This window comes from Lichenostomus cassidix, chromosome 14 (assembly GCF_008360975.1).
Source record: "Lichenostomus cassidix isolate B80296 chromosome 14, HeHo_3.0, whole genome shotgun sequence".
Classification (NCBI taxonomy): Eukaryota; Metazoa; Chordata; class Aves; order Passeriformes; family Meliphagidae; genus Lichenostomus; species Lichenostomus cassidix.
This window is the reverse complement of record NC_139495.1, coordinates 625,001-859,114: the sequence shown is the minus strand read 5'-3', so window position 1 is coordinate 859,114 and position 234,114 is coordinate 625,001. Positions and strand designations below refer to the sequence as shown.

The 234,114-nt window shown below is 52.1% G+C and overlaps 4 protein-coding genes across 30 annotated transcripts in view; all 4 read left to right on the top strand.

Annotated features, from left to right (window-relative positions):
• The first annotated feature begins 6,340 nt into the window (after positions 1-6,340).
• Positions 6,341-98,417, top strand: PRKCB (protein kinase C beta). 10 transcript variants are annotated; one of them, XM_085074269.1, is made up of 21 exons: positions 6,342-6,622; positions 6,849-6,880; positions 43,262-43,344; positions 51,387-51,498; positions 53,212-53,340; positions 60,974-61,130; positions 61,538-61,672; positions 63,505-63,601; positions 65,219-65,365; positions 70,230-70,403; positions 74,007-74,098; positions 74,931-74,993; positions 76,485-76,623; positions 78,315-78,395; positions 78,662-78,769; positions 82,686-82,826; positions 94,228-95,672; positions 95,763-95,791; positions 95,860-95,938; positions 95,979-96,007; positions 96,038-98,417. In XM_085074269.1, the coding sequence occupies exons 1-17, from the start codon at positions 6,453-6,455 to the stop codon at positions 94,378-94,380; spliced, it is 2,013 nt and encodes a 670-aa protein (XP_084930395.1). In that variant the 5' UTR covers positions 6,342-6,452; the 3' UTR covers positions 94,381-95,672; positions 95,763-95,791; positions 95,860-95,938; positions 95,979-96,007; positions 96,038-98,417. The 10 variants fall into 10 exon arrangements, with proteins under 10 accessions (XP_084930387.1, XP_084930395.1, XP_084930394.1 ...); XM_085074268.1 differs by lacking the exon at positions 95,979-96,007; XM_085074266.1 differs by having other exon boundaries at positions 95,979-98,417.
• A 4,254-nt stretch (positions 98,418-102,671) lies between these two features.
• Positions 102,672-129,339, top strand: CACNG3 (calcium voltage-gated channel auxiliary subunit gamma 3). Of its 3 annotated transcripts, XM_085074259.1 has the most exons (6): positions 102,672-102,885; positions 102,993-103,079; positions 104,193-104,386; positions 124,804-124,887; positions 126,684-126,824; positions 127,907-129,339. In XM_085074259.1, exons 3-6 carry the CDS (start codon positions 104,203-104,205, stop codon positions 128,416-128,418), a joined length of 921 nt encoding a protein of 306 aa, XP_084930385.1. In that variant the 5' UTR covers positions 102,672-102,885; positions 102,993-103,079; positions 104,193-104,202; the 3' UTR covers positions 128,419-129,339. The 3 variants fall into 3 exon arrangements, with proteins under 3 accessions (XP_084930385.1, XP_084930386.1, XP_084930384.1); XM_085074260.1 differs by lacking the exon at positions 102,672-102,885 and having other exon boundaries at positions 102,960-103,079; XM_085074258.1 differs by lacking the exons at positions 102,672-102,885; positions 102,993-103,079 and having other exon boundaries at positions 103,950-104,386.
• A 12,877-nt stretch (positions 129,340-142,216) lies between these two features.
• On the top strand, positions 142,217-171,082 carry RBBP6 (RB binding protein 6, ubiquitin ligase). 6 transcript variants are annotated; one of them, XM_085074251.1, is made up of 18 exons: positions 142,217-142,938; positions 148,816-148,915; positions 150,802-150,840; positions 151,478-151,514; positions 156,256-156,300; positions 158,681-158,769; positions 158,891-158,987; positions 159,534-159,673; positions 160,510-160,682; positions 161,130-161,233; positions 161,670-162,031; positions 162,854-162,947; positions 163,028-163,106; positions 163,196-163,241; positions 164,376-164,738; positions 165,085-165,186; positions 166,585-168,330; positions 169,017-171,082. In XM_085074251.1, the coding sequence occupies exons 1-18, from the start codon at positions 142,773-142,775 to the stop codon at positions 170,659-170,661; spliced, it is 5,427 nt and encodes a 1,808-aa protein (XP_084930377.1). In that variant the 5' UTR covers positions 142,217-142,772; the 3' UTR covers positions 170,662-171,082. The 6 variants fall into 6 exon arrangements, with proteins under 6 accessions (XP_084930377.1, XP_084930378.1, XP_084930380.1 ...); XM_085074252.1 differs by lacking the exon at positions 150,802-150,840; XM_085074254.1 differs by lacking the exon at positions 164,376-164,738.
• A 26,353-nt stretch (positions 171,083-197,435) lies between these two features.
• The window catches only part of TNRC6A (trinucleotide repeat containing adaptor 6A), a 41,901-nt gene continuing 5,222 nt past the window's right edge, over positions 197,436-234,114 (top strand). For 2 of the 11 annotated variants that reach the window (XM_085074229.1, XM_085074227.1), the window contains exons 1-21: positions 197,436-197,596; positions 198,251-198,298; positions 200,494-200,529; positions 206,276-206,366; positions 208,264-208,285; positions 215,512-215,844; positions 219,779-219,826; positions 222,301-224,889; positions 225,716-225,880; positions 226,040-226,215; positions 226,369-226,449; positions 226,882-226,933; positions 227,984-228,126; positions 228,472-228,618; positions 228,791-228,928; positions 229,155-229,283; positions 229,374-229,451; positions 229,700-229,910; positions 230,466-230,498; positions 232,206-232,337; positions 233,752-233,910. In XM_085074229.1, the coding sequence (XP_084930355.1) occupies positions 197,592-197,596; positions 198,251-198,298; positions 200,494-200,529; positions 206,276-206,366; positions 208,264-208,285; positions 215,512-215,844; positions 219,779-219,826; positions 222,301-224,889; positions 225,716-225,880; positions 226,040-226,215; positions 226,369-226,449; positions 226,882-226,933; positions 227,984-228,126; positions 228,472-228,618; positions 228,791-228,928; positions 229,155-229,283; positions 229,374-229,451; positions 229,700-229,910; positions 230,466-230,498; positions 232,206-232,337; positions 233,752-233,910 (4,816 nt within the window). In that variant the 5' untranslated portion in view covers positions 197,436-197,591. Of the gene's footprint in view, positions 197,597-198,206; positions 198,299-200,493; positions 200,530-206,275; positions 206,367-208,263; positions 208,286-215,511; positions 215,845-219,778; positions 219,827-222,300; positions 224,890-225,715; positions 225,881-226,039; positions 226,216-226,368; positions 226,450-226,881; positions 226,934-227,983; positions 228,127-228,471; positions 228,619-228,790; positions 228,929-229,154; positions 229,284-229,373; positions 229,452-229,699; positions 229,911-230,465; positions 230,499-232,205; positions 232,338-233,751; positions 233,911-234,114 lie in introns of those variants that run through there. The other 9 variants (XM_085074232.1, XM_085074230.1, XM_085074231.1 and 6 more) reach the window with 8 other exon arrangements.

Below are 234,114 nucleotides of genomic sequence, written 5' to 3'. Positions count from 1 at the left end.
ATCAGACAGGACTGAAAGGCTCATGCAAATGTTTTCCTTTCCAAAGTTCTTTTGGTTTCTAAGCTGGTGAAGCCCCAAGTCTTTCTGAAGGTCTTTCCTTTTTTTTTTTTTTTTTTTTTTTTTTTTTTTTTTTAAACTTTTTCAAATACTTCTGGAAATTCATCAACAGGTAAGTTGCCCCGTGTCTGCAATTTTTTTTCGTTGCTTTTCCTCCCAGCTGAAGGGAGGAGCCGAAGGGACATGATGTGCTGTGGCACTGGGGGAAGCTGGCCGGGGGACACCAGGGGACAGCGAGGCAGGACTCTGGCGCTCCTGGTCCCGCCTGCCTACTCACCCCCAAGCTGGAATAATCTGCAGTGGAAAATAACAAGAGATAAATGCGGTGAGAAGCAGCAAACCCCAGCCGGTGCTAAGGGGGTGTCTGTGCTTCATCCCAGCTCGTGTGTGCTGGAAATGCCCTGAGCAGCTGCAGACTGGAGGCCCAGCGGTGAGCAGAGCTCGGTGCCCCAGTGGCACAATCCCAACGAGCCCCGTGCTCACCCCAATCCCGATTTTGTGTGGAGCATCTGTGCAGGGATTTATGCACGGGAGGCAGGCCCGGGATGAGCTGGGGGTGGCCGAAAGCCAAAGCCATCGCAGGAACATCCATCTGGGGATTTCTGTGTTCCAGGATTTGAGGATTCATGACAAACCAGGCTCGGAGCACCCCTGGCACACCCCTGCCACAGCTGGACCCGACGGGATCACCGAGTGAGGAGCGGCAGAGAGCGGCTGGGAGGGAAGGGATTACAGCCTCGGCTGGGAGGAAAACCCTACCAGGCAAAGCTTAATGAAGAAATCATTGTGCAGGGATCAGCCCCGCGCCGCTAATGAGCCTCGTTGTTATTTAAATGAGGCTCCTGGAAGGGCTGGGTGAAGAATTCATTATGAGATGATTTTTCTGAGCGGTGTGATGAACGATGGATATAAAGCCAGGCATCCCTCAGGAGAGAGAAGCTGCAGAGAAATCCAGCTCCTGGGGAGAGCAGCTGGAGTTTGCCATGGCACCAGCAGGATTGCTGTGCAGCCCACAACAGGCAGGTGCTGCAGTCCAGCCCGGGGGCGGCAGAGGCTTGGTGGCTCTGCTGCTCTCCCCCGCTGTGCCTCCAGAGCTGGGCTGTGTCACCAGGCTGCTCCGAACCCTGTCCTGGCTTTGGACAATTCCAGGGATCCAGGGACAGCCAAAGCTTCTCTGGGCACCCTGTGCCAGGGCCTGACCACCCTCATGGGGAGCATTTCCTTCCCAACATCCCAATTAACCTTGTCCTGTCGCTCCATCCCTTGTCCCAAGTCACTCTCCAGCTGTCCTGCTGCTGTTGAGTTTGAGTCTCACTTTTTTATCCAGCACAAAAATGTAATGCTGTCCTTGAACCTCCGTGCTGCTGCCTGGCTGTCCCAATCCCAAAGCTCCCCTTTGCACTCCGGTGAGACATGTGGAGGTGGCAGTGCCACCCTGTCACCACCCTGACCTTGCTCTGCACTAACCCAGTGCAGAACGGAGAGGGAAGTCAAAAAGTTGGATCAATAGCAAAGAATAATGACAACTTCCCATAGAGTTATAGGACGTGGAAGCCACTTATCGATCTGAGGGTTTGGGAACCAAGCAACAAAACCCCAAGGATTTCACCACAAACTTTGCTTAACCAACTGTGCAGGAAGGCGGTTGGATGTGGGCCGTTTCTGGGTACATGAAACAGAATTAATTTGTTCTCCCTGAAAGCCAGCAGCCGGGAATATGAAATATTTAAATAGCCCAAGCGTGTTTGGCATGTGCCGAGCCATGAGAGCACCCGAAGCGCCTGAGCCTCCCGTGCTCAGGGGGTTGGAGCAGTTTTCGGGCAGGTTTGGTGCCTGTGTCCCTCCCTGCGGGGAGCAGAGGGTGTGCAGCCCCAGGGCAGTGAACACCACAGGCTCCTCATCTCATTTATCCGTCTGCAGAGTGCTCTGCCGTGAGGAGGGATGGAGAAAAGCTCTTGGGTCTGAGAAATAAGGATGGATTTACACAACCCCTGAACGCCAGGCACTGCAGCTCTGGGCTGGGCAGCTCCTTGTTCTCCTTGCCAGGGTGTTCTCCCTCTGCCCAGCACCCCTGCGTGTCTCTGGGCTCTGTATTTGACCCCCTCAGGGTGCGCAGAGGTGGTCTGGGTGGCCATGGCCAGCCCTGTCACCTCGGGCAGTGTCCAGATGTCCTCAGTGACAGCCCTGAGTCCTGTCTGTCACATGCCTGCATCCCGGAGCAGCCAGACATTCCATATCCGCACTGCCGGCTAAGGCAGGCGGGAGGAGGGAAAAGGAAATGATGGATTTGCACATCCAGGACGGCAGCAGGGGCTGTTCCAGCCGGGCGGCGCTGTCCCCGTGTCCCTGCGGCTGTCCCCGTGTCCCTGCGGCTGTCCCCCTGTCCCTGTGTCTGTCCCCCTGTCCCTGCCGCTGTCCCCTCGCTCCGGCCACTCCGGAGGTTTATGTAAGCTCAGGCGCCAACATTTGAGCTTTTTCTCCCCCGGCGGCTGCTGTGAAGGATCTCCTGCCGCCGGTGGGTGTGCAATTGGGTCTCTCCTCACATGAACGCAGCATCTCTCTCCCCGCTCCATCCTGGCGGCACGGAGGACGTGGAACATGCGAAAACTGTGAAAGCAGAAAGGGAAAAACCAGAGCAGCTGATGCCACCCCGCTGCGGGGCGGTGCCTGTCACCCCGGCCGGCCCCAGTGTCCCCAGGGAACCCGGGGCAGAGCCCACTGCCCAGCGCTGCCCCGAGCCGGGGATGCCCCAGCCCGCGGCTCCAGATGCTGTTCCAGCTGTAGATCCAGATGTGGATCCTTTGTCCCGTGGGTGTCAGCGGGGCTGTGCTGCCCCCGGGGACCCCCGAGTGGCCTCTGGGCCGGGGAATGAAGAATCAACTGCCGGGAGCAGCGACAGGATCCTCCGAAGTTTGGTGGGACCAGGGTTTTGGTCCTAAGAAGTCCCTTTCCCTGCTCCATGATCCCTTTCCCTGCCCCAGGATCTCTGTCCCCGCTCCAGGATCTCTGTCCCCGCTCCAGGATCTCTGTCCCTGCTCCAGGATCTCTGTCCCTGCTCCAGGATCTCTGTCCCTGCTCCATGATCCCTGTCCCTGCCTTGTCCCTCCTGGCACGCTGGGCGAGGACAACACGACAAACGGATGTAGAGGCTGCTGAGTGCTGCTGTGACACCTTTATATCTAATTAGAGCTGGACTCTTCCTCCACCTGTTTCCTGCGGCGGATTTGGGTCCCGAAGAAAAAAGAGATTAAAAAAAAAGAGGCAAATCGGTTCTCCAGCTTTTCTCAGTTTTTCAGAGGAAGCGGAGTGGGCACCGGGGGAGCAGCATCCCCACAGCCCCGTGAGGCTGGAGGCTGCGGGAGCTTGCCGGTGTTCCCACATGAGCCCCAGGACCGCAGCTCCCACACACTCAGGGGCTCCCGCACGTGGGGAGGCAGAGCTTTCCTGGGAAATGGGGAGAATTACCCTGGTTTGGGGATTCCGTCTCTTTGCTGGGTTTTGGGGCTGGCTCTGCCGTGGGGCTGGAGCTGTCGGGCACAGCGGGTCGGGCGGTGGCAGCAGCTCCCCGACCTGAGCCCCGGAGCCCAGGGGTTGGGGATTTTGCTGGGAAAGCTCCTGTTCCTGATCTCCTTGCCCCCAGCCCCGCAGGCTCACACCAGCCTCTCCCCTCCCACATTTCCCAGCACGATTCCCGTGGCTGCTCCGCGCTCCCCCTTCCCAGAGCAGCTCCTCTCCTGGTGGGAGGATGAGGTCCCTTCCTCAGGATGTGATTCATGTCTCCAGGGAAGGCTGCCCTGCTCCCGCTGTCTGCTGTGCAGAGGGGCTGCTCGGCCACCCCCGGCAGCGCAGGGAGGCCACGGAGCCGCCGGCAAAGGCAGCTTGGATTCGCCAGCTCCATGGAGATCCCCTGCGCGGCGAGGAGCGGAGACACCACTTCCCACATCGCCGCTTGTGTTTTGGTGCCTTCACTACAGCGGGAGCTGACGGAGGGGGAAATGGGATTAGAACCCACACTTTTATGGGAACAGGAACGAACTGGGCTGATTTCCCCTCTGCTCCACCACTGCGCTCCCCTGAGAGAGGAGGGTCAGGGTTGTTTGTGTGTGTTTGTCTCTCCTCACACCTGGGGGGACTTCGCTTGCATTAATAAATTTAACAGTTTCCTCAGAGGAAGGAGCTGCTGGGATGTTCATCCCTACGTTTCAAAGTGCTGAGGGGATCTGGATCCTCAGCTTTTGTGAAAATTAACAGGGGCATGAAAATCCTGCCTTTAGTGTGACATGACTCAGAGTGCACTAAATAATGAGAAAAGTGAAATAAGGTAAAATTATGTAAACTAAGGAAAGAAGACAGAAATCCCCTGAGAGCAGGAACTGTACCTGCCTTTTGTATTTTTGTACCTTGGCCCAGCAGTGACAAAAGTTTGAGTGTGATTATCAATCCTCGTAGGGGGAAATGAAAGCCACACTCCCTGTGTTGCACATGTAGCAGTTATGGGGGCTGTGCCTGGAAAATGGGAACACACAGTAAAAAACAACGAGGCAGAACCAGGCAAAGCCCAGCGTTCACAGTTCAAACGAGCAGAATTCAGCCTGCTGTGGCTCCACGTGCAGTGCAGCAGCGCTGAGGGGAACACACCACTCCCCCCGAACAGTGCACAGGGAAGGAGTCAAAATGCCCTGTTATTATTGTTATTATTGCCATTATTGCTCTGCTTCCTCCCCGTGCAGGAGGAGTTATTTCTGCTGCACAGATTGCTGTGTGAGCCCGCAGTGAGTGGGGCTCCCGGGCAGGGGGGACCCCACAGCTTGGCCGGTTGGGCACAGAAAGCCCCACACTCCCCACACACCCCAGAGAAGTTCCTCCATCCCCTCCCAGCACGGCACAGCACGAGCAGGGATGCCTGCAGTTTATTTCTCCCTCTTAGCAGGAAAATCAGCTATGCTGTGAGCTGGTGCCAGCCTGCTGCTCCTGGGAGGGTGACATCAGCAGGACAGGTCAGCCCCGGTTTATTACTGTAATGAACCTTCTAAAGCAGCTGCATAATAACAGCTCTGGGCCTATTTCGGGAAAGTCTCCTGGGTGTTTAATTCCATGGAGTGAGCGGGGCTTTCTTCACAGAAAGAGCATGTAGGATGGAGGGCTGGATCACAGCAGAGCAGGGATGGTCTTGGGCCTCAAAAGGGAAAGGATCACGTGGATGCAGAGCCAGAATTGCATCCCAGAAATGAGAATTTAGAAAGCCTTGTTCATGGAAATGTATTTATGGTTATGTTTCGATTGAAATTGTCTCCTGTTTTGATTGGAATTCTCATCTCCACAGCACTCAGACCAGGACGATGCAGGAGCAGGGAGACCTGGATGTCAGATGGATCTGATTTTCAGTGTCCATGAGTGCAGTGAGGGAGTGAGAGAGAGGAATGGTGGATGTGGTTGGAAAACTCCTCTGTGCCAGCCAGCAGAGGTGATTGCAGTGGGTTGGTAAAAGAAGGTCATTATTCCGACTGTAAATTTAAAAAACCAATCCGGGAGGACCTCAGAGCTGGTGGCTTTGTGTTCCTGTGGCTGTGAGTGAGCCCTGGGCATGTGGCCTGGCGTGGGCTGCTCGTTGCCACCCTCCTGCTCCCCGAGGCATGGTGACCCCAGTGCCCAGCCTGGCACAGCTGCTGCCCTGAGCTCCTGCCTGGAGCCCCTCTGGATGTGACTCGTGTTGTGCAGAAAATCAGGGTAGGAAAAATTATCCTGATGGACAGTGGGAAGTCTGGGACTCCCGAGGAGCCAGCAGTGGCACTGCCAGTCCTGCAGCGGGCATGGGGCAGTGCAGGTGTCCCCATGTGTGGCACGGAGACATTGGCATCGACCTGCTGCTGGCTCCTGCTCGTTCCCCCGCCCCGCCTGCTCGGACAGCGGGACAGGACAGTGTCCCTGCCGCGGTGACACTGTGATCCTGACCGCAGCCCCGCCTCACGCGGGCCGCCGGCTGGGGTCTGTCCCTGCAGTCCCCGAGCTCTGTCCCTGCCCGTGTCCGGTGTGTCCCCGCAGCCCCCGGTGTGTTCCCGCAGTCCCCGGTGGTCCCCGCAGTCCCCGGTGTGTCCCTGCGGGATGCAGATGCTCTATGCAAATGAGGCTCGCGCCCTATGCAAATCAACATGCAAACCAAGGGGGCGTGGCCGCGCCGAGGGCGCGCGGCGAGGCGCGGGGGGCGTGGCCGGCGATGCAGATGAGGGGCGGGGCGCGCGCCGTATGTAAATGAGGGGGCGTGGCCCGGCGGGCGGGTGTCGGAGCCTCCCGCCAGCTGCGGGCAGCGGCCCCGGTAGCGCGGCCGGAGCGGCGGCAGCCCCGCCGGAGCCAGGGCAGCGCAGCGGGCCGGGCCGGGCCGGCAGCCCCCGCACAGCATGGCAGAGCCGCCCGCGGCAGCGCCGGCCCCGGAGGGCGAGGGCCCGGTGCGCTTCGCCCGCAAGGGCGCCCTGCGGCAGAAGAACGTGCACGAGGTGAAGAACCACAAGTTCACGGCGCGCTTCTTCAAGCAGCCCACCTTCTGCAGCCACTGCACCGACTTCATCTGGTGAGCCTTGCCCCGGACCCCCGCAGCCGCGCCGGGACGCCGCCCGGGCGGGACATCCCTCCCCGTGCTCGCCCAGCCCGCTGGGGCTGCTTCTCGCCCTCCCATCCCGTCCCTATTCCCCTCATCCCCCCGCATCCCATCCCATTATCCCATTATCCCATCCCGCTCCCCGCCGGCCCGGGCAGGCTCGTTGCGCCGCTGTCTCACTCCGCCTCTCTCTCCGCAGGGGCTTCGGCAAGCAAGGCTTCCAGTGTCAAGGTGAGTGTGGCGCTGCCGGGGGGCTCAGGGGATCCCCAGCCCGTGTCCATCCCCCGGGACAGGCCCCGCATCCCCCTGCGGCCAGCATCCCCGCCGCTCCGGCCCCGAGCATCCCCGCGGCACCGGCAAGCAGCTTAGTCATTTTTTTTAATCAACCGAGCAACTAGTCGGTGCCTTTAAACCGGTCGGGTTTCGTTAGCAGAGATAAGCGCCCGGGAGTTCAGCTAAATCCCCCGAAAAAGGCCGAGGGGAGTTTGTTTTTAATGTACTTAACGCCAAAACATGTGTTTGGGTGGCAAACGGGCTGGGCGAGGGCTGCCGGGGCTGGAACTGCGCAGCCAGCGAGGACTTGAATGCCTTAGTTGTGTTGCCGGGGAAGAAAATGAGGCTTTACAACAAAATATGTTGCAGTAGCCGGGTTACTGTGACCAGAATTCTTTGTTCTGATAACGCCGGGATTCTCGAGGGGCTCTTCGGGGATTTGGGATGTCCCCTGGGGAAATGGGGCTGAATTAGCCAGGCGGTACCTGGTCGCTGCTGTAGGCAGCCCAGCTGGGGGCTGCTCCTGCCCGCAGCTCGTTCTGGCCTGCAGCTCCCACCTGTGTGGGGCTCAAACGGGGCTGCTGCTTGCAGCTGCTGGCGGAGAAATTCTGCTTTTGTGAATATTTGGGACAGAGTTTTGTTTTGGTGGGTGGCTGACTCCCAAGTTGAGGTGTTTGGCATGAAAACCAGCGCGCTGTGGAGCTCTAAAAGGCTCCTCTGGCAGCTGTTTTGGTGTGGCACTGAGTCCAGGCTGGGGCTGTGAGGGGCTGTGGTGGGTCTGGGGCTCAGGGGCTCCTTTACCTGCGGCTGGGGAGCTTTGGGCTTTGCCTTGGGTGCTCTCAGGAGCATCCCTGCAGCTGCCTGTACCGGCAGTGTAAGTCTAATCCAATTTAAATGATGCTGCTACTCATCCTTAACATTTGCCACACGAGTATAACCTTAAAATACCAAAACCATCTCCCTGCCAGCTCCCAAACCCCAGCCTGAAGGCCTGGGCAGGTGCTGGCAAGCAGAGGAAAGTGGATATGGAGATTAAAACGTGTCCTAGGGCTGTTTCTCAAGGTCACAGCTTCCCCTGCTACCTGAGCTCTCACACATGGGCAGTTCAGTCACATCACTGAGAGGGATTCTGTGCACCTTGGATCTCTGCTGTGGCTCTTCCCGGCTGTGAATTCCCTGTTTTTCCTTACAGTGACGGCGTGTTTGTGCAAACACAATGCTCCTGAAACTGGGAGTGTGTTGAGGAGCTGGTGGGGATCATGCACTGCCCCAGCAGGGTTTTCCTGTGTTATTTCTAGAGCTCTGCCCAGTTCTACCTACAGCATCGAGTGCTGGATAACAGGCGCCTTTCCAAGTCCCTTCCAGCTGTCAGGAACTGTTATCCAAACCTGTAACTGTGCTCTTGCTTCAAGGTTTATCCTGAAATGTTTTTAGCCAGTGTTGGCTCAGTCCTCAGTGCTTGGGCAGTCGGTGGAGGTGGTCTGGGAGCTGCTGGGCAGTGCAGCCCTGGCTCGGGGGGCAGGAGCTCTTGGGAGCCTGCAGGGAGCACTGCCAGGAGCCTGCTGAGCTCAGTGACACCCCGAGGGTGTGGGACTGCTCTGTGACATCCCTGGCTGCCTTCAGAAGCCTCTTTCCAGGTTCCTCTGGTATTACAGATGTGAATGTGCAACAGGGAATTTTTACTGTGCAATAGAGAATTTTGCAGATTGAGGTCTGCAGACCAGCCCAGTCTTTACCTTCCTAAAATCAGTGATCTGTGGGTTTTCCCAGGTCCCACCTGTGAGGCGCCAGGGTGCCCAGGTGAAGCTGCTCCCATGGGATGATGCCCATCATGGCGAGGGCAGCAGCAGCTGTGCCCTGGGCTGGGGACACACCGTGTCTCCCTGCAGGATGCCTCCAGCTTGGGAAGTCAACACAGAACTCTCTCCCACTGCCACCTGCTCTGGGATCACAGCTGCCCTGGGGTTTGTCCTGGTGGGAGGCAGAGCTGGGGGTGGCAGGGCTGGCACTGCCCTGCTGTGTCCCTGCAGCAGCTCTGGTGCTCCTGCTGGGTCCTGCAGGTACCCCCAGCTTGGTGTTTGTGCCCCACAGGCTGTGCTGCAGCTGCTGCTGAACCTGGCAAATATTGACCAGGAGGCAGAAAATCCCAGGGCTGGCTTTTGTTTTGGGGTTCTTGAGCCCCGTGGGGCTGGCAGGAAGCTCTGCAGTGAGGGTCTGCCTCTCCCTTTATTGAATTCAGCTTTGATTCCACTTTCACAACTTCCCCAAGTGTTTTATCCCGATGTTCTGTGGGATGGCTGGAAATGCAGCTGGGGCACATGCCTGCCTGCTCTCTCAGCTGTTCCTACTGCTGTGCTCGCTTTAAGTAGGTTTTTCACCTGTGCCCTGATTTCTTTCTAGGGCATTTGCAATAATTAGATTGTTAATTAGCTCATTACTTGTGACTTTTGGCAGGAAGTTAGCAGAAACTGACTCTTTGTAGCTTGAAATACTAATGGATACCACAAATGCCACTTAATTGCCTGCTAATCTGCTTCTTATCCTTGTATACAATCTCCTCCTTATCCTCGTGTGCATCTGAAGACTTCCTGGGCCAACGTCTCTCTCGTGAGCCAGAAAGTGTCTGGGTGTGGGCAGGAGAGCTCTGTGCACAGCCGGTCCAGGAGCAGGGCTGGTTCTGGCAGGTTCACAAAAAGAAATCAATATCTTGTGGGTGTTGGAAGCAGTGAGGATGTGCCTGGAGCTGCCAGCAAGATGAACTCTTTCCGAGGAAAGCTCAATGCCCCCTGGCTGCCTCTCAGCCCGAGGCACAGAGGGGCTTTCTGGCCCTTCTGGAGCGACCTGTTGTCGCTGGAAGATGTGGAAACTTCTCAGGAGCAAGGAGAAAGGGGAGTTGTGTGCTCTGCCCTTCCTGGGTTTGGGGATTCATCCAGCCAGTGCCATTGCCAGGGAAGGAGCAGCCCTTGGTATCTGTAGGCTGCTGTGGGGAGGAAACAAGTGGCCAACTTGGGTCTCCTGCTGTAGGAAGTGCTGTAGGATGGTAAAAGGAATTGGTTTGAAAGCTTTTGAGAGTGAAGTTCTTGGTTGCCTTCTGGGAATGTGCTGCTTCTGAGAACTGGCAGCTTTCTCCTTGCTGCTCGTGTTTCCCCCGCCTTGGCACCCTCGGGGGGCATTTCTCTTGCTGTCCAGGCAGCTCCTGGTCCCTCTGGGGGTCTGGGGGACTGGCTGTGGTGGAGCTTTGCTGAGGGGGACATGTCCCCTGGAGCTGGGTTTGCTCACCCTGGGCAGAGGTGAGGAGCAGTGCAACGTGATTCACACTTGGGAGCAAAAAATAACCTGCATCTGTTACTGCTCTCATGTGCACGGTGGAGAAAAGATCTTGGAAAGGAGAATCTCGATTCTTCCTTAAGAGAAAGGGAAAAAAACAAACCATCATCTGGTAATGGGCGCTTGGATCCCATGCAGTAACTTTCCTGGGGAGAATGTTTACTTCTTGTCCCTGCTTATGACTCAGTAAGCAAAGACACTAGATTAGATCTCCTTCCAAACTCCATACCACACAGAATTCCTCCCTCCAGGTTTTCCTCTCCCATCCTCCAAGGCCAGTGCTCTCGCTCTGTTCCGCGTTTTCCCGAGTCAACATCTGAGCCCAAACTGCAGCTGGAAAATGTCACCCAGGCCTTACCTCTCAAGCAAGTATTTTCTTTCTCTCTTGCTCTGTGCCTTCCCAAGCCACCCTTCCTCCCCCCAGACGGAAGTGAAACCCATCGCACTTTGCTCTCCCCTGCAGCTCGAGCCACGCTGCGGGCTGGGCTCGGCTCTGCCTCTTATTGACTCTATTAAACAAGTCAGAAACAAAAGCAAAACAAACTCCAATCACTCCGAGTTGCCTCAAACCCAGTAATTTCGTGTCAACATATTACGCGCACTGGAGAAATGTTAGTGTTCAAATAGACTAATTAAAAATGTTACTGCAATTACTTTTGCAACACAAACGATGCTAATTATATAATGCTGCAGAAATTGGAAAGATGATTTCGGAGGGTTTTTTTGTGCTGCGTTTTTTTGCGGTGGCGGAGCAGCTCTCGGTGCTGGAGCACTGACCCCAGGGCAGGGCCAGCAGTGTCCCCAGGGCAGGGCCAGCAGTGTCCCCAGTGTCCCCACACAGCCTGGGACAGCAGGAGCCGAGGGGAGCCTGGCAGCAGGGCAGGGCTGCAGGTACAAATAGAAAAGGGAAGTGGCTCTGGGCCCCAGCCCTGCACAGATGGGCTGTGGTTCTGCACGGCCCGGTGAGCACAGAGCTGACAGGAGATGGGAAAATGTTCTCCTTGCCAGGCTGGGTTTAGATCCTGTCACCTGAGCTGCTCCCTGCTCTGGGTACCTGTGGCTCGGGGACAGCCGGGGTGGAGGTGTGTTTTGGAAGGAGGTGTTTGGGGCAGTTGGGGTGTGCAGAGCCTCTGGCCGGGCTGGGGCTGTCGGGCACAGCAGGGACAGCTCAGCTCGCTCTGCAGCCCTGTCCTTGTCCCCTGCACACCAGGGCTCACTCGAGTCTCGCAGTGGAAGTGGTTTCTCTCTCCCTCCCCCTGCAGCTAGCAGGGTGGGTTTTTCTTTCTTATCTCCGGAGATAGCTGTCATCCTACAGCGATCTTGGGCCCGGATAATGAGGTGGTCTGTTTCCTTCCTGGGGTATCGTTCTGTCTGCGCCAGCCCTGGGGTGCTGGGTGGGGTTTGGAGCTGTCCTGTGGGCATTTGGGGGTGGCAGGAGGGTTTGCAGCACGTCTGCTGGCACTGACACCTCTGCAGAGGTTAAACCACCCCGGTCTCGAGCCTCTGCTGTGGTTATCCTCCAGCTATTGAGTCTTCGCAGGGAATTTAATGCCTGGGCGGTCTCTAAGGAGACTCCTCAGCAAACAGTGCAGGCATTTCTGCATGCCTGCTCACTCACACACATGTGATCCCACAAGTTCCTGCGGCACACGGGTCCCTCGCAGGGTGTGTAGGGCATCCTTCCCTGGCAGGGGGAGTGGGTGGGAGCTCACCTGCCTTGGCACCTGCAGGAGATGCTGCGAAACAGAGCAGGACCTTGAGGGTTTGGTGACTGGTGAGGAACAGGAGGTGGGCTTGAGTGTGCTCTCAAAACTTGGTGTGAATTCTGTGAACTGCTGGGGTTTCTGTAGGAGCTGGAGGGAGGGGAGTTGCGCAAGCCTGTGCTGTGGGCTGCTGCCCTCCCTCCCTGCCTGCCAGCACAGCTCCTCCTCCTCCTGCAGCTCAACAGGCCAACAGCTAAAATCGCTGGAGAGGCTCCTCAGTGCCACCCCGGCCCCCGTCGGATCAATCAGCAAATAAGTGCCATGATCAGTGCCTGGGAAATTAACTGCTGGCTGTGCCCGTAATTGAGCTGAGGGCAGGATTGCCTGGAGCTCGCTGCTGTAAGGGGTGTGATCAGAGGGGAAGGGGGAAGTGCTTTCCCCCGGGTGGAAGGTGTGTGATTATCAGAGGGGATGTTTGCAGGGGTGGGTGGGATGGGATCTTGCCCAGGAGAAGTGTTTGGGTGGATTTTTGCTGCAGCAGGCAGCTGTGAGAGGATTAGTGCTGCACAGCCACCCAGCTGTGTCCCAGAGCCCACTGTGGGCTGGTGGCCTTTGTGTGCCTGTGGCCCAGCTCTGCCAGGGCAGCACGGAGCGTGGTGGAGGCTGTTGGTGAGATTAATCCCTCCAGCCTCAGTGGCTTCGTGAGTCATTATCCTGCAAGTCCATCAATTAGAGGCACTCAGCAGAGGGTGAGTAAGGAGCTCCCCGTGGGGGCAGAGCCAGCCCAGGGCTTTGGGCAGTGAGCTGCTGGTGCTCTTGGAGGGCTGCAGGTGGCCAACAAGCCCTTTGGAACAGGCAGTAGAAGGCAAGCAGGAGTGAGGAGGCTGGATGCAGCCTTGGGTTGCCTGACCAAGGTCTGGGGTTGCCCTGTGTGCTGCCCCAGCAGCTGGGTGATGGCTGTCCTGTCCCCGGCTGGCTGAGGGCAGGGAGAGCTCCAGAGCCCCTCCAGGCCTTGCAGGTGATGCTGGAGGAAAAAAAGCCAAATGCTTGTCCATCCCCTGCAATGGGCTTGTGCCTTGCTTTGAGATTCAGCAGAAACCACAGGCTCTGTGCTCCTTGGAGAGGGACCTGCAGGGCTCCCTGGGGTGACACACTGTGCTCACACCTGCTACCTGCACGGGGATTTGGGGTTGTGCCTGAGTGTGACAGGGACAAGGGCTGTCCCTCGGGTTTCACTATGGTCAGGGAAAGGACAGCTGAGGGCTGCTGTTCCCCAGCTCTGAGCCATCCACACATGGCTGGGCTGGGCTGCTGGTGGCCTCTGTGCCTTGGCCAGGAGTCCCTGGAGGCAGAAAGGTGATGTGAACATCAGGGATGGAAAATGCCACAGTAACTGCCTTGGTTTTCCAGACAGTGACCCAATGGATGAAGGTGACAATCTCTCCAGAGCTCCTCAGTGCCATCAGGGCTGCTGTCAGGGGCTGCTGCCCAGCAGGGAAGGGGAGAGGTGTGACCCCTGTGCTGCCATCCCACACCAGCCAGCACCAGGAAGTCAGTTTTTCCACAAGAGCCGCAGGAGGGATGGGGGAGACCGGAAGAAAGCTCCGGTGGTGGTTGGTAGCAGCCAAATTTTGTGTTAAGCAGAAGCAATTCCCAGAAGTAGCTGTGCTGGCTGCAGCTCTTCCCAGGAAGGGAAGGCACTGCTCCAAACCACAGCCTGGGCCTGCTGAGCTGCACCCAGAGCCGTGCAGGGGCAGAAGATCCATCCCTCCATCCCCTTCTCTCAGCACCCCGAAGGTGTCTCCCCCTTTGGAGAGGGTAGCCAAAGCTCAGCTCTGGGATGCCTCTGGCCAAACAGCTTCCTCCTGTGTGGAGGTGGCTTGTGTGGCTTTGCCATGGTCAGTCCTGGGCTGTTGGGACTACTTTGATGCAGGCTCTGAGGGATGTATCCATCCTGGTTTTAGACTGCCCTCCACTAGAAAAAAAACCAAATTAAAATGTCCTCCCTGTGAGGAGACACCTGAGTTCTGTGTAGTTAATAACTTGCAGCAACACTCGTTTTCCTCCTGCTCAGGGTGACTCCTGTTTGTGGATGGGGAGAGCTCCACCAGACCTCCCAGGGCTGCTCCTGCTCAGCCCTGAGCCTTTGCCATCTCTCCCGACAGCTGAGGGTTCCTGCGAGGGGAAATGCATTTCATGAGACGTGACAGCTCAGCTCAGCTCCCGCAGCATGGCGGGGCAGATGGAGCTGCTGCTCCTCCCTGCCAGCTGCTGGGCTCTGCTGCGTGCTGCCCACTGTCCCTGGGCACTGGGCACTGGGCACTGTCCCTGGGCACTGTCCCTGGGCACTGGGCACTGTCCCTGGGCACATGCTGCTCCACAGCACGGGGTGGCTGCAGGATGGCCCCTGTGGCTGTGTGTCACCCACGGGGATAGGGCTCAGTGTCACCTCCTGGCACAATGGGACTTTCCCTGCCCATGGAGCTCTTCTTGCCCGGGCTGGGCACTGCCAGCTCTGCTGCAGGGGCTGGGAGCTCTCTTCAGCCGAGGTGTGGCTCTTGCCCTGCACAGGGCAGAGGCTGGGGAGATGCTGCCAGGCACTGACCTCAGGCACTGCTATGGCTCTGCTCAAGCTGTTTGCTTTTGAGGGATTTTGGGCTGACTCCCTTAGCTGTTTATAGCCAACCTGCTCTTCCCATCGTGTGAAAAAAGGGAAATTTCCAATCCAGGCTGGTAGTGGAATCAGAAATGTTTGGGTGGGTAACCTCGTTAGCCTCTTGCTGTCAGGATTTAACTCGTGTGGCCCAAAGCAGGAGCCTTCCTGCCCAGCTGATGGGCTCTGACTGCTGAGGGCTTAATGCTTGTGAGCTACATCTTGTCAATTTAAATAATTTGCTTCCATATTTGGTCTTGCTTTTGTGCCAGATTTATACATCTTGTTTAAATCTGACAAGCAGAATATACTTGCTTCTAATCCGAGCTGGACAAGGCAGTGCCTGCCAAAAAATCCAATATTAATAAGCTCCAGTACATGGAAGTTACTGGATTTGAAAACTTGAGGCTTGTTATGGCACAGCTCGCTGAAAATTGGCTTTTTTGCATCTACTTAAATCTGGGTTTTTCCAAAGAGTCAGTCTGTGAGCTTCCCTGTTCGGGTGGGAGCTCCCTCCCCAGCTCAGTCTTTGAGCAAGGGAAGCTTTCCAGCTCTAAGCAGGAAATGAGTCGCTTGGTTTTTGGGGATGCAGTTGGAGGAATGGGGGATGGTGGTGTCTGTGCAGGGCGATCCTGGTGTGGAGCCAGAGCTGTGTGCTCTGTGGCTCTGGCTGTGCTGTCAGAAAGGCTCAGGTCTGAGGACATGGATCTGTTGGAATGAGTCCAGAGAAAGCCATGGAGATGCTGGAGCCCCTGGAGTTCCCAAGGCCAGGTTGGATGGGGCATGGAGCACTCTGGGATGATGGAAGGTGTCCCTGTCCATGGCAGGAGTGGCACTGAATGGGCTTTAAGGTCCAAACTATTCCAGGATTCTCTGATTCCATGTTTAAAATCTTCAGTCTCTTGTAGTTCTGCTCTCGTCTTCCTACATTTGATATTTAGTCAGCAGCAGGGAAGCTAAAAAAGATTCAGATGTCTAAATCTCAGCCTTCAGCTGTTCTTCCTCTTCCTCACGCTGTGTTGCCAGAGTGTTCCAGCTGATCCTGCTGGTGGATTCCTCCCTGCCTTTTGTTGCCATGAGAAAGGATGCAACAGGAATAGCTTCACCTTTGGGGGGAACAGCGAAACACCTTCATTCCCATGGTCTGAGCAGAGAGCACTCAACAGCTGACACCGGGAGCACATGAACAAATGCATTTTCATGATTTCCAATTATAGCAGAAGAATGAGAGAGTGAGGTGGTGAAGAGGAGTGAAAGTCGCCCTGGCTCCCCTGCACGGCTTCCTGCAGCCGCGGTGACATCGCCATGAAGTCAGGCTGGGAGCGAGGATTGTTTTATAATATCACCCAGGAGCCCCAGTGAGGGGGAAGTGGCCCACGAATTTCATTTGCATCACTGAGTGGATTAGCTCCTGACGCAGTGCAAAGTCATTATTTACTGTGTCTCCAGCTCCAGAGCCTTTCCCAGCGCGCTGCTGTGGCGAGGCTGATTCAGAGCTGGGTGCAGCACAGCTCAGCCCTTGCCGTGTAAGCAGAATGCTGCTGCTTGTCAAGGCTCCTCATGGTGTGTCTGAACCAGGAGACAGTGATTTGGGGTTAGGGCTTTTCTTCCTCTGCGTTCGTTGCACTTAAATACCTCAACTCGAGCTTGGCTGAGGGAAGAATCCTTGGCAATAATCCATAGCTTGGCCTTAACTGAGAGTAGCCAGGAGGGTGGAAAGCTGCCTGAGGGCCAGAAGTGGTGCATCTGTGTCCCTGCTGGCTGGGACAGCTGCTCTGTCCCCATCGTGCAGGAGGTGTGCCATGCTGTGCCATGCCATGCCAGTGCCAGAGTCCCTCTGTCCCCAGCAGTTGCTATTGCTCAGGAAAACAACAGTTAGCCTGAGTTCTGTCTCCCAGAAGATTTATGCACAGCTGGGAAGAATCCCCCAAATTTATGGTTATTTATAACTTTCCATGGCTCAACACCATTTTTGCTGCGCAGGTGGCTTTGCTTGGTCGTGATGATGGAGAAGGGCTTGGGGAGAGGTTTGTGTTTGTCTGCCCCTGCTTTTGTATGGGCCTTGATGGGGGAGGGATCAACAGCTCCATGCTCCCTTGGTTCCTGAAGAGCTGGATGGAAGAACTTGCATTTTGGGGGTCTGATGGGAGCCAAGTGTCCTTTGATGCAACAGCTGTAATTGCCAGGGGCTTTCTGAGGATGGCAGAGCTGCCAAGAGGGACATCCCTGTGGGCAAGGGAAAGAAAGGCTGAGCAGGACCTGTGTGTTTCCTCCCCAGCCTATCACGGGAAGATTCTGCTGCTTTCTGCCCCAGGAATGGCTCTAAAACTGGCCTAGTTCACATTTGTGTGATCAAGCATCTAAGGAATGTCTCCAATCGCTCAGTCCATTAATTTCCAAATTTGTCTTGCTCGCTTGTCTTTGATGGAGAGGAGCCTCAGGGCCAGAATCTTCTGGGAAGGAGGCTTGTGGGTCTGTGTGTGAGGCCTGAGTGGGACAAACTGACCTTTGTGGCAGAGTTTTCCCTGCCTTGGACATCATATCTCCATGCGCATGACATGGCAGCTCATGCTGTTCTGTCCTCCTTGGAGGGTGGCACAGCCCTGTCCCAGAAGCCTTTGTGTCACCTCTTTGATGCCATCTCTTGGCTGCAGGGGACAGCCTGGACCTGGACAGCCTGGTGGCTGGAAGACAAACTCTGTGCTGGAACAGCCAACTTGAGGCTTCACCACCAGCTCTGCTGGGGCTGCTGCTCATCCTCCGTGTGTGGGGCAGGCTGAGGGATGCACCTCAGCTGGGGACAGGGTCTGGGGGCTGCTGAGGGGTGGGGACAGCTGGGGAAGGGGCAGGAGAGCAGAGCTGTGCAGGCAGTGGCAGGGTTTTGGGATTGGCCACCTTCAGAGCTGCCCCACAGTGAGCTGTGGCTGAGCTGTGCTGGCAGTGAGCTCAGCACTGGGAGAGCTGCTGCTCCCCACAGCCTTCCCCAGGCTTGGGGAGAAGGTGCAGAGGGTGGGATGCTGCTTGGAGAGGTGACTCTGAGCTCATCCTCAGTGAGGAGCAGCAGCAGCAGCCCGTGGTGCTCTGCCGCTGGCAGGCAGGGCACAGCCACAGCGGTGACAAGGGCACAGCTGCCGACCTGGTGTCTCCCAGGGCTTCTGAGGTGGAAAAAGTCTCACTTACTGGGTCATTTAGAGACTAAATCTGGGGTTTTGGCAGGAGGAAAGGCTTTAATTAGCTGCTGCTCAGTAGGGCTGCTATTAGATCTTCAGAGCAAGATGCTGCCGGACTGGAAAAAATGCAGCAATAGCTCATTTGCTCAGGAAGCCATGATGGTGATTTGCATTTTGGTCTGGTGCTGAGCCCTTGTAGAGAATTTTTCTAAAATAACTTCAAACTACAGTTCAGATTCCTTCCCTCCGTGCAGCTGGGTGAATGTCTGTGTTGGTCCCAAACACCTTGGGTTTGAATTCCTTTGTTGTGGCTCTGGCAGTGCAGGGAGGGAGGCAGGGCTGGGCTGTGGACATGTCCTGTCAGCGAATGCTGCATGACAAATGGCTTCTGTCTCTCCACCTTGGAGCAGAATTCAATTCTCCCTAATTACATACCTAACAGGATTTTTCTGCTCCACCAGCAGCCCCTCTGCTGACCTGAATGCCCAGGAGACATGTAGGGGGGCAGGAAGCTTTGCAGTGCATCTGCTGAACCTCAGCTCTGCTGCTGCTGCTGCTGGAGAACGAGGTGTTTGAAATTTGTTCTGAGCACTTTGAGATGTGTTTTGGATGCTTTCTGGGTGTCTCGTGTGTTGCCAGCTTGCACAAATGGAAAATGAGAGCAAACCTGCCCAGCCTGTGCCTCAGTGCTGCCCACGAGGTGAGGCTGAGGTGTCACAGGCTATTCCTTTCCCAGATAAGAGCTGGAAATTCCCAGCTGTTTTGGCCTCTGGGCCACACTTTAGGAGGTAAAGTCCCTCTGCTTTCAGCTGGCTGAGGTTTGGCCCAAGAGGTTGAGGCAAGAGATTTATCTTTTAGGTCATTTTAGCTGTTTCCCCAGGGTGGTGTGAGAAGTGGGATGACATGGGTGACACAATGCACTGTGACACCTCCAGCCATGGGGACAGGTCCCCCAGAGCAGGAGGGATCCCTGTATCTATGCTGGGATGGGGACAGGAGCAAATCCCAGTGCTGCCAATGGTCCCTGGTGCAGTGGAGTTCCCTCCAAAACCACCTTCCCTCTTCTGGGCTTTGTAAATTTGGAATAATCTTAATTTCTCTGCTGTTACTATTAACTGAGTCCGAGAGGATGAAAATAAATGCCTGTTGGGAAGGGCAGGCTGACTCACTTTCTCATTCTCCTGTAAATTTCCATTTAAGTTTCAGTTTAAGCTCAGGTATGAGGGGAGTGAAAGCTGGTAATTTGTGACAAAAACTTCTATTTTAACTCGCAGCAGAAGAACTCCCTTTTTAATTGCAGAAATTATACGGCTGGGACTCTTGTGATGGAATAGTGGCTGCAGTGGGTACCTGCTGGTGGCTTTGGGTGCTTCACTGCAGGGCCACCAAAGGGAACCTCCCCCTGTGACTCTGCTTAGCCCACCCAGGGGCTGTGGGGCAGCAGAACAAGTGAGGATCCCCCTGGCCATGGTTTGCTCTGCTGTTGCTGCTTTGTTGGGGTTGCAAGCAGCACCAGTGTGGGAAGGTCCTGGAAGAGGCACAACCTCCAACCCTCCCTGCAGCCAGGACCTTGTAGCTCTGTGCTGTCCCCATCCTCTGCCCCAGGCTGGACTTTGCAGCCTTCTCCATCGTTCTCCATAGGCAACCAGCTCCAGAATTTTATCTCGCCCTTTGCAGGACCTCTTCCTGCTCTGTGGGGTTTGGAGGCAGCAAACCTTTCCTGCTGGGGGTGGAGAGGCTGCCCTGCATCCCCAGCACTGGGGCCCCTTCCTCGCTGTGGGGCCTGGTCACTTATCTCATCCCTGGATCAGGTGCCTCAGGCTCTGCAGCAACTTCTTCCCTTATCACTCCTGCTTTGGCTGTAATTCTACTTCCACTGTGTCAGAGCGAAACAAGAAAACTTCTTTAAAAAGCAAGAGGAAAGTCATGTGAGGGAGCAGTGTTGTGTCAGCACTTTGAGGGTTCAAAATAACGTGGCCCATCTGGTCCCTCCTGCAAGGGGAAGCAAAGAGCTCCCAGCCTGGGCTGCCCTGCTTCCCATGGGAAGCTCCATGGGACCAGTTGGGTGGTGCTGCTGGTTGGGGTGGAAAGACCTTACAGCTCACCCAGTGCCACCTCTGCCATGGCAGGGACAGCTCCCACTGTCCCAGGCTGCTCCAAACCCCATCCAGCCTGGCCTTGGACACTTCCAGGGATCCAGGAGCACCTCAGCTCCCTTGGAACCCCTTTAGGGACTGGAAGGTGCTCCAAGTCCAACATCCCCCGGGGGTGGCAGCAGCATCCCCTCCCCGTCAGCCTGTGCCCTAAATTAGAGCAGCAAGATGCTGCAATGGGTCCATATGGAGACTCCTAAAATAATAGCTTGCAGCTCCCTGCTGACTTGCACGGGGTGCTAAAGCTTTTGGCTTTAGGAACGACAATTTAGGAAACAGAAATGCTCGTGGGCTGGAGCCAGACCGGAGGTGCTGCTGGCTTGGCCCACCTGGGTTGGGATGGGCACAACCAGGACCATCATCTCCTGCTCTTGGGACATCCCACAGATTTTGGGGAGCTCTCACCATCCCTCCATTGGTCACAAGGCTAGAACTGAACTTTTGGGAGAGCTGGGGTCGAGCACTTGGTTTGAGACACAGAATTTCTGGGGCAGCTGTGTGACCCTGGAGAGCAGCAGTGCTCCTGGGAGTGGTGGAGCTCTGGGATCTGCTGGTGTTTGGGTACCACAGGTGTCTGTGGATGCTGCTGCTCACCTTCCAGGCCAGTTTACTGGCCTTTGCTTTTGATGTCCTTTCCCTGTAATGAGCCAGGGCCGATGGATGTCTAATAAAGAGCTTGAATCTCATCTTCCTCCCCTGCAGGGACTGTTGGGCTCCTCTAATTGCTCTGCAGTGGCCGTGGGAGGTGGCTGCCTGTCAGGACAGCTGTTCCTTTGATCGGGCTGTTGCACATTCAGGTCTTGTCCTGCTCAGGTTTTACTGGCTGCCCAGGCCCTGCCAAGCCATTGCACTGAAACGAGCAGCTTAATTGTGAGGGTTTGTGGCTCAGCATCACCTTGTGGCTCAGCACAGTGCCAGGAGCCAGAGCTGTGCTGCTCACAGCCAGCTGGGAGCACTGGAGCTGCTGCTGATCCAGGGAGACTCAACAAACCTGTGCTGAAATGGCTTGGAAAAGCAGCAGTTTGGGATGTCCTGCGTAAAAACCTGCTTTTCCTCTGCTGTTGGAGCTGTTGGGGTGTGCAGTGAGCAGCTCCTTCCCTCTGGGGTGCTGTGGGGAAGGAGCTGCTGGAGAAGATGAGTGCCAGGGGCAGTGAGCAGGGCAGTGTGGGAACAGCTGGATCCAATGGTGGAGTTAGACAAGAAAATCCAGGTTTGTACTCAGTGATGGTGAGCTCTGGCAGGAGCCTGTGGCCTCTGTGATGCCAGGACTGTCCCTTGCTGTGTCCCCTGCCAGGAGCAGAGCTCAGCTGTGCTCTCCAGCTCAGCACTGCCCCAGAGCTGTTTTTGGAGGGGAAGGACAGCCTGGGTCATTACCCTGCTCCCTGTGGAACTCCCTGACAAGGATGCTGCTCGTGTCCAGCAGAGCCTCTGCTGCTGCCACATTGTGTCCTTTGGGAACCAGCTCTGCTGTCCCCCAACACCCCGGGGAGCTGGACAGGAGGTGGCACATCGTGGCAGGACAATCCTAGTGGCCTCAGCACCTTCCTGGGGTGCATTGTGGAGCTTTCAGTGTGAGGTTTTGTAAGCAGGGCTGTGCTGAAGTAACACGGAAATCATGCAGTAACTTCCTGTGAGTGACTTTCACTGGCAGAGGAATGAAAATTATACAGCCTTTGAAAAGGGTTAAATGGAGAATCAAAGGGTGCATCTCAGGTCCTTGTGTGATGTGGGAGAAAGGGTCATTTATTCAGAGTTTATTTGCATCTCTGTGACTGATGGGGAAGCCTGCTCTGCCAGGGCATGGGGTAACTCAGCTGTGTGTCTGGGGGAGGTGACATCCAGCCTCCCTGGTGTCACCATACCCACTGAGAAACTTTCCCTGCGTGGTTAGCTGACTGTGATGGAATGCCCTGCCCTCCCACAGGAATGCTGCTCGCAGCAGGCGGTGCCAGCCTGGATGAGCATGTGCTGCCTTCACATGGCACTGCCAGGTCCTTCCTGGAGGTGTGCAGAGCCAGCCTGGATGGAGCTTGGAGCAGCCTGGTCACCATGGCAGGGGGTGGCACAGGATGGTCCTACAGGTCCTTTCCAACCCAAACCCTTTGTGATTCCTCAGGCACAACCTTCTCCCATTTCCATAGCAAATGGTGTGGCTGTGTGCAGGTTTGGGGTTACAAAACCTGAGGTGGGAGAGCTCAGGCACAGAACCCTCCTCGTCCTCAGCAGCTCCTTGGTGTGAAACAGGGCTCTGTAAAGGGGCTGGGAATCAGCAAAGCCTGGGGGAGGCACAGGGGGGTCCTGGAAGCCCCACGGGGTGCAGGCAGAGCCCTTTGCCTGCACAGGCACAGCATTCCCATGCACTGCAGATCATGGAAAACACCAACCAGTGACCTCTGAAGGCTCCAGACTCTGAATTTCCTACCTGAGCTCCCCACCCGGTGTCCCCATCCCTGTCAGCTCCCTGTCGCTGTGCCACCCCAGCTGGCTGCACCCTGGGCTTGCAGCCTTCCCCCACTGCTGCCGTGTTTGCCATCAATATCTGCCTCTGCTCTGCCTGACACGTAGTGATTTTTCTCTCTGTGAAGGTTCCTGAGCAATCTAAATTGAGGAAGGGGAGGATTGCTTACAGACATGGCACTGGTTCGGCTCTATTTTGGGGGAGTATTTTCAGGTTTGACTCAACTGTAGCAGCTTCTCTGCAGGGAGAGCTGGATTGATAGTCAGGAGTGGTAGCAGGTCAGGTAGGCTATTTTTGGAAGGGCTGTTTAATTGTCTGGTGTGATTCTCGCAGTGCTCGTGGCTGGATGGTTACTTATCTCCTGTCAGAGTTTGTTAGCATGAGGCAGCTCTGGTTACACACTGATATTAAATAATAAATCCGTGAGAGGGGCTCGGATCTGCGTTGTCTGACTTGGTTGGGAGGGTGACAAGGGACAAAGCGCTCAGCATCTCTGTGCTTTAGTGCCAAAAACTGCTCCAGAGCTGTTGTAAGTCTCTTCTCCCCATGAGGATGGGTCTGTCACTGGTTCAGGGGGCATCACTGCCCACCCAGGACTGCCCAGCTGGGCTCTGCTGCCCTCCCTGCACGCTCTGGGCTTGGTTTCATGCTCATTTTCCATCTCAGCTGCATAAAGGACATGCTCTCGGCAGCAGAGAGGGTTTGACTAAATGCTTTTTAGTCATGCAAGGCAGTGATTAAAATGCTTTTGCTCTGCCATGCTCCAGAGCAGGTGGATTTGGTGTCTGGGGCGGGCTCAGAGAGTTTTCCAGCCCCACTGCTCTGTGTCCATGGTCCCTGCTGTATTTGTCTGGCCCAGGAGGACCAAGGCAGCCCCGTTTCAGCTGTGCCCATGGAATTCCCACAAACCTTACAGCAACACACTCTCCTCTTCCAGCTCTCCAGCTCTGTCCCTGTGGGAATCACCCTGCAGGTGGAAATGCTTAGGTCCTGCCCAGTCCCTGGGAGTGCTCAGAGCTGGTTAAGGCACTGCTTTTGGATCTGTGGAATACTGAGGATCTGTGGAATACTCAGATCCCTGTTTAACCTTGAGGTCCTTTAGTCTCGGTCAGGAAATTCTGCTCTTATCCCAGGAAAACAAAAGGGGAGGATAAGCTCTGTGGGAGGCAGGGAGGTGTTTGCCTGACCTGCTCCTCCTGGAGGTGAATCCAGCTCGGTTCTGCTGCTGGTTTCACTCGCTGCCTCCAGGTCACCAGAGTGTCCCACCACCCCTTGGCTTCAGGTGTTCCCCAGCTGCACTGTGACTTCTGCAGTCACCAGGCTGAAGGAAAGCTCCTCCAAGTCCACCTGTGTCTGCTGAGGAGCACAGCCCTGATTCTGCCTCATGAAGGGACTCCTTCCTGATGCAACCTGCTGCAGGGGATGGGAGCCAGACTCTGGGATTGTGTCCTGCACCCCACTGGTGGCTGTCTGGGGTCCTGGTTGGGTGGAACATGTTTGCTTGAATGAGTAGTTATAATCAGTCTCATTCTTAGGCCATGCTGACTCACTTCCAGCTCTCAGATAACTTCAACACATGACTTCATGTCGAGGCAGAGGAACAGGACTCCAAAGCAGGGAAGATGGCAGAGCCTGGTGGGGCAGGCTGTGCTGGGGGCTTGGTTTGGGGAACCCTGGGGTCAGGCTGCACTCAGAGCACCAACACTGGCTGGGAGGTGCAGGAGATGCAGCAAAACAACTTCAGCTTTCCCCTGGCTGTCCTGCAGCCCTGTGCTCAGTGAGGCTGTGGGCTCTGAGCCCCTGGAGCTCTGCTGGTGCTGCCGTGGGAGAGCAGGAAGGTGCAGCAGCTGAGCAGTGCCAGGCTGTGCCCCGAGAAGTCCCCGAGTGTGCCCTGGAGCATTGTCTGTGCTATCACTTCCCCAAAGCTATTTCTGTCGCAGGGAGGTTCTCACTACCCAGCCTGAACTTGTCTTGTTTCGTGTCTGGTGGGGTTTGAGCACCAGTTCTGTGGTGTGACAGTCCTGGGCAGGTGCTGCTGGTCTGTGCTCCAAGGAGATTTTGGGGCAGAGCAGTGGCTGTGCTGCTGGTCACATACAGGGTGCCAAGAGCCTTCTGCACCCTCAGGAAGCCTTTGGTGCAGAAGGCTTCCTGGTCATCTCACAACACCCAAAGGACCAAATCCTTCCAGCTGGGGGGTTGGCTGGAGGGTCTGCTGTGCTGGGATGTGTGTGGGGCCATCCCCAGCACTGCAGCACCGTGGAGGGAGTGAGTGAGTGGGAAGGCTGGAAGGGGGAGCAGCTCGTTGCTGTTCCTCCTAATTGCTCTCCCACTTCTGTACCGAGTGGGCCAGGAGCTGTGTGAGCTGTGTCCCTGGGGACACCGCCCGGTTCTGTCATCCCCGCAGCTGCACCAGCACCCTCCCCGCCGGGGGGCCCTTGAAAAGGAATCCTGCTCTGTTTTGACTCGGTCCGTCTTTCCCTTGATGAGACAATGATCCGCCTGCCTCTCGGTGTGCTGGAGGATGCAGGGCTGTGGTGAACCTGCTGAGCGGGGGTGACAGCGCTGGGGACGCTTCCCTTGGGTGCCACGGGAAGGGGTGGGAGCAGGGCTCAACCCCCAGCCTCTGCCTCAAGAATTCCTTGCTCCAGACTTGTTACTAGAAGCCGATAATAAAATTTGTGGGAGGTTTTTTCTGATGGAAAAGTGTGGGGGTGTGCAGGAGGAGCTCCCCTGATCTGCTCAGCGTGGTCTGGGATTGATGTGAAGCAGCAGCCCTGAGGCCAGCTTTGAGTGATTGCATGGAGATGGAGGTTCAGGGATTTGAGGTGGGAGCTCAGATTTTGAGAGATGGAGGTTCAGGGCTTTGAAGTGGAAGCCTGGATTTCATGGTGATGGAGGTTCAGGGATTTGAGGGGAGAGCCTGGATTTCGTGGAGGTGGAGGTTCAGGGCTTTGAGGTGATTTCATGGAGATGGTGGTTCAGAGGTTTCCTGGGATGAGCAGTGTGTCAGTGGGTGAACCCAGGCAGGCTGTGCTGGTGCTGAGCTGTGAGATGGCAGAGATGGACAGGCAGAGCCAGGCTGCCCTCAGCACGCTCTGCTCCTGCCCAAGGAGCTCCTCTCTGGGTGCTGTGCTGATGTTGCTGATGCCTGCAGGGGAGGGGCAGAGCTTTCCCAAACCAGCATCACCAAACTGCCTGGAGCTCTCCAGCTCTGCTGCTTCTCCCCTGCCTGGTGTGCTGGGCTGGCTGCACTCCCCTGCTTCTGCAGGAGCCTGGAGTCCAGGATCTGCTAGCACTGCTCCTCCCAGGCGGGTTTCAGTGGCCCTGTTGGCAGCTGAAGGTGGATGTGAGGTGTTGTTCTTCTGAGGTGTTCCTCTGCAGAGCTCAGCAGAACTGTGTTCCTGTCTCTTTGCACTCAGATGTGCCCAACCCTTTATGACACAAACTCTGGATCTTTCTCAACTCCATCCACCATGGTGTGGAAGACACTGGCAAGGAGCAGGAGTGCTGGGGGAAGGAAAGCTACCAAGGCATGGAATGGTTTGGCTTGGAAGGACCTGAAATCCCACCCAGTGCCACCCCTACCATGGCAGGGACACCTTCCACTGTCCCAGGCTGCTCCAAGCCCTGTCCAGCCTGGCCTTGGGCACTGCCAGGGATCCAGGGGCACCACAGCTTCTCTGGGCACCCTGTGCCAGGGCCTGACCACCTCACAGGGAAGAACTGAAAAGGAGCTTTCTCTGCTTCAGAGTTACTCAGCAAATTTTTCCTGGAAGTTGACTTCAGGCTGATTCTGGTGAAGATAGATTATTGTCTTTTTGTTTTGGGTTGTCTTTTTTTTTTTCCTGGTTGTTGTATTTGTAGAAATAATGATGTCTAAGCACTGTCTTACCAGCTGGGCAGGAATTCACTGGAGAGTTGATGATTTCCAAAGGAAATATTCGTACAGCAGTAACTCCCAGGCTGTGTGTGCCCACCTGGATGCTTTTTCCCTGGAGACAATTACTGTTTCAGTGGTGGTTAAACACCTTCTCCTCCCTGCAGATGCCACTGGCTCCTCTGTTTGTTCTAAGCCATCAGAGCACATCTTTAAAAACCAGCTGTTTGTGCACTGGAATTCCTGCAAGACTGGGATATGTTTTGTGTTGGAGACTTCTCCATGGACAGATAGTGATGGAACAAGGGGGAACAGTTTCAAACTGAGATTTAGGTTAGACATTGGGAAGAAATCCTTCCCTGTGAAGTGCTGAGGCCCTGGCACAGGGTGCCCAGAGAAGCTGTGGCTGCCCCTGGATCCCTGGCAGTGTCCAAGGCCAGGCTGGACAGGGCTTGGAGCAGCCTGGGACAGTGGAAGGTGTCCTTGGGGTGGCACTGCATGAGCTTTGAGGTTCCTCCACCCCAAACCACTCTGGGAGTCAGTGATTTCTGGTGCACCCCATGCCCCAGGCTGGCTGTGCTGCTGCCCTGCAGGGCTCCCCGTGTCCCTGTGCTGTGCTCAGGCAGACTCTGCTCTGCTCTCCCATCCCACGGCATTCCCATCCCGAGTGCCAGAGCAGGGCTGCTGTTGCTAGGGGAACGGGATTTCTGGAGTTGGAAACCTCCCTTGATTCCTTCTCCCCGCTAGTTCCGACACTCACATGGATTGGAAGTCACAAATACAATAGTTTTTGGGGTGGTGCAGAGAGCTCAAGAGTCTTTTCCTAATGAAGGAGCTGCCTGAGCTCTCAAGGGGTTGAATGAGATTTTCCCCTCCTTTCCCACTCAAAAGCCCACTTTCCCAGCTCCATGTGTGTGGGGCTGCTCGTTCTGCCACCTGCGGGGATAATTAAGACCTTTCAGGTTGCCATAGAGAGTATTTTCCCTTCTAATATCGCATCAATTTATATTTGGGATATTTTTCTATAAAATTGCCAGTGCAGAGGCTGCTGTCTTTGTCAGGTGCACCAGTGGCAGGTACAGAAGGGGAGGCCTCAACCAGCCTGTAATTTGCAGGATGGAGGTGATGCTCAAAGCTCTTGATATTTCTTTAGAAAAATCTGGGTTTTCTAACAAATACCATCCAGAATGTTCCTTCCTCGCTGGAGGGACGTCAGCAGCCTGCTGGAGGAGTGATGGCATCTTATGTAGGCCAAATCCTGGACCTGGAGCAAGCAGCTCCAGAGGAACTGTTCTGCAGTCACATCAGCCCAGCTGAAATTTATCTTGGTGAACGTGGTGAGCTGCAGATTCAGAACCACCCTGTGAGAGGTTGTGGAGCTTTCTTGCCCTGTCTTGCTCCTGAGAACCCTTTTCTGCCTTCTGAGCCCCCATGGCAGGGGGTTGTCCAGGTGGGGATGAGAAGCAGGGTGTGTTGGGGTCACAGCCCTTCCTGACCCCCTGAGCTCCCCAGGGCTCTGCCAATCCCTGCTGCTCCTGGGGGAAACTGCAGCACTGGAAAGAGCAGCCAAAAGTGTTGGTGTTGAGTTAGAGCTTCACAGCAAAGAGCTGCTCTGAAATGATGAGTGAATGTTTCCCTTTTATCCCGGGATGGGAGCTGGGGGATGGCAGGGAGCTGGGGCTGAGGGTCTGCAAACACTCACCGTGGAGAGGAAGAGGCTGGGGCAGCATCCCAGCCCTGGTTTAGTCACCCCAATGTCACTTTGGGCATTTCTGGGTGTCCATCGAGGCTGCAGCTCTCCAGAGCTGTGCTGGGATCCACAGGGATGCTCTCAGGAGGGGATGATGGCATGGGAGGGTTGGCAGGTTGCTGTGGGAGCCCAGAAGCTGCTGAGGGTGGCAATAGCTGCTCCAAGCCCTGGAGCTGCAGCTTTGTCCCTGCAGCTCACCGAGAGGGGACAGGGCAGCTCCAGCATCCGGAGCTGTAATTCAATTAACCAGCTGAATATGCTGGGGTCAGCCTTTGCCATCCAAAATAATATGATAATGAAAGAGAATTAGCAGGTAATTGTTATGAATGGCCCCAGGTTGGGAGGGAGCTGACGCAGGCAGTGTCACATTGGGCCACAGCCCAGGGAGGAGAGGAAGGTCCTGGAGCTGCCCAAGGAGGAAGGATGATGTAAGGCAGGAAAACGTACAGCCCAGGAGGAGATGCAGCCATGTAAATGTGGTTTATCTGAGAAGCTCCTTGCTGTGGATTAGCATCCTGGCAGGGTGCAGAACAGGAATTTTTGGGGAGGCACCTTAGGGTGGGTGTTTGATGTTCCAGAGCCAGAAGGGCAGAGAGGAGCTTCCCTCAGGGTGTCTGCAAGTGAGTTTGAGTCCTGGGCTGAGCCTGCTCCTGTCCTTTAGCTCCAGGCTCCAGAATTCCCGGGACAAGCTGCCTGTGGTGCAGGCAGTGATTTGCAGAGGGACTGAATTGATGTGAGGGAGCTCTGGAGGCTTTGGCAGGTTTGCCAGGCTGGTGCAGCTGGAGATGGGAGCAGCCAGGAGATGCAGGGGGAAGGCAATGAGCCTGAGGTTCTCCATGCTCCAGCAGTCCCATAGCAAGGAGAGGGCTGGAGCAGGTTGCCCGGACAGGTTGTGGAGTCTCCCTTCTTGGAGACACTCAAAAGCCATCTGGACAGCTCCTGGGCAGGTGGCTCTGCTCGAGCAGGGATGTTGGACAAGATGACCTCCAGAAATCCCTTCCAGCCTCAGCTGTGATTGTGTGGAAAGGGAGCTGGGAGAGGAGCTGGAGCTGTGCTGTCATGCTGTGCTCCAGCAGGGCTTTGGTGAGGCTCCAGAGGGGCTGGAGAGACGCAGAGTGAGGCTCAGCAGTGAGGAGCAGATCCTGGGCTCAGCATCCCTCTGCGGGTGCTGGGCAGGGACAAGGGGACAGCAGGGACCCTGGGCAGCGCTCAGCAGCCAGGAGCCAGCTCTTTCCCCAGCCTCTCCAATGTGTTGTGACTGTTTATGTAAAAATAACAGATCTTTCCAAATATTTATTACTCGATCATGTGCTGAGGAGCGGGTGCCGCGCTCAGCCGTGCAAAGCCGCCCCCGAGCAGCTGCCAATCCGGGCTGAGGCTGGGGCTGGCGTGTGGCTGAGAGGGAAGGGCAGCAGCTGGGGGACAGGAGTGGCACTGGGGGGATCCTGGGGACAGTCAGTGGGGCTCAGGTGTGAGGGACAGGCACTGTGAACGGGGTTAAAATGGGATCTGCTTCAACAGGCGCCTCTTTTAGGGGTTTTCTCACCCCAAGCTCTTCAAACAGACAGAACTTTGTGTTGTAAGAACTTCTGAGAGGCTTTGGGGGAGCTTTGGAGGCAGTGTGGACAGGGAGCATTGCCTCGGTGGTGCTGGGTGTTGGGTTTGTGCCTTCCTGTTCAACCCCAACCATTCCAGGCAGCCTTTAATCTCCCAGGAACATTATTCTTCCTGCAGGGATATGCAAGAGGCTGCTGTTCAGGGCAGTTTTGGGGCCCTAAACTCAAAAGTTCAAAAGTTATTAAAGTCATATTGACCAGCAGGGACGTGGATGGGCAAAGTGAGCCAGGAAAGCTTTTTGCAGAGCTCCATGTAAATAATGTAAAGAAATTAATCTCTGCAGCATTCCCTGCTCTCTGCAGGTGCTGGGAGGCACTGGGGATGCTGTGGGGATGCTGGGCTGTGATCCCTTGCAAAGGGAAGGGGAAACTCCAGTTAGGGAGATTGCTGGGAATTGGGGTGGAATTTTGGATCTGGTTGCTGCAGCTGGTTTTCCTGCCCTGTAGCACGGCATAGGTAAAGGGTGAGTGTCTCTTCTGCTGAAGATCAGGCTTTTATTCCAAAAATTAAACTTGTGGCTGGCATGGCCGAGGGTGGGCACACAGCTGGGGGCTGCTGGGGAGCTGTGCTGCAACTTCCAAGGAGTTCCCAGAAGCTTCTCTTCCTCTCATCCCTCTGCTGACAGCTCCTCGGGGCTCAGCTGAGGTTCCTCCCTTCTCATCTGCTCAGCAAAGGGGACACACAGGGGGCAAGGCCAGTGTGAACTGCAGAGACTGGCTGAGACACAAGCACAGCTCAGTATTTCTGAAATCTGCCCTATTTTGTTCCTCTCAAGTGCTGCAGAACAGCTGGGAGACATTTCGGGTGAGCTCAGATTTTTATTGTCCCACTTAGTCTCTTATGTATGGAGCTTTCCCCTTTATTGCTTTATTAAAATAGACTGGATGTAAAGCTGCCTCTGGGCACGATGGCTGGGGCGGGGAGGGTGCTGTGCCAGCTGTGCCAGCTGTGCCAGCACAGAATTGGGATGAAATGTCCTCCTCGCTGCCAGGGCTGCTCTGGGTGACACCAGGGCTGGCAGGAGCTCGGGGCTCTGTGGTCCCTGGGCTTTGGCCGAGGGTTCCCGAGCCTGGCGAGCTGGGGATCCACTAAATGGCTTATCCAAATGTCATTAAAAATGCAAATGGATTCTTTCAGCGGGACAGAGCTGCGTTCAGAAGTAGGGCATATCGTAAACATTAATAAAGTCATATTGGCCAGCAGGGACGTGGAGGGGCAGAGCGAGCCAGGAAAGCTCTTTGCAGAGCTCCATGTAAATAAAACGGCTCCTCTCTGTTCTCCTCTCCTCCTCCTCGAGCTGCCAGCCCAGATAATGTTCTCGTTGAACCAGCGGTGTGTCATTGCACAGGACTGTTCCCCAAGAACAGCAAACTCACTTCCTGGGTTCATGGAGTTTTTTAGAGCAGCAGAAGAGAAATGCTTCAGCCACTTCGTTAAAATGAAATTCACCTAAATGGTAATTCCTTTAAAAGAGGGTAAAACATGGAGCAGGTTTGATTTCCTCCTCCCCAGCCATGTGTTTTAAGGCTCTTCCCTTAATGTGATCCTGCAGGTAGTGTCTGATTTCACCTTCTCCCCTGACCTTGGCTGAGGTGCTCTCTGTCCCAGCTCTCCATGGCCATCACCTTGAGCAGGTTCTGAGCTCCTCCTACACTGTGCTGCTTCCCAGAGCCTCCCTGGGGAGAGCCGGGGGCAGGGACAGCCAGCTCCTGACAGGGACAGACAGACAGACAGGCAGGGACAGAGCTGCCCACTCCTCCTGCAGCAAGGTGACTCCTCCAGCTCTGCGCTGCCTGTCTGGCAGCATCAATAAAACCTCGTTCTAAACAGCTCTGGCTGGAGCGAGGAGGGAGCAGACACAGTAAATCTGCATGTTGGAAATGTTATTTTAATATCTTATCCGTGGAGCATCAAACGCTGTGCCAAGCACACGAGCATCTTGCCAGCTGCAGCCCTTTGAATGTCTTCAAGGCAGAGATGTTGCTGTGCAGTAACTCCAGCCTGGCAGGAGATAATGGCCTCTTTCCCAGGGGGACAAACCCACCAGACCCTGTGGAATCTGCTCTTCCTGTGGATTGAAGGGCTGCAGCCTGGCAGCTCTCGTCCTGCCAGGGTCAGTGCTCAGGGGCTCTGCTGCTCATGGAGCTGCTGGCAAACCTCTCCCGGGAAGTGAGCATTCCTCCCCTGGCTGGGGCCCAGGAGAGCAGCAAACTCCCTCTTTCCCTCCCTCCTTCCCTCCCCTCTCCGTGCCCCGGGTGATCCCAAAGCCCCAGAGGTGCAGCCAGGCTGGGCTGGCAGTCACTGTGAGCCCTGTGCCAGTCCCTGCTGCCCTGCCTCACCCCTAGGATGAGCAGAAGCAGAGCCAAGGAAAGGCAAACACTCATCAGGAGTTGGGAAAGAGCATCCTCCGGATGCCCCAAGGCTTTCTGCCCCAGCACCGAGTGCTGCTGCTCTCTGCAGAGGAAGTGGCCGCGGTTCTTATCTTGGCAGCTCCTTCCCTGCCAAGAGTTTAGGGCTGAGCAGGGTTGCAATAAGGTGGGAGGCAGGTCTGGGTGCTGCAGTCATGCCTGGAGTGCTCCATCAGGCAGCCCCTGCTCTCCCCAGCCCGTGTGCAGTGTTTTGGGGAGGTCTGGCTGCAGGGAGGGGCCAGGTTACTGCTGGAACAAAACTGGGGATTGCAGCTCTGTGCCTGGTTTGTGCCAGAGCTGGGCAGAGCAGTGTCCCTGGGGGTGACACTTGGCTGGGAGGCTGCTGTGTCCCCTGAGAGCTCCTGCTGCCCTGAGCTCAGCCTCCGTGTGGCCAGGATCCATCCATCCATCCATCCATCCATCCATCCATCCATCCATCCATCCATCCTCCATCCATCTTGTCTTTGCACTTTGCCTCTGCCCAGGCTGCCCTTGATCCTCAGTGCTGCTGTTTGTTCTCGTGCAAAAAGGCCTGTGTCTGATAAATGGCTTTTTCCTTGGCTGGAAGTTTTCCAGATCACAGAGATTTTTTGGTGCTGTGTTTTGTGCTGCTCTCCTCGCCAGCTTTCATCCCGGGCTCGGGTGGGAGGCAGAGCTCCCAGGGATCGGCTGTCCCAGGACAAATCCCGTGGGAGTTTCTTCACAACACAAACTGGGACTGAGGCACTACAGGAGGAGGGAGAGGCTGCGACTTCAGCAAGGGTTGGGATGGTCTCATTTCCCATTTTTATGGGGAAATTAGGCGAGTGTGGGAAATATTTCCCAGTGCAGTGCTTCTGGGAGGATTTCAGCTGCGGGCTGAAGAGCTGGCTGGGAAGGAGGTCCTGAAGGTGCTGCTGATACCTGAGCTCATCCCCTCACTCTTTTCCTTGGCACTTTGGCACAGGAGCTGGAGAGCAGCCCTGGCTGATGGGGTTAACAGAGCACTGGCAATGCGTTTCCAAAATAGCAAACTGTCCCTGAAAACTGTGCCAGGGCTGCTGGTGGCTTTTTGGGGAGAGCTGGTGACAGGGAACATCCCTCCCCTGCCTGTGGCAGCCTGGGGTGTTTGATCCTCCCGCAGTGGTAGCAGGGAGCTCTTCAAAGCAGAGACAGCGAGGACCAAAAGCGCTGGATTTTATTTCCCCTCTATTTTAAAACAGCCTCAATGCCCATGGAGCAGCTGCTGGCTGAGTCTGTGGCTCTCAGGGTGCTGCTGGGTGCTCAGCCCCCCAGGCTGGGTGCTGTGGGAGGTGCAGAGCGTGGGGGGCCAGGGTGGAGCGTGGGCAATGTGAGTCAGCCTGCCCGAGCAGATGGAGCTGTGCAGATAAGGCTGCCGGGGCTGGGCCAGCAGGGCTGGGGCGCTGGGGGTGTTTTGGGGCGCTGGGGGTGTTTTGGGGTGCTGAGGGTGTTTTGGAGTGCAGACTCCAAGCCCCCCAGCCCCTCTGAACCCCCCTCAGCTGCAGAGCTCTGGGGATTTGCTCCTGTTTTGGGGGAGAATCCCAGCCCCAGGGGATCCCTGCCCTGTGTCAGAGCTGTGGCTGAGCCTGAGCCGCGCAGGGGAGGAAGTGGTTGGAACAAAACGAGTCCAGTCGGCTGCTCTGCCGTGCTGGGGGCAGAGGGAGCAGTGTGATCCTACATTTCTGGGGGCAGACCCAGATCCCAGATCTTCCCACTTTGCAGGAGCAGGAATGGAGCTTTGTCTCCTGCTGCCTGGCAGGTCCTGAGGTGTCTCATAAGACTGAAAGCTCTAAAACACGCTGGATAATGTTTGTCTGGATAAGAATCACAGAATGCTTTGGGTTGGAAGCACCTTAAAGCTCATCCAGTTCCAGCACTGCGATGGGCAGGAGCACCTTCCACTCATCCCAGGCTAATTGATGCTTTCACTTGTGGATCAATTGAGCTGTTCAGTTCCTGGGTGTTCCATAAACCCTTCAAACATCGCTCGGTGTGTGGAGAACAAACCTCCTAAGACGCTGCCAGCTCAAAATAAGCCTGAGGCAGCAGCAGGGAAGTCATTACTCTTCATATGGGACAAAAAAAAATAGGTTTCTGTTGTATTCATGATTATTTTTGTTTTCTGCACTTCCTGGAAAGCAGAGGGACCATACAGTGTTCTGGTTTTTTTTTTAGAAATGCAGAAGGGAGCAGGATTACAGCCCATGCCATCTCTTTAGCAGTGGATAAATGCCTCCCAGCTTTTGCTGCACAGCAGCTCTGCATTCATGCTCTGCTCTCGATGGTGTCTTGATCAAAGAGCTGAAATCATTCCCATTTGTGGGGCTGGTGTTGTGCTCCAGCTCTTGGCTCGCTGGTTGTGGAGGGAAGGTGAGGCCTCTGAAAGGGAGAGAACCCTTTGGAAAGATTCCCCAATCCCCTCACCCTAGCCAGGTGTCCCTGTCCCCAGGCTGGAGCCACTCTGGGGTAGCTCCCTGTACCTCTGGCCACCCCAAGGGTGTTTGTGGCACCACAAACTGCAGGCAGAGCTGGAATTGGGACTCTCTGAGTGCTGAAAGACTCTTTACCAACCTGATGTCCCTGAGCCTGTTTGGGGTGCAGGCAGAGCTTTGGTCTCTGCTTTTGGAAAGAAGACAGTGTGCAGAATATTAAAAATTAAGGGGAAGCGGGGGGTGGATGCGAGGAAGAAAATGGGAGTGAAGTTCCCCTCTCTGTCTTGGAGATAAGCGACAAAATCCAGCTTTCACTGAGTTACATTATTAGCACTTTGGGGACTGGGTTTTTATCTGCCTTGAACAGGATTAATACGCTGTGACAAAAAGCAATGGCTTCAAAGCAGGCGAGCAGGCATCTTGTGGGGCTCAGGGCTGCAGGAGCCAAAGCTGGGCTGCTCTGGGTTATCTGTGCCTCTCCCAAAGCCTGACCTCTCCTCTGGGCAGCACCCACCCTGCCGGGGTACCTTGCCATATTTCTCCCTCCTCTCAGGAGCCTGACCCGGAGTTTCAATTACAATATTAAATTACCAGGTCACCAGAGTCAAAGTAGGCTGCCAAGTTTTTAATGATCTTCTCTTTCTTCTTGTGTGGGGTTGGCTTTTTTTTTTTTTTTCCGAGCCTCCTTTCCATCTCTGCACTTTTAATTGAGACCATCTGTAATTTAACACATCGCCACGGCGAGTTGTGTAACTGGTGCAGGGTTTTAGGAGGACTCGGTGCTCATCCTCAGGGACTGCAGCAGCTTTCCACTGGCTTCCAGTGCCTTCGGAAGAGATCCAGAACTAATTGCCAGGACTGTTTAATCTGCTCCCTCGGGGCTTTGATTAATCACAGGGTGCTTATTTTTCATCTCTCGCGGGTGGAGGTGCTGAGGGTGTCGTTGGGGGGTTTGGGATGCTCCTGGAGCTGCTCTGGGGGTGTTGGTGAGGAGCTGGGATGTCCTCAGCCATGTCCCCATGTCCCCAGGGACCCAAGCCCAGCCCAGCCAAGGCCTTCAGCTCAGAGGGGCTGCAGAGTGTCATCATTGCCTCTCCCCATCGGTCTGAGCTACAACGTCTGTCCATCCATTCTGCATCCCACAAGCTTCTCCTCTGCCTGACCTTGGCCAGCTCCTGCCTCTTCCTGTGCTCCCCAAAGCATCAGTGTCCCTGCTTGCCCTGCCCATGGCAGCCCAGCTCTGGGCTGTCCCCTCCAGCCCAGCGTGTCCTCCTCGCTGTGCCAACCTTCCCTCCACAGGGCTCATGATCCAGGCTTTTAACAAGCTAGAGGGGATTGTTAACGTGCAAAGAACCAAATTCCAACGTGAGAAATTACCTGTTCTCGCTGCTGCAGTGTGCCCTGGCTGTGATGAAGGGCTGGGGGAAGCACATTCCCCTCCTGTCGGGGCAGCAGCGTGGGAGAGCTCGGCTGGAGCCTTCCCTGCCCCTGCGTGGGTCTGTGCAGGGACAAAGGTGCCTGCGGGGAAACTGCCCACTGCTCCTGCTGCTGGGAGCCTCCCTGCAGCCCTGGCTGTGTCCTGGGGGCAGCTGCCTTTGGGGAGTGGGCGAGTAGGGCAGCGTGATGGCTGTGCACCCCAGAGTCACCCCCACGCTGCTAACAGCCCCTCTGGGGCTCTCCAGGAGCTGCTGGTGGTCTCTCCATAGCCTGTTTTATGGTGGGACTCAGCCATGCACCTGCATGATTTGGGGACAGCACGGGGCAGGGGAATGAGCTGCTCCCCCAGGGTGGCTCTGGATGTTGGGATGCTCTGCCTGCTGCTCCCAAGCAGCTTTATTGACCCAGGCGATTTGGACAGGAAGCAGGAGCTGGACTTTTTCCACGTCCTGGGTGGAGGAACTCTCCCTCTGCCACATCCCAACATGGCACAGCTTCCTGTGCCAGCCAGAGCCCCAAACCCTGGGCCAGCTGCTGCTCCCTGTGCCGGGCAGCCTGTCCCTGTCCCTGTCCCTGGATGTGGCTCTGGCTGCTGCTCTGGCACATGTGGTGGGAGAATGAAGATCTCTCCCCGATCCAAGCTCTGCTGCTGTCATCATCCCTGTCCCCACCCACTCCTCTTCCACTGCCGGGGATGATTGATGCTCCTCATCCCGCCTGGCTCCAGCACATTCATTGTCATGCAGAGGATGTTGTCAATTCATTATGGTATTTCATGGAGAGCTGCAGGCGGTTTTGGGTGTTTTGTTCATGAAGTCCTTCTAAAAGCACGTGGCTGGGCTCAAAATACTCAACCCCTTTCAGTGAAGAAAGAGGAATGTTAAAGATGTCCCTTCCAGAAGCACAGGCAGGGCAGCATCCCTGCCTCTCCTTCCCAGCTGCTGGGGCTGCTCTGGAGTTGGATTCAGTGCTCTGGACTCACAGCTCTGGTGTCACACACTGCTCTGGACTCAGCTCTGGTGTCACACACTGCTCTGGACCCACAGCTCTGGTGTCACACACTGCTCTGGACTCACAGCTCTGTTGAGCTGCAGCTCCAGGAGCTGCAGGGCTCAGCTGTACCCAGCTCTGAGAGCTGCGGCAGCCTGGCGCTGGATGGTGACATTCCCTGCAAGCTGGGTTGGCACTGCAGCCCTGGGCAGCCCCAGGAGGAGGGGACAAGTGTCTGACCCTGCACCTCTGGGCTCTCTCCACCCTCCAGATGCACCAAGGCTGCCTTTGCCCATTCTGCAAAGCTCCATTTGCTTTGGACTCTTTGTGTTTCCCTAAGCCCTGAATCAGGCAGGGCAACAACTCGGCAGCATGGCTCACACTGGATGGACACAGACCTGCTGCTCCCCAGGGCTCTGCTGGGGCTCTGAACCCCAAATGCCTCTCAGGGGGTGCAGCTGGAGCACCAGGAGGAATCAGCTGCTCGGGTGATTCCCTGGGGAAGCTGTGGCTGCTGCTGGGATGCCTGGGGGCTGCGCTGGGGTCCCTGGAGGGGAATATGGGGTGTGCTCTGAGTGTGCTTTGAGCTGCCACTCTGCCACCACATCCTCCCCGTGCCGAGGGGCTGGGGATGTCCCCAGGAGGGTCAGGACACAGCCCTGGTGGCCCTGAGCTGCTTCCCTCCAGCACAGCCACGGCTGTGCTCGATCCTCAATCCAGCCAGGGCCACACGGGGCTGAATTATTCAGCCTGAAAGTGAATCTCTGTTACAGCTCAGGACGGCAGAAATGCTGATGAAGTATTTAAATTCTGAGCCGATTTTCTTGGAGCCGGGACAGGCTCTCTAATGTAAAATTAATGTCCTTGTGTCTCTGGAAATAGCTGCAGCCCTGCTGTGGGGGGCAGGCTGGGGAGACTCAGCATCCTGGGGCTCTAGCACAAGAGTTGAAGTTGCCTCTTTTCCCCTCCCAAAGAGCAAACTGGCAGAAGGGTGAGGGAGCAGTTTTCCCGGAGAACTGGGAGTTTTCCCTGTGGAGCCAATGGGAGATGTGAGCAAAAAGCCCGGGGCTGGGTTTTTGGGCAGATGAGCCAAAATAAATGAGGATATTTCAGTTTACCCCTTTTCCTAACAGGGGTTTGCACAAAACAGGATTCCTGCTCTTCAGGCTTGGAATTCCCACCACTGATCTCCCCACCTGGAGAGCCAGGAGGAGCCAGAACATCCTTCTGTGCCTGAAAAAGGGGATGAGGTGTTGGCCAAGGGCCTTGGGGAGGCTGTGGCAGACCCTGATCCCTGATCCCAGCCGTGTTTGTCACCAGCCTGGGCTGAGGGCTGGAGGCTGCTCTGCAGGGTTCCCTGTGCTCCCAGCTCCAGGCAATGCTGTCAGAATCCCCCAGAGAGCAGAGGGACAGTGCCAATTGCTCTTGTGATGGCTGGAAGATTGTAGAACTTAGAAAAGATACATCCTGCTGCTTTGGCTTCAGAAAAGCCAGGAAATGCAGTTTTATCGTCCTGGCACTCAATGACACCTCTGTGAGCACTGGTTTGCCAGGCTGGGGCTCCTCAGGGCTGTGATGGAGGTTTCTGTGTCCCACTGGTGCAGCATTAACTGGGCTGGGGAAGAATCACTGCCTGGGATTGAAATCTTTGTGGCTGTTCAGGCAATCAGTGTCTTCTAGAGCTGGGGAGACCTCTGAGAAGAGAAGCCTCATGTACTCTCCATTTCCCCCTTTCCTATGGAAAGTGTCTGTTCTTTTCCATAAAAAGCCCAAACCAGGCAGAAATGCCTTTTTGCATTTACCCCCTTCAGAGGTAAAGAATGAATCAATCAGAGGTCTCTCCTGGTTTCCTGTCCTCTCCCTCAACCTCCCTGCTCATCCCAGGCCAGGATGCCACTGCTCTGGGCCATGTGCCCAGTGGGGCAAATCAGCAAATTCCAGTGTCTTGCAGGGGGTAGAAGTTTCTCCTCATTGCTCAGGGTTGCTGTGCTGGGATGGAGCAGCCAGGGAGGGAGGACAGAGCCCTCGGTGTGACTCCCTTTGTCCCCCCAGTGCTGAGCCTGGAGCTGCTGTACCCCAACATCTCCATCCCTGGGGCTGCCCCTGGTGCTGCCCCAAAATCCCCGGGGATCACAGCTGCTCTTGCTGTGTCTCTCTGGAGCTGACAGTGGGAAAACCACTGAAGTCTGAGGAGCTGAAGATTGTTGTGCTCTAAGAACCCCAGAAAGCTTTTAACCAAAGCTGGGGATTAAATCCAAAGAGCGCAAATTTTAGCTCAGCTTCCCTCTCTGTGTGCTCTAAGTGATTAAAAGCTGTAAAGCGCTGTCAGAAATTCAGGACTTCCCCTCCTGGAGCCCTTCTTTCCCCTTATTTTATGATTACCATGCTTCAGTGCCTCTGTTTGATGTCGTGAGGCTGATTTTTTAGCAGGGAATGGAAAGTCGTGGGCAGCTCTGGCTGGGGTGTTTCAGTCCTCACCAGAGCTGGGGGTGCCTCTGACCCCAGGGGTTTGCCCAGCGTAGGTGGAGCAACACAAAGCTCCTTTAAAACGTCTTTTTTTTTTTTCCCCCTTCTTTTTTTTTGGTGTTATTTTGTTTCCTTCGGTTTTGCTAATCTGAATTCCAAGCTGTTTCCTAAAGCTGTTGTTCGCTGGGAAGTGGAGACGTTATCCAAACGAGAATATCCACAGGTTGGAAGGGAGCAGCTACACACTGAGATATGCTTGAAATAATCTTTGAGCTTCCCTGATACTGGTGCCATCTGCCAAAGCTCAGCTCTGTCAGCTCCCTGGGGATGGCTGAACTCCTCCCTGGCTTTGATTTTTAGATGAATCTTGCTTGAACCTTCTTCTGTCTCTGTTAACTCTCCATCTGTCTCCCTTACTTGACATGCTGTGTCCAAGACTGTTCCTGGTGCTTCCAGACCTCTCCTGGCCTGACGGAGAGGAACAAAGGCTTCTCTTCAGTGGGATGTGTGTTCTGGGAAGGGCTGAACTCAGGAGGCATCAGAGGTGACGTCCCTGAATTATTCATTTCGTGAAGGACTCGGGAAAATTGATTATTCCCTCCTTCGGAACGTTGGAACGAGGAGTTCACGCAATGAGATTAGAGCAACAAATGGAGCTCAAGTGGAAGGCTGGGCTGCTCCGTGGGCTGCCAGGCAGGGCTCATTCCTGCAGGAAGCTGTTTGTCACTGGGCTGTGGGGAGGGCTGGATACCTTCCTGCAGCTCAGGACACTCCGTGTGGGAGATGGGATAATCCAGTCTCGTGTGCCAGGAGGGGCACGAGGCCATTTGTCACCCTGAGCCAGCCCTGCTCCACGTGCTGGGCGTGCCATGGGTTTGGGCTCTCCCTTGGCTCCCCAGGATGGGCTCAGCAGTGTCAGGAGTTTGCCAATGAAACACTGACCTGAGCCTTTCCTGGGCTTTCCTACTGCTGGGAATACCTGTGCTCTTGCTGGGCTGGCTCCCAGGGCAGCCTGCTGCCAGGATAAGGAGCTTAAAGCTTTGATAAAAGGCTTTTCCTGGCCTGGGAAGGATTTTGCATTCTGAGAGCAAATCTTTGGGCATTGTTGTATCTTCGGGCAAAGTGCCAGCGTGTGTGAGGTGAGGGATGGCAGGGAAATGCTCTGTGCTTGTTCACATGGTGTAAACAGGAGAGCAGGGAATATCCTGCAGGAGCAAGGAGCAGGGCTGGGCAGGGATTGCTGCTCTGGGATCAGCAGCTCTCAGCCACTGCCCAGGAATCACCACAGCTTCTGCTGCTGCAGGAATTGGCAGCATCCTTCCAAACCTGCAGGCAGCCAGCTGCTCCCCACTGCTGCAGAAAGCTGGAATTCTCCAGCCTGTCCTGATCCCAGGGAACACCCTGAACCCTGGGCAGATGGAGCTGGGGGATGCTCTGCTGGGAATGTCCCAGACAGTGCTCTGCAGCCTTCAAACGCCTGGAACACATTCTGATGTGGTTTGTCTGATTGGCAGGTTCTGGAATCAGTAGGGAATCGGCAGGGAAACTGCTTTATGGTTTTTCTGGAGGGTTTTTGAGCAGTGGATTAAGCCAAGACGCCTTTCTATATGTGTGTGTGTATGTATATATATATATATATATATATGTATAGAAGCAATCCTGTGTTAGCATTTTCTAGCATTTTCTCTCTTTTCATCCTCCACAATAAGACTGTTTCCCAGGGTTTGAAAATGCCCTGCTGCTGTTGTGGTTTCTTAGCTCTCAAACCCAGCCTTCCAGGAGATCTTTCTTCCCAGGACTGTGTCAGGCTCCCAGGGAATTAGAGGTGTGTGATCTTGCCCTGATATTTTGGTGCAGATTTCAGATCTGAGACACTCTGCTGGGGCTGCTGTGAGAAATGTGTGTTCCAGCAAATCTGTTAAGGCTGTGGGGAGTTGCTGAGCTCGAGGCTCTGCCTCTTGCCCTCTGCAGGGCTTGTATCCTTCACTTCTGCCAGGCCAGGGATGTCTCCCGAGATCCCTGTAATGGAGAACACTCTGAAGCAGAGTTTGGGGCCAGGAAACACTCCTGCATTATGCAGTGAGGAATGGGAAAGGTTAATCTCTCGTTCTTGTTGTGTACAAATGACTTGGGATGTTTGTAGCTCACCAGTGGGATTTGATAACTTTATCATCCAAATAATAAGATTTACAAATTAACTGTCTAATTAGCAACCTGGGAAAGCTGCTGCTCGTGCTGGGGTTTCTAAACTGACAAAGACATGGGCTCAAACTGCTGAAGTGTGATGCCAGCAGGAGGGCACAGCAGTGGAAGGAGCTATCCAACCTCCTCACATCCGTCAGGGAGGTCACGTTTAGGGGCTCAGACAGGATTGCTGACATGAGATCCTGATTCTTTCTATTGGCCCTGTTTTCCTTCTGTGTGCATGGAGCATGAAGAAATGGCAGTGAGATCCACGGGATCCTTCTGAGGCTTGTGGAGTGTTGGATGCAAAGCTCTGGTTTGCCTTGGATGTGTCAGGAAGTGTTCTGCTTCCCCATCTTCCAATGGATTACCCTTTCCATGGATTAGAGTCACAGAATCCTGGAATGGTTTGGTTGCAGGGACCTTACAGCCCATCCAGTGCCACCCCTGCTGTGGACAGGGACACTTCCACTGTCCCAGGTGGCTCCAAGCCCTGTCCAACCTGCCCTTGGACACTGCAGGGATGGCCTGTAAGGTTCTTTCCAACCCAAATTTCATGGTAAGTTCAGCCCAGCAGCACTCTGGTTTCCTGTGCTGAGCTGGAACAATCCCAGCTCCCTTGGGAAGCTCCCAGCCCAGCCCAGCCTCTGGCAGCAGCACTGTGCTCGGGGTGTCATGGAGCTTATTGAGTTTGTACACACATTTCAGGAGAAATCCCTGCTAATAGAGTTCTAATTTCTCCCTTCCTGCTTCTGTCTCCATATACAAATGACAGAAATGGTGAGCAATGCTTTCAAGAAAATGTTTGTTTGTTTGGCTCAGAAAAGCAAGTGAGAGGTCCTGCGAGGAGAGAGCTCTTGGCAGCTGCTCTGCCTCTAAAACCTCCCCAGTTTGGTTTTTTCCACAATGCAAAATGTGAAAAGGAAAATGAATTTACAGCTGGATGTAGCAGGTCTGGGCTGTCAGCTGAAGTTCCTACAGTGCCTGGTGGCCCTTTGAGGTCTGTCACTGAAGGTGAGGTGCTCATTTGGCATTTAGGGAAAAAATCAGCCTCGAAATACAGTGCTTTGGCTGCACAAACTGCAGGAACAGTGCTGGAGACTTCAGACTGGCACATGCTGAAGGGGTTTGGTGGTTTAGGGTTTAGGGTATGGGGGTTTAGCTCGGGATACTTCTGCTCAGAATTCTGGGCAGTGGCATGTCGGGATTGATTTCCCAGAAGGACAACTCTGCCACTGACGTGTGTGAGGGGAGGAAGACGTGAGTGTCTTCTGGTCTGGCAAACGGAGGCTGGGGAGATGCTGAAGAAAAGCAGAGCTGTGGGAGGAAAATTGCCCACCTGTTCCCTCGGTACAATCTTCCATTTTTGGCCACATGCACTTTTCAGCTCAGATCCCCGCGAACGCCAGATTCTCCCTCTTTTTATTCCTGGCGGTGACCTCAGAGCGTGTGCCGCGAGTGACAATGAGCTCAGAGGAACAGAAGTGTTCCCAGCCCTCCTCTGACGTTCGCTCAACACTTTGTTCTGCTGACTTTTACCGAAATGCCTGCTCGGGTTGGGGATGTTCCACGAGGCTTGAAAATCCACCACGGGTTTGCTTAAAAAGCCTGCAGGGACTGCTCAGAAATCCAACATAACAGTGGTTTGTTCAGTAACCTCCTGGCTCGTGGTGCCAGTGCCATGCCTGACACTGTCCCTGTGCTCTCTTTGCAGTTTGCTGCTTTGTGGTGCACAAGAGGTGCCATGAGTTCGTCACCTTCTCCTGCCCCGGTGCTGACAAAGGCCCTGCCTCGGATGTGAGTATGGGTGCTGGGCTGGGCTGGGCTGGGCTGGGCTGGGCCGGGCTGGGCTGGGCTGGGCTGGGCTGGGCTGGGAGGAAATGCTCCTCCAGCTGCCTTGGCTCAGGGCACTTCTGGGTTGCTGCTGCACAGGCATCTCTCATTTATGGAATGGTTTAGGTTGGAAGAGCCTCTAACATCATCAAGTCCAGCCATTCTGCAGCACTTCCAAGGCCACCACTAACCCACATTCCCGTGAGCCACACCCATGAGCTCTAAATCCCTCCAGGGATGGGATTCCCTAGCTGTGGGGACTCTCATAAAACACTCAAACACCCAATAACTTGCGCTCAGCAGAGCAGAGGGAATGTGTGGGGAGGCAGAGATTTCCCTTTGGGGCTGATCCTGCAGCCTTGCCCTGATGTCCTTCCATCTCCTGTGTCAGGAAACCACCCGAACCCTCGCTGGGTAAGTCCCCATCCTTACTTCCGAGGGTTTTCTCTCCCAGAGGCTCCCCTGGCTCTGGGGGCAGCAGAGCTCCCAGCACGGCTCTGCCAGCGCCGTTCAGGTCCGTCTGGCAGGTTCTGTGTTTTACCGTGGAAACTGGCTAATTTGGGGAACTGCTGGGAGAGAGGAGCTCGAATTGGGGAAACGACAGAGCACCACAGCTCTCACCCTTAAAAATAGCAGTGGTGGGAGCAGGCGGCGTAACAGGCTGCGGAAGGTGGAGGCTAAACACGCCTTGTCGGCCTCCCTCCCAAAATGGGCTTGGGGGGGATGAGGCTCTGGGGGGACAGCAGCACTTGGTGAGGTCTGTTCTGGGCCCGGCTGGTGGCTTTAACCCCTCCTGCCCCGCGGGGTTCGTGCGGCACCGACAGTCCTTCCTCCGCCTGCTGCAGCAAACCCGGAGGAGGTGGCAGGGTGGCACTGCTGTCACCCACGGGACAGGAGCCCCTCAGGGCTTCCTGTGCCAGGGACAAGCAGGGACTGCCAGTGGAGGCGTGGGCAGGAGCTGCTGCCTGCCTGGAGAGAGGGAGAGAGGCTTGACTGGGGTACAAGCATCCCTCTTGCCTCTCCGGTGCCTGTGGTGCTGCCAGGACCTGTGCAGGGAGCAGTGGGGCTCTGAGGGGTGCACAGTGTGTTTGTCACAGTGCCCTGGCAGGTCACCTGAGGGGATGGAGCTGCAGGAGAGGGAAATGATGGCTTTGAACTGCTCACCTGCCTGTCCCTGCCTTCATTCTGGGCAGTTTCACTCCCTGCTGCTGCTGGGTGGGTGACAGTGAGGGGACATTGTCCCCAGGGCTCTGAGTGGCCTTGGTGCACTGTCAGTCTTGCTCTTAGAGCAGCATAATCATATCTATAATATATCATATTTATAATTATATAATCACATAATCCTTAAGGAGCTTTGAATCAGAACTACTTCAGCACAGCAGCAGTGCCTTGTTGGCTTCAGAATGATCCAGGGACAGGGGATTTGCTTTGAGTGGAGGAAAGCTGGAGTTTCCCTCTGCTCCCTGGCTGCTGACAAGCACAATGTGAATCCAGAGCCACCTGTACTGGTGGCAGATCTGGTGGCATCAGGCTGTGCAGGTTGCAGGGATGTGTTCTTGCAGGTGGTGCAGCAAGCTGCTAGCTCTTCCACATGATCTGCAGTGAATCCTGCAAAAGGAGTTTAATTTATTGCATTTGTCAAACCCCTCAGTGGGTTCATCCTTCCAGTGGTTCTGCTGAGCTGGAGAGGGAAGGGAGCTGTGCAGGGAGTTGAGTCCATGGCTCAGCAGTGCTGCAGCCTGGGCTGGGCTGTGATGCCAGCTGGGATCCCAGAGCTGCTCTTCCCTGTGGCCTGGACCTGGAGCCCAGGGAAAAAATGTGCTAGAAGAAAAGTAACTTCTTACTTTGCTCCTTGATCTCTGTGTCTTCATAGTGCTGGAGAATTGAAGAGAAAACCATTTTGCATTTGTGCAATGCTCATGGCCTATCTGAATGTTTACCTTTTAACTACTGGGTAATTCTAATTGCTGAACTAAAACTCAGGTTGAGGTTCAGGGTGTGCTGAAGTGCTCTCAGGGATGGAGGTTGGTGCATGAAGGGAGAACCTGGGGGGAGCTGGTGTTTCCCTTGGGGAGCAGAGCAGAATCCCTGGAGAGCAGAGGAATGTCAGAGGCTCTGTCACTGTCGAGTGGCTCCACTTTGGGGTGTTTCTGTTTGCTGTGGCTGTGTTTGAGCCTCCTTGAGGAGAGCAAGAGCTTGGCTGTGTGTTTAACCTTGCCAAGCCTGCCGAGCAGGAGCCTTCCATCTGGGAGAGAGGGCTAATTACACATGATAGTGTCTCCAAGCAGGAAAAAATGAAAGATTAATTGCTTCTTGCAGCAGGGAATGAAGCTGTAGCTGGAAGTGCTGGTGCTGCAGACACAGGGCTGTGTTTGTGCTGCTCTGCTCTGCAGGACTTTTGTTCCACTTTGATGTCCTGTCTGCCCAGGGTCTGTCCCAGCAAGGGACAACCAGTGAGGTGCTCCAGAGGGGTTGGCAGCCTAAACCCTCCTCCCTGTCCAGCTCTGCTGTTCCTCACTCCCAGCTTGGGCACTGCTGGCTCTCCTGTTGGCAGGAGGCAAAGCTGGTGTGACCACTGGGCTGGAGTGTCTGACCCACAGCAGTGTCTGTCTGACCCACAGCAGTGTCTGTCTGACCCACAGCAGTGTCTGTCTGACCCACAGCGAGGTCTCCAGGACCCCAAGTCAGCCTGTGTAATGTATTCCAGCTGGCAAACCTAATTATAGCTGGAGCTATTAGTAGAATGCATAATTATTTAAATTGTAGACAAAATAATCATTAAAATGACCTTCTTTGCATGATCCTGCTAAAGGTCATCTAATCAGCATGTGTTAATAAATATCAGAGTTGCTCTGGGAAGGTAACAGGCCAGTGTAGCTACATTTCAATTTTGCACGTAATTCATCCCCCTTTGCAGCTCTGGAGAGGATTGCAGGAAGAATTTCTTGACAGAAAGGAAGAAATTCATGGTGTGCCCCCAGAGCCCTGATCCCTCCTCACAGCTCCCGTTCTGGGCTGCCCTGCCTGGTGCTTTGGCAAATCCTCACAGCCTTGCTGCAACTTGCTGCTTTCTGTTGTCCTGCTAATTAACTTCTCCCGTGCTGTGCCATCTGCCCCTGGAGCGAGGGCACCTGCTCTGCCCTGCCAGCAGCACTGACAGCTCCCGTGGGATGAAGATGTCTCTGCCTTGCTCCCTCCCAGCACCTTCTGGTGCTTCCCAGCCCTGCCAGAGCCTGGCTCTTCCTCGTGCCAGCCTGCCATGGCTTCAGCCCGGGGATTGAGGAGCTCTTCCCTCCTTGTTTTGTCTGGAGAGCCCAGCTGAGATGCAGCCCCTGGCTGGAGGAGGAGCAGGTTGGGTCTGTGCCCTTCCTGTGGCTCTGGAGTGCCAGGGCTGGGGCTGAGCTGGCTCTGTAGCCCCTCGGGAGGGTGATGAGGTGCGTGGTGCAGCAGAGATCCCTGCAGGAGGAAGAGGTTTTGGGCATCTCTGTGCTGTTCCAACACCTGGAGGCTGCAGGGAAGGTGCCATGGGAGCCCTGCTCTCCTGGAGGTGCAAAAAAAATGACTCTCAAGGCATGTGTGAGTTACCAAACATGTCTGAAGGATGTTGAGATGCAAACGCTGCTGTGGGAGAGCAGCTGAGCTTGGCTTTTTCTGCTGCTCGGAAAGAGAGAGTGTTTTATTTGGTGTTGGCAGCAGCAACCAGCGAAGAACAACTGTCATCCATATCCCTCCGCAGTTGTCTGACGAGAGGATGAGATCTTCTGTCAATAAAAATGTATTTACTCGCTGGAGCTGCCGGGGGCAGGCTGTGTTTGACACGGGAGCTCTCCCAGCGCCGTGCCACGGCTGTGGCTGCTGCTGCTCCTTCCCTGGAGCTTCCTGCTCCTGCTGCCTCCATCCCGGTGCCTCCATCCCGGTGCCTCCATCCCAGTGCCTCCATCCCAGTGCCTCCATCCCAATGCCTCCATCCCAGTGCCTCCATCCTGCTCCTGCCCAGCCCTGAGCCCTCAGGCTCTGTGCTCTGGGGCTTGGCTGGGGCTGGAATGCTGCAAACGACAGGAAAACAGTTCTGGTGTCACTCCCTGGTGCAGCAATGTCAAAGTCCCTTTACAGCGTGACAGGCTCGGCCAGCCTGCCCAGGGGGAGAGAGAGTGACAGCAGAGATGCTCCAGAATCATGGAATCACAGACTGGTTCAGCTGGAAGGGACTTCAAAGGCCACCTAGTTCCACCCCCTGCCTGAGCCCCAAACAGAACTGTGTTCCTCTTGTGTGGAGCCTCCTCTGGGTGCTGTTTGTGATTTATTGTGCCTCTTCTCATTGGCACAAAGACCCATCACTCTTGTTCCTTCTTCCTGAATTCCTTGCGTGGTTTTTGGAGCTGTTTCTCTCCAAAGGTGTTTTCCCAGCCCTGTGCAGCCCGTGGGGAGATGCAGGAGGTTCACCCCCAGGGCAGCAGCTCCCACACAGGACTGCTCCCTGTCTCTGGTGATGCTGCTGTCTCCAGTTCACCTTCCCCACATCCTGCTGTCTGTAGGAACAACTCCAGGATGCCACCTGGAGCCATTGTCCCATTGCCACCCCTGACCCAGCCTCTTGCATCCATTCTTTCCCTGGAAAGGATGACAGACCACTTCTGTCTGCTGTGAGTTGTTCCTTGCCTACCGAGGGAATTTTCCACATGGGGAATGTGGGAATCAAATGTGAGGTTTTGGGTTTATGTCCCTGCCAGGGTTTGTTGAGTGCAGGCGGTAAGCTGTGGCTGTGTTGTATTTGCTATTGTGCTGTTCAAATCACTATGAAATTCACTTTAAAATGGTCTCTTCACATGAACTGTGCTAATTCCTCTTCAGCAGAGATAATTTAAAGCTTTCTTTGCAATGAGACGGGGAAAGCAGCAGCCTCTAATCTTCAAGCAAAGCTCTGTGTTCTGTCAAATGCAGCAAATGTCAGTGCAGAAGTTTCAAGCAGCCTTGGCCATTGGTTTTGGATCCAACTGCCCTTCCCAAGGTTCTGCTGGTGGCAGAGACACCTTCTGCCATCCCAGGGTGCTCCAAGCCCTGTCCAGCCTGGCCTTGGGACAAGGATCCAGGGATCCAGGGATCCAGGGGTAGCCACAGCTTCTCTGGGCACCCTGTGCCAGGGCCTGACCACCCTCACAGGGAGGAATTTTTTTCTAATGTTTACCCAAGGAAACGAGAAACTTCAACTGCAGTCAGTCAGGGATGGGATGTTGCACCAGCTCGTTTCAGAGCAGAAGCCAGGTGGGTTCTGCCACCTCTGCAGGGCAGCAGCTCAAAGCCACAGCAGCTCAGAGCCTTCCCTGGCTCCCAGCCTGACTCCCTGCTCCAGGCTGGCATCCCTCAGTGCAGAGGGTGCTGGCTGGGAAGGGAAGGGAAGGGAAGGGAAGGGAAGGGAAGGGAAGGGAAGGGAAGGGCAGAGCTTTGCCACACACCAACTCTCCTCGTGGCATTTTCCAGTTCTGCCCAAAGCAAGCTGCTTCTGCCCCATTCTTCAGGCTGGCTCAGTGCTGGTGGGGGAGGAAAAGAGCCTTTTCTTTTCTTGGCAAACTTCTTTTTAACCATTCTTGTTTTAAGTCTCAGCATCTGCATACGCAGTGTTCTCATCAGTCCTGTCTCCGCCGTACAAAAATAGTCTCTTTGTACAGCGACTTCAGCCTCGCTCAGAAATGATACCCAGAATTGCCAGTTTCCAGCATTTTGCAAGGCTCTGGTCAAGGTGACACAAACCTCTCTCAGCCATGGCCAGCAGCTCTTCCTCTCCAGGCTTTGTGTCCATCACCTTCCAGCCCTGGGGCTCTGTCCCTCCGTGGGTGTCTCCAGAGCAGGGCTGGCAGCAGAAGGTGAACCCTCACTGGTTTGGGGAGCCCAGCCTGCTTTTCTGACACTGTGCTCTGCCAGCTCCTGCTTCTCGAGCTCTGTGCTGCAGTGGGAATTCGACATCCTTCGCACCAAGTGGGAATTGTCTCCTTTTGCATACAGCTCGTGGTTTTTATGAATGACTGACGCTCTCGCTTGCCTAAACAGGAATTTCTGTTTCTGGAAGGGAACACAGCTCGGGGGCGATGCCTCCCTGTCACACGCTGGCACGTGGCTTTTCCCAGCGCTGCCCCCGTGTCCCCCTGCCCGTGTCTCGCTGCTGAGGGAGCTTGGTGGTGGCTCTGCAGGGGGAGTGCAGCTGGGGGCTCTGCAGGGTGCAGGACTGGGCAGCCAGAGACCTCCTTCCTCCCAGGACAGTGCCAAGGGAATCAGGATCACAGCATGGCTCGGGTTGGAACATCCCAAATCATCTCAAGGTTGAGCCCAGGCTGCCTCTTGGCTTCCTGCTGCAAGTCTCATGGGGGGAACTCCCCCACCTCCTGTTCTGGCCTGAAATCCAGGCTTAAGTTTCTCTGCTCTCTTACACGTCTGAGGAATGCCAAAGGCTTTCAGACTCAGAGTCACTGGCAGAATTGGCTGCTTGGGGTGTCAAGAAGACAGGCTGATTGTGACTCCTTGTCCCCTCAACCCCCCTGTGCCTCTGCTGGAGCTGTGTCTGGAAGCAGCTTCCTGGGGGTAAAATGTGAGCTATTTCCAGGTTCAGTGCCTTGGCTGAAGCCTGTGCCTGACCCCTGGCACTGCACAGAGTGAGCTGAAGGAAGCTCTGCTGGTTTCCCCCTCCCAGGTGCCATTGGGGTTCTCTGTGGTGCTGAGCAGCAAAGCAGAATGCTGGTGATTAATGCAACTGGAAGCTCCAATGCAACAGTGCTGGGAAATTAATTTCAGGGGGATGGAATGTATTGGCAGCGATGTTACAGCTTGCTTCTGATTCCACTCTTTATTTATTTACTCTGCTCACAGTGCCCTGAAAAGGTGTCTTTGCTAATGCCTGGGCAGCTTTCCAGGCCATTAAAAAGCTGCTCAGCTCAGATGACGGAGCTGGGAGCTGAGCCTCATCCCTAACCCTGCAACAATTAACCTGAGATGAAATCAAGATGCTCCATGCCAGAACCTTCCCTCTGGCCTGTGCTGCTCCCAGGGGTGTGGAGAGAACCCCAGCAGCCTCCCTGCTCAGCCCCACTGCTCCAGGCTCTCCTGAGCTCCCAGAACTGTCCTCTCTTGCATGGAAGATACCAAGAAACGCCAAACCCTTGCTCTGCTGCAGTGCTTTGTTCCAGAGCTCAATCCCATCTCCTTGTTGAGAAGTTGTTTCTTCTGGAAGTTTTCACTGGCCCAGGGTGCCCAGAGGAGCTGTGGCTGCCCCTGGATCCCTGGCAGTGTCCAAGCCAGGCTGGACAGGGCTTGGAGCAATCTGGTCTAGTAGAAGATGTCCCTGCCCAGGGCAGGGGGTGGCACTGGATGGGATTTAAGGTCTCTCCCAACCCAAACCATTTTGGGATTCCATGATTTGGGTTTGTTTGGCTCTAACTCCTGACCCTTGCTGGAGCCCAGGGGTTTGCACAAGGGATAAAGGGATAACCTGGGCTCTGCTGGGTCTGCAGACTCTGCTGCTGGGCAAAAATCTGCCCTTGCTTTTAAGAGAGCTCAAAATATTAAAGTATCCCCTAAGCAGCTTGAATCCCCGGGAGTGTGAGGGGAGGGCTGGCACTGGAGCACAGAGATGTTTCCTGGGCAGGCTTAATTTAGATGGAATCATGGGTGGTTTTTCCTCCTCTGCATGGCAGTTGGGCAGTGTCCAGCCCTTCTGCTGCTTCCTACCTACCAATTTCACCTGGTGTGTTTGCCGTGCTAAGACCGAGCTATTGAAAAACAATAAATCCCCAGCCAAGCCAGTGCATTGCTTTTTCATTGTTATGGCAACACACATAAAGAGGAATAAGGCTGGATGCTGGTGATTGCCGGAAAAGGTCCCCACGAGTCAGTGGCAGCTGACTGAAGTCCATTAGCAGCACCTCCAGAGCCAGCTGGCACTTGGAATGGGAAGAGCAGGGGTGCCTTGCCAGCATTTGATGCAAGTTCATAATCTTTGTCCTTTGTTTTCCCCCCAGGATCCCCGGAGCAAACACAAATTTAAAATCCACACGTACTCCAGCCCCACCTTCTGCGACCACTGCGGCTCGTTGCTGTATGGGCTCATCCACCAGGGGATGAAATGTGACAGTAAGTGACAGCAAGGTGGCTCTGGCACCCCGTGGGGGATCAGGCAGCCCGAGGTGCTGGGCTGCAGCCAAGAGCCTGTGCCCTCTGCCCCCTGTGTGGAGCTGCAGGGCTCTGGGTGCCTGAGGGGCACGAGTGGCACCTCCTCCCTAGGTGTGGGGTGTCCCCAAGGCTGCTGCAGGGAGAGGGGAGGGAAGGGTTGAGGTGAGCCCCACATTCCATACAGACACATGCTTTAGAGCTACCTTTATTACCACCAAGCCTCTTTTATGCTGTTTTTCAGCATTCATATTACATATTACATGTTCATTGGTTCCTAAATCACTACATTACAGTATTACTGGTTACCTACAATAAGCACATATTCTCACAAAATAACAGACTCCCTAATACAGCTGTGCATTCCTTCTTCTGTTGGTTTTGCTTTTTGCTTCTGTCAGCCCTGAGACTCTCACGGGTACAAGCTGCTTGTGCCAGGGTCGAAGGCTGTGGGCTAATTGTCAGTTCCCACAAGGGAGGGAAAGGTGTTGAGATAGGGGAGAAACCTCCCTGTGAAACTCTGCAGCAGCAGCATCCCCCATATCCCTCTCTTCATCATCCCCACATCCCCTATTGCAGCAGCATCCTCTCCATCTCCCTGACTGCAGCATCCTCTCCATCTCCCTGACTGCATCATCATCCTCTCCATCTCCCTGACTGCATCATCATCCTCTCCATCTCCCCACTACAGCAGCATCCTCTCCATCTCCCCATTGCAGCAGCATCCTCTCCATCTCCCTGATGGCATCATCATCCTCTCCATCTCCCCTGCAGCAGCAGCATCCCCTCCATCTCCCTGACTGCATCATCATCCTCTCCATCTCCCCTGCAGCAGCATCCTCTCCATCTCCCCTGCATCATCATCCTCTCCATCTCCCTGACTGCAGCATCCTCTCCATCTCCCCACTACAGCAGCATCCTCTCCATCTCCCCTGCAGCAGCATCCTCTCCATCTCCCGCGCCTGTCCCCAGCGCTGGCTCCGAGTGACACCCTGTGGCCATGGCCACGCGCTGCCGCCGCCTCTCAGCGCTGCCGGCGGGGAATTGCTGCGCAGGGAGGAGAAGGCGGGGGGTGGAAGCGGAGGGGAAGGATGGAATCGGTAATTTTCCAAGTTAATCCTGCGTGTTCCTATTTAAGGGGACTGGGACACGCAGCGAGCTTGGCTGCTCCTTGCTCAGGGATAGGGAAGCTTGGCTGTCGTGGGAACAGCGTCTTCCTTAGAACCTCGGGAATCTCGCCAAGGGGAAGTGAATTGCTTTAAAATGTAAATACATATATATGCATCTTCATAGAGAGAGAGCTCTTTATCCCGCTCTGTGTGTGTGCAGGCACAGAGGTAATTTTTAATGCCCCTTTTTTGGCTCCTGGTGCATCCAGCTGAGCACCTGGCATTGCCATCTGGGGGTGGTGGGACAGAATTTAATGAGTCAGCAAAACCCGAGTGTTTGACAAGGTCCCAAAGCCTGGGGTCTCTCAGGCAGCCCCCAGAGCTGCTGGCAGTGCTCCCTGTGCCCAGGCTCTGCGGGGTCTCCAGCTGCCTGGCGAGGTCCACTTGCTGCGTGTTTCTCCCAATCCCTCCCAACACCCCGTTTAAAAGGAGCACGGGTTGTCCCCATGCCCTCCTCCCGGCCGTGGCAGGGTGCTGAGTGTCCCTCGTGTCCCGTTGTGTCCCACAGCCTGCATGATGAACGTGCACAAGCGCTGCGTGATGAACGTGCCCAGCCTGTGCGGCACTGACCACACGGAGCGCCGCGGCCGCATCTACATCCGAGCTGACATCGACAAGGACGTGCTCACCGTCGTAGGTACGTGTGTGACACGGCCGCCAGGCCAGCACAGTGACACTGGCAGTGCCCAGAGCCCTGGCACGGCAGGACGAGGCTGTGAACCTTCTCTGGGCAGAGCCTGGCTGGGGCTCCGGGGGCTCCACGGATTTACCACATTTCCAGTCACAGACTTTTCCAAATGAATGAAATGATGTAAAATGAATGATGTGAAACTTTTTTGAATGATGTAAAGCTTCAGCGCCTGCAGGACCCTGGGGAGGGTGTGGTTTGTGGCAGGGAGCAGGATTATCCCAACTCTGGAGGCTTTTGCCACCTGGATGTTGAGTTCCCAGAAGATAATGCTTCCCCCATGATGTATAAGCATCCCACAAAACATTAAGCCATGTTGTCATGGAGCTTCTTGTCCCCAGCACGGGGACAGCAGGCCAGGCTGTGCCTCTGGGGGCTGCTGTCTGGTGGAGCAGTGCCAGCAGGGCTGGAGGCAGGGGTTGCTCTCTGTGGGCACAGCAGTGGCAGGTCCTGCAGGGTCTGTGGGGTGCAGCTGAGCTGGGCTCTGCTGGGAGGAGGCTCTGCCCACACGGTGACCTGGCAGCTCCAGGCAGTTTGGGCTCCTCGGGGTGGCCAAGCTGTCACCATTATTCCTGGATGAGTCAAAGCCAGGGGTGTGAAGTGCCCCCTGTGCCCACGCTGCCAGGGCTGGTGCCCCTGGGTGGGCTGGGGACCCCGGGCTGGGACACCATGGTGACACCGGATGCTTCTCCATCATCCCACTGGCTGGCTGTCCCTGCAGGAGTCTGGCTTCCCACGTCCTGTCACAGTGGGAGAAGCCCTGACGTCCCCAGGGATTGTTTCTGTGGGATGGGGTTGGCTCTGTGGTGCTCCTTGCCATTCTGATGGGTGTTTGTCCCCTGGGGAGAGCCATCAGGAGTGTTCTCAGAAAAAAAAAAAATAATCAGGTTACTGAAAATGTTAATGAAAAACTGAAGAAAGTTGCGGAGGATTTTGTAATTTAGTTTTTATTTTATTTGTCCTTGAAGGAGAGCCTCAGTGAACCAGGCAGAACTCTGTTTTCAGAAGTCCTGCTTGAAACACCTTCCTGAAGGTTGGACTCAGTGATCTTGGAGGTCTTTTCCAGCCTTCCTGATCCTGTGATTCCCTCCAGCCTCCATCAGACGCAGGGTGCAGAGCTCACCCCCCTGCCAGCACCACAGCTCCCTGGCACTCTGTGCCGCTGCTCTGCAGGCAGGGAGGAGCTGCCCTGGCCCCGTTCTGTGCAGCTGGATTTCCATTTCTTCAGCTGGCTTTGAAAGGCTGTTTTATTTCTGGCCCTTTATGGAGGTGTTGGTGAAAACGTGTCAGCTGTTGGCTTTTCCAGAAAGGAAGGGAAGCGTGCTGAGCTCTCCAGCTCTGCCATGGAGCTGCAGGAGGAGTGGGAGTGCTTTGGGAGAGCAGAGCTGAGCCCTGGGAACCCAGATGGCCACCAGAGCACGAGTGGGCAACCAGCCCTGGGGAGATGGAGCCACCTGACACTGAGCTGGCACTGCTGAGGGACACCTGCAGTCCTGGGGACAGCTCTGGGCACCTCATGACAGGGGGACATGGAGGGGCTGCAGAAAGTCCAGGGAAGGGAGCAGAGCTGGGAAGGGCTGGAGCTCCAGGAGAGGCTGAGGGAGCTGGGAAAGGAGCTCAGCCTGGAGAAAAGGGGGATCAGGGGGACCTTGTGGCTCTGCACAGCTCCTGACAGGAGGGGACAGGGAACAAGGGACAGGACAAGAGGAAGCAGCCTTAAGTTGTGCCAGGGGAGTTTTGGGTTGGATTCTGGGAGAATTCCTCCTGGAAAGGGCTGTCCAGCCCTGGCACAGCTGCCCAGGGCAGTGTACAAGTCCCCATCCCTGGAGGGATTTAACAGCCCTGTGGATGTGGGAATTGGGGACATGGGGCAGTGGTGGCTTTGGCAGTGCTGGAGGAGCAGCTGGACTGGATGGACTTAGAGGAATTTCCCAACCCAAACAATTCCTGCAGGAGCTGCCTTGGCTGCACTGGAGAGGCACAGTGGGGCACAGTGGGGCACAGTGGGGCACAGTGGGGTGCAGTGGGGCGCAGTGGGGTGCAGTGGGGTGCAGTGGGGCGCAGTGGGGTGCAGTGGGGTGCAGTGGGGCGGGCAGGGGGACACAGTGGGGCTCAGTGGGGCACAGGGGGGCTCAGTGGGGCTCAAGGGACACAGTGGGGTGCAGCTGCCATGCCCAGGCAGGAGGCAGCAGGCGGGGGCAGAGCCAGGCTGCCTGCGAGCAGATTGCTGGTGGGAAATGCCCTTTACACATTTTCTGCAGGAATTCCAGCGTGGGGCGGGCAGGGGGTGGATTCCTGTCGAGCAGGCAGGCAGAGCCTGGCAGGGCTGGAGGCTCCTTTTCCCGAGCCCACCTTTGGTCCTGCTGCTCGGGAGCACGGGGCTGCTGGGGATGGGGGAGATCTCTGTGTCTCACCAGCTGGGGGGACCCTTGCCCAGGAATTTGGGGAGCTTTCCCGTGGCCAAGAGCATGGCAGGTGTGGAAGGCAGGAGCGGGCAGGGCAGGGCAGGTGCCTGCAGGCGGCAGCACGGGCACGGCCAACTCCGCTTGGCTCTTCCTCCTCGAGCTGACAAACCGAGCAGCGATTTGCTGCGTGCTCCTCAGCTCTGCGTTTTCCTTTTCTCTTATTCAGATTTTTTTTTCTATTTTTTTTTTAAACCTAATCTTTCCTTCCCGATGGAAAACACAGATTTTCATGGGATCGTTGAGTCCTGGGATGGCTTGGATCGGAAGGGATTTTAAAACTCATCTCTGAATGGGCAGGGCAGAGACACCTTCCCATCCCAGGCTGCTCCAAACCCTGTCCAGCCTGGCCTTGGACACCTCCAGGGATCCAGGGGCAGCCACAGCTTCTCTGGGCACCCTGTGCCAGGGTTCCCCACCCTCACAGGGAGCAATTCCCAGTGTTTAGAATGTGGGACATGTGGGATGTGGCTCTGAGCCCCTGGGGCAGGAGGCAGAGGTGCAGCAGGCAGGGCATTGCCTGGCTGATGTGGGACACAGCAAATGCTTGATCAGTCTGTGTCCTGCTCTGGGCTTTGATCAAATGTCTCATTAGGGGGAAAAGACTGCGGAATAAGGTAGGAAATCACAGCAAATTAACATAGCAAGGAGGCTTTGTGCAGCTCTGCTCCCCTAACAGCAAAGCTTCCCCGTGCAGATTATGCTGAGCCTGTCGAATTAAGGAACATGAATCTCTGAGCCTGGGAAGTGGATTGAGGGAAGGAGGATGTGAGGGCTGGAGGATGTGAGGGCTGGGAGTCCATCAAGCTCTGCTGCTCCGGGGTGGGAGCTGCACGGAGGGCTCTGTGCTCAGCTCCTCCCCAGAGCCAGCCCTTCCCACAGCTGGGTCTGTCAGAGCATCCCTCTGTGCCTCCAGCTCCCAGGGGAGCAGGGGGTAAAGGGAGAAACTCCAAAAGGCACAAAGTTTAAAAGGGCTGGAGAGGCAGAAGAGCTGCAGGGTTTATGCTGTGTGGTGTGGGATGTGGGAAGTGGGGAATCTTCAGTGTGAGTGGAGCAGAGGGTGCTCTGTGCTCCTGCAAGGGCTGTGGGACAGGAGCAGCTCGGGTTCCCTCCCCTCCCTAGGGAATGCTGGCAGGATGTTCCTGCTGGTTCCTGCCCAGCCAAGCCTCCCTGGCAGCCCTGAGCCCACGGTGCTGGTGCTTGATGATTTTTTGTCCTTTCTTTTTGTACCCTTTTTATACATTTTTAGACCCTTTCCCTCTCCTTGCACCCTTCACAAACACTCCTTGTACCTCAGCCCCACATGTTTGTAACTCCTGTAGTCTGACATTTAGCTTGGCTTGGGGGTTCTCCAGGGGGGAAAATAAAACATTCATAATTATCTCAAAACTGGAGGCTCCAACCTGGGATGGAACCTCCTCCCTGGAACATGTTTTTGTAAACTAGGCTGTAGTCTTGTTTAGGGGGGTAATTAGAATAGGGGGACAATTACTTCATTAGTTAAATTTGTTATTGGGGGTTTTTGATAGATATGCTAATTTGCAAGGTCCATAAATTTATATATACATTGTACACGTTGTGCTCTCGGGGTGTTTCCACCTTTGATGAGTTGTGCACCTAAAATCCTATAAAACCAAGGTAATTCCCTTTTTTCCCTATAGTGCTGTGTCTGCTTCATATTTTTACCAGCAAATAAGGCACCAGTGCCAGCTGAGCCCCTCAGTGCTCCTGGCAGTGCCTGCTGGCACCGGAGCTTCCCTATTTACCCACCTGATGAGGGAAAACAGTGACCAAAACTGAAACCAATTATGCCATGATTAGATAAACGAGCTGGAAGTGCGTTAATTAATAATCACCGGCCCAGGCAGATGCAGCCCTAATGAGTCCTGTGCCTTTTCCATTGTATGAGCATGTGCAAATATATTCTTATCAGAGCATCAATTAAATGTTTTAACTCACGAGGGTGTTGATGGCTGGGATGGGGCTGCTCCTGGCTGGGGTGTTGGTGCTGCTGCAGGGAGGAAGATGAAGGTGCAGGTCAGCCTGAGAGCCTTCCCCTCTCCCAAATCCCACCCAAGAGCTGCTGGCAGGGCTGTGGAGAGGAGATGGGCTGGGGTGAGATGGTGGAGCTCTGACCTTGCAGTGAGCCAGGCTTTGGCAGGGTTTTTCACAGACTCACAGACTCCTGGAATGGTTTGTTTCAAAGAGCCTCCAGCCCTTGCCATGGGCAGGAACACCTTCCTTTAGCCCAGGCTGCTCCCAGCCCTTGAACCCTGCCAGGGATGCTCAGCCACAGTTTCTCTGGGCAGCCTGTGCTGGTGACTCTTCCTTTGGGGGGCAGTGGGCAGCAGAGAGTCCTGCACTGAGCACCTCCATGGTCCTGTGTGCTCAGAGAGGAGGGGACAGGATGTGACAGGAGGGGACAGCCCATGGGAGCCACCTGGAGAGAGGGGTTGGAGTGTGTTTGTTGTAGCCTTTGTTTTAATTTCACATCAAACTGAACCCCGTGTGGCATATTTAGGAAATAACTCTCTGGGCTTTGTTTATCCAAATTGTATGAATCTTGCCCTTCCTGGAAAACCTGGAAGCTGGAGAAAGGGCCTTGCTCTGCTCTCAGAGCCACAGTGAGCTCCTGGCTGTGAGCTCTGTGGTCACTGAGCTGCCTGGAGGGTCTGTGCTCCCTGCTTTGGGCATGTGGCAGACTGATGGTGCTTCCCACGTGTTCCATGGAGAGGTGGGTGTCTCTTCCCAAGCCTGTTCCCGCAGTTACAACTGCCTGAGTAACTCAGAGGTGTTGTCTGAATCGTTATGGAGAAGCTATTGCGAATTCTGCGGAATAAATTATTCAAATGTCATTCCCCCAGCTCTGCCTGCCCTGGCCCTGCGAGGCAGAGTGGGTGACATCTCCTTCCTGTCCCCAGAGCCACGGCAATTGTGTGGAGGAGGAGGAGGAGGGCACTGCTGGCACTGCCCTCCTGAACCCCCCAGTCCAGAGATGGCCAGGATTTGCCAACACCTCATCCTGGCCACAGCCTGAGCCCACAGTGGCATCTGCTTGGCCAGACTTGGTGCCCAGAGTGATTTAGGACTTGCTTTAAATGGGATCATAATATTCTTACTCATCGCTGTTAATAATGATGTTACTACTTCTTAATGATGCACAAAGCTGTCAGGCTAGGAGAGATGTAAAACTATTTTACATCAAATTTAACTGTCAAATAAATGCCATAAACGTTGGCGAGGAGCTCATCTCCCCTGCCGTGAGGTATCGCTGCTGCGCCGCTCCAGCTTTTTATTTTTCCTTCACTTCATTGTTGATTTCTGCTTGAAAAGTCAGGAAGTTTCTTAAGGTCAGGCAGAAGCATTCGGGGGTTTTTAAATGAATAGATAAAATTATTCCCATTAATGAAATTCTGAGGTCTGCACGCTGAGATAATAACATGAGGTAATCAAATCTCATGCTTCAGGGCATAAACTGATTAACTGCAAGGGCCAGGAACAACTTCTCCTGTTCCTTCAAGGAGTGAAGGGTGGCCTGATAAACAGCAGAGGGTTGTTCATTCATCTCCAGAGGATGTCGTGCTGGCTGTTGGGACAGAGAAACACAGAGCAGAGTGGGAGCTGATTCTGTGTGACATCATTTGGTGTCTCCTGCACAGGGAGCCCCAGCGTGGTGGGGCTGGGGGGGATTTAAGGTCCTTTCCAACCCAAACTGTTGAGGATCCAATGATTCTGTGACAGCATCCCTGGCGAGGTCACTCGTGCTGCTGTCAGGGGTGAAGTCACTCCTCCTCTGCCGGAGGGACAGGAGGTGGCTGTGGCTGCTGCCTCCTCCCGGGCTGTGAGGAGCACAGAGCTGCAGGCTGGATGGGAGCAGGCAGTTCCTGGCAGCTCCTGGCAGTTCACACCTCTCCCTGTCTCACGAGCTGCTGGCAGGCCTGTCACGTTTGATAAATGAGCTCGTTTATAAATGCAGAGTTGAATTTTGGCTCCGAGTTTGATTCCACGGCGCTGGAAATTGGGCAGTGCTTCGGGAGAGCAGCAATAGATGGCAGATTTGGGGGCATTCATTTGCTTTTCAAAACTCTCCAGCTCCCAGCCTCATCAGAAATTCCCTATTGGTGAGTTGGGAACTGAGCAGTTGGTTTTACTGCTCTGACTCTGAAAGTTCCTTCTGCCATCCTTAGTGCTGCTGGTGCAGATGGAATCCTCTGCTCCTCCTGGGATCAGGGGGTGAAGCTGAGCCCCCCAAGAGCCTCAGAGCAGAGCTGCTGGGATTTCAGGCTGTTCCCAACACGGCAGGACCCTCTGTGCCTCAGCCCTGTGCTCTGTGTGCCCCTGGGGATGAGGCTCTGCTCTGAGCTTCCTTGCAAACTGCTTTTCCCCACGTTCTGCCTCAGCTCCATCCTGACCCATCGGATTGCTATCTCTGCTCAGGCTGGGGGGAAGATAAGATCCTTCTGCTGGCAGACAGACCCTTCTGGACTTAATCTGGGCAAAGAGACTCAGCTCAGCCTGGCTGTATTTAATTTGTCCAAGCTGCAATCCAATTACAACAGCTGAGTCACCTCAGGTTTGCTCTGCTTCCCGCAGGAGATGCTCCAAGCCCTGGAGCCAGGGTGGTGCTGCCAGGGGGCAAGTGATGGTGCCAGGTGGGCATCCCCCAGTCCCTCAGGGCCACCCAGCAGAGCCAGAGGGGTCCCAGCTGCTGTTTCAGTGATTTTGGGTTCCTTCTCCCACCCCACCACTGTCACATCGCTGTTTGCACTCCTCAAGGAAAGCTCCATCCCCACAAATCAGTGCCATTCTGCTTCCCAAGGGGCAAGAGGAAACAAATCAGCTTTAAACTGCTTAAAACTGAGAGCAAACAACAAATCATCCTGTCAGGAAGTAAAAATAATCTCCTGAGCCGACCCTGCAGCCTCCCCCATCCACGAGAGCTGCGTTTGCTTGGCGTTAATTATGTCGTTCCTCATGTAATGCCCATGTCTGCACAGATCCAGTTTAATTCTGCTTTTAATCACTATTTTCACACTTACTCTTGGCACACAGGGAAGTTGTCAGTTGTTGGGTATTTTTATAGCTGGAATACTGAATTTAATCCTTTTTCTCTTCCCCAGTAAGAGATGCTAAAAACCTAGTTCCTATGGACCCTAATGGCTTGTCAGATCCCTACGTGAAGCTTAAACTAATCCCTGACCCCAAAAACGAAAGCAAGCAGAAGACCAAAACTATCAAGTGCTCCCTGAATCCTGAGTGGAACGAGACATTTAAATTGTAAGTACAAGGAAAACGTTTAAATTTGTAAAGTGAATTTTCTCACCGCCAAAAATTAATGTGCCTTTATTTGCTCTGATTTAATTATTCAGAGGCCTTGAGCTGATTCAAGTGAGAAATGATTCCCTTTGTTCTGTAAGTGACGCATAAAGCACTCAAACCTCGGCCCTGACCCAGCTCAAAGCTCAGTGTGTCAGGGCAGGAACTCCATGCTCTCCGTGTGGATCGGATGTACCTGGGAAATTAAATATTGGAGACCTGGGAAATTAAATATTGGAGACCTCGACAGGCATTGAGGATCAACAGGCATTGAGGGTCACCCCTTCACTTTGCATTGTGGAGCACGGGGGGACAGGGTGATGTAGCAATGGCTGCCAGATTAAAATCATCCCTTTCCTCTCTTCCAGCCAACTGAAAGAGGCAGACAAAGACAGGAGGTTGTCTGTGGAGATCTGGGACTGGGATCTGACCAGCAGGAATGATTTCATGGGCTCCTTGTCCTTCGGGATCTCCGAGCTGCAGAAGTCGGGAGTGGATGGATGGTGAGATGTGGCTGTGCTGGGAGCAGTGTGGGCACAGAGCAGCCCAGGGAGTTTGGAGGTGTTTGGAGGTGGTGGGAGGTGTGGCAGCTCCCCAGACCTTGCCAGCTTCCCTGAGCTCCAGCCCAGCTGTCCCAGCTCTGTGGAAGCTGCTGCTGCACCTCTGGGGCTGGCAGGGTCCCTGGAGCCACAGTGGGTGTCACCTAGAGGTGCCAGGGCAGTGTCTGAGTGCCCAGCATGGCCTGGCTCTGTGTCACCTCCATGTCCTCGGGCTGGGGGTCTCAGGGGGCTTTTCCATCCCAGGGGCACACACAGGTCTGCAGGGGCTTGGGGAGGAGGTGGCACTGCCTGCCAGCAGCTGCCAAACTGGCATTTTCCAGCATTTTCTGCTTGGATTCCCTCAGTTTCTGTTCTGGAGAGACACGGTGGCTTCCTGAGGCGTGTGGGAGAGCAGGGTGTGAGGGGGTGGTGGGGACACCCCTGGGAGCTGTGACTGCTGGCTGGAGCACGTGGGCTGAGCAGGGCACTGCTCAGAAGGAGAGGAGCTGCCCAGTGTGTAATTACAGCCTCTCGTTAGCGCCGAGCCATGAGCACAGCAGGGCTGCAGCACCCCTGGGTGGCTCTCTGCATTGCCATTTTATCTCCCCCAGCAGGACACATGGTGCCTTATTTGCCTGGTTTTCCCCCAGGCTCTGGTGCCTGAGAGCTGTTACCTGTCCATGGCGAGTGAAATAATTGAAAAGAGATATTAAATGGCTTTTGGAAACCAAACCCTGCGTGGAATTCAGCTGCATTCACAAGCTGAGTGAATACCCCAGGCTGGTTTTGTCACTGTGGAAGCTGCACATGTCCCCCTGAGAGGAGGAGGAGGAATTAGCTGGGTTGGGTGCCCACACTGTGCCACTCCTGGTGCTGCCACTGCTCTCCAGCCTGTCCTGTCCCTGCTGAGGTGGGCATGGTGGCATTGCCAGGGCTCAGGTTATGGCATGGTGGCATTGCCAGGGCTCAGCCTGGCTTGTCACCAGCCAGGCCCTGATGGGGACACATCTCCTCCTCTGGAAAGCAGCAGGAAGCTGTCACTTCCCCTGAATTCCCAGTCACCTGTGAGGGTGTGTGTGCCACACACTGCCAGCTCCTGATGCAGCCCAAAGCCTGAGCATTTTCCAGCCTTTTAAAAATCATGTAAGTGGAGATCTAAGTAATTTTCCTTGTCACAGTGCTGGCTGGAGTAAACTGAAGGAGAAGGAGCTGTGATCTATATTTCATACCTAAACAACTGCAGTTAATGGAGAAAACAAGCTCAGAGGCAGAGCCTGTCCCTGTGCTGTGCAGACAGGGCTCTGTTCCTGGAGCAGCCTCTGGGACAACAGCTGGCCAAGATCCATCCTGGATGCAGAGCCTCCTCTGCCAGAGCCCCCTGCAGGGTGAAACCCCTGGGATCTGAGTGGTGTTTCCATGATTTCTGACAACTGCTGCTTCAGCTGTTCTCCTTTGGAGGAGCATCAGTCTGTGTGCTCAGGGCTGGCAGCACCAGCCTGGCACTGGCACTGTCCACGTGCTGTCCCCGTGGGGCAGCTGATGGAGAGGGGTGTGCCCAGGCCTGTCTGTGGTTATCACCAGAAATGTGTTTGTCCGTGGGCTTTGGGGTCAGGATTGGTTTGGCAGCACCACCAGTGCTGTCTGTGCTCACCACAGCAGGGCTGTAGGGTGCCCAGGACATGCTGAGGGGGTGGTTTGGGGGTCTCCTGGCTCTGGGGAAGGGCAGAGCTGGCAGAGCTGTGTTGGCACAGGGGTGATGTCCTTCCTCCTGACCCCACCTCTCTCTGTCCCTCCAGGTTCAAGCTGCTCAGCCAGGAGGAAGGCGAATATTTCAATGTCCCAGTGCCTCCCGAGGGAGAGGAAGGAAACGAGGAGCTGAGGCAGAAATTTGAGGTGAATTGATTTTTCTTGCACTCAGGGGTTTTCCTCGCTGCCTGCCTGCCTGCCCTCAGCAAGGGATTTTCCCTGGCAGCACAGGAGCATGGAGCAAGGTCCAAACTCCCCAGAGAGGCTGCAAGGAGAAATGTCTATTTACTACTTAATAAGCCATGGAAGTTTTTGCTGAATGATTGATCCAGACATTGCTGAATTAGCAGATCTTTGCCATTTTTCAGCGCAGCTGAAATCCCCTCAGAGCCCTGGGAATGAGGTTGGTACATCTGGAGACTCACATGCAATGAGCCATACAGACATAAAAGAGTTGCCCTTATGGTTCTCAGCGTGAACTCTGTAATTGTAGCAGAGACTGGAGAGTTAGCTCCTGTTCTCCTTTCTTTTTGATCTTATTTATATACAGCTTTCCTGAATATCCAAGAAAAGACAGTTCTGACACAACAGTGGCTACAACCTATGGGTTTTGGCTCCACAAAGAATTAACAGGGAAGCAGGACAGGCTGTGTGGTGTGTGTGGACAGCAGCAGGTCCCATCCTTGGGCTCCAGCCTCTCCCCAGGACAGAGCTGTGCTCTCACCCATGGCGTGTGAAAATCCCAGACACCATTCCTTAGCGTTCAGAGCATTCCTGAGCTTTCCAAATGCTCAGAGGTGCTGCAGGTGACCTTGAGTGGGGAATTCTGCAGCCTGGAGAAGCTTGTGAGAACCAATTAGCAGCAGCAAAGGCTGAGATTCCCCGAGAGGTGCTATCTGGAGGGGCTGCCAGCAGCAGCCAAATTGAACCGCCGGGATCGGGTTAGTGGAATTTCATGCTAGGCTGAGCTCAGCACAGGCCTCACACTGCCACAGATTTCTATAAATTAAAGGGGAATAAATTGTGAGAGAGCTTTCACGGGAGGAGGATCAGCCCATCACAGCCCCTGGCCTGGGGAGGAGGCACTGGTGGGGTCTGGGGTTTGAAAAAGGGGCTTTGTGGGGATCCTCAGTGAGCAGCTGGGGGTGGCTGGGCTGTCACTTCTGGGCTGTTCAAGTGGGTTTGTGGCTTTCTCCCTTCAACCTCAGCCAGCACAGGACTGCAATTCCCTCCAGTATCACATACAATCATAGAATATCTCAAATGGAAGATCCCTTGAGGGCATAATGGATGTGGAGCTGGATAAAAAGTCCCATATTTTACCTTAATATTTTTATAGTCACCTCTCTTTTTTTTGGTGAGGTGAGAGACAGAAGCCAGTTTGCCCACAAAGAGCTTATTCAGGCCTCTTTCCCGTGTTTTGTCCACCCTGGGCATGGTGCAGGGAGGCTGGCAGGCTGCTGTGTCCTGCTGGCATGGGAAGGGGGATGACCAGGGGCAGAGGTGGTTCCCAGTTGCTCTGGCAGAGGTTAACTGGGGAGCAGCTGGGCAGTGCCAGGGCTGGTAAGTTCTGCAGTGCCTTTCTTGGTGTTTTCCCCATCAAGGTGATGGAAAAGACTCCAAAGCTCAGGCTGGCTCCTGAGCTGGGAAAGAGCTGTTGAGATGGGATTTCACTCACCACCACCACTGGTTCATATTGCCCATTCTCCCTGCTGCTCTCAGCAATGTTTTCTCCTCCTCCCCATCCCCTCTCCACCTGTGCAGAGAGCCAAGATCGGCACAGGGTCCAAGGCTGCGGATGAGAAGACAAGAAATGCCATTTCCAAATTCGACAACAACGGCAGCCGGGATCGGATGAAGCTTTCGGATTTCAACTTCCTGATGGTGCTGGGAAAAGGCAGCTTTGGGAAGGTGAGGGAGAGCCTTGGCTCTGTGTGTGTTGAACTCGTGTTTCTTGTGGCTGCCCAGTGTCACCTGTCCTTGCTCGGACTGGGAGCACTGGTGTCACTGGTGTCACCAGCTTGGCTCCCACCAGAGATGTCTGATGAGAACATCACAAAATCCATCCTTTTGGGAAGCAGGGGATGAGTTGTGTCTTTAAAGCTCTTTTTTATTTGCTTGGGGTTTTTTTTCCTTCTCTAATAATTGCAAATATATGGGAACATTTTAATTAACTTCCCAGACCGGTTGTGAGTGGTAACAGAATTTCATTCTTCTGGTAATTATGTGACTTGGAGCCTTCATTTTTCTTGGGCTCTTGCCAGCTCTCATGATTTCCATTCGGGATCCCAGCGCTCCAGGGGCTGCTGGGGCTCTGCAGGAGGTGGGTGCAGTGTCTGCTGGCCTAACCCCACTCTCATTAGTGAATTGCCTTAATTGCAGGGAATATTGCTGTGCCTGCAGGCTCCTTCCTTGGGCAGGCAGTGGAGGTGAGCAGGGTGTGTGGGGATGCTGCCCTGAGCACAGGGGTGCAGCAGGAGCAACCTTTCCTTCTGCAGCCTACTGCTGCCTCTGGAGCTCTGGGAGGTCCCAGCTTCTCTCCAGGTGTTGTCTGCTGCTCCAGGGGTGGAGAGCTCCAGGATCCAGGAGAACATTGGTGACAGGAAGGGAACGGGAGGTGCTGATGGCACCCAGAGCAGCAGCCCTGGCGTTGCACCCTTGCTGTGGGTTGGCATCCCGGCGAGCAGGAGAGCCTTGTGCTGCTGTCACACAGCAATGTCCCCTCTTCCCTGCCTCCCAACACCTCATCCTTTCAAAGCCATCCCTGGCATCTGGAGCCTCGGTAGCTGCGGCGTGTCCCCCGCCGCCTTCATCCCTGAAATCTGAGAAACATTAGCAAACTCCTCAGTCGGCTCTGCCTTATATAAGGGAATGTGTGACAGAAACTGTTCCCTGGAACAGAATGTTATAAATATGCTAATTAGCGCTAATTAAAACGGCACGTTGGTTTCTGCGGGTTGATGCAGCCTCACCCTCACGTGTGCCTGCACTGCCCAGGCATCCCGGCAGGGCACACCAGCTTCGAGCCTCTTCTGCACACCGCCAGAGGTGCCAGATGTTCGGGAGGAGCCGGCCAGAGGTGCCTGGGGCAGGGAGAGCAGCCCAGCTCCCTTCGGAGCCCCAGCCCTTGCTGTGCCCAGCAGCTGGCTGTGTCCATGGCATTGCCATCCTTCTGCAGGGCTGGCACTGTCCTTCCCTCTCCAGGGCTGGCACCTGCTCCTGTGCCTGCCTGCCTGCTGCCAGCCTCCCTCCTCCCGCTCCCTGCTGGCTGGGAGAGCTCTTGGACCATAATCCCAGTGTTTTAGTGAGCCTCTGTCTGTCTCTATTAACCCTTTGGCATCAGGGCCTCAGGTTTACTGCTCAGTGTTTTCCTCTCTCCACACTCGGCTGTCCAGGGTCAGAAGTACAAATGTTGTCCTCAGTGGAGTTTGACAAACTTCCTTTCTCTGTATTCAGAATATCTCCAGTTCTTATGCTGGAGCATTCCCAAACAAATACTCTATATTACAGGAATAAATCAAGTTAAATATCAGCTTTTCTTTTCTGCACCAATAAAAAGTTAAAAAAGAAAGCAATCTGCTTCCCAGCGAGTGCGCTGGCAGATGGAGGTCCCCCGAGCCAGGCAGCAGGGTTTAGGGGGTGGAAAATGGATGTGGTTTGGAAAACAGGGGCTCGGGGGTGTGTGCTCCTGGCTCAGCGTGTCCAGCCCCAGGCCAGAGGTGCCCCTGGTGCTCTGGGCTCTCGGGGGGCTCCTGGCACTGTGGCTGGTGGCAATTCACGAGCTGGCACGGGCAGGGAGACACTCCCACGGAGGGAGGCAGAGCTGGCACAGCCCACCCCGGGTTTGCTTCGCCGCATTATAAATAGAGGAGAGTGAAATTAGGTGGCTTGCTCATATTTTTGCAGCTAATCAATCTGTCGTGCTCTCGAGCTGTCAGGCTTTTCGGGGGTTTGTGTTGTTTTGCTGAGCAGGGTGGAGCCTTTGGCTGCTGCCGTTCTGGATTCCTGTGCAGTGGCAGCTTTCCTGGGCTGTGAGAGTTTTCAAGCTGTGCAATGCTCTGCTCTGCTCTCGGTGAGACACGTGGCAGGAGGGCAGAGCAAGGGTGGCACTTGGTCCCTGCTGCCTCTGTCACCCACACACATCCTGGGCTCTGGGCTGTGCTGGGGGCACTGCTCTGGTTGGGTCTTTGTATTTGAACACCTTCAAACGTCAGGAAGACATCAGGAAGAATTTCTCCATGCAAAGGGTGGTCAGGCAGGAGCTGCCCAGGGAGGTTTGGAGTGCTCATCCCTGGAGGTGTCCAGGGAAGGGCTGGAGGTGGCACTGAGTGCTCTGGGCTGGGGACAAGGTGGGGATCAGGCACAGCTTGGACTCGATGGCCTTGGAGGTGTTTTCCAACCTAAAGGATTCTGTGATTACCCCAGGAGAGGGGAATAGCCAGCTGTGCCTCAGGAGTGCAGCACTGGGTGGTTTCCACTTCACACCCAGCCATCCCTGTGTCCCCCAGCTGATTGTCACCAGCTGGAAAGTCCTTTTGCCTTTCACATCTCAGGGAGCAGGGCTGGCTCAGCTGTGTCGCTGGGAAGCTGCTTCATGAGCCATTCACAGCATGGATGGCCTCAAGCAGTTTTTTGCATTTGTGGTGCCCCAGCCAAGCTGTGCCTCACACTGCAGAGGGGGTGGCAGCCACGTCCTCAGTGAGGTCCCTTCGGGGCAGAAGCAGATGCTCAGAGCCTCCCTGCTCTAGTTAAATTTCCTCTGAAAGGGTTGTGGATGGCAAGGCAGGTCTGTGTATGACTGATATTGTACATAATGCTCTTACACACAGGTAACAGGTTTAATTTTCCCTCAGAATATTCTCCTGGAGTGGTTACTTCTTCTTTTCCACCAATTTTGAGCGGCCAAAGCCCTTCTGCTTTTATCACCTAGAAATTAGCTCTGGTTTTAGCACCTGAGCGTGGAGCCTTGTAAGGATCAACTTGTGTGAAATGGTGATAAATGGAGGCAGTGAACCAAAACAGCTCCGTTTGGGCAGAGCCACAAGGGAGGGCAGAGGTGCAGATGCTGTGTGAGGCAGCTGTGTCTGCTGCCCAGGCACAGGAACAGGGAATGGCTTGGGTTGGAAAGCACCTTAAAGATCACCCAGCAGCAGGACACCTTCCACTGTCCCAGGCTGCTCCAAGCCTTTTCCAGCTTGGACACCTCCAGGGATCCAGGGGCAGCTTAGTTCCATCCCAGCAGCACAACGAGCTGCTCTGGGCTCCCAGTGCTCTTCAGGGATCAGCAGGTGAATAAATCAAATCCCATCCCACAGTCCCACAGCTCAGCCCTGCTGCAGGGTTAGCCAGCGTGAGGTCACTGCAGTCCCACCCCAGCGATGGAAATGGCAATGTCACAGCCTCCTCCAGAGCCCTTGGCACTGAGGAGCCCCAGTGCCACCCCAGCTAGCCCTGACAGCAGTGTGTCAAGGACAGCCAGGCTCCCCTGAGCACCAGAGGCACTCAGCAAGTGCAGCTCCCTGTTCTCTGGGATTTGCACTCAGACGGGTTGGTGGCACCAAAGACCTCACTGCTCAGGCCATGTCCCTGCCTTGTCATCCCTGGTCCTCTGGCTGTGTCACAGAGTGGAATCACAGAATCACCAAGGTCAGAAAAGCCCTGTGAGACCATGGAGTCCAACCCCAGCAGTGCCACCACCAACCCCTGTCCCCGAGTGCCACAGCTGCACATCTGTTCAATCCCTCCAGGGGTGAGAACTCTCCCACTGCTCCGGGAACACAAGAGGGTTAATTCTGTTGTCCTTGGTGTCTCTAAAGTCACCCTGAGACCTGCTCGTGTGTCCCCTGCCATCTGCCCCAGCCCCAAGTGCATTTCAGTTCCACCCTGTCGATGCTGACTTCACATAATTTGTTTCCAAAACCCCCAAGCTGCTGTTGCTGATGTGACTGGAGTATTTCTGCTGACTCCTTCAAATGAAAAGCAATTTGTTTCCACCCAGTGCTCCAATCTGAGGTGAAGAGAGAGTGTGAGAGGGAAAATGGGAAGCAAAGGGAAGTTTCAGAGTTGGTTTATTTGCCAGCAGCCCAAGGAGCAGCTTAGGCTGATGGGTCAGGCAGGGGACCCTCGCTGGGCTGGTGGGACTAACCCGAGGGATTTGCACCAGCAGAAGCAGTGAATCCCATTTACTGCAACAAATAAACCTGCAGTTGGGTGGGACTGGTTGGAAATGAGAGGTTGGATGGATTCTTCTGGCTGAGAGGGGCTTGGCTGGGCAATGAACCAGCATGTGATGGGCTTTGCTCACTGCTCTGGAGGGAGGGGGTGAGGCAGAGAAAATCACATGGGGGTTTTTTCTTACTATTCACTACAGTCTAGCTCTTTTCCACTTTAAATGTTTACCACCTTGTAATTTGATGGACTCTGTGTTCAGCCTCTTGACACCCTCCCCCAGTGCTGGTGACACTCCGAGGGTGACAGCCCAGACCCTGGCAGGGTGAGGGGTGCTGGAGGGTGAGCTGGGCTCAGATACCATCAAACCCTCGGCCTCCTCGAGGCACTGAGGTGCTGAGGGAGGAGATGTGTTACTCCTTAGACTTAGAGTCCCTAAATGCTCACGGGAAAACCCCTGGCAGCTTTCTGCAGTTTGGCACCTGCAGCTTCTCTCAGGGCTCTAGGGGAGCCACAGGATAATGAGCTGTTAGCTGTGACTATTCCAGCTCGAGGCACTGCAGATCCAGTTTCCCCTGATCCCACACATGTCCTGTCCCCCGTGCAGGTGATGCTGGCAGAGAGGAAGGGCACAGACGAGCTCTATGCTGTGAAGATCCTGAAGAAGGACGTCGTTATCCAGGACGATGACGTGGAGTGCACCATGGTGGAGAAGCGAGTCCTGGCTCTCTCTGGGAAGCCTCCCTTCCTGACCCAGCTGCACTCCTGCTTCCAGACCATGGTAAGAGCTGCTGCCACAGCTTGTCCCCACCTCAGCTTGGGCACTGAGCACTGGGAGCCTGGCACTCTGCAAAATGGATTGGAAGAGTGTCCCAGGCCAGGTTGGACAGGGCTTGGAGCAGCCTGGGGTGGTGGGAGGTGTCCCTGTCTGTGGCAGGAGGTGGCACTGGATGGACTTTAAGGTCTTCCAAGCCAAATAATTTTAGGATTCTGTGTTCTCTGTACATCAGTGCACTTGCCAAAGCAATTGTGTATTCTCTGCCTTGGCAGCCTCACACCTTCTCCAGTTCACTGGCAAAAGTGCCTCCAGGACCACAGTGTGGGAGAGTGACATGGAAGTGTAATGTACACTAGCTGCACCCTGAGATGTGTTCTTTGGGGAGCTGTTGGTGACATTAGAGGTGATTTTCCAGCCCCCCAGGTGTCCCCAGCCCTCAGTGTCCCTTATGGCTCAACAGCAAAGTGCTGCACTTTTTCCCAGGGCTCATTCCTCTGATCAAAGTGCTGAGCAAAGGGAGAAACCTAACCCAAACTGCAGGAAATTCAGTTTTCCATGGGCGTGTGATTGGGTTTGTATGAGTCAGGAGTGGAGAGGGGGACAGTCCTTTATTGCAGTCCCTGCCTGGCCCTGGAGCAGCCTGTGAATGAGAATGTCCAGGTACACAGCCCTGGGAGCCGGCAGAGGGAATCAGCAGAGTCCTTTAGAACGACGACAATGCTTTCCAGGAGGATTACATTTTAATATTATCCCAGAAATTTCATTTACCAAACACATTGAGTGTATTTAAAGCCTGCAGCCCGGCTTTGCAGCACAGCAATCAGGATGTGGCAGGAGCAGCTATTTCACACAGCATCTCCCTGGCATCTGAAGTGAGTCAGCGCGGGATTATTCCTGGCAGACCTATAGTAGCTTAATAGTAATCGTATTTGTAATGTAATCAAAATGTATAGCAGGGTGTATTATCAAACGCTGGCACAAAGCACTTTGATTTCTGGGAGCAAAGTCCAGAGCACAATTCTCCACCAGGGCTGTTGGCTCAGCGGCTTCGGGAGAGAGAAAAACCCTAAACCTGCATTTTAAAGGAAAAGGGAAGATGAGCAAGGAGAGAGCTCCTGCCTGGGGCTGGAGGGTGAGAGGTGCCTGTGCTCTGAAAGGCCCCAGGTGGAAGCAGGGTGAGCTGGGGGTGAGCTGTGCCTTTGTGTGACCTCTGGGCCACAGCACTGAAGGACACAGCAGCCACAGCCACACTGAGATGGTAAATCACAGAATCATGGAATGGTTTGGGTTGGAAGGGAGCTTGGAGATCATCCATGGCAGGGACACCTTCCACTGCCCCAGGCTGCCCCAAGCCCTGTCCAGCCTGGCCTTGGACACTGCCAGGGATGCAGGGGCAGCCACAGCTTCTCTGGCCACTCTATGCCAGGGCTTCTCCACCTCACAGGGAAGGATTTCCCCCAGTATCTGCTGGGGGTGGATGGGAGCATGGCTGTTGTCCTGGCTCTGTCTCTCGTTCCTAGCGTGGAGTCAGGCAGGGGATGGAGCAGTTCATTAGAAGGGCACTGAAGAGCCCCAGGAGTGTCATCCTGGCTGCCCAGGAAGGAGGGAGTGTCAGCAGCTCCACGCCAGGCTCTGCAGTGGATTTCCATCTCCGTGCTGTGCTGCTGCTCAGCGAGTTTGGACGCTCCAGACTTGGACAGACTCTGTCCTTTGTGCCACCAACAGGAGCCAGGCCAGCGTTCTGTGCCATCCCTGCCGGCAGCCCGTGGGTGCCCAGCCATCTGCCAGCCTTACTCACGGCATTTCTCTCCCTGGAGCACCAGAGCTCCCTTCCCCACCCCAATGAGGAAAGCTCAGCTCCTGCTTTTAGAGCTCAGCTGGCTGCTTCAAGAGCCCGTCTTTTTAATATTCTTCCTCCTTGCAGCAGATCGATATATTTAGGAAGCAGCTGCAGCCGAGCCCGCTCTGCTCTGCTCTGCTCTGCTCTGCTCTGCTCTGCCGTGCTGTCACGGGCTGCCTGCCGTGCCGGTGGCTGCTCAAGGTGACATTGCTGCTGTGCCTCCCTGCGGGCTGGCCGGCCGCCTGCCAGGGCTGTCCTTCACTCAGGGGTGCTCCCCAATCCCCAGGCAGCTGAAAAGCCAAATTGTCCCTTCTATCCCGGCGGTGCCATGTGTTTTACACAGCCCTGTGCTGCTGTATTGATTCCTCTGGGGCTGCCCATGGCTGGGGGACTGTGCTGGGAGCAGGAGCTGCTGAACACATCTCCTCAGGCTGGACAGTGCCCTGGGGGTGCTGAACACATCTCCTCAGGCTGGACAGTGCCCTGTGAGGGCTGAACCCCATCTCCTGTGGCTGGACAGTGCCCTGGGGGTGCTGAACCCATCTCCTGTGGCTGGACAGTGCCCTGGGGGTGCTGAACCCATCTCCTCAGGCTGGACAGTGCCCTGTGAGGGCTGAACCCCATCTCCTGTGGCTGGACAGTGCCCTGGGGGTGCTGAACCCATCTCCTCAGGCTGGACAGTGCCCTGGGGGTGCTGAACACATCTCCTCAGGCTGGACAGTGCCCTGGGGGTGCTGAACCCATCTCCCCCACAGCCCTGGTTATGGCAATGCTCCATTTGCAGCTCCTCTGGGCTCCCTGTCCTTCCTGTCTGAAAAGCAGGGCAAAGCTTATTTAAGGAGGAAATGAGCAATGGGAAATGTTGATATTATGTAATGCTGCCAACCTGCAGCTCCCACAGTGCTCCAGCCTCTGTCCTTCCCTCTAGGGGTGGGATGGGGCAGCCCAGGGCTGTCCTTTGTCTCCCATGCACTGAGGGCTCATGTCACTGCAGGCCCTCGTCCCCAGTCCCTCTCCAGCTCTCCTGGAGCCCTTTAGGCACTGGCAGGGGCTCTGAGGTCTCCTTGGAGCCTGCTCTGCCCTAGGTGAACATTCCCAGCTCCCCCAGCCTGGCTCCAGAGCAGAGGGACTCCACTCTGAGAGCATCTCAGGGCTCCTCTGGACTCCCTCAACCACATGTGAACATGAGCAGATGACCCTCAGAGCAGGCTGGAGGGAGTGAGGAGGGGGATGAAGCCCCCAGCTTGACCAGGGGTCCCAGTGCACCCTCAGCACTGCCATCCTGGGAGAGGGCTGGCAATGTCACACATCCCTCCTGGTGCTTGGCTGAGTCCTGGCTGTGGATGGAGTTTGGTCCCCACAGGAACTGCTCGTGTCCCCTGTGTGTCCCTTGGCTGAAGCCATGGAGTGCCTGGGAAATGCCAGCAAGGACCTGCCTGAACAACCCTGAAAATGGCTTCTGTGAAGAACTGCAAATATATTCCTGGGAAGTGAAGAACCTCTGATTCAGGGACTCCTCCACTTGCTTTGTCCGGTGGATCTGTCTGCAGAGGGCAGAGCTGCAGTCCTGAGCATTCCCAAGGAATTAGTGCTGATGGGCTCTGTACTAACAGGAGCCCTGGCACCCCATGGCAAGGACAGGGATGATGGCTGTATTTCCATGGAATTGCAGATTGGAGCTACCAGTCACCTTGGTTCCTCTTTATGACCCTGCAGACTCCCTGCTCTGATAATCCCATTGCTAATTGCTTGCTTTTCCCCTTCAGGATCGCTTGTATTTTGTGATGGAATACGTGAATGGTGGGGACTTGATGTACCAAATCCAGCAGGTTGGGAGGTTCAAGGAGCCCCACGCTGTGTAAGTGCAGTGGTTTGGCACCTTTGGGGTGGGGATGGGATGGACCTGTGGCATGTGGTCCAAGGCCAGGCTTTGTGGTACAACTCCTGGGCAGAAAGGGAGGGGAAACAGCAGGAATGAGATGCAGGAGATGCAGGAGAACTCTTTGCTTGATGCTAAGGATCTGGTGCCTCCACCTCCCCCTTGGGGTGCATTGTAAATAATCGAACCAAATAAATAAATTCAGGTAAATAAAAGTACAAGGCAGGGAGGTTTGGAGGCTTCCTAGGAGACACCAGGCCTCTGCTCTGCCTGGTCCTTTCCCAGGAGTGAGAGGGATGTTGGGTTTTGGCTGCTCTGCCAGAATGTTAACTGCTGGCTTTTGGCTCCTGTTCCCTGAGAGCTGCACAGAGCAGGATGTGTCCCTGAAAGCCTTCAGATGCTCACATAAAACCCACAAACACTGAGCACAGCCTGGGGGGCTGAGCCGGTGTCTTGTCTCTGGCAGAATCCTCTGAGACCCAGAATATTCCCAGAGCCAGGGGTGGCAGTGCCTGGTGGCTCCGGGAGCAGGGATAACTTTCCCAGCCGTGTGGTGAGCAGCAGCCGTGGCTGCAGCTCTGGTTAATCTGTGTAACCAGAAGTGACAGCCCCCAGCAGCCCGGTGGCATCACTGCCTGGTGCAGCACAGGCTGCCTTGGATCATCCCCATGTGATCCTTCTCTGGAATTTCTCTGCCGTGGCTGCTTTGGTCACATCTGCCTAACGCGTTTCCTTCGCTGCCATCCAGCCGGGAGGGTTTGCATTTCATCTTCTTTCGTTGTCAGTCTTGCTTTTCAACTTTCTCTTTCAGGTTCTACGCAGCAGAAATAGCCATCGGGCTCTTCTTCCTGCAGAGCAAAGGCATCATTTACCGGTAGGTGAGCAGGTTCCTCCCTCCCCCTGCAGAGCCAGGGCCATGCACAGAGGTGCTCTGGGGGTCTCACTCTGCCCGTAGCCCCCAGCTGGGGCTCTCCCTGCCCGTGCCATGGCTGGGGTCTGCCAGCTGCTCACAGGTAGAATGCCAGGATGCCAAAGGCTGATCAGTGAGTCCAGCCATTGACACGTGGTGTGCACACCCAAAAGGGAGGAGGTTCCTGCTTTACCCCAGCTCGTGGAAAGGCAGTTCTGGTTCTCTCCTGCCCTGTTCCATGTGTTTCTCTCCACACAACACAAATGCTCCCTGACAGGCTGGTGCAGCTCCAAGCCCCAAATTTGGCTGCAGGGCACTGCTCTCTTACCATTGCCACTGGGGCAGCACTTGCTGGTGGCTTGCTCCGAGCTCTGCGATGCCACTCTGTCACTTCTGCTTCAGCCACTGAAGCTTCTTTGCCATTCCCAATATGATTGTGGCACCCAGAGGTAGCTGGGTCACTGCCACGTGCCACGCCAGGCTCAGAGGCTGCTGGTTGAGCTCTGCAACCAGCGTTCACTGCTCTTCCCTGCGTGGGAGAATTCCCAGAGCCCAGGGTGGAGCAGAGCATCCTAATGAGTGTCAGATAGCATTAAGGGCTCTGGAAAGGGAGATGCCAGCTGTGCTGCTGGAGTCAGGAGATGCTGAAGATGAAAGAAGTGGAACAAACTTGACGTGAGGGCTGTTTTTTGCCATCAGCTGCTACAGAGAGATTCTAGGTCTGCTGGTCCCCAGTGCCTCTGCTTCCTTCCTTCCTTCCTTCCTCCAAATCCAAATCCCAGCTCGTGTCCGCCTGCCTTTGGCCTGTCAGGGTTCTAAGCACTGACATGATAATTAGGAAATACAGCCTTAAACCCCGTAAAAATGTTAATAAATTGCACCAAAATACCCAGTGCTTGCTACACAAGTGTCCTTGAGGCTGGAGCATCCACCTCTGGAAGGGTGCCTCAAGGCTGGGATTCACATCCCAGGGCTCTGCAGCTGGATCCACCTCTGCAGCCTGAGCAAAGGAGCAGAGCTCCTGGGGGTTGAGTACCACAAACAGGTTTTCTGGGGGTGAGGATCAGAGAGAAACACAGCTGATTTGTACTTCAGGGGGGACCAGAGCACAGGTGAGGCAAGGACTTGTGCTGAGTAGGTGCTTCTCCATCGCAAGAGCTCTAAGTGCACTTTGATTTTCACGGGAGCAAAGGAAAAAATCAATTAAATCAGTCTCCTGCCAGATGAGTGTTTTCCATCTTACACTTCAAAGCGCTGTGCCCAGCATGGTGCTCCTGTAGGTTACAAGTAAAATAAACACTCCATCCTGACAGATCCCTGCCTCATTTTCACTCATTTCCCCAAACATTATCCTACAAAGAGCCTGGGTGTGAGACGCAGGCGGAGCTCAGGCACAGCAGAGCTCGGGGAGACTCGTCAGGTGTGTTGTGTCACGGGTTTGCTGTCGCCCTGCAGGGACCTGAAGCTGGACAATGTGATGCTGGACAGCGAGGGCCACATAAAGATCGCCGACTTTGGCATGTGCAAGGAGAACATCTGGGACGGGGTGACCACCAAGACCTTCTGTGGCACTCCAGACTACATCGCGCCCGAGGTACGACGGGAAAGGTGGACAGTGATCTGTGCACAGCCCAGCAGCCTCCCTGCTGCCCTTGCCATGGGGTGACCTTGCTTTGGGCAGCTTTCCAGCTCAAACAGGGACAGCCAGGACTTCACCATCAGCCTGCCAAGTTCATGCCCTCGGCACTGTCCATCCTCACATCCCCCTGAGGGAGCAGGGATGCTGGATCTGCTCCCACCTGCTCCATTCCTGTGCTGTGTGCTGCTTCCACCTCAAGGTGCAGCACATCCTCGTGCTGCTCTCCCTGCAGCCTGTTTTCCCTCTCTGGGGGTTTTTCCCCTGTCCATCCTGCCTGCTCCATCCTTGGCACACTCAGAGCCACCACAGGTTGCTCCTCACATGTTCCTGGAAATGACAAGGAGCTCAGCTCTGCCCCTCACTGTGTGTGGTAGAAGCTTCCAGCACAACATGACCAGTGAGAAACAGGGAATTATCAGTGGATAACATTTTTGTGTGAAGTTGAAAGCCTTAGATCTCTCCAGCTCTCTGTTTGCAGTGAGTCCAACAGGGAGAGGCTCCCCATCCATGGCTCTAGATCCCCCAAAGTGACTTTGCATTTGGTTATTGCTGATGTGATGGAGTCACACATGGCACTGCCATGCAGTGCTGTATGGGCACAGTGTACTGCCAGACTTGTGAAACTCAGAGGAGTAATTATTCTCAAATGTCTGTTCCCTCCACATAAAAATATCCCTCTAAAATCTTGTCAGTCTGCTGAATTTGCAATGATGAAGTTACTATTTATTCATTTAAATGTTTTAGAGAAAGAGATTCCCTTTGCTAGGATATTGATGCACTTGTGTGTTAAACCACATTGTGTTTGCTGCAGCCAGTGAGGCTTCCCATTATTGGATCAAACGTGTGCTCCATCCCTCATCCCAGCAGGATTAATGCTGCTGGTGGTGGTGCAGAGTTGTCACTGGGGGTGATTAATGCTCTTTCAAAGCAGGACAAATGACCAGTTCTCCATGTGTTTGCCCGAGTGTTTTCACTTTAACTCTTATTTTCCTCTCCTTACTCTAATTCCTCTTTTTCCAAAAGAAAACAGAAAATGGGAAATTAGGATGCAAATCACTTTGGCACCCAGGAAAGGCATTAAAGCCTGCTGCCCGTGGGTCTCGGAGGAGCAATCCCATATTTGGGAATAGCAATAAGGTGAGGTTGTGGTGCCATGGCTGCTTCCCAGCCCAGGCCCTCTGCTGCTCTGTGCCTCCTCCTTCGGGGAGCTGCAATGTGCTCAGACCAACGTGGCTCCGGGGTAAAACTGTCCTGCGATCTGCTTGACCCATTTTTGGGATGTTTTCTATTCCGAGCAGAGCTCTGCGTGCCAAGGTGAGAGGCACAGCCTGCTGAATGGCCCCGTGTGTGATTCCCCCTGAACAAAGCTGCTGTCACCTGCTGGGGTGTGACCTTCCCCGACGGGCAGAGCATTCCCTTGAAGTGCTCTTTCCTTTTAAAGGCCTTTATGGTGTGAACAGCTCACACCTGGATTTCCCAGAGCACCGGCAGAGAGCAAATGGGAGGAACTCCAGTCGAGGGATTTCAGTGCTGAAATGTCCCAGGAAATAACCCCATCCTGGTGACCTGGCTGCAGCTGGGAATCACTGCCATGTGCCACCAGGTCAGGGCCAGGAGTGTAATGCTGCTGTTGCTGTTGTTTGCAGATAATTGCTTACCAGCCCTATGGGAAGTCCGTGGATTGGTGGGCGTTTGGAGTCCTGCTCTATGAGATGTTGGCTGGCCAGGTAATTGAGTTTTAATTGATTCCTCTCAGTCACTGGGTCACACTGCATTGTGAGCACAGGCTGGGGTGGGTTTGCCCTGCTTGGCATGAGGATGGAGCATCTCCTTGGAGCTGGGGGTGGCACTGGGTGCAGCCCCAGGGAGTGACAAGGCTCGTGTCCCTGTGTGGCACTCTGGGGCTGGCTGGCTCCGTGGCCAAGGACCACAGCAGCACATGGGAGCTTTGAGACCCAGGAGAGCCCCTGAAGCTGTGTCTGCTCTGCTCTAGGCCCCCTTTGAGGGAGAGGATGAAGATGAGCTGTTCCAGTCCATCATGGAGCACAACGTCGCCTACCCCAAGTCCATGTCCAAGGAGGCAGTGGCCATCTGCAAAGGGGTAAGGGCGAGTCCTCTGCTGGGCTGGGGCAGTGTGGGCAGTGAGATCTGCCCCCCTGGGGGTCCCAGCTCACCCCACTGCCCCCCAGCACGAGCAGGGTCTGGCACTGGTGGGTTCTGGAGCTTGTGCCCTGTGTGTGGCTGTGTGCCCACCTGCCACCATGTGTGTTTGTACTAAACCCAGGTAAAAATAACACCTGCATCCTCCCTGTGCCCTTCCACTGACAGGAACACAGCTGGGGCCCAGGGCTGGCCTGGGGACAGGCAAGGGTCAGCAGAGAATTGGGTGTTGGCTGGGAGGTGGGAAGGGAAGGGAGAGCTCCTGCCCAGAGACCCTGAGCCCCACCAGGTGAGGACAGGGCAGCTCGGTGAACCTTTGCCTGAGACAAGAAATGATGCTCAGGGAAAATGGCTGTGATCCCTAAATAGTTTCCCTGAGATCAGATACAAAACCTTCATCCTTCCACTTAGCTGTGATAAGTTGCCCTTCAGGACAACCCGAATCTCAGTGCTGGTGGTGCCTCTGTGAGGTCAGGGCAGCATTTTCATTATCCCAGCTCTTAATTTGCAGTGAAGCTCTGCCTTGCCCAGCATCCCAGGCTCTCCATGGGCTGGGCCTAGGCCTGACTTAATTACAGCCTGAATTAATTTGGGATGTGATGGATAAAGGCTGGCAAGGTCCTGATGTTGTTCTGTGTGCTTGGGGCCGAGCCTCATCTCACCCCCCAGCGCCACACACCGCTATAAATATGTGTTTGTGTAGGAATTTAAGAAATGTTTGCTTATAATAGTTAATATTGAAAATATCTGAATGTTCTCTATCTCAAAATAGAGTTTCTATCTAGAAATGACACATCCTGCGCTTAACGCTCCCACTGCGGCATTTCAGAGCCTCTTCCCGGCGTTGCCAGGATCCTGAGCTGCTGTTAGGGAGGAATGTTCACTTGTCCCACGGGGAAAAGCTGCTGCAGGTGTTCCCACCTGGAGTGGGGCACAGGGAGGGGTGCTGCCCTGCCACAGTCAGCAGGATGCAGGGAGATCAGTTCCTTCATTCAGAAAGCACACGGGTGGCTGGAGGGAATTCCCACGTGCTGTCAGCATCTCCCACCCTCTTGCTGGTGTTTGGGATGGAAAGGAAACCCCACAGTGTGCCTGGCCAGGGTGGGAGGCACTCGGGCTGCTGAGCATCCCCCAGTGCTGGGCAGCAGAGGCTGAGCAGAGCCTGGGCTGTGCTGGCTTTGTTTGCTGCTGCATCAGGCACAACGTGGGGGCTGTAAATCAGCGACTGCAGCGTCTGCTGGGTGTAGCTGCCATGGCTTTTCTCGCTCTGGAGATGGGAGGCTGCATGGGAGGATGTCTGGCCATGCACTGACAGTTGGTTCTCCACAAATTCCTGTCGTTTTCTGTAGCAAAGTGGTGGTTCCCTCTGTATTACTGTTGTTTCAAAACCTCACGGCATTTTTTGCCACCACCAAACTGCTACACCAGAAAGTTTAATTAAAACTTTGTGTGGGATTTAGGAACTTTTGAGTAAGCTGGGAACTAAGTGTTTACATTTTCCCCTGGAATATGCTGAAATATGTCCTGATGAGCTGCACCAAGCTGTTTGTGTTGGGGTGTGGTAGAGCTGCCAGCAGGGCACAAACCCAGTGCTGTGACACTCTAGGGAGCTGGAGAAACCTCTGCCCTTACCTGTGAGGGGTTTGGGGTGTCACCACCACCATTTTGTTGTTCCCCCAATGGTTTCACTCCTGTGTGCTGCTGCCAGCCACCCCTTCCTGCTGCACTGCTGGGAGATGAGATGTGTTTGCTGCTGAAAGCCTGGGACTGACCAGAGCCCAGAGACTGGCGTTCATCAGGGATCCTTGGCTGGCAAACAAGCTGGAGAGTTCCCCAGGCTCTGGGAGTCGCCAGTCAGCAGCAATTAATGGATCAAACGGAGCATTTCCCTGCTCTGCTGTCAGCTCGGATTTGTTCCTGCAGGCTGATCTCAGAGCTGAGTGTCCCTGTGCAGGTAGCTCAGGGTGGCTCTCCTGAGCCCCACACTCCTCTCCTGGCCCCGGGAGCACATGGGCATTTGGCACAAAGCACAGCCTTTCCCACCCATATGGAGAGGTTTGCTGGTGCCTGAGCAAAGCAGCCTTTCCAGGGGAACAGATTGTCTGTGGCTATCAACTCCCCGTTTAATCTCTGCCTGATAGCAAAGGCAGGAAATGGCATGTTTTCTGCGGTATTTTGGGGATATTTACAGGTGGTTTGGGTGGCATTTCCCCGGGTGCTGCTGCCTGAGAAGAGCCCATCCCAGCTGATGTCTGTGCTGCTCCACACCAGTCTGAGAGTCCAAGACTCATCACCTCTGCCACCTTCCCAGGCTTCTGGGATTTGCTGTTGGCTTCTCATTTTATAAAGGGCTGTGTGCTGCAGTGCCAAGAGAAACTCAATTATTAACGAAAAGCAAGCTGGAAGAATATTCCTGCTTTGTTCTTGCTGGCCCATGGCCCCCTGGCCCCTCCCTCCCCAGCCCTCCAGCTTGGCTCCAGGCTGGCTCTGCTGGAGGACAGGCTCTGCAAGGCTGATGCTGATGCCAGGCACATCCTTGCCCTGAGCAGAGGCTGGAAAATCCCTGGCCCAGCCTGCAGAGCTGCCAGGCCCTCACTGTCTGTAGCTGGGCTTTCCAGGGGGATGCTGCCTCGTGGAAGCCACACTCCATCACTGTTCCAGCTGCAGATGCCATCACAGCTGGAGGCCAAGGATGTAGAGCTGTTTGCTCACAGAGCAGCTGGTGGCTCTGCTTTCACCTTGTATTTGCTGGAGTTTTTTGGTCTTTTTATGGTTTTAGGTTTGGGGTTTTGTTTTTTTCCCGGGGTTTTCCTTGCTCTCTGGGCCTTATTGCAGCGTTGCTGATGAAGAACAGCTTTCCTGAGCGAGTTTGTTTTGTGCCATCAGGGATGGCAGGGCTGACCTGTACCCCAGCATGGGTGAGGTGTCTCATCTCCCCAGTGGAGCATTGGCACCTCCTGTCCCTCCCGGGGGCTCTCACAGACCCCCAGCCCCTCAGGAGCCCCAGGACACAGAGTCAGGCTTGCTGCAGCCTCTGCACAGTCCTGGCATCAGGATGAACTGTCCTGCTTTTAATAAAGCAGTGCTTTTGTCGTGGGTATAAAGCTCATATTCTCCATCCTTATCAACGTCCTGTGAATCTCTGGGATCTCCATCTGATCTCTGAACACGGCTCAAACCCTGCCCCAGGATATTAATGTTGTACAGCTGCCTGGAATTCCTGGGGCCATTTTCCCTTATTGAGCCAGTCAAGAGGAGAAGTTTAGATGATAAACAACATTAATGGACTGTTTGTGCTTTTTTTCCTGCAAATTGACTCTCTCGTTAGAAATCCACCTTGTGTCTGTGCTGCCACAGCTCAGGAGGAGTGGGGGTTCTGCTTCCAGGGCTGATGAAAGTTTTGGGGGGCAGATGGTTCATCTGCAATGGGCAGTGGGGTTCAGAGTTAACCCTGCAGATGCTGAGTTGTGCCAAGCAGAGGGAGCACTGGGCAGCTGCCCTGCTGCAGCCAGGGGCTGAGGGAGCCCTGCCAGCACCCCGAGCTTGTTCCTTGGTTGTTCCCTGAGTTTTCTTCCCAGAGGGAAAGGGGATGTGCCCATCCCACCAGTGCTGGTGTACCTGCCATCTGCACAGTCTGCTCTCCCTCACTGCCAACCCTCCCTGGCCCTGGAGTCACTCCAGCTTCTCCCTCAGTGTGCTGTGCTTGCAGCCCAAAGGCATCTGGAGGAGATGAGACCCTGATGTGGGATGTCCTGGGATGTCCAGCTGGGCATCCCAGCTCCCTGGGCGCTTCTCAAAGGGGGTGTTTTGGGGAGCAGTTGGACACACTGTGACTGTTCCCTCTCTCCTGTGCCCAGCTGATGACCAAGCACCCTGCCAAGCGCCTGGGCTGTGGCCCCGAGGGCGAGAGGGACATCAAGGAGCACGCGTTCTTCCGCTACATCGACTGGGACAAGCTGGAGCGCAAGGAGATCCAGCCCCCGTTCAAGCCAAAGGCTGTAAGTGTGCCGAGTCCCCTCCCGCGGTCCCACTGCCCCCGGGGCCTCTCACACCCACCCTCGGGCAGGTCCTGCTCGTCCTGGAGGTGCCACCCCTCTGTCTCCTCGGAAGGTTGCTGCTGGGCCAGGAGAGCTCCGGCACGCCTGGTCCCAGTTTGGCTGGCAGGGTGGAATTGCACACATTCAGCTCCTGGAGCCCTTTGTGTTGCAGCCTGTCTGTGGTGTCACCCCGGCTCTGTCTGTCTGTTGGGTTTTTCCTCCCCTCTTCTTAACCTGACTAGGTCTCTCTTGTCTTTAATCTCGGCTTTGTTTCAACTCCCAGCTCAGCTCAGTGGGCAGTGGAGCTGGATTTGGCTGCAGTTTCTCTCCAGGGTGGAGGGAAACTGGAGCCTGGTTGTGCAGCAAGGGGATCCTGGCTGCTCCTGCCCAGCCCTGCCTGCCTCTGCTGAGAGGTGCTGGAAGTGCAGCCTGGGGGGAAGGAGAAAACCCAGGGGGAGGCAGCAGCAACTGGAAGCTGTTTGTCAAAAAAGACAGGAATGTTTGACTGTTGCTTGTCCAGCTGTGCTTGCAGTGACATCTGTCCGTGTGACACCAGGGCAGGGGTGACACCAGGGCAGGGGTGACACCAGGGCAGGGTGCAGCCTGAACCCCAACATGGGTCTCCCTGCTCACCCTGCTGGGGCTGCTCTGTGCCCCCAAACTCTGCATGACCCCCTCTGTTGCTGTGCTCTCCCTGCCCTTATATAGATTCAGGAACGGGGATGTCTCTCTGGATTTCTCCATTTCTGTGTCACTGGTGGCACTGGCAGGGCCACAGCCATGTCTGAGTCTCTCCGTGGTGCTCCAAGTCCTTAAGGCTTGGGATTATTCCCGTGTTTCCCACCTGGGTGCCTGCTGGCTGCAGTGCCCTAGCTGGGCACTGGTGTTTCACAGAGAACTGACTCCACTCTCAATCTGATCTCCATGGCTGATATTTGTGATCAGGGTGGGACATTCCTCAGTCCATCCTGTTGGATCACAGCTCAGAGCCCAGCAATGCTCCATGTGCTTACCTGAGCCTCCCCTGTCCCACTGCCCATAACAACCTTCTGCAATCTGCTTTTCCTCTGCTTTACAGTTGCCCTGCTCATTTGAAGGACCCCTTTTGGTGCTTGGAAAAACTCTGCTTTCAGGGCAAACATGGAGTGGGAGTCCCTTTGGTGGAGGCTGCTCGGTGCCTTTAGCTCTGCTCTCTCTCAATGCCTCTCTGCTCCAGCAGGCTTTTTCCTCCTACAGCTTCTTTCCTGGCTGATCCAACAGCAATGAAACAGGAATGAAACAGGAATGAGACAGAGCCTGCACAGCCCCGGGTGGGCAGGGATGCTGACCTGGAGAGCTGCCCCTCGCCCCGGGGCTGCTGGCCCTGCCCTGCCTGGCTGGGGCTGCTTGTTGGAATTTCAGGCAGATGGTTTTTAGCAGGTTCACTCCTGGCAGTGCTGCCTTTGCAGGGAGCTGTCCTTGGAGCTGCTCAGGGCCCAGAGGCACCCTGTGCTGCAGGGCTGTGTCCTCATCCTCAGAGGGGTGACGTCCTGTGCTCCCAGCTGCCTCGGGAATGGGGACACCCATTGGGATGGTCAGCACAGCAGGCTGGATTGCTGCCTGCTTGCCTTGCCCTGGCAGGGAAGGGAATCTTCAGGGCACTGGACTGCGTAGGAATGGCATTTCTGGGAAAGCAGTAGCTTTGATATCCAAGTGTGAAAGTGTTTGGGGCTGTTTGTGCAGCCCATGGTTTGTCTGGGGGTGAGATCTGATCTGTGCCAGGGATGCTGAGGAACAAGGGGATCTGTGAGCGCCAGCTGTGAAGGGATCCTGCTCCACACCCCAATTCACTGAGGGGACACCAGAGCTTCATGGGGTTATTCTGCAGAAGTCCCTGTCTCCTGACTCTGTATCTCCTGCCATTTCCCACCTCTGTGTCCATTTTCCAAAGAAGCTGCTGCTGTTTCCCCTCCACCCCTGTCTCTCCTCCTCACTGAGCAGATCCCAGTGTCACTGGGGCAGAGCCTCACTGTTTGGTGCTTTACAGTGAAAAACAGCAGAATTCCATCAAAAGCACTTTCTTACTGCTCTGCTGCTTTAAAATGTGCAAATTTTGTCCTGCTTCCAATGCCTTCTTGCTTTAAAAATCCCTCTGACACCAGCCCTGGGGAGGGGCACTGTAAGCTGCCGGCTGGCGCCGGGAAAATTCCCCGTTTGATAGGACAGGGAGATTAACAGCAGCTGATTTGGGATTTAGGGAGGATTAAGACAACTCAGGTACCTGCTGATAGCTGATATTTCTCCAGCAGTGCCTCTGTGCTGGAGAAAGCTGTTTCTGTGGTGCCAGCTGTGAGTGCAGGGCGGAGCAGCACTGTGGGTTTGGGCACTGCAAGGAGTGTTTGGGGTGATGGGGGAGATGTGGCTGAGTGTTTGTGACCTTCAGTGGCCACACCAGGGCCAAGTGCTGCTGCAGAGAGGGCTGGTGCTGGCCTGGCTCTTCCCCTTGGCTTAGCTCTATTTTCTTTTCCTTTTTTTTTTTTTTTTAATAATTAGCATCTATAAAGGTCAGGCTGCAGGAATTGTCTGCATCCAGAGCTTCAAAATAAGGAATAGTAACAAAATAAATGAGGGCTGGGTGTCTGCCCCACCTGCCTGCAGCCTTCCCTTTCTCCAGTCCCTGCTCAGCCCTGGGAACACCAGCCAAGGGGAGCAGAGCCCCATCCAAATTGCCTTCAGCATCATTTTGCTTATCAGAGGCGTCATTAATTGACGTTTAATTTGAGTTTATGGCTCAGCTCCCCATCCCCACCCAGCTCCACAGAGCCACCTTTGTTCCATGTCTCTTCTGTGGCACCCACAGACCTTTCAGCCACATTTCCAAGGTTTTGTGGCATCTCTGCAGGTTCTGGGGGCACAGGGAGGGTGCTGGGGAGGCTCTCAGTGCTTGCCCAGAGTCACAGCCCTCCCAAAACCTCCAGCATTCCCACCAACAGCAAATGGAGCCTTCAGCCTCTGCCTGGCCAGGCTGCCCTGCGCCCAGAGCTGAGAGTGAATTCCCAGGAGCTCCTGTGTTGCTTTGTGCTTGATTAACCTTTATCACAGAGTCAGGAGCAAGACAGATCAGGGGCTGGGCTGTCTTTGGTGCTTCTGACGTGGGGCTCTGCTTGGCTGCTCCCTGCTCTGGCTGGTGCATAACAATTCCTTTCCTGGGTCTGCAGTTACCCTGGGAGTGTATTTACACTTCCCTGCTCTCCCTGTCTCTCGTTGAGATAATTATTGTTTTTGGTATCTAATTACTCCTTTACTTTACATAAAGCCTAGTGATTTGAAAAGTCTCATTTTGAAAGCACTAAAATCACACGGCAGAGCCTGGGATTATTCACAACAGCATGGGGGGTTAAAAAAAATGCCTTTTAATCTAATAATTTTTAATTGCATAAATTAATTTCCCCCTAACTGCTTGCAGTTAATGAATATTGAAATGCCACTTACAGAGCTGGATGTGTAAAAACACCAGTTCCCTGCATAGGGGGTTTTTAGTTCAGCCTGAACAAGGTGAGTTCTGATGTTTGCATTAGTAATTTCCTCATTAGATGGGATTTAAGGATTGAGGGGGCTGACATTGGGCAGGTGCATGTGCTGAGGTTAAACATCTCTGGTAATCCAGTCAGGATGTGCTCTGGGAGACCCTGAGCCCTGCAAAGACTTCCCTGAGATTTCCTAGACTATTCAGCCTCTGTTTGCAGTGAGTTAGGCAGAGATTTGGCATTTTCCCTAGGAGAGGAGCAAACAGCAGGGTCCTACCAGGAGCCCTGGCAGTGGATGCTCCCTTTGTCAGCAGCAGGGATGAAGGGATGTGCTGGAGCATCCCAAACTGGGGACAAACACTGTCCCCCTGAGCAGCACAGGGACCCTCAGCGTGGCCCCAAGCTCGTGCTGTGACCCAAATTCCCCTAAATCAGAAGAGTCCTGATCCTCCCCAGGGTGCAAGGAGCCAATTCCCTGAGCCAGGGCAGCACCAGGAAGGTCAGACTTGCCCAGGAGATGCCTGCAAGGCCCGTGGGGTTGTGGCTGCACCACTCTTTGGGACAAATCCCTGAGAAATTCAGGATGTCATCAGCCCAGCACCTCCCCTTGGCACTGGGAAGGAGGGTGGGTGGCAGCAGCATCCTCAGTTTCTTATGGTCCTTGATTGCATCCCAGGGATCAATGGAAAATATTTTATTGTGCCTTTTGTCTCTATTTGAAATCAAGCAGGGAAGTGATTAAATAGAAGGCCATCTTCGGAGCTGACAGGTTTATTTCTGCAGCTCAGGAAGAAAAGCCATTCTGCGCTGGCTATAAATATTAGACAGGACACACTGGGATTTATGTAAGATAAATTCCCACCCTCCCCCTTTCTCCAGTCAGGGTGGAGTGATGCCTGTACATTAATATCAGACTAAAGTGAGGACGATTTTTCACGAGATGGCTTTAGATAAACGTAAAAATTCCTGTGGCATTTGTGTCCATTAACCAGGCACCTAATTTGGGAAGCTGTAGAGAAGGAGCTTGTGCAGACAGTGACCATTTGCTGCCTGGAGCAGCACAGATCCTTCCTGCTCTCCCTTGGCACAGACCTGGAGCCTGGAACTCACCTCCTCCAGACCTCAGGGCTGGGCTGGGATGTGCCTTCTGTAAACCCAAAGACAGTTTTCAACTTTAAAGTATTGATTTCACCCATCCATTTTATCTGCATCCCAAGAGGAAGTCCATAAATTCCACACAGCAGGGCAGGAAACACCACAGATAGATGCAACTTTTCAAATTTTCCATCCACATATTTTTACCTCATTGCATTATACTGAGAAATTCTTGCTTGCCAATATGCATATTAAAATATATTTGTGCTTCCTATTCCAACAACTGGCAGCCTCTCATCAGGATTAATTTTCCGATCTTTCCGAGGGCGTTGCTGGTTTGATTTTTTTTAATTTTTATTTTTTTCCAAGCCAGCACATTTCTCTGTAGCCAAAAGGCAGCCGGCGCTGTCAGACGTTGCACATGGGCTGCTCTGCTGAGCTTCCTGGAGCTGACAGGGGGTGACAGCAGCTCTGGGAGGCTCTGGGGCTCTGCTGGGAGCTGATGGGGTCTGCAGGTGAGCCCTGCCAGGCCTGGTGGCACTGCAGCCTTGGTGCCACTCTGGGTCACCCCGGTGGCTCTGACAAGCCCAGCCTGGCTCCTCCTGCCCTGCCTTTGGCTCCTGGGCTCTGTGGAGCTGGCAGCTCCCGTTTGGAGGATTTAATTGCTGTTTTGTTGTTAATGTGATGGCTCTGGGGAGGCGTTGGGCTGCTGCTGACTTGTCAGACATCTCAAACCTCCTCCTGCTCGATCCTCGGGCTGGACTTGATCCCTGCTCTGGAGCAGCAGTGGCTCTGCAGGGTCAGTGGTGTTCAGAGCCCCCCAGGGCTGGGGCTGGACAGCCCAGGAGAGCTGCAGGGGAGGAGGGATGGGTGGATGGATGGATGGATTCAGCTCTGTGCTGAGCTCAGGAGGGGCTTTTGGGAGTAGAAGCTTAACCAACCCACACTAGAAATGTAAAGATGAGGCCTTGCAACCCAAGGGTGCTGCCTTGCCCACAGATGGGCTCGGGCTGGAGGGGCTGGAGGGGCTGGAGCTGGACTTAAAACTCAAACATTGCCCACTGAGCTTGTTTAGGGCTCTGAGAACAAGTGTCTCACTTGGTGCTGCAAAGACATATAGGAGCTACCAAACAGTCCATCAGAGGCTGATGGATATTCATGTTGTCTTCCCTGAAACCTCTGAGCAGAGGGAGAAACTGGGAAACATTGAAGTCTGTGTGTATTTGTCATGAATATTTTATTATATTTAGGCTGATGTTTATTAAAAATGCAAATCTGTTTACTTAACAAATGGAAGTTAAATGCCCAGGAAAAATTGTGGCAGTGCTTGGAGTGTTGTGTTCTCCCTGGGGAGAGAGGCCTGAGGGACTGGGAGGTGCTGGCTGAGCAGCTCCTGGGAGGAAGCAGAGCCTGGAGAGCACTGGCTGTGTGTGACAGAGGGAGTCACCAGCCCTGGGACAGTTTCCATGTGCCTTTTGGGGGGATGTGACATGTGGGTGACAGGCAGGATGGAGCCTGGTCTGTAGCTCCATCCACTGATCCCACCTACTGCTGGTGTTGTTCCATTAAATCAGGACTTGTATTGATTGCTAAGAAAATTAAATCAGGTGTTTGGCACCACTGGGGAGGGTGAGGCTGTGGACCATTGTGGTCTGACTGACCTGTTGGGAAGGGACAGAGCAGCCCTGGGAATCAGAATCGTGGAGTCACAGAGGGGTTTGGGTTGGAAGGGACCTGAAAGGTCATCCAGTGCCACCCCCTGGCACAGGCAGGGACACCTTCCACCAGCCCAGGCTGCTCCAACCCTGTCCAGCCTGGCCTTGGACACTGCCAGGGATGTGTCCTCTCTCCTCGAGCAGGAGGAAACCTCTGAGCAGTCCAGCCATGGTGAAAAGCTCTTGCTGCAGGGGAAGGAGGGCTGCCCAGGTGGGCACTGCCCAGGTAGGAGCAGGTGCTGTGTGAGGGCAGGAGTGACCCTGAGCCATCACAATCCATCCATCGCTGCTGCAGCCACTGCCCATGGCACAGCCGGGTTTGCCAGGCCCTGGCTGTGCCCTGCCATGCCATGCCATGCTGCTGTGACTAACAAAGTGTGTTTTGCTGTGCCATGCCGGGGGGATGTGCAGCTCCATCCCATGCTTCCTGCCCACCCACCATCCCTTCTTCTCTCCTCCCCTAGAGCGGACGCAGTGCGGAAAACTTCGACCGGTTTTTCACTCGCCATCCTCCTGTGCTAACACCTCCCGACCAGGAAGTCATCGGGAACATTGACCAGTCAGAGTTTGAAGGATTTTCTTTTGTTAACCCTGAGTTTTTTAAGCCTCAAGCCAAGAGCTAAATAGCTGCGTGGATCTCATTCCTCCATCTGTCATCCAGTTCCAGCTGCTGTTGTGGTGACACATTCCATTGCAGAACTTGCATCCATGGGTTTGCTTTAGCTCATTACTACAGTGACCATATTTCAAGTGTCTTCCTGTTATTTGGGGTGTCGCTGGAGGGGGCTGAGGTGCAGGAAGTGCTGCAAAATGGGCTTTTGTGACATTTTATTTGTAGAAAATGGGAACAGCTCAGTGGGTGACGGAAAATAGAGGCACAGTGACAACTGGGAGAAATCCTTTCATCATGTGCTTTAATTCCTGCTCTTTCCTTTTTCCAGTGTTTTAATATAATCATGAAAATTTAATATTTAGCCTTCTTAGCCTTAGTGGCAAGTAAATGTTTTTAATGAAACCATTCCCCAGAGTTCCTCTGCTCCCAAAAGCTCTGGAGAGCCAAGATGCTGGTTCTGACTCCTTTTTCAGCTGTCCTGCTGCCTGTCCAGCCCCAGCACAGCTCCCCTTCCCTCCACAGATGCTTTGGGCTGCCTTGTTCCTGGCGCTGGGTCCCCAGCAGTGGGATAAGTTATTCGGGAAGGCAGATCTGCTGTTGGCAAAGATTTCTCCTGATTGTGCAGTTTCTAAGTAGCATTTATTTTTTTAATCAAAGCAAACATCCAGTGGTAAATGGGAAATTTGGAAGAGCTGCTTTTGAGTGCATGGTCACCCTAGTAAACACCATCCAGATCGGTTCCATAGAGAAGCTTTTGCTTCTTTTCAAATGCCAAAGCCATTGATGGAGTTTGTTACCTGTGCTTTAAATGTGTCAAAAATTGTATTAACCCAACCAGGAGGTATTTAACTCTGACCAGTATTGCGAAGTCTGATATGGAGCGTGTAAAAAAACTTGTTTCAACTGATAGTTCTACCTTGAAAAATTGCCCAAGTTTTGTTTCTGGCATCGAAGAAAACGTTTCAGGAAGGGTGAATTTCTCTTGAAAGGACAACAATCACGCTGCTTCCTTTTATACCCTTGCAGATGTTTGTGGGCTGTCACTGTATCAATCTGCTTGACTTGTAATGTGCCAATTCATTTTTTTCTGATACTGATTATAAAATAAAAAGTGAGAAAACACGTCCCAGAAAACCTGCATGTTTGGCTGTACTGAGTTTCCGCAGCTCAGCGAGGTGATTCCCACAGCTGGGGCTGGAAGCTGCCAGTGGATCTGTGGTCTGTTCTTCTACGTTTGTCCCAAAAAGCCGAGGTGGGATGTGCTGGAAGCATCATGAAGCATCACCCAAGAATGAAGTGTTTGCCTGCAGTTTATGGCAGCAGCGCATTCTGAGAGCACTCAGTGCACCCCTCGGGCTCTCCAGCACGGACAGCGAGGGAGTTTCTCTGCAGGAAGGACCACCCGAGGTGGAGGCACAGCTGGGGCTGGCAGAGCACTGCCATTCGGGATCTCTCCAGCGCCTTGAGCAGAGCCGACTGCAGCATCGCCTCGCCTCCCGGAGCCTGCAGAGCCCCGCTGACTCATCCCTGCCCTGCTCTCCGAGGAGCTCCTGGGAACAGCGACTGGCAGTTTCAGCTAAAGAGGGATTACAGGTTCCTGTTAACCTCCCTCCTGCCTTTGGGAATCTTCTGCTGCAGGTCCGAGATTGTTCCGGGAGGTCCTGAAGGTCGGCAGAGCTGATCATGGTGTCCTCCAGCCGGGCAGCCCTGGAGCTCTGCTGCGGGGAAGGAGCTCCTTGGCGGTGGTCAGGGAGGATTCCCATCCCTGTGGGCCAGGCAGAAATGCTGCTCCGGGCCAGCAGTACCTGGAGCACAGTGCCACAGGCAGTGGGACCGTGGCTCTCTGCCATGCCGTGCCACCACTCACTGTGCCACCGCCACACCGTCCTGCTGTGCTCCTCGTCACCGCCCAGAGTCAATTCACCCGCTGCTGGAGGCACTTTCAGCCCTGAGTGTCCCCTGCCCTCCAATCTCTCCATATGAGGCTCACACAGCCGTTCCCTGCCTGCTCCCAGATTGTTCATCATCTTGACAGAGGCCAAATTGCCACCAATCCAGACAGAATTCAAGGTAAGACCCCAGCAACCCTGCCTGGGCCGTGTTTAGCTTCCAGCCGAGGCCCCAAGGCTGGAGAGCTGCTGGAGAGGGCAATGCAGGCTGGGTGGGCTGTGCTGAGCTCCCTCCAGGGCACACTGCAGCCTTTCCCAGAGCTTTCTGCTGCCCAAAAACAGCAGCAGGACATTGTTCCCATCCAGGGCCCCTGGGCTGATCGCTCCCGAGGGCTGGGGAGCATGGTGGCAACTTTCACCAGTGTCACATGTCGATGTGTCATTCCCTCTTACAGCATCCCACAGCATTCCTGCTGGCTTGGTAGGACAGTGCTGTCGTGGCCCACGTTGGTTTGGATGGATGTGGCCTTAGGAACCCTCTGGTTGGCTCAGATCTCTCCAGGAGCCCCAGGCCACCATCAGCTCCTGTCGCAGAGAGACCCTGAGCACAGCCACGTCCCAGGGACCGCCTGGCCCTTGTCCCCAGGGGGACCCTGCTGCCACCAAGGTGGGCTTGTCCTCGCGTTCCGACTGCTTCACCCTTTGCCTGCAGAGCTCAACACCTGAACTTGGCTCCTTCACCCTGTCTGCCCTTCCCTGCTCCTGCTCTGTGCCCCCAAATCCACATCTTCTTCCCTTGTGCTGGAGAGAGGAGCCCCAGAGGGACTCTGACACTCGGGGACAGGCTGGGAGCCACAGACATTGGTGCCTCTGGAGCATCGCCGTGTGCTCAAGGCCTGACAGCACAGCCCTGTCCTGCCTCTTCTCCTGACTTCTCTCTCGGCTCCTTGAGTTCCATCCAGACCTGTTTTCCTTCCCACCTCGTCTCTTCTGCATCATCCTTGGCTTTTCCTGATCTTCCTCGCCAAGGCTGAAGCCATCCTGATGGGATGTCTCCTGTGGCAAGTGGAGTCTCCAAGCATCCCTGGAGGTCCTGATCCATTGCTGGCTCATCTCCCAAGGCTCAGTCCAGCTGCAGCTGGGCTGTGGTGCTGCTGGTCTGTCCAGGCTCTGTGTCCTGGCCATGCTCCTGCTTGAGGCATGAAGGTGCCCCAGTGTCCCATTGGCCAGGAGGGGCTGCAGGGAGGACACAGCATCTCTCCTGCCAGGTCCTTCACCAGGACAGGGCCGTGGGAGGAGCATGGTGGGTGGGCTGTAGGACCTGCAGGACCTCCACAGTTGCTTTTCTCACTTCAATCTGGCAGATTAATCCAGGGCTGGGAATCCTGGTGCAGTGGAGAACAGTGAGCCCCCAGCATGGTGAGGCCACACTTCTAAGGCAAAGTCTGGGAAAAACTCAAAACAAACACAGGTTTCTGCAAGGCACTACGTTTGTGACAGGGTCCTATTGGTGTCACAGCAGGGGAAGGTCACCTCCAGCAGGGAGCTGGGACCTCTCCTATATAGGGACATGGAAGAAGGGCTGGAGAAGGTCTTTTGTCCCTGTTGGCTTTAGCAATGAGGCAAAGCAGAGCCAATTCCTGGCTGCCAATGTCCCTCCACTGCCGGTCATTGTGGATGAGGGACCTTGTGCTCAGTCCCCCTCCAGCCATGGCCCTGTCACCTCCCACAGCAGGACACCCTGAGCCAGGCACTGTCTGATCTGCAGGGTTTAGAAGAGCAGCCCACGCGTTCCAGCGCTGGCTCCGCAGTGCTGATAGCAGCTTCCCAGTGCTAATCCTGACACTAACGTCCTTTTCCCCCCTTTTTTTGGCTTGGGTGTAGCTGCAAAGTTGTTCTTAAGAAATGGCAAGGAGAAAATGTTGCATATGTGGAATTTTCCTTCTCAGAGGTTTTGAAGTGCTGTGTGTTTTCTCTATACAAGCCTGGAGCAAATCACATCCTCCATCAATGAACCAGTGTTGGTTAACACCACATCACGGCATCATTCAGAAATCAAGCTCAGAGCAGAAGGAGCTCTTGCAGCTGATGATTTTGTGCAATTTGTGACATGGCAGTGACTGTTGCTGCCGTTTTGAGGCGTGTTGCTTCCTCCAGGCTCCTTCCCCCCGTGCAGTGCCGAGCTGTGGTTGCAGTGAGGGTTCTGCATGCTGAGAACTGCTCTGTGCTCTCTCCCACAGCAAACAGGAGAGGAGGGATGCTGCCTTCCCAACACCCCTGCCTCTCACCTGTCCTTTGTGTCCTCGTTGTGTGTTTCAGGCGTGTTAAACTGCTGTTCTCTTCTTGCTGTGGTGCAGGGCTGCTTCTATTGTACAGGGCTGTGATCTCCTCCTCGGTGGCAGCTCGAGAAAGTGGCGTGGAGCGTGGAGTGCTGGGACAGCACAGCTCTCCCAGGGACAGCACTGTCACCTCCCGGGGACAGCACTGTCACCTCCCGGCACCTCGCTCCTTTCCCGGTTTAACTCTGTGCTTTCCCTTTAACAGAAGGACAAACGCGACACTTCCAACTTCGACAAGGAGTTCACCCGGCAGCCGGTGGAGCTCACGCCGACAGACAAACTCTTCATCATGAACTTGGACCAGAACGAGTTTGCTGGATTCTCCTACACTAACCCCGAGTTTGTCATTAACGTGTAGTCGCGGCGCAGCCCTGTCCTCGCTGTCCCACGCCAGGTCGCCCTGTACACACGACACTAGTCTTCCGGGATTAGCAGTGCAGACACATCCCCTCCCGCCAAACACGCCGACCGCTTCTCCTCGGAGCCTCTCCGTGTCCGTGCCACTCGCTAGCTTGGTTTCCCTAGCCGGAGGTGTCCGGGGTGCCAGTTACCGGTCAGTGATACTTCTAGGAACTATAGTTGGTGGTGACTAATAGAGTTTTTTCAACAGAAATATACCAAATTGCTACAGTCTCTGTAATTTTTGCAGTGGGACGCTGAGATCCCAGTGACCCAGCTACTCCCAAAGCGTTGCTGTGGAATGCTAAGCATGGTTGATCGCTTAAAGCGTTGTGCTGAAGCTTGCGATGAGTGTGAGCTTGTCTTAGAGGAGCCTTTTGTTCAAGACATGGATATATTTGATCAGTGTGGAAAAATCTGCTTACAGACCTACATTTTCCGACGCATTGTCCGTAGGGTCAGCCCGGCTCTCCGGAGCATTCCCCACCATCCCCCTTCCCCGCACTCCAAACCAATCCCATGCCGGTTCTTGTAAATCAGAGCAAACCTTTTTCTAAGTGAAAGGTGGGGGGGTTTTGTAACATCTGGAACAGTTTGCAGTTTTGATACGCTCTGTCAGCACTCGCATAAATCTTTCACAGACACTGTTGAGATGTAACAGCTCTGTAAAGGATATTAATATTCTACCAAAACAAAACACATTTATATTCTTGGTTTACAATTTACCAAATGAAAACACGCCCAAGAACAAAGGGCTGCACTGAGGGCTATTTATAATGGAAACTTTTCTACTTTCCACCCTCTGCTATTCTCTTCCAGTCTCCAAACCCATGGATTTCACAGGCATCTTGATTTCCCTGATTTCCACCAAATTCCTGGGGGTTTTAGTCAGTAATCCAGCACCTTCTGCATCATTTAAGAAAAAAATTCCGAATGAGAAGAGACAATTCCAGCAACTGTTTGTGAGGCAGAGCCGTGGCGTGCGGGAGGGCAGGGGTGGGAAGGGAAAGCCAGGAACAGGCAAGGACAGGCAGGAGCAGGAAGCAGGGAGCAAGGAGAGGCAGGAGGAGATGAGTGGACAGGCAGGAGCAGGAGCAGGCAGGAGAGGACAGCAGGAAGGAGGGGTGGGAACAGGCAAGAGGGTGCAGGGACAGGCAGAGGAGGGCAGGAGGGAGCAGGGGTGGGCAGGAGCAGGCAGAGGAAGCCAGGGGAAGGCAGAGCAGGCAGAGCAGGCAGGGGAAGGCAGAGAAAGTCAGAAAAAGTCAGAGGAAGGCAGAGGAAGGAAGGGAAAGCAGAGGAAGGCAGGAGCAGGCAGAAGAAGGCAGAGGAAGGCAGGAGAAGGCAGGAGAAGATAGAGGAAGGCAGAGCAGGCAGAGGAAGGAAAGGAAGGCAGAGGAAGGCAGGAGAAGGCAGAGGAAGGCAGATGAGGCAGGGGAAGGCAGAGGAAGGCAGAGGAAGGCAGAGGAAGGCAGAGGAAGGCAGGAGAAGGCAGAGGAAGGCAGAGCAGGCAGAGGAAGGCAGAGGAAGGCAGGGGAAGGCAGGGGAAGGCAGAGGAAGGCAGAGCAGGCAGAGGAAGGCAGAGGAAGGCAGGAGCAGGCAGGAGAAGGCAGAGGAAGGCAGAGCAGGCAGAGGAAGGCAGGGGAAGGCAGGGGAAGGCAGGAGCAGCAGGCTCTGCCCGTCGGTGACTGTGGCTGACTGCTGGCTTCGCAGAGGCTGAGCCCCAGGTGAGCATCCCCCAGTCCCTGTCACCCCACTCCCGTCACAGCCCAGGCTGGCTGGTTTGCAGAACCCGCAGGTGTGTTTTCTGAACCAGCACAGGTTCTGCTGCATGCAGCCATTCCTCCAGGCCCCAGGGAAACGGGTGGGATTTTATCAATCACAGGGAGCTCTGTAGAGAAAATTCGGGTTTGTAGATCTTTTATAAACACGAAGCTCTACCTTCGGAAATTATTTTCTTCTTTTAATGATTCCTTGATAACTAAAGGCTGCCAGCAGGGGCCGGACGAGTGTCCCCTCCTGTCACCCAGCCGCAGGCACTGTCCTGTGCCTGCCGGGGGTGAAGCTGAACCCTTGGCGTCGGGTCCTGCCCTGGGCTGGAGGAACCCAAACCAAACCCAGAAAAACTGCAAATTGTGCCAGATGGAAGAGGGGGTGTCCGAGGGGCTCTGCACCAGGCGAGGCCCGGGGCTCGGGGGGCTGGTGGCTGGTGAGGGCTCCCCTGGTGTGTCCCCAGCACACCCGAAGACATCGCGCCATCCTCTGCAGACCACAGCTGACGTCAGAGCATGTGCGTTACTGTGACCTTCAAACCTGTTGCTGCAGAATTAGTATTACTTCAGTGGTGAATGTTTTTAATTTCCGTATCTTCAGCTCTGAAGGCGCTCCCAGGTCTGTCCAGGATGCTGCTGGAAGGTCTCCGGGTCCAGGGGCAGCCCGGGGCTGTGGGCACATGCGGGAGCTGCTGCGGGGGGAGTCACATCTTCTGTGTTTGGGATTTCTGTGTCTGTGTTGGGGTGACACTTGTGCATGGAGCAGGTGTTGCTGGGCGCTGAGCAGGCTGGATGGCCTCAGAGGGTCCTGCAGGGCAGCTGGGCTGTGGCACCAGGCAGCTTTGGGATTGAGATCCACACTCCAGGGCGAGCTTGGCAAGTGCTGGGTGCTCTTCACGGGACTCACACCTTGAGTGTTCCTGACATGGTCCGTTCTGCTGCTTGCCAAACTCTTACTCCAAGGCTTATTTCCGGATTTCTGTTTCTCCTGTGCAGGAATGTACAATGGGATGTGCCTGGCCCTGCGCAGATGCTCAGATCTGTGTGGACTCCTCCAAGAAAGGGCAGAGTGACAGGGCTTGAGTCACTGTTTACTGTAATTTGGTGATTTAATCTTCACTGTTGGGTGGGGAAAGCAGAGCTTTGGGAGGATGCTGAGAGTCTCAGGAGAGCCCTGATCCCCAGCTGCTCCACAGGCGTGGAGAAAGCCCAGGAAATCCATACCTGGAGCTGCTGGGGGTCGAGTCTGGTGTCCCACCTGGATTCAGTGGGACTGGAAGTGGGGACCCAGAGCCCTGGGCTGCCCCAGGGGAGGGCAGAAGAGGGGCAGGGGGGAGGACATGCCATCCCCCAGCACTCAGGATGGCACAGGATGGCGCATCCTGACTTTGGCCCAGGTTAGATTGCATCCAAGTGCTACAGGTAAGTGTTCAGGCTCTCAGCTGGCGTCCCCTGGGACAGGATGGGTCAGACAGTTCCCCCTGGGGCTGAGTTGAGCCCTTGGCTGCTGGTCTGGCAGCTCCAGAGCCTGCCCTGCTCCCAGTGCCACTCCACTTGCTCGTGGCTGGGAGCTGCTGCTGTGCCTGTCTGCCCTGGCTGGGCTCTGAGCACCTTCTCGTGATGAGACCATCACCAAAGGAGCCATGGATCGATTTAATCCATTTAATAAATAAATGTGAGCTTGTGCAGCGCCAGCCCGTGCAGACAGATGGGAGATGAGTGAGCGCAGGGCAGTCGATGAGCTCTGATGGTTGTGAGTCGCAGAGCTCTGACCCCAGGGAGGAGCCAAGGCGATTCTAGCACAGGACACGAGGATCCTGCTGTTCCCAAAGGCTGGAACTGCACCTGCAGGGTGCAACCTGCTCCCGCCGCCGAGTGCTGTGGCTTCTCTGCCGTGGCAGGAGCAGGTGGGGCTGCGTGACCACACGCCTCTGGCTCCATGCATGGAAGTGTCACCTGAGCTGTTTATTTCTGATGACATTCAAAGTGGCAATTAAAACAAGGAGGAAAAAAAAAAAGAAAAAAAAAAAAGAAAATGTTTATTGTTGAACAGTTTGTGTTTGTGAATTTGATTTCACCTGCAAGTATTTGATGACTTTTCTACATCCTAGACTACCTGCTGTGTGTTGTCAAACGGTTCTCATGAAGACCTCCTTTTAGATGGGCATATACTCTTGATTCAATTTGCTGCATGTATGAAAAAATAAAATATTTAATTTTAAAGAAACCCTGAGAGCTTGGCTTCCTTTGCCCACGAGGATGAGCCAGTGGCTGGGGATGTGGGAGGTGCTGGGAGCTTGGGGTCACCCTGCAGGGCTCTCCAGGTCCTGGCACTGCAGGAAATGCTGACAAGTTTCAGGGGTTTGGTGAAAAAGCTGCAAAGCTGTGCAGCTGGAGATTATCAGAGAGTGGAGCTCCCAGAGAGGAGACTTCACTTCAAGGTACACCTGGATGGTGGGCAGGGGAGGGAGTGTGCACGTTCCTCGTGTCTTTAGCTAATTGTTCCATAATGAGCTAGTTAAAGCTGCTGCTGGGCTCTTCCCAGTGCCCCACGAGCACTGGTTCCAGTCTGCAGAGCTGCTGCAGGGCTGTGGGCAGTGCTGGTGGCACTGGTCAGTGTCTGGCAGTGAGGGGTTTGGGGTCAGGACACCCCAGGGTCCCTCAGTGCCTGCAGGAGCTCCAGGGGCTGTGAGGCTCTCCTGGCCAAGTGCACCATGGCTCTCTGCTCAGTCCCAGGCGAGCTGCAAGCACATCCCTGCCTTTCTCCATCCAGAACTCTGCATTTTCAGGAAGTGCCCCTGTGGAACTCGGTGAGTGTGCTGGGCAGGACTTCTCCTCCTGGCTTTGGGGACATTAGCTAAGCTTTCTACAAAATGTCTTCATCTCTCCCAGCCAGTGTGGTTGATGGTCACCATGAACACCTCAATCCACCCGGGGTGGGAAAGCTGCCTGGCTCAACCAGCCCTGGCACTGCTGGCACTGCTGGCATCTCCTCCAGGCTGGGCAGCCCTGGTGTCCCCACTCCCCCCGCCCCTGCTGCCCCCCTCAGCCCCCAGCCATGCCAGGAAGGTTCCCCCAGCCCAGGACAGGGTTTTGGGGTGCCTGGTGGAGCCCCTCCCCAGCTCCACTGATGTGCTCATTCCCAGCATGTCGGAAGCACTGCGAGCTTCGCCTCTCCTGGCTTGTGTAAGTGAAACATTTGGTTTTGTGACACTTTCCTTAATTATGGGAGCTAATGACAAAACCATTGTGACAAATGACTCAGCTTTTGATAGTGAAGTTAATTAATTCTGAAGTTAGAGCCTCCATTGGAGTATCTGGAAAAACCCGATTAGGAAGTGTGCTTACCCAGCGCGACAGGCAGCAGGAAAGGAACTGTCCCTGCACAGCCAGGTACAGCCCTCCCCACGGCTCTGAAGGATGATCTGCCCACAGCAAGGGGATTAAAGGCCACACATCCCAGAGCTTCCCTCCTGGCCCGTCCCTCCATCCATCAAAGCATCCAGGGGAGCACAGCCTCATTAATGTTGGACTGAGTGACCAGCAGCAGCTCTGCATTGGGCGCTGACCTTCAAGAGCGTCTCCCTGAAGCCATCTTTCATCTCTTTCATTTGCATTACAATCCTGTTTGCCTCATTATTCCTTATCCACTTCTTCTTCAAAGGATTTAAATCAAATCAATTAAATTGTGGCAGGCTGGAGCAGCAGTGAACCTTTCCTTGTGGCTCAGCGTGGTCTGGCTGGACCTGACTGCAGAATGGGTTTAATCTTCTGCTGTTTGTTCTTTTATTGCTTCTGGGCTCCCACTGCCCACAGATCCCTTTGTCAATCCCACCCATCCCATGCAGACATGCTCCATGGACAGGCTGGGTGACCTTGGGGAAGGGATTCTCTTGGCTTCCCTCACCCAGCCTGGGATCAGGGAGATGGGGAGCTGCTGACCTTGGGGCAGCAGTGGGAGCCCTGGGACACTGCCATAATGCTGCCTGTGCTGTGCCATCCTTTGCCATCTTCTCAGCTTCTTTTCCTGCCCAGGGAATCAAAGAATCATGGGACCATTCAGCTTGGAGTAGCTCTCCAAGGCCATCACGTCCAACTGTTCCTCCAGCACTGCCAAGGCCACCACTAACCCATGTCCCTAAGTGCCACATCTACACAGCTTTTAAATCCCCCCAGGTGTGGGGACTCTACCACCTGACAACCCTTTCAGTGAAGAAATTTTCCCTGATACCAATTTAAACCTCCCCTGGTGCAAACTGAGGCTGTTTCTCCTTGTCCTGCTGGTCCCTGGCAGGAGAGACTGACCCCCAGCCAGCTATACCCTCCCGTCAGGGAGAGAATGTCAGCACAGACGGGGAAAAACGCTGGAGGAACGTCACAAGTGTGGGCAAAATAACCCGGATTTGGGCACGCAGCTGCTGCCAGGGTGGTCGCCTGGCCCCCGGAAGCTGCGTGCTGCTGGCCCACTCACGGCCACCCCTGCTCCCTCGGCATCTCTCAGAATAAAGAGCCTTAATCAGAACGGATTCCTGTTCCTCCCCTGCTATTTTTATTGCTACTCAACTGTCGGAAATCCAGCAGGGAGAGCAGAGCTGGTAGGGAATTGCACCAGCTTGCACCAAGGCAGGCAGCTCGTGCCACGGGCTCTGTGGCTGCTGGCACGGGTGGCATTGCTGTCACCCCCTGGCAGCACGGCGCACAGGGACACACCAGCCCCACCGCTGGAGTCCTGCTGGAGCCAGTGGATCGCAGCCAGCACTTCCAAAGGGTGTGCAGATATAAATAATCCCCTCGTAGGAGTGGGGAAGGATGAACACATGTGCTGAAGGCTCTGGAGTCCTTATCCCCTCACAGCCCCCGGGAGCAGGAAGATGAAGTGAAGACTAGGCAGGGCTGGAGCATCTCCTTGCATCGCTAATGACCCAAACCAGCCTTGTATCAGCCTCTGTTCCTTCAAGGAAAAACCTAATCCAGCTAGGGATTATTTCTGACTACTTACTTCCTGTCACTTTGCCAATTTAAATGCAGCAGAGCTTTCATCACTGGATTTGGGAGGACAAAGCCTAACAGATCTCGGGTTAGGACATTTTTGCCTGCAAGGATCGCTTTTTTCTAGCAAGAGTTGTACAATCTCTGCAGCGTGGGCTGGATTTTGTTATTTGTTTCTACTTTGCTCAGTGCAGTAGGGTCTTGGTCCAGGAGCAGGAAGATGACGATGGACAAGGCAGGGAGCAGGAAGAGGTGATGGAGATGGAGCTGGAGGAGCCCAGGCTGCCCTGGTCAGGGTGCCAGGCTGTGTCCCTGCAGTTTTGAGTTGCAGAGCAGGATACCAAGGTCAACAAATTCTCCTCGGTCCCAAATCCTAGCAAAGCCCTGGGGAGGCCAGAGCTTAAAGCTCACTCCTGGAGCTGACACTGCATGCACAGAGCAGAGAGAGGGGTGCAGGGCTTGGCCAGGCTGTCCTCACCTCCAACCCTCCAGGGGCCAACACGATCCGACATGGACTTTGCTTCTGTTTGAGCTCGCTTTGTTCACAGCCTAGGAAACGGTACATGTGCACTCTGCTCACACCTACACACGCTGTGTTAAAATAACACAATTAAGGCTGCAAAATCCCCCACTCGCAACGCAATTTGCAGCCCCTCAGCTGTGGGAGGGAGATATCTTTGCTGCCTCTGCGCAGGCCGGGGGCCGGGCGGGGTGCTGGCGTCAGGCGCTGCCCCACGCGCTGCTGACAGGCGGGGGACACCAGGCGGGGGTGGCAGGATGAGGGGCGTCGTGCCGGGGCTGAGGCAGATGTCCCACAGAAACTTGGTCTTTTCCCTGCACCGTGCGCTGAGCTGCCGTTGTGGAACCCGCGGGATTGCTGGGGATCAGGGGTTTAGGAAAACCATGAGGAGAGACTTTTTACACAGGCAGATAGTGACAGGACAAGGAGGAAAGGCTTTAAATTGAAAGAGGAGAGATTTGTATCGGATATCGGGAAGAAATTCTTCTCTGTGAGGGTGGGAAGGCCCTGGCACAGATTCCCAGAGAAGCTGTGGCTGTCCCTGGATCCCTGGAAATGTCCAAGGCCAGGTTGGACAGGGCTTGGAGCAACCTGGGACAGTGGGAGGTGTCCCTGTCCGTGGCAGGGGGTGGCACTGGGTGACCTTCAAGATTCCTTCCAGCCCAAACCATTCCATGTTTCTGTGATTCTGTGACCAACATCGCAGGGCAGCCACACCCAGAGCTCATCTCGATGTCCAGTCTGTGACACCAAGGTGTGACCTGTGAACCATCATGCGCCTCTGCCAGCACCACTCCCCAAAACTGAGAAACGATAATCCCTCCTCAAAAAATGCACAGGAAAAAGCCCTGTGATGCAGGGTGGGTGGGTCGGTGCTGCTGACCCCAGCCCTGTATCCCCATCCTCACACTCCTCAGAGGGCTGTATCCCCTCCCAGCTCACCGAGCGCTGCCACTCTCCGGATGGAAATGCTGGGAAGCAGGAGCTGGTGCTGTGCGCCCAGAGAGTCTGGGCAGAGCTGCACCGCCTCCAGCCTGAGCTGGGAACCAGGCACAGGGCCCGTGGGGAAGCAGGGAATGAACCAGGGTGATCCAGAGCCAGGAGCCAGCGGGAAGCTGGGGAGGGAGCGCGGCGGGGCAGCAATCAGCGTGCCCTGCCTGGGGAGAAGCACGAGCGGGGATTGCAGGTTGAGGAGCTACTTAATTTTCGCATTCTTAATTTCTCAGTACCTTCATAATTTTCTGTTTGCCTTTTTGGAGTAAATAACTAGTATTTCCATGTGAGTGCATACAGATGAGGGCTGGGGAAGTGCACGCCGTCGTGTAAATCATTCGCTTTCCCGTCTCACCCGTGGCCCTCACAGGACTGCGAATTCCAGAGGTAAGTGTATTCTAGGGCTTGTTGGAAAGGTCGCATGAGTCATGGGCTCATCCAACCGGCTGAGGGATGTTTGAGGGAGATGAGGAGACAGCGGAGAGGGAGCGGGCAGGGGGGGTTAACTGCTGGGAAGTGCTCGGGAGTGGGTTGTAGGTAGAAGAAAGGTTCAGACTGAGCCAGCTCTCGGTCAGGGGATAAACACCCCTGTCGTCGGGGCAGGGACAGCTCCGTGTCAGCGTGCTGTGCCCTTCCTGGGGTCCGCTGTGGGGATGTGTGGCCCCCAGTCCCTTGTCCCAGCTGCCTCCCGGTGCTCGGTGCTGCTGCAGCAGCTCAGGCGGACTGGGGTGGGGGAATCAGGGAATCGAGCGGCCCCACGCCAGGGGACTGGGACGGGTAGGTGACTGTCCCTGGGGCGGTACTGGCACTTCCACCCGGTCCAGGTCCCGGTCCTCTGGGACAGTCCCAGTCCAGTCCCAGAATCCCGGGTGTGGTCCCTGGGGCAGTCACGGTCACGGTCGCTGTCCCCGCTCAGTCCCGGCTCCCAGTAGTGGGGTCCCCCCGCCCAGTCGGGGTATCCCTAGCGGGGTCCCTGTCCCGATGCCCCGGGGCAGTCCCGATCCCAGCATCCCGGGGCGGGGGGGCTCCCGGGGCAGTCACAGTCGCGGTCCCCGCCCAGTCCCGGCACCCCGGGCTAGGTTTCCCGTCCCCGTCCCCCCGGCACCCGAGGCGGTGGCCGTCCCCGTGCCGGCCGGTGGCAGCGGGCGGGGGGCGGTGTCCCGGCGGCGCAGCCCCCCGCGGGTCCCGCCCCCCGCTGCCCCCCGCCCCCGCCGCCCCCCGCCGCTGCCTTGGCCGGGCGGCGCGGGGGAGGCGCCGGGAGAGGCGGCGGGAGCGCACGGCGGAGCCGCTCCGCCGGGCTGGGCTGCTGCGCTCCGCGGGCTGCGCTCGGGCCATGCCTGCCGGGCTCCCCGGGGCCGGGCCGCCCCGCTCCGCGCCGCCGCGGGGATCCGGCTCTCCGCCGGCCGCGGGGGCATGAGGCGGCGGGCGGCGGGCGGCGGCGCCGGCCCTTCCCCTGCGAGCCGCCGCCGGAGGATGAAGCAGCATGAGGATGTGTGACAGAGGCGTCCAGATGCTCGTCACCACGGTGGGAGCCTTCGCAGCCTTCAGCCTGATGACCATCGCCGTGGGCACCGACTACTGGCTCTACTCGCGCGGCGTGTGCAGGACTAAGTCCACGAACGACAACGACACGAGCCGCAAGAACGAGGAGGTGATGACCCACTCGGGGCTCTGGAGGACGTGCTGCCTGGAAGGTACCGAACCCCGCGGCCCCAAAACTTCGGGGGAAGGGTTGCATCGCGGGACCCCCCACCCCAGATCTGGGCCCCCGGCGAGCGGCGCATCCCCCGGCCATCCGAGCGTCTCCCGGCCCGGCGGCCCCGCCGCTCTCCGCTGCCGCCTTCCGCTTCCCTCCCCGGGCGCTCGCGATGGCACCGAGGTGGAACCTCGCGGAGGGCTGCTCCACGCGGGGCGCGGGGCCGGGGGAGCGGGGCTGCGGGCTGCGGGGTCTCCCCGTGCTGGCAACCCGCGCCGGCGGCGGCAGACGCGCTGTGTGCTCCCGGCGAGCTCCGGGCTGAGGGGCCACAGGTCCCTCTCCTGATCAGGAATGTGTGAGCGATCTGAGAGCCCCGCGGCCGCTGCCCCTCTCCGAGGCTCCGCCGGCACCGCGTCCCTGTCACCGGGAAACCCACCGCACCCGGCGTTTTCATCAGCGAGCCCCAGCACCGGCGCCAGCCCTTTCCCTCTCAGCAGCACGGCGGGGCAAGGTGGGCTGCTGCTGCCCCACCGCAGCTCGTCCCTCTGTCCCCACGGCCGGCCAGTCCCGCGGCTGGGCTGCCCCACTGCCGTGCTCTTGCCTGCCCGGCCTCGCCGCTTCGCCCCGCTGCTTCCCTCCCGCAGCAGCGCCTGGCTGGCGAGGCCCCAGCAGCTGCCGCCCTCCTGCAGCACAGGCCACGTTTTGGGGCAGTTTTACCCCAAAGCTGCTGGTTGAGGTGTTTCTCAGCACCCACAGGCTGTGGTTAAAGATGAGCTTGAGCAGAGCCAGGTGCTGCTACCTGCGCAGCAAAAAATGGCCGGTGGCATCACCCTGGGCCCTAACTTTTACAATTAGTGGCCGCAGTGGGTGTCCTGTGTGCTCAGGCCAACCTGCCCCACTGTCCTGCGGAGCCTTGGGGGTGTCACACTGCCCCAGCCCAGGAGCGACCCCTCCAGTGGTGGGGGCAGGAGAGCCACGGTGTTGAGCTGCTCCTCCACGTTGGAAAGTTCTCGGTGAGTCACGGCCATGGATGCAGAAATACCCTGTCTGCTCCTGGTGCTCGGTCCTAAACCTGGTGAAGTCAGTCACAGCTTATTGATTCAAGGAGGGTTTGGATCATGCTCTAATTCCATAATAAATAATTTGAGATAATCTGTCTCCCCTCTTGCGCTGAGGGAGCCAAGGAGGCAGGAGCCAGGGATGTGAAAGATGGGATCACTGGAGGCATGAGTAATTTCCAAATTTCTTCGGTTTGCTACCTGTATTTTTTTTTCCAGTCGATGTTTTATGTTTCCCTCTCTGTGATCAATCACTGCTTTGGAAGGAGCCAGAGAAGCCCCGCTGCCCTGGGCACAGCTCACTCGGGAAAGGGCTTGGCAGTGCCACGGCAGAGCTCAGAGCTGGATCACAGCCCACCGCCCTGAGCCCTGGCGCGGGGCTGGGAGCAGCAGGGCATGGGCTCGCCGTGGGCTCGGCGCTCCCCGTTCCACATCCTAACCCCGTGCTGGTGCTCTGAGAGCTGCTGGGGTGGGAGTGGGAGTGGGAGCAGTGGGGGCTGCGTGGCCATACCTGCGGCACAGCCGAGGCCTCGCGCGGGGCACAGGCTCCGTCATCCCCGGCGTGTGGGTTGGGGTGACAGTGACAGTGGGGCTGCGGGGGCTGCAGCACCCAGGCAGGGATAGGAGGGTTCCAGCCTGTGCTCGGGGGGAGCACATGGGGCTGTGATGTGCTGGGGGGACGTGCTGGGGCTGCTTGTCACCCTCCTGAATTCTGCGGGAGAAAGGCACTTCACAGGCTCTTAACCAGTGCAATGCTGGGAAGGGAAAACTTCCCCCAGCCGAGCTGCGAAGCGCTCACGGGTCGGTGCGGGGGAAGGACGGCGCTGGGCGGGGGCTGAGGACCCCTTAGCCGGGGCAGCGCCGGGGGCCGAGCCCCGTACCTGTTAGCGCAGCAGGTGCTGTGCCATTCCTGCTGCAGGGCCTCGCTGCCGCCACGTCTCTGCGCGCTCCCTGTGTCGGGCTTGACACAGGGACAGCAGAGCCTTCCCCGCCGCCGCCGGGACCGAGCGCGGTCTGTCGCAGGGGCCGCTTCTCCTGCGGCCACAGGATGCTCTGAGCACCGAGCGGAGCTCCCCGCCCGCCGGGAACCGCCTCGGCCCTGAACTTTCCGCCGCGAACGGGGGCTGAAGGCGTGTGCGGCGGGAGGAGCTGCGTGCGGAGCCCCGTGGCTCCAGCGGGCGCGCGTGGCTCGTCACGGAGCTGCCCGACGTGAGTTCCACCAGCTCCGAGCATCCCTGCCGCTCCCGGCGCAGCGCCTGCGTGGGAGCCACGCACCACGTGAGCGTCACAAGCCACCGGCGAGAGCGGATAAATGCTGAATGGAGCCGCCGCAGACCCATGGAGAGACACCCACGCTGGGAAACACAAATTAGCGGTTGAGTCAGGAGCTGGAGCCCAGGCAGGTGTTCCCAGACTGCTGGGCTGGGCTGGGCTGTGCTGTTTGGAATCCGCAGCGTTTGGATCCTGATTGTTGGTTTTACGAAATGTGAACGCTTGGAAGGTGTGCTCTCGTGTGTCCGGCTCAGGTGTGACGGGCGCTGGTCAGTGCATGTCCCCCGTGCGTGTCTCAGTGTCACTTGTTTTCCTCTGTGCCTGCTGTGTCGGTATGGAAGGGAGGGAAGGACATGGCACTTTGGGGAGAGAGCTGAAGTTGAGAAATAGCTGCTTAGGCTGGTGGTGCTTTTAAGAAAGTAAGAGAACTTTGGTTTTCATCAAACTTAATTAAATTCAGCATCATTAAATGCAGCATCATTAAATGCAGGGAGGCTCCGTGTCCTCCCTGCTGCGTGGTGTAGATTGGGACTGGCTCCATGGCATCATGCGGATCTGAAACAGGCAGAAGGAGCAGGAGGATTTGGCCAAGGCTGCTCAAAATACCATATTTTAAGGCGATGTGGTACTTTTCCTTTCCTCCTTCATTTCCCTCATCAGAATAAAGTGCTCTGTCATTTCTGGAGGAGGCCAAGCGTTGCTCTGCCTGCCTCCCTCACAGAGGATGCTCAGCATCCTGCATCCCTCCGGGGTGGGACGTGGGGTGTTCTGCAGGGGACACAGACATCTTGTGTCCCAGCGCTGTCCTTTGGCTGAGCTGTCCCCCTTGGGCCCATCCTGGCCCCTCCAGTGTCCCCCACAGCAGCTCCAGCACAGCCTTTTCCAACCTGCAGCTCTTCCCTGCCGAGCCTGGAGAGCTTTGTTCAGGGCTGGTCTTCTGGGATGATCCTGGCTGGGTTTAAACACAATATTGCAGATGCCACCAGCTGACCCCACAGCCCTCAGGACCTTTCCCAGTCCTTCCTACACCTGAGCTGCAGCTCCTGCGTGGCTCTGTGGTGGACAGATGGTCACTCCTGGAGGCTACAGCTGAGGTCACTCCTGGAGGCTACAGCCATGTCCCTGGGCTGTGGTTCCACTGGGAGAGCTCAGGAGCTCCTCAAACTCCCCTGAACATGAGAGATAATCTCTGCCCCCTGGCTCTCCCGCAGCCATGTGGGCTGTTTGTCCATGTTCTGCCTGCTGTGTCTGATTGATTGTGCACTGAGGTCGCTGAGTCCCTCACAGGGAGTCCCCGTGCTGGTGGCACCCCCAGCCCCCCGGTGTGACTGAGCAGCATCTCCTACCCCGAAATGGAGCTTGCTCTCCTGGTTCCTTGCTCTTGATCCTTGGAGTTGGCTCTATGGAGGTGACCATCGCTGAAGGAGCCCATGGTGCCGAGCTGCCCGATTTGCCTGACCCACCTCCCTCACTCGTCAGTATTCCCATCAGTCTTTTCTCTGCCATTTCCCTCTTTTACTCCCAATTATTTCATGTTTTATTCAATACTCCCAATGAAGATGGTGTTGTAGCTCAGCACTGTGCTGGTTACAGGCGATCCTGTGCAGGAACATCCCTGGGATGACAGGAACCATCTCTGTGAGCTCCCAACCCATTAATAAAGTGCTGCTGATCCTGCATAATACAGGTCTTTAACTTTTTCAGGAGAGCTAAATCAAATACCCTGTGGAACTCTTAAATGTATTATGTTACCGACTTCCTTTATCAACTGAATTTGTAACCGTATCAAGAAAAATTTATGAAGTTTGATGAATTTATTTTCCACGAGGCCGTTTGACATTTGCCTCCTCCCCCGTTCCCACCTCTGCTAACCCACGGGCGGTGCTGGGGACACAGCTCCTGCCATTGCCCATCGCATCACTGCTGGCATTAAACCAGCTTCTCCCCTCTTCTAGAAATTCAACAGAATGCCAAGGTTTATTAAAACCCATTTTAGATCTTCAGAATCCTCCTCAGCCTATTCTCTGGGAAGAAGTTCTCAAGTCCTCCCGGCTCCATGTTTACACTTTGCAGTCGCTGTTTAGCATCCTCCCAGCTCCTGCCAGAATACAGGAGCCTATTTGTCTCCAACTACAGAACAGAAGTATCTGATGAATAAATAAGCATGTGTCACTTCTGCTCCATGACTGACAGTTACATCGTCATGATCCAGTGCTGCTCTACACTATCCTTCCAACACAATGAAAGAATTCCTCCTTGTTTTGCCTTGACCTTTCAAGCTGCAGATTTATTTTAACTGCTTCTCCCATCAGCCATGCATGTGGCTTGTTACTTTCCCCAGTTTTTCATTTTTTAATTGCATTTTCCATTCCCCTTTACAGTAACCAGGCAGGGCTGTGAGGTGCAGGAGAGCACCTGCCCTTGCTCCTGAATTTCCATTTTGCCCTGTTGGTTCTGCCCGCGGCTGGTTTTGGCTCCGCTGAGCTGAGCTGGGTCGCAGCGAAGGCGTTAAATCGGGCTGGAAGAGACTTCCCTGGCCAGGCACCAGCTCTTCCCCTCCTCCAGCTCCTCTCAGCCCTCTGAGTGAGGCCAAGCAGAGAATTTCCCCAAGGTGACAGCAAGATTGTTTCTGTTAGAAAGTTATTATCTTTAATTTTTAAAAGCGCCAAGCAAATGTCCCTGAGATTGCAATCACCCATGATGGAGCACTTTTTCTCGCTACTCATTACAGGCAGGTATTTAAGGAGCTGCTCATCCTGTTCCTCTGTCTGCTCGGTGTCTGTGATAGATTCTCATCACCACCCCAACGTGCCTCTTCTCGGCAGCACTCGGCCCAGCTCGGTGCCAGTGCTGGTGCTGGTGTGGCTGCCAGGCTGCCCTCCACGGCCACACTGACCATGCTGACCACCCTGCCCTGCAGCCCAGCACCCCTGGCATGGCCACAAACAGTGCCACCAGCCATGGCTCTGCCCGGGGTGCCCCCGATGAGAGCCCAGGGGTGGTGGCTGTGGGGCAGGGATGCACAGACGGGCTGGAGGGGATGGAGGGGGAGATGGGGCTGCTCTGTGCAGAGAGGCACGTTTGGGGCAGTGGTGGAAAAGGGTTATTGCTCCTTGTTACCCGAGGGCTGGGAGCTGTTGAGCTCTCCTGTGAGCTGGAAGTGGAGGGTGTGGTGTGGTGTGATGGAGGCACCCAAGGTGAGCTGCTGGGTGAAGGTGGAGAGGAACAGTTAGCTGTTTGAGACCACCTGATGGAATTAGCAGGCTGCAGGTTAACTCCCAGCAAGTCTTTCTGCCGGGACAGCACGGAGCAGGGACAGCCCAGCCCCTGGCACTGCAGTCACAGGGTGACACCTCCCTGGGCAGGGGGTTCTGCGAGGGGCACGACCTGGCATTTAGGGAATCCCTGAGCCTCGCCTTGGTGGAGCATGTATAGGATAAACGTGAATTAGTGTCCTCTAATGGAGATGGAAATGAGGCTGGCTGGACCCTCGAGCTGCTCCAGACGCACGTTCTTGTGGCACATGGCCAAATGCCACGAGTCATAAAAACCCTTCTGGACACGGAGGGTCTCGTGCCACTGCCAGCTGGCACCGTGGCTCCGAGCACAGCGCCTGCTGCTCCTCGGCTGCTCGGAGAGTGTCCGGGGAGGAGCTGTGCCTCAGCTCGCTGCCACCAGCTCTGCTTTGAGCAGAGGGGGCAAAATCCACCCTCCTGGGATGCTGCAGTGTTTTCTGGGCAAAAATCCTGACTTGTGGGGTGGGTTAAAGAGCCGGCTTCCTCACTGCCTGCGAGCGGCACGTGATGAGTAAAATGTGTGCTGCGAACAGCTCAGAAACAGGCATTTTACTGCTGCATAGGCGTGGTGCAGAGCCTGTCATCTCCAGAGCTGTTCCCGTGTAATAGAGGTGGAAGGCTGAATTTGAATGAGGCTCAAGTGGTTTTTTTCCCCATGCAAGGTCACTGGCTCCATGCCGGCTGTAAATAATTAGCGATGGCTAACGAAGGCTGTGAGCCCCGGCGCTGGTGGCTGCGGGTGGCTGCGGTTTGGGGAGGATGCCCCACGGATGGATGCCACATCCTGCCGTTCCCGGCGAGCTGGGGACAGGCCAGGAGGTGGGGACAGGCCAGGAGGTGCCAGCGATGACGTTTGCTGGAGCAGCCAGGGAGCGATGCCCAGCTCCGCTGCCAAGAACTACGTGGCCTTCGGTCAATCCCTTCTCTCAGCATGAGTTTTGCCTTCTGTAAGGTGAAGCCAGGTGGATTCAGGAGTGCTCACCTCACTCGGCTCCGGGAAAGTCCCCAGCACGGTGCCCGCCGGCCGCAGGGTGACACCTCGCTGGCACGCCCTGCTCGGCACGGGGGACAGCCAGGTGTGGAGAGCTGTCGTGCTCTGCTGTTTGACACGAGGTGAGCTGAGGCAGCCGAGGCATTCATCTTGCTCAGTGCTTCTCGCGTCTCCGTGGCTCCTGTTCACATGGGTTTCACCATGGATTTTTAATGAACACAGTGCGAGCTTCATAAATAGACGTTAACCTCCTTTTTCGGGAAAATCAAAAATGCTCTTAAAATTATATAAATGCACTAATCCTTACGCGTGTGGGGGGTTGCTCAGCTGCTGCCCGAGGGGTCCTACTTGCCGGGGGGTTCTTCCCTGCCTCACCTGCTGACAAGTGCCGCTGGCTGACTCACGGCGCTGGCAGGAGGCAGCCGCCAGGTATCCACTGTCATTAACGCAGCAGCGCTGGCAGGCACTGGGACAGGGCTAGTCCGAGGCATCCAAAAAGTGCCCACCCGTGTCCTGAGACCCCGCAAAGTGCCCCTGGGGAGATGGGAGGACGTGGGGAGGGCTCCTGCCCGCTGCCCACTGCCCACTGCCCCACTCCCTTTCCCGAAGGGCTGCAGCACCTCCAACCCACTTCGGTCTCTCAAATGACCTCGGAAGGAAATCCCCTGAAGCTGGTGGATGCACTTTGGGTCAGTGCTCCGTGTGGAGGCATGGGGAGGGAGCTCACGTCCTTCCTGAATGTTCCCGGGAGGGTTTGCTGTGGCTGATGCTTCGGGCTCAAAACCTCCGGAGGTTTCGGGTAGCTTTCCCCAGGGTGGGGAGCAGGGAGCAGCTTGCTCTGCGCAGCCCCAGGCGGGCTGTGAGGAGCCGCGGCTGCTCGAGATAAGAGCTCTGATGGAGCAGACACCTGCTGTGATAAAGAATGACAGCGCCGGGGTGACAACGGTGTCTCTCCCTCGGCGTGTGTGTGCTGACAGCTCTGCGGCGGGGAGGAGCAGAGGCTGCATCCCGCCCCGGGACCTGCATCCCGCCCCGGGACCTGCATCCCGCCCCGGGACCTGCATCCCGCCCCGGGACCTGTTACCCAACCCCGGGAAACTCCGGGCAGCCCGGGCCGCTGGGGATGCTCGGATTCCACGCTGGTGTGACTTCCCGACCTTCTACCTGCAACAGGTATTGAAGCGTCTGCAGAATGAAAAGTCCTGGCCAGGCTGTGCTCGTGTTTCGAGCTGTCCTGTGTCCTCTGCTGCCTTCCAACCAAACCATTCGGGGCTTCTAAGATTCTATGATCCCTTGCCCAGAGGAGGAGTGGAGGACTTTCCCACAGCAGGCTTTCGGTCCCTTTTGAGATGTGTCAGAACCTCTAGGCTTTACCCATCCCCTGAGCGTTGCAGGAATCCCTCACTCACTGGTGAGTGGCTGTGCTCGAACACATCGGGGTTCTTCACAGGCATGGCAGGAGAGGCAGGAGGAGGATCGTGGCTGCTGAGCAGGTGATAGGGTGTGATGATTTTCTCAGATATTGCCTGTTTCTTGTCTCCTGACACCACAATGTAAAGACAAAGCTCATGCTGTTGGGCAGCAGAGGAGGGCTGAGCTGTTCCTGTCAGGTCCTTGGGAATGGAGGTGTTTAATAATCACAGTCACGTGGAAATGCCAGCGGGACAGGAGGGCAATTGTGCCATCCTGCCACCTTCCCCGGGGCTCCGTGCGTTTGCTGTTTGCCAAGCGGTTTGTACTGAAGGAGGAGGATTGGGGTGGACAGGAGCCCAGGGTGGGTGCAGGGAGCAAGGGGGGCATGTGACCCCCCAGCCGTCCTGCACTGGGCACCCATGGGGGCGTTGGCATCGATGATCTGCCCTGTGGCACTTGGGCAGTAGGGAGCAGCGACAGAAGGTGGTGTTTGAGGGTGACATTTGTGTTCACGTCTCTTGAACGGTCACATTTCCAATTTCACTGGTGATTTGGTAATTGTCCCCTAATTATACCCTTAATTTCAGTTTGTGCCTGGAATCACAAGGGGAGGGGAGAGCATCCCCAGAGGGATTACCAACAAGCAATGACCCTTTTGAAGTGTGCCTGATTTAACTTATTAAATTCAGCCTTGGTTTGTGCTGCTGGCACCATCAGCAAGCTGCTTAAGTCCTGCAGAACATTCCTGGTCCCAAGGATGGCACACCATCCCTCTGGAGAGGCTGGGGCTCCCTCCTAGCATGGAATAGGAACCCTTCAGGCCAGGCTGGTGATGGATGTTAAACACCAACCTCTGGCAGCTCTGTGTGGTACATCAGCATCGCCGATTGCATCACACAACGCCATGAGCACTGCAAGGGCTGCACCTTCCCCGGGTGCCTCCCGCCCGACCCGGGGCTGCTGCCCGGCTGGGAAAGGCCACTGTCACTTGGCGAGGCACACTGTGACCTCCCGGCAGCTGTCCCTGCCTCATTCCGGCTGTGTGTCCCGGCCAGCCGAGACAGTCACTCCTGCCGGGATGCGCGGCGTCCTTGCCAAATCCTCCATTTGCCTGAGCAGCCTTATCGCGGCGCAGCAGCTGTGCCACCCGGCCTCACCGGGCTGGCACCGGCTGGCGTCTGTCCCCTCCAGACGGGCACGAGCTGATCCCCCTGCCCGCCCAGGCTGCTCCGGGGGCTGGGAGCCTCTCGCAGCCCCGAGGCTCCTTCTCCCCGTGCTGGAGACTCTCTTGTCGCACCACAGCACACCCCAGCCAGAGAAGAAAGTGTTCTCTGTACATCAGTCTTTGGCCTTCTCTCCAGCGTGAGAAGCTGGAAAAGGATCAGAGGGATCGCGCCTTGCATGGGAAGCAGAAAAGCTGCAGCAAGGTGTGAGACCTCAGCTGGAGAGGAGCAGAGCTGGGGCTTCTGCCTCTGCCTCCCGTCAGCCGGAGCGTGGTCCTGCGAGGGCCGGGGAAGGTGGTGTGCATGCTGTAAATAATTACATATAATAACATCAAATGTGCTCTGTGCATTGCCCCAGCCTGCCCCAATTCCCACTGCTGCTGAACCCCATCCTGAGCGAATTCCCAGTGCTGCTGAACCTGAGCCTGCAGCCGCTCCCGGGAGCCTCCTGCCCATCTGCGGGGCATCCCCAGAGCCCTGTGGCTGCTCTGCCAGTCCCGGGGCAGGGTGGCTTTGCTGCCAGTCCCAGCTCATCACGGCTGAGGTGCCAGACAGACTCTCCAACGCCTCCATCCCCGAGCCCCGTCTGCCGGCACCGCGCTCAGCACGGAGCCCTGAGGGACACCGGGCGGTGGCACTGCGGGGACAGAATGGCCCCTGTGCCCATGGCAGCGTGCAGGGCCATGGCTGTGGTGGCTGTGGGAGCTGCTGTGCCCCGTGCAGCCAGCCCCGGTTGCTGTGTGTGACACCTTCTGTGCCGCTCAGAGAGGGTCTCAGTGACAGCCTTGTGCTTTAAGTAGGGCTTGGTCAGAGCACAAAAGCTCAGTCATTCTACTTGCAATGTCAGTTTGAACAGGTCTCCCCTTCGGGATGGAGAGACATCTTCAAGCAGGAGGAGCAGAACATCCCATCAGCACCAGCAGCTGTTCCTGGGCTGTGGGTTCAGCCCTGCTGGCGGCACAGGCCAGGCTGTGACAGCAGTGTCACCTCCCGCGCAGAGCCTGCTCAGGGCTGTGAAATCCCCAGTTCTGCACAGCTCCAGCTGAGCACCCAAAGTGAGCAGATGCTTCTGATCTGCATCTCTCCAGTGCTCCACTACCCATCTGTAAATTGGGGATAACAGAATCACAGGATCATGGAATTGTTTGGGTTGGAAGGGATCTCAAATCCCATCCAGTGCCATCCCTGCCATGGGTAGGGACACCTTCCACTGTCCCAGGCTGCTCCAAGCCCTGTCCAGCCTGACTTGGACACCTCCAGAGATCCAGAGGCAGCCACAGCTTCTCTGGGCACTCTGTGCCAGGGCCTGACCACCCTCACAGGAAGGAATTTCTTCCATATAGCTAATCTAAAGCTCCTCTCTGTCAGTGAAGCAATTCTCCCTTGTCCTGTCATTCCATGCCCTTGTCCACAGTCCTCTCCAGCTCTGGGCTGCTCTCCATCCATTCTCCTTCCAGCTTGTAGCCCAAACTGCCTGTGCCTCATCCAGAGAGCAGCTGGGTGCCCTCAGTGATGCCCAGGTGGAGCTGCTGGGCTGCAGTTGGACAGAGCTATTAAAGGGCTGCTGCAGGCTCAGCTCTCCCTGCAGGGGTGGGTGATGTGGCTGAGAGCAAAGCTGGCAATAGGGGAGCAAAGACACAGGGGCAGCCCCAGGGAAGTGCCATAGGGCTTGTGGAACTCCAGTTATCCTCGAGACTGATGGCAGAGCAGCAGCTGGCTGCAGCAGCAGCACGATGGGCTCTCTGTGATCTAACGCGAGAGAGGAAGATGGAAACAGTTGAGTGAGTGGTGAAGCTCTCTGCTGCCCATCTCAGGGGTTTTCACATCTCTCCTGTCCCACTCAGAGCTCTCTTTGGCTCCTGGAAGGGCAGAGCCGTGGGGAGTTGGGTTGTTTGGCATTTGGAATGACAAGGCCAGCTGGACCTGGGGTTGTTTCAATGCCCAGATTTTTTCTAGCAAAGCATTTTGTGCTTTGAGTCAGGTGTGGGAAGCAGGAGAAGATGAGGCTGTTTAATGGCCAAGCTGATGGTGTGAGTGGCTCGGGGGCCATGAAACAGATTGCCCAGCTCTGACCCAAGGGTGGAGCAGCTTTATAGCCAGGAGCAGAGTCCTGCTGCCAGGGCTGGAGAGAGCAGTGTGGGCAGGGACAGCCTTAGACAGAGCAGTGCCACGGGCTGCCTGAGGCACAGCAGTGTTTCAGGGCCTGGAGCAGCTGGCTGCCATGTGTTAGGATGATTTGGTGCTGTAAAACCCCAACGTGATGTGAGATGGATGAGATGCACCATGGCCTGTCCCTGCCCAGGCAGGGAGCCTGCTGCCAGTGCAGTGCTGCCAAGGTCTTCCCAAAGGCACAGGGCGAGTGCTGTGCCATGGCAATGGCTCTGGCTCTCTGGGCAGCTCACAAGGGCAGCATTTATTTCTTGGAGGGGGAAGATGAGGTTGGCGTTGCTCACTCCTTCACCAGCAAAATTCTCTCCTGATGCTCCGTCTGCAGGAGAGTCCCTTCTCATTCTCCAAAAAAAGCCAAGAGTGAAACTATGGTGCTACTCCTGAATATCGCTCTCCCCATCTGGGGCGTTGGAGCTTCTCCCTGGGGCTGCTTCCCTCCCGCAGATGGTGAGGAGGAGGCTCAGCCTCCCAGCAGGCAGGAGCTAAATCCGTCTGTGCTGGATGTGCTGGGAGCCTGAGGGCTGGACTGGACCCACAGCCCGGCCAGGGAGCCTGGAACAGGCAGGGAGTGAGGAGCTGTGGCTGCAGGATGCACCAGCAGGGAGTGAGGAGCTGTGGCTCCAGGATGCACCAGCAGGGAGTGAGGAGCTGTGGCTCCAGGTTGGCACCAGTGAGGAGCTGTGGCTGCAGGATGCACCAGTGGGGAGCTGTGGCTCCAGGTTGGCACCAGTGAGGAGTGAGGAGCTGTGGCTCCAGCATGCACCAGTGAGGAGCTGTGGCTCCAGGATGCACCAGTGAGGAGTGAGGAGCTGTGGCTGCAGGATGGCACCAGTGAGGAGTGAGGAGCTGTGGCTGCAGGATGGCACCAGTGAGGAGTGAGGAGCTGTGGCTCCAGGATGGCACCAGTGAGGAGCTGTGGCTCCAGGATGCACCAGTGAGGAGTGAGGAGCTGTGGCTCCAGCATGGCACCAGTGAGGAGCTGTGGCTCCAGGATGCACCAGTGAGGAGTGAGGAGCTGTGGCTCCAGCATGGCACCAGTGAGGAGCTGTGGCTCCAGCATGCACCAGTGAGGAGCTGTGGCTCCAGGATACACCAGCTCCCTCCCACAGCAGCAAGCCAGCAGCACGATGCCCACTGCACTCCCGCAGAATAAATAGGCTCTGATGGATCGAGGTCCTTTTAGCACATCAGCTGAAAACTTCAAATATTTATACCAGGAAGATGTGACAGAAGTATAGATATATTTTAAAAAAGGCAGGTGCTGGAGTGGCAGTCATGTATTTGAAGTTCAAATACTTACCTTCAAATCCGTGCTATAAAAGAGGAAGAACGTAATAAATTTAATATCACTTTTTCAGGGAAAACAACCTGCCGAGCCTCCTCCCAGGCTAAATGTGCTTTAAAGATTGACTGTGCAGCTGTAATAACTATTGATGAACTGTAAACATGAAAAGATCTCCCTGCTCCCGGCCTGTCAGGAGCATTAGGGTGGAAATGCTCTGTGTTCTGCTCTGGCATGACTCACCGAGGCCTCGGCAAATGTGTTTATTTGTAAAGATCCTTATTTCAGAAATAGTGACCTTTTTAATGCCTCGTGCAGCGAGCTCGGAAATTTGAAATTGCCTGTTGGCGACTGCCTCGTCTTGCTGCAGCTCTGACAGTGCTTTTCATGGCCATTTACATATTTTTAGCCTGGATATTCTGCACTGTGGGGCTCCTTTGGAGAATTATTCGCTTTTCACAGCCCTGGAACTGCAGTGCTGGGCTGAGGTCAGGCTGTGCTCAGGGCACTGGGGTTCACTGCCTGCCAGGCTCCTCCAGCACCTCCCAAACCTCTGAGCCCTCCCTTTATGGGATGAATTTAGCAACATCCTACTCCAAACACGGACCATGGCGTTGGTCCCAAATTTAGCTGCTTCACCTTGAAACAGGGAATATTAAGGGTGCTGAGGCACTGGCACAAGGTGCCCAGAGAGGCTGTGGCTGCCCCTGGATCCCTGGCAGTGTCCAAGGCCAGACTGGACAGGGCTTGGAGCAGCCTGGGACAGTGGAATGTGTCCCTGCCATGGCAGGGGTGGCACTGGGTGGGCTTGAAGGTCCTTCCAACCCAAGCCATTCTGGGGTTCTATGCCAATTCCATGAATAAAGCTGTTTTTCCAGGCTGCTGTACTTCACAGCACCAGGATGTCCCTTTTGGCATCTGAAGGCACAAAGCCCCTCACTGCCACTGCCCCAGGCTGCAGTTGGCTGCACCAGAGCAGGTGTGACCAGCGACCTTGTCCCTGTGTCCATGGCCTGTCCCCTGGCTCTGGGTGCCTCCCTGTGCCAGCAGGTCCCTGCAGCAGCAGAGGGGATGCAGCAGCACTGCTCCAGGCAGGGTGGGCAGTGCAGCACCTCAGCCTCTCCACCCTGGCTCTTCCCAGAGCTGCATTCCATGCGGCTGTGGATTGCTCAGCCAGCTCCCTCCGCGCCTCTCTGGGGTGAGGCTGAGCTGGATGGGAAATGCCAGGCTGTGATCAGTTATTTCACATTTCTGGGCCCTGTGAGTGACGCTGCTGCGTGGTTTGGTGACGGTGGTGGCACTGCTCCTTCCTGCTGCTGCTGCTCATCCCCATGCGCTGGGGAAGGACGTTTTGATGCTTTTGCACTGCTTGTTTGGGCTGTTATCGGTGCTCTACAATTTCAAGTTGCTGATTTATATTCAGAGTTATGAATATCTCCTTTCTCCTCTTTGTTGGGCCTGTTTTTATTTTCATAGCTGTTTACTTATTAGCCAGGCGGTTTCTAACCCACTGCAAGCTCCCGTCATGGTGATGAGATTTGGGGCAAAACACTCCTAAATCATTCTCTGTACACAGTTGTGCTTTTATGCTTAAATCCATTCTCCTGAGTGATTTGGCTTATAATTGTTTTCTGCTCTGTGAATTGACCTCTCAGAGCACCAGGAGTGTGTGCTGGTGCCTCAGACTCGCCTCGGTGTGCCCATGAGAAGTGTAATCAAGCTGTGATTGCTTGGACTTGAGCAGCAACTAGTTTTTAATTCTGTGATCCATTCCCCTTCAGCTGTCAACACGGAGTCGAAAATAGCACTCCCCTGTGCTGGATGCCACGCTTCACAGCTATGAAATTGTCATTTATAGGTTTTTAGAAATTCAGAGGACATTTTAATACCGGTGAAGTGAAACCTCCAGCTCCCCATCATAATGCAGCTTCTCTCCTCCTTAGTATAAATAGGTGCTTAAGCAGCCTGGGGATGATCTGGCCTGTGCCAGGCCCGGGGTGGGAGCAGACACTGGAGCACCCACAGGTTCCCTTTGGCTGAATTACTGGCAGCTTGTTTAACCAGAGGATCCCAGGTTTCACACTCCTGATTTTTGGTTTTCCCCCTGGTCCCAGTTAGGCAGTTTTTATCCCCAATGTTCTGGACATGAACCATGTGGGTCAAATGCACTCCTATAAATGTTTGAGTCTGGATCCTTCTGTTAATTATCCAGATAGCAGCTGGGATCACGAAACCATGGAATGGTTTGGGTTGGAAGAGACCCTGAGGACCAGGTGCTCATACCAGGGCTGGGCTGGGAGCTTCTGCTGGCTCTGGGTCAGTTTTGGAGTGGTGGGAAGGGAGGATGGGGATAAACCCAAACCCCCTTTGCCAAGCAGGCACAGAGCTCCCTCCCTGCAGGACAGACCCGCTTTCCCCCCATCCTGCTAGAAAAGGCCGTGGGGTCCAGGAATCCCCCAGAGCTGAGCTGGCTGCCCCTATCAACCAGAAGGAGGCTGGAAGGCAAACCCTTCCCAGAAGCTCATCGGTTAACCAAGTAAATGTAAAATGTTCATTAAACAAGGAGAGTGGGATCCTGCTCCAGCCTCAGGCACTGGGATGCTCAGCTGGACCCAGGCCTCCCCCTCTGCCCCATCCCTTGCCATCAACGTCTCCAAGCGGCAAACAAACCAAAGATCATTATTTTTTTTTATAATTGCCAGAATTGTATTAATTTAAACAGATAAACTCAATCAGTGAAGCTCATTAATTTCTAGCACATGGCTTATTTACGCCGATTCCGGCTGCTCCAGCTCTCACTGCGCTCTCATAGGAATGTCAATTACCTTTTAAAATAAAAATCAATGTTTATTCACTGTTAAAGATAAAACATGAAATGATTTCCTAAGACATGCTGATGAGTGCTCTCCTCCCCAGCATGATCTGAGGGCTCCCGGCGTTGGCAGCTGCTGCCCATTGCCATGTGCCACGGGGGGACAGCAGTGTGCTGGCAGAGGGCACAGCAGGGACCCCCTGCACCCACCTCAGCCCTGCACCTTCCCGCCCCATCCCAGCACCTCCCCAGGAGCACAGCGCTTTCCTGCCATGAGCTCCAGCAAGCTGGAAGGACAGAGGGAAGAAGGTTGGAAGGAGGCAGGGAGGAAGGAAGCTCAGGGGAGTGCAGGGGGAGCCCCTGGAAGCAGCTCCAGAGTGTTACCTGATTACTTTTCTAATGAGAAAACCCTCAGAGCAAAGGGCTGGAAATTACCCGTCAGCTGCAAACTTTTTTTTCCTCCTCTATTATTCAGAATTGTTTTGCTTTTCTGAACTGCCTTGTGTAGGTTGCACCAACCCCACAGATTCCAGAATGGGAGATGATGAGTCACTGTCAAAATGTAGATTTTTTTTTTTCCTCCTTTTTCTTTTTTTTCCCTTTCAGCACTGCCGAGGGAGTGCAGTCCCTGCGCCCCGCGCTGAGCGCTGGCACCTGGCGCTGGTGGAGCTCCCAGCCCACCCGTGGTGTGAGTGCCAAGCTGTGCCCGCCGTGTCCCCCTGGGGATGCCCATCACGGGCATCTCCCGCTGCCCCACCCCGCCGCGCTGTGGGGGTGCCAGGGGCTCTGTCCCCTGTGCCCTGTGTGTGCTCAGGTGTGCCCAGCCTGCCTCAACCCCACCGCCACAGCACGGCCACCTCTGCCGCCTCCTCGCCCCGCGCTCCTTCCATCTGACTTGGGTTTTTTCCACTGGTGGGGAGGGGTGTTTTTATATATAAAAACAGGGAAAAAGTCCTTCAGAACAGGCATATCTGTGTAGGTGCCTCTGCTCAGCCACGAGCCACCACCGCAGAGAGGGGGAGAGGGTGTGAAATGGAGATGCAGCCAGATTACACCGGAGCTGTGGGGCTGCTGGGCAATGGGATGTGCTGCAGCGAGCTCAGTCCTGGGGAGGAGGAGGATTCCTCCCACTGCCAGGTGTTGAGGAGCCCAGAGGAGCTCAGCATCCATCCTGACAGCAGGGCAGGCTGGGGGCTCTCGGGTTTTGCCTTTCTTCAGCTGCTCTCCAGTGGAGTTGGGGCCAACAGAGCTTGTGAGGAGGTGACAGTATCAGCCTGAGGAGCCGCAGAGCTGGTGGCATGCTGGGGACAGCTCACCTGGCTCCCCGGGGCTTCCCTGCCCTGCAGGAGAACACCCCTTGTCCTCAGCTCCAGCAGCAATTTCCACTGGGTTGCCCTGAGCTGTGGGTCAGGGGTCTGTAGCCATCCCACCAGCCTTCTCTGATGCCCTTCTAAGCTGCTGCATGCCTTTGAACCTGGGCTGTGTGGAAAATTTGGCAATGTAGGAGGCAAACAAGGTGCTGGGGGTGGCTGGGACCCCCACAGCCTTTCCTGGGGCACGGATAGCTGCTCGATGTCACCTGCTGAGCCCTGGGCAGTGGCCACTGAGTGCTGGCCGTGGCTAGCACAGCCCCAAAACCCCGGAGCTCTGCAATGTCTCACCAGGGACCTTGTGCAAAGAGCCTCAGGATCCCTTGCAGAGCCTGGAGCTGGAGAAGGGAAGGAATATGGATGAATTTCTTTCCATCTCTCCAAGCATCTGGGAGGTGGGTGGGAGGTAAAAAAAGATGAGCCCTGAAGTTTTAATTCCTCGGAGATATTTAGGTATCTTGCTCTTGTTACTCAGGGAGTGCAGAGCCTGTGTGTCTCTGGGGATGTGCCGCAGGCTCCTTCCTACCCCAGCATTCCCGGCTCAGCTCTGACCTCTGCTCCTCCAAAATATCAATTTGGATCCACCACTTCCTTCAGATGGATTCAGAGCAACTCAGGGTCTCTAGGAAGGCCATTACTGGAGACCACAAGTTGGGAGATAACTCACTTGGATTTAGCGGGAGGAGCGCAGAGCTGAGGGCTGGAATGTGACCTTGACTCCTGGCTGAGGCTGTGCGAGGGGAGCAAGGAATTTTGTTCCCATTTAGGAGCAGTATCAGCTCATCCTCCTCAGCCTGAGTCCTCCTTTGCACACACCGGTAACACCCAGAACGGTCCCTGGAAAACTGTTCCACCAGATGAAAAGTAATGAGACTTTAACACCAAAACTGATGCTCTTTAGTCTTCTGGCTCGCCGGGCTGAGATCGATATTCTCGGCTGCATTTCCACCACTGCAACCATATTTCCCTCGCAACCCCCTCCCCGTCCCCCCAGCCCTCCCTGGGGAAAAGGGCTCTGAGAGGAAAACAACCTGAGATCAAATCAATTAATTGCCTCTGCATGTGCCGATAAATGCGGTGCGGGAGCGGAGCGCACAGCGAAACGCGAGTGAGAGAGCAGGGCAAGCACAAAGCCTGCTCTCCGCCCGGGGCTGGGGGCTCGGGGAGCACTCAGAGCTGCGGCTGGGGGGCTCGGGGGGCACTCAGAGCTGCGGCTGGGGGGCTCGGGGGGCACTCAGAGCTGCGGCTGGGGGGCTCGGGGGGCACTCAGCATCCAGCTGCGGCTGGGGGGCTCGGAGCTGCGGCGATGGGAGGATCGAAGGATCACGCGGAGAGCGGGATGCAAACAGCCCTGCGGGCGGGGAGGGAGGGCAGGGAGGGATGCCCGTACAAACCTGCAGAGTGTGCAGTACGAGTTCATCGCTTCCAAATTAAATCTCGTGTCACCCCAAGGCAGCGCTCGCCGCAGGAGCCTGGGGCCGCGGGGCAGGGACACCCTGCGGGCACCCCACGGTCCGCTTTCTGACAGATACAGAAAGCCCTGGGAGGTTTCCCAGCTGGACAGGGATTCCGTGGATTAAGGTGAGATCATGACACGCAGTTGGACCTGCAGCTGGGTGAGGCTGGGGCAGACCGTGCTTCCCTCCTGGCCAGGGGTGTGCAGGTGAGCAGAGGTAGCACCAACTGATGGCACCAAGTGATGGCAGGGCTGGCACTGCTCCCGCCGAGCCCTCCTGCCGAAGGGGGGACGGCAGGTCTGGTTCCTCTGTCCTGAGCGGTGTTGGGTGGGTGAGGAGCTCAGGGCTGGCTGAGAGCAGCTCCCAGCACAGCCCCACTGCCCACTGCTGCTCTGCGGGGCTCCGGCAGCGAAGTGTGGCAGTAAGCCAAGTTGGCTAATTGGGATTCATACTAATAGGGAGAGGAAATTACCGAGATCCAGCACGGAGACAGCCGAGCGGGGAGTGAGTAGCGGCGGCAGCACCGCCTGCGCTGGCGCTCGCCCGGCCGCAGATGAATCAAAGCCGGGGGTGTGACTCAGGCTCCCGGCATGGATCCGCAGCACAGCAAGGCCAGAGGCTGGGAAAGGGCTCACGAGAAGGCTGGGATGTGCTGAGAGGAGCAGCCTGGCCGGGAGAGGAGCCCAGCCGCTGGCAGCAGCAGGAGGGGTGGCTGGGGGAGGCAGCAGCCCCCAGTGCAGCCCCCAGTGCAGCCCCCAGTGCAGCCCCCAGTGCAGCCCCCAGTGCAGCCTGTCCATAGAGCCGTGCTGGTGCCGTGCCAGGGCTGTGCCCAGCTCGGGATGCACAGCTGGGTGCTGGAAGGAGCACTCGGGTGAGACAGGGACTGCGAGTGCCCAGAGCAAGCGGCTGAGCTGCTGCTGCCCGAGCCTGAGCACGTCCCAGGGAGGCTCCATCCCGGTGTGCTTTACCCAGGCCCGGCTGGGAAAAGTAAAGCCAGGAGAGGAATACATACATGGAGTTGCATCTGCTGTCACCGTGGGACAGGGACCTGGTGGCTGAGGAGGTGACACATGGCCCAGCTGCTCTGGGTGCTGAGTCCCCAGCCAGGACCCTGGACAGCTGCCCCATCCCTGGAGCCGTTTCCAGCCGCAGCTCAAGGGGCAGGATTCCCTCCTTGGGGAGCATCTTGGAGGTCACAGGGGGCTTTTTGGGACTGCAGCCTTGTTGTGGTGTGTGTTTGGAGGCTGAAGTTGCGTGTCAGGTGGCTCGGCATTGCCATGACAACGAGCATCAGTTGATGAACAGAGGGAGTAAAGGAGCCGAAATAAATGTCAGAGTGTGAATAGATGCTGCGGAGCTGGGGCTGCCCCCTGCCCGCCCCCTGCCCGCCCCCTCCCCTGGGCAGCCAGGCGTGTTGCTCTGCCTGTCCCTGCTCAGCCATCGGTGCAGCCCAACTCTGGCAGTGCCCGATGGCTGCAGAGCAAAGGGACACACAGGGGTGGCTCTGGGGTGCACGGGGCAGTCTGCTGGCTCTGGGCACTGCGAGAAGGTGGGCAGAAACCCAAAGCTGAGAGGAGGAGGCTGTGCTGTGGAGCTGCTGTCCTCACCGTGCCCAGTGCATCCCCTTCTCCCACAGTTCCCAAAGCAACAGGAGCAGGCGATTCTCCCTTGCATGCTGTGTCTCCCTCTGGATGACAGCTTGCCTCCTCCAGAGCTTCATCTTCAGGCTTTAATTGATGCCTGTCATGCTGCTCAGCTCCCCCGAGCTCAGCCTGGGAGGGTCGGCTTGTCCCGCCTGGAGCTCTGGTCCTTGGTGAGGTGTCCCTCCTGGTGCCACGGCAGAGGGGATGGAGCCAGCATGGCCTGACTGTGCTGCAGAGCCAGGGTGGTGCAGGGGCTGCCCTTATCTAGGGAGATGCTGCAGTTCCTGTCACCTCACCCTGCCCCCTGCCACCCCAGAGCAGTCCCACACTGTGCCTCAGTGTCCCCATTTAGGACATCAAAGCTCCTGGGCTGCTGCACATCCTGGCCAGCGCAGAGGTTCTGAGTTTTCCTGGCTTGTGTCTCCCCAGGAACCTTCCGAGGAGTGTGCAAGAAAATCGACCACTTCCCTGAGGATGCAGACTACGAGCAAGACACGGCCGAGTATCTCCTCCGTGAGTTTGCTCCCCCATGGCACACATCCCCTCACTCTGCAGGGCACCCCCTCACTGTCCCCCAGCTTCACCCAGCAGAGGCTGAGGGGTCACAGCCCCCCAGGCTCCCCATGCTCCCCAGGCATCCCAGGGACACTCCAGATTACCTGAGCATGGAATCCTGGAATGGCCTGGGTTGGGACGGACCCTAAACCCACCCCAGCCACGGCAGGAACACCTCCCACTGTGCCAGGTTGCTCCCAAGCCCCATCCAGCCTGGCCTTGGACACTTCCAGGGATGCAGGGGCTCTGAGCAACCAGGGCCTCCCCACCCTCACCACTTCCTCACACTCAACATCTCCTGCTTGTCTCACCTCAATTTCCCCTCTTTCAGGGGAAAGCATTTCAGCCCTGGGGCTGGGTTAGGGTGACAAGGGGCACTGTCCCCTCAGCGCTGGGCACACAGTGTGTGAGAGGTGACAGAGGTGGTGGCAGCCCTGGGCACTCTGTGAGCTGCTGGGGCTTGAGGGAATCCCAGGAGAAGAGCCCTGTGCCTGCTGCCTGTGTCCAACCCTGTGTCCTCTGCCTGGTGCTCAGCCCCAGCCCCCTGCCTGACCCAGCTGCTGCTCATCCAGCTGCTGCTCTGGACTCCCAAATTTCCACAGCTCTGCTCACCCAGCGGAGAGGAGAGCGAGTTTAATGAAATGGCTTTGCAGTTTTAGTAGATTAGTGTTGAAGTTCTCCCACTCCCTCTCACATTTAAAGTAAAAAGTCTATTTTAAAGCCCCCAGAATGGAATTTTAATGGAGCTTCTCTGTATTTCTGTGCTTTAATAACAGCCCTAATCGAGGGATGAGAGCCCAGACCAAGGCACGGTGTATTTATGGTGCAGCAGGTAGTGATTTGCTGCATTCATTACTCTCTACTGTCATTTGGGAAGCTCGTCCAAGTAGGAAAGTCCTTTCTCTGTGTAGTGCTGGTCAGTGACTGCTGTCAGTGCTGGTCCTGTGGGATGGAGCCCAGCTGGGGTCACAGCATGGTCCAGCCTGGATTCTGGGAGCTTGGCATTCTGTTAATTTTGAGTACATTCTTCCCCTACATCAGAAAATTATTTTTTGTTGAAATTGAGGTATTTTAATTTGTAAATTTTTACATCCAAATCAGCTGTGATAGTTTGGGCCCCATGGGAGAGGTTCCTGACCATGTGGTTAGCAGTTCCTCACCAGCCTTGAGCTCTGTGGGATTTCTGCCATCCCAGACTCCAGAGGCATTCCAGCCAAAACCTGAGGGTGATGTTTGGTAATGGGAAGGTAAATTGCTGGTGCTGACTGTGTGACTAGGCTGGAGGACAAAATTCCTTGATGGAAGGGAAAAAGAAGAAGTTCAGGGTTTAAGCTGTTTTTATGGCTGGAATCACAAGGTCTGCAGGGCTGCTGGGCTTCAGAGCAGCTCAGGGACAGCAGAGATACTGGGAAGAAATTCCTCCCTGTGAGGGTGGTGAGGCACTGGCACAGGGTGCCCAGAGAAGTTGCCCCATTCCTGGAAGTGTCCCAGGCCAGGCTGGACAGCGCTTGGATCCACCTGGGATGGTGGAAGCTGCCCCTGCCCATGCCAGGGGGTGGAACTGGATGGTCTGAAGTTCCTTTCCAGCCCAAACCATCTCAGGATTCCATGAGCAGCAGAGGATGCATGGTGGGGAGTGCTGCTGGCTCTCCCCATCCGCCCTGGCAGCACGAGGGGTGCCCTGGCACTGATCCTTCCCAGGTGCTGGTGCAGGGGGTGCTGGGGGCTGATCCTGCCCTGTCCCTGTCCCACAGGAGCTGTGAGAGCATCCAGCATCTTCCCCATCCTCAGCGTGGGGCTGCTGTTCTTCGGGGGGCTCTGCGTGGCTGCCAGCGAGTTCTACAAGAGCAAACACAACGTCATCCTCAGCGCAGGCATCTTCTTCGTCTCGGCAGGTAGGAGCTGCCCGGGTGGCTCCTCCAGCCTGGGGGACAGGGGGAGCGGGAGGTGGGGTGTGGATCCTCCCAGGCTGTCAGCACAGAGATTCTGAGCTTTGAGAGCTGTTCCATCCCTGGGGGAATATCCCCATTGCAGGAAAAAACCATCAGGGGTCTGTGGCCTTGGTCACTGTGCCAGACAGAGCTCCAAGTGTCCCTCCCCGCCTCAAGCAGGGCCAGTGTGGGGCTGCAGCCCAGGAGTGCAGCCATTCCAAGGGGCCTTCCAGGCCCCAGGACAGGGATGGGGATCTCTGCCCTCTGCCCTCCACCCCGGATAGCCAGTGGGCACTGCGCTGGGAGCTGCCACAGTCCCACATGGAAATCGCCCTCTAGAGAGGCTGTTCCTGCTGGATTACTCATTTCTCTGTTCCCCAACGCTTCCCCTGATTATCGCGTGACAATGTCTTTGTCTCAAGGAACTGCTCTATTTTGTGTTTTTCTTCTCCCCACAAAGAGACAAATGACTCTCCCTCCTTGGCTGGCGGGAGCTGCCGATGCAGATGAGAAAACAGCCGAGAGAACATAATCGATTCATTAAGTAAATCTGAGGATGCACCAGCCTCTCCCTGCGGCACAGCCCCGCTGGCTGCTGGAGGGGCACAGGCTGCCCCTGTCCCAAACAGAGCCTCAGGACTCCATCAGAAATAGAAAGAGACAGAGCCATTCTCTGTGCTCCATGGGCCATGGCGAGCTGGGGCTTGTGCTGGGAATGAAGGGTCCATGCAGGAATCCCCCTGTGCCCCTCAGGGTGGCTCTGCTGGGGGTGCACAGCACCAGCCCTGCTCCTCTGCTCACTGCTCAGCAAAGCAAAGCACAACGAGCTCCTGAAACATCCCTTTTCTAGACAAAACAGTGGTTATTCCTCCTTCCCTTCCAATATCTGGGAATATACGGGAATTCTAGGCGTAAGGGAATATTTGGGTATCCTGGGACATCGGCAGAGATCCGCAAGATTTGACCCAAGTGTGCTGGCAGAGGGGCTGCTGCCCCACGGGGACACCTCCCCTCATCCCCTCCTGTCCCCCCTGTCCCCGCTGCAGGTCTCAGCAACATCATCGGGATCATAGTGTACATCTCGGCCAACGCAGGGGACCCGGGGCAGAGCGACTCCAAGAAGAGCTACTCCTACGGCTGGTCCTTCTACTTCGGCGCGCTGTCCTTCATCATCGCCGAGATGGTGGGGGTGATCGCCGTGCACATGTACATCGAGAAGCACCGCCAGATCCGCGCCAGGTCGCACTCGGAGCTGCTCAAGAAGTCGGCCTTCACCCGCCTCCCCCCCTACAGGTACCGCTTCCGCCGGCGGTCCAGCTCCCGCTCCACCGAGCCCCGCTCCCGGGACATGTCGCCCATCAGCAAAGGGTTCAGCACCATCCCCTCCACCGACATCTCCATGTTCACCCTCTCCAGGGATCCCTCCAAGGTCACCATGGGGACGCTGCTCAACTCGGAGCGGGACCACGGTTTTTTACAGGTCCATAACTCCATCCCCAAAGAGTTCAAGGAGTCTTTGCACAACAACCCGGCCAACAGACGAACCACGCCGGTCTGAGGCGGGCTGGGCTGCATGGCATCACCCTCGTGACGGTGTAACCTGTGAAACCCCGTTTTTAAGGACAAACCCAGAGGCTCCCCGTGCCCCCCGGCCGCGGGGCTGGTTTTTCACTCCTGAAATGCCACCGGCCGGGCCGTGCCGCCGCGCCCGCGGTGGGAGCGACACCCCCGGCGGGGAGGGGACGGGGTGACGCCGGGACCCTGGCGCCCTGCAGACTGAGCGGGGCTCCAACCCCCCGGGACAGCGGCTTCCCGAGGTCTCCATCGTTCGTGTGATCATAACCGCAGTGTTCCCGTAGCTGTGTGTCCATGGAAATGCTGGCGATAGCCCTGTCTGTGAGAACCCTTAACCCGGTAGTTACATTTAAGTGGAATCGCCTGGAAGTCCGGAGCTGGAAGCACTGAGTCAGTGCCGGAGCGATGCTTGTGTTCCGAACCCCTTCCCCTGTCGTGCTGGACGGAGTGCTCGGGCTGGGTTCCTCTATGGCGTTTCGTGCATGCATTAAATAGCTTGGAATTCAATTTTGTCATGTCGGGTTGGAAGAAACATCCTTTTGCAATTTTCTGTGGTCTCGAAAGGGCTTATTTCCTTCCTTCCTTCCTTCCTTCCTTCCTTCCTTCCTTCCTTCCTTCCTTCCTTCCTTCCTTCCTTCCTTCCTTCCTTCCGTTCATTCAGGCCATGAAAGGACTCAGGAGCAGAATTACTCCAGTGACTGGTAGCAAGTATCCAGCATTTAATTCACCTCTAACGTTGCAAGAAAATGAATTATTTCCCTACAGTTGATACACACGCAGTCAGAGATGACTGTCTGGGCACAGCCGAGGGGGCAACGCGCGACCGTGGTGCTGCGGATGGGGTGTGATTCCCTAATGGCTGGGAGATCCATGAGAAAAACAATAAAATTGTCCAGTTTGGCAAGTTCCTTGGTGAATAGGTCGCACTGACCGTGCTGCGGGCACTGGAGAACTGCGCACCGTGGCCGGCAGGGAGGAGGGAGGTCAGCCCGGGACTGCCAGGGACTGTGTGAGCAGCCAGAGGTTCGGCTTTAAACTCTCCCGCTGGAGCAGAGCTCGTCTAAGTGGAGGCAGTTTGGAAGCAGCCGGTCGGTGATGATGTGTCACTTAATTGAAATCTTATTTAACCTTCTGACAGAAGCGACAGATTCCCACAGGGTGCCCAGGGGTGACCTGGGGCTGGCGGGGCTCCTGTTTGCTGCTCTCTCAGCACAAGGGGAACATCTGGTGTGCAGTGTGTGAGTCTGAGCAGCCTCGCCCCAAAGTCATGGCTGCTCACAGGGCACAGCCACATCCTTCCTGGGAATAACGGACAGGCCACTGGGAAACCTGGCCCAGGAGCTCTGCTGGAGTGAAATCCTCCCTGGAGCTCCACAAACAGCCTCAGCAAGGGCTGCCTGTCCCTCGGCACAGGGCTCCAGACATGCTCTTCATAGAATGCTTTGGGTTGGAAGGAACCTCACAGCCCATCTCATTCCACCCCTCTGCCCTGGCACGGACACTTTCCACTGTCCCAGGCTGCTCCAAGCCCTGTCCAGCCTGGCCTTGGACACTGCCAGGGATCCAGGGGCAGCCACAGCTTCTCTGGGCACCCTGTGCCAGGGGATTTCAACTGCCTCACCCTTATTTGCTACTTTTGCAAAGGGGGTTGTTCGAGAAGACTGATTCAGATGCTAATTAGGCCTCTTAATTGCCGTAGTTGCTGATTGCATGTGTTAAAAACAGTCAAAGGAGAGTTGCACCCCCATCTTAGGGCAATATTTAAAAACAAAGCAGTGAAAGGGCTGCCAGTGCTAAACACAGAGTAGAATGGAGTAGTTCAGTAGGAAGAGACCTGCGATGACCATCTCGAGGGCATTTCCCAAATGCCTCTTCGAGGCACTGACCCCTCTCCAGGCAGGGCCTGAGCACCTCGGGGCACAGAAACTCTGCGGTGCAGAGCCGGAGCCGCAGTGCCAGGGCTGTTTGTTTGTGTTTATGGAGGCAGAGCGGGCAGTGATTGAAGGTGTTTACTGCCACGTGTAATATCTTCCCTTAGCGCCGATGTCTTTCCCCTGGAAGAGAAAATCGATACCCGGGCTAAATCTGGAGGCTTCAATATTTCTCAGAGAAGTGCAAATCAATATGGATTTCTTAACAAGTTTAATTTCAATACCTGAAAGTGCGCATTCTGCCTATTTCCTGACCTTTCCAATCCCCGCGGGAGGAGGATTAAAAAGATTTGTTCAAATTCAGCGAATTGAATCAGCAAATGCCCCATTACCTTGTTTTCTTTCCGCCAGACCTTGATAAACAGTATGATAGCCCATCGTCCACGCGTGGCTGCCAGCGCCGCTCCGTGCCAGCCACACCGACCCGCCGGGCATGGCAGCGCCTGCGGTCACCTCCACGGCGGGCAGGACAGCCCAGGGTGGTGACAGAGAGCCCAGGGTGGTGACAAAGAGCCCAGGTGCCCTGTGCGATGCCCCCGCTCCCCCTTCTCCCAGTGCCAGCCGACCCTCACGCCAGCAGCGAGCCCGATGCTCCCCTCGCTCCTCAGCACGCTGATTTATGGTGCTGCAGTGCTCTATATTTATCCTACAATGGCTTTGTGCAGCGTTAGATCATCGTGGGAGCACTGTAAACACTGCGAGAGGAGCCCGAGCGTGCGGCTCGAGTGGCCAGAGCAGAACCTGCGGGTGATTCGGTGTTTGCCCTTGGAAATGTCCCAGGGACAGGAGGAGCGAGGAGCGTCCATCCCGACCGACACCGCGGGAAACCTGTTGTGTCCGTGTGGGGAGCGGCAGGGCTGTCGCTGGGGTCACCCACGGGGGGCATGCAGAGCTGCCCTGGCCGTGCTGCTCCAGCCCTGCGGACACGGACAGACCCGGCGAGGCTGCGGGAACCGGAGCTGGCTCCCGGCACGGCTGGGCGCTGCTCTGCCGGTCCCCGTGGGCTGCCGCTCCCGTTCGCCTCCCCAGGGAGGTTTAATTGCTGTGTTGGTGCTGTGATGACAAAGCCGGCGGCGAGGCGCTGTCAGCCCGCGGGAGCTGCTGCTGGCACGGAGCCCGCCGAGGGGAGATGGCAGCTGGTCCTGCCTGAGCACAGAGCTTTGCTTTTCGCCCCTTTTTCCCTAATTCCGCATCTACACAGGGCAAGTGCACTGCCCTCTCTGCAGTTTGCTGCAAGGGAAACTCCCCAGTCCCTATTCCTTCCTCAACATCTTCCTCTGTCCTTTCTGCCTTTGATTTTTTTGGGGGATTTTTACTGTTTGCTGTAGCTCACGAGACTCTGGGTAAGGCCAAACCATTTCTATCGTGTGTTGATTATTTACTTGATGGACAGTAATGGTTTCTGTGGTGCCATTACTGTATGTCATGGAAATCCAGACGCTGAGGTGCTGTAAAGGGCAGCATTTCCCTTTCACTGGGGCTGGAATAGCTTCTCCAGCATCGTTATCCTGCACATCTGTAAACATCTGGCCGACCACAGCGCTAAACCCAGCTCTTAAATCTTCCCCAGAAAATTTTCAACAAAGACTTTCACCTGCTCTTTACTAATAAACTCCTGTCCCTCTACCATTAACCTCCCTCCACTCACTAGAGGAGAAAATCCTCCTTCACCCCCTGAGCTGGTGTCAGGTAAGGTCAGTGGGAGCTGGGGGTGTTTGGGGACAGGAGCTCTGGGGCTGCAGCTCTGGGGCTGCTCTGGAGCTGGGGGAACCCTGATGGGTGCCCTGGGAACACCATGGGAAACAGTGATGCAAGTAAATACAATTAGGAATTAATTACCAGAGGTTCTCATTGTCTGCTCCTGGTGTTCCAAAGAGAACCTACTGGAGAGATGCAGGGAGACTGTTTAGAAGATCATGTAGTGACAGGGTGAGGAGGAATGCCTTCAAACTCTCGGAGAGTAAGTTTAGATCAAATTAGGAAAAAGTTCTGCCTTGTGGTGCTGAGGCCCTGGCACAGAGTGCCCAGAGAGGCTGTGGCTGTCCCTGGATCCCTGCAAGTGTCCAAGGCCAGGGTGGACAGGGCTTGGAGCAGCCTGGGACAGTGGAATGTGTCCCTGCCATGGCAGGGCGTTGGACGAGGTGGTGCTCTCACTTTGCTGAATTAAAGTTTCAGCTTCTTTAATAACCTGCAGGTCTGCTGGAAAACTGTGACAAGTGGCATCAAGAAGCAACTCGGTAAGTTTATTTTGATGAAATACAATAATTATCATGCTTAGCAGCTGTTGCTATTTAAAATAAGAAAAAACGGGGCTTGCATTGAAAATGTTTTGTAAACCATGTGCACCAACAATCTGTTCCAATGAAACCAGCCATTATGGAAACGGTATAATAGCAGGAGCTCATTATGGAAAGTTAAATTGCAAATCATATTTTGTTTCAAATGAGCTGGATGAATGCATAATTTGCCTCAAAGAAATAGTTTTGTAGTTCTGATCCTCCTGCCAAGAGCTGAAGCTCTTGGGCTGCAGCTGCCGGGGCGGCCTGATTGTCCATTTCAAACTGCAGGAAGTTTGGGTTTCAAAGGAAGATTTGAAGGGAGAAAAGGGGGAAAAATAGTGAAGGAATAAAAGGCAGAGCAGTGGGAGCTCTCAGCTGGTTTCCTATGTGGGATTCTGGTGGTGTGGGGTGGGTTTAACACAACCCAAGGGCCTGTGCAGGGCTGGCTGTGTGTCCCTGTGCAGGGCTGGCTGTGTGACACTGTGCAGGGCTGGCTGTGTGACACTGTGCAGGGCTGGCTGTGTGACACTGTGCAGGGCTGGCTTTGTGACACTGTGCAGGGCTGGCTGTGTGTCCCTGTGCAGGGCTGGCTGTGTGTCCCTGTGCAGGGCTGGCTGTGTGACACTGGAGCTGCAGTGACAGCCGTGCCTGCAAAGGACAGCCATGCAGTGCCACTGAGGCTGGCAGGGTGGCAGCTGGACACTCGTGCCAGAGCATTGTCCCTGGGCTGCCATCAGGGCCACCCTGAGCTCCCCATGGCACAGTGAGTGCTGATGTTCCCTGAGCTCTGCCAGCTCCAGCTTCAGCCAGGGTGTCACCAGAGAGCCACGCAGCCACCTCACAGGTGACAAACCCCCAGCCCTGCAGCTCTGGTGGCTCTAACACATGGTGCCTTGTGCCCAGAGACCCAACCTACAGGTGGTGGCATTTGAGGTGCCACACGAACAGCTAATGGCATTTCCTCGTTGCAGGGTGGCTCTGGGATGGGCAGAGGTGGCACAGGGGACACAGGGCCTCTGCTTGTGGCTGTGCCACTGTGATGTGGCCATGGGGCCAAGCTCAGAAACTGCCCGGTGCTGGGTGGGACACACTCACCACAAGTGACCCTTTGGCCACATGTCACAGCCCCTGTGCTCCAACACGAGGTCCTCGTGCCAGTGTCACCCCGGCTGAGGTGGCTCTGCAGGACAAAGCAGCTGTCCCTCTCCTGCACCCCAGGCTGTCCCCATGGCTCACCCCAGGCACTCCCGGGGTGCCCCAGTGTCCCCCAGCCCTGCTGCTGCTCCAAGCTCAGCCCAGAGGCAGTTTCATTAAATATTAAACCCAGCAGCTGCCGGCAGGGCTGGGGGGTGGGTAAAGACAGCACAAGCAATTTGCAATTAAAATGTGTTTATCTTAGGAAAGAAGTTCCGGAAACTTGTAATTAAAATGTTTATAGGAAGGGCAGGATTTCATAGCCTGAATCTTCAGAAATCTCAGTGAAGCAGCAGTGGCACAGGTGAGGTTGGCACAGGGCAGACAGGCGCTGTGACTCCAGGCAGTGCTGGACACCCAGGATGGTGGTGAGATGGTGGAGAACAATGTCCAGCGTGCCTGGAGCAGCCCTAGGAGCGTTGTAGGATGAAAGCCTCACCCAGGTGCTGTGCCCAGAGGGTGCAGGATGGCAGCAGAGCATGCAGCTCCTCCCCTGGTGCTCCCTGGCCACATCTCTGCCAGGCAGCACCAGAGTGGCTGGGATGGCTTCTGGCAAATACCTGTTGGTTTGCCACTTCCCCCAGCACCCCCCACTCCTCTAGGGGTATTTTTGTGCATTTCCAAGCTTACTTTTCCTCCAGTCATGGCAGGTGGGATCTTCCCATGAAGAACAGGTAATATGAAAACATCCCCTGATTTGGGAGTTGCACAATCACAAACCCAAGCTCCCCATTTGCTGGTCCTGCAGCAGCAAAGTCTGGGCTGAGAGTCTGAACTTAAATCCTCTTCATATTTATTTCGCAGAGATAACTAGAAAAATAAGTAGAAGGGCATTGAGCTGGCTCTGGGTGAGTGGAGAAGCCATAAATCACTGTCAGAGTGTGTCCCAGAGGCTCTCACCTCGGGGCTCAAGTGCCTTTTAACCTCTCAGATCATGGAAACCCTGCAGCTGGTGCTGCTGGGCTCCAGAAGAAGCCTTTGGGGCAGTTTTTTCAGCCCTGCACTGCTGCCCCTGTCCCTGCCAGCCCCTTCAGCAGCCTCAGCTGCTCCTCTCCTGGCTCTCCTCCCGTTCCTCACTGCTGATCCAGGCAGCAGGGAACTCTCTGGAGAGCTGGAGCTGCCCTGCCCTGGGTTAACTGAGACTGCCAGGATGCCAGGGCATCAAACCCAGAACAGAGAAATTATATTAAACAACTGTGAAAGAAATCGTTTATTTCCATATTGTCTGTGTTTTGGACTGAAGGAAAAAGCCCACAACTCCAGCAATTCGACTTTTCCTGCCAAGCCACCAAGTGGCAGGCAGTTCATTAGCTTAGATCATCACTGCTCAGAATGTAATCATCTTTGAAATGAATAAAAATGTAAAACCCACTGATCAGAGGTGGCTAAGGGCTCTGCACGTTCAGCATCCCCTGGCAGCACCCCTGGGGTGTTCAGTGATCCCTGGGGTGCCCAGCCTGGGGACAGCCTGGAGCCTTATGGGGTAAGTATTTCCCTGCTGGGTGTTGGGGATGTCCCCAAGCAGCCAGACCTGTCCTGGTGTCCCAGCCTTTCCACCTGACTCCTCCTGCCCTCTCCAGAGAAGCAGCTGGGAAGGCAGAGCCTGTCTTTGTGACAGGGCAAGGAGCTGGGTTGGATTGGGATTGGGAGCTGAAGGAGCAGACACTGACACATCTCTGCAGGGTCTTCAGAGAAAGAATCAGAGAATCCCAATGGTTTGGGTTGAAGGAGACCTTAAAGTCCATCTTTTTCCACCCCCTGCCGTGCCTTGCACTAATCCCAGGCTGCTCCAAGCCCTGTCCAACCTGGCTTTGGACACTGCCAGGAACCCAGGGGCAGCCACAGCTTCTCCGGGCACCCTGTGCCAATGAAGTGTTGGTCAGGAGAACCAGCCTGGGTGCCACAGGCATGGGGTGAGCACACCTCCCTGCCTCAGCAATGGTGTGACCCATGGTGGAGCCCACAGGCTGGGCTGAGGATGCCAGGGATGAAGAGGAGAGGTCAGCACAGCACCCACAGAGCTGCAACTCTGCCACTGCTCTGCACCCACTGAGCTCCTTAGTGGAGCCAATTAAATCTTGTGCTTGGAAACACCGAGGGAAAGGAGTGTGAGATCTGCCTGCAGAGCTGGTCAGAGCCACTGGACATGGCAGTGGGACAGGGGGGACAGGCCTCGGGGGGCTCTGGCAGCAGCAGCCAGGCTCTGCCAAGGCTTTGTTGAATATTCATCTGTAGGAAATGGTTATTCATGAGCACAATGAAGATTATCGCTCTGAATTCCGAACTGCTCAGCCCAGCTCCTGTTTGATGTGAGGCTCTCGCAGTGCATTTGCATTAGAGAAAGCATTGCTACTTTTGATGAGGAGAAGGATTACAGGAGAAATCTGCATAAATTTATTGGTAAATGTCATTTAGCATGTGTCCAAGTGTAATTCATCACAGGGCTGTAGTGCAGCCTGGTGACTCACACAGGGCTGGGGTTTTTCAATCGACAGATAAATAACCCTTGGGACAAAATTACCTCATTGATACTAAATCACTGTAGTTGCAGGTGAGCAGAACCTGCTAAGGACAAGTCCTTTGGGGCATGCAAGTCCCAGGGGAGGAGTGACAGGAAATGCCAGTCCTGGGGATGCTCAGTGCCCTTCCACTCTGTGCCACCAGCCTGTCCAGCACCTCTCCATCTGCCTCCAGCCTCACTGCTCCCTCCTGGCACAGAAACGTGCTGAGGACTTATCCCAGCTGCTGCTCCAGCAGTCAGGGACATCCCTGTGCTCCTGGCTTCCCTCTGGCCACTGCCAGGGGCACTGAGGGACCCCCAGCAACCTCCTTGGGAAGGGTTTCCTTGCAAATCAGCAGCTTGGTGCCCCACTAAGGCTCTGTCTGGGTTCATTCCACAGCTGCAGGGGTTGTTGTGTCCTTGATTAACTCTCCCAAGGGATGTGCTCATCCACAGCGCCGCGTCCAGCTGCCTCGGCTTTGATCTCCTCGGATTTCCCCGTGTGATGCAAGGATGTTGAACGTGTTGTCTCTGCCAGGGTGAGGAGTTTCTGACAGCCAGCACCTGCCACAGCGTCTGTGACAAGCTCAGAGCTGGTCCTGCTAAACCAGGATGTCAGTCCTTGTCCATCCCCACAGCCACCAGTGCCCATCCCTGGAGCCCCAGGGGGGTTTTGGTTGTGATTCCAGCCTGGCAGAGGTGAAGGTCACTGCAGCAACTTCATGGAATGTGATTAACACAATGACATTGGGCCTCCTGCCACATGCCCATCTTGGCACCTCCCTCTCTCCAGAGGAAGAGCATCCCAGGGGTGTTGGGAGAGCAGCTCTGGGCAGGGATTAGGGAGATCTCTCTCTCTCTCACAAACCAACCAGTCACTGTTTTTTTATCGGGTTTGCCACAAATGCAACAAGATACACCCAAACTCCCTGCATGGGGAGCAGGGAGCAGGCATTTCTTCATCACCTGCCCTGTGGTTCAGTGTGCCCTTGACAGTGTCCCTTCCCTTGACAGTGTCCCCTCCTGAGGAAGCCACCCTGAGCACTGGCCATTCCAGCCTGCTCTGGGCTCCAGCCCTGGCCAGGAGGGAGGCTGAATCCCAACCCCAGCACCCCCAGCCCAGGAACATCTCCCAGCTGTGTGATATCCATATTTGCAGCAACTTCTGCTTTCAGACATCTCTGCAAGCAAGCAAACGCCTGCTCCATCCTGACTGCCTGATACCCCTTATCATCATGTTAGCAATTAATATTAGCATGGTAGAAATTGCTAATTTGCGATATACAATAATTAGAATTCAATTTAATTGATCTCAAACTCTGCATAAAAATGTGGCTTAGGGAGACCAACAGAGGAACAGAACACCATCCCTGGTGGCAGGGGTGAGCCAGCACAGCTCGGTGTCCCACGCTGAGGGTGGGTGGGAAAGCTGGGAAAGCAGAGCAGCATTCCTGGGTGCTGAGCTCACTGCCAGGGTGGATCCTGTGGGAATGCTGGAGGGCTGGATCAGGGCAGGCAGCACCCACTGCTCACCTGTGCTCACTGCAGGACACATCAAAGAGGTGAGTCAAGGGGTAAAAGGTCACTCCGTTGTGGTCCCCAAGTGCCACGTGGGAAGTTTCTGGTGACGATGGCATTAGCAGTTGTGTAACTGAGAGAGGTTCGAGCTGGGGATAAAACACACATTTTAACAAAGGGAGAAATTAAACTAGAGACAATTTACCGACAGATGCATAGGAGGTTTTAAAATGAAGGACACAAATCATGGTGGATTTCAGCTCCCCCTTGCTGTCCCAGGCACAGGGGGTCCTGCTGCTCCTGCTTCCGGGGATGCAGAGCTGTGCCGGGGAAGAGAGGAGACCCCAGAGCCTTGGAGGAGAGGAGGAACAGGCTGTGTTCACCCTTGGGATAAATGGTTCTGGGAAGGCAGGAACCCCTGACCCTGCTGAGCAGAGGTGGCTGAGAGCCCTGGCTCCCCAGGTGACACGGGGCTGGCGTGACAAGCCACCCCACGGTGTGTCCTGGAGTGCTCCCAGCACAGCCTCAGCTCACACGGATTTATTCCCGGTTCTGAAGAGCAGAGGCAGCAGTACCTGCACGGAGAGAGCTGGATGGGGCTGTTATCTCCAAGGGATTAGCGGCTGCTGGTGACTCACAGGGAAGATGACTCAAAGACAGGCAGGATCCAGGGATAAAGTCAGCCATGGTCCCATCAGCAGCCAATTCCACAAGCTCAGCACTGTCTCCTGAGCGATTAGTGCAGCCGCGCGGGGAGCTGCAGAGGAGCAGCTCGGCTCTCCCTCTCCTGATCCCCTGCATCTGCATCCGGTGATAGCCGCCGTGAGCAGCCAGCCGGGCACGGCCAGCCCGGGAACGGAGGGCTCTAGGGGACAGGGAGAGGGGCCTTTGATCCCGCTAATTAATTCTGATTCAAAGTGTGTTGAGAAGTTGGGAATGAGGAGAGAAGCTGGGGCTGCTTTGATGTGTGTGAGTGGATGGATGCAGACCAGAGGGCCACAGAGAGCAGAGATTAGGGGAGCAGGAAAGGTTGGAGCAAAGTCCTTGGGCAGCAGGAACTGAGCAGCGCCGGTGGGATGGACATGCTGGGAGAGCACAGGGGCTGCTGAGTGCCCAGGCAGTGGTGCCCGGGGGGTTTGCTCTCTGCAGAGGCTCAGACAGCACAGCACAGCCCAGCCCTGTCTGCTCCCTGTCCGCGGGAATCACCATCTCTGCGGCCACTGAGCCAGGGCACAGCGACTGCTGCATGTGTGGGGCTGTGCTGGGCACGAACTGACACTGATTTTGCTCCTCCATGTGGCTCTGTGTTACCAGGGGGACATTCCTGCCCTTCTGAATGGAAGCAACCACCCAAAACAGGCACCAGAGCTTTTTTTAACCACAAGGTTGTTCAGCCTGGAGAAGAGAAGGCTCCGGGGAGACCTCAGAGCCCCTTCCAGTGCCTAAAGGGACCCCAAGAGAGCTGGAAAGAGACTTTTTACAAGAACATGTAGTGACAGGACAAGAGGGGCTGGCTTCAAACTGTTAGATTAGGTATTAGGAAAAAAATCCTTCCCTGTGAGGGTGGTCAGGCCCTGGCACAGGGTGCCCAGAGAAGCTGTGGCTGCCCCTGGATCCCTGGCAGTGTCCAAGGCCAGGCTGGACAGGGTTGGAGCAGCCTGGGGCAGTGGAAGGTGTCCCTGCCAGGGCAGGAGCCTCGCCGGTCCCTATCCCGGTGCTCAAATGACCTCTAGTGGCAGGCGGGGACCGGGGCGGCGGGTTCGCCAGCTTTGGAAAAAAAACCCAAAAAACTAAGCTAAAATAAAAAGCAGATTGCGTTGGGCTCCTTCTCTCCCGAGGTAGCAATGTCTACTCAATTTCCTCTTTCCTTTCGCCGAGCTGTATCATTAGTGACTCGAAACTAACAATAAGGTCTCCCTGCTGCTCTCACTCCAGGGGATCAGGCTGGGAGGTGATGCCCAGCAGTGGCAGTGTTGGTGACAGCGACAAACGAGCTGCATCTTCCCAGAGCTTCTGGCTTCCCGGGAGGGAGAAGAGATGTCCCCAGCAGCAGCCAAATCCCCCTCTGTGCCCCCAGCTCGGGACAGGAGGTGGCAGGGAAGGATGCTGGTGTGCTGTGCTCCCATCCCTGTGCACAGCTGGTGTTTGGGGCACAGGGCTGTGTGGCAGTGCCAGACCAGAGCTGGGCTCCTCTCCCGGCATCCTTTGGGCTAGGATCAAAGCAAAGCCCTCTGCAGAGATCCTGCTTTACTTTGGGATCACAACCCAGAGAGGCCCCAGGAGGAGGGTCACTGTGGGGTACCTGGAGCTGAGAGCTTCAGGGGGGAGCAGCCCTGCTCCAGGACACTCCCTGGGGACACTGACTGCTGCATTCTCTGCACAGCTTTTAGGGCTTCCCAGATAAATTAGCTCTGATTATTACAGAAGAAGTTACTTTTAATCTGGTAATAACTCTTACACAGTTCATGCAGGGGAGGAGTTTGTCCTGCTACAGCTCTCCTGATTCATTCTGGGATGGGGAATGAGCTTTCATCTTCTTTCTGACCCATTGATAGGGTGAATTTTCTTCTCCTTAGTGCAGAGGCTGCAGTGGGGCAGTCCAGGGTTGGGACCCTCTGAAAAGCAGGTCAACACCTTCCACCAGTCCAGAGGGGTGTGAAGGGTCAGTGGTGTGCTGCAGGATGTGAGCAAACCCAGGAGGGAGCAGCTCCCAGGACTCTGGGTAATTACAGACTGGGTTTTCCTGTTTGCTTCTTTGTTTGTTCCTTACCAATGACCTAAAAGCAGGTTTCTGGATTGGTTTCAGTATTCCAGCACAACCCTTTCAGTTTCCCTCAGTTCTGAGTCCCCTGAGCTTCAGCGAGCTGGCAAACACTCATGGATTGCAAACTGGGAGGAGCTCTGGGAAACCAGCAGTGACTCTCAATGAAAGCTTAGCTTTGGCCAGTGCTTGCCCAGCGCAGCTGGGTGACCTCTGGAGCTGCTGGGTGACACCAGGCTGGGCTGCAGGGAGCAGTGTGGATCCCACATTTGCACAACTTAGAGAACAGTTTGCTGCTGAATGCATTTGGAGCAAAAGAGTTCAAAGTTTCAGAACTAATTTAAAGCTACAAAAACAGCCCTGGTGCCCACAGGTGTGCAGAGACCAGCAAGCTTCAGTGCTGCTCAGGTGCTCAGTGGCTTTTAGAGTAACCCAGCCTCTCTGAAAGCCACAGGTTATTTTCCTGCTTCATCAGGAAGTTCACACTTTGTTTTTAAAGTTATAAATGCAGGTGGCTGAGAACACCTGGTGTGACATGAGCGTTTGTGTCGCGTGGGGAAGCAGCCTGGAACAGGCATGTCAGGCTCTCCCCTGGGTCAGGTTTTGCCCAGGGCAGCATTCCCTGAGTCAGGAGCTGGTGACACATCACGGAATCATGGAAGGGTCCAGGCGTGTCCAAAGGAGCAGCCGTGAGCTGTGATCATCCCCAGGTCAGGACCTTTGGGCTGGAATGCTCCAGGGAGCAAGCAGGCAGCTTCTGCTGGACACAGGAGTGGGATCACCCACAGGGCTCAGCGATCATAGGCTTGGACTAAAATTGGAGATGAGGAGAGTTCAGTCCAAGGCTTCACTCTTTTTATTTGAAAAATTAACTTGTCTGGGGGTTGATTGCTTTGAGACAGTGGTGTGACAGCTGGTGGGCAAAAGGTTTTCACTGTGAAGATTTGAGAACTAGAAAATAAATATTTGTAAAGCGAAAGACTGTTCTTAATAACTTTCAATAATGGGTTGAATGTGACATAATAAATAAATAATAAATGGGTTGAACGTGACACCAAGTGCACAAGGTTTAACCTCGACATCGCTGCAGCATGAAATCCACAGGACGGTGGTATTTACCGTGTATAATATCAATATTGATCCCGATCGGTGGGTGTTACAGTGTATCACACCGGTATCGATCCCGATCGGTGGGTGTTACCGGCTATCACACCGGTATCGATGCCGATCGGTGGGTGTTACAGTGTATCACACCGATATCGATCCCGATCGGTGGGTGTTACCGGCTATCACACCGATACCCATCCCGATCGGTGGGTGTTACCGGCTATCACAGTGATATCGATCCCGATCGGTGGTGTTACCGGCTATCACACCGATATCGATGCCGATCGGTGGGTGTTACCGGCTATCACACCGATATCGATCCCTCCCCGCGCGCTCCCGCCGCGCGCACACGCGGAACGCCGCGCTCCGCCAGGGGGCGCTCGGGAGCAGCCATGGGGTCGTCGCGCCCACGTGACGTCGTGTCACGCGCGGCGCCGGGTCACGTGCGGCGTGGTGGACGCGGCTCCGGCTGCGCATGCGCCCGCGGCCCGTGCGGTGTCGGCCGGGAAACCCCTCGGCGCAGCGCTGAGGGCAGGGGCGGCCGCGGAGCCATCGGGGCCGCGCGGGGCGAGCGGGACCGAGCCGGACCGAGCCGGACCGAGCCTGAACCGAGCCTGAACCGAACGGGGCCGCGCCGGGCCGAGCCTCAACCGAGCCGAGCCGAGCCGCAACCGAGCGGGACCGCGCCGGGCCGAGCGGGCCTCAGCCCGAGCCGAGAGGGGCCGGGCAGAGCCGAGCGAGGCCGAGTCCTAGCCGAGCCCGAAGCGAGCGGGGCCGAAGCGAGCGGGGCCGAGCGGGGCCGAGCGCAGGAGGCGGGCGGGCGCGCTGCGCTCGCTGAGGCCGCGGTCGTTGCGGGGCGGGGGCCGCGGGCTCGCCGCGATGGAGACCTGAGGCCTCCGCAGCCCTGAGGCCGCGGCCCCGCCATGGCGCAGCGCCGCGGGCTCTGAGCGCCGCTCGCCGCCCCAGCGCCGCCGCCTCGGCCCCCGCGGGCCCTGCCCGACCCCCGCGGCCCCGCCGCGCTAGAGCGGGCGCCGCCCGCGCCCCGCCATGTCGTGCGTGCATTACAAGTTCTCCTCCAAGCTCAACTATGACACGGTCACCTTCGACGGGCTCCACATCTCCCTGAGCGACCTCAAGCGCCAGATCATGGGCCGGGAGAAGCTGAAGGCGGCCGACTGCGACCTGCAGATCACCAACGCGCAGACCAAAGAAGGTGCGTGGGGTTCGGGGGCAGCGGTGCTGCGGTGATGCAGCTGTGGCTGCTGTGCTCTCAGAGCTGTTTCTTTGTAGCTGCTGCTCTCACAACACCGTCCCAGCTTTTGTGTGTGCGGAGCAGGGGTTCGTGTGCTACGGTGCTACAAAAGTTTAGGTTTGTAGGTAAAAACCTGGAGTTGTAGGTAAAATGCGAGGGGGAGGATGTCTTATCATAACAAACCTGCCAGCTTTCTTTGAAATCTGGCAGAGAATTGTGAAGGTGATAGGAATAGACTACATGGCTAATTTGAATGGAAAAAAAAAAAAAAAAGTGGGTTTGGTGACTGAAGTTTGTCTTCAACTTCTTCCTGTCCCACTTCATTGAAGGTGCTTTGCTGCTTTTTTTACCCGCCTTTCATTGAAGGAAAGTGTCCTTTGCGGTAATAGCTTGGAAGCAACAATTTGTATCGAGTATCAGTGAGTTACAATTTCTTCAGACCTTTAAAGCCTCTCGCGCAGTCAGCGTTCTCTGTATCAAAATGACTCTTGGGAATTCCAGGTTATTGTAAGTTTTTCAAACAAAAGGCAGCGTCATTCGGATACTGTTGAGCATCATTTCATCATTCTTGTCTAATTCATTTTTTTCTTCCTGGCACTTAGTTTTTGCTGTATCAGGGCAGTCCTGAAGTTTTATGGCAGAACATTTACACTGAATATATGTAAGAAACGTTCTTCGGAAAGTCATAAATTCTCTTAAATCTAATAAATAGTGCTTGATTCTGAGATGTGAATATGGGCTTGTGTTACTATGATGCTTCAGTTTGGTAATCTGCCATCTTGATAAGTTTGAATGTGATTAAAGACTTTGGGGTGTGACTTTTCAGAAATAAAAAGAATTGTGTTTTCATTCCTTCAACGTTAAAACGTTTTATTTTCCCCCCTGTGGTACTGTGTCTCAATAGTCTTTTCTTTAAAAGGTGCACTGGTGGTTTTTTCCTCTTTCAGTGTTATGTATTGAAGCTTAAACAGAATGCTCTGTAACTTCAGCCCTGACCTTCAGAGGGGTTGGACTTGAAGCATCTGTTTATCTACAGATATTTAAATTATTTCCAGGAGAGTGTGAAGAGCCTTCACAGCATTAGGGGTCCTGGGGATGCTGTTGTGTTACATGATGAACGTAGGTAGAGACACCGTTTAGAAGTCTTGGATTTTTCTAGTAGTGTTGAATAAAACTGTGGAAAGCTTTTGAATTCTGATTGGCTTTGAGGGCTGAGCTGCAGAAGCGTCCCTGGGCTGTGTCCTGAGCTGCTGGGGCACTTTGGGCTCCCAGATGCGGCTGACGTCAGCCGGGCTGGTCCGGGCTGAGCAAACAGCCTGAGAAGCAGAGCCGTGCCTGGGGAGCAGCTGTGCTGGAGCCCCGCTGTGGGCGCCAGAACAGCCAGTGCTTTGAAATGGGCCAAACACGCGTTTTATTGTAGCAGGTGAACAGAAAGCGAGCTTGTTAGGAGAAAAAAGATGCTCGCAAATGTCACATCATTAATGTTACTGCAGCATCCATCATACCAGATTTACCGGTGTGTTACTTTGTGTTCATTTGTAACGAGAGTCCGGGGAACCAGGAGTGTCTGCCTCGCTAGGAGCTGTTGAGTGTGGTGTTGCCTCGAAGTGAAGTTAAAAAAGGATTCTCCTGAGTCCTATAGGCAAGTTGTGTTGCACTTTACCCTCTGCAAAATGAGGTTAAAAAAATTCTATATTAGTGACACAGATGCTTATTGAAGCTTTCCTAAGGGTGTTTTCCATGTGAAAAGGCAAAAATCCCCCTGTGGTTTGCAGGGCATAGCTATAGAAATAGAATTTATTTCTGTAGATCTATGGCTATAGAAATAGAATTTATTTCAGAAATTTGTGTCTGTCAGATCCTTGGTTTGTATGTGCAAATGTGAATTTCCGTTTTTATTAATCAGATGTAGATGCTTAAATTAACCTGCAGAAATTAAAGTAAAAACTAGACCAGAATATTTTGCCTAAGTGGGATGTTAGGAATTACTACATGTGGACATAAGTATCAGGTTTTTATAGCTTTGTCCATTCATGAGTCCTGAGTAAATGTTAGAATAATCTTGGAAAGAGCGAGGTGAGCCAAGAGTGAAGATGTCCTGTGTGTTCAGATTGTTCCAAGGTCCTGCAAGCTTTTACAGTTCAAGAGCTGTTACTTTTCTTAATGGAAAGCTAGTAATAGGAGAACTGCTAATATAAGCTAAAAGTAAACAGGATTTTAAATATGGGTGGGGAAAAAGGATGTGATGGACTGGGTAAGATTCTGGGAATGCAAAGAGAGTGGGCAGGACCTGTTTTATAAAGGGGGTTCCTCTTCCATGCTTGCTATTAAGGCATGTTCTGTAAAGCCTGTGCTCAAGAATAGGGCTTTTAAACTTGCCTCCATTTCATTGGATCTGGATTTTTTTACCTGTCTTCTATAATAGGTATTCCCAGAATATTGTGGAAGAGCTGCAAGCTCCAGAACTGAGGTTTCTTGAGTGCTCTTTTCTGCCCCGTGACATTCTGAATCAGAACATTTGGGAAATGTGCCACACTTACAGGGCAAAATACGGAGAAAATAAATCCAAAACTGTGCCTCTGAACTGGTGTGGGATGGATGAGTGGTTTTAGGGCAGAGCAATGCTCGGGCACTTCAGCCCCGTGCTGACACCACACCAGAGCCAAGAGGACCTTAAGGCATGGGGCGGGTGGTGTAATCCGATTAATGATTGGAAGTAGGGTGGGTTTTATTGACTCATCCCTCCAGAGCAGTGCAGGGGCTCTTGTGGGGCACAGTGCTGTGTGGTAACAGTGCAAATGGAGATTCCCTGGGTTGTTTGGCCTCCTGAGCCAGCTTGTTCCAGAAGTGATGATCTGCCTGTTGTAGATGACATCAGTGATGCCTGTTCTGGGGGAAGCAGAAAATCCAGCAGGAGTGGCCCAGTCTGTTACTCACAAAGTTTCAAGGCTGCTTTCTGAGCCAGCTACAGCAATGACTTGTCACAAAGTGAGTGAGTGAGTGGTAGTGATGAGAACAGAGTTAACAATTCCTGTCTAGGCAGAAAATGTGTTCTGGGGAATTCCCTGTCTTCTGGTGGGGACAGCCTGGCATATTGGCAGGCATTCCAGCTCCTACCTGCAGCCTAACAGCTGCTTAGCAAGGCTTTTCCCTGCCCTGTCACACCTAGGCTTCCTTTCCAAGGACTCCTGGTGAGTTCTGTACTTCTCCTGGGTGAAAAACCTCTCAGTGCTCATGGCTGCTTGAGCAGTGCTGTCAGACAAAACAGTGGATGAAAGCAGGCCAGAAAATAACATGGGAACTTCTGTCAATAACTTGTTTATAGCATACATACAACACAAATTATTAAAACTTGTATAAATTCTTATAATAGATAAATTTGAAAGTGGGATTTTTAAATTGCATGTTCAGTGTGAAGCAGCATAAACTTGAGAGCAAATCTGAGCTGTTTGCACTTTTCTGTAAGAAGGTTGTGGACACTGATGCAGTAGTTGATGTCAGATTTCTATGTGTGAGACAGCAGTCAGGATAGCTGCTGTGAACTAGTCTGCCTCCATTCAGGCCTTGAAATACTCATTTTTCTGGACTTTTTCAAGCTGCTATTTTCTTGTAGGATAAATAACAAGTTTTAGACTGCTGTGTCTCTTCTGCTCATTTTTAATATCCAGATCTTTCTTTGCTTTTGCAGGCATTTTGAGTTTGTTGAGTACTTACTTTTAATCACAGCTCAGATTGACAAAATCCAGTAGCCACTTCCTGGCCATCAGTGGTGGTAAAACAAGTGTGTGCTATGTGGAAGTGGGAATGAACAATGTTGCTGCCTCCAGCTTTGAGCATTTCTATTGGAGATCTGTTTGGACAAGTGTGACAGTAGTTGTGTGGGGTTGGCCTCACTGCTCACCTTGGGGTGTGGAGTCATGGCAAGACAGTGACAGGGCTGTGCAGGTCCTGGGAGTCGTGAGTCTGTGCCAGGGGATGCTGCTGCCCATGAGGAGCAGGTTCATGCTGGGCGATGCCAGTTTCATCTGAAAGCCTTCTTGTGGAGCTTCTGTTGCTTATCCTGGATCTCTGAAATCACAGTCCAGTGATTTGTGATCTGGACCAGAAAGAAAGAACACTTTTTTTTTCTTTTCTTGTTTACTTTGTTCCACAAGTAGAAACAGCTGCTTTGGGCTTCTAGAAGTGCAGCTGGCACCATCTTCCAGGTGTTTGTCTTGGGCTCGGCACTGCTTGAGCTCCTTCTCTGTCGGAAAGTCCTGGTGCCCCTCTTTTGACAGGTGGCTGTGTGAGGAGCAGAGCTCTAGGGCTTGTGTCAGGATGTGACTTCTGTAAGAGCTGCTGTTTCTGTCATTGTTAGTCCTTTCACCCACAGTTTTAAACTACTCTGCAGTCCAGAGGAATCTTGCTGTTTGGTTCCCTGGGGGAAAGATCAGGAATTAGTTTCAGCTAAATGATTTCTCAGTTTTCTAAAGAAACGTTCTGTTAGTTGGAAATAGAAGTAAAATTTTAATTTCATGGTTGAAGTGATGTCTTCTGCTAGGTATGTTTTGGTCTAAGGAAGGTTCTTGCCTGTAGGAATAATATACTGAAAAATGGAGCGTAAATCGTGAGATACTCTTATTTTGTGTGTGATCACTGAGCAAACTTATCCTGACAGAGCTTGACTAGATACACAACAACTCTGGGTTTCAGACTGGTGTTCTGATTCAGTCTGCAAAGGTAAGGGACTGGAATAACTAACACTGCAGGCATGTCATAGGGAAGGGCTGCTCATGGTGCCTTACACTATTTAGTCATATCCAGCTTGTGTAAGTTCAGTATAAAAACCATTCCCATGGAGAGATCTTTGCATTTTAAGCTTACTCAAAGTGTGCCTGAGAGTTGGATTTTCGTTTGGGTCTTATGTAAAAGGTCAGGAGGCTTTTCTTGTCTTTGGACAACCAGCACAGCACAGGCTAAGGCAGAACAGGGATAACTCCAGGAAAATATGCTCTTTTCCAAAGGGTTTTCAAGGCTGCCTTCAGAAGTCATTTCATTTGAGTCTCTCTTCTCTACAGAAAGGGAATGGAAAGAATTTGTATCCCTTTGGTTAATTCAGACTGGATGGTGGTACCATCCAGTGAAGGGGGGAGGTACCACTTGAATTTGAGCCACTTCTGCCCTGCTTGTGAAAGCAAGCTCAGAACCCCAAGTTTCTGTGCTCCAAACTCCAGTGCTGCCAGTTTCTTTTGGTTACTTTTCTCTGTCAGGCCCTGAGCAGCTGCCCAGCATGGCTGGGGGTAGTGCAGCTCCAAGCATAGAGCTGGTGGCTCTGCTGCTCTGCCAGGCCTGAGCACGGCGGCAGAAGGGAGTCAGGTGTACTTAATACACTGAAAGCATTGGTGCAGAGTTTCCTACTTTAGCCAGTGCCTGGTTTGTTCAGGGCAAGCAGTCACAGACTTCAGAATCTGTTTCATGCAGGTGAGGCTTGGCTGTGGTTCGATTTTTTTTTTCCAGAGATCTCTTGGTTTCATAGCCAGATAGAAGCAAAACCAACTTAAAATAGATCAGGGAAGAACCTCATGCATTATCAGACTCTGCTTTAGTGTCATTTGAAACCATTTTGCTCTTGGCACTCTAACTTTAAACACTGAAAAAGATCGTGCAGCTTGTGTTTGATTATCAAACCTGAAGATTCCTTGTCAAGTGCTGTTGGTGTGTTGAGAGGATGAAAGCCCAATGTTATGTATAAAATTTTGCTTTTAGATCTGTAAAGGGATTCTCAAAAGTGCTCTGCAATTACATATTAAATACATTCCTACAAACTGACTAATGTTTTTTCTGTATTGATGTTTCCAGAATACACCGATGATAGTGCCCTGATTCCCAAGAATTCATCGGTGATTGTGAGGAGAATCCCCATTGGAGGAGTTAAAGCTACCAGCAAAACATACGTTATGTAAGTACTGCAAACATTGGCTTCTTTGGGAGGGGTCAGTGTGCCCACCTTGTTCCTGACAGCAGTTACAGAGGCACTCGGGTTATGTCTTGATTGTTAAACTGCTGCTGGCGTTTGTTGTCATGGGGTAGATTTTAATGTGGCTGTCCCAAAGGAGACTTAGATGTTGAGCTCTGCTGGGACACCTTGTTCAGACACCAGCAATGGTAACTTTTGAGATGATTCTATTGAATTTGTTTTGGGGCTTATTTTTCTGAGATCCAAGTGTAGATCTTATTTCCTCTACATGGGGAGATTCCTTATTATATGTGTCTGCTCTTTTAATAAAGACAGGTCTGCATTGTAGTTTGAACTTAGCGATTGTTCCCATCTCAGGAGAGCCTGATTCTGGGTGTTTGACTATTGCCTGTGTTTGTGGGAGGCAGCACAGGATGTAGCAGGCATTTTTCTGCCTCAGATCTGGGGGATTGTGAAGTAGTTGTAGAGGAAAGGCCAGGGGTTGCCAGCTGGTGAACCTTGCAAACAAGTCTCATTCCTAAGTGATTCCTGTGCGTTTCCTAAAGACAGTATCTGAGGCAAGAGAAAAAGAACCATACCCTAAAGGGTACTGGCTTTGTGCAAGTAGCGTGAAAGAATTAGTTAATCCTGTCCAAACTCAAATCTCAGAAGTAGTTTAGCACATTACCAAATGTAGTAGTTACCTTTCTGAGTCTGTCTGTACCCAAGCTGGGATCTGTGCTCCAGGTTTTAATTCTGTATTCTTAAGGTTTATACCTGATTCTCTGTCCTCAATATTGATTAAAATCACAGATACTCAAATGCAATCCTGACTACAGGATTATTGCTGCAGTGGTGTCTTCATACAGTCCAGATCTGTGATAACTACATCAGTTCTGTTGAAATGGGCATGTTTTTCAGCCTCCTAAAAGCCATGCCTTTCCACCACCAGCAGGAGATACTAGTTTGTGGTTTTGCCATGTCTTTCTAATGTTGGTTCTCAGTAAATAAAGTACCCTGAGGAGTTAGTGTGTCTTGAACAAACAATACATCAACATCCTGGTACCCATGAACTATTTGCAAGCAAAAAACCCTGTATGGATGTGGCTCTGCATGTAACCTTGGGGCATGTTACTGCAGGAGCTGGTGCAGTGCTTCCAGGCTCTCCCTCCAGATTCTGCACCCACAGCATGGTGCCTGTAAACACGGCCTTGCTTTGGAGATTCATTTCAATATATGCTGAGTCCTGTCCTGTCAGTGCACCTCACCTGGTGTTGTAAAGCCCTCCAGAGAATCAAAGCTGGCTTCAAAGATTCCATCAGTGCTGGTGTGGGGGGATCAGGGAAGAACAGCACTGCTGTGGTAGAGTTGAAAATTAACCAGGCAGATGAGCTTTCTCTTTGTCAGCTGGAAACACTGCAGAACCCACTGGTAGGGTGGTTAATGTTTGAGGATGGGGAATGTCTGCTGGAATGGTGCAGAGGCTTTCAAAAAGGCATTACTCACCTTGCAGTAGGTGGTTGAAACAACTATTGTGTGGTAGTCCAGAGTACTTCTGTGTACTTCCTCATCTGCAGGAGGTATAATTGGGAGCCTGGAGGGGTTTAGCAGTGGCAGGAAGCTGAGCCTTTCCTTTGGCATGTAAATTCCCCAGCAGCCTTTGCATTGCTTCTGCTCATGGGACTCTTTGGATGATGCATGGATTGTTTGTTAACTCTCTCAGTGGCTGCATGTGTGATTCATGATGAGGAGCATGCAGGTACAGACCAACGAGTATGTGGAATCTCAGCAAGTTTTCAAATGTAATACATATTTCCTAAAATACTGTAGCATTTTCAAGATTATCTTATAGCAAATTCTGGCAATTAAGACCTTTTTTTTTGTCACAGGACTCCTAAATCGCACAAAATCCTAGAAACTACTTTCAGGTGACATTTCTACTACTATTTTTAGTCAATATAGCATATGTAACATGTTTAATATTTTGGCACTTTGATGGCTAACTGTAGTAGATCTCTGAACGCAGTGCTTGGGCTTCCACAGAGAAACACTGTTGTAGAGATGTGCTGCTGACACTGTTGTGTTCCCCCTTTGTCATGTGACTGTGTTTTTCACTTGAGCAAACTTGCACTTGTAGATTATCACTGTTCTTTCATAGACACCGAAGCCCTGTACCTGATACCTGTGTGTGATACCAGGGATGTACTTGTTGGCCAAAGCTGCCCCATGCTTCAGTGACTGATTATTTAAGAACACAGAACTCTAGTACAGACTTCATGGGTTTGATACTTGGAGAGCAGAGGCAGAATGTCTGAGGACTTTCTCTTGCACTGTTGTGTTCTAGGTCTGTAAGTCTAGAGTAATTTGTGACAATGTAGAAATGTGATTTGGGGGGCTTTTTTAGTTGCACTGAATGTATCAAGAGAGAACAGTTTATGTTATAAATAAATGTCCATGTTCACTAGAGTATTGGAGCATAATGTTGTGATGTTCAGGTTCTGGAATCTTTGTGTTGGTTACAAGTGATTTGTTTTAAATTCTGATCACCTTTATTTCTTCTTCTAGAAGTCGAAGTGAGCCAGTGAGTGGAACATCAAAAGCAGTATGTAAAAACACAATCTCACACTTTTTTTCCTACACACTGCACTTAATTCTAAACCATGCAGCCTTTTATTAGTTTGCCAAACATTAACTTAATATATTTTCCAGTAAAACCTAGTGTATGTTGTAAATACATTGTATTTGATTGAGCATAGTAAAAACTGGGTAATGCCATCATTTGCAGAGTTCTAATGTGAATATTGGTATTTGTGCCTAGTAATGCATTGTATTTCATATTGAATATGCCAGAATCTCTCCTGTATGACTCTGTGTTGTACAGATAATGTATGATCGTTTCCAGATCCTGTAGGCTCAAGGTTTGCACACTGAACATGGTGCCATGTTCTACATCTGTCTGTCTATAGCTAGTGATATGTATGTTTGTATAGGTTGTTGTGTGCTTTTTGTTTCTTGCAATAAAAACTGTTTGGAGTGTATTTTTTGCCATTTTCACATTGTATCACTTAGCTTTTGTTTTAAAATACCTTTTTTTTTGCCTAATGGTTTTTGAAAATGTTATCAAAAACCACTGAGAAACCATTATTGTGAAACTTGGTGCTGTTCCTTACTTTGGACTTGGGGGTTCAAACAAATACCAAATCCAGCACATCCCAGATGTTTTCAGGACAGTTCTGTGCAGCTAAATGATTCCTTCTCGTCTCCTTAAATATTTGGGTATTTGTTCCTAAAACTGTATAATTGAAGTGATATTGTTTGGGCCCCTCTGAGTATGGAAATGTCTTTAATAGCCTAACGTGAATTTCAATATCGCTGCTACACAGAGTGGTATTCTAAAGTTCTGCATTTGATCTCTCCCCTTTATCTGGTGAAGCAGTTTAGTTCAACAGTTTGTCTGCAAATGACAATATGTAACACAAATATTGGCACCAAGTTAGAGCCTGGGGCGTTTGGGAGTGAAATCCCTGTCACTGTTTTTAACTTCTGCCTGCAGCATGTTTTTGGATCTGGGAAACTCCAGGGTTGGCTGCTGCTATAATTCCCAAAGGTTAAGCCTTTCTTTAGTATACCACCACTTGGAATTCACATTTGGAAAAGGGGCAGCATTTTCCTTCAGGTTTGCAAACGCTGTTGTTCCAAACGCTGCTAACATATAATCCCACACGGAAATCCGTGTCTGGTGATGGGCTAGATCTTGGTGTGCCACTTGGGTCAGTACTGTGTGGAACTATGCTTTTCCAATAGTCCTTAGAGTATCAAAGTACGATTTGGTGGGGTTTATTTTTCATCTTTATTTTAAGTATAACTGCTTCTCCTTCACTAGACTGGTATGAGGCATTACACTAACCCTGGATCATTGGTTCTGATCACTTGATCAGCTATTAGGATAACTTAATCTAGAAATTCCTGAACTCTGGGGCTGTGGTCTGGGAAGAATACAGCCTCTGGTTCCCATGGGAACAATCAACCTCAAATTGAAAACTTGCCGTGTGTAGGTCTAAAACCACTAAATGTAACATCCATAATTCTATTGCTGATTGATTGAAATTCCTTTTGGAGATGAATGCCTCTCACTGTGAGTTGGAGTTAGTTGAACTGGCCCAGTGACGCTAGCAGTTAATGTAATGCATTTATGTAAACCACACCTCTCATTGTGAGTTGGAGTTAGTTGAACTGGCCCAGTGACCCTAGCAGTTAATGTAATGCATTTATGTAAACCACGTTTATAGTATTTGATCTAATTCAGATGGGTTTTTATTTCTTGAAAACGGTTATTTTTCTTTTTGTTTACTAGCATGTGTATAAACACAAACCACATGTTCATAAATAAAGTTAACATTCTTTTAGCCTCGTGTGTTCCCTGGCATGTCTGTATTACATTGCTCAGTAGCATCTTAACCATAAGCTAATGTAGATGTGTCAAATGGAAAAAAGGAAAAATCCCGGAGTGGGAGGGAAGACTTAGTGTGAGAGAGAACCAACAGCAGGAGAGGAAAGGCAAAGCCAAGACATTCCCTGGCATGCTCCAACTGTCCTTGGCCTGGGAGGGTGGAAGCCTTGCATCCCTCTGTACAGGTCCTCTCTGTCTCACTGGAAAAGCCCTGCAGCCTCAGCAGCTTCTGGGGCTGGAGACACAAATAGTTGATTCTTAAAGCTAGCTCAGGTCGTGGTGTGGGGGGGTTGATTGCCCTGTTGTTTTTTTTAAAATACAGATACTTCTGCATGTATTTCAGAACAGAAGCTGGGTCTTGATGTAGTTGGAGTAAATCACTAGGAATCTTGTCAGTTATTGATGCAGAGTAAAGCTGCAACGTTAAATTCAGTTAAGATTTCATTTTTCAAAGGATGCACAAAAGCTTCTCTTTTGCATTTCTCATTGTCATACTCTTCTGCCAGCTGCCATTCCACCCTTGGCAATGTGTGCTGCTCTTGGCACAGCCAAGGCTTGGGGCCTTTCTGCTTTAGGGTTGGTGTCTCAGTACCTTGCAGGCTCTCAGGCTGAGCTTTGTCCTTGGAGGCTGCAGAAGGGCCGAGCTGTGCTTGTTGGTTTAGCACCATCAGGCACAACTGGGAGCCTTCCTGGCTGAACTTGCAGTGTAGCCAAGCTCCTGGGTTTGGGGAAAGCCCTGTAATTTCAGTGGAGGACTCCAGTAGTGAGATCAGCCTTTTCCTCCTCTTTTCTGCCCCCTTGCCCACCTGGCTTCATGTTAGTTTCTTTGCTGTCTGCTGCATGCCATAGGAGTTAAAACACTGACTGTTGAGTTTAGGGTTTTGGGGTTATTTTTCTGGGGTTTTTTAGGTTTTAGTTAATAATTCTGCTGTGTAATCTTAGGGTTGCATACAATTTCATGGAGATGTTGTTTCTGCTTCACTGTTCTGAAGGACTGCCAGGAAATACTTTAGCAGAAATTTGAAAGGAAAAAATAGGCAAAAATGTAGGATCATGGAAAGATGGCCATGGGCAAATGCACTGAAGAGTACATTAATTATCTGTTTGCTGCTTTTGGTAACTGTTCAGTATTACCTCCTTTAAGAAATTAGACTGTTGCCTGCGAGCCAAATAATAGCAGCTTCCCAAAAAAATAGAGGAAAGACTTAATAGTTCATTAGCTGTTGTTTCAGTTCCTAGTCAGTACCAGAGCATTTAACACCAGAGCTTTCCTAGTTTCTTGTTTGTTTCTGAAAAACCACAAAATTATAGCTGTGCTTGCCCTGAGAGAACACTGGCCTGCTTTTTCACGTGTAAAAGTGTGGCATATGGAGCATGAAGCTTCAAAATGCCTGTCCAGACCTCTTTTTGAGCACAACTAGGTACAGAGCGTTCTGGAAAGAAGGAAAGGTAAATTTAGTGGTAAGACTTGCAGTGGAATGAAGGTCTTTTTGTCTAGATATCTGTGTTCCTCTTCAAAGACATTTTCAAGAGCTCTTTAGTCAGTAATACAGGAATGCTGTATGTGCTTTCCTGAAAACACAGAAGAGAAACAACTTACTGGTGTGAGAAATCATCGTGTGCATGGAGATAGATACCTTTTCCCAGACTGCTAAAACTGTTCCCTTGAATTCTCCACTACATTAGGTAGTAAAGGACAAGAAAGGTTTTCATCTCTTTGCTGGCCTGTTTAGTGACCTCTTGGAGAGCTGTTCAGTTCACATTGTGAAATTTTATTCCACATTTTTGAGCAATTTAGTTGTAATAAGCAGTGATTCGAGTGTCTTTCTGGTACTGTTGTGCTAGCTCAAGTGCTGCTCATGGCATGATATAATTCAATATACTGCAGAAGGAACTAGATGGAGTTAACCTTTTTACTAGTGGCAAAACTGCTCTTCAGCACTAGTTCTCCGGCTTCTAGCCTGGGGACTTCATTCCTGAGAGCTGTTCCATAGGCAGCTGAGAGGAGAAAAATGGAGACAAAAAATCCAGTCTTGTGCTCTGAAACCATGTTTTCATTATCAAGAGTATGCTTTTCACTTTCTTTTGTTCATTTAGCACCAGGCTGCTATTAAAGATCAGGTTTGGTCTGATTGCAAGAAATAATCTAAATTCTCACACTTTACAAATTGATTTGGATAGTAGGGCCTGTGGTCTAATAACATACAAGAAATCACTTTTCTCAACTTTTATAGTCTACTCAGTCATTATAAACACCTTTATGTAAATGATTTAAGCTGTTGGATTTTTTCCAGTGAAAAAGTGGCAGGTTGTGATTGCTTTTATTGCCTTTTATCTGGGTTTATTTTATCTGGCAGATTGGCTTTTATCTGGGTTTATTTGGGTACTGACAGGAGGGGCAGAGTGTGTGTTTGGGGGCTGCTGGGCCTGACCTTCATTTTGACAGGCATCTGTGGGTCCACAAAATCATCACCATGTGCATTTAGAAATTATGAGACATTCACTGATTCATTTACAAGCTACACTAATATTAAGTTATCTGAAGTGGCACTTCTTCCTCAATTAATTAAACTTTTTTTTTTTAATCCTTTTTAGCTAAAAATGGACAGCTTCCTTACCCTTTTGAAAGAGGTCCCTCTCTGAGATATTCTTAGCAATAAGTAGATCTCCAGTGGGGCTGATTATTTTCATTTCTTTTCATAAGCACGTAGATTCTCTTAAGCCATCATAGATTTGGACTTTGTTTTGAGTAAATACAAATTACACCGGGTTGGGATTGCCTCTGGGTGACACTCAGGGGGATATAGTGCAGACATTCAGACTATAGTAGAGGTTATCTATTGCTGTGTTTTGACTGTAGAACTTGAATATGTGTTTAATTTTTTGTGAACAGATTGATGACTCTTCTGCATCTATTTCTCTGGCCCAGCTTACTAAGGTATATATATATTCTTGTCAAATACTTTAAAAAGTGTTTGCTTCCTATTTTTAAATTGATACTGTGATCTATAGGTGGCTAACTGTTGTAATTGGAAAATCCCCTTTAATTTTTAATAACTTAAAGTATTTATTTCAACTTCAAATTGTGTGTATATTTTTATACTATCCTGTAAAGAGTAGTTCCCAGTTTGGGAAGATAGAAGGGGAGTACCTTATCAGCCTCAACATAATGTTGCAGTATTACTCATCCTCAAGACACAAAGAAGAAGCTCTTCAGAAGCTGTTTTACCGTTTTTCATACGTTTCATTAATTTTGCGTTGGAAACTAACCCAGTTTGTGCAGAAGAATTTAATTGGCTGTAAGTTACGGACATTCCAGGGGGGTGTGACCAGCCACAAGAGAAGCGGTTCTGTACCATGGACAATTAATTGCATGGCTATTTTTGAATCCCTAGTCATAGTTACAGACCCATTCTCTGAACGCTGCTCAATTCCATAAATTCTGGGATCAGTGGACAACCCGATCTAATTTGTTTGAACGCAGACTGTGGAAATTGTGTAACTGTACCTCATTGTTTATAGGAATATACCAATGTGTATGTGTGGCATCTGAGCAGCTGTGACCTTCTGAAACTGTTGTAATGCCATGTTTTGCTCGGGAACTGCTTGCATTTTTGCTCACCAATGTGTAATTTGTCTGGGAAAGCACTAGTGACTGCACTGTGTGGACAGGCGAGTGCTCAACCACCAGTCCCTAAAGCTACAGGCAGTAGAGTAGGCAGGGCCTGAGGCACAGCAGCTACTTCTTTGTCCTCCAAATAAAGGCTGGAGTTCATTTCTAATAAAAAGAAATCTCTTCCCACTGGTAACTTTTCCCCTGTTCACTACAGAAATTAAATTGTGTACATTTGGCAAAAAAAAAATAAAATATCTATATATATAAATAACTCTAGTTTGCAAGGTAGCCACCAAAAGAATTGGTCCCCATTAGTGCTGTCCCTAAACGTGTCCACGGGTCTGTAACCTCATGTGAAGTTTTATTCTAAAATGTGCAAAGTGTCCAAGGGGTGTGGGTACACATTTAAGCTTTTGAGGAAATTTAAGTATTTCAGAAAAATGCAGAAAGGTGACACAAGCGGCTCAGCACTGTTACTCCCTCTAACCACTCTAGTGCAGCCTGGCTCAGCACGGAGGCAATGTGTTAACAGTTCTCTGGTGATTATTACTATGTATGAAATGCCATATTTGAATTTTGGTCTATTCCTACTAATGTCTTGTGGCTTTTGGACGTGTTTTGTAAACTGTTTGGGTTCAAACAAATTAGTCAAGTATTATCTGTAAAGCTTTCTGTAACTGTTAATGGAAATGATTTCATAGCTGGCGATCCGGATTCTGTTACTATGGAGAAAAAACTGTGTATATGAAACAACCATTTAATAAAATGTTAAAACTAGTTGGTTGCTTTTGTGAATGAATGCATACAAAACCAGACCATGAGTGCTTGAGCTGAGTGATAGGTGCTTGAAGGCCCAAGTCATTTACAGTCACTCCCTTAGACCCTGCTTGTATCTGGGCTAGTGTGTAATAAAAACATTTGAACAAATATGACTTAAAATCAGCTGGCTTCAGTAATTTGAAGATCTAGTTGTGCAGAAGGTTTATATTACAATTTGTGTGTTAAAAGGACATAGTCAACTGGAAAAAACTGCAAGTTGCGTTCACTGTAGTTAAATCACTTCACAGGAAGAAGTTAGTAGGGAGGAACGTGCAGTTTGGAGTGCCTGCAGCTCCTGATGGGCAAATTTCTGCTGAAAAGAATCTTTTACCTTGCTGAGGGATTGTAAAAGGCTTGAGTCCTTTTAATACTTCTGTCTCTGAAGCTGAGTTTCAGCAAGCAAACCTAACTGCCCCACCTCTGCAGTTCTGTGTCCTTTTAATACTGCAAAATGTAAATAATGCTGCTTGTATCCATCTTAATTCCATGTCCAGTGGAGAGCTTCTCCAGCATATAGTCTGGAGCTTAAAAATCAGTGTAAAAATACTGAGTATTGTGGTTTATCTACACATAGCTTCAGTCCTCTGAAGAAAATTGGATTGGTTACACAAGTCTTGCTGTAAGGTACAAACAGAGCCTAAGGTTTGAGTGCCCAAGAGTGCTCTTTTCTAGTAGGTTCTCAGGCACATAAACATCATGTCATGGCATAAGGACTCCCCAGACCATCTTCAGCACAAATCTGTTTGGTATAAGCAGCTGCTCTCATGCAAGCTCAGCTAGTGTAGTTCTGCTCTTTACAGGATTGGATGAGTGGTGTTGTCTTGGGCTGTGTGGGCTTAAATGTGTTTCTAATGTGTGTGTCAAATAATTACCTGTTGCACAGACTGCCAATCTGGCTGAAGCCAATGCTTCCGAGGAGGATAAAATAAAAGCTATGATGACACAGTCTGGCCATGAATATGATCCAGTCAAGTAAGTGTTGCTAATGTAAACTTGTTCTTTTAAAGTTAATGTAAAAATTGTAGAGATGGTTTGTTTTAAACAAGAGAGACACATGAATCTCTTTTTCTTTTTTTTCCCCAAAAACTTGTAGTTACATGAAGAAACCCGTTGGGCCACCTCCACCCTCGTACACCTGTTTTCGCTGTGGCAAACCCGGCCACTACATAAAGAACTGTCCAACGAATGGGGTAAGATCTGGGGGATTGGGGGTGCTCAGTTTTTCATTTTTACATGGAGAGTTACATAACAAAAGCATTTATACTCCCAGTAAGAACTGTTGCTTTTGGTGTGAAATACAGAGGTTACATAGCAGTGTTGCAAAACCCTTTGGATTCAAGAAAAACCTGGAATTATAAATGTAAAATTTTCGCTAGGTCACAGGCACTAAATATTCCCATAAATCTTTCTCTGTGATCCCCTGTGTATAGCTTGATATATCTCAAAATAAGTTTCTCTAAGCTCTGAATCCAGCTCCCTCTGAACTGCCCTTTGGAGGAGAGCAGGTTTGGGGGATTTCATCCTTAAGTAACCTGCAGTTAAGCCAAAGAATGAGTTCAAAACATTGCTTCAGCCTCTGGAACACCCTGGCTGCATTCATTTAGGGAAAAGGGTATTGTAGTCCAACAACCCTTATGCTAGGTAAGAGGAGAAGGTTAAAGGCTTTAGTGCTTAAAATAGTCATTGAAATCTTATTTTTTGTGTGGGCCCTGAGATATATCTGCATTTCTTAACAGGACAAAAATTTCGAGTCTGTTCCCAGAATTAAAAAAAGCACAGGAATTCCAAGAAGTTTTATGATGGAGGTGAAGGACCCCAACACAAAGGGTGCTATGCTGACCAACACTGGGAAATATGCAATTCCAACCATAGATGCGTAAGTATGGGATTGGCTGGACTGATCCAAAAATGGAATGAGAGAAAACAGGCAGAAATGCGTGAGTGGCAGTGCAGCCATATTGGTCAGCATCTGGAATTGCAAGGAGGAAGCATTGGCGTTGCATCTTAACTTTAAAATCCATGCTGCTGCCTAACGTTGAAATAGGGGGTCCTGCTGCTCATGCCCCTGGGAGCTGGTTAAATGTGGGGTGTGCTGAGACTATTTCTGCACATTGCAATTGGGATTGTTCTCTCAGGGACCTCATTTGCCTCTGGTTTGTCTTTTAAAGGTTTGGTGTAAAATGTAAGAAAGTAGCTGTTGGACTGTGATTTCCTCCCTCAGATGTGAAGCAAGTTTTCCTGTTGCTATAAACCAAGAAAACACTTGTGTGTCTTGAGCACAGTGGCTGTTCTAAAACACACGTGGTAGCCCATCTGGTTTTCTCTCCTGGAAGTCCTTTTTTGGAAGCTGTAACACAAACTCCTTTCAGTTAGAAAATGTAATTACTGGGAGAGCAGCTTTATCCTGAGCCTCCAATTTACATTTAGCCTCTGGCAAAGGAGAGCTAGGATTTATTTCATCTGATATGAGCTATCAAATACTTTTCTAGTCTGAACTGATTTCTTGGTTGATCCAATGAAAGGGATAGTTCTGCAGGAGAATACTTCACTCTTCTTGTGTTAGGGCTGTAGAAAAGTAGTTTAAACTGAACAGCTGTGTTTAGGAAGGCTGATGGAGAGGGAGAAGAATCCCACATATTATCCTTCTTTGATAAAATTGAAAGCTTGGAAGAGTTTAATGTTTTTCTTTTGCTTTCCCCACCCTACCTCTAGGGAAGCTTATGCTATAGGAAAGAAGGAGAAGCCTCCCTTCCTACCTGAGGAGCCATCTTCCTCCTCAGAAGAAGATGATCCTATTCCAGATGAGCTGTTGTGTCTCATCTGTAAGGATATAATGACGGATGCGGTTGTTATTCCCTGCTGTGGAAACAGTTACTGTGATGAATGTAAGTGTTACTGCCAGGTTTGTTAATTCCAAACATCAAATTTTATCTTCTTGAGAGTAGAAATAGGAAATAAGGAAATTGCTGTGTTAGTTCTGTTGAATACTTCAGTGTGTCCTGAACAGCAAAAGACTCTTGTGTAGATGGTGGAAAAAAAGGCAGAAAGCTTTTTTCCCTTCTTAAGTATCTAGTTAAATCCTCTTTACCTACAGGAGGAGGAAGATGAGGGGAGTCCAAGCCTGGCCTTGGACACTTCCAGGGATGCCACAGCTTCTCTGGGCAACCTGTTCCTCTGCCAATTTTTTTCACTATTGAAAATTTATAGCTTCATGCTTTTCATTCAAGACCATATTTCCCCATTAATCATATGTTTGTTTTTGTAATTAATGAAAACCAAAAAAGTTCACTTAGTTTGGCTAAAAGCTACTTTGATATTCTGATTATTCCCAGGTATTAGAACAGCACTGCTGGAGTCCGAGGAACACACGTGCCCTACCTGCCATCAGACAGATGTTTCTCCTGATGCTTTAATCGCCAACAAGTTTCTGCGCCAGGTAACGTGGCAACTTTAGCTGAACTCTTTGTTAGAAAAATCTGTTTGTAAAATAGATAGTTAAAAAATACTAGTTTAGATCTCCTTATGCAAGGCTGAACTAAGCAAGGCTAAATTTACTTTTCAAATACATCATCTGTTCTTACAGAAGCCTATGGCTTATTAGAGACAATCTGGCAAATTCAGGATACACTTGTGTTTAATGGGATGTTCTCACTTTCAGACTGGGTGTTAACAGCAAAATACTTTTACTCCAGACACTCTGAGGTACCAGTCTTTGATACCAGAGTTTCATGGGATGTGCTCTTAGCTGTGTGTTGGTTGGGTTTAGGATTATTAGCACTTACAGGAATGGAGTGAGTTTCCTCTAATGAAGCTTTAGTCCATATTTCTACTGAAGTTTGTTACCACCTTTTCAAACATTTCCCTACCTCTAGGCTGTGAACAACTTCAAAAACGAAACGGGCTACACGAAAAGGCTCCGTAAGATTCAGCAGCAGCAACAGCAGCAGCAGCAGCAGCAGCTGCCACCACCACCACCTCCACCACCACCCCCCCTGATGCGGCAAACGATCACACGCAACCTGCAGCCGCTGATGCGGCCAGCCATGGCCAGGCAGCAGGATCCACTCATGATGCCGCTGGCCTCCCTAGCTTCCCGCTCTGCCCTCTCATCCCTGGGCCCTGGACCGTCCATGGCAGCTGGGCTGCCGGTGAATCCGTCTTCTGTGGTTGTCTCTGATCTCCCTCCAGCAGTGTCCCTCTCTCTCCGTGGGGAAAAGCCAGATGGACCTTTTCGGTAAGGAAATCTGAAGATCAACAGGAATATAAAAAACCAAAACTAGGACCTTATGTATGATTAGTGACAGCTGCTGGTCATTGTGGAAGTCATGGGTTTGTTTTTACTTGCAATGGGGACACTTGCTAAGTGGAATGTGTACCTCATGCAAGGATTTTCTTGTCAGTATTTCTGTTTGGTTCCCTTAGCAGTCATTTGGCACAGGTTTACCCTGAAGGAGGGACTGGTTTTTATTTGAAGTGGCCAGCCATTCCTAGAGTAGCCATTTAGTTCCATCAGACCTTAATGTCTCATTAATTTCTCTTCAGTACTGAAAAAATAATATTTTCATGCAGAAATGTGCACCAGTGTTTAGGTTATATCCTTTAACCTTGCTGCCTTGGATGCACAGAGCCACTGTGTCCAGAGGGCTGCCAGGCTCAGCTGTGCTGTCAATACAAGGATCACAATTCAGAGGAGCCTCCAGGGCAGCCTCTGAACTAGCACAGAAACATTTTCTAATAGAATTTCAGTTCTTGCATCTTGGAAAGCTGAGGTTCAGTGCATGGGTTATATGGATTCTCATCCTTTCAAGTGGTGCTTAATCAAATATTTTTCCAGAGAGCTTCCTCTCTAAATGCCAATATCCAAACAGACTCCTCAGCAGTGCTTCCTCTGTAGCCTGCCAACTTCACAGCTGTAAATCTGCTGAAGATTATTTTAAAATATTTTTTTCATTTAGTGAAATAAGCCTTTTCTCACCTTGGACTTCATATTTAAAAATATATATTATATTTCACTTCAAAGCAGTGTTTCAATAATAAAAATGTGTGGTTTTTGTAGAGATGCTGATGCTGTTTTGCCTCCTGCTCTGATGACCGCTGCTGAGCTTTCCAAATCTTCCCCTTTGTCAATCAGCAGTTTGTTGGAAGAGAAGGTAAATTTTATTTCAACACATGCAGTGATTCTTATTTTCTAGTAGAGCTTATTTTGTGACTGTTTGCATTTATTCCCAAGGGCTATCAGGTTCCTGTGCTGAGACAACCAGCGATACCAAGTCTTCTGGGCCCTCAAGGACAATCAATACCCACAACTGGTAAGGAACTAGAACTATAGAATTTGTTCTAAAAAATTGTCTTCAGATAAACTTACTGGGATTTTTTTTTCCTGTCCCTGATGCTGTAGGTCATCCAATGAGAGCTGGTGCACTTCGCAGGCCAGGCTGGGAACTGTAAGTATTCAAGAGAAAATCAATGTATTACTAGTTGTAACCAGTTAAATTAGTCTGTAACACAGCACTTAGACAACAGCTGATTTATAATGAAATAATAGTTGTGGAGAATACAAGTGGTAATTAATTTTCAAGTGGCTTAATTTAAATTAGCTTTAACAAAGGGGACCTGTGCTTACCGTAAAATTATTTTAAAATAAAACTTCAGTACATAATTGAAAAGAAGATTCTAAATAATGAACGCTTTTTGAGGAAACCAAAATTACATATAAAAATTAAACGTAATTAAAAGATCAGATGGAAAAGCACCCTTTTGATTACTGACTGAATAGGGCTGAAGAAATTGATTTCCCAGTAGAAATCAGCCTCCAACATTCTTTCTCTAAGAACTTAGTTGATACTGATTGAGCAAATTATTGAAAAATTAGAGGCTGTTATTTTTATGACAGTTTTGTATTTCTGCAGTTTAGTCATCTCAAAGTGCCAAGCTGCTTTTTCTCATTGGAGAGAGGAGCCTGTTTATCTGTTATTGAAGTGTCAGATCAGTCCTTCATTTGTTAGAGATTTGTTACATTTGTTACAGCCAGGTTGTAAGGGTCATTGTTTTTATAAAGTCTTAAAGATAAATCAAAACAAAATCCAGGATCCATCCCCCAGATTCTCTAAAATCTCAAATCCACTAAACAAGGAAAAAAAACAATTCAAAGACAAGACCAGGCCAAATACATCCTGAGGCAGGAGCTCAGGAAGCAAATGTGAGAGAGGTTAGGAGAGTTCTGAGAGGTGAGTTAATTGCTGCGCAGTGCTTGGAAGCTCGGGAGTGCGGAGCTCAATGCGTGTCCAGGAGGGGCAGAGCAGCGGTGGGTGCTTGGCTCGTGGGAGATGGGGGTCTCGTGGCAGCCTCACCCACAGCCCCAAAGCTGAGTGTAAGGAGAGAAGGCTGAGGGAGCTGCTGGGGCCAGGATGTGCAAGCCAAGTGCGAGGCTCCAGGACTGAGTGTAGTCTCGAGTGAACAGAAAGCCGGAGACCAGTGAGAACCAGGAGTGCTCCCGCCGTGCTGCCGCTTCGCTTTCCTCTGTACGCTCAGGGCAGGCTGTGACAAACAGTGACACGTGTTTTTGGGTTTCTTTAAAGTTCAAATCGAGGACGCCCGCACAGTGACCGTGCCCAAAGGACTCAGGCCCCATCACTGCCAGCATCAGCACCAGTCTTTGTGCCTGTGCCTCCACCTCCCTTGTATCCTCCACCACCCCATGCACTTCCTCTTCCTCCGGGGGTACCACCACCACAGTTTCCTCCTCAGTTTCCACCTGGGCAGCCTCCATCCGCTGGGTACACTGTCCCCCCTCCCGGATATCCCCCAGCTCCTGCAAACATGTCATCAGCTTGGGTCCCAACAGCAGTGCCAGCGGCTCATTCAAACACCATCCCAACGACACAAGCACCTCCTCTCTCTAGGGAGGAGTTTTACAGAGAGCAACGGAGGCTTAAAGAGGAGTAAGTATTTGGCTCGCTAACATTGCCTTGTTTTCATGTCTGTATCGGGGGAGCGTATTGGACTGCAGTTACACTAAAGTGCATCTGACCTAAGCAAAAGTGACATAGTGTTCTTCCAATATACTTTTTCATTGCAGATGGTAAATATGCAAAGCTAAACCAAGACAAATGTAATTCTAAAACTTTTCCTAAAACTTGTAGGAACTGTTTTTGCTTAAATAGGTTGTTCACCTTTTGCATTGCATGCAGTAAACATTTTCTCGTATTGGCCATGTTTTGTTTCTTGATGTCTTTTGTAATAAAGGTCAAACTATAATTGTAATAAAGGTCAAACTTATTTTAACAGGGAAAAGAAAAAGTCCAAACTTGATGAGTTTACAAATGATTTTGCTAAGGAATTGATGGAATATAAAAAGATTCAAAAGGAGCGTAGGCGTTCGTTTTCCAGGTAACTGCTTTACATGTCCGTAATGGAGAAGCAGATTGTCTAGAGGAATCAGGAGGAGTTTCACTCCACCTCCCTGTCGTTAGATGGACTGGATGACTGAGGGATGAGCAGTGACAGGAGTATCATATGCAGGTTATTGGCTCCCGTGTGGCAGAGGTTGCAGGTGACTGAATTAGCATTGGGCAGCAAGGTGCTAAGGAGTGTTAAGGGTCTGTCTTGCTAAGGTGTCTCTGCAGTGATGTCCTTCACTGCCAGACAGCCCTGAGGAGGCCAAAGACAGAATAGCTGTAAGGGCTGGATTTTCAGCATCTCCCTATTCTGATTGCAACCAAGCACTCCAAGCACTTTGGAGGAGATAGGTGAGAGAAATCATCCTCATTTCTGCTTTTGTCCATCTCATGTGTATACATGAGATGTTTGAACGTGGATTGCGAACCGAGGGCTTTCTCCTGTTGACATTATTTAATTTTTCATGGGAATTAAAAGCTCAGATTTGTTTGTAAGGAAATCTGAAATTGGTGAGGGACTTGGAGAGGAGGAGTGATGCTAATGAACATATGCAGAATTATGTGAAATTGTTCTTTAAAAAACAGTAGAAGAAAAACCTGAGGGTATCTGCTATTTTCTGTCCCCAAAAATCCCTTGGGCAGGAGTAGTTGTTAGTGATGCTGTCTGGAGCTTACCCAGAGTCATGGCATTGGGGCATGTGACTAGAGACTGAGGTTAGAAGCTTTTAGATAGGATTTTTCTTGCAATGCGGTCACTTGCCTTGGTTAGAGCTGGAGGGATGTGCAGGACATTGTTGGGACACCTGCCTGGCAGTGTGGATTCCACAGGCCTGTCTGTAGGTCCTTTGCAGTATTAGGATTGTGCATCCTGTCCAAGTTCCCAAAAAAGGGTGAAGTTAACTAGACCAAGCTGGCATTTTAACATTGGGCTTTGCTGTCTTCAGGCTAAGTGTTTTCTCGATATCTGATTCTGCACTGTAGCCACTCAGACGTGCTCTTCTGGCATCTTACTGCAACAGAAATGATTTGCACTGCATGTGGTTGCTGAGTAGTGACAAGTGTGCGTGTTCCAGTACCAGTAGAGGCCAGTGTAACCACCTGAAATCCATCCGTAGCTCTGGTAGCTCATGTGATAGAGTGAGTGGAAGTAGACTGACCCTTCTGTGTGTTCTGACACTAACAAAGCAGCAGCTGTTCTGTTTTGTGAGCAGAAACTTTTACGCGTTATCAAGTTCTTCAATTTGCAGTAGCTTTATGTCAGCAGCTGAAAGAAGCTTTGACATAAGCATGTGGAGAGGAGAGAAAAAATAAATGTGGGAGGAAAAGATTTGGGGAGAGTGACCGTTTGGAATTAACTTCATTTTTTTTTTTTGTGTTGTGTTTTTTTAAGGTCCAAGTCTCCCTATAGTGCTTCATCTTACTCTAGAAGCTCGTACACCTACTCCAAGTCTCGCTCAGGTTCGTCGCGCTCCCGCTCCTACTCGCGCTCCTTTAGCCGCTCCCATTCCCGCTCCTACTCGCGCTCGCCGCCGTACCAGAGACGAGGCAAGGGGAAGAGTCGCAACTACCGCTCCCGCTCGCGGTCCCACGGTTATCACCGCTCCCGCTCCCGCTCGCCCCCGTACCGGCGCTACCACTCCCGCTCGCGCTCCCCGGTGTTCCGAGGCCAGTCCCCCACCAAACGGACTGTCCCGCAAGGCGAGGCCGAGCGCGAGTACTTCAACCGCTACAGAGAGGTCCCCCCGTACGACATGAAGGCTTACTATGGCCGCTCTGTGGACTTTAGAGACCCCTTTGAGAAGGAAAGATACAGAGAGTGGGAGAGGAACTACAGAGAGTGGTACGAGAAGTTTTACAAGGGCTATGCTGTGGGCGCTCAGCCGCGGCCCCCGGTGAACAGAGAGAACTTCTCTCCAGAAAGGTTTGGCCCACCTGGGACCAGACGAGAGAATTCACCCTATGCTCGGGGACGGAGGGAGGAGTATCCCGCTGGGCAGAGCCACAGGAATCGTAATATAGCTGGAAACTACCCTGAAAAGCCTGGGAGAGAGAGCCATGGCATCAAAGATCCTACAAAATCAAAAGAGAAGGAGGTGGAAAATCCACTGGGAGATGGCAAAGGCAATAAACATAAAAAACACCGGAAGAGAAGAAAAGGGGATGAGAACGAAGGATTTCCCAACACTGAGCTGTTAGAAGGAGCAAGAAAACCAAGAGAGCCAGTTCCAGCAGAAGATGCTAAAACAGACTCTCTGTTCATGCTGCCAAGCAGGGATGATGCCACTCCTGTAAGGGATGAGCCCATGGAAGCAGATTCCATTGCTTTCAAACCAGTGTCTGAAAAGGAGAAAAAAGAGAAGGATAAGCCAAAAGCAAAGATCGAGAAGACAAAGCGGAAAGTAGAAGTGGCAGCTGCTCCGAAGAAAGACAATGTAGCGAAACCAGCTAAAGCTTCCCAAGAAAAGGTAGACCCTGATCGTGAAAAATCTCCTCGAACAGAGCCTCCCGTGAAAAAAGTCAAGGAAGAGCTGCCAAAGACAGACAGTGTTAAAACCTCTTCCTCTCAGAAGGATGAGAAGGCTCTTGGTACCCCACGGAAGGCTCACCCCAAAATGGCAAAGGATCACCCAGAAACCAGACCAGCCAAGGAGGAGAAGGCAAAGAAAGAGCATCCGAAAGAAGCCAAGGCAGAGAAGCCTTCCAGCAAGGAGGATAAGTCAAAAAAACCTGCTGAGAAAAGCAAACTTTCCGATGCCAAACCTGAGAAAAGGAAAAGAAAAGCAGAGGAAAAGGTTGATAAAGAACATGAAGCTGCTTTGGCAAAGGCCTCTAAACCCGAAACAGCAGAATTGAAAACATCACCCAAGGGGAAGGCTGAGCCCGAGGGGGAGAAAGGAGAGCGAACGCCAGAGAAGGATAAAGCTGCTTTTCTTAACAACCCCTCCAAAAAGATTAAACTTAACCGAGAAACTGGAAAAAAGATTGTGAGCGGAGAAAACATGCCACCTGGAAAAGAAGCTGTGGAGAAACCTGAGCCCAGCAGCAGCAAAGTTAAAGCGGAAAAGGCAAAGGGAAAAGCAAGAAGGAAAGTGACAGCAGCTGATGGTGCTAGCTCAACTCTTGTGGATTACACCAGGTACCTCAGCAGTTGTTTTCTTTCTTTCCACCTCCCCCCCTCCAATTTGCTATGGTGCCTAATGAAAGGAACAGCTAAATTTGTGCTACACGAGGGAATAATCCATGATCTTCCCTGTGAAACTGTACTTGGGTCAAACTCAAATGTTGTTAAGGAAGACAAGCAGTTTGTACTGCACAGGAATCCAGTAGGGTTAGTTCATTGGTGATGCAAACTCACAACATTTAAGACATTAAGACATTTGTTGGAGACTTAAGATGTTGTCTTGGTAATGTGAAAAGCTTTTAAAATGTCCATTCTTAGGAAGAACACTGGGGCATGAGGATAAAACTTTGGCTGTCTGTCCCTCTCCATAATTGTTTGCTTTCATGTTGAAAGAAGAATGGATATCTAATTTATCTGCCATTGGGTGAAATAGGACATGAAGGAATTACCAGATCAGACAGTCCCCAATCTGATAATCTTGTGTCTTTGTTAATTAAATGTATAGTAGCACGATACTAAATTAATTGATTGCTCGTAATCTCAGCAAGTGGACTCAGCCTTTCTCTTGTCTGTTCTCTTAATTGAACATCTTTTGGAAAAATGCTGAGAATTTAGAATTGAAACACAAGGCAGTTTATGAAATGTTCCCAAAGCTGGCTGTGTGTGCATCCCATTACTAATGTCTGTGTTTTTCCTCCCAGCACGAGTTCCACTGGGGGAAGCCCTGTCAGGAAGCCTGAGGAGAAGCCAGACACCAAACGAACTGTCATTAAGACCCTGGAGGAATATAACAACGACATAACAGCTCCTGCTGAGGATGTCATTATCATGATCCAGGTCCCTCAGTCCAAGTGGGATAAAGATGACTTTGAGTCTGAAGAGGAAGATATCAAATCCACCACCCAGGTGCCCCCAACTGTAGGAAAACCCGCCAGTGTTATCAAACCTGTGAGTGCAAAGGCACCAAACCCCCTCAAACACACTGAAAAGGAGACAGAGCCTCTGGAGAAAATACAGAAAGCTGCAAAAGAGGCGAGCTATGAAATCGCCCAACACGATGCCAAGAGTTCAAAAAGTTCCGTGTCGAGTGAAAAAGGCAAAACCAAAGACCGGGATCATTCTTTGTCAGACAAGGACAGTTCTGAGAAGAGGAAGAGCAGCATTCAGCCAGAAAAAGAGCATTCGGAACGTGCAGCTGAACCAGGAAATGGAAAAACTGTATCTCAATCTTCCAAAGATGGCAGATCTTTAGAGAAACATGATAGTGGCCGTGGCTCTACTGCAAAGGACTTCACTCCCAACCGAGACAAGAAGTCTGACCATGATGGCAGCAGGGAGCATTCGAGTTCCAAGCGCAGGGATGAGAAGGCTGAATCAGCACGGAGGAAAGATTCCCCATCCCGGAACAGAGACTCCACAGCAGTGCAGAAGAGCAAACCGAGAGAGGAGCGTGTGGAGCCACCCAAAAAGGGCCCCGCAGAGGCCAAGCGGAGCAGCTACAGCCCCCCACGGGAGCGCAAGCCCGCGGAGCCCAAAGCTGTGCACGACTCTAAGCGCCCTGCCGAGGAACACAAACCTCCGGATAAAAACCCGGGGAAAGAGAAGGAGAAGGAGAAAGAGAAAGAAAAAGAAAAAGAGAAAGAAAAAGAGAAAGAGAAAGAAAAAGAAAAAGAGAAAGAGAAGCATGTACCAGAAGTCAAGAGCAATAAGGAGAAAGAGCCAGGTGGGAATAAACCACCCGTGAAACAGGACTCGCCAGAAGTTAAAGTGGAGAAGGAGAATGTGGCGGGTCAGGGCGACAAAGGCGCGGCGAAGCCAAAGCCGCCGGTGAGCAGCGCCGCGCGCCTCTCGTCCGACCTCACCCGCGAGACTGACGAGGCTGCCTTCGTGCCAGACTACAACGAGAGCGACAGCGAGAGCAACGTGTCTGCAAAGGACGAGGAGGCCGCGGGGAAAACGCCCAAAGAAGTGAAGGAAAAGGCTGTGGAGAAGGCGAAAGAGGAGGCAGTGGCCCCTGCTCCCCCTGAGCAGCCAGAGGCAGGCAGGAGCCAGAGCCAGAGCAGCCCCAGCGTCAGCCGCAGCCGCAGCCACAGCCCCTCCGAGAGCCAGACACGGAGCCACAGCAGCAGTGCCAGCTCAGGGGAGAGTCAGGACAGCAAGAAAAAGAAAAAGAAGAAAGAGAAGAAGAAGCACAAGAAGCACAAGAAACACAAGAAGCATAAGAAACACATGGGAAATGAAACAGAATTGGAAAAGAGCCAAAAACACAAACACAAGAAGAAAAAATCGAAGAAGAGCAAAGATAAAGAGAAAGACGACCAAAAAGTGAAATCTGTCACGACATAAGCCGACAGATAATGAAAAAATGACTTAATTACTAAGTCATCTGTAAGAATTTTGTTAAAATGTAAACGACTTCAAGCGTTGTAAATAATGACATGAAAGACCCTGTGCTGCACTTAAAATATTGCTGCTTGATTATTTGATTTTTACATCAGAGCTTTATAAAAGTGAACATTTTGTACAGAATTGTGAGTTGTGACCATGTAACATGAAAGGTTTTGCTGGGGCATCTTCTTTTTAACCACCGTTAATTAGTTTGGGTGGAGTTTACTGTACTGTGAAGATTTTCACATTCGGGTTTTTTTTAATTGCCTGGCAGAAGCAGCTGGTACCAGTTAGCAAATACCGGCGGGTGAAATGCAGAATACATTACAGCCCTGTTATGTCACTTTTTGATTACAATAAAAAAGTTTTCAGTAAATGACCCAATGTGAGATTTCCAGTGGGAGTCGAACATGAGCAGGGAGCATCCCTGGAAGTGTTCCAGGCCAGGTTGGACAGAGCTGGGAGCAGCCTGGTCTAGTGGAAGATGTCCCTGCCTGTGGGATGGGCAGAGGGGTGGGACTGGGTGGGCACTGAGGTCCTTCCAACTCAAACCGTTCCAGGATTCTAACAGTAGTGCCAGCGAAAAAGCTTGCTGGGAACTATTGTGTGGGAAAAATAACTTAAAGGGGTTTAATTTGGGAAAAACTGGGAAGACCTGCCCTGGTGGAGGGTGAGGAGGTGCTGGGGGAGGTGTTCTGCTCCATGTGCCAAGGAGCCAGGGGTTTGTGGGGTAGAATGTGGGACTTGGCCCCAAAGCTGCAGCCCCTCTTAGAGCTGGGGACAACGCGTGGCTGCTGAGCCTGTGACCCGATTTCCCTTCCCTCGGAGCGAGGGCTTCGCTGGTGAATTCCAAGCTCTAATCCAGCGCCGCTGCCGCGCCAGGCTGCTGCCAGAGCCCGCCCAGGGCTCTCCTCCTCGTCCTCCCTGGAAATGCCCCCGCGAGCTCTGCCAACGCCCGTGCCTTTGAGAGGTAAATGACAGTTGAGTGATTAACAACGGTGCACTGAGGGGCGAAATTCGTCGGGTTCCATTTCCCTCAGCTCCACTATCGCTGCCGTGCGTCCCGGGCTGGGCATGTGGATGGGGCAGCTCCGGCCGGGGGCTCTCCACCCATCACCTTCCGTGGGGCCGGACAGGCGTTTGTCCATCCGGTGTGGTTGTCTGTCTGTCTGTCTGTCTGTCTGTCTGTCTGTGTGTTTGTGTTCACACGCCGGGGCTGCTGTCACCCTTTTGTGAGCGAAATGGCTGTTTGATAGCAGCAAGAGAGGGCTCCTTGCCAAGCTGCCTAATTAAGACTAAGCATATGCAGATTCGCCTTGTTTGCAGCTAATGACAGCTGCAAACAGTTATTTGTTGTGCTCGTTGGCGCTGGGTTGGTGACACGGGGCCAGCGACAAGTGAGTGATCTGGCCGTGCACAGCAGCCCTGCGGCCGAGGGAGTGCAAGGCACCAGCCTGGTGGGGACTGCTGGGGCTCAGGCCGGGCTGCTCTCCGAGGAGCTGAGCAGGTCAACCCTGCCCAGGGTTCAGCCTGTGCCCTCGGTGCTCCCCAAGGAACCGCGCAGGTCAGCCCTGCCTTGGCATCCTTGGCATCGCCCCCAGCTCCTTGAGTTGGGAGCTGCCACAGGGGGGATGTTTTGCTTTGTTTTGGTTTGCTTTGTTTTGTTTTCAGCGTTGCCAGCAGCGCAGACACATCGTGATGTTTTCACAGGAAAACAAAGATGTGTGCAAACGTGGGTGACATTTGTGGTTCCCCAGCAAGCAGCCTTCAGCAATGCTCTGCCAGCTGAGAACGGGAGCAGAGACCAAGGTGGGAACTCCCTGCCCGAAGCTTTGCCCTGAGGGCAGCTGGCAACTCTCCAGAATTCTCGACTTCCTAAGGATGCTCTCAAAAAGAGTGTGTTTTCATTGGTTTTATCATTACTGTGATTGTGCTGATGGAAGAAGAGAGCCTTGCCCAGCACGGGAGGCCTGAGCTAACGAAACACTCTGCACCGCAGAGGAAGGCACTCCACGTTGTTTTAAGGATGCAGGGAAATGAGGACATGGGGAAAAGTCACAGTGGAGATATAATTAAGTCCTGTTTGACACACATCCTGCTGGCAAGCCGTGCCTCAGGGCTGGGATGCTCTCATGTGTCCCCACAGCCCGGCAGGAGTGGATGTGCTCAGGTCTGGAATCAGAGGATTTGGGGATCCTTCCCTGGCTGTTTGGCCAAGTCCTGTACATGTATTCCTGCTCTTTCTAACCTGGGGCAGGGATGGGGGACAAGGGCAGCTCCTGCTCTGCCCCATGGGTGTGGGGTAGCCCAAAAGCCAGGAGCCAGGGCTGGGCTGCTGCCCTGGGGCTGTTTGGCTGCCAGTTAGGTGTCCTTGACCCCGAGGACCAGGAGTGAACTGCACTGGGAAGCTGAGCTGGGCTCACACCAGCAGGCCAAGGTAAGGAGGATGCAGAGGCACCCCCATCCCATCCCATCCCGATGGTCACTGGCCACATTCCCAAGCCCTCCAGCCCTCAAACGAGCCCGTGCTCCTCCCACGAGGGGCTAAGTGCTCAGATGCTTCTGAGAATATTTTGGAGCATTCCTGATTTTAATTGGGTTTATTTAATTATTATTTACTTTGACTGAATAAACTGTTGTGTTTAAATAACACTGTTTTTGCCAAAACGCTGTCAGGGAGAAGCTGCTTTCCCTTCAGGAGCCCTCAGACGTGGGCTGCCTTCCAAGGCCCTCGGCACGGCAGCATGTGGAGCATCATCGCTCGGAGCACGATGCCCCAGCCAGGAGTGCTCCGTGCCAGGAATGGCCCTGCAGCCACTGGGAGGGAAACAGGAGCTTTGGGGGAGTTTGCAAATACACCTCCAGCGTCACTTGTCAGCCTGTCAGGGCTGAAGGGCTTGGCTGTGGATGTCCTGCAGCCTCGAGGAGTTTGTGAGGCAAAGGGAGAATGGATCCAAAGAGCATCTGAATCATAAGGATGAATGACTGAGCTTGGAAAACTGGGGAGAAAAGAGAGCTGAACTCCAGGGATGGAAGCAGTTGGTGGATATTGACAGCACCAACCAACAGTAGTGGATTATGAGCAGGCACATCCACATTCCAAATCCATGTTGGGGTTGGTTTTTGTTCATTTATTTTCTTCTCTTTTTATTTTTTAAATCACAGTTAAATTCTGTGGAGACAGCTTTGGAGTGCTGGGTGTGCTCAGCCTGTGGCACTGTCAGGTGATGAAGCAGCCTTTCTTTGGGAGCAAGGGGCCATGATGGGCTCAGGGCTCTCAGTGCCTCTCCCCCAGCCAAGCAGGGTTGGAGGGTCCCACCAGGACAGGGACACCCTTGGGACACGCTGCCCTTCCAGCACCTGGGGGTGATCTCTGCACCAGGAGCAACTTTTCAATCACTTGATTTCCTTATTTGGTGTTTCTTTAATAATTAGTGGCAGATTTTGTACTTATGTTTGCAATTATCTGGATGCCTCTGGGACATGTTCTGCCAGATAATTGAATCTCCTGGTCTGTGACTGCAGGGATGGCTGGGGAGTGTGGGCTGGAGCCCAGGAATGCTGTGCTGCCTGTTGGTGTCATGTTAAGACAAACTGAGTCGTTTTTTCATTTCAAAAAACTACTGGACATTTTGCTTTGCTGTCTTCAGCACAAGCTTTGCTGGAGCCTGGACTGGAGAAGAAAATGCATGATTATCAGTAATTAACCAGATAAATGTTTTAATTAGATGCAGCAGATCCTCCATGTGCTCAGCTCCAGTGACTGACCCTGGCGAGGCGTGGGGCAGCAGGAATGGGGATGTCTGGCACGAGTGGGAGCTCCGCTCCTCCCGGCTGTGCCTCTTGCAGCAGAGTCCTTGTGATGCTGCGGGAGCCACAAGCACATTCCTGCAGCAGCAGCTCCTGAACTAGCCCAGCGCGCCCAGCACGGCGCACGGTGGGGTGAGACAGCAGCGCTGACCTGCACAGGAGGCACTGGCACTGCCACCACCGCCCCAGCAAACCCAGTGCCATGGTGCCCAGCACCCTGTGCAGCACCCCTGCTCCCCTGCTGATGGAACGCCAGATGAAAATCGGGTTTGTCTCTCTCTCTCTTCCCCTTTTCCCCAGCGTGTGGCCAGCGGGGTGTTCCCTCCCCGCAGCTCTCAGAGCTCGTAGCTGCAGCCAGCCCTCTCCCGCGGCTCCGTGTGCCGGGAATGCCAATGAAGCTCGCCAGGCACACTGCAGCACACATCCATCCGGAATGCAGAGCAGCCGATGGGGGAGGAACTGAGGGAGTTATGCTGGAGCTGCTGTCCAATTAGTTAAACTAATTGTGAGTGAGGAGGGCTGTCAGGTACCCCAGCATCCCCACCGACACGCTCCAGGGCTGGACCTCGACCTTCTCCGCAGATCTGGGCTTTCCAGGTTTGCTGCGCTGCTGGATTTCCAGAGGGAAGACTTTCCTGGTTATTTCTCTGATCTGTACGTTAGTGTGCAGGCAGAACTGGGCTGGAATTCCAGCCTATCGATGCCCAGCGGGGCTGTGGCTGGTTTGTAACCTGTCCTTGTACCAAATCTCACATCCCTGTGCCCTGCCCGCCTGCACTTGGGCTGTCACGACAATCCTGTTGTTGCCCATAGCATGAGCAGCCCCTCCGGTCCCACTGAGGGAAGATCAGTCAGGTAGGGAAGGGGAGACATTTTGTGGAATTGCAGAAATGTATGTGCCTTGTTATTTTCTGCTTGAAAACAAGAACATTTCAAACAATGCAAAATTCTGCTCTTGATACGGCAGGAACGAGTCTTTGGAAGTGTCCTGTGATATTTCTGGCTGAGAAAAAAATACATACATAGATATTTATAAATATAAATGTGCTCATGTAGATCTGTTAGGGTTCTCTAGGGGCGGCAGGGTGGGGCCCAGCCCGGTGCCTCGTCCAGCCGTGGGGATGGATGGGCGTTCATTGAGCCCCACGTCCCTCCCGATCCGCTGTGACAGATTCCAGCTGGATGGAGCCACAAACACCAACCCACAACAGCAGCGTGGATTTGGTTATTAACAAAGGACAGATTCAGCCGGTGCTGGCACTGCTCCAAGCACGGGAGCTGCTGAGGAGCGTGGAGGGTGTATTAAATATTCATCAGAATCTTGGCACTTCAGTCCCATGTCTCGCTCTCCCACCCCCTCCCCTCGAAATTATTTGGTCCTAAAGGTTAGAAGCCTGCTTCAAAATTAATTATTCCATTAACCCCTTTATAAATTAGATTTTTACAACTCAGTTTTTAGGATCGACGCAAAATGGGTCGTGGTGGCACTTCAGGTTTGCTCATCACGTGAGCCCTGACCCCAGCATGTGACAGTGCGATCGATGCTCACGGCAGCATGTGACCCTAAATGCTACAAAAAAACCCCAAAATTTAAATACAAAAATATCGGCAGGTTCGCCTCCTGCCTTCACCTTTCCGGCGTGGTGGAGCCATACCTGCTCCGTGCCGCTGCGGCACTGCCAAGCCCTGCCCTCCACCCCAGCGCGGCTCCCCATTCGGTGAGTGAACAGACACTTCCAGCAATTAATTGGCTGCCGCGTGGTTCATTACCATGCGGGGCACGCGTGGGCTGGAGCCAGGGAGCTGCCCGGGGCTCGGCAGGGGTCAGGCGTGAGGGCGCGGTGGGATGGCCGCGTGTCCGAGGCTCTGTCCTCGCAGCATCCTTCGCTCCTCGAAGGGCTCCTCGGGTAGATGGTCAGGGCTTTGCCGCCGGCTGTGCTGCCTCCGTGCCAGGCTTTGAACCTGGCGTGTCCTGCGCCAGGTGGGTTTTTGGGGCTGCTTCCTCTTCCTCTGCATCCCAGGGGCGGCTGGCTCTGGCTGCTCAGCGCTCCTGCCGGCTCGCCAGAACCGAAGCCGCAGCTCTCAGACAATGCGGGTTTGCTTCGGCGCGCAGCCGATGCCTTGTCGCTCCCCAGTGATGTCCCGGTGATGCCCCGCCGAGGTCCCCGCTGGGGTGGGGCCACCCACTGTCCCCCGATGTCCCTGCTGTGCGGGCAGCGGGGCTGAAGCCGTGCTGCCGGGAAGGGCCGGAGGGAGGCGGCGGCGGGCGCTGCCCATCATTAGGATGCAGGTCCATCGCCATCTCCCTGGAGACCATGGGAACAGCGGCCGGTGAATCGTGTCTGGGGCTGATGATGGGAGAGGGCAGCTGCGTGCCGGGCTGGGAATGAATTACTGCCCTGTGCCGGCTCGGCCTTTGTTCCCCGCATTGTCAGGGCAGGAGCAGGGGAGCAGAGAAAGCCCGGGGGAGCAGAGAAAGCCCGGGGGAGCAGAGAAAGCCCGGGGGAGCAGCGGCACGGCGGGCAATGCCAGCCCCATGCCTCGCTCGCACCCTCCGCAGGCTTAACCGCCAGCGGCAATTTCATATTTTCTGTCCTTGAACTAATTATTCACAAGGGCTTTTTGGAGCTGACACCGATAGGAGCTGCCGTCCCGGCGCGGCGCTGGCGCGGCTGTGATCCCATATTTAACACTCGGGACATTCCAGGGCCACCGCGAGCCCCTTGTGCCGCTGAAGGGAGCCATGTGCTGCAGAGGCATCTCCGAGGATCTTGCCGGAGCAGCAGAGAAAGGGATTTCTGAGCGCGGCTGAATGCGGCTGCCAATCTCCCCGCGTCCCGGCCGGGCTCCTTGTGCTCTCCTGGAACGTGCTGCGGCGGCTTCGGCAAACACGGGCTCGTGTTTGGAGTGGGATTTGCCATCTGGGGCAATGAGCTCCACAAGCTGTTAATTGGCACCACGACCGCCCTGCCCTGCTCTCACGTTTGCTGCCGCTCCCAAGTCCGGCTCCTGGTTGATTCCAGCGCAGGGAGCGCCGTGGCGCCGCTGGAGGATGATTTTTCGCTGCTGCTCACACATTGTCTCTGCCTGGCGGGCGGCTGTGCCTGAGCACAGCAACCAGTCACCAGCCACTGCTCGCTCCTCTGCTCTCTCGCATCACTTTCCTCACATTCTGGATTTTTACTGGGTTTAATTGGCTCTGTAATAGTTTCATGGCAGGAATTGTGCTCCCATCAAAAGCTGCTCCTGGGAATGTTCCCCTGAGGTAGGAGTGAGATAAGTGAGATAAGTATGAGGGAGAGGATGTGGTGGAGCCCCAGTGCCAGCCTGGCATCGCCCACATGCTGTGAGCCCTCGTGTTGCACATGCAGCCCGTGGGGTCTCACCTGCAGCTGAGGGCACAGCTCCTGCCAGGTGCCAGCAAATCAGCATCGTGTCTTGGGCTCAGGGCCACTCCTGGGTGCAAACCTCGTGGTGCACAAGTGGGACAGCCAGATCCCACTGCAGCAGCTCCTCAAATCACAAAGCCAGAGCCACCCCAAGCAGGGAGGCTTCCTCCTTTCTCCTCCTCCTCATTCCCATTACTTCCCTCCCAGCGCTGGGGCCAAAGCACTGCACCCAGCCCTGTCACTGTGCTCTGCTCCCGTTGCTCCCCATGGATCACGAGCTTCAGGGCTGCCCAGGGTGCTTCTCTTCCAGGCTCTGTTGCTGCTTCCAGTGCAGTTCACGTGCTGATCTCTCCTAAGGAACTGGGAGCAGAGTTGGGAAGATATCTCGTGCAAAGAGAGTGGGCAGCCACCCTCCAGCAGCCAGCTGAGTGCCACACCAGGGACCTCCCACCAGGACCAGGGACCAGACCTTTCCTCAACATCCTCCCACGGGACCTTCCTGACTGTCACACTGCAGTTCTCCCAGGTGCTCCATGCACATGGACCTTGTGCTGTGTGACTTCCACAGCTCTTTCTGCTTCTGACTTTGCTCCAGAGCAGCACATGCTGCCAACACCAAACCTTCACACGTGAGAGCTGACCTCTGCAGGACATCAGGACTCTGCTGATAGACCCTGAGCTTTCCAGCCATTGCAAAATGCAGAAGCTCAGAAGAACCCCCATGAACAGCTCGGAGAATTAAGAATGAGTTCATCAGAGGCTGTGAACAAATGGTTAGTAATTAAGGCCTCGAGCAAACACCAAGTTTGCTGCATGCAGCACAGGGAGGCTGGTGGGGATGGGGATGGGGTTGGGGTTAGCAGGCTGTCCCTGCCATGTGCACCCCACCGTGGCTGATGTGCAGGGCAGCTTTGGGCTGCTGACAGAGGGGGAAGGAGCCCATGGCACACAGCCTCACCCTGCTCCTGCCTTGGGAAGATGTGCCAGGTTTGGCACAGCTCATTCTGCTAAAGCTGAGTGTCCTCACAGGGATCCACACCAGCTGCTTCCTGACCTGTCCACACTGGATGTGGAGAGCAGCTTCTTCCTTCCCCCTTTGCAGCAGCTCCTTGTCCATCACAGAGGGGACAGCAGCTGGTTCTGGGGACAGTTCATGTGGGCTTTGACCTGGTGTGGGGCAGGGATGGATGGATGGATGGACCTCCCAGCCAGAGTGCTGTGGCAAGAGCAGTGGGGTGAGCTGCCAGGGTCTGCCCAGCACTCCTTGGACTGTGATTTTATTCCTCTTCCTGCTTCTCTCACCCAGTTGAACAGGGCTGGGACACCTGCAGGCTCCCCACCAGCCAGGGGACAGCTGAGCACAGCCACCTCTTTCTAGGCATCCCCAGCCACTGCAGCACGTGTCTGGGATCCCCATCAAACCATCAGCCCACAAAGCAGAGCTCTCCCTTTTGATCTAATAAGTATCTGGAAATGTCATAAAAGAGGTGATAATAAAATATCAGATGCAGGAAAATGAGTAGCCAAAGGCATTGAGAAAAGGAACGAGTTTAAACGCAGTAGATTAAGACACTAATTCCCATTCCTTGTATGTTCTCCATCTTCCCTGTCTTGACAGACAGAAATAAATGCCCCCCACTTCCCAGGAAGCACTATCTGCCTTTCCCTGCTGGATTGTCACCACGGGGTGCCCACAGCCATAACAGCCCATTTATCCTCCAGATTCGATGCTTCATCACTTTCAGAGGAGAGGCTGGGCTGGCTCATCCCCTCTCCCACTGCCAGACTCACACATAAAGGGCAGGTCGAGATTCCGATGGTAATGGCTACATTTGATTTTTACTGCTCTAAAATAGCTCTGCAAATTAAAGACCAAATTTGCACCTTTGTTTGGACTATGCAATGAGGCAACAGGAGCAAAAACAAAACCAGAAGGGAAAATAGTCTCAGGGATTTTGGAGAAGCCAGCAGGCCCTGCTGTAACTCTGTCACAGCGAGGGCTGGGGGTGGGGATTGTCTTCCAAATGCAGCTTTGGAGCAAATCAACTGCCAGTAAAGCAGTAACTGCTTTAAATCCCAAGCCAAACACAGCGCTGGTGCCGTGAAGGCAGGAGCAGGATCAGCAGCGAGGTGATGGATGTGTTAATGTTTTAACAGGCCAACCACCTCATAAATAATTTGCTGGGTCCTGCAGTAACTGACCTGGTCACAATGGCAATAAAGTGCCATCCCCCAGGCTCTGCTCCGCGGGTCCACAATCCTCCCGTGGAAAGGCTTAAGTGGCTTTTAACAATATCTATTTTATATTGTCAGAGCCCAGTGCCCCACTGGTGCCGCCGTCTGTGCAAGAACCACCACTTCAGCTCCAAGATATTCCAATTAAAAACCCCAGAAATTATCCCTGAGCATGACTGTCACAGCTGAGCTCTGTGTTGGCTCTGTGGGGAGCAGGACCTGCACGGGGAACATCCTGTTGGGAGCTCAGCTGGGTGAGGAGGGATGGAAACTCAGCTGTGTCCAGCCCAGGGGTACAGTGGAGAGTGGCCAGCCTGGGGAGCTTCCCAGGAGCCCAGCAGGGATGGATTCACAGCCACCACCAGCTCTTGTGGGCAGCAGGAGCAGAAGGAGCCCAGCCTGCAGCCGGGGGACTTGGCTCCCCTGGTGGAATCAGCTGTGTTCTGGGTGTGCTGCTTCTGTTCTGGGTTTTCCTCTTGTGTACTGAGGGTTCCCCTTGTGCACTGGGTATTCTGCTTAGATATTGGGTATTCCTGCAGCACACTGGGTATTCCTGTCATTTGCCAGTATTCCTCTCCTGTCCTAAATCTCCTTATCCTACACTGTGCCACTCTCCAGCGCTGGGAGCAGCGTTACTCAGCACAGGGCAGGGCTGCTGCTTCATTCCTTGCTTCCTCAGCCTCACCATTGTGTGTCAGGCCAGTCGTGGCATCTGCAGCTCTACCCACAGCCACAATGGGATGCTTTTAGATTTCTCTGTGCTGTTCGTTGGTCAGTTCCCAGATTTCTCCTGGGTTCTAGCAGGCAGGTGTGGAGCTGGGGGATTTGTGTCACCAACAGCTTTGCTGTGGGTTGGGCCAGCATGGTCCTGTTCCTGTAGCTGCAAATAAGGGTGACTCCAAGCACTGGAGTTATTTGTCAAGCAAAATAGATGGCAAATGTCTCCACCATGGCACCTCCGGCACAATGACGGAACTAAATAGGAGACAATGATGAAACAATTTTGGAGGACAGATCAGCATGGGCAGCCCCATTGCCTGCTCCAGCAGCACAGGGACAGCCTGGAGTGCCCATCTCACCCCTGGCCCCAGCTGCTCCTGGACTCCCACGGGAAGATGCAGCTGAGGAGGAGGAGGGTGGCAGTGCCCACCTTGGCAAAGGCACTGGTGGCCAAAAGGAGCCAAGGTGGAGAGAGGTGTTGAGAGTGGTTTGTGTTGGCTCAGCGTGGGCTGTGATCTGTGCCCACCCTGGTGTTGGTGGTGGCGGCAGAGCAGCTCCGTGCCTGGCAGCAGGAGCAGAGGCAGAAATCCCAGCTGGGCAGTGATTGGCACCACGCCCTGCCCTCTGCCTCCCTCTGGGCACTGCTGAGCCTGGCTGTTGCTGCTGGTGCTCCCACCATGGCATCCCCTCAGCAAACCCTCCCTTCGGGGCATCCCTGCTCCCTGCCAGCGCCCTCCACACAGCTTTGTCCCAGCCACCAGAGGCACGCGTGGCTGCAATGAAAAGTAAATTGAATATCCTTGCCCCTATTTTTGCAAATGAGTGTAACCGTCAACTGCAGAATAAATGACACCTAATTACTGTTGGGGGGAGTTCAGGCAGGAGGGCTCGGCTGGGAGGGGATCACAGGGAAGCTCCGGCACTGATGGAAAATGAACAAGATGCCGGCTGTAGGGAACCATAATTACAGAGGACTGACACACTGTGAGCTGTTTATGGTAATGAAGTGGTGCATCAAATCAAATTAACCTTAGTTATTTAACACAGAACGCACCGAGGACTTGGCTCAGTAGATGCTAAATCCAAATCCGAAGCGGCTCGAGCGCTGCACGGGCGTCGTTTTGATTTAGGATTCGTTCCGTGAGCGCCTCAGCGCCGGGACGGCGATGGCGAGGCCGAGCGCGGGCGGAGCGGCGGTACAGCCGCCGAGTGCAGCCCGAGGAGCCGCGGAGCTGCCGGGGAGAGCAGGGGGCACCGCGGCCGCCGCGCTCCTTCCTCGCCATGCGCCCCTCGCCCCGCGCCGCGCCCGCCGCCCCGCGCTCTGCTCCCGCCGCAGCGGAGCCCAGGCCAGGTCAGTATCCTCCCGGGCCGAGCGGGGAGCCCGGAGCTCCCTCCGTGCGGCGGGGCTGGCGGCGGGCACCGGGAGGCTCCCGTGCCCGGTGTGCGGGGCACGCCGCCGGCCGCTCCCCAGCCCCGGGCGCAGGATGCGAGCGCGCTGAGCTCCCGCAGAGCTTTCATTTCTCCTCTCTCCTCCCCGCCAAGGCTGCGGCGCGCGCAGGAGGAGCTTTCCCGTCGGGATGCCTTCGCGCTGACGGGTGAGTAACCTTTCAAATTAACCCAAACTCTCTGTTAAAGATTAATGAGCTTTCGGAACCAGGGTCCCCTCTGCGCGCCGCGCTGCTGCAGCGCTGCACTCTCCTCGGCGCTGGAAGGAGCGATCGCGGCCGGGGATGTCGCGACGGAGCTGGCACAGCTCAGCCGCAGGGTCCCGGGGGCATCGTGGCGAGGGGCAGAAGGGCGCAGGCACTCCGTAAATAATGTTAAAAGGCTCTTTGTGTCAGCGGTGTTTGTGCGGATAAAGGGAGGAGGCAGGAGGGTCGCGGCAGGCTCAGGTCATCAGGAGGTGTCGCTGCTCTGGGGTCGCTCAGGTGCAGGCAGAGCCGGGCTGGCTTTGCGAGGCACGAACGGGTGGTGCTGGCCGTGAGCAGAGCGGTGAGCCCTGGGGAGCTGCCTGCTGCCGGCACAGCCCAACAGGTTGTTTGGAATTGGTTTGGATTAGGAAATGATTGTTCAGTGCCCGGCGGGGGCCTCTGGGAGCCGAGTCACTCCTCAGGGAGAGGATTCCTCTGCAGGTCTTCCCACTTGTTGGAACAACAATTGCATCTCCAGCCAAAGGCTTTCCTCTATGTAATTGACAGAGTTTGATGCTTTTGGAGTACCTGCAGTCAGGTCGATCCAGAATTACATTTTTTCCAGGAAGCTGGTGGTTCCCCTCGCAGTGTGGCAGATCTAACCCAGCAGCATTTAGAGTGCTGAACTCCCCTGTTGCTCCTTTGAGCCCCTAATCCTCAGCCCTGCACTAGCACCTCCTCAGAGTAAAGATGAGCACCCCAGGTGTCATCCCAGCAATTCCTCCCCTAACACTGGCTCCGAATTCTGCTCCATGGTGGAGGCATTGGATTTTGGGGTTATGAACTCATTTTGCGTCTTTCCATCAATATGAAAATGCTGTGTGAGTCTGGAGAGTTAATCACCATTCTAGGGGAATAAAGGGCAGCAATTTCCTCTAATTCCTTTTAAATGGCCTCCAAATGAAGGCTCGACAAAGATAACTAATGACAGACATGATGAAACTAATTTAGTAGGTGAAGCTTTGATGGAAGCCCCAAAGCCAGGTACAGCCTTTGGGTCCAGCAGGAGCTGCTTGGGCTCACTCACAGCCTTTTTGCCCTCACAGCTGAGAAAAACAAACTCACCAGAAGATTCCCTTTCTCTGTTGAAAATATGTTTGTCTCTTTCAGCAAACCTTTTCCTTGCTGCTGCCAAATACAATCTCCCTAATGGGACACTAAATCCAGACTCAGCTAATAGCCAGCTGCATCCTCATCCCTCACCTGATCCTGCCCCTGAAGGGTTCCCACAGAACACATATTAGTCTCTCACAGCCAATAACAGTGATGAAATAGAAAGTCAGTGGAATGTTTTTGGGGACCCCTGGAATGTGTCTGGGGACCTTTGGGAATGTGTTTGGGGACCCCTTGGAGGAAGGCCTCCTTCCAGGCCCATAACATACCAAAACCTATGGAGAGAAAAGAGCAGAACTGGGGGTCCCATCCTCACAACATTGGGAGTGATTAATGGGGCAGCAGTGCTGTCCATCTTGCTTTTGTTTAATTATCTTTTTTGTATCGTTCGTGTCTCCTGAGACCCGACCGGGCAGGAATGGTTTGATGGATTATATATGAAATCCAGGTCAACACGTCCAAGTGTTACTGCCTCATAATTTGCTGCACCGCAGAGGCCAATAGAGATGCCTTGTGTTATTAATTATGCCAATATATTTTCCTGAGCAGTGTGATTAATTAGGCTGTATACAGCACGGGCACGGGCCTGTGCTGTGGCTGTTTGTTCTTGGGTGGAGGTGGCTGGAGTGGGGAGCAGGCAGTAAAATCTACAATCGGCCTCAGTCCTTCTCCTCCAGAGCATTCAGGGGAAATACAATTCCCAGTGTTGCATTTTGCACACCAGGGAGCCACAGGGCTGCAGGGAGCTGCCTCTGGCTGGGCAGCTGGTCTGGGGGAATGGGCAGTGGCAGAGGGACCACAGGATGCCACCCAGCACCACATGGCCTCGTGTTCAGCCCTGCAGGGTGGATTACACTCAAATCGCAAAGACTCCTCTGTTCTCACTGAACTTCTGAAAAGTGGATCCATGAAGTTGTTCCTGTGACTCATTTAGTTTTCTTTTCCATGCTCACAGTGCAGGGTCTGTGCTGTGCTCAGGGTGGTTCCTGTCATAGCCAAAAATCCATCAGAAAATGAGCTATTGCTGAGGAGACTCTGAGCTGTCCAGGATTTATGTGCTCCGGGCAGTGGGAGCTCCCCATTTGAGTACCTGGGGAAGCACACACCGTGACCACTTCCAATTTCACACCACTTTGAACTCACTCTCACTGAGTTTGGGGAGAAGAAAAATGTCTTTATTAAGGAAAGGCACAGATCTCTGACTGGGAGCTAAATGTTGCTTTAATGTGTGCGGGGAGGGCAGGGAGGGGGGCAGAGAGGGAGCCCCGGTGGTCCCTGGGCTCCCCTGGGAGTCTGGCAAGGCACAGCACCTCCCAAAAGGGGATTGCCCTTGGTTTTCCTGCTGCTGTAAGCACCTAGAGAACGTTGGGTGTTGGCCATGGGCTCACCCAACGTCCAGATGCTGTGATTCCTGGTGGAATCTCACAGCCAGTGACAGTTTGCACGTGGATTTGTGTGCAACACGTGTGCAATGTGCTTTGACAATTTCTGCAGTCAAACCTGCTGTAATCTGTGCTCCCAACAGGGCAGTGCCAGCGCTGATGTCCCCTCCCCGGGCACTCGAGTGGCTCCCACCCTCGGTGGAGCTCCCAGCCGGCACAGCTCGGGTGCTGCAGTGGCACAGGGCTGTGCAGTGTCTGCTGCCCACTGCTCCTGCTTCCCTCGCAGACCTGGGTGTGCTGCCTCCCCAGTGATCTTTCATTCCTGCACTTGTATCTTTACTCCACGAATCAGGCGCTAAACCTGCAGCGAACTCAAGCCCAGACCCTCCTCCCGACTCATCCAGCCCCACAGTTTGCCCAGGGCTCTGTTATTATCCCGCATCCCTGTAATTAGCTGCTTAGGCTGTGATTGCCCCATTGTCCGCTGGATGGGTTTAATCATTCTTTTCTCCTACAGTGGCAATTTTGTTCCAATTAATTATTTCAGTTTGAACAGCAATAGCTGGTTGACTTTAGAGAAAAATTAAAAGGGTAGGGAAGGATAATGAGGAATGAGCTAACTAGGGAGAGGTTGCAGACAGGGCTGCATGGATCCCTGCTTGTCTTCCAGCCTCTTGCTTGCTCCCCAGAGAGCTTTACAGGGCTGGGAAATGCTCTCCCTGGAAACAAGGATCCAGAGTGGCACAGAAGCACTGCCTGGCTCCATCCCTGCCCGGGAGCTCTGTCCTGGGTGTGATGGAAACAGGAGGGCACAGCCCAGCCCAGCCCAGTGAGGGTGCTGCTCATTGCAGTGAGTAGATCTTGATTAGCTGTTAAGAAGAACCTAACCCCATGCCAGGCTGCCCTGGCTCCCCGTGCCTGCCATCAGCCATGAACACGCTCGCAGCACTCTGCAGAGCAACATCTGGCTGTGCTCTTCCCCTCCCCGAAACAGCTGGACGCTCTGCTGGCTAACAGACACCAGCTGCCAGCTGAGGGACAGATGCAGCAGCACATCCCAAGCTCCCGGTGTTCAGTGCCATGGAAAATGGGACCAGGAGGGAGGGATGGTGTGTCCAGGGACACTCAGGTGCTCCCCTGGCCCAGAGAGCCTCCAGCTCCCCCAGCCTTGTGTCCCAAACCGGCCTGAGGCAGAGCTGGAGGGACTCACAGAGGCTGCAGCACTCAGAGCTGGAGCCTCTCACAGGAGGAGATCTCTGACCCTGCCAGGCTGACCCAAACTCTGCCACAGAACGCTTGATGTCACAGCTGAGAGCAAACTGACATCACCTCGTGTCCCTCATTAGTGGAATCACCCATCAGCCTAGGTGACGTTCTCAAGGTGATTTGGGATGAGATTGATCTGGATTTTAAAAAATCTAAAAATAAATAAATTTAAGGTTAGCCAAGGTTTTGAAGGGAGTGAAAAAAACCTTAATGCCTTTCAGGAGTTACAAAAATGCTGCCTGTGAAATTCATGTATAATTCAATGAATTCCAGAGTCGTTTGAATATTTAAATTATGTATGATCAAAGCAATAAAAAATCTGCATTTCCTCACTCTGAGCCCCCCAGACACAATTCTCCCCAGAGTCCCCTCCCCAAAAGGTAGCTCCTGCCTCTGCACTCCCAGAGCTATTGAGCCTCATTGCTCTGAAGAAATTGAGTTTGGCTGGAAAAATGCGGCTGCTGTTCCCTGGCGCGGGCGGATGTGTCGCTCAGCCAGCGCGTTGCCAGGGCGATGGTCACTGCTGCCACCGGGCTGGGCAGGGCTGATGGGCACGGCGTGGGGGGAAAGACCCCCCAGTGTCCAGGGGAGCAGAGCTCTGCAGGGAGGATGGAGGAGCTGAGCTCCCAGAGCTGCCTCAGGAGGATGGAGAGTCTCATCCCCTGCCCTTGCCTCTCTCAGGAGCTGCAGGAAGGCAGCTCTGGCCTCACTGAGCCTTTCCCCATGGCCATCCCCTCCTTCAAGCCCCCGTGGATGTGTCCATCTCCTCTCCTCTCCTTTCCCTGCAGCTGGGAAAGAAAGGAAAAATACCAACAAACTGCTCCTTCCACCCTCTCTCCAGACGCTGCAAATTTTCATTAGTATTCTGTAATTTAATGATCTATTCCCAAGAGAAAATTAGTCTTCAATTTACAAAAACTTCCCTGTTAATTTAAGCATAATAGTAGGGATAACTGCACGTGCCAGAGCTGTGTCCTGCAGCCCTGCTCCCCCCTCACTCAGCCTGGGGAAGGGTAAGTGTGAAAATTTTTATAATACACTAAAATCCATTGGAAATCTTCTGTCCAGGACTGCAGAGATGGTTCTGGGAGCAAGAAGAGCAATTTCCTCCTGAAGCAAGAGTTTATTTTGAACCTGGCAGCCACCAATTCATCTGGAGGTTAATGCTGGAAGACTGGGAGAGGCAGAATGTGCTGAGCTCACCAGAGGAGCCATCCGTGCTCACCAGAGGCAGCTGCCACCAAACCCTCAGGGCTTTTAAACCATCAGTCAGCACCAGGCTCTGGAGCATCCTTGGCAGAGCCCCTCCACCATTCTGGATTAGGGAGGACCACGGTGGCTCCCTGGGGCTGCTGCAGGTCCCTGCAGAGCCAAGGCTCCAGGCTCTCAGCCTGCCCACTCTGTCACCCCTGCCCAGGTGGGTTGGAGGGCACTGCTGCCCCCAGTGCCACCTTCTTGGCACATGTTGAGGTGGGTGATGGTGGCTCTGCTCATTAGAGGCTGTGGCAAAGGGTAGGTGCTGGGAGTCTCTGTGCTGGGGAAGTGTTGCAAGAGGAGCTCATTAACTTGAAAAATTGGGTCCAGAGGGCTCATTTGTCTGAGATCAGTTCACTGTTTTTTCTAGTAATGTGGGAAATGAGGGAGGGGGATCTGAGCCTCTCCTCAGTGACTGGCTCAGTGATTTACTGCTTTCTCATTCATGTTCTCTGCTTCAAATTGCCTTTAATACTATTTATTTTCCATGGGCCTTAAGCGTACCCATGTGGAATGTACATGACCCTTCTCTGCCATGATATTGCACCTGTGGGACAGAGCAGACGCTGGGACAGGTTTGTCCAGGACATGAGAGGAGGACATGCTTTGAGCTCCCTGGAGCTGATAGAGTTGAGGGCTTGGCCAAACATCCACCAGCACTGCTGCACCCCCCAAAGGAGACTTCAGCCTCCTCTGCACGTGTGCTGATCCCCCAGCCAGCCCTGCCCCAGATGTGGTTACATTAGAAAGGAAATCTATTTCCTGTTTAAAAAAAAACCCACAAAACAAAACAGGGGAGCAAAGTCAGTGTTAAATATAGATATATGATATGTAAATGAATCTGACAACTGAGTGAATAAAAAATGAAGGTTTGAATTATTGAAGGGTGGGAGGAGATGGCGCATGCAAATAGCATTAATGTGGAAAGAGGCAGCACTCAGAACAGGGAAAGGAGGTTTTGAAACGTAATTATTTCTTTTAAGAAAAGGGTTACACATAAAAGCCAACAGAGCTGGTACGTGTTTGTCTCAAAGCCTTTTCTCTTCTGCCTGTCCCTTTATCCTTCTGGGGTTTTTTTCCCCCCTGCAAAGCAAAGAGAAAAATCAAAGGCTACTGAGTTTTTAGTTTTAATTAAAATAAGATGAATTAAGTTTTAATTGCTCACAAGAACAGGTGAGACCCAGGGATGGCCGATCACAGGCTGCTGCTGGGAGGGCAGGAGCAGGTGTTGGGGGATAGATTTGGTGGGGACAGGGCTCTGTGGCTGTCAGAGCCAGAGCAGTCACAGCCACCCTCTGGAATGGGTGGGGACCTCCAGCACTTTGCAGAGGAAGCATGGCTTAACTTCCACGGAAAAACACCTTCCTGACACTGTTAACCTGCCAGAAGGATTTCAGTACAGCTCAGCTGTGCAGACACTTTGCAGGTTTTTGTTCATGTTCCTCCCTGTGCTGCAGAGCCCATGGGGCAGGCAGAGTGTGGGACTGGTTGTGGGAGCAACAGCAATTCAGTATTGAAAACAGGGAACTTGCTGGTGATTTTCATCAGTGGTAAAGATAACAAGGAATTCTAGCAGTCAATCTGCAGTGCAGGAAGTGTCCCCATCGCCCTCGTCACAGCTGTATTTCTGCCTCCCTGACCCTCTTCAGGACTGGCAGGACAGCTTATGGGTTCTCTTTCCCTAATTCAGAATGTGATGGCTTGGGACGAGCTGTTCAAGCTATAGATCAAAATGTCATTTATTAGGAAAGTGCCTCCCTGGGGATTCTTACCCTTGGTTCATTATTTGTCGTGTGCTGACAGTGAGCTCTGTTGTGTCTAATCTGCCTTTCTGGCTGTTTGCACAGCCCTCACTGCAGCAGCACCTCAGTGTCTCCCATGGCTTCAAAAATGATGGTTTGCTTCCTGCTCCCTCCCCTGCTCTGCGAAGCCACAAGGGCTTTGGGATTTATGGAAATAAATGGGATAGATTTTCTCCTTCCCTTCCAGATAGCAGTGGTGGAAGGTCCTCCCCAGGGGACTTGCTGTGGTGACATGCAGGGATCACCCTCTGCCCGGGACGCTGCTGTCACAAGTGCTTTGGTGGTGGCTGCAGCCAGGAGCTGTGACCTCAGGGTGGCCCTGGCATGCCCCACACCACGTCAGACTCCCCTGGCACTAGCCCCTGCCTGCTGTGGGCCATGGGCATGCAGACAGTGAGGGCAGGGTGGCCTTCCAGCCCACAATGGGAGCCCCACGTGTTCCCTGCCTGGCTGGTGCCTCAGCCTGCATCTGGGCAGGACACAAGGGCCACCCACACCAGCTCACCAGCCCTTGGGACAGGGCCCAGGAGCAGCTCCTGCTTTCTAAGTGATAAATGGCCCTGCACCACTATCAGGCACACAAATCGTGTTCATCACCACCAGCCATTCATGACATAATTCTGCACAGTGCCTGTTACATCTGCAGGTGATCCCAGAGCTCTGGGATGTGTGGGATGGTTTGCTCAGTCCGTGTCTGCCCAGCACTTTGTGCATCCTGCATGAACCCATTAATGCAATTTCTTTCCCCCTAGATAGCTTCTGCATCGATGAAATGAGGGGGAAAGAGAAGTCCTCCATGGATCCCCCCTCATTTTCACTGTCTGGGTGACAGGTGCCATTCATGCCACTTGTCAGGACAGGTCCCGGGCTTGGGGTGACACAGAGCTGGCGCCTGGTCCAGCCTCTCTGCAGGGTCCAGTGCCTCTGTCTCTCAGCCCCACGGCTCCCATGGTTCCTGTGTCTCCGGTGGCTCCCAGTCCACCCCAGTGCGGCTCCTTTCCTCCCGGTTTGGCCGCCGTGTCTCCATGGCGACGTGCTCTCCCTGCCGCAGAGCATCCTCGGCTCGCCACTTCCAGCGCTGCATTTGTATTCCCAGCCTTTGTCTCCCGCCTGGCGCTGGCAGCCGGCCAGGCCAGGCATCCATTTCAAAGCAGCCTTTGTTTTATCGGTGCAGTAGCTGCTCAGAAATCCATGCGATTCAATCAGGGTGAGAACACTGTGTCTCCTCGCTCTCCTTCCCCCAGCCGAGGTGAGGAGCCGGAGTGACCCCGCGGTCCGGCCGAGGGCAGCAGGATGGGCTGTGCCAGCGGCCACACACCGGATGGGCAGCAGCAAGTGGGGGGAGATGTTTTCCTCCTCTCCCCCTCCCCAGGCATAGCTGACATTTCCTTGCACAATCAGACGTGCCTTTTTCAGTACAGCCCTGTCCTCGAGGCTCAGGGGCAGCCAGATCTGCTGAGCTGAGATAGTAGCTCAGATTCCAGCCTCTGGCAGAGGAAAGAAGTGCTTGGAGTGAACTCGAAGCCCAACGCTGGGGTCCTACCCCAGCTCACTGCCTCTTCCCCTGGCTGTGACTGTGCAGGGCAAAGGCAGCTTGCTGGATGGTGCAATCCATTAATTGCAGTATCTGTCCTTGCTGCCAGGGAGTTTAAGGCTTAGAAAAAGGCATGATGGTACACGTCTGCTCAAGTGTGCAAAGATGGATGTGGAAGGATGTGCATGCATGCACAGGTGTATTACCGAGGGCTTGTGGGCACTCTGGTTTGCAGGCACTCTGGTCCCTGTGGACCTTCCCCAGGGCACAGGGAGGCAGACAGGAGGGGACACAAAAGGGGGCTGTGAAGCACCATTGTTGAGGTCCTCGTGCTCCTCAGGGCATCCCTGCAACCCTCAGAGCATGGAGTGAGGCAGGAGGGAAATAAGAGTGTAACGGGAGGACAATGAATACTCTGTCAAGGGCAGAAGCAACAAATGAGTGTCAGCCTTGCCCAAAAGAAAATGTCTCCAGGAGAAAGTGTCCTCTGGAACAGGTGCCTGGGAAGTCAGCAGGAGCTGGGCAGACAGTCCCTGGGCAGCAGCTGAGGGGAGTTTATGCAGCAGTTTGTCCTACCCTGCAGGTGGGACTGGAACTTCTTCAGCCTTGGCCATGTCACTCAGAGCCTGACTGTACAAGCAGGGCTGAAGCTGGGAGCAGGCATGAAGCTGCTGTCCTGAGGATCTCACTGGAAGTACCTTTCATCTTTCTAAACCTCAGACACTCTCCTAAGTAATTCCCTGCATTGTTACAGTGAGATACAATTACTTCACTAGAGTGCCTGTGACTGGGACCACTGGGAGAATCAGGAGCACAGGAGTTTGGGGTCACACAGAAAGACCATGGTGGGTGCCAGCTGTGGCCCAGGCAGGACGGCAGCTGGAAGAACCACCCTGGAGGCACTGACATGACTTTGCATGAGGACACTTCCCCACCTGGAGACAGTCTCAGGAGGTAACAAGTGCCAGATCTCTTGCTGTGGTCTGTGGTGCTGCTCAATAAAATGTGTCCTGGCCCCATTTTATTCTCCATAATTAGGAAACTCAGCAGATGAATCACTCTCTGAAGCCTAAACCAGAGCATATTGCTGGCACAAAAAGAACGGGTCTGCGACAGAGCAGGAATTTTTTGTGCCCTTGTCAGTGAGAAGTGCAAAGGAAACAGGTGAAGTCTGTTGATCTGGTGCTGTGCTGAAAAAGGGCAGGTGTAAGTGAGGTGATTAATGAGCTTTGATTAGGAAGGGTTGACTGCTGTTAGACACGATGGAGGACAGAGCACACGAGCAGGGTGAGAGGTCCCAAGGCAGGTAAGGGCTGCAGTCCCTGCAGAACACACCACACCTCTCTGGGGCTCAAGGTGCTCCCATCCCTCTGCCAGGGCTCTGGCAGTTTCTCTGGAGAAGTGGCTCACATCTCTCTCACCAATTCACTAGCCAAGATTAATCCTGGAGGAAAGGTGAGCCCTGCTGTGGGTGTGGCTGGTGGGCTGAAGGCAAGGGAAGCTGTTTCCTCAGTGAACATTGCTGTTTGCATGAGGCCATCACAAATAACTGAGACAGGAGGACAGAAACAGGAGGGGAAGCACCTTTCCCTGCATGCATCATCTGTATCTTCTTGCTGGTGGTTTGTAGCTCTGTGGGCTCTCCAAAAAATGCCCTACTACTTTTTGGGCCCTACTTTGTCTTTTTGGTTAGCAAAAACCTAGAAACAAGCTAGAAAGAGCCATGGCTGTGGAAGAGAGCCCAGCATGTGCAGACCCAGAAGATTTCATGTGGGCAGATTGGCTGAGCCCCACAGGGCAGGTGATGGCCAGGGTGGCTGGACCTGCTGCTGCAGCAGCATCTCAAGGGGAACCTTTGGAGCTGGGGGACATTCCCCACCAGCCTCCACGAGGAATCTGAACTGGGCCATATTAGCTAACACCTGAGCAGTGTGGAGCATGGGCTGGGGAGGCCCACAGTAAGCCCACTGCTGTGCTTCCCTTTGGAAGTGCAATGCAGCCCTGGTAAATAAATAAAGATTGGATCTTGTCAGTCTCTTGTACTGCACCACTTCCGAGCGCAGGGATGCGAGGCTGCTGTAATTGGCTGGATGCAGAGCGAAATCCAGGCTCAGCGATTCCATTTTGCAGTTGGCAGCCTTCCCAAACACAGATCAGGGAATGCAAGTTGGGCTGGCTTTAAAACACGGGGAAATCCTTTATCTTTGATAATTTTTTTGCTGATTTAAAGGGTAGGATTAAATCCTCATTTAATAACCCCAAGTGCCTGCTCTGCCCTGCTCTGATTGCTCTCAGAATGCTGCCAAGGCACTGGAGCCCGGAGGAAAGGCAGGGAATGTTCTCCCCAGCACAGGTCTGATGGCTCTTTGCTGCTGCAGCCCGTGGAATGAATCCGACTGTGTAACCCCCAGCCTCAGCACAACATGGTGTTTGCTGCTTTTCAGGGCTGTTTCCAGCTGCTTTTCAGGGCTGTTTCCAGCTGCGTTCAGGGCAGATTGGAAGGCAAGCCCAACACTTTCTGAAACGAAATTCCAGTTACGTCATTTGTAAGTTTTTCTCCTAATTAAGGATCCTAGAGCCCCAAATGTCCCTTTCTAACACACACAGCCCAGCTGACTGCACTGACAGGCTCTGGGCAGGGATTGTTTTATCAGGAAGTGCTGCTTGTTCAATACCTTCATATCGCCATCTCTTACCATCGTTTGGGCTATTTTTAAGTCCTTAAATAAAGACTCTATAATGAAAAAGAGAGGAGCCTCCTTGCAGAGGAACACAGAAAGCCACTGCATTGATGAGGAGACTGTTTTCCCTTGTCTGTCAAATCAGCTCATTTAGATTATTCAAGTCAAGAGCAATTTTGAAAACAATCTATTTTGCCAGTGACAGCGGCTCCGCTCTGTGTAATGATGCTGAATGGAACAAGCAGGTATTGGTGGCAAATTCTCCATATCCCCAGGGCCATGCTTCTCCCGACACAGCCCCAGCTCTGTTTTCCCCAGACATGAAGCAGAAAGTATTTTCTAACATGTCGGCTTCCTTTGCCTCAAGAGCAAACTGCAGCTGAAGGGGAAGGGCGGAGGGGATGGGAACGCTGAAATGGCGCCAGCTCTTTAACTGTTTTCAGGCAGTGCATTTCCCTGCCTCCTGCAGTTTATTCTCTCGCTCTGATGAGATGAAAATCCTAATTAAAAAGTGAAGGGGATGTGACGATGGGAGTATGGGTGTGTGTGCCAGGCTGGCAGGGTGCAGGTGGTGGCTGCTGTTGCTGGGAGAGGATATTTGGGGATCACTGCCCAGGAGGGCATGTTTGCCCAGTGGTGGAAGTGTAACTGCACAGGTCCATTCCTTGGCAGCTGCCTGAATGTGGGTGGGTTGTTTGCCCTTGAAGAATTGCTTCCATTATTTCCAATTTCTAATGCCACGTGTGACCAGAGTGCTGCAGAGCCATTCAGACACACATCAGGGAAGGACAGCAGTGCCAGGGTGAGGAGGGAGCATGGCAGGTGGCATGAGCTGGTTCCTCCCTGCACACTCCTTCCCACCCGGGAACATGGTGGTTCCTGGGGACACAGTTCCCATGAGGAAGAGAAGCACTGACATTTCACAGATGGTGGTTAAGGATTTATCCACCCTTCAGCTGAAAGCAGCTCCCAGCCCAGGTGGTTACATTCATCTTTTTAAGCAAAGAGGTGTTTGGTGTCCCTTTGCTGGCAGAGTCAGAATCTGGGGCCTTAGCAAAGACATCCAGAGGTGCAAGCTTCAGAGGACACCAAGGGACAAAGAATGAACTAAATAACTGTAGGAAGCAGGAGACATGGTGCCCCAGAGCCGCAGTTCCCAAACAACCCTACATTCAGCACATATTAAGGCTAAAACCAGGACTGGGTGGTTAACATCCAAGTGTTGTTTCCAGCCAGCACCCAGTACCACTGTTTGACTGATGGGCTTTTGCATGGCTGAAGCTTAGCCTGCTGCTGCTTCTAAAAGAAAATGTTCCTCCTATCTGAGGATTCCTTCATTTCCCTAGTGCACCCAGGAGTTCACCAGTTTCATGTGTGTCAGAACTCAGCAGTGTTACCAGAGAAAGAGGCAAGATGATGATGATGATGCTGCAAGGAGGAGATGATGAGGTCAGTGACTGGTCAGTGACTGAGGGCTGGTTCTTGCAGTGGGTTTCCTGACAGGGTATAGGCAGCTGAAGCACTTCCATGCAGAAAGCAAGCCACTGCTGCAGCGGTCTAGTTGCTAGGAGCATAAATAACATTAGAGAACAATCTAAAATAACAAAGAAAGCTGCAGACCTTGACTGTGAATTTTATTGACAGTGGCATAATACAGTTAACAAACTGACATAACAGGAGTACATAATGCATTCATCAGCCTTCCCAGCTGAGGACAGACTTAACAGCAACCCTCCTACACCACGTGTAGTGCCTCCAAAGAGACATGAAACAGGGCTGCTGTGAATGGAACAGTGAGAGGGAGCTGAGTCACACTTCAGGAAATAATGGCTTTCAGTTACACACAATTACATGACAGTCCAAACTTTTTCATACGAAGAAAAATAAATAAGACCAAATTAACTTACAAGTTATCACAAGACACTGACAAACTGATTTCAAACCGTCACTTTACGGCTGAGCCTGTTCAGCTCACAGCAACACACACTGCATTACTGAGCCTCTAAGGACAAAAATACGCTCACTGGTTACTCTGCATTGTCATAAACCTTGCCTTTAATAATGTAAGATCTTCTTCAGCTGAAAAACATTGTACTTCATTCATGCTGGCAGAAAGACAGTGGATGGTTCAGCAGATTTCCAGGGACAATGGCTCATGTGCCCAGGACATCCATTCATGCCACAGAGGAATCAACAGCATTCCTTCTCTTGCTAGCATTGATAAGAATGGTAAAGGCCACTGAAACTGGGCTGTAAAATGCTGGTGACAATGTGCAGCTGGAGGCAGAGAGAGGGCAAGAACTTCCCTATGCCAACAAAACCTTGGACAGGGAGTGCTTGTCAGATGCAGAACTATGTACTGGGAACTCTTGTGAGAGCTTGTGAATGAGCTTTGCTCATTCCTGACATTACTGCTCTCAATTCTCATTCATTATCCTGTTTGGTCCTTCGGCTGGTTTGATTCTTCTAATTTCTGGGATATTGTTACTGAAGCCAAGTCCAGTAACAGTGTGGCTCATATACGCCTTACTCTTCGTTTTCTGTAGCTGAAGTATCTCTGTGTGTTTTGGATTTAGCTCCATGCTCACATACATCGATCTCACACCAGGTTTGCCAGTGTTTGCCAGGTTTGCCCTCCCTCAGTCCAGTGGAGTCAGTGGAAGGTTGAGAGGAAGGTCTCTGTGGTTATTTACACGTCAGTACCTTTTATCTGTCAGTTACTGATGCCCCAAGGTCAGCACAGAGCTTGCACAGCAGCAGCACCTTGGGAGAGCTGCCCCACACAGGGAAAACACGCGTGGAAATGGATGTTATGTCCGTCTGTGCCTTGTCCTGCATCTGTGGGGGAACAACTGTGTTCTGCTGAGGGTGCTCGATGAGACAGTGCCTGGAATTCCTGTGTGTGATTGGGATAACTGAGGACTGCATCAGTGTGTGTGACCTCACTGCTCCCCACAACTCCCCAACAGGAGGGTATAATAGTGGGGCACATCTCTTCTACCGTGCTGCACTGGGAGGACAAGAGACTGAGACATGGGAGGTTCAGATATCAGAATTTTTTCACTTTCCAGGTGGTCAAGCATTGGAAGGGGCTGCCCAGGGAGGTGGGGGAGGCTTCATCCCCGGGGGTACCTGAGAGGCATCCAATCTGCCCCTGGGTGATGTTGTTTTGGGGTTTGAGGGTTACAGTGGCAGTGCTGGTGCAGGGCTGGACCGGATGATCTTAAAGGTCTCTTCCAACCTTGATCACAGAATCACCGAATCTCCTGAGCTGAAGGAACCCACGGGGATCATCGAGTCCAACCCCATGCCATACAAACACCCCAACAACCCAGAGCACCCTGCGCATCCCTGGCAGCGCTGTCCCACCGCTCCCGGAGCTCTGGCAGCCCCAGGCTGTGCCCATTCCCTAGGGTTCAGTGCCCAGCACCATCCGGGGGAAGAGCCTTTGCCGCACATCCCAAACCCCCGAGAGAGAGCCTCGGGCGAAGCGATGGTTCCGTGACTCTCTAGGCCGAAGCCCCGGGCTGGCAGGCGGGTGGGAGCAGAGCGGAGCAGGCGGGCAGGAGTGGAGCAGGCCGGGCCGGGCTCAGCCCGCTCCCTCCATCCCTGCCGGGCTCAGCCCGCTCCCTCCATCCCTGCCGGGCTCAGCCCGCTCCCCCATCCCTGCCGGGCTCAGCCCGCTCCCCCATCCCTGCCGGGCTCAGCCCGCTCCCCCATCCCTGCCGGGCTCTCCCCGCTCCCCCATCCCTGCCGGGCTCTCCCCGCTCCCCCATCCCTGCCGGGCTCTCCCCGCTCCCTCCCGCCGGGCGCCCCGGAAGCGCGGCCAGGGCGGGTTCGCTTCCTGCGCGCGGGGCGGGCGGGCGGCGGCGGCAGGAAATGGCGGCGGAGCTGCGGCTGCAGCTGCCGGGCCCTCCCGCTCCGCAGCGCCGGGCTCAGCCCGCCTAGAGCCGCCGGCCGCGCCGGGCCCGCGCCGCAGCCTCCGGGACGGACTCCGAGCACTTTACATACATGAGGTAGCGGGGAGGGCGGGCGGCGCCGGGCCGGGCCGGGCCGGGCGGGGGAAGGGAAGGAAGGGAAGGGCCGGGCGGCGGGGCAGCCCCGCGGAGCCGCAGCGATGGGATCGGGCTGCCCGCGGGGGATGGACCGGCGAGGGGCCGCCCGCAGGGGTCGCGTTGCCCGGCCGGAGCGATGCGTCCCGCTCCCCGCGCCGGGCCGAGCCGTGCCCTCCCCAGCCCGGAGTTCCATCCTGCGGGGCGGCAGCGCTCAGGTCGGTGCGGCACGGAGCTCCTGGCGCTGCGCTCGACCCGCTTTGGCGGGCTGAAGTGATGCAGCAGAATTGTTTTCCTTAAAGTCCTTGAAGCCGTGAAGTGCGGGGAGGGCAGCGGGGATGGGTGTGGGGCGCGGGTAGCGCGCAGGGATGGTGTTGGGATGCCGACAGGGCACACGGTGTCGGGGTGCAGGACAGGCACAGGGATGCTGCTGGGGCACAGGGCGGCAGGGCAGGTTCTGCCCTCGCCAGGCACACACCGCCGCATCCCCGGCGATCCGCGCTCCCCCTTCCCTCCTGACCAACCCACCTGGAGCTCCTGAGCATCCTGACCCGCACCGCGTTTATTTTCGTGCTGCATTGCTGTTGACATGGAAACCAACACCACTTTCTGTTCCAGAGAATTGGAAGCTAAAGCTACCAAAGAAGTCGAAAGAAAACTAAGCAGGTAAGAGACTCATTTAAATTCCCTCCCACAGTTTAGATGGAAAGGTGGCCTAGGGCTAGGAATAGTTGTGGGCTTTATCGGGAGCTTTAATCTCTTGTTAATTGTAAGGATAAAAAAAGCCTCTGAATTTGAAAACGTCCTCTATTGCATGGAGAAATGTCTGCAAGTTCAATTAATTCTGTAGACTAAACACCTTTTTAGCTGCGCCTTTTTTTTTTGTGTAACAGCTTCAGATGTATAATAGAGTTTCTTTAATAGGGGAGATTTTTGAAGAGAAAAATAACTTTTCTGCACTAAGCCGTAGTACCTAACAATAACTGAAAAATGAATGAAGGGTTTGGGGTTTTTTTATACACTTCAGGCAAATATTGTTGAGAGGCAAGACAGTTGTGACAAGAACTCAAATAAGTGTGGCTCTTTGCCTCTTTTGCCATGAAGAGTTAGTTGGTGAATTTCCTGTTTATGTGTAGTTTGTAGAAGGAGAGCTTCACAGAATGGGCTGTTCCTTAACTCGGGAGTTCAGAGTCATGTTGAACTAAGAATTCAATGCCAGTAACATGTATCACTTTTGTATTTAAGTAGTTGTTTCTTCTGCATCGTTTGTTTTTACTCAGATGATTTTCTTGCAAGTATCTGCTCTGTTGCTTACGTTCTTTATTTTCAACTTCTATCCTACTTCCTTTTTAGGTTCTTTTTCAGTTAGACTTTTAAGGGCCTTTTGCTAGTGATCTCTTAAAGGGATTTCCACTGAGGCCATTTGTAATGTGCACAAACCCTGAGTATAGCTGATAGAATCTTGGGTTTGATACGCTGCTTTTTTCCTTCTTTCCTGTGCCTTTCCAACTTCCAGGCTAAGCTATGATTGCACTGTGAAAACTGATTTGTTTTCCCCTGCTCTCAGTGTGTGTCTTCCTGGTTTGGTTTTTTTTTTTTTTTTTTTTTTTTTGTAATACACTTAAGCATGAGTGATTTTTCCCATATTGTTGTTGGGGAATAAATGGGATACATGGAACCTTTAAGGTACCTTTGGCACATTGCTGTTAACCCATCAGCATTCTGGGACTCGCTGTGTTCACAATGCCAGAAGTGATTTCAGAACTGTGTTATTTAGAGTGACAGAGTGTTAAGTTCAGAGCAGTACTTGGTGCCAGTCTTAGTAAGTCAGGAGATCTTCACATTTTCATGACCTTAGCAGAGATCTTATCATGGTGGTAGGTGGTGCCGAGAGTGACAAGAAGTGAAAGAAAACTACAGAACTTCCAAAATTCAGTGCTTGGAGAGTAAATTCTGCTATGGAATGGATCCCCATGTCTCTGTGACACAGAGCCGTATGTTTTATTCATTTAAAAGATTCAGAACTGGTTTGAAGTTCACATTAATGCCCCAGCTGGTTTATGTTTAGCCAGGGAGCTCTTGTGTGAGCACATAGCTGATAAACCATGGCATGCCTGCGCTGGATAGACCTGATTAATTGTTTTACTGGGGTAGAACTCAGCAGATAGCACTCATTCTTCTCTAGTGTCATTATTTACAGTCTTATTAAATTTGCAGTGACCTAGCTGAACTATAAAAGAGCAAATATCCTTTCCTGGGAAGGTACATAGACCTGTACTAGAGTTTATGTTAATCTTAGATTTCACTGTGTGGATATAGAGTGTGAACTCCACAGGACGTTGGGTTTGCTTTGTGTGTGTTCTGAAGTCACTTCTGGAGTTTATGCTTATAAATTAATAGGTAGCAAATATACTTTTTAATCTTACTAGGAATATTGGCCTAGTCTGTGGGTTTATGGTAGGATAAATATTACAGTTTTTAGTACAGCTTGCTTATCCAGTTGGAGTGATTCCTGTTTTACACTCAGGATTAGCACTTGGCTTGTCTGGCCTTTTGGAAAAGAATCCTCATTTGGTCTGTGTTCTCTCTAAAATTCATGCATGCCTAGTGCATGTATGAAAAAATAAAGTCTCAAAAATAAGCTTAGTGCATGATTTGCAACAGTGATTCAAATGAATCCATTGCACACTTTGTGGCATCATGTTACAAGTTAAATGCCACCTGTTCAGCCACAACAAGAGCTGTCTGGTGTTAACTGGGGAAATGGAAGAGTTAAATTTGGTTAAAATCAGGACTGCTTAAAATCACTATTTAGTTCTTCTGATTTAAGGAATAACTTTTCAATTCTGTTTGGTAAACAGGGCTTTCCTGCCTCATTTATGTGGAACTGAGAGAAGGTAAATATCTGAAATACATTTACAATTATTTTCCCAGACCCGGGGGTTTGGCTGTTGCTTCACAAGCATGCAAACCATAGGGAAGAGTCTCCATTGCTTCCATTCACCTGTGATTCTGCCCACTTTGGTTGCAGACTGGCCATGTTTTGGGAGAGCAAACTTCTCATCTCTAGATTTCATCCATGTATTCTGCAATTTTACTACTGTACAATTGATTTTTACACTGTCATGTTATAATAACCACCATATTTGTGTGATATTTTTCTTATTTGCTGCAGGGAAAACATAGAGCTGGCTCAGTGATAGAGACATAGAAAACCAGAGAGAAATGTAGTTGTTTCTGTTGATGTGTAAGCACTTGATTTTCTGTTGGGTTTCTGGGGGTGGGTCTTTGTCCTGATAAACTTCTTATGGAACGATGTCTGCTGTGAAATGGGAAGTTTACTGCAGAGAAAACATTCTACTCATGCACTTCAAGACCTTTACAGATACTTGGGGAAAATAACACATCCCTTTCTCCTGCACAGACACTTTTTGAGGTTGTGCATGATTGCCAGGTGGTCCCCATCAGGTACTGCTGCTGTTTCAGTCTCGCAGCAGCCCCTGTGCAGAGCAGTGCTGCCTCTGCAGCAGTAACACTGCAGCAGCCTGGAATGGGGGCAGAGTTGATGCTGGACTTGAGCAGTTGATTATGGAGGAGCAGTTTAATCTGCCTTCTTCGGTTCCTCATTTGTTACAGGAAGATAGGGATTGTTTATGGCTGCTGCTGGAGTCTTGTGTAGTTGGATGATAAACTTCTTGGGAAAAAGATCTGTCTTTTGTCTGCTTATGTAGCAGCAAACATCTTGGATGAAACTTGAGAGCAAAACTAACACAAATATTCCAGAATTAGGGTGCATTTGTAGTCCTTGTGTTTGGGAGCATCATTCTGATGAGCCAGCTTCTGTATTAGAAAATAGGAAAGCTGAGTGGATTCCACGTAATTGGGAGTGGTAGATAGAATTCTATCACTTCACCTTTAGGGTGATAATTTAAAGACTGAGGTATTTGCAAGCAAAAAAGAAAGGGGCTGATATACATTTACTAATTAATTATTAATTTAAATTTTTTCCCCAGTTTTTAGCTTGGCAGCACCTCTCCTCTCTGTTAATAGGTGGAAAGAACACACACACAGGCAGACACACATGACTGTAAATGAGTGGGTTTGTTTTGTTCTCACTGCCTGAGGCTCTCTGTGTTCTGAGGAACAAACTGGGTGGGTTCAGGTGCCAGAGAGTTTCCATCCAAGGCACTGGTGGGGTTTGTTGTGATTTTTTTGTTAACTTCAAAGTACTGGCACCTATTCCATTAACTCCAAGGGCTGTTTTGGGGTAGTGTGCTGTTTTGTGGATGACATTGATCAAAGAATTGTAGGATCCCATTTTAATCAAAATACACATTTTATAATTGATTGTTATAGAATGCTGCTGAGTAGGAAAGCTAGCTGTTGGTTTTTACTGAGAAATCACTTTTATTGGCAGTTGTATGTAATTATGTCATTTCAAAAGATTGAAAGATGAGGGAACTTGTAGGTCAGAGTATAGAAGACTTATCAGTCACAGCAGCATTTGAAAGTCTGTGTAGATCAGCTGCAGGTTGAACATGTGGTGCTGTGGTTGCAATATTGTTAAAGATCTTTCAATTCCTGATATTGCCTGTAGCTACCTGGCAGTGTTCCACCTGTAGCACTGCAAGTTAATTTATAACTAGAAGAGCAAATGGTGGAAAGAATTTATTTATTTACTTATTAATTTTCCCGAATTTTTTTTTTTAATACATCCATGACTGGAAATTTTGGATTGGTTTCAAAAGCTTCTGTGTATAGTCACTTCTAATTCTTACTTGTATGTTTGCTCCAGCAGTATATGGCTCTGGCCCTGGGTTGGCAGTGCAGTGAGTGTGGCTGTCCTGGGCTGTCCCCTCTCTTGGTGTGTCACCTCTGGGTTGGTACACTGCTCCAGGGTCCTCGAGCCAGCCATCCCCCAGCACTGCCCCCAGCTTGCCATGTCCCCCAGTGCCACATGCATGCCTCTGTTAATCCTTCCAGGGGTGGGCACTCACACTTGGAAACATAATTTCCTCAGTGAGGTGATGGAATTGTGGTTTTATTGTGTCAAAACGTGTTGCCCTTGGATATATTGTAACAGCAAAGATAGCAAAGGTGCACAAACATTAATTACTGCGTGCTCAGCCTGTCTGCCAGGGGAAATATGGGTGAACTTGATTTTGCTCTTCTGCAACATAAGAATAAAAGTTAAATGTGTCCATTCCAGCCCAGGTATTTTTCAAAATATTTTTCCAAGCTGGAGCTTTAGAAATTAAAGATAATTAGAACTCTCTTTTCCAAGAATTAAAGTAGTAAGTGAAACATGTTTTGATACAAATATTCCCTGAAATGTTTGCAGTTAGAGCATGACAGCTTTTTCCAGTTCAGAAGCCAAATAACAAATCAGGCCATACAAAAATAAAATGCCTTGCACTGTCTCGATACCTGTCTTACAAGACTAAAAAGTTGGTTTTGGGTTTTTTTTAATAGCTTATTTGAGGAAAGCATTTTAGTAGTTTGTTGAGCTTTTCCCCCCTTATACAAAGAAGAATTGTGCTGGGGTCAACAATTGGAACAAAAAATTACTGTTAAATAAATAACAGTAAATATTTATCTGACCCTTGGTCTGCTTAAATTTATGCAGATAAGAGCAGCTTCTCCTTGCCTATCTTCAGAGCCATCAAATGCACAGTCTCTGCTGAGATCAAGATCCATTTTCATTTTGTCTCACTTGAAAATAAAGCACCTTTCAAGTTAAGCTGTTGAAACCAGAGGCCTTTGTTCTGTCTCCGATGTGGATTTCCTATGGCTGGGGTGTTTTATTTCCACTTGATCTAAATTGAAAAATATAGTTTGCGTTTCTGCTAAGGCCATTTAACCTTGAGCAAGCTAATCCCGTTACAGAGGAGGAGAAGGACACTGCCTGTGCATGTGTTTTGGTGCAAGTTGGATGTCTGATAGGAGAAATCATGTTTATATATTCATGTTATCAGTCGGAATGCTCGGTCCTTGCTTTTCCTTGGCCAGCTGACGGATCAGGCATGCTGCTGCTGACACTTTGGCCACACAAGGTCGATGGATTAAGTCTCTCAGCTGTAGGGAAAAGCCCAGAAAGGAACTTGTTAATTTTCTGGTTGTGATATTGCCACGAGACTGGATTGCTGCAGTGGTTCCTGTTCCATGGAGTGCTGCTTGTTTGTCCTCAGGAGCAGGGAGCTGTTGGTCCGAGGTGACAGATGGGAAATGCCAAGTTCCACTTCTGCTCCTCAAGGAGCAGCACTAGAAATGGAGTTTGTTTGTTATTGGAATCAGAGGCATCAATCCTGTCATTTGCTGTCTGGTGAGAGGGCCATGGATTTGTGTGTTGGGAAGAGTAAAGGAGACTCATGCTTCCAGCTGTCAGAAGTGGAAATTCAGGGCTTCTGCTTGAGATTCTAATGCCTTAATAGGCAACTGTGAATTTTTGTTTCAAGTTTAAGTTTCTGTATAAGGATGGTGAATAGGCCTGTCTTCCTTGAAGGGTTAAATTTTCAGGGAAAAACAGGGATGGGAAGAGCTTTGCTGTTGCTGCTTAATTGCACCAGTTGGGTTACTTTTGCTCTCTAGTCACTGAGATTTAATGTTATAGTGATAATTAATACTCTGAAAAACTTGTAATGAGTTATAGGTGGATGATTTTTATCTAGGGATTGCCTTGAGTCCTGATCCTAATCATAGGGGGGTTATGTGTCCTAAGATAGCTTTGTAATCTAAAATCTGTTTGTTGTAAAAAGATAAAATTTGAATGAATGGAGTGTCATAATTTAGCAGTTCTGTTGTTACTGTGTGGGAGAAAAAAAAACCAGTGATGCTGTGGTAGAATATTCCAGAGATATCAGTATGTTAGTTGTTAGCATCTGTATTCCCAAAATGAAGTGTAATTGTGTTGATTTAACTGTAGCAGGATTGATGAGGTTTATTTTTTTTTTCCTCTGAAAATACTATTTTGCATTCTGCTTGCTCCTGAACATGCTACAGCTTTCTTCTAAAAGCAGAATGATTTTTCAGCTAATGCAGTTTTGGCATGTGACAGACTGAAATTTGTTATACAAAACAAGTGCTGGTGGCTGTCTTAACTCCTAGAACTTTGCTCAGTTATTATAGATCCTGTAACTCAGCTGTAGCCCCAGCAGGCAGAAGGGATGCCCAACCCAGTGCTGAATTCCAGAGGAGAAACCAGTGGCTCTGCTTTGTATGGAAGGAGCTGTGATATTGTGTAAAGGAGCTGGGATCTGTAGAAGCTGTTTCCAGACCTCATGTTGCTCTCCAGCTCAAATTGCCTGTTAAAATTTGGACTGTCCCAAATTAGCCTGAAGTGAGGTTCAGGATCACGAATATTCCTGTGGTTACAAATGCTCAGGGTGTGACAGCGAGGGGCAAGGCTGCCTGAAGTGTCACCTTTGTAGTGTGTGGATGTCAGTGCAGGTTAATCATTACCTCGGATTTGCACAGGAGCAAGGGATTGCTCTGGATGAAACTGGCCAGCTGGAATTGTTTCTGGAGTTAGATGTCTGATCTCTTAGTTGTCCATGAAATCACTTTTGAGATGTAATTGTAAATGCAAGATTGCTTTTGCGGTGAGACAGTCCTGGGTGAATCTTGCAGCCAGCTGATGAAGCTCTGATAAAATGCAAAATAAAATGCCACACTGTGTTTGATGGGTTGTGATTCCTCTGGCAGTGCACAGAGTGGGCTCAGAAATAACTCAAGAAAACTCAAAACCAAAGCTAATGCCTGCACTTGCTTTGAAAGGGACTTGAGCTGAGTTAAGAGCAGTATTAACTGGTTATTTATATATCTAAAAAATATTGAAACCTGTGGACTGTCTTGTGCTTTAATACTTTCAATTTGTATTGCTTCTGACAGATACCAGACTATCTTATTTGAAACTGGAAGTTTATGGGTAGTTTGGGGTTATAAAGGAGCCCAGGCAGAAGGAGACTACTGAGTGACTGCCCCATATTGACACTGTTAGTTCTTTTTCTCCAAAAAATTTCTAAAGTCTGTTTTTAAACAGCTTAAGCTGGACAGTGGTGTTCCTGCTCAGCCTCCAGTTTGAGCATGAAATGCTGTGTATCAAGTGACTTTAATTAATGTCCTAGGTTTTGGTTTCACTTCTGACAAGTTACGGTTTTGTTTCTCGGTTAGAGAGCTCTAAAATGGCCCTGCTGGTGCCAGCTGTGGTCTGCCTGTGCCCACACTGGGTGTTTCCTGGCAGAGGTGGTTTGGGATGAAGGAGCTGCTGCAGTTGCACAGGTTGCACACTTAGGCTGTGTGCAGGAGTGCTCCAGGCTGGGATGTGCCAGAGCTCAGCCACACCAGTGCAGGGAGAGGTTCAATAACATCTGAATTTGCTGGCTTTTGAACCAAACTCAAGTCTAAGTCTTCATTGTAAGCTTTGGAAGAAAGAACTCCTTACATGTAGCTTGACACAACATCTGCACTTGAAGTCCTGTCACTTGTGGCCTGCACTGACAGGGACGATCCCTGTAGAAATAGGATCCAATTAGAAGCAAAATTCCCCAGTTCCTTCTGTGTCACTGTGAAATAATTGTTCTAAAATGAATCTAAGTGTGTACAGATTGTATTTTGGGAGAGTTAATTACAAACTGTGTGGTTCAGGGATTTAGTGCAAGAAGAGGAAGAACAGTTGATGGAAGAAAGGAAAAAGAGAAAAGAAGACAAAAAGAAGAAGGAAGCTGCTCAAAAAAAGGTATGTGGAGCACTGAGAATAAACCCCTCTGCTAAGGGGTGACTTGTTTCATCACTAGTAGAAACTAGTGTTTTCTTAATAATTTAATGTTTTAAATTTAAATGTACTGTCAGTTATTTAGATGTAACTGACATATTGAACATTGTAATTGGCTCTGTGTAATTTCTTACAAGACTAACTTCTGAGATTACCATTCTTTTTCGTGATTGGAGTTGAGGCAGTTTCAGGTTTGAAACCTCTCTGTGTTAGTGCATTTACTAGTAGAAGAAAAGTACCATTTTAAGGCAGTGGCTTTCAGCAGCATCCCTATTTTAATATATCTCCTTATTTTAATATATCTTCTTATTCTTCAGTATGAAAACATGCCATAACAGAATTTGTTGTAGGGAATACAAATTTTCATGAAAAAGAAAATATTGACAGCAAAGATGTTTAGGGACGGAAACATCACAGAAATGCTTGTAAATACTTCAGAATCCCTCTTTACTGACAAGATCCTCATCATGGCCATTGATTCCAAATATTGACCCTGAGCTTGCGAGGAGCTTGTAAATGCAGGTTTTGAATGTGTCCATTTCGGTAGGAGCAGAGTGAACCTGCTCAGCAGTTTGCCTGTGATTCCATTGCCTGATGCTGCATGTGGCTCCAGGAACATACTGGTTTGTTTTACAGGCTTGCCAGCAGCCCCTCCCAAGCCTTGAGCTGAGCCCCAGGCCCTGATGGAATCTGGAAGTGCCCAGCTGAAACACATTCCTTGTGCTCTCTCGGGTTCTGGCACCTTAGCACAGAAAGCAGCCAGGAGTCCTGGCTGTGCCCCTTGCTCTCCACACATCTCTGGGTGCTGGAGGTCATCAGAAATAGCAAAAAAAGTTTTGAGAAGTTCTGAGTTCTCATTTTCCCATCCATGGGCCAAGTGCCAGGCTAATGAGCTGGGCTACAGCTGGGGAGGAGGGAGAGTACAACCTCTCCAGAGGAAGCTCTGAACACACACAGGCATGGCAGAGCCAAAGAGACACCATGTAGCCACAGTGTGGAAGGACAAACCAGTGCTTGGGGTTTGTGTGCTGAGTGTTTCAATAACTGGGACCAGTATAAACACAGGACACTTGGCTCAGCCAGGTGCTGGGATACACAACCCTGGGATTCTAAAGGCACAGAACCACCCAAGGCTTCAAAGCAGATATTTTAACCATATTTGTTGAACAAAAAGCATAATGAGGAGGTGTGGTGGTGTGCAGTGCCTGCCTTTGGGAAGCTGGGGAAGAGGGAGAGCAGCACTGGAGCACATAGGAGGAACTGGTGCTTTTGGGATGCTGTCTTGGTTTGAAACCTTCCTGAGCACAGCTCACTGCGGTGTTTGATTAAAACCACACCACTGAGGTGCACTTCATACTAGAAATGTTTCTTTTCCATTTTATCCTGTGATAAACTTTTATTCAAATAGACCTCTCATCTTGGCCATATCACAGGTGTAACCCGCTGAATCTTGGAAATGAAAGACTTGAAGTTTTGGCATTTGCTCTCTTATTCTTTTCCATTTCCAGATCACTCCCCCATCCCTGCCCCATTCTGCAGTAAAAGTGGTGGCAGCTCTTTGCTTCCAGGCAGTTTTTAACTCACTTAAAACATCTTAATTTGCAAGTTTAATTTGGTCTGTTTCATGTAGTTATCTTTCAAATTAATTTTGTCTTCTATAACATTTAAACAGCTTTTTGAGCATAAGGAATAATAGGCCTGGGTTGGTTAGAGAGACGCTTCTGAAGTAGATAATTAAATAACTTGAAACCATTTAAAAAGACGAAAGTCAAAAGCTAATGTTGCTTTATGAAGTGGCACGTGTACATGTGGTTTCTCTCTTATCTGCACAAATCACTGACACTTCTTTTTCTTGTTCTAGGCCATTGAACAAAAAATCAAAGGTAAGTTACTTTACAGTTAGTTCTACTCTGTGTATTACTTCTGCAGTTTTTAATATGTTGAATCAAATGTGTCACCTGAAATCTCCTCTCAAAAGTGACAGATGGGACCCTTGAGACTTCAGTTGCACTTTTTCAAAGGGATCACAAAAGTCTAGAAGAGTAACAGCAAAGGGTTTATCCAGGGATTAGAGTTGCTGATCTTCCTGTTTTCTGTTCTTATTTACTTACAGAGCACCAGTAATACCTGAAGTTCCTTTCCTTGCTTGCTGTTTTCCTTCACCTTTTTTGCTTTGTTTGAAAAGTGCACCAACACTTCAGAATAACTGTGTATAGGATGGATCTGCTTGAAACTTAATTTACAAATATTCTAAGTGCAGCTGGGATTGGGAACACATGATAGACAAATAATTATTATGTCCACTTTTAACTCCTGCATGTGGAGGGCTCATCCTGCAAAATGATCAGGTTGCCAATACCCAGAAGCTGTAATTTCAATGTTCATGGCAGGTGGGAGCACTGCAGTTTTCTGAGTGTTTGTGGGGTTTGTATGGATCTCCATCCCAGCCAGCTCCTAAAAAAAGGGGGAACAGATTCTTTTCACTTTCTCTTGAATTGTAGCTCCTCAGCTGTTAGTTGGGAAGTGGATAGTAATTCCTGAAGCAGTCATGTGGAGTGCTTGGTGAAACCCTATTTTCTGGGAACATTGGTTTAATTTAGCACTTACTGGAGCAGTGCTGGAAGCTCCAGAAGCTTCAGAGCCCTGCTTAGCAGAGAAGTAAGTCCTACTGGAAAAACCAGAAAGTATTTGAAGGGCTGATTGGGCTTGAAGGTGGGGAAATGGCAGAGGAAGGTGGGGAAGAGGCAGGGAAGGAAAAGTGCCCAAGGTGGGTGACTGAGGAAACATCCCAGCTCAGAAGTGGTGGGAGAGGAGCAGGCAGGTTGTCCTCATGGGCACTGCACTGATGCTCTGCAGCACCAATCCCAGCTCTCAGGAGACACAGGTGCATGTGGCTTATTTAAGTGCAATGTGTACTCTGGTGGGTGTGTTTAAATGGGAAAAATACCTGGGCTGAGTAGGACCAGTGGATTCGTGGTGTGTGAGGATGCTCTGGGGAGGATGCTGCTGTGAGTGGGAGGTTTTCCTGCCTGTCTGGGGAGGCTGATGGTTTGGTTCTGGAGAAGGGATCACTGGAGGCAGAGGGAGCTGCCAGAGCCTCAGGTGAGCTGCAGGAGGGTTCCAGTGTTCCTGGAGCCACTGGCAGTGATGGGAGCTGCTGTTCTGTGTGTTCCACCATCCTCTGGGCTGCATCAGCCTCACCAGGGGTCCTGACCCTGCAGCCCAGCTGTGGCCACTGAAATCCATTGGGAGTTCCAACTTTGTCTTTGGGCACAGGACAGAGTAACTAATAAAATTGCTGGAAAACTGTTACAATTCATAAATATTCTTCATTTGTTTTTTAACATGCCCTTTTTCAAGCAGTGCATGGAAGTGTGTTTGAATACAGGCTAAGGATTGCTTTTCTTCTGTACACTTCTGCCATAAGGCTTAATAATAGACCAGATTTAAAGAATTATGAAAATGTCTGAGTTTATTCTGAAGTGATAAAATATGCCTGAAAAGACACTGAAGAAGGAAAATTATAGAATACTTTGCTGTATAATAATCAGCACTTGGAGTGCCCATTTGACCCATGTGCTCAGGCTGCTCTGGTGTCACATCAGGGCCAAGGCTGCACAAGTAAATGGCTAAAAATAGCATGAACCAGGAGGGCAGGAATTCTGGTCAGAAGGCTACCTGGTGTGAATCTTCACATGGAATGAAGATGTCCTTCTGAAGGACAGAGCAACTTGAAATGTATTTTTTATTTATGATGTTTTATTATGGGTTTTTTTTCTGCTTTGAGGCTTAACATTCACTGATGGAAGTGTTAAGTTCAAACTTAATTATGTTATTATTTAAAGGGTATTTCAGAAAGTTCAGCAGGAATTTAGAGTTGTCAAAAAATGTAAACTGGCAGTGCTGTGGAAGAAAAGACATCGTGAGATGCAGATACACAACTTTTTGCTACAGTTTCTATAGGAACAAAATCCAAAGCTTGTGTTGCACATGGCTCATGCCTTGTTTCGCCAGTTTTGCCTCCTTGTATTCAGGATGCAAATTAATGTTTCATTAGTTTCCAAGTTTCCATCACGTTAATGTCTTAAATAATTTATTCTGTCCATGAGCTGAAGATAAAATACAAGAGTATAGGATCTCTAAATAATTCAGAATTATGTGCCTCTTTCAGCAAAGGAGCTGGTTAAGTGCTGGGAGTGGAAAGGGAAGGTATTTCTTGGTTTTAAGTGTAATTTGGATGGCTCCAAACTGTTGTTTTAGCTAAGGAAGAAATTGCTGTTGTACAAGCTGAAGCAACTCCCATTGTTCATGTAAAATGACAGGAACTTTCCAACGAAGTTCATGGAGCTGGGGGTTTTCCTGTTCAGGACTGGGAAAGAAAGTAATGAAAAAGATGCTAATAACAATGTTTCTGGTACCAGCAGCATTTTAATACTGTATTATTGCAGTTAAAAATGCATGTGTGGCATTCCTTCGGATTTCAGGGATTCTGACCTGCCTGGTTTGATCCAGCTGGTTTTATTAAAGGAGGGAAGAAGAGGTCTGGAAGGGTGAGAGGTATTAGTTAGTTGCTAAGTGGATAGTTTATGTTTGTGCAGCAGCTGGCAAAACACGTCATGTGCCTTCCCAGTGCTCTTGTACCAGGTATTCTAGGAAAAAACAAGGATAATTTGAGTCCCTGTTTATTGAAAGTACTGTAGAATTGTCAGCTGTATTCCTTCTAGCTTGGCAAAATGTGTCCTTTTGGCTATGTTTAATATCAATGCTGTTAGAGACAGACAAGTCAATCCATTTATGCTGAATTTCCTCTAAGCCAGAGCTCTGCAGGCAGCACCGTGGCCCCAGGTAGTGCTGGTAAGCCCAGCGCTGAAGAAAAGGCTGTTTGAGGAGGAAGTTTGAGTTTGGCTGTGCCTGGTGCTCCAGGGTGGGAGCTCAGTGGGAGCTGAAATGCCCTTTTAACACAATTGAATGTATCGACATGAAATAATTGATGAGAAATGCCCAGAGCTGGGGGGGCTTGGGGGAGCAGCACGAGCTCAGCGCACCCGGCTGTCACTGCAGCCCCAAAAGTGCCACTTTCTTTGCAGAACAGAGTAAACCGAATTGCCCACTGAAACGGAAAGTGCTCTAAAAATAGCTGGGTGTGGAATTGAAATCTTTGACTCATATTTCCCACCTTGGAAACTTCTTGCGCGCGTTCTTCTCCGCAGAGGGAATGGCTCGACTGCACAAACCCTGCTGGGTTTTGTCGAGGTTTTCGCTTGCCTGGCTGTGTTTTTCCTGCTCGGAAAAACTCTCCTGCTGGCTGTTAAATCTCGAGGGTGGCCAGGAGAGTGCAGGGGATGGGCCTGTGGCCGGTCAGTCCCGCGGGAAGGGCGCGCTCACCTCCGCGCGGATCCGCAGGGGTTAAAGCCTTGGCAAACACCGAGATATTTTCCAGAGCAGCTCCGAGCTCACAGCTGCGGCCATTTTTCCGCCACGAAAATTCTAGCACTACATCTTACGTGTGTCAGCTTGAAAGCCAGACTTCCTCTGTTTGCCCTTCAGCATTCCAGCCCTGACAACTGCGGGACATGCCATGCAGGGAGAGCAGCACAAGGCGTTTTTCGGGGGGCAGCTCCAGCAGCAGCGGCGAGGAGCATTTCCCTGCCAGCCTGGCGCTGTTCTTTGTGTGGGTCAGCAGAGGATTTGATCTCTCTGCGCCGGTTTTGTGCGAGGGAGAAACTGTTTTCCATCTGCATTAAAGTTCCTCAAGCAGCTGCCATTTTTTTATTGGAGGGGGAGTGTGAGTCCCTGGGCCCCTGCTCCAGGAGGAGTTGGCAGGCAGCTCCTGGAGCAGTAAAATGACACCATGCTTCTCCTCCATTTTCTAATGAAATCTGCAGAGTGGGAAAGCAACACAAGTTGGAAGCGTCTTTCTTTGGAATCTCTCTGTAAACTGTAACTCCACCATCCCCTGCCCTGAGGGTTTGCAGCAGGTTTGTTCTTTATGAAAATCTGTCGTTTTTAATGCTAGTTTCTGTAAACTTGCTGTTGCTAGTCAAGTTAATTAACTGTGATAAACTGTGAGTCTGTTAATATTATCTTTCTGCCTTAATACAATTCAAAATAAAATACTGGTGTGTAGAACAAACTTTTATTAAGGAGCAACTTGTTTAGAACAAATTAATATATTAAGATAATGATTTAGGGGTGCTGGAATTCATAGTAGCCATATTGGAATATTAATGTGTTATTTAGTCTTCTGAGAAGTTGCGGAACAGAAAAGGTTGGACAAGATGAATATTATAGTTTAAAACTTACTCTGTGGTTCTGAGGGAAGCAAAGGCAAGGGAATTCTGTTGCACTTTGGATAATTTCAGTTGAAAATTAGCATACAAATGTGGGCTCTGCATGTTCTATAGCCTAGCCCTGGGACCTGGCAGATCGCTATACAGTTTGCTGATACCATAGTAGATAGAATTGCCATATTTGCTGAGGAAACAAATGCTTAGAATATATAACAAATGTAATATTCCTAAACGGCTAGAAAAGTGCTGTTGGTGCTGTGCCTTAGGGCTGGCAGGGCAGCGAGTACCTTGTTTATTTGTTGCACTCCTTGATAGCCAAAAGTGATTCGAGCTCCTGCAGGTCCGCTGGGGTCTGTTCTAACACACTTGTTCTTAAAGGAGCTTTAATTAGGAAAGTAAAGTGTTAGGGCTGCCCTGGGCGTGCTGTTGGCAGCTCTGTCTGGGTGTCCGGGGAACGTCAGATGGAAATTATTTCACTTTACTCCAGAGGAGCAGTTGTACAGGGGTGGAAGTGGCAGGGAAGGAGAAGTGACTCAGTGACCATGTTACCGGGTGCTGTATGTCATGTTAAAATCTCCTCAAGAGAGGTGTATTTGTATTTTCTGCTTAAGATGACAGTGAGGAGAAAAAAAGCTGAAATAGTGTGTGCCAGAGGCTGAAGGAGTACATGTGTCCTGCTTGGGCCATGGCCCCAGGACTGCTCTGATGGCTTCTGTGGGTTTCTGTGTGTCACTCTCAGCTCAGCCCAGCTCAGCTGTGCTCCAGGCTCTAAAGGGTCATTTGTGCAATCAGCTGGGCAGGAGGCACAGGGAGAGCACCAAAAGCTGCAGTTTTGGCACTGGTTACACAGGCTGTGGAGAGTGAACAAATGTGTTTTCGTTTCAGAGCTTGTTGCAGTACCTGGACCACAGAAAAGTGTGAAGTCCTTCTGCATTAAATTGTCAACCAATTCTCAGCAATTTGCTTAAATAGCACCTCTCCCTCCCCTTCCCCCCCTTCAGGGCTTAGTCACTCAGTTACTTTATTTATAAAGCAAGAAATTTTAGAGGGACCAAATGAAATAGATTTGTTTAACATTATTCTGTATTTGTGAAGTTCAATTTTGAACCAAAAGTCAGAATCACAATCTGTAGTCTCATTATGTGCATCAAAGTATTTTGCAAGGAATCAGTTGCCTTCTCTTAATATAGGGAGCAGCTTCAATTGAGGAAATCTGGGGTGGTGTTTGTGATCTTTATCAACTTGCCAGTTTGTATAATAGCCTTTCAATACCTTCTATTCCCTGTGCTCTGTGCAATAAATTGACTTATGTCCCAGCCTTTCCTCTCCTTAATTCTGTCCCTCTTCAGTCAGGTCCCTGCTGTGCCTGAGAGGGAGCTGGGGCCCCTGGGAGGGGCAGCTGGAGTTGGGTGTCCTCACCCTGACACTTCTGCCCACCTATTTTTCAGACAAGGAGGTCTCCAAAGTTTTTCTTTTCTGCTTGCCTTAAACAGCCTAAATACAATATTCCATTAAAACACAATTCAGATGCTGATTCTTTGGTGACTTTTTGTTCTAAAGGCTTCTATTTTGTGTTTTTCAGAATACATAAAGTAGAAATAAACAGCAATTATATCACAAGTAGCACTGACAACATTCAAATTGTTTCCTTAAACAAAAGCTTGAGTTTGTTTTTATTTTTTATGTTGTATTCCCATGACTCAGTTCCTGCAAGTGAATGCTAAAGTGATCTTTAAACATATTTGAAAGATTTTAAAAGCCCCTGAAAACTACATTCTCAATCATCTAGTAACATTATTCCTAGTGCTAAGGGAGGGCATGGTCGAGTGTTGAGTTCTCTTGGGAAGTTGCACGATAAATATTAACACACTTTATGGATATCTCATCCTAGAAATTTGGGAAGTACATTAACATATCAGTAGTGTGAGGGAGGGACAGAGGTGACTTGCAGTTGGGAGGGATGGCAGTAGCAGCAAGAGTCACCCCAGGAGTGACCCCAGGAGCTCAGAATGCCTTCCTGCCTGGTGGGCTGAGTGACTCCCCTGTCCCCACAGCTGCCCCCTGCTCAGCCCTGCTGGGGAGGCTGTGGAGCTGAGGATGTGATGGCTTTGCTGTGTTCCCTGTGCCCTCTGCCCATGATTTGACCTTCCCCTCTCCTTGCTGGGGCCGTGCTGTTGGTCCTGAGATAATTTGGAGTTGCAGTTGCACATTTGGCATTTTCCCAGTGCCAGCACTGTCCTGCCGGGCTGCGTGCAGCGTTCCCTGTGCTGGCAGCCGTTCCTGCTGGCAGCAGGCACTTGAGGGCATTCATTGCTTTCCTGTTCCATGTTGGGCTCGTTAAAGCAGGGAAGCCTTAGCAACACATCCTGTAGGTCCTGTTTGCCCCTTGTTCTTTTTAGGCCAGACCAGAGCAGTTTTCTATGTGTAACAATTAAAATCTTGCTCCAATGGGAAACTTAATTTTTTAGTACTTAAACATTTTCTAAAAGAAGGTTCAGTGTTGAAATAAACTGCATAGTGCTGATTTGTCAGCAGAGGCAATAGAAAGCTGGTTGGTACTAGCATACTGTAACTGGGATAATTTGGGTAGGGGTGATATCAAGGCATATTCCTGCTTCCAGGTCTGTGCCATGCAAGCGTGTGATTGTGGGGTAACAGAGCTTTTCCTCTGGGATGGGTTTCCCCTTGAATCAGAAGAAATGCTGCCATTACATCATATATAAACACCTCTAATAGTATTGACTTAGTCTTCGATTTTTGAAGTTGCTGTTCACATGAATAACTTTGTCCCACTTTCTTTTTCCTGGGGGTGGGGGTAGTGCCAGAACAAACCAAGACAAGTGTAAGCCAGCCCCAGCCTGTCACCTCCAACGGCACTTCCACAGGAACCAGCACTACTAATAATGCCAAGCGGGCCCCAGCCAGCAGCCAGCAGCAGCCCTTGCCTCGATACCCTCCTCGGGAAGTACCACCGCGATTCCGACACCAGGAACAGAAACAGCTTCTGAAACGAGGGCAGCAGTTACCAGTGATAGCTGCAAACCTGGGATCCACTCCCAAAGTGTTAAACGGCCAGTCAGGAGGCAGCACTGGCACCAATAACCAGCCCGTGACCAACGGAGAAGTGCCCAACAGCAGCAAAAAACAGCCAGGTGAGGGCAGGAGCCTTGTTTTCCTTCAGCTTCAATTCCGTTATCAGGGGAATATTGCAGACAACGTTATTTAAACTTCCACTGTAAGCTGTAGCATGAGGAGATCCTTTCCTGTGTTGGAGCTTGATCCTGAATTTTGCAGGATGGTTTTGGCCTCTGTGGGCAGCTTCCCTACTGAAGCTTCAGCCCTTGTCTGAGTTGCTCAGTGTATGACAGCCATGGCAGTTTTGGGTTAGCTGGTGATTGCAGTGTGACCACTGCTCTGCTCCAGATTTCCAGTCTTTGACCTCAGCATCAATCCAAGTATGGTCATGGTGCATAGCACCTTTTTTGTGTTCAGTTTTGATAGACACATCTCATAAGGAAAGGCCTTTAAGACCATTCCAGTCCTGGGCTGATCCCACAGCCTGGGCAGCAGGGATGGGGGGTTCTGCCCCACTGCCCCACTCAGGTGAGACCCCACCTAGAGCTGCTCCAGCCCTGGGCCAGCACAGGAAGGAGCTGGAGCAGCTGGAGAGAGTCCAGAGGAGGAACCAGGATGAGCAGAGGGATGGGGCAGCTCTGCTGGGAGGAAAGGCTGGCAGAGTTGGGATTGTTCAGCCTGGAGACCTAATTGTGGGGCTTGGAGCAGCCTGGGATAGCAGAAGACCATTTCAGTGCAGCTGAGTGGTCTTTAAAGTCCCTTCCAGCACATTTCTTCATGTGATTCTGAGCAGCACCTTGAGACTTTGCTTTCTTCTTTAACTTCATACCTGGAGAACCAGCCATGGTTCAGGATATCAGAATTGTCTTTTGTTGTCAGGGCAGAGTTTTTGTCAGTTCGTGCACCTGAAGCTTGGTTGTGTTACAGAATGGATCCACTTTTACCTTTATTGCTGTTTAAGTACAGTCATCTTGTGTTACTTTGGTTTGTTATGCATTCCTTCAAATAGCCTTTTAAGTCAGGTGAACTTGCCTGTTACATGTGCAGGATGTGCTGTTTAGTGACTGCACTAATATGCAGTTCAGTTAATTTGACAGGACATTAATGTAGTTTATTTTTCTCTGGAAAAGAGTAACTTTCTGTGAGGGTTCTAGCTTTTCAACTGGGTTTGGTATTAATGCTTAATACTTGTGACAAATACTTTGTTATTTTTATCCTGGTGTTTATATTTTGATGTGCATGTAGCAGTGATGATGCAACTTGTTCCCACAAATAGTTTCTTCTGTGATTTTACTGAATTCCCAGTGTTTCTCAAAATTAGTGTTTTATAGACCACAAAGGACGTGACTCTCAGCCCCTTCAGAAAAAAAAACCTCTGAAAATAGCCTTGATATGTCAAGTTTGAGTTAAATTTTGAGCTGTTCACATTACTGAGTCTTGAAGAAGCGGTATTTAAAATGAAAGTAAACAAAGCACTGGAAGCAGTTTATCTATGAGTACTTGAAGAATGTTTCCCATATTACTTTCCAGTATTATTTCTGTACATACTGATAGAACTCCTTACCATTGCAACAGGTAATTTTTAAGTAGTTTATTTTTTTTGCTTCACATGTATGATGTTGTTCCTGTCCATAGTGATATTTCAAGTTAACTTTCCTCTGAGCTGAAACTTCCCCTGCAGCATGTATATTCTACTGGTCAAGTTGTGTGGTAGGTAGCAAGTGGTGATTGGAATAAAAATTCACACATAAACTAATATAAGAAGTATTACTGCTTGTTGTTCCCAGTTGTGCTTAGTTTTCCTTGATTATTTGCTGGTGTGGCTGCACACCCTCGGGCTGGGCAGCTCCTCCCTGGGGCAGTTCTGTGCTCAGAGAGATACCCTGGTTGTTTGGTGTGTCTGCTGGAAGCAGCAACCAGCTGGAAGCAGCAAGGTTCTGAGAGCCTGCAGGGAGAGAAAGGTTGGCCAGATCACTTTGTCACCTTAGGAAAACATCTGTGTTGTCTGTAGCTCCTGTCAGTGTAAAGGCAAATAATTTTTCTGTGCTGTATTTCTGTCCTGATTTCAAGCTCTGGTGTGACACGTTGCTGGGGAGGTGAGGTGGAGGTGGCCCCAGTCCAGCAGCAGGCAAGAGGGACCTAATATCTTCTGACACCTTTGTATCTGAAAGGAAATGCTGTTGTCATTTGCCTGTCTCAGTTTCACTCACTCTCCCTGCTTCCTCTTTCAGCCTCCACCAGCAACTCAAAGTGCTCTCCTTGTTACCTCTGAAATCAAAAATCTCATGAAATTTGACAGATCTGTAGGTCACGTCCATAGGCAGGATATCCATGGACACTGGGATTCAATCTGATACCTTGATGGAATAATGGAATAGTTTCTTGACTTTTTTTTTTTCTTTAAGCATTATTTAATGGTTGCTGGGATTGATCTGTATTTTAGGGCAAAAAGAAAAGCTGTGGCTTGAAATGTTGAAGTCAGAATTGCTGGAATTGGGAATGGCTGTGGGTTTATGTGCCATCCCTGAGAGGATCTCTCCCCAATTCCAGCTGTGGTTGGAATGGTTTGGTAGCTGCTTTGTATGGAAATGCAGGCAGCTACTGCTGACTTTGAAAACTTTAATTGCCCTAGGCACACTAAGACTTTAAGTCTTTAGTATTGGAGAATTTTTAAATTATATCAGGGGTCTAAACCCATCTCTTTACTTGTGTGTTTTGTGAACAGTTGTCTCCTGTTTGGAAAATCAACATGCTTTCTCTAGAAGTGAAGCTCAAGAAGGGATAGACCTGTGGGTTGGGTTTTTCCCTGCTGTTTTTAGGACATTTGGCATATCTTTTTAGTAAAGAGACGTAAATGAAGCTTATGCCTTGTAGTGCTTCTGAACTAGATCCAGGCCAGTGCCAAGATAGTTATTTTAAGAAATCTCCATAAATAGCTCTTTATCAGGACAATTTCATACCAAATTTATTTTCTGGCTTCACTGACGTGCCCCGTGTGCAAAGTTCACATAAAAGGAAGGGTTGATCAGTGCACTGGAGCTTACCCACCTCTGCTCTGGAACATGTTGGAATAACCAGGTGGTTGTTCCACAGTGAAATTATTTATATCATGAACCAAAGTATTTGCCAGCAGTAATAGTTTACAACTGTGGCCAGAGCAGAACAGGAGAGCAGCACCAGGCTCTTGGCAGGGCTCCAGTTCAGATTCCTCCCAGTCAGAGGCTTTGGGAACAAAAGGTCCCTCCTGTAAGCTGGGCATGGTTTTTGGGTATTGGAGGAATCAGGGAAGAAGGGAGCAGTTAGGATTTGCAGTTAGTAGTGATGGAGGTTGGATTCATTTGGGAAACATTGCCTTCAATGTAGCAGTTATGGTCTCCAGCTGTAAAATTTGTGAGTTTGGAAGATGAACTTTGATTCCATGCAGTGCCTGTGTGCCTCAGGAGAGGAGGATGTGCAGGAGGGTCAGTGACAGATTGCTTTGCACGTGCTTAGGTTAAACCAGCATTGGGCCATACTCAGATGTTGCTGTTTGCTCAGTCAGGCAGCACAGTACTGACGTGGAGGTGGAGCAAATGTGCTGTTCAGAGACTGGAGAGGAACTTGCTGAAGATTCAGGGCTTACCTCTCAACTTCTTAGTACAGTCCAAAGTGAACTGGTTTGGGTTTCGATGACTGTAACTTCTTCCTCTTTTCTGTATAAATCAAACTTCTAAGGAGATGTTTAGTTGGTTCATTAAATGCCAAATGTGCAACAGCTAAATAGTAATGGAAATGTGTCGTGAAAGCAGCAGAATTGCTAATGCTGACATCCCCAGGCTGGGTTTGCTGCCATGTCCCTGCTCCCTGTGTGGGGAGCATGATTCAGAGCAGACAGTGAGACTGAGCTGGCTCTGAGAGAAGCTTGCCCTGAAAAGGCTCTAAGGACTGGGTTTACAGCAGTGAGTGGTTTGGGGACTGTTCTCTCATTTGCTGAAGTAACACTTCTGTGATTTTCTTGCTTTTTTTTTGTAGGCATGCCTCCCATTCGGGACTTGGTGAGCCACTCCCCTAACCAGTCAGGTTAGCTACTTCCATCTCACCTGCTTTTGCACTATGTGTTTGTGGTAGTTACATGTTTTACACAATTTTGTCTCCTTTTTTTTATTATTATTATTCTTTTTATTCTTTGGCTTATGCTTTTCAGTAGCATGTGTGTGTGAATGATTGCAGTATACTTTTCTCTGTGCCATTGCATACTAATTTGGTTTGACATTTTTAATTTTCTAATTAAGTCAGAATTCATACTAAGAGCTCTTGGCACCTTAGCTTTAAAATACTGGATTTTTTTTTTTTCACCTTTATGCTTCCATGCCAGCTTGCCTCTTTATGGTACTGAATAATCTGTGCAAGCTTGTGCTTCCTATCAGAGATGTGTTGCACTGTGGAGGAAATCGTGTCTTGATTGTTTGCTAAAAGCTCAGGACTGTATTTACCTGAAATGTGTTTGTTCATAAGGCCCAAAGGTACAGTGATTGGCAAGGTATGGTACTGACAGTCTGGGGGTGCCAGATGTGCTGGAGCAGAAAAGGAGGCAGAGGGTGCAAGAGTCAGGTATTTCTTAATTTACGCTTCTCAATCCTGTTTATTTTAACCTATGTGATGACAAACTGCTTTTTTTTAATACAGTTTCCTGCAAATGTTTCCTGCAGGATAACTCATAGCTGTAAAGCATTAAATCACAAATTACTGAAAGCAATCTTAGCAGATAACAGAACTTCAAGAAACTTGGGTTTTTGTAAATGTTTTTTTGTCAAGGATTTAAGCAACAAAAGTTCAGTTGTAACTTTAAATAGTTTTGGGAAGAAAAGCAAGAGTAGGCTGTTCTGGCTCCTCGTGCTGTGCACCAAATGCAGTGTGTTGTCACATGTCATTTTTCAATTTCGAGGGTGTTTTTGTGGTCTCTGCCAGTTACAAAAAGTCAGAGCTAATATCTGCTTGCTCAGTATTTGTATCCTTAGTTTCTGGAGTTCATGAGCTGGGGAGGTTCAGGTAGGAATGTTCCAGAGCAGTGGCTCATACTAGACATCACTAACACATTTATGTCCAGGACAAAGACTGTTGATCTAAGTAGTTTTGTATGTAATGGGTGAAAATGGGCTGAACGGAAGTTAATCACTGTATGCTGTTGGTGGATTGACTTGGCACAAACTGCATCACAGCTAAATTAGGGTAACAGAATTTTAATAAATACAAGTTTTCTTTATGTATTCTGCTGCTCTGCAAGGTAGGGTTTGTTTTGCCATTTCCCTCTGACTTGTAGTCCTAACCTCTATCTCTCTGTGCGCTGAATTTGGGCTGCTTGCTGTCTGTGTGCCTTTGTGTTGCTCTTGAAAGGGGTGGTGTTACTGGGATGATGCTCGTGTGATCAGGATCTTGTTCTGTGCTGTTGGTTCTCTTGCTCCCAAGAGTGCAGACAGCTCTCTGACCAGTCCCTGAGTACAGGTGAAATGTCTTTTTTTAAAATACCAGAGTGAGAGTTGAAACCTTGAGGTTTGTTGGACGGTGCTCAGACATGACAGTGTTCTTGTACCACCCCACGAATCGGCAGGTTCTGGGTTATGCTTGGCTGAATTCCAGTTCTCCCAAGGATGGTGGTGGCTCTCCAGAGCTGCGGAGCTGCCAGGCACTATCACAGGGCTCTCTCTGCCTGCCACGGGTCTTTCCCACTCCTCCTGTTCCAAACATCCTTGTCTCTCACGTTGATTTAAGAGGTGAAGTTCAGCTGAGTGCCTGGACCTCCCCAGCTCCCACTAGCTGAGGAGCAGTGGGCAATCTCTGCTCTGTGCTGCTCCAGCTCTGGGAGCCAAAGTCTTGGACTCCGTTCTTTTTCACTGTAGGATGAGTAATATTGATACTGATTAAAAATTAATTAAATATAGATTTGTGCGTCAGTGCGTTCTGGAAGCAGAAGTTGGGATGGATCTTGTGCTTTTTGTGCCAAGTTGTTGTTGTTATTGTATAAAAGAGAATATCTTGAATAACTTGTACTGAAGACTCTTATACAACGTCTGTAACGGGGGTGGGAAGGTGTGTGTTCTCTGGCTGCTGTCACAAAGCAGTTGGTACTGCTGGGCCTGGGCCATGTCCTCTTGGGATTTCTGCCTTTCAGTGTGTTTTCAGGTTTTCTGTAGTATTGTAGGTTTTAATATGTATATGTTTTTAGAAAATACTTTGTATGTGGTGATACAGAGTGTTCTTTTAAAAATTGTTTCTCTGGAGGAAAAAGAACTTTAGGAGTATAACTTCTCTGAGATTCTTGTGAGAGCAGCTTGAGATGCTGGGATGTGTTCTGGGTTGTGAGTGGCAGCCTTTGGGCAGCTGTACTTGGAGCTTTCTTTGTCACTTTCTGTGACTGTAGTTTTAACAGAAGCAAAATAATAAGCAAAATAATTCCTGGCTTAATATCTTTATGCTTTTTTTTTTCCTCTTCTGCTTAGTGAAGTAATAATGCTAAACTTATAATAATGCTCTTGGGCTTTCCTTCTTCATTTTAGATCTGAACCACAGTGGTCTAGGATCCCATTATGAAAATTCTCACTGGGGACCAGTCTCTTCAAATAGTGACTCCAGCACAAACTGGGATAAAGTTATCGTAGACGGCTCTGACAAAGAAGCATGGCCATCAATCACTGGCAGTGACCCAGAGCTGACTTCAGAATGTATGGACACTGACTCTGCCTCCAGCTCTGGGTCGGAGCGGAACCTCGTTATCATGGCTTCAGGGAGCACAGGCGGAGAAAGCGATGGCATTCGCAATGGCATCGGACATGGGTCTCAGAATAAGTTTGTGGTTGGTAGCAACAGCAATAATGTGGGCAATGGAAGTATTAATGGGCCGTGGGGGTTATCCCATGGATCCATAATAAGCACATGTCAAGTTTCTGTGGATGCTCCTGACAGCAAATCTGAAAGTAGCAACAATAGAATGAATGCTTGGGGCACCATAAACTCTTCATCAAATGGAGGGTTAAATCCAAGCACTTTGAATTCAAATGGCAACCATGGTGCCTGGTCCGTGTTGGAGAACAGTGGACATGCCCTGAAAGGGTCTGTGGGGAGTGGGAGTCCTGGCACAAGCATTCAGTGCAGTACCATAGGTCAGATGGCCAACAGCCAGAGTATTAACTCGAAAGTGGGTGGTTCAGCCCACAGTTCCTGGGGAAGCCTTCAGGAAAGTTGTGATTCTGAAGTAAATGGTACAAGGAATGTTTCATTCAGTGGGCAACCTCAAAACCTTAACACTGAAATGAATGGACCAAATAACACTACTAACTTTATGACCTCTAGTTTACCAAACTCTGCTGGTTCGGTGCAGATGAGCGAACTGCCCAACACTGCAGGGCCCGGGGCCTGGCGCGTGAGCACAATGAATCATTCTCAGATTCAGGCCTCTCCAGTGGCAAACGGCACTTCCATCTCTCACCTGAGCAATGGTGAGGCCAAAACTGGCGGCTCTTACGGTACTACCTGGGGTGCCTATGGTTCTAGTTACTCTGGAGACAAATGTCCAGGCCCAAACAGCCAAGCTAATGGTGACACTGTGAATGCAACTCTAATGCAGCCGGGCGGCAGCGGGCCTGGCAGCACTAACTTTCAAATCAACGGGAATAAAGGCGGAGGGGTGTGGGAGGCAGGGACAGTCAACTCCCAGAACATGCCGTGGGGCAGCGGGAATGGCGCGAGTGCCGGCGGGAGCAGAAGAGGATGGGGCAACCCTGCACAAAACACTGGCGCCAGCATTTCCAACGGGGAATGGAGCAAACTGCCTAGTAATCAGCATTCCAATGAAGGTGTGAATGGAAACAGCAGGAAGTTTACAAATGGATGGAAGTCTACTGAGGAGGATGATCTCAACAGCCAGAGTTCTGCTGCCTCCCAGATGGCTGAGCAGAGCAGCACGTGGGCCAAAACAGGTACGGGGGACAGCGAGGGGAGCTCGGAGAGCGCCGGGTGCCATGAGGACAGAGCGGCTGCCGAAGGCCAGAACCGAGAGAGGAGGAAAGTTGACCAGCACACGTTACTCCAAAGCATAGTGAACAGAACTGACTTAGATCCGCGTGTCCTTTCCAACTCTGGTTGGGGACAGACTCCAATCAAACAGAACACTGCCTGGGATACTGAAACATCACCGAGGGGTGAAAGAAAAACTGACAATGGGACAGAGGCCTGGGGGGGCTCTGTGACACAGACTTCCAGCTCAGGGGGGTGTGTGGATAGACCTAGCCCTAATAATAACGATACCTCATCTGTATCGGGGTGGGGAGATCCAAAGTCTGCTACAAGGTGGGGAGACTCCAAAGGGTCAAACAGCCAAGGGGGGTGGGAAGAAGATTCTGCTGCTACAGTAATGGTCAAGAGCAATCAATCATGGGGAAGTGGCAAAGAGGAAAAGTCATCCTGGAATGACACACCGAAGATGAAGCAGGGATGGGGAGATGGACAGAAGGCCAGTCAGGGTTGGGCAGTGTCTGCTGGTGATAGCTGGGGTGAAAACTCCAGAAGTAACCATTGGGGTGAGGCAAAGAAATCCAGTTCTGGAGGTAGCAACAGTGACAGGTCGGTGTCTGGTTGGAATGAGCCAGGTAAATCAAATTCTGTTACTTGGGGAAGTAATAATGCGACCCCAAACAATTCTTCGGGATGGGATGAGCCTGCAAAGTCTAATCAGAACCAGGGCTGGGGAGACCCTCCGAAATCCAATCAGCCTCAAGTCTGGGGGGACTCATCGAAGCCAATCAACTCTCCTGAATGGAACAAACAAGATGTTGGCTCTTGGGGAGCCCCATCTGCCACGAACAAACCCCCAGGGTCCGGCTGGCTGGGGGGGCCAATGCCAGCCCCGGCAAAGGAGGAAGAGCCCACGGGCTGGGAGGAGCCGTCCCCCGAATCCATCCGCCGGAAAATGGAGATTGATGATGGAACTTCTGCTTGGGGTGATCCAAGCAAATACAACTACAAAAATGTGAATATGTGGAATAAAAATGTCCCAAACAGTAGCAGCAGTTCAGACCAGCAAGCACAGGTACATCCGCAGCTACTGTCTTCAAGTGCCATGTCTAGCAAGGAGAGCAGTTCGGGTTCTGGTAAGCCTGGCTTTTACCCAGATTTGTGTTTTCTGTTGATTATAAAGCAGTTTTTGATTCTTGCTTCGTGGAACAGTATTTTAGTTTCAAAGTGGAAAGGGCAAAGTGGCAATGAAGTACAGTTTTTATTTATTAAAAAAATGAACAGCATTGCTCATAGAGGTTTGATGGTTTTGTACAGACTGAGAGATCTGTTCTAGTTTTAAATAACTTTAGTAATAAAGACTAAACAGCTCTGCTTGAGTTCTGGGGAGTAGGAACACAGAGAATATATTTAAAATAGTGTCTGAGGATTGAAATTATTTTTCTAAATGATTCTAAAACAGCTAAAACTTAATATTGCAAAAGAGGCTTCCAAAAAAAAAAAAAAAAGTATTTAGCTGCTACAGGACAGAATGAAGGGTGGTGGGTTTATATGGATTTGGGATCAGACTTTCTGCTCTTGTTTCTAGTTTCATGAGCAGTGTGTAACAATTTTGGAGAGGAGCTTACATGGGATTTAGGAAGTATTTTATGCTCTGTCTCTTTTTCAAGTGCCAGGAGGGGTCACTTACATGTAACAAGCAGCTCTTGGGAGCTTAATATCTTAGAAATTTGTATTATCAGAATGTAATTATTTAAATACAAAATATGTATTTTGTGATTACTTCGATTTATGGAACATTTTGCAGATGTAATAATGACCCTCACACAAAATGGAAATATGTGCTCACGTGCTTTTTACTGTATGGTAAAGATCTAGAAAAGGCAAAAACACTTGAGTCTCTTTAGGTAGCTTTAAAATCCTGTTCAAAACTGTGTCAGTAACTCGCCCTGCTTTGCAAAGGTTGGGGAGAGCCTTCCACTCCAGCCACTACTGTAGATAACGGGACTTCAGCGTGGGGTAAGCCCATGGACACTGGTGCGAGCTGGGGAGAGCCCGTCAGCGATGCAGGAGGCACCTCTGGCTGGGGAAACGCTTCTCTGGGGCAGCAGCCTCCAAATAAACCTGGTGAGTGCTTCAGGGTGGTTGAGAAAGCTGAAATACCTCTGTGGAAACTTCATGTTTTTGATGTTTAAATTACCTTGCAGTAGGCATGGAGGTGGGTTTGGCAGGAAGGGTAGTGGCTGCTGCTGAAATGTTCATATGCTGGGTTTTTTTCACACCCAGGGCCTAAATCTATGCAAGATAGTTGGTGTGGAGATGATATGCCATTGACTGGCAGTCGTCAGACCAGCTGGGAGGAAGAGGAGGATGTTGAGATTGGAATGTGGAACAGCAGTTCCTCACAAGAAGCTAACCCATCATTAAACTGGCCACCCTACATGAAAAAAATGCCCACAAAGGTGAGGAGCAGCTCCGGCCAAGGCTTGCTGTCATTTCTGAAAGCTAAGTCAGAAGGGATTGCTGCACTTGCACTCTTAATTTTCATTCTTAACACTTGGTCATGTAATTGAAGCAGGATCTGAGTATCACAGGAATTCCTTTCTGTTTTTAAGGGAATGATGAAAGGTGGGAATAAGCAAGATGAAACATGGATCAATCCATTCATTAAGCAATTCACAAATCTCAGTTTTTCAGTAAGTATTTGCCTTTGGCTTTGCTGCCTTTCCACAGGGCTTGTTACAATGCACAGACATTGAAATGCTCAGTTGCCAAGTGTTCATTGTCATCGTGGTTTGCTTTTTACTTGTGTCTGTCTCCCCTCTGTCACCCATCCCTTTTCTGTACATTCTCATTACAAAAAGACTCTTTATTGATGAAAAGTGGTTCTGTAACCACTACCCAGATATTCATCCCATAGCCTGATGCTTTACTGCATTAACATAGGAGTGTTGGTGAAGGAACCTGTTCTCAATTGGAGAGCAACTGAAGGGAGGAAATGCTTTAAAATAGCATCTGATTGTCTTGATTTTTCTTTCTTGCAGGTTTGAATTGAAATAGTATATAGGAATCTCTTTATCTCTTAAAATACTATTACTAAATAATCATGATTTATTTTATTACTTCAGAGAGAATCACCAGAAGAAACCATACAGAGCAATAAGATGGACATGTCTGGAGGTAAGAACAGCAAAACTGAGCTGGGCTTTATTGCTTTTCCTTCCAGACTGTCTTTTACCTTATATCCTTCTGTAAATTACTTTTTTTCAATGATACATAGTGTGTTTATATAGCTATATATAGTTAAGTATATATTTCCCTACAGAAAATGAATGTTCTTGTAGAGAAACATGTTTGTGTGTGTAACGTTGCACACGGAATCACCTGGTTGCTATAGGAATATTGGCCATATATCAAACTAAGCTTATACATATTTATGTATGTTTAACTGACATAAGAAAATCTTTCAGGGTGTGGTGGGTTTGTTTATTCAAGGTAATATAAATATCTTGATTACCTCTGGGCACCTTCACTGAGTATAAACAGAAAACTACTGAATCCCACACTCACTCGTTGGGTTCATTCTTGAAAACACGTGTTCAGTTCTAAGAACTAAAGTGATACTGAACTATTATTTTAGAAACATTTTAACCTGAGTGTAAAATGACTCAGGAGCAGTTATATTTTGTTTGAATCCATTCACTGTTATGATTCCTTTAGCAAATAAAAAAATAGTATAATTCTTTAATACATTAATAACAGAATACTATGACGATAGAATGTTTAACTAGAATGAATTGTAGCATTGTAGTTTTTAGTATAGTTACTCTCCCCTTATTCCACTTTAAAGTCAGGTATTTTCACATTGGTGCTTCTGGTCTATTGTCTAAAGAAAGTGTTCTTTGAATTTTAGGTTAATTGCAGGCCTGATATTTAACTAATGTCAAATTTAAACAATTATACATTCTTGGTTTTAAGAGGAAACAGAGTAATATTTGTGTGAAGCCTTGCCAAATCTGTTGGTGCTGATTCCATGTCTCCAGTTGTCTGTAGCCATTGGTACAGAGGGTTTCCTTTCTCTTTTCAGTAAAGCCCAGAGAGTCCAAAGCTAAACTGGTGTTTCATTTCTGAGTGTCCTGCCCAAGAGCAGTGTTAGGTCAGCTCTTCACAAGCCCAGGCTGGTGGTGGTGTGGCTGAAGGCTGAAGGCCACCTCTGTCTGCTGTCCCCAGGGTTACTGCAGGACAAGCGGATGGAGATGGACAAGCACGGCCTTGGCGTGGGAGATTACAGTCGTGTGGTTGGAAAAGGCCCTGGTTCTCGTCCCCAAATTCCCAAAGAGTCTTCCATGGATCGCGGTCCTTACTTCGATAAGGTCAGTTGGTGGCTCACTGGGGGACACTCCTGCACTCCTTTGACTGTGCTCAGACTAGTTACTGTGTGCTCCTGAGCTTTCTGCAGGCAGTGCAGGGGGGAAGGAGGGCTGTCTGGTTAATCCATAAGATACGCTCTGTTCTTTTTAACTCACTAATACATTGTACTAAGCACTCTCTGTAGCCCTTTGCGGTGCCAATGACTAACCTGATCTCTTTTGTTTTCTGCCTATTTCCTGCTGGTGCTGGACTGTCCTGTGACTCTTCCCTTCTGCTCCTGGCAATGGTTTCTCCCTTCTCCTTGCTTGCTGGCTGGTTGTTGCGCCTTGGTTTGTCTGTCCCGTCAGGATGGCATTGTAGCAGACGAGTCCCAAAACATGCAGTTTATGTCCAATCAAAACATGAAGCTTCCCCCTTCAAATAATGCACTACCTAACCAAGCCCTGGGCTCCCTAGCAGGGCTGGGTATGCAAAGCTTGAATTCTGTTAGACAGGTAAGGCTGTGTGCATATCCTTAGCATGTTACTTGACAGCATTTAATGCCTTTTGATATAACTTTGTAGCTGCTTGCGTGATTGATACATGTTTAACTTGTAATTGAAATGTGTGGGGTGGGAGAAGCAGCAGCAGAGGTTTATTGTCACTGACTACCCATCCTTTCCCCAGAATGGCAATCCCAGTGTGTTTGGTGTTGGGAATATAGCAGCACAGCCCAGGAGCATGCAGCAGCCTCCAGCACAACCTCTTAATTCATCTCAGCCTAATCCACGTGCTCAAGTGCCTCCTCCATTACTATCCCCTCAGGCAAGTGATACAGAAAACACTCTGTTTATAAACTATCTAAATGCTGCTTCAGAAAATTGTTCCTTGTTTGTTGGAGTTGCTGATATTTATTCTGTAAATATTTGGGAACACACTTGTCTTGATGAAACCAGGCATCTGTTGACCAGAGGTTATAATGTGCTACATATTCTGGGCTGAGTATTTGCCCATTACAGTCAGTCACTCTTGGCCCTGCTCTGTGTTGCAGGTTCCAGTATCATTACTGAAGTATGCACCAAACAACGGTGGCCTGAGCCCACTTTTTGGCCCACAACAGGTAGCCATGTTGAATCAACTGTCCCAGTTAAACCAGCTTTCTCAGATCTCGCAGTTACAGGTAAGCTGGCCCAGCTGGTCACTCGGTGAGAGCTGAGTAGTGCCTGCTGTCACTGTCCCTGTTCCTAAATCCTCGCTCCCTGTCTCGCAGCGGCTGTTGGCTCAGCAGCAGAAGGCACAGCCTCAGAGGAGCATGCCTTCTGGGGGTCGGCAGCAGCAGGAGCAGCAGGTAAAGAAACATCTTTATTTTCACTTCTCAAACTCTCCTCATAACTGTTTTTCATCCTGAGTTGCATTTCTTGCTGTGACTCTGAAGTGTGCAGGGGTGGACAGGGTTTGATGGGCTGTAAAGGAGGGACTGAGTGCTGGGGTTTGGCTGTGCAGGGTGCACAGAGCACAGAGGTGCATTTCATTCTCTTTCTTTAAACGTGGAAAAGTTTTTGCCCATTGGTAAAACCGCTGTGTTTTTTTTTTAAGGGTCGATCTCTTAGTATGCAGCAACAGATGATGCAACAGTCCCGTCAGCTTGATCCAAACCTGTTAATGAAGCAGCAAACTCCACCCTCTCAACAGCAGTCACTCCATCAGCCCTCCATGAAATCCTTCCTTGAGAATGTCATACCCCACACTACTCCTGAGCTGCAGAAAGGGCCGTCACCAATCAATGCATTCAGCAGCTTCCCTATAGGTGAGTCCCCTGCAGTCAGTCAGTGCTTGTGTGACACACAGCCCAGTGTTTCCCCTTGCCTCCTCCTGGAAAATGACTGTAACCCTGTCAGTGCTTCCCATTTTAGTGGAAGTAGTAATTCTTTGTAAGTTCACCCAGTTACCCTTGTTCACCAAAGAACTTTTCCCCAAGTACACTCATTCCCAGTGAGTGTCCCTGCCTCAGTTCTTTACAGTCCTAGGGAATGACTGGCTCCTTTTAGTGCTCCTTTTGTCCCCTGGATCCCCAGGATGATACAAAGTCCTGATTGCTGGAGCTAAAGGACTTTTAGGAGTAGAATCCATGTGAAGAATCCATTGACACAGACACATTTATTGGGATTTCAAAAATGCTTTCAGTGGCTTTGGAATTGCACAAATAGAATTGACAAACTGTCAGTTTGCCTGTTAGTGGTTTTGTCCAGGAAAGAAAGCTTTTGGCTCTGCATTTTTAAAGAATTGTTGTCTCATTTCAGGCAGAATGTCTGAACATTTATAAACACAAACGTCTCCTGTTTCTTTCTCCCTACGTTTTCAGGCTTCTGTCCAATTTCTACTTCAGAAATTCCAGGCTTGTATATTTTCTTCTTACTTTAGGTCCCTTTTTAATGCTATCTTACTACAACTGTTCACCATTTACCTCTGTTCCTTACCCCCATTTTTTTCCTCCCCTCCATTTTTGCTTTTCTTCTCTTTTATTCTGACTGGGTCATTTCTGTTGGGCTGATTTCCTTTGCATTCTCATTGGCCTTTGCAGAGAGGTGTGTTCCCCAGACATGCAGCTGAAGTCCCTGTGCTTGCAGGTGGAGGAGCACTGGCCGGACAGTGCCACACTGGCTGGACAGTGGCCAGCCTCAAGTCCAGGCTGCTGCTTCAGAGCTGCTGCTGATGATTGCCATCAACTCTAACTGCTTTCATTCAAAGGGCAAGGCATACAAAGGAAGTTTTTAGTTATTGGAGGCACTTGTGTTAGCTCTAAGGAAAGGCATATTTCACTTTCTCACCAAACTCTGTGCTGAGGGATTGTATCCTGCCCAGATCAGTCTCCTGTGTGTTTCATTCCTTCAGCTGCAATTGTTCTATACTGTTCCAGAGCTGCTTTCTCACATGAATCATGGCCACTGCTCAGGAGCTTGCAGTGTGTGCAAGGTTGCTCTGAGATCCCTTAGGAATCTGCCACAGGATGCACAAGAATTGTTTAGGGTGCCTCTGCATAGTCATACAGGCATGCAGAGCCACACTCAGTCTTCACATAAAAGCTTAAGGGTAGGAAGAGCAGGTCCCCAGGGGTCTTTCTAACCCTCCTCTTGGAGGTCTGGCCTCTGCAGCTTCTCCAGAGGCAGAAGGAAGGTTACTGCAGTGCAGAGTTACTGCTCTGACAACAGCAAAATGCCAGAGGGAGGTGTCAGAAACAGGATCAGTTGGACTTGCCCTTTTTTCGGTTTGAGCTATTGATAGTTGTTATATTTCTTAAAAGTCCATCCCGTTCCAAGCACTTTTCATGTGGCTTTTCAAGGGGAGGATTTTCTGGCACCAACTCTTGCTCATCCCTTTAAGAAAAATAAACAAATACCTCCAAAAAATAAACTGGTTTCTTTATGGCTGTGAATGTCCACTCAGGAGCAAGAGGAAGCCCCTGTTTCCAGTGCTGAAGGAAGGTGTTTCTGGGAAACATTTGAGAAGTTCCCTGTGTGTCTGTAGCCCCAAGTTAAATAGTTGTAGTGGTTTGTTTTCAGAAAAGAAGTAAATAGATCTGAAGGACTGGAAAAGTACCCAGGTAGAGTTGTGAGTTCAGGATTCTTGCACACTTGGAAGTGGAGCAAGCATGCCAAGGTCAAAAATGTGGGCACGTTGTCCAAGCCCAGAGGAGCTGGTTCTCCCAGGTATTTGAGTTGATTTGGGTTGACCTTGTCTTGATTCTCTGGCAGAGGAACATTTGGAAGCACAGACCACAGCTAGAGCAGGTCAAGACAAGTTCTGTTTGCCCCAAATTTTAGGTAGTTGCATTTTAGTTTTCCCTAACTTCCTAATGTCTTCTTCCACTGACATTTTTGCATGAGGACATGAGCTGAGAACTTGGGAGTGCTTTGCATTGCTCAGCTTAGCTTCTATGTGCAGAGAGTTCCCTGGTTTATGTCCTAGAATGTTCCTCGGAACCAGAGACTTGGAAGCATGACATAACCATAGTAATGTGCTCTTCAGTGCTTACTGGGACAGCAGTGGTGATGAGCAGAAGGAGAAGTTTGTTCTGTATCTCATAAGCTGTGTGTGCTTTCAGGAATGAACTCAAACTTGAATGTAAACCTGGATATGAGCAGTATTAAAGAGCCACAATCTCGGCTGAGGAAATGGACTACAGTCGACAGCATTTCTGTGAACACATCCTTAGATCAAAACTCCAGCAAACATGGTATGTTCAGCCTGGCCTTGAGCTGCACTTGGCGTGGCACATGGGGCTGGGAGGTTCTGGGTGTCAGGTTTGAAGTGTTTGGGCTGTGCTGGTGACTCCTGTCTCACTGTAGCTGTCACAGTTTGTGTTGTGTTGTCTGTGCCAACTGGCTGCCTGTCTACCACAGCAGCCACAGCTTTGCTGACTGTGCTCACAGAATGATCTTGTGATGAGATTAGTCGAAACATTGTACAGAATTGCTTTTTTAACCAGACTTTTCTCTAAGTGTGACTGTTGCTACTAGCTTTACCTTAATCTCCAGTGGAACGCGTCATATATTTTTAAGCCAAAAGCTTGGTTTTCCAGTTTTCTCTCCCACCACCCTTCTGTCCTAAGGTGATTTTGGGGGATTTACCACATTCTGACATGGGCATGGCTGATATTTTTACTGGCAGATTTTGGTTATGAATGTCTATGTTTCCATTCTAAAATTGGGGAGAGCTTAGAAGGGCTAGACTGGTACCATTGCTGTCCTTAGTTTTAGAGGAGATGGACTTGGTTGCTTCATGTTTCATTCCAGTAATCAAGATTCATATGACATTTTAACTGTTTCAGTTGCTTGAAATCTCATCCAGTTAAAATTTGAGGCTATAGCCCAATATTCTGTGTCTAAAGATAGTTATAAATGTCCCAGTCTCCTGTTACTATTCGGTCTCAGATTGTCGGTGTATTTTTAGGTGCATCAGCTGCTTTGCTGCTCTGAGCTGACTCTGCTGCCACAGCCTGTTGTGGCCATTCCCTGCTGAGCTCATCCTACTGTTGCCACAGGCAGTGGTGGTGTTGCTCTAGCTGTAGGTGATGTTTGCTGACCAGAGCTGGGAATTTCCATATCACATGGAATCCCTGGTTCCCTCAGAACTGTAGCAGAACTGGCTTGGCTGTCTGATAACTTTTAAACCGTTCCTTGCTCTGTCTCCAGGGATTTTTTAAATTGGATTTTTTTGCCTCCCAAGAATAGGAATAGAATCTACAGAGTGTTGCAGTAGCTGAAGATCCTTCACATGTTGTAGCTGTTTCTTGCACAAGCTGTCCCACCACAGAACCCCATTAGTCAAGTGAAATCCCACAGAATGCTCTTACCCTCTGGAATTGAAACTTCAGCTGAATATGTTACATTGAATATATGCACTATTTTATGAAGGGATTTCATGGGAGATTATTCTTACAGTGTTCTCCTGAATTACTCAGACATATTTCATTTTGAGTTATACACTCCTGTATGATCTCCAGTACAACTTGGCATCACAAGAGGACACTGTGCTGCTGTATGCTTCGTGAATGATTTAGAAGGGCATGATTTTATATATATTTATATAGGGGTATAAAAACCAGCCATGAAAAATATTTGACTCCATTTTTTTTTTTTTTCAATCAGGTGCTATTTCAAGTGGTTTTAGGCTGGAAGATTCTCCGTTTGTTCCTTACGACTTTATGAACAGCAGTAATTCGCCAGCCAGTCCTCCCGGCTCCATTGGGGACGGCTGGCCTCGTGCCAAATCGCCTAATGGCTCTAGCAGTGTTAATTGGCCCCCAGGTACTCCCCTCCCCTCCTTCCCCTCCCCTGCTGGTCTGTCCTGCATTCCTGGAGTGTTGCATGTGGAGGGGGCAAAAACTGCACAACAGCACCAAGGGTGTTCTTAGCAGGTAGAAATGGAGAGCAGGAGTTTTATTGTACAGGGAGAAATGTACCTGCCAGAGAAACCAGCAATGAAGGCAATAAGTGAAGGCTAAATCTAGT

Excerpts from the sequence above, each read along its gene's own strand:
- PRKCB (XM_085074261.1), top strand. The coding sequence starts at position 6,453 with ATGGCAGAGCCGCCCGCGGCAGCGCCGGCCCCGGAGGGCGAGGGCCCG. Across the intron at positions 76,624-78,314 it reads CAGACTACATCGCGCCCGAG|ATAATTGCTTACCAGCCCTA; the intron begins GTACGACGGGAA and ends TGTTGTTTGCAG. Across the intron at positions 82,827-89,645 it reads CCCCGTTCAAGCCAAAGGCT|AGCGGACGCAGTGCGGAAAA; the intron begins GTAAGTGTGCCG and ends CTCCTCCCCTAG.
- CACNG3 (XM_085074258.1), top strand. The coding sequence starts at position 104,176 with ATGAGGATGTGTGACAGAGGCGTCCAGATGCTCGTCACCACGGTGGGA. Across the intron at positions 124,888-126,683 it reads CACGGCCGAGTATCTCCTCC|GAGCTGTGAGAGCATCCAGC; the intron begins GTGAGTTTGCTC and ends CCTGTCCCACAG. Across the intron at positions 126,825-127,906 it reads CATCTTCTTCGTCTCGGCAG|GTCTCAGCAACATCATCGGG; the intron begins GTAGGAGCTGCC and ends TCCCCGCTGCAG.
- RBBP6 (XM_085074251.1), top strand. The coding sequence starts at position 142,773 with ATGTCGTGCGTGCATTACAAGTTCTCCTCCAAGCTCAACTATGACACG. Across the intron at positions 156,301-158,680 it reads CTCTGGCCCAGCTTACTAAG|ACTGCCAATCTGGCTGAAGC; the intron begins GTATATATATAT and ends CCTGTTGCACAG. Across the intron at positions 168,331-169,016 it reads ACTCTTGTGGATTACACCAG|CACGAGTTCCACTGGGGGAA; the intron begins GTACCTCAGCAG and ends TTTTCCTCCCAG.